The following is a 288,358-nucleotide window of genomic DNA, read 5'->3' on the forward strand; positions in this document are numbered from 1 at the left end:
TCTGGTTTCTGCTTAACAATATGCAAGACTGTAATCATTAATTTGAAGCAAAAAGTAAAGGACACTTGCATCAACTTGGAAAGGCCTTATTAAAAGTTCTTGAGTATATTGAAAAATTAGACTGACAGCTTTGAGACACAAAGCCCTCTGTTTATCCATAAAACATCTATATGCTTGCCACCAGCAATTCAAAGCTTCCTTTATGAGTGAACCTCTGTCTGCCCCTCCAGGGAGTGAGAAAAGTGTTCAGACTCCAGGCCCGTTCAGTTTTTGGCTCCTCTGCTAAGACTGCCAATTAGAGCATTTTGTGATATGGACATCTGTCCACTGGACTGAGACCAGCTCATTTCACAAAGCACTTGTCAAATGGTACCAACTTTTCTGTGACAACCTGTGTTGGATTCAAACCCATGCCCTTGGAGGTTACCTGCTTCCCGTCCCATCACTAATCCTTCAAATGCCCAGAACTTAGGCACACTAATTTTCAAAGCTAACTAATTATAAAACCAAAGCCATCCTCATTTCCCTTAATTCATGGAAATTTTACTGATGCTTGCATTTGTGTTGTAGAAAAATGATCTCCTAAGATTTTTATTCTTGAAAATCTTGGCATTGGGGGGGTTATTTTGAAAGACATGTATACGTTTAACATTGTTTCAATGAGTGTTTTTTGAGCACCTACTACCTGTTAAGCAATGTGAAAATGCCACCAGTCTCCCCTTTTTTCCTGAATATATCTACTGAATAGCTGAGAAATTCATTTTATCTATCTCCTCACTACAACTATTTTTTTTTTAATTTAGTACACTGCAGAATAAGAGAAGCAAAAAGTTTTATAAGGGGAAAGGTAATGTTTGAAATAACATTAGTTTGAATATAGTTTAGTTTCTCAACTGTATATAATTACTTTGAAGAGGAAAAGTCATAAGAATAGCTTTATTGTTATATTTTTGCCAGTGGGTGTGTGAAGTGATTTAACTTACAGGTAATGATTATGTAATTGTATTGATACAGGGCATACAGCCTACCAAGCTTCGTGAGTCATCCAAACTGACAAGAGGAGGTATAAAAATTCTGCCTGCTTCTTTTCTGTTTCATATTCCTGTCTTTACAAAGGAGAGAAATCTTTCTCACAGGTGGAGGAGGGCGATGGTGAGTGAAGCTTCAAAGCATCAAGATCACATATATAAATGCATCAAGACAATGTGTCAATCCCTTGTGGTATAATTTCAAAATTAATTGGGTGGTGGCGAAACTGCCCAGCCCAAATGATGATTGTGCCTTTAAGAGATGTAATGCAAATGGCTGTCAAAAGCTACCTACCATTCAGAAATGAAGTTCTAAACTTTGCAGAGCTGAACTAAGAGACAAATTAATCTCACTGAACTATTCTATGTTGTTTGTCCCTGTTTTACCTCTTTAGGACACATTTGTTGCATAAACCCAGCCATTTATTTGGACAGGAAAAAGCAACACAAAATATAAAGGTCTAGTGGTAGCACTGTATCCTGAGGTAATTAAAATTTCTATTTTTGCAGCCAGTGGCCCCTGTAGCCATAGCTATTAAAAGTACAAAAATTTAGATCTGGAGAATAATCGTGCCAAGGACAAAGCTTGACCAAATGTAATTAGTTGAATTTAGATAAATTCTTAATCTGGCTTTCTTTAACTTGAATAGAAAAATCACACACTTCATTGAGCATGAATGGATTTGAAAATGAACATTTGGATTATATGTGAGGATATTTTTCCCAGAATAATAGGCCCAAGATTTTTCGATATGCTAAGTGGAACCTATTTGTTGACCCAAAGACTATATCAGCCTTCTGTTTTTACTCTCTAGTTCTATTTGCTGATTTTTGTTAGTATTTATCATAACAGAAATAGTAGGTAAGAGAAAGCAAGAGAATAACAGATCCATTTAAGTCCTTACTCTTTGTTTTTTCAGTGCTTCTTGTTCTCTTTCTTAGGGATAATTAGAGATAAATGGTATGGTATTATATTTGCTCAGATAGCAATACAAAAATGCCTATTTCCATCATTTTCAGTAATAGACTTTCAAGCTATATTTTCCTCAAACTTGATCCTCATTATTCCAGTAATATTTAAGCTATTAATTTCTCCAGAGAGTGCTTTTTGAAAATGGTAAATTATAAGACAAATCCCAAAATTACATTTTCTTTAATTTACAGTATTGTTCAAGCTCTACTGTTAGCATAAATGAATAGTCTGAGCTGCAGTCTGAAATAAAGCCTTGCACATTAAACAGTTGGCTTGGAAACAGAAACATTAAGAATATGATTGAAATTTTTACAGAAGATGAAATAATAGCATTCACAAAAGCTCATTTATGATAATTCTAACATTTCTGCTAGAGTTATATAAAAGTAACAACATTTACCCCCTCCCCCCAAAAAAAGGTGAAGGGTTTCACTTTCTAACCAATTGCAATGATACCAATTTTGCCCTTAGTGAAAAGTGATTTTCACAGTTATATAGATTTCATTTTTTTCCAAGTTGCAAGTTTACCCTCTTGAAGGAACAAAAACGGCTTTTCAAAACAAAAGTCAATTGAAGCAAAAGTTGTCATGTTTGATGTCTAAAATGCAGTCATATTACAAACAAGCCTACAAGAGCAATAAATACAGTCAAACAGCATGTTACCCTGAAAGACACTGAAGTCTACAAAAGCCTAGAAACATCAGCTCAATTATCTTATTATAAAAATAGATTAATTATGCTAATGTGCTGTGGAATCATACAAATTACCCCCAGAATCTGAAGGTATGTTTTAAATCACTTATTTAGGCAATCTCATTTCAACCTAGTAGTTATATCTGTTTGCTTTATTTTTGTTTTTTTCTTTGTTAGAGGTGGGGGTTTGAGAAAGGAAGATAGATTATACTTGTTACAAAATTGTGAAGAAAGGTAGACTTCTTAAAGATATTGATAATCTGATGAACTGCCGATGATAACTATCTGAGGTCAGAGTAAGCGTTTGTAATTCTTCACATGAGAAACTTTAAATTCACTCAGAGACTAAGAAAATCACTTCCTCCATCTAGTGGTAACTGATGGTAATTTCTCCCAAATTCTAAAACACATTTCAGCTTTTTTAAAATGTCGTTTTGTTTTTATACCCATGCTTATGTCAGACCATTGTATTTATGTGGAAAATTAAGCTAAATTTTGTTAGTTTTCTGAAAAACTACTACAGCCTGAAAGAATGTAGCATTACTATCTACAATATTTTACTCTAGAGTCAAAATGCATTAAGCATAGTCCCTGTTTACAATCCAGTCTGGGAGACCTGACATATATGTGTAGGAGGGGGAGGGCTAAAACAGTTAATTATCAAATGAGTGATAAAGTCAGATACTATAAGAACTCTGAGAAAGATGTGGTTGTTGATGGTTGCCGTTGATTGAAAAAGGCTTCTCATTAAGAGTCGGACACGACTGAGAGACTTCACTTTCACTTTCACTTTCATGGAATGATGGAGCAAATGGAATTGATATGATCTTTAAAGACATGATGCAGCTTCCCTGGTGGTGCAGACATTAAAGCGTCTGGCTGCAATGTGGGAGACCTGGGTTCGATACCTGGGTTCGATCCCTGGGTCAGGAAGATCCCCTGGAGAAGGAAAAGGCAACCCACTCCAGTATTCTTGCCTGGAGAATCCCATGGGCGGAGGAGCTTGGTGGGCTACAGTCCACAGGTTGCAAAGAGTTGGACACGACTGAGCCGGACACGACTGAGCAACTTCACTTCACTTCACTGAAAGACATGATAGAATTTACATAACCAGTTAAGGACAAATAGTAAAGGTTTAGAACAGAAAACTGACATATTGAGCTTTGGGAAGATCCTCTGGTATTCGTGTGTAGGATAGTTTGATGTGAGCAGGGAACTTACTATTTATATTTGAGCCCATGTATTCCCCCAGCAGGATTCCCTGGTGACTCAGCAGTAAAGAATCCACCTACAATGCAGGAGACTCTGATTGGATCCCTGAGTCAGGAAGATCCGTTGCAGAAGGAAATGGCAACCCACTCCAATATTCTTGCCTGAAAAATCCCATGGACAGAGAAGCCTCATGGGCTATAGTCCATGGGGTTGCAAAGAGTCAGACACAACTCAGCAACTACGCAATGACAATTCCCCCAGCACAAGCAATAATACCCAGGTAACATGGTACTTTGTTCCTCACCTCTCTGGACATGTAATACTTTCCTTATGAGATGTTATAAGTCTAGAATTTGCTCTATGACAATTTTGATTCATATAAGTGATCCCTTCAAAAAATACCCATAAGCATGTCTAAAATTTAGTTTCAGTAGTTATGTCTTTCTCAACACTAAAATCCATGCTGACCATATTTATATTTAGGATTCAGGCCCTCAAAATGGTAGTAGTAATCATAAAAATGCCCAGTTGTTGAGGATTATATGCCAGGCCCTAAATAAAGGTGCATTTTTTCAGTGAGTACTTACTGAGTGCTTGTCATGTGCCAGATAGGCTGTTAGTAATTCTTAGGATAATCTATGAGTTAGTTGTGAAAGTGAAGTCGCTCAGTCGTGTCCGACTCTTTGCGACCCTGTGGACTGTAGCCCACCAGGCTTCTCTGTCCATGGGATTCTCCAGGCAAGAATACTGGAGTGGGTTACCATTTCCTTCTCCAGGGGATCTTCCCGACCCAGGGATCGAACCCGGGTCTCCCGCATTGGAGGCAGACGCTTTAATCTGAGCCACAAGGGAAGCCCCTCTAATTTTATAGATGAGAAAACTGAAGATTAAGGGGGTAAGTAGCATTTCCATAGTCACCTTGTTGATAGCTAGTACATCTTGAGTTTCAGCCCAGATCTCTTTGATTCAGTAAAATGTGTCAGAGGTGAAAGTTAAAAAGTATTTGGCCAGGATGCAAGATTTCTGAACGCCTGTATCTCATATCTTCTACAGCAATATCTTTCCTTTCCTTTCCCTTCCCTCCATCAAGTCTACCCTAGCTTCATTGCAAGGGATACAGGCACAGAGCCCAAAGTCAGGCAAATGTGCCTTCTCTATTACTATGGAACTTATGTCCAGAGCCTCAGTGTATGAACTAAGCAGGAGTCAGTAGTCAAGTCCCTTTCCATGGCTTGTTGTTGTTTAGTTATTCAGTCATGACCAACACTTTTGCAACCCTATGGACTGTAGCCCCGCCAGACTCCTCCATCCATGGGATTTCCCAGGCAAGAATACTAGAGTGGATTGTCATCTCCTTCTCCAGGGGATCTTCCTAACCCAGGGATCAAACCCACGTCTCCTGCATTGCAGGCAGATTGTTTGCTTTTGAGCCACCAGAGGAAACCTTTTCATAGCTTGGTGTTTCTCAAACTCTCATCCTAAGAAACAGTTTAAAAGATGTTTATTAGAATGCCATATTAAAGTATCCTGTGACCAGAAATATCATGGAATTACTGCATTGTGTATTTTCCTCTTGATGTTCAAGAATGTACAGTAACAGATTACAAACTGAGAAAAGTCCCACAGGAAAAAGATTGAGTAAGTCAGCTAAAGACAGTTTTTCTCAAATTTGTTTAACCAAGAACTCTCTTACCATAGAATTACTAATGCACTGCGGAACAATGTCCAATGTCCCAGCTGTCACAATGGCAAGCTTAAGCAAAAAATATGCTAAAATCACCTCCAATCTTCCATTGGAATTAATGCAGCTCCTTCACCATCTACAAAATTGAGTTTCTCTGACCCCAGACATTTTGTCTGCTCACTTTTCCTAAATGCCAGTGGTGCAGCATGGTGCATAAAGAAGATGACTGCAAGCCTCACATTCACAAAATACTACAAAACACAATTAAATTCCAGAATAAATATGACCACTACTTTACCAATTTACAGTGTAAGTATCAATTACTTTTTTTTAAAACCAGTTTTGTCCTTTTTGATACATTTTTTCATCAGTCATAGCTCTTCTTTAAACATAACTAAGACATTTTATATTTTTGTATTTTACATTTCCAACATCTCAGACTTTGCTGGTCTGATTCTGTTGCCTGTTGTTCCTAATGACTCATGCTTACGCGGTTTTTTTCTTTCTGTGCTTGTTTTCACTATAAGCTCATATTCCTTGAAATGTTATCTGAAGGAATTCCTTGAAGCCTGGGTTTAAAGTACAATTCTCAAGAGAGAAATGCATTTTGGGAATTCCCTGGTGATCCAGGGGCGAAGACTCCACTCTCCCAAGTTCAACCTGACCAGGAAACTAGATTCTGCATATTGCAACTAAGAATCTGCACGCTGAAACAAAGATCCTGTGAACTGCAACTAAGACCCAGCACAACCAAAATAAGCAGGTATTTTTTAAAAAGAGAGGAATGCATTTGCTTCTGCCAGGTATACCTGGAGGTACTCCCAACCAGAGAGCACTTTAAACTGAATTGTAGCATGAAGATACTCTGCTGTCAGTATGAGTTCTCCACCCAAACAGTACTGAGAACCAGCTGTGCTTACCTATCACTGGGGACACTTTCTGTCCCCACCTCCTACCTCCCCTTGCATCCAAAACCAAAGCTAAGAAGATGAGTTGTGGGACTGGGTTCCTCTTTGAATGATGGTGTCATCTGTTGGGCTGAAGGAGGAAGGGGCTCTGATCTGACCTCCCACTTTGTAGGAGGCTTAGGTTTACCATCTACGCACATGTGGCCCCTGAAACGGTAGTTCTAGGCCACCTACAAAAGCAGCAGGATAAAAAGATGAGAGTCGGGAGTGTTTATGAACTGGTTCCTGCATGAAGTCACAGTCCTGGGAGCCACTCAGACTCTGGCCTTCAACCAGCCTCAAGGTTCTTTTCCTTCTGTATCAGAATCATTAAGGCAAGGATGGGAGGAGGACACGAGGACAATGACCCAGATCCAAGCAGACAAAGTGCGGCATGGCGAAAGGCTCAGCTGCTCTTCCTTTTCAGCCCTTAGGCAGTCCAAGAGGCTTCGAGTCATCTCTGGGCCAGGCGAGTTCCAAGTCAGCTGTGACCTTACCGTTGAATGGGAAAGAACCAGAACGGGCCAAGCCCAAAGCTGTCCGCACAGATACACTTCTCACTGGGGCAGCAGCAGAGCTGAGCACGGATCCTTACTACTCTTTGCTCAAAGGGAGATGTCGTCTGTCCTTGCCTGCATTTCAGCGCCTCTTTCGACTCAAGAAGCTCTCTAGCTTCTTGCTTGTTTCAGCTCCTTAAACTTCTCAGCCAGGACCAGCTGGCGCTGCTCAGATTTCTTCAGGAAGTATGGCCGATGGCCCTGCTGGGCCTGAGCCCGCCGCTCCTGCTTCAGGGCCAGGCGCAGTTCCTGCTGCCGCTTTCATTTCTTGCTGCTCCATTCGCTGAAGCAGGTGCTGTAGTTTCTCATGCTCCTCCCCTGAACGGCGCTTCTTCAGCTGCTTTTTCACCAGCTCTTTCTCTCTGGCTCGGATGTCATCTAGAAATTGATATGTTTTATCGAACACCTCAGGATTATACTCCCCTGACAGATCATCAAAGCAGGGGTCCCGGGCTACCTTCTTACTGATGGGGACAACCTGATGCAAAAATGGCACCCGGACCTTGGCTGACATTTCCAGAGGCCTGTGCTTATCTGCAACACATGCTTTTTGGACAGGTGGTCTACAATTCTGCTTCTTAGTGCTGCCTCCTGCTACCAGTTGTTTGTAGGCTTTAGTCCCCACTTGGCTCTGCAATTCCAACAGCTCCTCTAATGACATGTGAGATGTGCCATTCTGCAGGCTCCCATCATCCTGAGCCCCGCTGGGAGGCCCTGCAACCGCCCAGCCACGGGAGCTTGCTCTCGGCATCTCAATTTCTTTTAAATAGCATTCCCCCAACAAAACCAATGCAATCAAATCAAGAAACACTAAAATCTAGAACCACATGATTCTTAACCAGCTGTAAACTACAACAAAGAAAACAGAAGAGAGGAAAAGAGAAAAAGCTTCTTGGTTTCATCTTCAATAGGATGCTAGTCAATCCTTGGCAGTTGTCTCAAGTCTCCCATCTGTGAAATTAAATTTCTCTTGGGAGAAAGAGCCCATGAGGAGGTTAACTGTGACCCTAGAATTCCATGTCCCGAGGGAAGGGGGAGCAGATGGGAAGTCCGTCATTTACACACACTGCTACACTGCCTCTCTCAGAGAGTGCTTGAAACCCTTTGATTTTCTTTCAAATTTTAGACATTAGTTTGGAGCACCTCCACTCATGAGTCTTTTCTGAAGCCCCGTTCTCCACCCACCATCTGTCCTGTATATCTCAAACCTCAAATCTTCTCTTTCTACCTGTCTTTGGTCCCTGCATTCCTAGCACCTGAGTCTAAGTTGACAGGGATCTCCCTCTTGGAAACAGCTTTCATGCCTTCCTATGAAAAAATACCCATTTATATCATGCAGTTCACACAGTCCTAATCTCCTATACTTCCCCCTGTGTTTCTTCTCCTTGATGAGATACCACAGTATTGATGGCCTAGGGCTACCAAGAGGCTGCTACCCCTTCCTTCCCTGAAATTCCTCAGGCCAGTCTTTCCATCTTCCTAGCAAAAAAAAGCCCTTTTTTGCCCCCACATTTGCCCCAGCTGATAAGAATCACTCAATAGTTTTCTGAACTGGACTTACTAGTGGCAATGCAGCTTAAAGAGTCTAATATATAATATCCATATGCTTATAGTACAACCTAGACCTGATTGCTGTTTTCACCTGAAGTCCGTAATGGAAGTCATGTGGAGAAAGCAGCTAGACCAAACTCAAAATGAGAGAAGGGTAAGAAGAGCTTCACGCTTTCAAGCTTGTGAAAATATTTGTCAAGTTGCCTGGAGAAAAACCATCTTTGTGGTGAGAAACTCTGGATGTAGTTTATCATGAGAGTATTTTTATTTACCATTATTTGATAACTTAATGAACAATGCTTCGATTCTTGTTTTGCAGAAAATACGAAAAGAGCTGATGAGATTCTCAGCTTTAAAAGACATGATCTCCCACCTTCCATAATTTATTTTGATACTTATGTGTGTCCTACAGTATTTGCTGCTACCACTACATAATGAGTGGCAAGCTCAAAGTTACAATAAATTATGCATAATTTAGTCTCTTGAAAGGTCTATAAATACAGTGTGAAGTGTTCAGCTTTCTACTTGGTACAACATCTGAAATCAGATTGCTCTGATGCAAATGTTTGTCTCAATATTATAATTGTGGCATGAATTCGTCTGGATTTATTTTGTTTGTAAAAGAGCATTTTATTAATTAGTTACATTAGTCTCAAGGGTATTAGTTTTCTAAAGACATCAGTGTCAAAACTTCTGCAAATATAAAATAATAACTCATTTTTAAAAGAAGAAAAGTTTTAAGTGATTTATTTATTTTAAATAATAAATGCTGGGTCTTCGTTTCTTTGCCCGGGCTTTTGCTGGTTGCAACAAGTCGAGGCTACTCTCTAGTTGTGGTATACAGGCATCTCATTGCGTGGCTTCTCTTGCTGCAGAGCACAGACTCTAGAGGACAGGCCCAGTCACTGTGGCGCAGGGACTTAGCTGCCATGCAGCTTGTGGGATCTTCCTGCACCAGGGATCAAACCTATGTCTTCTGCCTTGGCAGGTGGATTCTTAACCACTGGAACACCAGGGAAGTCCTTATTGCGTGATTTTAAAAGTACCATTTGGAGACTATGAATACTCCTAAGAGGTATATTTTCCAAACATTTCTAGTCATTGAGAAATGTACTAAGCTTACTGTTTATAACCCATCATGGATCACAGCCTTGTCATGGTGAAGGGGCTTGCATAACTCGATAAAGCTGTGAGCCCGCCGCACAGGACTACCCAAAACAGATGGGTCATAGTGAACAGTTCTGACAAACTGTGGTCTACTGGAGGAGGAAATGGCAACCCACTCCAGTATTCTTGCTGCAAGAACCCCATGAACAGTACAAAAAAAGGCAAAAAGCTATGACACTGGAAGATGAACCCCTCAGGTCGGAAGGTGTCCAATATGCTACTGGGGAAGAGTGGAGGACAATTACTAATAGCTCCAGAAAGAATGAAGCGGCTGGGCCAAAGCAGAAACAACCCTCATTTGTGCATGTGTCTGATGGTGAAAGTAAAATCCAATGCTGTAAAGAACAATGTGGCAGAGGAACCTGGAATGTTAGGTCCATGAATCAAGGTAAATTGGAAGTGGTCAAACAGGAGATGGCAACAGTGAACATTGACAACTTAGGAATCAGTGAACTAAAATGGACCAGAATGGGCAAATTTAATTCAGATGGCAATTATATGTACTACTGTGGGCAAGAATCCTTTAGAAGAAATGAAATAGCCTCATAGACAACAAAACAGTCTGAAATGCAATAATTGGGTACCACCTCAAAAAGGACAGAATGATCTTGGTTCATTTCCAAGGCAAACCATTCCACATCACAGTAATCCAACTCTATGCCCCAAACCACTAATGCTGAAGAAGCTGAAGTTGACTGGTTCTATAAAGACCTACAAGACCTCCTAGAATGCACACCAAAAAAAGATGTCCTTTTCATGAAAGGGGATTGGAATACAAAAGTAGGAAGTCAAGAATAACAGGCAAGTTTGGCCTTGGAGTACAAAATGGAGCAGGAAAAAAGCTATCAGAGTTTTGCCAAGAGAACATGATGGTCAGAGCAAACATCCCTTTCCAACAACCCATGAGACAGCTCTACACATGGACAAAACCGAGGGTCAATACCAAAAGCAGATTATGTTCTTTGCAGCCAAAGATGGAAAAGCTCTATACAGTCTGCAAAAACAAGACCTGGAGCTGATGTGGCTCTGGTCATGAACTCCTTATTGCAACATTCACGCTTACATTGAAGAAAGTAAGGGAAAACCACTAGGTCACTGAAGCATGACCTAAATCAAATCCCTTACAATTATACAGTGGAGGTGACTAATAGATTCAAGGGATTAGATCTGATAAACAGAGTGCCTGGACAGAGGTTTATAACATTGTACAGGAGGCGGTGACCAAACCATCCCAGAGAAAAAGAAATGCAAGAAGACGAAGTGGTTGTCTGAGGAGGCTTCATAAATAGCCGATGAAAGAACAGAAGTGAAAGGCAAGGAAGAAAGGGAAATAAATACTCAACTAAATGCAGAGTTCCAGAGAATAGCAAGGAGAGATAAAAAGGCTTCCATAAATGAAAACTGCAAAGAAATAGAGGGAGAAACTAGAGATCTCTTCAAGAAAATTGGAGATATCAAGGGAACATTTTGTGCAAGGGTGGGCACAATAAAGGCCAGAAAATAAAGACCTAACAGAAACAGAAGAGATTAAGAAGAGGTGGCAAAAACACACAAGAAATATACAAGATTTTAATGACTTGGATTATCACAATGGTGTGGTCCCTGACCTAGAGCCAGACATCATGGAGTATGAAGTCAAATGGGCCTTTGAAAGCATTACTACCACCAAAGCTAGTGGACGTGATAGAATTCCAGCTCAGTTACTTCAAATCCTAAAAGATGATGCTGTTAAAGTGCTAGCAAATTTGGGAAACTCAACAGTGGCCACAGGATTGGAAAAGGTTAGTTTTCATTCTAATCCGAAAGTAGGGCAATGCCAAAATTGTTCAGACTACCTTACAATTGCAGTCATTCCACATGTTAGCAAAGTAATGCTCAAAGATTCCAGATATACAAGCAAGGTTTCAAAATGGCGAAGGAACCAGAGATCAAATTGTCAACATCTATTGGATAATGGAGGAAGCAAGGGAATTCCAGAAAAATATCTACTTCTGCTTCACTGACTATGCTAAAACCTTAGACTGTGTGGATCACAACAAACTGTGGAAAATTCTGAAAGAGATGGAATTAACAGACCACCTTACCTGTCTCCTGAGAAACCTATATGCGGATCAAGAAGCAACGATTAGAACCAGACATGGTTCAAATGAGTGGTTCAAAATTGGGAAAGCAGCAAAATAAGGCCTGCGTATTTAACTTATATGTAGAGTACATCATGGAAATGCTGAGCTGGATGAATCCTAAGCTGGAATCAAGATTGTTCAGAGAAATATCAACAACTTCAGTTATGTAGATGATATCACTCTAGAGGCAGAAAGTGAAGAGGAGCTAAACAGCCTCTTGATGAGGGTGAAAGAGGAGAGTGAAAAAGCTGGCTTGAAACTCACATTGAAAAAAAAACCTAAGATCATGGCATCTAGTCCCATCACTTCATGGCAAATAGATGGGAAAAACTTGGAAGTAGTGACATATTATCTTTCCTTGGATTCCAAAATCACTGTGGAGAGACTGCAGCTATGAAATTCAAGGACACTTTCACCTTAGAAGGAAAGTTATGACCAACTTAGACAGCATATTCAAAACCAAGGGCTTAACTTGGCCAACAAAGGTCTGTATAGTCAAAGCTATGGTTTTTCCAGTAGTCATGTATGGAATGAGAGTTGAACCATAAAGAAAGCTGAGTGCTGAAGAATTGATGCTTTCGAATTGTATTGGAAAAGACTCTTGAGAGTCCCTTGGACAGCAAGGAGATCAAACTAGTCAATCCTAAAGGAAATCAAACCTGAATATTCATTGGAAGGACTAATGCTGAAGCTGAAGCTCCAATACTTTGGCCACCTGATAAGAGCTGACTTACTGAAAACACCTGATGCTGGGAAAGAATAAGGGCAGAAGGAGAGTTCAGTTCAGTCACTCAGCCATGTCCAAATCTTTGCAAGCCCATGGACTGCAGCACGCCAAGTTTCCCTGTCCATCACCAACACCCAGAGCTTGCTCAAACTCATGTCCATCTAGTCGGTAATCCCATTCAACTATCTCAACCTCTGTCATCCCCTTTTCCTCCTGCCTTCAATCTTTCCTGAAATCAGGATCTTTTTTAATGAGTCAGTTCTTTGCATCAGGTGGCCAAAGTATTGGAGCTTCAGCTTTAGTATCAGTCCTTCCAATGAATATTCAGGGTTGATTTCCTTTAGGGTTAAATAGCTTGATCTCCTTGCTGTCCAAGGGACTCTCAAGAGTCTTCTCCAGCACCATAATTCAAAAGCATCAATTCTTCAGCACTCAGCTTTCTTTACAGTCCAACTCTCATATCCATACATGACTACTGGAAAAACAATAGCTTTGACTAGATGGACATTTGTTGGCAAAGTAATGTCTCTGCTTTTTAATATGCTGTCTAGGTTTGTCATAGCTCTTCTTCCAAAGAGCAAGTGTCTTCAAATTCATGGCTGCAGTCACTGTCCACAGTGATTTTGGACCCCAACAAAATAAAATCTGTCACTGTTTCCACTTTTTCTCCATCTATTTGCCATGAAGTGCTGGGACCAGATGCCATGATCTTCGTTTTTTGAATGTTGAGTTTTAAGCCAGCTTTTTACTCTCCTCTTTCACCTTAATCAAGAAGTTCTTTAGTTCTTCTTCACTTTCTGCCATTAGTGTGGTGTCATCTGCATCTCTGAGGTTATTGATGTTTCTCCTAGTAATCTTCATCCCAGCTTGTGTTTCATCCAGCCTGACATTTCACATGATGTATTCTGCATATAACTTAAATAAACAGGGTGACAACATACAGCCTTGGCATACTCATTTCCCAATTTGGAAGCAGTCTGTTGTTCCATGTCCAGTTCTAAGTGTTGCTTCTTGACCTGCATACAGATTTCTCAGGCGGCAAGCAAGGTGGTCTGGTATTCCCATCTCTTGAAGAATTTCCCACAGTTTGTTGTGATCCACACAGTCAAAGGCTTTGGCATAGTCAATAAAGCAGTAGTAGATGTTTTTCTGTAACTCTCTTGCTTTTTCTGTGACCCAGCAGATGTTGGCAATTAGATCTCTGGTTCCTCTCCTTTCCTAAATCCAGCTTGAACATCTGGAAGTTCATGGTTCACATACTGTTGAAGCCTGGCTTGGAGAATTTTTAGCATTACTTTACTAGCGAATGAGATGAATGCAATTGTGCAGTAGTTTGAGCATTCTTTGGCATTGCCCTTCTTTGGGATTGGAATGAAAACTGACCTTTTCCAGTCCTGTGACCACTGCTGAGTTTTCCAAATTTGCTGGCATATTGAGTGCAGCACTTTCACAGCATCATCTTTAGGATTTGAAATAGCTCAGCTGGAATTCCATCATCCCCACTAGCTTTATTAGTAGTGCTTTCTAAGGCCCACTTGACTTTTGCATTCCAGGATGTCTGCCTGTAGGTGAGTGATCAGACCATGTCTGCCTGTAGGTTATCTGGGTCACTAAGATCTTTTTTGTATAGTTCGTCTGTTTATTCTTGGCACCTCTTCTTAATATCTTCTGCTTCTGTTAGGTCCATACCATTTCTGTCCTTCATTGTACCCATCCTTGCACGAAATGTTCCCTTGGTATCTCTAATTTTCTTGAAAAGATCTCTAGTCTTTCCCATTCCATTGTTTTCCTCTATTTCTTCACATTGATCACTGAAGAAGGCTTTCTTATCTCTTCTTGCTATTCTTTGGAACTCTGCATTCAGATGCTTATATCTTTCCCTTTCTCCTTTGCCTTTTGCTTCTCTTCTTTTCTCAGCTATTTGTAAGGCCTCCCCAGGCAGCCATTTTGTCTTTTTGCATTCTTTTCTTGGGGATGGACTTGATCGCTGCTTCCTGTGCAATGTCACGAACCTCCGTCCATGGTTCTTCAGGCACTCTGTCAGATCTAATACCTTGAATCTATTTGTCACCCACATTGTATAATCATAAGGGATTTGATTTAGGTCATACCTGAATGCTCTAGTGGTTTTCCCTACTTTTTTCAATTTAAGTCTGAATTTGGCAATAAGGAGTTCATGTTCTGAGCCACAATCAGCTCCCGGTCTTATTTTTGCTGACTGTGTAGAGCACCTGCATCTTTGGCTGCAAAGAATATAATCAATCTGATTTCGGTGTTGACCATCTGGTGATGTCCATGTGTAGAGTCATCTCCTGTGTTGTTGGAAGAGGGTGTTTCCTATGACAGGTGCATTCTTTTGGCAAAACTCTGTTAGCGTTTGCCTTGTTCATTTTGTACTCCAAGGCCAAACTTGCCTGTTACTCCAGGTATCTCTTGACTTCCTACTTTTGCATTCTAGTCCCCTATAATGAAAAGGACATCTTTTTTTTTGGTGTTACTTCTCAAAGGTCTTGTAGGTCATCATAGAACCATTCAACTTCAGCTTCTTTGGCACTACATTCGATTGGGGCATACACTTGGATTACTCTGATATTGAATGGTTTGCCTTGGATGCGAACAGAGATCATTCTGTCATTTTTGAGGTTGCACCCAAGTATTGCATTTCAGACTGTTTGGTTGATTGTGAGGGCTACTCCATTTCTTCTGAGGGATTCTTGCCCACAGTAGTAGATGTAATGGTCATCTGAATTCAATTAGCCCATTCTGGTCCATTTTAGTTCACTGATTCCTAAAATGTCAATGTTCACTCTTGCCGTCTTCTGTTTGACCACTTCCAGTTTACCTTGATTCATGGGCCTAACATTCCAGGTTCCTATGCAGTGTTGTTCTTTACAGCATCAGACTTTACTTCCATCACCAGTCACATCTACAGCTGGGCATTGTTTTTGCTTTGGCTCTGTCTCTCCATTCTTTCTGGAGTTATTTCTCCAGTCTTCTCCAGTAGCATATTGGGCATCTACCGACCTGGGGAGTTCATCTTTCAGCGTCATATCTTTTTACCTTTTCATACTGTTCATGGGGTTCTCAAGGCAAGAATACTGAAGTGGTTTGCCATTCCCTTTTCCAGTGGGCCACATTTTGTCAGACCTCTCCACCATGATCCATCCATCTTGGGTGGCCCTGCACAGCATGGTCATAGTTTCATTGAGTTAGACAAGGCTGTGATCCATGTGATCAGTTTGGTTAGTTTTCTGTGATTGTGGTTTTCATTCTGTCTGCCCTCTGAAGGATAGGGATAAGAAGCTTATGGAAGCTTCCTGAATGGAGAGACTAACTGTGGGGGGAAACTGGGTCTTATTCTGACGTGTAGGGCCATGCTCAGTAAATGTTTAATCCAATTTTCTGTTGATGGACAGGGCTGTGTTCTCTACCTGTTGTCTGGCCTGAGGCCAAACTAGGGTAGGAGTAATTACGGTAATGGTGACCTCCTTCAAAAGCACTTGCGCATGCACTGTATTTTATTCAGCGCCCCTGACCCCTCAGCAGGCCACTGTCGACCCACACCTCTGCTGGAGACTCCTGAACACTCACAGGCAAGTCTGGCTCAGTCTTTTGAGGGCAACAAAGGATAAGATGGTTAGATAGCATCACTGACTTAGTGGATGCCTGGAGTGCTGCAGTCCATGCGTTCACAAAGAGTCAGACACCACTTACTGAATGACATCTATTTATTGCTTCTTGTTATTATCCTGTGTAATTTCTTTTGACAAAATTGAAGTAAAAACATCTTATCTTTGCGTTCAGTTGTTTGGACTAAAATGTTCAAGAAATTTTAGTTTATGTTCTGATAAACAATATTTGTAATTCTTGCTTCTCTTCCATTCCTAAAATTTGTCAAACTATTGATTATGATGAATCTTTGTATAGGCAGCATTGCCTCCATGTGTTCCCATTTAGTGCATGACTTTCATTCTTGAAAGGCCTCTGTTTCATGTGTTTTGTGATTTTTTTTTTGTTGCAAACTCATGTTTATTGAACTTTATGTATGAAATTGTTTTGAAGACTGCATTTAAGTTTAATTTCTTCCAGAAGTTTTGGGCTTGTGTCTAAAAAATGTCTATTGGAACTGAAACCTAGAAGAACTTTAAAAAAATTTTTTCACCTTGGATTTTGGGGGAGAGGGTATGTAGATAGTATGAATTCCTGCTCCACAACCCCCCTGTCAGTATTATTTATGTCAGTTCAGGTCTTCCAAAAATCAAATGTCCAAATAGGATTGGAAAGATAAGAAATTTATTTGAAAAATAAAAAGACACAAAAACAGCTTTATGTTTTTGGTAAATGGGAAGAGCCTTTAGAAGGCAATGCCAGAAGGTTTCAGATTATAGAATCATTCTGAGAAAGCCTTGGCCAAGCCAATAGGGTGTCTCTGAGCAATAGTTACCATTAGAGGAGTTCCATGTTGGGCAGAAATGGCTCAGCTCTGGTTCTTCAGCCATACTCCATCATTGACCAAAAGCAACCCTTAGGAAACATGTGTCTCAGTCACTCAGTCATGTCCAATTCTTTGTAACCCCATGGACTGTAGCCCGCCAGTCTCCTCTGTCCTTGGAATTCTCCAGGCAATAATACTGGAGCGGGTAGCCATTTCCTTCTCCAGGGGATCTTCCCTCGCCAGGGACAGAACCTGGGTCTCCTGCATTGCAGGCAGATTCTTTACCATCTGAGCCACCAGGGAAGCCTAGGAAACACAGCCTTGTCATAAATGCCACCGTGGATCCAAAGGTGCCCAGGTGGAGGCTGTCAATCAGCTGAGCACCCAAACAACAGATTCTCTGGAAGAGCGATCTGGGCCATCTCACAAGTGCTGGGGAATTGTTTTTCTTATTTCATCATGATGGTGTCTCCTGAATTAGAATAGAAGAAGAGCCATGCCACCTTCAGAAATTTTTGAGATGTCATCTTGGCATTGTCAGGGAAATAAGTCCCCGTAATGGATGAAGTCCCCATAATGGATATGAAAAATGAAACAGAAACAGGAATTGTCTTTAAGAGTCAGTGCTCAACCAGTAGACCAGTTCACGGTATTGGTGAGAGCAGGGAAAGACAGAGAAAATGGTGTAAGGCAGAAGTAGGTGATTACCACTTCATGATGGGACACACAGAACAGCTCGGAAATGAAAATAGCGTTGAACCAGCAAGGAACAATATGAGGCTAGATTTCCACTGGTTAGGTATGATCCAATTTTAAGTTTCTTGTTTAAATGTTATTTTATCAGCCAAACTGTGGGCTAGGAAAACTTGAGCTACACACTGTTCTAAATGCAAACCTGTCATTTCCCCTTCAATGTCCCACTCAAGGACCTAGTATATAATACAGAGAACTAAAGAGATTATATCACACACCCACACAAAGCAAAGCATACAAAATATATCCTGACCCCTATATTTTCTATCTCATTTGATGGCATAATCATTGCAATCATTATTTACTCACCCAGCTAGAGAACTAAGAACTATCCTCTGCTCCCTCACTTTTACTCTACATAATTTAATCAAGTTATCAAATCTTATTAACTCTGCCTCAAAACTCTTTTGTCTGCTCTTTCTTCCTCTTACACCTCTAATTACGTTTCGCTGTGTAAAAACATCATATAGTTCCATAATACATGTAGGGCAGACTTTAGCATTCTTAACATGGCATGTAAATTAACAACCCAACATAAACCTCACTTTTCTTTGTTGAGCACCCAACACTTTTCCTTCTTTCATCTATTCAGCAAATATTTGAGTGCCTAGTCTGTGTCAAGGATATACATTAGCCACAGAATCATCTGAACTTGCCGTTCTCTTTATTAATCATGGTCTTTCATGCGTCTGTGTCTTTGCATGTGATACTTATATGATATTTCTGATGCCCCTAACTTCACACTCTCAATTATTCAGGACCTAATTTAAATACCACACGCTCTGTGAAAACTCTTCTAGGACTTCCTGATGGTATGTTTCTCCCTCCTCTGTGCCTCCTTAAATATTTATATATAACTTAATACAACACTTATTACAATAGAATGTTCAACTACCCAACGTTTATTAAGTGTCACCATGTTGTAAGAACAGACATTGAGAATATGTGAGTGAGACACGGATCCTTCTGTGGAAGATGTCAGGATCCATTTGCATGTTTTTTTATTTATTTGAGGATGAGCTCCACAAGGTCCTGCATTTCTTGGTTCTTGAAATATGACAAGAATTTGGCCATTTGATTCGGGAACAAATTATCAGGTTTGGTTCTGACTTTTTTTCCTTCTTTAAATTTTATCTTTCACATCCTTTTTTTCTGCCAGAATTGCATTCTCTTAAAGCCAGAGAAAGCAAGTTTGTCCTTTTAAGGCCTAGAAATATTACTTAGGCCATCCAGTCTGCCAATTTGATTTGCCTCAGAATGTAATTTGACATTCTTCCTGTCACAAAGTGACAACTAATTCTCCCCCTCTTGAATATGGGCCAGGCTTACAAACTTGCTTCTGATTAGCAGAAGGCAGCAGAAGGGACCCTGCCTAACTTCCAACGCTAGGTTAGAAAAGGTTATAATGCTTCCACCTGGCTCACTCTTGGAACCCAACCACCACTGGGATGCTGGCTCTTACAGCCTAAGCCACCATGCTGTGAAGAAGCCAAGGAGATAAATGGAGAGATCACACGTAAGTGTTCTGACCATAACTGCAGCCAAGGACCCCTGCTGACAGACAGCATTAAATGCCAGATGTGAGTGACCCAGCCTTGGATGACTCCAGCCCTCTTAGCTGATACTAAATGAAGTAGAGGATATCTGAACCAATGAGCCCTGCCAAAAAAGGCAGATTTGTGAGCAAAACAAATGTCATTCTTTTAAGCTGCTAAATTGGGCGATATTTACTAGGTAGCAATAGATAACTAAAATATCAGTGAAATAAATTGCAACCTAAATGCCATGAGAAGCTCCTCAGAGAAGCTGCCAAATGGACTTTTGCAAAGGCCATTTTGAGAGCTGCACATGCAGAAAGCTCTGAAGTTGCAGGGGTTCAGTCATGCCTTAAATTTGCACTTGAACTATATTACCAACAGAGTACAAGATGCATAGAGTTGATCCAAAGCTTTTCTATGTTATGTTATTTATCTTTGTAACAAGCTCCCTGCTTCTTTTCTTGACCCCCATGCACTCTATTCTCAACACAGCAGCCAAAGTTGTATGTTTAAAACATTAGTCAGATAATGTACCTTTCTTGCTCCTTCCATAGCTTTCCATCTCACAAAATATAAAATTCAAATCATTATTATAGCTAAAAATCTATATAATCTACCCTCCAGCTACTTTATCTCCCCCAACTCTGTCTCATTCACTCTGTTTCAGCCACTTGACACCCGTCCTGTCCCTACAACACACCAAGCATATTTCTGTGTCAGGGTCTCATTCCCTCAGTTTATTTGTATCTGCTTCAATACCACTTTATCAGAAAGGACTTCAGTGATCTCTCAGTTTAAAATGAAATTCCCTTCTCTCTATTAATTTGCTCCATTATTTTTTTTCTTTACTGCACTTACCTCATGTGGCATGTTACTGCTATGTTGCTTATTTGCCTATTTTGTGTCTCCTTCCACTGGAATATGAGCTCCATGAGGACAGGGACTCTGTTCACTACTCTATCCTCAGGTCTTTGAACAATACCTGGCACTCAGTAATCACTGTTGATCCTATGAATGAATGAATATTTTTGAAGAGGAGAGCAAAGACATAAATGGCTTTAAATCATAAATTAGTAGGTTTTTCTCAGTCAAGATTCCATTTATACTAATTCTGATTGTCACCAAACCATGAATAAATGATGTTAGTCATAGGACTTATGTTTATAGAAAGACAAAGACTTGCAAAGTGATTTTTTAATAGGAAACATTGACTATGAATTACATATATGAGATGCAAAACTACATATGTGAATTATATATATGAGATGAAATAATCACATATACAACTTGAAAAAGCTGAGACATAGAACAGCTAATTGACAATATTCCAGAAGACATAATAGGATGTTTTTTCATTCATTTTATCTATCATTAATTTATTCAAATATACTTAAAATTTTGTACTACAATTAATGGCTGAGCAGACACAAATAATGGACAGTTCCTGGAAACAACTTATAATGCTATGGTTAGTGGCTGATGTTGTTTTCCCCATTTCCAGAACTCTGCATCTCTTTGCGTAGATCCAGATTACTGTCCGATGTCAGTTTCACATTCTTTCTATCTGAAGAAGTTCCTTTAACATTTCTTATAGCTAAAGTCTGAAAAAGTTTGGATATATCTTTCTTTCTCTTTCATTTTTGAAAAAGGTTTTCAGGAGGTATAGAACTCTGGGTTGATAGTTTGTTTGTTTTTTTTTCTTGCAGTACTTAAAGAATGTTTCTCCATTGACCTCTGGCTTGTGTAGTTTTTGTGAGCGCCGAAGAATTGATGCTTTTGAACTGTGGTGTTGGAGAAGACTCTTGAGAGTCCCTTGGACTGCAAGGAGATCCAATCAGTCCATTCTGAAGGAGATCAACCCTGGGATTTCTTTGGAAGGAATGATGCTAAAGCTGAAACTCCAGTACTTTGGCCACCTAATGGGAAGAGTTGACTCATTGGAAAAGACTTTGATGCTGGGAGGGATTGGGGGCAGGAGAAGAAGGGGACGACAGAGGATGAGATGACTGGATGGCATCACTGACTCGATGGACGCGAGTCTGAGTGAACTCTGGGAGTTGGTGATGGACAGGGAGGCCTGGCGTGCTGCGATTCATGGAGTCGCAAAGAGTTGGACACGACTGAGCAACTGAACTGAGCAGAACTGAACTGAAAAAGAAAGATATGTATCATGCTTACAGTAAGCAAATAAACAAAAAAGCTATAGTGGCTGTATTAATATAGTAATAGCATACAGAGTAAACTTAAGAACAAAGATTACCAGAGAGGGTTCAGAGAGCTTCCTGATTGGTGAACATGTACAGAGTCCCAGAAAGTGGCACCTGGGGAGGCATGGAAGTTCTGAGCCCTTTTCCCCATACCCTGTCCTATGCCCCCCATACCCTACCCTAAAAGAGGTCCGTCCTGGGTGTTCATTGGAAGGACTGATGTTGAAGCTGAAACTCCAGTACTTTGGGCACCTGATGTGAAGAGCTGACTCATTGGAAAAGACTCTGATGCTGGGAAAGATTGAGGGCAGGAGGAGAAGGGGACGACAGAGGATGAGATGGTTGGATGGCATCACTGACTCAATGGACATGGGTTTGGGTGGACTCCAGGAGTTGGTGATGGACAGGGAGGCCTGGCATACTGCGGTTCATGGGGTCGCAAAGCGTCCTTCATGACCGAACGACTGAACTGAACTGAACTGAGCTGAACTGTCCTCTGCAAATCTTTGACCTGGCTGTCCCTGAGATATAACCTTTCATAGTAAACAAATAGACTAGTGAGTAAACAGGTGCCTGAGTTCTGCGAGCCATGGGAACCTCTGATTTACAGCCAACTGGTCAGAAGCACAGGTGATTTCCTGGGCTTGCAACTGGCATCTGAAGTTGGTAGAAGGGGACAGTCTTAAGGAACTGAGCCCTTAACCTGCGGAAACCAATTCTCCTTCCAAGTAGATAGTGTCAGCATTTAGTTGAATTGCAGGGCACCCAGCTGGACCTGAGAGTTGCTTGGCAGTGTGGGAAACCAATACCACCACATACACACGCATATTGGAATTGGGTCCAGAACCCCTAGACCACTTTGGATATCCTTTATATCTCCTCTTACATCTTCCTGGCTCACTCTTTGGTTCCAGAACTGTTGCCACAACAAACTGTAGAAAGGTGTAGCCTGGCAGCATTTTGTCTGGGGGTTGCAACAAGACTCTTGCTTTCTGCCAGAATTTTCTTCTGTCACCACATAGGATGCCTTTGGGAACCCTCTCGGCCATTCTGGTGCATCTGAAGGAACCCTTGGTAAATAGGAGGAGAGGAGTTTGAGAATAAATACCCTCCTCTTGCATCTCACCAGCAAGCAATTCTAAGGCACCTTGTTTGCAGTTCTTATTGCACCTGCCACATGGTGGAGAGAGAAAAATCTCAGAGAAACTACAACTCAGGAAAATCTTTGGTAGAGTAAGGAATGAAAATGAGAAAGAGGAGAGGAGCTGGCATTCTCACCAGGCTGTGCCTAAGTTTTACACATCCTCATATCTCTCTAATGTTCAGCTGAATGTAGCTGGTTAATAATTGAGTTGAAAAGATTAATATGTGTAGGACAATAGGGAAAAATAAAATAATATTTTTCTGGCATATATTTAACTAAATTCCTATGGACAATCTAATGTACTAGTGGTCTAGAAAAACCAGCTTTAAAATTTTAATTCAAAATTAGGAGCCTTGAAAAACATCATGTGTAGTATTTGGCTTCCAATCAGAAGGTATAAAATACTTCCCATTTTATTGGAATAGGCCTATTATTTCTTCTACATGAAAATTTTTATTTACGTCTTCTTTCTGCAAACAAAATGCTAGCAAGAGTTAGCAAGGGTTGATTGGAGGCAAGAGAAGGAGAGCAGGAGGGTTGAATAAATGCTGGCAAGGACTTCCCTCCTGCTGACTTTACTATTTTCAAAAGGCAAATGAGGAAGTATGGAATTTATTTAATGGAATATTTAATCATTTTTAAAGAGCTTATTTTTCATGTAAAAACATTGACAAGGGCTATTGACATTAATTTACTCGAATAGACGGAAACATACTGAAACTTTCATTCAAGAATGTTATAAACAATAAATTTCATGAATATTTATTGTAAAATCTACCACATTATAATTCTTTACAGTGCGTTGTTCACCTAAATTTTCACCGTCATAAATTCATACCACAATTAGAGTCTAGAATGCCTGGTATAAATATTTACTAAATGAATTAGAATCAGGGGTAGTTTCCCAACTGTTCTGATTCCCTCTGATTCCACCAGAGCTTCCCTTTCTATATCTTGACACCCAGAGGGACTCTAGGACATAAAGGACCCCATCTTCCAATAGAGGAAGAGCTTACTGATGTTTTTTTATTAGGAGGAAAGTGTTCACACAGTGCATTAAATTGGATCCTCAACAAAGTCTCAGGGCAGAAGTAGATGTCTTGATGGAGTTGGCAAGGGGCCTTGGAAGGGATCAAGTATATCTGAATATATTTTATGGTCTCGTATCTTTGTTTTGGCACTAATCATGTACTTCCATCCTTTCAGGACCTTAATATTTTATTCTTAAGAGATATAGCTGAAGTCTTAATAAAACTTTCATTGATTTCTACTGTAACAGTGTTCATTTTCCCCTAAGATAATAAAGATAACACTGACAACTAGATAGAGAATGAGTTAGGAAGTTCAAGAAAGAAAAGCACATCGAAAGAATAGATAGCTCAGAGAGTCCAAAAACCTTAGTGTTGGAAGATGCTACAAAATAGTGGTTCCTAACTACTGGTCAGTGGGCCAGTGTGGAAGGGTGAGTTTTTAGTAACCTCTGGCTATTGAGAGAGAGAAGGAAAGAACTAGAAGAAGGAGAGCATAAAAAGGAGTCACTTTGTTTTAATATTTCTTATGAGGTAAACACAGCAACCTAAAAAAAAAAAGAATTGTGATTTTTGAGCAAATTTGTAAATATGCTATTACTATACTGTTTACCTAACATGAGTGAATTTTATAGTATGTGAATTACAGCTCAGTAAATGATGCTAAAGCTGAAACTCCAGTACTTTGGCCACCTCATGGGAGGAGTTGACTCATTGGAAAAGACTTAGATGCTGGGAGGGATTGGGGGCAAGAGAAGAAGGGGACGACTGAGGATGAGATGGCTGGATGGCATCACGGACTCAATGGACGTGAGTCTGAGTGAACTCCGGGAGTTGGTGATAGACAGGGAGGCTTGGTGTGCTGCAGTTCATGGGGTCGCAAACAGTCGGACGTGACTGAGTGACTGAACTGAACTGAACTGAACTGAAAGACCACCTGACCTGCCTCTTGAGAAATCTGTATGCAGGTCAGGAAGCAACAGTTAGAACTGGACATGGAATAACAGACTGATTCCAAATAGGAAAAGGAGTATGTCAAGGCTGTATATTGTCACCCTGCTTATTTAACTTCTATGCAGAGTACATCATGAGAAACACTGGACTGGAAGAAACACAGCTGGAATCAAGATTGCTGGGAGAAATATCAATAACCTCAGATATGCAGATGACACCACCCTTATGGCAGAAAGTGAAGAGGAACTCAAAAGTCTCTTGATGAAAGTGAAAGTGGAGAGTGAAAAAGTTGGCTTGAAACTCAACATTCAGAAAACGAAGATCATGGCATCTGGTCCCATCACTTCATGGGAAATAGATGGGGAAACAGTGGAAACAGTGTCAGACTTTATTTTGGGGGGCTCCAAAATCACTACAGATGGTGACTGCAGCCATGAAATTAAAAGACGCTTATCAACCCTGGGATTTCTTTGGAAGGAATGATGCTAAAGCTGAAGCTCCGGTACTTCGGACACCTCATGCGAAGAGTTGACTCATTGGAAAAGACTCTGATGCTGGGAGGGATTGGGGGCAGAAGGAGAAGGGGACGACCCAGGATGAGATGGCTGGATGGCATCACGGACTCGATGGACGTGAGTCTGAGTGAACTCCGGGAGATGGTGATGGACAGGGAGGCCTAGTGTGCTGCGATTCATGGGGTCGCAAAGAGTCGGACATGACTGAGTGACTGAACTGAACTGAACTACTTCTTGGAAGAAAAGTTATGACCAACCTAGATAGCATATTCAAAAGCAGAGACATTACTTTGCCGACTAAGGTCCGTCTAGTCAAGGCTATGGTTTTTCCAGTAGTCATGTATGGATGTGAGAGTTGGACTGTGAAGAAGGCTGAGCGCCGAAAAATTGATGCTTTTGAACTGTGGTGTTGGAGAAGACTCTTGAGAGTCCCTTGGACTGCAAGGAGATCCAACCAGTCCATTCTGAAGGAGATCAGCCCTGGGATTTCTTTGGAAGGAATGATGCTGAAGCTGAAACTCCAGTACTTTGGCCACCTCATGCAAAGAGTTGACTCATTGGAAAAGACTCTGATGCTGGGAGGGATTGGGGGCAGGAGGAGAAGGGGACGACAGAGGATGAGATGGCTGGATGGCATCACTGACTCAATGGACATGAGTCTGAGTGAACTCTGGGAGTTGGTGATGGACAGGGAGGCCTGGCGTGCTGCGATTCATGGGGTTGCAAAGAGTCGGACACAACTGAACTGAACTGATCTGAAAGATGTTTTTTAATATTAAAATAAAAAAGAAGCAAAGAAAGATTAAATTCAAGAGTTGCACTGAGCACTTACAAGGTAGAGAAATACATTGTTCTGTTTGGAAAGATGGGTAGATATTGAGGAGTTAATTTAGGGTTTTAAAAACATAATGACTAACAAAGAGCCCCCCACCTGTACTAACTTTACTGGAATGCTCTCCCCATCCCTCCACCCATTCCTACTTCCATATTCATAAGGCTGACTCCTCTTTATCATTTGGTTTAATATCACCTTTTCATAAAAATCTTCTCTGAATGTTTAATCCAGACTAGCTACCCATTCATTCTCTATCATATACTGTCTTAATTCTTGCACTGTTGTTTTAACTATCTAATGCATTTATGATTTTTAGAAGATACCTATTGGCTTTAAAAATTGAAACCTTATATACTCATAAGTTACTGTCCACATAAACTTGGCTTTTCTATTCTGCCGACTTCACTAACAAAACTTTATTCTTCCATCATCATTGACATGGTTAATTTTTTTAGGAAACTCTTATCCAAAAGATAAAATTACAAGCAATATTTGTAAAGTGGCTTTATTGAGATATAACTTACATATCATAACCACCCTTGCTGGATCTATGATGCAGTGGCATTTCTATTTATGGATTTATACAAAAATCACCACAATCTAATTTTAGAATATTTTGATGACTCCAGAAAGAAACCTTGTGCCAGTCAGTTCATTCCAGTCGCTCAGTCATGTCCAACTCTTTGCGACCCCGTGAATCGCGGCACGCCAGGCCTCCCTGTCCATCACCAACTCCCGGAGTTCACTCAGACTCATGTCCATCGAGTCAGTGATGCCATCCAGTCATCTCATCCTCTGTCGTCCCCTTCTTCTCCTGCCCCCAATCCCTCCCAGCATCAAAGTCTTTTCCAATGAGTCAACTCTTCCCATGAGGTGGCCAAAGTACTGGAGTTTCAGCTTCAGCATCATTCCTTCCGAAGAAATCCCAGGGCTGATCTCCTTCAGAATGGACTGGTTGGATCTCCTTGCAGTCCAAGGGACTCTCAAGAGTCTTCTCCAACACCACAGTTCAAAAGCATCAATTTTTCGGCGCTCAGCCTTCTTCACAGTCCAACTCTCACATCCATACATGACTACTGGAAAAACCATAGCCTTAGGCAATCACTAATCACTTTCTGTCTCTATTTGTTGTTGTCGTTCAGTTGCTCTGTTATGTCTGACTCTTTGCTACCCCATGCAGCATGCCTGGCTTCCCTGTCCTTCACTATCTCTGGGAGTTTGCTCAAATTCGTGTTCATTGAGCTGATGAGGCCATCCAACCATCTCATCCTCTGTTGCCTTCTCCTCCTGCCCTCAATCTTTCCCAGCATCAGGATCTTTTCCAATGAGTCGGCTCTTCACATCAGATGGCCAAAGTATTGGAGCTTCAGCATCAGTTCTTCCAATGAATATTCAGGGTTGATTTCCTTTAGGATTGACTGGTTTGATCACCTTGCTGTCCAAGGGACTCTCAAGAGTCTTCTCCAGCACCACAGTTTGAAAGCAACAATTCTTTGTCACTCAGCCTCCTTTGAGAGTTGTGAGTCCAACTCTCACATCCATACATGAATACTGGAAAAACCATAGCTTTGACTAGATGGATCTTTGTTAGCAAAGTGATGTCTCTGCTTTTGAATATGCTGTCTAGGTTGGTCATAGATCTTTTCCCTGGAACAGTCGCCTTTTAATTTCATGGTTGCAGTCACCATGCAGTGATCTTTTCTGCATCTATAGATTGGCTTCTTCTGGACATTTCATATAAATAGATTCATACAATATGTGATCCTTTGAATCTTCTTTCTTTCATTAAAGATAACATTTTTTGAGTCTTATCCATGTTACAACATGTATCAGTGATTCATTCCTTTTAATTGACAAATAGTATTGTGTGGATATGCCAATTTTTTTAAATCCATTCACCAATTCATGGACATTTGGATTGTTTTTACTTTCTAGCTATTATGAATAATATTGTGATAAGCATTTGTGTAAACGTCTCTATGTGAGCATATAATCTCATTTCTCATATTCTTAAAATTCCTAGAATATGAGAATTCTCATATTCTTTCAAATTCCTAGAAGTAGAATTGTTGGTAACTCTATGTTTAATGCTGTAGGAAACTGCCAAAGCCTTTTCCAAAAAGGCTGCACCATTTTACATTCCCATCAGCAATGCATGAGTGTTCTTATTTCTCCACATCTTTGTCAACACTTGTTATTTTCTAATTTTTTTGTTTGTTTGAGTATCACTATTCTAGTGGCTTTATTTCTTGTGATACCTTTTGTGACTTTAATCAGCGTTTCCCTACTGCCTAATGATATTGAGCATTCTTTCATGTGCTTATTGACAATTTGTGTATCTTCTTTGGAGAAGTGTTCATTCATATCTTTTGCCCATCTTTTAGTTGGGCTCCTGTCTTCTTGTCTTTTTGTTATAAATTCTAAACATATTCTGGATACAAGTCCCTTATCCAGTTATATGATTTATAAATATTTTCTTCTAGTTTGTGGGTTTGTCTTTTACCTTTCCTGTGGTGTTCTTTGTAGTGCAAATGTTTTTAATAATGAAGTTTAGTTTATCAAATTTTTCTTTTATCACTTGTGTTTTGGTGTTGAACCTAAGAAATCATTGCCTAACCTAGCTAGTTTTGTAACTTTTAATTTCTAATTATTCACTGCTAGTGTATGAAACTACAACTCACTTTTGTGTACTAATCTTATATGCAAAAATCTTATTAAGTTCATGTATTAGCTCTAGTTGCTTGTTTGTAGATGCCTTCCAGAATTTTAGGCAATCATGTCAGTCATGTCATCTGCAAACAAAGTTTTACTTCCTTATTTTCTATCTGAATGTCTTTTATTTTTCTTTGGAGCCCTTCTTCTTAATATTATTTTTTGTGCTTTCAGATTCTAACACATGAACATGTGGTATGAATCTAACACCTGGCTGCAATTTATTCATGAATTGATTAAAGCATACAGTCTTCCTGACTCTTCAATTTGTATACATATTCCTTTGTAAGACACTCAGCTTTCCTTGGCACAAATTTATTGTAATGAATCAGTTGGTTTCCTGGGCAACTGGACTCAATCATTATGTGAATATTTACATGGTAAACAATATAATAGGCCAGACAGCCATGAATCTAAAATCTCCCATCATATCATCCCTATGATAGGAATGGATTTTTATATCTTTGCTGAAACAATAAATTACTTTCATAGGAGTTAGCTTTTGTAATCAATGGTTTACAAGAAAAGAACTTCAAAGAGCTCTAAGGAGCAAAGAGCATATTACTTCTCTTTTGCTTTAGATCTATCTCAGCATCTCAGTGCTACAAATAACATTACCTGGTACCAGACCATGGGTGATGCCAAAATGTTACCAAACTATTTGACAACTCTGCTATATATTTTAAAGCTTTTAAAAAGATGGGAATACCAGATCGTCTTACCTGTCTCCTGAGAAACCTGTATGTGGATCAAGAAGAAATAGTTAGAACCCTTTATGGAAAAACTGATTGGTTCAGAATTGAGAAAGTACAACAGGGCTGTCTATTTTCACCCTGTTTATTTAATATATACACTGAGCACATCCTGAGAAATGCTGAGCTGGGTGAGTTACAAGCTGGAATCGTAGATAGGCAGGATAAACATTAACAACCTCAGATGTATAGATAATACCACTCTAATGGCAGAAAGTAAGAGAAGCTAAAGAACCTCTTGATGAGGGTGAAAGAGGAGAGTGAAAAAGCAGCTTAAAACTAAATATTTAAAAAACTTGGATCATGGCATCTAGCCCCATCACTTCCTGGCAAATAGAAGGGGGAAACGTGGAAGCAGCAATAGTTTTCTCTTCTTAGGCTCTCAAATCACTGTGAATGGCGACTGCAGAATGAAATGAGAAGATGACTGCTTCTTGGCAGAAAAGCTATGACAGACCTAGACAGTGTGTTGAAAAGCAGAGACATCACTCTGCTAACAAAGATCTGTATAGTCAAGGCTATGGTCTTCCCAGTAGTCACGTACGGGCTGTAAAGAAGGCAGAACACCAGAGAATTGATGCCTACAAACTGGTGCTGGAGAAGACTCCTGAGAGTCCTTTGGACAGCAAGGAGATCAAACCAGCCAATCTTAAAAGGAAATAAACCCTGAATACTCATTGGAGGGACTGATGCTGAAGCTGAAGCTCCAGTATTTTGGTCACCTGATGCAAACAGCCAGCTCATTGGAAAAGTCCTTGATGCTGGGAAAAATTGAAGGCAGAAGGAGAAGAGGGTGTCAGAGGATGAGATGGCTGGATGGCATCACAGATGCAATGGACATGAACTTGAGCAAACTTTGGGAGATGATGAGGGACACAGACTTAGTGTGCTGCAGTCCATGGGGTCACAAAGAGTCAGACATGACTGGGTGACTGAACAACAACAACAACTGGGTATTTTGGCAGAAAACAGATCATCAAATGGCCCTCAATGACTGGTATAGGGTTTGTGGTTCAGAAGCCTACTGGCTCTTACCTAATAAATGGGCAGACATTGTACCTTGGTAAAATGATGTCAGACATCATTTGGGACTCATTTTAGACATCAGTACTACCCCTTGGAGAAAGGAGTCTTTAGATAATTAAATGAGCAGAAAAAAAATTAGATTTAATTTGAGATCCAAACCCTATCTAATCAAGAGGAATTCTGAACTGCTTTCTTTTCTTTTCAGTTCTTTTGAATACATGCTTTACGAAAGGCCCAGAAAGTTGGGAGGATTTTTCATGCAATGATTTGGAGAATAGCAGAAGTGTTAGACAATGCCATCTGGGTTACTGAACTCCTTTCTTGCGAGGTTCATAAAATTGGACAGGCAGTAGTTCAGAATAGGGCCCATACAGATATGATATTAGTTTCTCAAGGGAAAACAAGTGCTGTTTCAAAGCAAGAATGTTGTGCTTACATGCATATAGATACCTCTGGAATCTTAAATGTTATAAAAATAATCAAGGAAGTAAAAAAATCGGTGGCATCTTCACATTGGGAATGAGATCTATTCTCTTGATTTAATTGTAGTCTTTTGATTCTTGATGAGAAGTGGACGTCAAGCACTGATCATGCATTTATCTGTGATATAGGGTTTGTATGTGTTGTCTGCAGTATGTTCAATGATGCTGCAAAGCCAGAGTGTTATCAATAATAATTACACTAAAAACAAAAACATCAGGGAACTCAGATATTTGTGGAAAACCAAAAAAACACCAGAAATAAATGGCATAAATATATATGCAGCCAACATAGGAGCACTTAGATGCATAAAGCAAATAGTAACAGACATAAAGGGGGAAATTAATAGTACTACAATAATATTAGGGTAGTTTAACACCCAAGACAATCTACAGATTCAGTGCAATCCCAATCAAGATACCAATGGAATTTTTCACAGAAGTAGAACAAATAATTCTAAAATTTGTATGGAAATACAAAAGAACCTGAATATAGCCAAAGCAATCTTGAGAAAATAAGACCAGAACTAGAGGTATCTTGATTCCTGACTTCAAACTAGACTACAAGGCTATAGTAATCAAAACAGTATGGTACTGACACCAAAACAGAGACATAGATAAGTGCAACAGAATAGAAAGCCTAGAAATAAACCCACATTCTTATGGTCAGTTAATCTACAACAAAGAAGGCAAGACTATAGAGTGGGAAAATACAGTCTCTTCAGTAAGTGGTGCTAAGGAAACTGGATAGCTACTGTAAAAGAATCAAAAAAGAACATTTTCTCACACCATATACAAATATGAACTCAAAATGGATTCAAGATGTAAATGTAAGACTGGAAACCATAAAATCCCTCAAAGAAAATATAGGGAGAACACTCTGATAAATCATAGCAATATTTTTGGGTCCACCTCTTAAGGCAAACAAAATAAAAATGAAAATAAACAAATGGGACCTATTTAAACTTAAAAACTTTGGAACAGCAAAAGAAACAAATAAAAAGACAACCTACGGAATGGGGGAAAATTTTTGCTTATTATATCACTGATAAAGGGTTAATATCCAAAATATATAAACAGCTCATAAAACTCAATTAAAAAAATGAAACAACCCAATTTAAAAATGGTCAGAAGACCTGAACAGGCAAAGAAGGCATACAAATGTCCAATAGGCACATGCAAAGATATGCATCTCTAATGATCAGGGAAGTGCAAATCAAAACCACAAAGAGCCATCACCTCATATCTGTCATGGCTATCATCAAAAAGACCACAAATAATATACGTTGGTGAGGATGTATGAAGGGAACTTGCATACACTATTGATGGGAACATAAAGTGGTACAGCCCATATGGAAAACAGTATGGAAGTTCCTAAAAAAATTAAATAAAACTATACAAGATGTATGAATTAAAATATTGTGATGGGAAAGAGCAGGCCTTCTATACAAAAGCTATGGGGTTAAAATATCAGTTTCTTACTTACTGTGGCCTTGGGCAAATTACTTAATCAAATTAAATCCTGTTTCAGCAACTATTAGTCAAGATTAAGTAAATCAACTTTTGGATAGTTGTAGCACAGCATTTGGAATGTAGAAAGTATTGAACAAATGTTAGTTCCCTTTCACATTTCTAATTTCATTAGTTTATATTTATGGAAAATCTGATTGTGATTTATAAAGAAAGCTGAGTGCCAAAGAATTGATGCTTTTGAAATGTAGTGTTGAAGATGACTCTTGAGAGTCCCTTGGACTGCATGGAGATTCAATTAGTCAATCCTAAAGGAAATCAGTCCTGACTATTCATTGGAAGGACTGATGCTGAAGCTAAAACTCCAATATTTTGGCCACCTGATGCGAAGAACTGACTCATTTGAAAAGACCCTGATGCTGGGAAAGATTGAAAGTAGGAGGAGAAGGGGACGACAGAGGATGAGATAGTTGGATGGCATCACCGACTTGATGGACATGAGTATGAGTAAGCTCCAGGAGTTGGTGATAGACAGGGAAGCCTGGAGTGCTGCAGTCCATGGGGTCACAAAGAGTTGGACACGACTGAGCGACTAAACTGAACTGACTGATGATTACTGTCCACGTACTGAAATTTAATATATATTACTATACAAATACCAAAGAAGATATAAGCCACTTCTGAGATACTGGAGTTGCAAACTGAAATTGGTGAAAAGAGAAGAGGAAGAGTTAGATAGCAAACGTAACATCTGACTCCCCCAAATTCTCACTATCTATTTGAGCTACAGATAGCTTGTTAAAGCTGGTCTCTTTTGTGTGTGTGCTCAGTTGTGCCTGACTCTGTAACCTCATAGACTGCAGCCTGCCAGGCTCCTCTGTCTGTGAGATTTTCCAGGCAAGATTACTGGAGTGGGGAGCCATTTCCTACTCCAGGGGATCTTCCAAATCCAGAGATTGAACCCGCGTTTCCTGCATTGCAGGTGGCTTCCTTACCACTAGCACCACCTGGGAAGTCCTTGTGCTCAGACAGTAAAGAATCCTTCTGCAATGCAGGAGACCCGGGTTTGATCCTTGGGTCAGAAACATCCTATGGATAAGGGAATGGCTATCCACTCCAGTATTCATGTCTGGAGAATTCCATGGGCAGGGGAGCCTGGCTACAGTCCTTGGGGTTGCAAAGAGTAGGAATGACTGAGCGACTAACTCTTTCAATCTTTTTTAGCTCTGTATGCTAACATGAGTAAAATTTAGAGATTAGCTGCTAGGGTGGAAAGTAGAGAGTGAGTCACTGAGGTATTTACTGTAGGCACTGAAGGGAAGAAGAAAGAAGCCAGGCTAAAATCCACTTAGGAGGAGAGTCCTGAGAGAGTTTAAAGTGTTCCATCAGCCTAAAGGAAATGGACATGGAATGCCACACAGTGCCAAGAGAAGAAGGAAGGGGATGTTGACTGTAAGTTTTGCCTAATTATAATTACTATTAAAAATATCATCTGATTCAAAGTTCACAACATTGCTCAGCCATAAAAAAGCATGAAATAGTACCATTTGCAGCAACATGGATGGACCCACAGTGAAGTAAGTCAGACAGAGAAAGACAAATATCATATGATACTGCTTATATGTGGAATCTAAAATATGATACAAATAAAATTATTTATAAAACAGAAACTGACTGACAAGACATAGAAAACAGCTTACCAAAGGGGAAAGGTAGAGGAGAGATAAATTAGAAGTTTGGGATTAAAATATACACACTATATATAAAATTGATAATCAACAAGGACCTACTGTAAAGCACAGGGACCTATACTCCATATTTTGCAATAACCTATAAGGAATGTACTGGAGTGGGTAGCTGTTCCCTTCTCCAGCGGATCTTCCTGACCCAGGTACTGAAGCTCAGTCTCCCACACTGTAGGCAGATTCTTCACTGTCTGAGCCACCAGGAAAATCCCCATGTATGTGTATGTGTATATATATATGTATAAGCAAATCACTGTGCTGTACACCTGAAAATAATACAACATTGCAACTCAACTATATTCCAATAAAAATTTTTAAAAATAAAGTTCACAACAAACCTGTGAGGTAGTGATTATGATTTACCTTTTTTAAAATCAATACTGATGCTCAGAGAATTGAGTTGGGTGCTTCCTACTTAGCTTGTAGGTAATAGTGCTAGCATTTAAGTCCCAGCCTGTCTAGATCTAAAGTTGAGGCTTTATTATATTCTCATACTCTTTGGTGCCCTTGAAGAATTTTCCCTAAAGAACAGCCATGAAGGTCTAAGCCAAGCTTTAAGCAATGCCTGCTTCGTAAGTGGTAATTCTATGCCCTGGACTTTTGTGAGAGTTTGATCTTTCACCTTCATCAAGATATACAGGTGAGAATTGGGCTCATTGTAACTAAATTGCTTTATCAATTTACTTGAGAAGTCGCTTTCCTGGAGTATTCTGGAAAGGATTAAAAAAATCAAAGTACACAAAATAAACTGCAAACAGTTTTGATTGCCTGCAATTGTATTCAAGAATTTTTAAGATTCAGTTCAAACATGTTTTTCATGACTGATTTATTCTGAGTATATTACCAATGTGTATGCCTGCATTTGGAGTTACTCTTAACTGGAAAGAGGTTTTCATTTCTATGAATCAGAGGAGGCCTGGCCACGGAGTCACAAAGAGTTGGACACAACTGAAGCAACTTAGCACACACACACACTTAACTGGAAAGAGACTTTGATTTCTGTATAAACACTCCAGGCCAAAAGAGAGCAAGTAAGAAAAGCAATCTAGACAATCATTTGTTTGAAACACCAACCTGGAGAGGGGGAAAAATAACACAAACATAGCATGGTGTTCTCAGTCGCTCAGTCATATCTGACTCTGCGACCCTAGGGACTGAGATTCTCCAGGCAAGAATACTGGAGTGGGTTGCCATTTCCTCCTCCAGGAAATTTTCCTGACTCAGGGATCGAAGCTGTGTCTCCTGCATTGGCAGGCAGATCCTTTACCACTACCATCACCTGGGAAGCCCAAACATAATATATCTTAGAATTGTATTGGAACACCATGTTTCATATTGCCTACAAGCAATCTTTGAGTCCTTTTTTTTTCTAAAAAATCATGTAGTTGCCCAGCAGGAACAGTATCATTCCAAATAACTGCTGTTAATAAACCTACCTATTACCCAAACAACCCTGAAACAAGAGACCTGAAATTGCTATTTTGGGTGGTGCTTCCTGCTGCCACGAGGTGGTGTGTTTGATTTAAAAGACACTCAACCAGGGTTAGATTAAAAATTTAGATCAAAACATTCATGTGAATGAGACACTGAGGAAAAGAATTATGTTTGGTGGCAAACAACAGCTTACTTTTCTTAAAATCTATTTTGATTCACATTCAAAATTGATGTAAAAAGTCTGTTCAGGCAAACTAATGTAAGGAACATTTTAGTATACACTGTGAAAACTCCAATCAGAAATGTATTAAAAATGCTGATAACATAGAAGATACTTGACAAATATTTCCTGATCATGGAGCCATACACTAATAATGGTCATATGTTTATTTTGTATGGTATTCTCATTATGACCTGTACACAAGAGGTGATCAGTTAAATGGACTAATTTGTTTTGCAACTGTAGGATGAAAACTGTAGCACTAATGCCATGATAGATGTTAAATATATTAAATATGACTTCCCTGGTGGCTCAGACGGTAAAGCGTCTGTCTACAATGTGGGAGACCCGGGTTTGATCCCTGGGTTGGGAAGATCCCCTGGAGAAGGAAATGGCAATCCACTCCAGGACTGTTGCCTGGAAAATCCCATGGGCAGAGGAGCCTAGTAGGCTACAGTCCATGGGGTCGCAAAGAGTCGGACACGACTGAGCGACTTCACTTCAAATATAATCTATGTTAAATAGATGTTAATATATAGGTGTTGAATATATCCCAAAGTATTCAAATATTGCTGAGATAGATAGAAAAAAAGCCTATGGAATAGACAAGGAGAATGAGAATAGAGAGGGTAAGGAAAAAATTCATTAAAGGAGAAAGTGTAAAAAACAAATCTGAGGCATTAAATATGGAAGCAATGATACCGTGATAGAGTAGGAACAGTTACACAAATTTGGAGAAAAGATATTTCTCCTTCATGCTTTCAAATGTTTGTTAGAGAAGTTGGTGAAAAAGGATTTTGAGAATAGAGTTCCATGGTAGCCTGTATTCTTAGGAGGAATAATTGTGACATATTTTCAATTGTGCTGGCCAGTATGATAGCCATCAGCTATATGTAACTAATGAACACTTGAAATGTGGCTAGTACAAATTGAGATGTGCTGTAAATGTAAAATATATATCAAAGACAGCACAAAAAATGTAAAATGTCTCAATAATCTATTCCATGAAAGCAATGGAATAGATTACTGAGACATGTTAGATATATTGGGTTAAATAAAAATGTAATATTTAATAATATTTATTTAAAATGTATTTACTATATATTTAATGGTAGATATTTAATGTTTTTATTTAATATTATAATAAATAATATCAAATAAATATTTAATATTTTAGATATATTAGGTTAAATAAAATTATTACTTCAATTAACTTCACCTATTTCTTTTATTTTTTAAATTTTATTATTTGTAACTTTTGTCTGTGCCAGGTCTTTGTTGCTGCTGCACATGGACTTTATCTAGCTGTGGCCATGGGGGCTACTCTCTAGTTGCAGTGATGGGGGGCTTCTCACTGTGGTGGCTTATTGCATAGCACAGGCTCTTGAGCTCAGGCTCAGTAGTTGTGGCAAAAGGACTTAGTTGCCCTGCCGCTTGTGGAATCTTCCCAGACCAGGGATCAAAACCATGTCCCCTGTATTGGTAGGTGGATTCTTAACCACTGGGAAATCAGGCCGTCTTTCGATTTTTTTTAAATATGACTACTAAAAAATTGAAAACTATGTATGTGGCTAACATTTGTATTGGGCAGTGGTGGTCTAAAGAATTGTGAAGAGGGACTAAACAGATTCTATACTAGAGTTTCTGAAAGGAGCAACAGACATTTTGCCTAGCTATTATTTTTTCCCGTCTTTGGATTTAACATCATTGCCCATAGTAGGCTAATCAGTGGAAGACAGAAAACGAGGCATGTAAGGGATACAAGTTGAGTGGAAGTAGGGAAGCTATTTGTTTCTCCTGTTGCATAATCTCCAGAAGTACTTTTCTGTAAGGCAGTGTGCTGACATTATAGAGTCAAGTCTGTAATAATATAATAAATGATGCTGAAAGAAGTGTGAAAGCAAAATTGGGAAACATAAAAGTGTTTTTACACATTTTCTCACTTCCAGGACATCTATCAACAGCCTGCTCCCTGGTCCCCTTCCTACTCCTAATACACACCCACACTCCATTTATAGGTCAAGTATCTTATTATGAGAATATGAATAGGCCTCTATTTAGACTTTTTGAATGGTCCCTTTTAAAAGTGTATTTCTCATTATGTGACTCTTCTAGGGTTCTGAGTAGCAGGAAACTTAATATAGTAAGTTTTGTCCCAAGATATCAGAGACGATCACTAGTTAGGAGAGCAGATAGATGAGGTGACCTTGAGTACTATTGATAGGAATTGATACGGAGTGCTTTAAGGGCGAAAAACTAGAAATTTATCTTTAAGATGAACAGATATGCAGGGATCTATCTTGATATAAGAAGGGGAGACCAGGATCTGCCAAATATATGATTCAAATATTTGTTTCAAGTGTGGGTAGGAGATAAGGATCAAAAAACCGGCCCCATGTAAAAGACAAAAAGGGTCAGTAGAACTTCACTATGACTAGCCCAGGGGAGGAATGAGCTGCTATAAAGGATACTTTAGTCCAACAACGTGTATTGTTACAGGGAAGTGGTAATATAAGAATTAGTGAAATGATGCAGGGCCAAGTCCATCAGCATTATTATATAACCAAATATTGCTGCTTTTATAACTAAATAATACCATTCTTTTTGTTTGTGTCTTTGGGAGTTCGACAGTCCTAACTTTGGATGCAGCAATTTAGGGGGCAAAGCAACAGAGCTTTGTTGCTTAATAGTAGTAGAAGTCTAGTTAACAGCAGGGACTTATTAGTGGCTCAGCTGGTAAAGAATCTGCCTGCAATATGGGAGACCTCAGTTTTATCCCTGGGTTGGGAAGATCCCCTGGAGAAGGGAAAGGCTACCCACTCCAGTATTCTGGCCTGGAGAATCCCATAAACTATATATCCATTTGAATGCAGAGTTCCAAAGAATAGCAAGGAGAAAAAAGAAAGCCTTCCTTAGTGAAAAATGCAAAGAAAGAGAGGAAAACAACAGAATGGGAAAGACTAGAGATCTCTTCAAGAAAATTAGAGATACCAAGGGAACATTTCATGCAAAGATGAGTACAATAAAGGACAAAAATGGTATGGACCTAACAGAAGCAGAAGATATTAAGAAGAGGTGGCAAGAATACACAGAAGAACTATAAAAAAAGATCTTCACGACCCAGATAATCACGATGGTGTGATCACTCACCTAGAGCCAGAAATCCTGGAATGTGCATGAAATTAAAAGACACTTACTCCTTGGAAGAAAAGTTATGACCAAACTAGATAACATATTCAAAAGCAGAGACATTACTTTGCCGACTAAGGTCCGTCTAGTCAAGGCTATGGTTTTTCCTGTGGTCATGTATGGATGTGAGAGTTGGACTGTGAAGAAGGCTGAGCGCCCAAGAATTGATGCTTTTCAAGTGTGGTGTTGGAGAAGACTCTTGAGAGTCCCTTGGACTGCAAGGAGATCCAACCAGTCCATTCTGAAGGAGATCAACCCTGGGATTTCTTCGGAAGGAATGATGCTAAAGCTGAAACTCCACTTTGGCCACCTCATGCGAAGAGTCGACTCATTGGAAAAGACTTTGATGCTGGAAGGGATTGGGGGCAGAAGGGGACGACAGAGGATGAGATGGTTGGATGGCATCACTGACTCGATGGACGTGAATCTGAGTGAACTCCGGAAGTTGGTGATGGACAGGGAGGCCTGGCGTGCTGCGATTCATGGGGTCGCAAAGAGTCGGACATGACTGAGAGACTGAACTGAACCGAACTGAAATCAAGAGAGCCTTAGGAAGCATCAGTACGAACAAAGCTAGTGGAGGTGATGGAATTCGTTGAGCTATTTCAAATCCTAAAAGATGATGCTGTGAAAGTGCCACACTCAATACGCCATCAAATTTGGAAAAGTCAGCAGTGGCCACAGGACTGGAAAAGGTCAGTTTTCATTCCAATCTCAAAGAAAGGCAATGCCAAAGAATCTTCAAACTACTGAACAATTGCACTCATCTCACATGCTAGCAAAGTAATGCTCAAAATTCTCCAAACCAGGCTTCAACAGTACATGAACTGTGATCTTCCATATGTTCAAGCTGGATTTAGAAAAGGCAGAGGAACCAGAGATTAAATTGCCAACATCCATAGGCTCATCAAAAAAGCAAGAGAGTTCCAGGAAAACATCTACTTCTGCTTTATTGATTATGCCAAAGCCTTTGATTGTGTGGATCACAACAAACTGTGGAAAATTCTTCAAGAGATGGAAATACCAGACCACTGGACCTGCCTCCTAAGAAATCTGTATGCAGGTCAGGAAGCAGCAGTTAGATCTGGACATGGAACAGCAGAGCACATCATGAGAAACGCTGGGCTGGATGAAGCACAAGCTGGAATTAAGATTGCCAGGAGAAATATCAACAACCTCAGATATGCAGATGACACCACCCTTATGGCAGAAAGTGAAGAAGGACTAAAGAGCCTCTTGATGAAAATTAAAGAGAAAAGTGAAAAAGTTGGCTTAAAACTCAACATTCAGAAAACGAAGATCATGGTATCTGGTCCCATCACTTCAAGGCAAATAGACGGGAAAACAGTGGAAACAGTGACAGACTTTATTTTTGGGGGCTCCAAAATCACTGCAGATGGTGACTGCAGCCATGAAATTAAAAGAAGAAACGTCATGACCAACCTAGGGCATATTAAAAAGCAGAGACATTCCTTTGCTGACAAAGGTCCGTCTAGTCAAAGCTATGGTTTTTCCAGTGGTCATGTATATGTGAGAGTTTGACTATAAAGAAAGGTGAGCACTGAAGAATTGATGCTTTTGAACTGTGGTGTTGGAGAAGACTCTTAAGAGTCCCATGACCTGCAAGGAAATCCAACCAGTCCATCCTAAAGGAGATCACTCCTGGGTGTTCATTGGAAGGACTGACGCTGAAGCTGAAACTCCAATACTTTGGCCACCTGATACGAAAAACTGACTCATTAGAAAATACCCTGATTCTGGGAAAGATTGAAGGCAGGAGAAGGGGATGACAGAGGATGAGATGGTTGGATGGCATAACCAACTCAATGGATTTGAGTTTGGGTAAACTCTGGGAGTTGGTGATGGACAGGGAGGCCTGGCCTGCTGCAGTCCATGGGTTCCAAAGAGTCGGACATGTCTGAGCGACTGAACTGAAGTGTATAGTCCATGGGGTTGCAAAGAGTCGGACACAACTGAGTGACTTCCACTGTATCTTACCTATTCAATCACGTACCTCCTGATAGTTTTTAATTTGAAGCGCTTCAAAAGTACTAGCATGTATTTTTCTATTGTTGTTATCAGTAGCTAAGTCATATTCGACTGTTTGCGACTACATGGACTGCCGCATGCCAGGATTCCCTGTCCTCCACTAGTTCCTGGATTTGCTCACATCCATGTCCAGTGAGTCAGCTCTTCACATCAGGTGGTCAAAGTATCAGAGCTTCAGTGTATTTCTATAGAACCCCAATGTTGAGAAGTGTTGGCCAAAGAGTTATTTTCCAAGAGTTGCAGCAGTGTATGCTCCCAGTAGATCCGTATGTACATTTTACTACTACACCCTCCTAGTACTGGATGTTGTAAATCGTTTTAATTTTTGCCAATCCAAGAATGGAAAATTAGTTTTGGGGTTGTGTGGCAGCACAATATTCACATCAATATATTTCAGTTAATTTAAAAAATTTATTCGCATCAGAATATCTAGTCCAGTGACCGGTTTTGTTAGATTAAAATATGTCTTGTAGTGAATATTTTCTTTAAAAAGTTCTTAAGTTTGGATCTACTCAGGTTCCCTGAAACAGTCAGTGGGTACATATTGCAGATCTTCTTTGTTCATGAAATGCTATAGCATCACTTGAATAGTGATTGTATTCAAATTCACCTACGTTCACTCTGGGGAGAAAAAGGGAATAACAGCTTAAATATGCAAATAACTTGATATTCCACTCAGTAAACGCTAGCCCTAGACAATTTATACATTAAGCCTGACTGCTGCTGCTGCTGCTAAGTCACTTCAGTCGTGTCCGACTCTGTGTGACCCCATAGACCACAGCCCACCAGGCTCCCCCGTCCCTGGGATTCTCCATGCAAGAACACTGGAGTAGGTTGCCATTTCCTTCTCCAATGCATGAAAGTGAAAAGTGAAAGGGAAGTCGCTCAGTCGTGTCCGACTCTTAGCGACCTCATGGACTGCAGCCCACCAGGCTCCTCCGTCCATGGGATTTTCCAGGCAAGAGTACTGGAGTGGGGTGCCATTGCCTTCTCCCAAGCCTGACTAGTCCCATGAAAAAAATTTGTCAGTGACTTTAACGGACTCTCCACTGCTGATCAGAAATTAATCTCATTGGACTGATGGCAGGGTTGCTGGTGGTAACTGTCAACATTTTGGTGGAAGAAATTGAAGTACTCACTAAGCATCGTAAAGGAGTGGTTAACAAAAACTCAAGGGACAACCATTAAAACAAAACAAAACCTGCCTATATATATAATCTTATTTTTAAAATCTTATTTGTACTCTCTCTCTCTCTCTCCCTCTGATTGGCTTTTTGTCTTCCTCAAACAGAGTGTGGAAAGAAGTCCTGACGGTGCCGAGGCAAGTCTCAAGAGACCTGGAAAAATTCAGTACTAAGGACGTGGAGGGTTTGTTTTTTCACTTCTGTTGCAGCTGGTGCGTACGCGAGGCGAGGAGTAAACATCCGGACTCGCTTGGTTAGCTCTTTCCTTGAAAAGAAAGGAGAAAATAGGCAGATTCCCCGGTGACTCAGACGATAGAGTCTGCCTACAATCCGGAAGACCCGGGTTCATTCCCTGGGTCGGGAACATACCCTGGAGAAGGAAACGGCAACCCATTCCAGTATTCTTGTCTGGAAAATCCCGTGGATGGAAGAGCCAGTCCATGGGGTCGCAAAGAGTCGGACACGACTGAGTCACTTCACTTCCTTGAAGGGAAGAAAATTCAGCACGTCTCAATCCATTTCAGAAACGAGAGAACACTCACGAGCCACCGGGCGGAAATACCAATCCCGCTCCCTCACTTCTCTTCAGACCTAAGCAGGGAGATACAAAAGAAACTGAAACGAAGAGAACAGAGCAGGAAAGCCAACGCGAGATAGTAGAACAGGGACGTGCCTTTTTCTTCCGGGACCTCCGCGTCACCGCGGGCCCCGCCCCTCACGGGGCGGGGCTGAGCCTTCCTTCCGGGTTGCGGGCGGAAGTGGACGAATTTGAATTGTGCGGGCCGTTTGGTGTAGCAGCTCGCGGATGGCGTGTGGCGCAGCGCGGGAAGGGAAAAGTGACACGGCCTCTCTGGAACTTCTGCCCAGCGCGCCTCGGTGAGTGGATGTGGAACAGCAAGAAATGGAATATTCCAAGGAGAGAAGCAGGACCGTCGGATGGGTCAGGGGGTCGGGGGCCTCGGAGAGCCTTGGGGTGTCTTGTAGTGGGGCCGGACGTGAGGACTTTGGAAGTTTGGCGCAGGGGGAGCCTCTCCCGGATCAGCGCTCCAAACAGATGGCGTACACACCCCAGCTCTAGAGTATTGGGGATTCGGAGGCCCGACCGCCCCCGAAACTGTTTAAACTGTCGACTTTCTGGTAATTGCAATTCAGTATTTCCGCCAAGTAGGCTCGAATACTGCAGCTTCAGCGGTAGTTATTGGTAAAGTATTACCATACGCAAAAGAATCTTCCTTTATTAAAGGTGGAAGGTTGGGAGCAGGTTTAGAATGAAGAAATGTTCTACGTGGCTCCGAGTTCTTCTAAAAGGAGTAGTCTTCCTTGCAGTGGACCGCAGGAAATTTGGCAGTCTTTGAAATACCTGGTGGGGATTTAAATTGAAATCTGAGTATCCTTTGTATTCAAAACCCGGATATGTTTCTTTCCTGGTTGATATTTTTCGTGTACCGCAAAAATCCGAGACTCTTGCTTATTTAAATTGGCTGTATAGTAACAGCGGTGAGTCACAAGGGTATTAGTTTGCTAACAATAGGGATAAGGTTTAGTTCCACAGACCTGCCTTTTCATCCCCGTCATTCATTGGCAGATTGGGTTGTTGTGGAGTCATTTCGAAAGTACTAAATTTTCTGACATCAGGTTTTGTTTTGAGTTTTATTTTACTTATTTTTAATGACCGACTACCTCAAAAATCAAATTCTATCTAACCTCCCAACAAAGTCACGCTTTCTGGAATAGTTTAAGTGTGTACCCTACTTGTAAACTGTAAGCATTTAAATGTGTAGAAATTTTGTATCTTGGCTTGTTGGAAACTATCAGACTAATTTTGTGTTGCTTTATAGGATCAGATATTTTATGCTTCTAAGATTTTAACATCAGGGTATCATACCATATAAATGTATAAGTTTCTTTTAAAAAGTAGGACTTTTTCAGAATAAATATCCCTTTGTCCAGTGCTGGCTACTCCTACTCTCCCGTCCCTGCTAATGAACTTTTGTTGCATTATTAGCCAGGAAAAATAAATGTAAATATTTAGTAGTTATGGTCATTAAAATTTAAACATTTATGTAAAACTGCAGCAAGACATTAGCTGTACTTTGTTAAGGTTTGCTTAATTCAGATCTTATGATTCTACTTATTATAAGCCACCAGCAAATAGTAATTTCCCCTGTAGAATTCATCTCTACATTTTCTGTTCCTTTTCCTTACCTGGACTCTTTTCTTTGTTTTTTTGCTGTGTCTACCTGAATCAGTGGATTTCAGTTTTTATTGTGTACGCATTACCTTGAAGGATTTGTTAAGTGCTGATTCCTGTATTTAAAATCTCAGAAATTATAATCCCATAAATTTGGAGGATAGTGTTCTGTAAATTTAATTTGAAGGTTAGAAATTTTGATGAATATTTTAAAAACACTGACTTGGTCTCTCTAGAGAAGCACTGTAATATGCTGGTTAAGGTCATGAAATATGTTGGTTAAGGTCATGTAATATGTTGGTTGAGGTCATGAAAGTTAATTTAAAACTTAACTTTATAACAGAGAGTTAGCCTCATTTGTACACAAATGATCATTTCTATATTCAGTTTTAAATTAAGAGAATATTGGGACATTAAAACCAGAAAAGTTTGCCTTTCCTTTTTGATTTAAACAGGTAAGATTGTTACCTGACTTCATTGCCCACAGCCTTTTCTTTAGAAACCTGTCAGTTTTATAGGCACATCATTCTGATGACCAGAAAGTAAAGGTATGGACTTAAGAGCATATGATCCTAATATACTCTCATCCCGCATACCTTCTCCAGCCAAAGTGGTTATTTGAATCAGAGCTGAATGTCTGATGCAGCTAGACCATTCACATCATTTCTTGAATTTTGGAATTGAGATATCGAGAGACTGTTGAGAACCAAGGTGGAAAGGTCATTACATTCTGAGATGACAATGAAATGATGAAGAAACATGAACAATGGACATAGAGAGCCACCATATAGAGAGGGAGGGAAGGAAAACCCATTATTCCCGGAGGACTAGCTGTGAAGTAAGCCAGTATAAACTTACAACTTAATTGCTTTTCCTTTTTAAAGACTGTATTTTTGTAAGAGCAATTTTGTGTTGTTTAGTTGCTAAATCATCTCTGACTCTTTTGCAACCCCATGGACTGTAGCCTGCCAGGTTCCCCTGTCCATGAGATTTCCCAGGCAAGAAATTAGAGTGTCTCTTCCTCCTGCAGCGGATCTTCCTGACCCAAGGATTGAACCCGTGTCTCTTATATTGGCAGGCAGATTCTTTACCACTCAGCCACCTAGGAAAGCCAAAGAGCAGTTTTAGTTCACAGCAAAATTGAGGGTAAAATGATAGAGATTTCCCATGTACCCTCTTCCCCACACATGTGTAGTCTCTCCCATTATAAACATTCCCCTTTGGTGTGGTACATTTGTTACAATTGATGAGCTTACATTGACACAAGATAAAATCTGTAGTTCACGCCATGTGATGATGTATTTGTATACAAAGGGAAACTTCAACTACCTTTAATTACAATGTTTTACAATAATGCCAGTGTCCATGTTAATTGGTGTTTTGTCAAGCGAAAGTGAAAGTCACTCAGTCGTGTCTGTGTGACCCCATGGACTATACAGTCCATGGAATTCTCTAGCCAGAATACTGGAGTGGGTAGCCTTTCCCTTCTCCAGGGGATCTTCCAGCCCAGGGATCGAACTCAGGTCTCCTGCATTGCAGGTTAGCTGAGCCACGAAAGAATATTAAAATTACTGAGGGAAGCACTGGTGGATTTTTCTTAGTATGTAAGCTTAATGTAGAGAGTTAACTTAAACCCAAACTAAATACTAAGTCTTGCCTGGGTTTTGTATTTTTTATGCCTCTCTTTTTCTGTAGTGCTTCCAGTAGCCTAACATCAAACAACTTTTTTGGTCTCAGATTTTCTAATTTATCTATTTTGCTGGAATGCTGCTGTTGAAATTTCTCTTACAAATGAATGGTCTTTGTAGTAGTAGTAGGCTTTGTAGTTTTGAAATATTTGGGGGCTTATTCACTGTGGAATTGGTTTAAAACTGGCGTGGAGTTTTTCATCAAAGAATATCTCATGGTCAGTTTTATTGATCCCTTTTTCCTATAACTTCCTTTGCAATGATTCTAAAGTAAAATACTTTCATTCATTTAGTAAATATTTATTGATCATTATGCTGGGCATGGTTGGATGTTTTTGTTTTTCAAGTCTATCCCATAATCTTAGTCATCATAAGGATACTTCAGGATTATATAGTGCTTTACAGTTTATATAGCTTAACAGTTTCTTTAGGATCTTATGACCCTGCAAGGTAATAAATTTCCCATAAGGAAATTGAGTCCTGCTCTAAATCACACATAATTCCACAGTTCTCACTAGGGCAAGAACCCAGTTACAAACTTTTTTCCTTCCATGGTGGCTCAGTGATAAAGAATCCACCTGCCAGTGCAGTAGGTGTGGGCTCCATCCCTGGGTTGGGAAGATCCCCTGGAGGAGGAAATGGAAACCCACTCCAGTATTCTTGCTTGGGAAATCCCATGGACAGAGGAGCCTGGAAGGCTACAATCCATGGGGTCACACAGAGGTCAATACAACTTAGTGACTACTCAACACCCACAGCTTGATGGGGTGCCTGCTTACTCAGTCATATCTGGCTCTTTACAACCCCATGTACTGTAGCCCGCCAGGCCCCTCTGTCCATAGAATTTTTCAGGCAAAAATACTGGAGTGGGCTGCCATTTCCTACTCTGGGGATCTTCCCAACCTGTGGATTGAACTCATGTCTCCTGTGTCTCCTACATTGGCAGGTGGATTCTTTATCACGTATTTCACCTTAGTTGTTGTTCAGTTGCTAAGTCATGTCCAATTCTTTGAGACCCCATGGACTGCAGCACTCCGGGCTTCCCTGTTGGGCTTCCCTGTCCTTCATTATCTCCCAGCGTTCGCTCACGTTCATGTCCATTGAGGTGGTAATCCTATCTAATCATCTCAACCTCTGCCACCTCCTCCTCTTCCCCTCAGTTTTTCCCAGCATCAGGGTCTTTTCCAGCGAGTCAGCTCTTTGCATCAAGTGGCCAAAGTATTGGAGCTTCAGCTTTAGCGTCAGTCCTTCCGATGAGCATTCAGGGTTGATGTCCTTTAGGATTGACTAGTTTGATCTCCTTGCAGTCCAAGGGACTATCAAGAGTCTTCTCCAAGACCGCAGTTCGAAAGCATCAATTCTTCAACACTCAGTCTTCTTTATAGTCCAACTCTCAGGTCCGTACATGACTACTGAAAATGCCATAGCTTTGATTCTATGGGCCTTTGTCAGCAAAGTGATATCTTTGCTTTTTAATACTCTGTCTAGGTTTGTCATAGCTTTCCTTCCAAGGATCCAAGGGTCTTTTAATTTCATGACTGCAGTCACCATCTGCAGTGATTTTGGAGCCCAAGAAAAGAAAATCTGACACTGCTTCCACTTATTCCCCTTCTGTTTGCCATAAAGTGATGGGACCGGATGTCATGTTCTTCATTTTTGAATGGTGACTTTTAAGCCACCTTTTTATGCTCCTTTTTCACCTTCATCAAGAGGCTCTTTAGTTCCTCTTCACTTTCTGCCATTAGACTGGTATCATCTGCGTATTTGAGGTTGTTGATATTTCTCCCAGCAATTAGCATGGAGTAATATTCCGTTGTCTAGGTATACCATAGTTTAGATAAACTATGTTCTTCTGTTTATCTATTGAAGGACATCTTAGCTGCTTCCAAGCTATAAACATCTCTATGAAAGTTTTGTTGTGAACATAAGTTTTTATCTCTTTTGGGTAAATACCAAGATGCATGACTGCATAACTGAGGTAAATCCTGCTTGGCTGTGGTATATAATTCTTTTTATACATTGTTTGATTTGATTTGCTAATATTTTATAGTGGCATCTGTATTTATGAGTTTGTGTTTTTTTCCTTTGTGATGTCATTGTCTTTTTTTTTTTTTTTGGTATTAGGTAAATGCTGGCCCAATGGAGTAAATTGGAAGTAGTCCCTCTCCTTCTGTCTTCTAAAGATATTGTAGAGAATTGGTATGATTTTGCCTTAAATGTTTGATAGAATTTTACAGTGACCTGTCTGGGCCTGGTGCTTTCTGTTTTGAAAGGTTACTAATTATTGATTCAGTTTCTTTAATACAGTTATATTCAGATTGTTTATTTCTTATTGTGTTTCAGCAAAAGTTGTGTTTTTCAAAGAATTGGTCTGTATTATGGGGCTTCCCTGATAGCTCAGTTGGTAAAGAATTTGCCTGCAATGCAGGAGACTCCTGTTCGACTCCTGGGTTGGGATGATCCTCTGGGGAAGGGATAGGCTACCCACTCCAGTATTCTTGGGCTTCCCTTGTGGCTCAGCTGGTAAAGAATCCACATGCAGTGCAGGAGACCTGGGTTCAATCCCTGGGTTGGGAAGATCTCCTGGAGAAAGGAAAGACTACCCACCCTAGTATTCCAGCCTGGAGAATTCCATGGAGTCCATGGGGTCACAAAAAGTCAGACACCACTGAGCAACTTTCATTTTCGTCCAACTTATCAAATTATCAAATTTATGGCCATAGAGTTGTTCATGTGTGTGTTAGTCTCTCATGTGTCCGACTGTTTGTGACCCCATGGACCGTAGTCTTCCAGGCTCCTCTGTCCATGGAATTCTCCAGACAAGAATATTGGACTATTGAAGTGGGTTGCCATTCCCTTCACCAGGGAATCTTCTTGACCCAGGGATCAAATCTGTATCTCCTGCTTTGGCAGGTGGGTTCTTTACCACTAACGCCACCTGGGAAGCCCAGAGTTGTTCATAGTATTGCTATATATATATATATATATATTTTTTTTTTTTCAATGCCACATTGTTCTTGAAAGTTTAGTTCTCTGGCTAGAGATCAAACCCATGCTCCCTGCAGTGGAAGAGCAGATTCTTAACCACAGAACTTCAGGGAAATCCCTCCATCCATTTGCTTTTAATCTATGTTTAAAGTGGGTATCTTGAGATAACATACTTAGGTCTTATTTTCTGATCTACTGTGACAAATCTGTCTTCTGTTTGGTGCATTTAGACCATTGGCATTCAAAATGATTATTAATATGGATGAATTAATAAATATTAATTCAAATAAATATTTGTTAATTCTACCATATTTGTTGCTGTTTTCTATTTGTTGCCCTTGTTCTTTGCTCCTATATTTAGCTCCACTCTGTGGTTTTAATTAAGCATATAGAAGTTTTCATTTTATTTTTACTTACTCCTGGAAACTTATTTTCTTTATATAGATATGAATTTCTGACCTATATCATTTTCCTTCTCTCTCAAGAGCTTCTCATAACATACCTCGAATGGCAGGTCTCAGTTCAGTTCAGTCGCTCAGTCATGTCCGACTCTTTGTGACCCCATGAATCGCAGCACGCCAGGCCTCCCTGTCCATCACCAACTCCCGGAGTTCACTCAGACTCACGTCCATCGAGTTGATGATGCCATCCAGCCATCTCATCCTCGGTCGTCCCCTTCTCCTCCTGCCCCCAATCCCTCCCAGCATCAGAGTCTTTTCCAATGAGTCACCTCTTCTCATGAGGTGGCCGAAGTACTGGAGTTTTCCTTCCAAAGAAATCCCAGGGTTGATCTCCTTCAGAATGGACTGGTTGGATCTCCTTGCAGTCCAAGGGACTCTCAAGAGTCTTCTCCAACACCACAGTTCAAAAGCATCAATTCTTCGGCGCTCAGCCTTCTTCACAGTCCAACTCTCACATCCATACATGACCACAGGAAAAACCATAGCCTTGACTAGACGGACCTTAGTCGGCAAATCAGTGTCTCTGCTTTTGAATATACTATCTAGATTGGTCATAACTTTTCTTCCAAGGAGTAAGCATCTTTTAATTTCATGGCTGCAGTCACCATCTCCAATGGTTTTGGACCCCCCAAAACTAAAGTCTGACACTGTTTCCACTGTTTCCCCATCTATTTCCCATGAAGTGATGGGACCGGATGCCATGATCTTCGTTTTCTGAATGTTGAGCTTTAAGCCAACTTTTTCACTCTCCTCTTTCACTTTCATCAAGAGGCTTTTTAGGTCCTCTTCACTTTCTGCCATAAGGGTGGTGTCATCTGCATATCTGAGGTTATTGATATTTCTCCCAGCAATCTTGATTCCAGCTTGTGTTTCTTCCAGTCCAGCATTTCTCATGATGTACTCTGCATATAAGTTCAATAAGCAGGGTGACAGTATACAGCCTTGACATACTCCTTTTCCTATTTGGAACCAGTCTTTTGTTCCATGTCCAGTTCGAACTGTTGCTTCCTCACCTGCATACAGATTTCTCAAGAGGCAGGTCAGGTCGTCTTGTATTCCCATCTCTTTCAGAATTTTCCACAGTTTCTTGTGATCCGCACAGTCAAAGGCTTTGGCATAGTCAATAAAGCAGAAGTAGTTGTTTTTCTGGAACTCTCTTGCTTTTTCCATGATCCAGCGGATGTTGGCAATTTGATCTCTGGTTCCTCTGCCTTTTCTAAAACCAGCTTGAACATCAGGGAGTTCACGGTTCCCGTATTGCTGAAGCCTGGCTTGGAGAATTTTGAGCATTACTTTACTAGCATGTGAGATGAGTGCAACTATGCCATAGTTTGAGCATTCTTTGGCATTGCCTTTCTTTGGAATTGGAATGAAAACTGACCTTTTCCAGTCCTGTGGCCACTGCTGTGTTTTCCAAATTTGATGGCATATTGAGTGCAGCACTTTCACAGCATCATCTTTCAGAATTTGAAATAGCTCAACTGGAATTGCATCACCTCCGCTAGCTTTTTTTGTAGTAATGCTTTCTAAGGCCCACTTGACTTCACATTCCAGGATGTCTGGCTCTAGATTAGTGATCACATCATCATCATTATCTGGGTTGTGAAGGCAGGTCTACTGGCAACATATTCCACCAATTTTTGTTTAAGAAAGTCTTTATTTCTCTTTAATTTCTAAAGATAATTTCACAGGATACAAAATTCTAGGCTTTTTTCCCCCTCCCTCCCTGCCCCCCAATAATTGAAATATTTCTCCTGTAAATATTACTCCTCTCTCTTTTTATTTGCATAGTTTCTGAGGAGAAATTGGATGTAATCCCTACTCTTGTTTATCTGTTAGGTAAGATTATTTACCCCTGTGACTTTTTTCAAGATTTTTATTCTTTATCTTTAATTTTCTGTAGTTTGAAATAATATGTGTAGGTGTAGTTTTTTGGCAGCTATCCTGCTTGGTATTCTGGAACTTCCTGGATCTATTGTCTCCTGTCTGACATTACTTTGTTATTGTTTCAAATGTTACTTCTGTTACTTTTCTCTCTTCTTCTGGTAGTCCAAGAACGTTTTGTTATGCTTTCTGTGGTTATCTCACAGTCCTTGGATATTCTCTTTTTATTTTTGTTTTGTTTTGTCTCAGTTTTTGTCCTCTTTGATTTTTAGTTTTCAGAGTTTCTGTTCAGATATTTTTAAGCTTTAGAGAGCCTTGTCCCATCTGCAATAGTCCCCTCTGTATAAAGTTTAAAGTTGTGAGTTTTCAAAGATTGGAATGTGTCTTTGCATGTCCAGTCACATATTATGTATGTGGCATACGTTGTCACATGTGTGCATCCCCTACAAATGGTTGTGCTTTTGAATAGTTTTGTTGTTGTTGTTTAGTTGCTGGGTCCTATCCAACTCTTTTCGACTCCATGGACTGCAGGCTCCTCTGTCCTTCAGTATCTCCTGGAGTTTGCTTCAATTCATGTCCATTGAGTCAGTAATGCTATCTAACCACTCATCTTTTGCCACCATCTTCTCCTTTTGCCTTCAGTCTTTCCTGGCATCAGAGTCTTTTCCAGTGAGTCAGCTCTTCCCATCAGGTAGGTGGCGAGAGTATTGGAGCTTCAGCTTCAGCATTAGTACTTCCAATGAAAATTCAGGACTGATTTCCTTTAGGATTGACTGATTTGATCTCCTTGCAGTACAAGGGAGTCTCAAGCATCTTCTGCACCACAGTTGTAAAGTATCAGTTATTCAGCACTCAGCCTTCTTTATGGTCTAACTCTCACATCCGTACATGACTACTGGAAAAACCATAGCTTTGACTATATGGACCTTTGTTGAAAAAGGTATACTATTTTACTGTACAGTAATGTACTCAATGTTGAGAAAACTGAGATCATGGCATCTGGTCCCATCATTTCATGGCAGTAGATGGGGGAATGGTGGAAACAGTGACAGACTTTATTTTTGGGGGGCTCCAAAATCACTGCAAATGGTGACTGCAGCCATGAAATTAAAAGACACTTGCTCCTTGGAAGAAACGTTATGACAAACCTAGATGGCATATTAAAAAGCAGAGACATTACTTTGCCAGCAATGATGTGTCTAGTCAAAGCTATGGTCTTTCCAGTAGTCACGTATGGATGTGAGAGTTGGACTATAAAGAAAGCTGAGTGCTGAAGAATTGATGCTTTTGAACTGTGTTGGAGAAGTCTCTTAAGAGACCCTTGGACTGCAAGGAGATCCAACCAGTCCATCCTAAAGGAAATCAGTCCTGAATATTCATTGGAAGGACTGATGCTGCAGCTGAAACTCTAATACTTTGGTCACCTGATGTGAGGAACTGACTATTTAGAAAAAACCCTGATGCTGGGAAAGATTGAAGGCAGGAGGAGAAGCGGACAACAGAGGATGAGATAGTTTTTGATGGCATCACCGACTGAATGGACATGAGTTGAGTAAACTCTGGGAGTTGGTGATGGACAGGGAGGCCTGGCGTGCTGCAGTCCATGGGGTTGCAAAAAATCGAACACAACTGAGCGACTGAACTGAACTGAATGTATAGAATACAGTATCTTTATCTCAAGCCCAGGATGTCTGGAGTGTTAAAGCAGTGGTGATGTAGCTGGTACTACTAAGTACTGCTAAGCTGGTACTATAGCACAAAACAATAATGATGGAAAAAAGTGAAAATAATTGAAAGAGTGGAGCAAGGTGAAAAGATGGCAGATATTGCACATTCTTATAACATGAATTATTTAACCAGGCATGATTCTAAAAAACAAAAACAGGATCATGGAACATGTGAAGTCTGCTGTGCCAGTGTTGTTGACAGTAATATCAAAGAAGCATGGAAAAGTGATGGAGAAAATGGAGAAACTTCTCAGTGTGTGGCTGCAGGGTCAGTTTAAGTGTCAAGTCTCAGCTTAATGTTGATTCAGCAGGAAGCTCAATGCCTTTATGAAGACTTGAAGAAGAAAGTGAGTGAAGAATCAGACGATATCTTTTAATGCCGTCTTGGCTGGATTCATTGGTTCAAGGCTAGAGCCAGCCTTCATAGAGTAAAAGTAAGTGGCGAGGTGGTGAGTGCAGATACAGCAGTTGCCCATTAATTTCCTGAAATACTTTAAGAAATTACTGATGAAGGTGCCTGTTTACCTGAGTAGTTACCTTGTGGATGAGACAAGACTGTACTGGAAGAGGATGCCAAACCGAAGTTACATCTGTAAGGAAGAAAAGTGATGCCAGGCAATAAAGCAGCAAATAATTAGGCTAACTCTGTTGTTTGGTGTCAGTGTTTCTGGCGATATGAAGCTGAAAATTCTCTTATCATTCAGAGAACCTAAGAGCCCTTAAAAACATAGCCAAGGGCTCTCTTCCTGTTACGTGGAATAGTAACCCCAAAGCCTAGGTTACACAGGCCATTTTCCAGGACTGACTTTTCCACCACTTAATCCTGGAGATAGAGAAATATTGCTTGGAGAAGGACATATCCCATTCAACATTCTTTTGCTACTCAACAGTGCTCCAGGCCACCCCTTATTCATGATTGACTTCATCCTACCATCAAAGGAGTGCATCTGCCACCAAATATTTTGTCACTCATCCAGCCTGTGGACCAGGGAGTTATAGCAACTTCCACGAAATATTTACATCACACTTCTTGTCAGCCAGTATAGGTGGGTGATGAATCAAGAACAACCTTGTGACAGTTTTGAAAAGACTGTAACATCTACAAGGCCATAAAAAACATTAACTTTGCTTGGCATGAAATAACAGTCGTCACCACGAATGAGGTTTGGAGGAACCTTTGCATGTAGTTTGTTCATGATTTTCATGGATTTGAGAAGGTGAATAAGGAGTCCAAAGAAGTCTTCTGCAGCATATTGACCCTTAGCAAGATGTTACAGCTAAATCTGTAAGAGACTGATTTCATTGAACTCCAGCTTACTAATGAAGGCTTGATGAAATAGAGGCCGAGAGAAAGGACCGAGAGAGACAAGAGGAAAAAGTAACTGAAGAATTCATAAGACAGGAAATGGCAAGAGAATTTTCTTGATTTGAGGAAGCACTGTTAGTTTTTGAGGCACAGACTCCAAATGTAGAACAGTGCATGAAGGTTGTAGCCGCCGTTCAGAATGCAGCCCAGCGCTAAAACCATGTCATCTATGATGAGAAAAGAAGAGCTACTACCCAGACATCACTGAAAATTTTTTTCAAGAGGGTAGATAGATTGAATCCACCAAGGAACCAGAACCCGTGCCATTAACATCAGGCATGAGTGAAGTTGCAGCTTGCCCTCCGTCTCCTACTGCTGGTGATCCTTCAGTTCTGCCACCTCCCACTTCCTCTTCCTCCTCTAGTCAGTAACTCTTCTTGCCTGTTCACTCGATGCCATCTCCTATATGCCAGTTGTACTGTATTGTACTTTTCAAGGTACTGTACTGTAAGATTAAAAATTTTTATTTTTCATGTCTGTTTTTTATGTGTTATTTGTGAGAAAGATATTTTAAACCTTCTGCAGTATAGTACTATGTTACTGATTGTGTTAGTTGGTTACCTGGGCTAACTTTATTGGACTTAGGAACACACTCTCAGAATAGAACTTGTTCATATGTGGGGGACTTACTGAACTTTATAACTTTTAGTTATTCTACCAGAGACATTCTTCATTTCCATTAGTGTTTTTGATCTCTAGCATTTCTTTCTGGTTCTTTTTTAGGATTTCTATTTCTCTCTTTGCATTGCCTCTCTGATCTTGTATGTTGCCTACTGTATCCATTAGAGCCCTTAGCATATCAGTCATAGTTATTTCAAATTCTTTGTTCTGATAGGAATGGATAAAGGTGATGTGGTACGTAAGTGCACTAGAATATTACCCAGCCATTAAAAAGAATGAAATAGTGCCATTTGCAGCAACATGGATGGATCTAGAGACTGTCATACTGAGTGAAGTAACTCAGAGAAGGAGAAATAATTTATGACATCCCTTATATTGGAATCAAAAAAGAAATAATAAAAATGACCTTACGAAACAGAAAGAGACTCATAGACTAGAGAACTAACTTTTGGTTCTGGGGTGGAACTTTTGGTTCGGGGGCGGGATGGAAGAGGGTGGGCAATGGGAAGGGATAGTTGGGGAGTTTGGGATGGACATGTACACACTGCTATATTAAAAATGGATAACCAGTAAGGACTTACTATATAACACATGGAACTCTGGTCAGTGTTATGTGGCAGCCCTAATGGGAGGGGAGTTTGGGGGAGAATGGATATGTGTATATGTATGGCTCAGGCCCTTTGCTGATCACCTAAAACTGTCACAACATTGTTAATTGGCTGTACCCCAATACAAAATAAGGAGTTTTAAAAAATCTTGTTTTGATAAATCTATCAACATGCCTGCCTTGTCTGGTTCTGATGTTTGCTCTGCCTTTTCAAAATGTGCATTTTGCTCTTTGATATGTCTTGTAATTTTTTTCTTGATAGCCAGATATGAGATATTGAATAAAAGAATTGCTGTAAATAAACCATTAGTAACCAGGTGGTAAGATGTACAAGGGAAGTGTTTTCTAGTTCTGATTAAGTCTCATGCTTTTTGTGAGGCTATGCCTCTGGACTGTGAAGTTTACAGTATCTCAGTTTTCTTCTCCCCTTTTCCATGGGACAGGATGGCTACAGTATGTTGGAGTTTGGTATTAATATTTTTCTTTTCCTGGGTCATTTAGGCTCTGATAATACACTAGCAGGTTAGGCTCTGGCTAATTAGTTTCTCCTGAGGGAAGGCCTTATTAAGAACAGAGTGCTTTGGTGTGTTTAAAAATGGGCTTCTCCGGTGGCTCAGCATTAAAACAATCCTCCTGCATTGCAAGTGCCCCAGGAGACATGGGTCCAATCCCTGGGTCAGGAAGATCCTCTGGAGGAGGGCATAGCAACCCACTCCAGTATTCTTGCCTGGAGAATCCCATGGACAGTGGAATCTGGTGGACAAAGAGTTGGACACAACGGAAGCAACTTAACATGCACTAGTTTCCTCTGAGGGCAGGCCTTATTAAGAAGAACAGAATGCTTTGATGTATTTAAAAATGGTAGTTTACCCTCCCCTTGCCAAAATCAGGGAATTTTTCTCTGATATTTACTGTGGACTTGTGGTTGGGTTCCTGGTGATAATGGTGAGGGGCCCTGTGATTGTACACCCCTTGAGTTTTTAACACTCAAAGTTGTCCACACTGAGCCTGCACCAATTAGTCAGTTATAGTGTAGGTTTTCCTGCCTGGATACTGGATCCCACAGCAGTTTCAGCTGGTAACTCTTTGCTCAGATAAGCTGTAATTCCCTGCATTCACCTCTTTCCAGTCTCAGAGGGCAGTGGTTTGTCATTACCTCTCTTACAGATCCAAGAAATATTGATTTGTCTTTTCAGCTCTTGTTAGGATGGAGAGGTGACTTGACACAGCATCTTATGTAGTTCTTTTCCTTTAATTTAAATAAATATGTTTATTATTTTTTTTAATGGTGGTTGTTAACTTTTAAACATCTGTCTGGTAGTATAATTGTATAGAATAAAATTCACCCATTTTAAGAGTATAGTTCAGTGAGTTTTAGTACATGTATTTCATTATATTAATATTCCAAAATTTGTTTTATCAGTTGTCTGTTGATGGAGATTTAGGTTGTTTATAGTTTTTGGCTATTACAGATAAGGCAGCTGTGAACATTTGTGTACAGTGAACATATGCCTTCGTTTCTCTTGGTTGCCTATCTACCTGTCATATGGTAGGTGTCCATTTAACTTTTTTTATCAAAGTAAAATTCACATTCATAAAAATAACCATGTTGTGAATTAAAGATCTAAATGTAAGACCAGAAACTATAAAACTCCTAGAGAAAAACATAGGCAAAACACCCTGACATAAATCACAGCAGGATCCTCTATGACCCACCCCCAGAGTAATGGAAATAAAAGCAAAAATGTGAAATGGGACCTAGTTAAACTTAAAAGCTTTTGCACAACAAAGGAAACTCTAAGCAAGGTGAAAAGACAGCCTTCAGAATGGGAGAAAATCATAGCAAATGAAGCAACTGACAAAGAATTAATCTCAAAAGCAGCTCATGCAGCTCAATTTCAGAAAAATAAATGACCCAATCAAAAAATGGGCCAAAGAACTAAACAGACATTTCTCCAAAGAAGACATATAGATGGCTAACAAACACATGAAAAGATGCTCAACATCACTCATTATCAGAAATGCAAATCAAAACCACAGTGAGATACCATCTCACACTGGTCAGAATGGCTGCTATCAAAAAAGTCTACAAACAATAAATGCTGGAGAGGGTGTGGAGAAAAGGGAACCCTCTTACACTGTTGGTGAGTGCAAACTAGTACAGCCACTATGGAGAACAGTGTGGAGATTCCTTAAAAAACTGGAAATAGAACTGCCATATGACCCAGGATTCCCACTGCTGGACATACACACCGAGGAAACCAGAATTGAAAGAGACACGTGTACCCCAATGTTCTTCACAGCACTATTTACAATAGCTAGGTCATGGAAGCAACCTAGATGTCCATCAGCAGACGAATGGATAAGAAAGCTGTGGTACATATACACAATGAAATATTACTCAGCTATTAAAAAGAATGCATTTGAGTCAGGTCTAATGAGGTGGATGAAACTGGAGCCTTTTATACAGAGTGAAGTAAGTCAAAGAAAAACACCAATACAGTATATTAACGCATGTGTATGGAATTTAGATGGTAATGATGACCCTACACGCGAGACGGCAAGAGACACAGATGTAAAGAACAGACTTTTGGACTCTGTGAGAGAATAGCATTGAAACATGTATATTACTCTATGTGAAACAGATCGCCAGCCCAGGTTCGATGGATGAGACAGGGTGCTCAGGGCTGGTGCACTGGCATGACCCTGAGGGATGGGATGGAATGGAGGTGGGAGGGGTGTTCAGGATGGGGAACACATGTACAACCATGGCTGATTCATGTGAATGTATGGCAGAAACCACTACAGTGTTGTAAAGTAATTAGCCTCCAATTAAATTTATTCTTTTTAAAGTAACAATTTTGAAGTGTATAGCTCAGTGCCATGTATTCACACATCCACAGTGTTGTGCAACCATTACCTCTATCTAGTTCTAAAACATTTTCATCACTCCAAAAGGAAAAGTCATACCATTAGACAGTCATTTCACATTTCCTGTTTTGCCATCCCTGGAAACCCCAAATCTGCTCTGTCTCTATAGATTTACCTGTTCTAGATACTTCATAAAAGTGGGATTATACGGTTAATCCTAAAGGAAATCAACCATGAATATTCACTGGAAGGACTTATGCTGAAGCTGAAGCTCCATCCAGTACATTGGCCACCTGATGCAAAGAACCAACTCATTGGAAAAGACTCTGATGCTGGGAAAGATTGAAGGCAGGAGGAGAAGGGGGCGACAGAGAATGAGATGGTTGGATGGCATCATCAACTCAATGAATATGAATTTGAGCAAACTCTGGGAGATAGTGAAGGACAGGGAAGCCTAGCGTGCTGCAGTCCATGGGGTCACAGAGTTGGCCACTACTTAATGACCAGACAACAACAGTACAGTGTATGACTTTTCATTTCTGGCTTCTTAGTATGTTTTTAGGGTTCATGTATGTTGTCACATACCAGTACTGTATTTTCTAAAATAGCTGAATAACGTTCTATTGTATGGATATACCACATTTTGTATACCTGTTCATCGACAGAGAAATGAGTTTCTGTTTTTTAGCTATTGTCTGTATTGCTGTTAGGAACATTTTTGAGCAAGTTTTTGTTTGTGTGTGCCAAGTCGCTTCAGTCATGTCCAGCTCTGCGACCCCACGGACTGTCGCCTGCCAGGCTCCTCAGTCCATGGAATTTTCCTGGCAAGAATACTGGAGTGGATAGTCATTCCTTTCTCCAGGGGATCCTCCTGACCCAGGGATGAAGCCTACGTCTCCTACAGCTCCTGTGTTTTCAGGCAGATTCTTTATTGCTGAGCCACCAGGAAGCCCTCTTGTTTGGATATCTGTTTTCAGATCTTTTCAGTAAGTACAGGCTTACCCAGGCATCTGGAAGGAGAGCATTCATATGACATCTTTTGTAGGCTGAAATGGGATAGAATAAAGAACTCTTTTTTTTAAATAAAGATGAAGATCCTTTTTGGATTTCTTTTTGTTTAGCAAAAACACATATTAATGTGAGTATTTTGTAAAAGTAAAGTGGCATAAAGGGAACTTTCCAAAACTGTACCTAGTGTGGTTGTTGGGTAATGTGACAATTCTGTGATGTGTTGAGCAACTGCCGAACTACTGGTCCACGGTAGCTGTACCATTTTACATTCTCATTAGCAATGTTTGAGGGTTGCAGTTTCTCCATATCCTTGCCTTTGCTTGTTTTCTTTTTATTTTTCAATTATGGTAACCTTAGCAAAGATCTCAAATGTGGTATCTCATTATGGTTTTCATTTGCATATCCTTAAGGAATATGATGTTGACCATTTCTTTATATACTTGTTGCCCATTTAATTATTTTCTTGGAAGAAATGTTTGTTCAGATCCTTTCTGTTTTTCAGTTGGTTTTTTTTTGTTGTTGTTGAGTTGTAAGAGTTTCTTATATATTCTGGATACTAGATCCTTATCACGTCAATTAGTCAGTTCAGTCGTGTCCAACTCTTTGCAACCCCATGAACTGCAGCACGCTAGGCTTCCCTGTCCATCACTAACTCCCGGAGCTTGCTCAAACTTATGTCCATCGAGTCAGTGATGCCATCCAACCATCTTATCCTCTTTTATCCCCTTCTCCTCCCACCTTCAATCTTTCCCAGCATTAAGGTCTCATCAAGTAATGATTTTCAGATATCTTGTTGTTTTCACTCTCGATTATGTAATCCAATCTACTCTTTCTGTCTTTCTGCTTCTTGTGATTTTGGTGTCATACATAAGAAACTATTGCCAAATCCAAGGTCATGTTTGTTTCTGAGATTTTTATAGTCTTGGCTCTTACATACCAAATCTGGAAACCATTTTGAGTTAATTTTTGTGTGTAGTGTGAGATAGAGGTCCAACTTCATTCTTTTACCTGTGGCTACCCAACTGGCCCAACACCATTTGTTGAAGAGACTGTTCTTTCTCCACTGAATGGTTTTGACATTTTTGTTGAAAATTAATTGATCATAGATGTATGGATTTATTTCTTGGCTCTTAACTTCTTTTCTATGTCTTTCCTATGCCAGTCTCACCATTTTTTAATTATGATTGTGTTGTAGCAAGTTTTCAAATTGGGAGGTATGATTCATTCAGCTTTTTACATTGCTTTAAATTATTCAGGCTCTCATAATTTCTTATGGATTTTAGGATCAGATTTTCCATTTCTACAGAAATGATCATTGGACTTTTATACAGATTGCCTTGAATGTAGATTGCTTTGGGGAAAATGGCCATCTTAAAGATATTAAGTCTTCCAACCATGAACAGAGTTCTTTCCATTTACTTGGGTTATTTAGTTTCTTTTTACAGTGGTTAGTGGCTTTCACTATATAAATCTTGCACCTCTTTGTTATATTTATTAAATAGTTCAGTCCTTTTGATGGCATTAAAATGTTGTGGATTTTTCTTTGCTGTTGTATAGAAATTTGACTGATTTTTTTGTGTGTGTTGACCTTGCATCCTACCACTTATTTTGGATTTGTTAACTCTCACAGTGTTTTATGAATTCATTAGGACTTCTTACATATAAGATCATGTCTTCTACAAATAGAGCTACTTCTTGCTTTCAGTTTGAAAGTGAAAGTGTTAGTTGCTCAATCATGTCTGACTCTTTGCAGTCCCATAGACTATAGCCTGCCAGGCTCCTCTGTCCATAGAATTTTCCAGGCAAGAACACTGGAGTGGGTTGCCATTTCCTTCTCCTGGGGATCTTCCTGACCCAGGAATCAAACCCATGTCTCCTGCATTGCAGGTGAATTCTTTACCGTCTGAGTCACTAGGGAAGTATAGATGTCTTTTATTTATTTTCTTGCCTAATTATTTTGTCCAGAACTTCTAATACAATGTTGTATAGATACAGTGAGAGTGGACATCACTGCTTTGCTCTGGATCTTATATGGAAATTTTCAGTTTTTCACCACTGAGTTTGATGTTAGCTGTGGGTTTTTCATAGATACTCTTTATCATGCTGAGGAAATTCCCTTCTGTTCCTAAATTGATAAATGTTTTTTGTCATGAAAGAGTGTTGGATTTTGTCAAATGACTAGCTAAAGGTTTGTCAATTTAGTTGATCTTTTTTAAGAGTTTTATAATTTATTCTCTGTTTTTCTTTTCTTTTCTTTTTTTAACATTTATATACACTCTCATCTTTTTGAATTCCTTCCTTCTACTAGGTTTGGTGTTATTTGTTCTTTTTCTAGTTCCTTGAGGTATAAAGTTACTGTCTGGGGATCTTCTTTTTCAATGTCTGCATTTCCAGTTATAAATTTTCCTCTGATCACTCTTTGCTGTATACTGTAGGTGTTTTTTTTTAAATTTTATTTATTTATTCGTTTTTGGTTGTGCTGGGTCTCTGTTGCTGTGCAGGCTTTTCTCTAGATGCAGAGAGGGAGGGCTGCTCTCTAGTTGGAGTGTGCAGGCTTCTCATTGCAATGGCTTCTCGTTGTGGAGCACAGGTTCTAGGATGTGTGAGCTTCAGTAGTTGCACCTCCCAGGCTCCTAGAGCACCAGCTCAAACCCATGTGGCACATGGGTTTAGTTGCTCTGTGGCACATGGGATCTTCCTGGATCAGGGATCAAATCTGTGTCTCCTATATTGGCAGACAAATTCCCTACCACTGAGCCACCAGGGAAGCCCTATCATAAGTTTTAGTATGTTATGTTTTTATTTTCATCCGTCTCTTAAGTATTTTTTAATTTCCCTTTTGGTTTCTTCCCTCTCTTGCTCGTTTCAGATTGTGTTGTTTAATCTCTGTATTTTTGAGAATGTTTCAGCATTCCTTCTTTCCTTTGCTTGTTGGCCGTATTGTTATTTCTTTCCTGGAGTGTGTGTTCCACTCCCAAGTTCTTTTTTTGACGTCAGTATCACCCTGTTACCAAAGCCAGATAAAGACACTATAGGAAAAGAAAACTGTAGGCCAATATCCCTGATGAATATAGATGCAAAAATTCTTACCAAGACACTCGAAAACCAAATTCAGCAGCATATTAAAAGGATCATACATGATGATCAATCAGGATTCATCTTTGTGTGTAAGAATGGATCAATAGATACAAATATATAAATGTGAAACATAATACAAGTGGGTCTTTCCAGATGGTGCTAGAAGTAAAGAACCCGCCTGCCAATGTAGGAGGTGAAAGTGATGCAGGTTCGATCCCTGGATCGGAAAGATCCCCTGAAGTAGGAAATGGCAGCCCATTCCAGTATTCTTGTCGTGAGAATCCCATGGATCGAGGAACCTGGCTGGCTACTGTCCAAAGAGTCGTAAGGAGTGAGACACAACTGAAGCAACTTAGCACAACACAAATGGAAGGAGAAATAAAAAAGTCATCTCAGAAGATACAAGAAAAACTTTTAACAAAATCCAGCATCCTTTCTACTTATCAGAACAAGACCCAGTTTCCCCCAGTCTCTCACATCAGAAAGCTTCTATAAGTCTCTTATTCTTATCCCTCAGAAGGCAGACAGAATGAAAACCACAATCACAGAAAACTAATCAAACTGATCACATGGATCACAGCCTTGTCTCACTCAATGAAACTATGAGGCATGCCGTGTAGGGCCACCCAGGACGGATGGGTCATGATGGAGAGTTCTGAAAAAACGTGATCCACTGGAGAAGGGAATGGCAAACCACTTCAGTATTCTTGCCTTGAGAACCCCATGAACAGTATGAAAAGGCAAAAAAATAAGATGCTGAAAGATGAACTCCCCAGGTTGGTAGGTGCCCAGTATGCTACTGGAGAAGACTGGAGAAATAACTGCAGAAAGAATGGAGAGACAGAGCCAAAGCAAAAACAATGCCCAGTTGTAGATCTGACTGATGATGGAAGTAAAGTCCAATGCTGTAAAGAGCACTGTTGCATAGGAATAGTGCCATGTTAGGCCATGACTCAAGGTAAATTGGAAGTGGTCAAACAGGAGATGGCAAGAGTGAACATCCGACATTTTAAGACTCAGTGAACTAAAATGGACTGGAATGGGTGAATTTAACTCATGACCATTATATCTACTACTGTGGGCAAGAATGCCTTAGAAGAAATGGAATAGTCCTCATAGTCAACAGGAGTCCAAAATGCAGTACTTGGGTACAGTCTCAAAAATGACAGAATGATCTCTGTTTGTTTCCAAGGCAAACCATTTAGTATCACAGTAATCCAAGTCTACACCCCAATCAGTAATGCTGAAAAAGCTGAAGTTGAGCCGTTCTATGAAGACCTACAGGACCTCCTAGAACTAACACCCCAAAAAGATGTCCTTTTCGTTATAGGGGACTGGAATGCAAAAGTAGGAAGTCAAGAGATACCTGGTGTAACACGCAAGTTTGGCCTTGTAGTATAAAATGGAGCAGGGCAAAAGCTAACAGTTTTGCCACACAAATGCACTGGTCATAGCAAACACCCTTTTCCAGCAACACAAGAGACAGCTGTGCACATGGACATCACCAGATGGTGAACACCGAAATCAGATTGCTTATATTTTTTGTAGCCAAAGATGGAGAACCTCTGTACAGTCAACAAAAACAAGACCAGGAGCTGACTGTGGCTCAGATCATGAACTCCTTATTACCAAATTCAGACTTAATTGAAGAAAGTAGGGAAAACCACTAAACCATTCGTGTATGACCTAAATCAAATAGCTCACAATGATACAGTGGAAGTGACAAATAGATTCAAGGGATCAGATCTGACAGACAGAGTGCCTGAAGAACTATGGGTGTACGCTTGTGACAGTGTACAGGAGGCAGTGATCAAGACCATCTCCAAGAAAAAGAAATGCAAAAAGGCAAAATGGCTGTCTAAGGAGGCCTTACAATAGCTGAGAAAAGAGGAGGAGCAAAAGGCAAAAGAGAAAAGGAAAGATATAACCATTTGAATACAGAGTTCCAAAGAATAGAGAGGAAAGATATGAAAATTTTCCTCAGTAATCAGTGCAAAGAAATAGAAGAAAACAATAGAATGGGAAAGACTAGAGATCTCTTCAGGAAAATTAGAGATATCAAGGGAACATTTCATGTAAAGATGGGCGCAATAAAGTGCAGAAATGGTATGGACCTAACAGAGGCAAAAGATATTAAGAGGTGGCAAGAATACACAGAAGAACTATACAAAAAACATTTTCGTGACCCAGACAACCACGATGGTGTGGTCACTCACCTACAGCCAGACATCCTGGAATGCGAAGTCAAGTGGGCCTTAGGAAGCATCACTATGAACAAAGCTAGTGGAGGTGATGGAATTCTAGCTGAGCTATTTCAGATCCTAAAATATAATGCTGTTAAAGTGCTGCACTCAATATGTGGCAAATTTGGAAAACTCAGCAGTGGCCACAGGATTGGAAAAGGTCAGTTTTCATTCCAGTCCCAGAGAAAGGCAACGCCAAAGAATGTTCAAAGTACCTCACAGTTGTAGTCATCTCACATGCTAGCAAAGTAATGCTTAAAATTCTCCAAGCCAGACTTCAACATTTCATGAACTGAGAACTTCCAGATGTTCAAGCTGTATTTAGAGGAACAAGAGATCCAATTGCCAACATCCACTGGATCATTGAAAAAGCAAGAGAGTTCCAGAAAAACATCTACTTCTGCTTTTATTGACTATGCCAAAGCCTTTGACTGTGTGGATCACAACAAACTGTGGGGAATTCTGCAAGAGATGGAATACCAGATCACCTGACCTGCCTCCTGAGAAATCTGTATGCAGGTCAGGAAGCAACAGTTAGAACTGGACATGGAACAACAGACTGGTTCCAAATAGGAAAAGGTGTACGTACGTCAAGGCTGTCTGTATATTGTTACCCTGCTTATTTTACTTATACGCAGAGTACATCATGTGAATGCTGGGCTGAATGAAGAACAAGCTGGAATCAAGATTGCCGGGGGAAGTAGCAACCTCAGATATGCAGATGACACCACCCTTCTGACAGAAAGCAAAGAAGAACTGAAGAGCTTCTTGATGAAAGTGAAAGAGGAGAGTGAAATTGTAGGCTTAAAAGTCAACATTCAGAAAACTAAGATCATGGCAACTTTTCCCATCAATTCATGGCAAATAGATAGGGAAACAATGTAAACAGTGAGAAATTTTATTTGGGGGGCTCCAAAATCACTGCAGATGGTGACTGCAGCCATGAAATTAAAAGACACTTGCTCCTTGGAAGAAAAGCTACGACCAACCTAGACAGCATATTAAAAAGCAGAGGTATTACTTTGCCAACAAAGATTGTTCTAGTCAAAGCTATGGTTTTCCAGTAGTCCTGTATGGATGTGACCGTTGGACTATAAAGAAAGCTGAGTGTGGAAGAATTGATGTTTTTGAATTGTAGTGTTGAAGACGACTCTTGAGAGTCCCTTGGACTGCAAGGACATGTAACCAGTCATTCCTAAATGAAATCAGTTCTGAATATTCATTGGAGGGACTGATGCTAAAGCTGAAAATCCAATACTTTGGCCTCCCAATGCGAAGAACTGACTCCTTGGAAAAGATTGTGATGCTGGGAAAGATTGAAGGCAAGAGGAGAAGGGGATGACAGAGGATGAGATGGTTGGATTCATCACCGGCTGGATGGACACGAGTTTGAGTAAGCTCCAGGAGTTGGTGATGGACATGGAAGCCTGGCATGATGCAGTCCCTGGGGTCGCAAAGAGTTGGACATGACTGAATGAATGAGATGAACTGATCATCCTTTCAGGATAAAAATTCTCAACATAATGGCTATAGAAGGGGGAAGTACCTCAACATTTTAAAGGTCATAGACGACAGGCTCACAGTTTTCATTTTACTCAATGGTAAAATGTTGAAAACTTCTCCTGTACGATCAGAAACAGGACAGGGGTACCCATTCTCACCTCTCCTTTTCAGCAGAGTACTAGAAGTCCTAGCCAGAGCAATTGGGCCAGAAATAGAAATGAAAACATCTATGTCAGAAAAGAAGTAAAAATGTGTTTGCAAATAACAGGATCTTATTTATTGAAAATCCTAAGAATTCCACCAAAAAACTGTTTATACAGCCACTCAGAGTGAGTGGGAGTCTGGCTTACTTTATTAATTTGTTATCTATTGCTGTGTAACAGATCACTGCAAAACTTGGTGCCTTATAAAAATAGACATTTATTATCTGTCAGTTTCTGTGAGTCAGAAATTTGGGACCAGCTTAGCTGTGTGATTCTGGCTTTGGGTCTTCCATGAAGTTGCTTTTAGGCTGTGAACCACACTGCAGTCTTATAAAGGCTTGAATGGGGCTGGATGATTTGTTTCTAAAATAGTTGACATATATGACTGTGGGTAAATGCCTCAGTTCTTTGCCAACTGGAGCTCTCCTTTAGGAGCATCGTGAGTCTTTAGGACATGGCAGTAAGCTTCCTCTAGTGCAAGTGATCCATGATAGAGAGGAGGAGGAAGTCATAATATAATGCCTTTTATGACCTAGTTATGCTTTGTCACTTATGCCAGACTTTTTGGTGGAAGTTAGTAAGCACAGCCACAGTCAAGGAAAAAAAAAAATTAGGCTCCAACTTTTGAAGGGAGGAGATTCAAACTGAGTGTCAATGACTGACCAAGTGGAGGTAAGTAATACAGGAAACTCAGAATATGTCTAGATAGTGGCCTTCTGGAGTTCTTCATTAAATTGTTAATGGTTTCTCAGGGAAGGGAGGAATACTTTAATAGTGTTTCTAAGACCAAGACTTGGGCTGTTACTGAGATATATATGTATGTACCGTTGTTCTCCTCTTTTCACTTAGGAAGACTTAAAATTCATGTAATGGAAACAAAATGATAAAATCTAGTTAAAAACGTGAGCTTTTTTTTTTTTAGGAAGTTTTGTTTTAGAGACTCCTGACTGAAGTAAATCATCATTGGGATGCTGTGGATTAGGAAGAAAGCTGATGTGAACTAGTCAAAAATATGAGTCTTGTAGTACCTTTGGAACATTATCCTGTTTGGGAGTAACTTAATTTTTATATAATCTTAAGCTTAGAAAGGACTTCCCATGTGTCTCAGATGGTAAAGAATCCACCTGCAATATGGGAGACCTGGGTTTGATCCCTGGGTCAGGAAGTTTCCCTGGAGAAAGGAATGGCAACCAACTCCAGTGTTCTTGCCTGGAGAATTCTATGGACAGAGGAGCCTGGTGGGCTATAGTCTGTGAGGTCACAAAGAGTCAGACACAACTGAGAAACTAACACAAGTACAAGTAAGCTTAGAAAATAGCTGTAAGAATAGTGAAAGGAACTCCTATATACCCTTTAAACAGATTCCCCAGTGTATGTTTGTGACATTTGCCTTTCACCTGTTCTAGCTGGCCTAAAACCACCAGGGATAAAACTGTAGTGTGATTAATTTATGTTTGTTGACAATGCAGTGAGAGAGATCACAGACCAGGGGAACCACAAGGCTTTGCCCCAAAGAGTGAAGTAGGTATTTTACAGGATTTTGTAGCAGGGTGGCACTGAAGTAAAATTCTAATGAAGTAGTGTTTTGATAGAGTCAAAGCAAAACCAAGGTTATGTGTAAAAGAATCAACATTAGGTCTGAGCTGTGAAGTGGGCTGAAGGTGGTGTTTCCTTGAAAATTACAGAATTAAGAGCTTTTTGAACATTTCTTCTCCTAAAGTTGCTTACTTAGGTCATCCTAGGAAGAGTAGGGTATTTCAGAAACTTTACTTAAGTTCAGTTCAGTTCAGTCACTCAGTTGTGTCTGACTCTTTGCGATCCCATGAATTGCAGCACGCCAGGCCTCCCTGTCCATCACCAACTCCCGGAGTTCACTCAGACTCGCGTCCATCGAGTCAGTGATGCCATCCAGCCATCTCATCCTCGGTCGTCCCTTTCTCCTCCTGCCCCCAATCCCTCCCAGCATCAAAGTCTTTTCCAATGAGTCAACTCTTCCCATGAGGTGGCCAAAGTACTGGAGTTTCAGCTTTAGCATCATTCCTTCCAAAGAAATCCCAGGGTTGATCTCCTTCAGAATGGAATGGTTGGATCTCCTTGCAGTCCAAGGGACTCTCAAGAGTCTTCTCCAACACCACAGTTCAAAAGCATCAATTCTTCGGCACTCAGCCTTCTTCACTGTCCAACTCCCACATCCAAACATGACCACTGGAAAAACCATAGCCTTGACTAGACGGACCTTAGTCGGCAAAGTAATGTCTCTGCTTTTGAATGTGCTATCTAGGTTGGTCATAACTTTTCTTCCAAGGAGTAAGCATCTTTTAATTTCATGGCTACAATCACCATCTGCAGTGATTTTGGAGCCCAAAAAAATAAAGTCTGACGCTGTTTCCACTGTTTCCCCATCTATCTGCCATGAAGTGATGGGACCAGATGCCATGATCTTCGTTTTCTGAATGTTGAGCTTTAAGCCAACTTTTTCACTCCCATCTTTTACTTTGATCAAGAGGCTTTTTAGTTCTTCTTCACTTTCCGCCATAAGGGTGGTGTCATCTGCATATCTGAGGTTATTGATAATTTCTCCCGGCAATCTTGATTCCAGCTTGTGTTTCTTCCAGCCCAGCATTTCTCATGATGTACTCTGCAGATAAGTTAAATAAGCAGGGTGACAATATACAGCCTTGACGTACTCCTTTTCCTATTGAACCAGTCTGTTCTTCCATGTCCAGTTCTAACTGTTGCTTCCTGACCTGCATACAGATTTCTCAAGAGGCAGGTCAGGTGGTCTGGTACTCCCATCTCTTTCAGAATTTTCCACAGTTTATTGTGATCCACACAGTCAAAGGCTTTGGCATGGTCAATAAAGTAGAAATAGATGTTTTTCGGGAACTCTTACTTTTTCCATGATCCAGCGAATGTTGGCAATTTGATCTCTGGTTCCTCTGACTTTTCTAAAACCAGCTTGAACATCAGGAAGTTCACAGTTCACGTATGGCTAAAGCCTGGCTTGGAGAATTTTGAGCATTACTTTACTAGTGTGTGAAATGAGTGCAATTGTGCGGTAGTTTGAGCATTCTTTTGCATTGCCTTTCTTTGGGATTGGAATGATAATTGACCTTTCCCAGTCCTGTGGCCACTGCTGAGTTTTCCCAATTTGTTGGCATATTGAGTGCAGCACTTTCACAGCATCATCTTTCAGGCTTTGAAATAGCTCTGCTGGAATTCCATTATCTCCACTAGCTTTTTTCGTAGTGATGCTTTCTAAGGCCCACTTGACTTCACATTCCAGGATGTCTGGCTCTAGATGAGTGATCACACCATCATGATTATCCGGGTCGTGAAGATCTTTTTTATACAGTTCTTCTGTGTATTCTTGCCATCTCTACTTAATATCTTCTGCTTCTGTTAGGTCCAGACCATTTCTGTCCTTTATCGAGCCCATCTTTGCATGAAGTGTTCCCTTGGTATCTCTAATTTTCTTGAAGAGATCTCTAGTCTTTCCTATTCTGTTGTTTTCCTCTATTTCTTTGCATTCATCACTGAAGAAGGCTTTCTCATCTCTTCTTGCTATTCTTTGGAACTCTGCATTCAGATGCTTATATCTTTCCTTTTCTCCTTGGCTTTTCGCTTCTCTTCTTTTCACTGCTGTTTGTAAGGCTTTCCCAGACAGCCATTTTGCTTTTTTGCATTTCTTTTCCATGGGGATGGTCTTGATCCCTGTCTCCTGTACAATGTCACGAACCTCATTCCATAGTTCATCAGGCACTCTATCAGAGCTAGGCCCTGAAATCTATTTCTCACTTCTACTGTATAATCATAAGGGATTTGATTTAGGTCATACCTGAATGGTCTAGCGGTTTTCCCTACTTTCTTCAATTTAAGTCTGAATGTGGTAATAAGGAGTTCATGATCTGAGCCACAGTCAGCTCCTGGTCTTGTTTTTGTTGACTGCGTAGAGCTTCTCCATCTTTGGCTGCAAAGAATATAATCAATCTGTTTTCGGTGTTGCCCATCTGGTGATGTCCATGTGTAGAGTCTTCTCTTGTGTTGTTGGAAGAGGGTGTTTGCTATGACCAGTGCATCTTGGCAAAACTCTGTTAGTCTTTGCCCTGCTTCATTCCACATTCCAAGGCCAAATTTGCCTGTTAGTCCAGGTGTTTCTTGACTTCCTACTTTTGCCTTCCAGTCCCCTATAATGAAAAGGACATCTTTTTTGGGTGTTTGTTCTCAAAGGTCTTGTAGGTCTTCATAGAACCGTTCAAGTTCAGCTTCTTCAGCATTGCCGGTTGGGGCATAGACTTGGATTACCGTGATATTGAATGGTTTGCCTTGGAAACGAACAGAGATCATTCTGTCATTTTTGAGATTGCATCCAAGTACTGCATTTCAGACTCTTTTGTTGACCGTGATGGCTACACCATTTCTTCTGAGGGATTCCTGTCCGCAGTAGTAGATAATAATGGTCATCTGAGTTAAATTCACCCATTCCAGTCCATTTTAGTCCGCTGATTGCTAGAATGTCGACGTTCATTCTTGCCATCTCCTATTTGACCACTTCCAATTTGCCTTGATTCATGGACTTGACATTTCAGGTTCCTATGCAATATTGTTCTTTATAGCATCAGACCTTGCTTCTATCACCAGTCACATCAACAGTTGGGTATTGTTTTTGCTTTGGCTCCATCCCTTCATTCTTCCTGGAGTTATTTCTCCACTGACCTCCAGTAGCATATTGGGCACCTACTGACCTGGGGAGTTCCTCTTTCAGTATCCTATCATTTTGCCTTTTCATTCTGTTCATGGGGTTCTCAAGTCAAGAGTACTGAAGTGGTTTGCCATTCCCTTCTCCAGTGGACCACATTCTGTCAGACCTCTCCACCATGACCCGCACGTCTTGGGTTGCCCCACGGGCATGGCTTCGTTTCATTGAGTTAGACAAGTCTGTGGTCCTAATGTGATTCGATTGACTAGATTTCTGTGAGTATGGTTTCAGTGTGTCTGCCCTCTGATGCCTTCTTGCAACACTTACCCTCTTACTTGGGTTTCTCTTACGTTGGGCGTGGGCAAGCACAGCCGCTGCTCCTTACCTTGGATGAGGGGTATCTCCTCACCGCCGCCCCTCCTGACCTCCTCTAAGCCCTCCTGCAGCTCTCACAGCCACCACTCCTTGGGCGTGGGCTTGCTCCTCCTGGCCGCCACCCCTGGCCTTGGGTGCTGCTCCTGGCCTGGGATGTGAGGTGGCTCCTCCTGGCTGCTGCCTCTGGCCTGGGATTCGGGGTATCTCCTCTCAGGCGTCGCCTCTGGCCTGGGGCATGGGGTACTTAAGTTACTTCCCATCATCTTCCCAGTTGAGAGACAAGTACTGTTGTGCTGTTTTTTCCCTGATAGGTTACTTTTTTAAAAACGGTAAAGAACTTCATGTAAATGGAATAATGTAGGTCATAATAGTGTGCAGTTTCTTTGACGCAGCTTGTTTGTAGATTCATCTGTTTTATTGCATCCTCAGCACTTGTTACCTTTTCATTGCTAAGTAGTATTGCATTTTATTAATACACTGCAATTTGCATGTCAGTTTCCTTGTTGATGGACTTGTAGGGTTCCAGTTTGGGAGTATCATGAAGACAGCTGCTATGAGCATTTCTATATAAAGTTTTTAGTCTATATGTTTATTTCTCTTGGATGTATACCTGGCTGTGAAACTCCTACATCAAAGGCTAGGTGCTTGGGTATATATGTTTAACTTTTAAGAAACTACTAAAACTTTTCAAAATGATTATTCCATTTTACATTCCCATCAACAATTTATGAAAATTCCCCAGTTGCTTCATATCCTTTCCAGTGTTTGATATTATAGTCTTTTTATTCTTAGACATTTTTACAGGTATAAAGTAGTCTTCATGGTGGTTTTAGTTTTTATCATCCTAATTAACAATGATGTTGAGCATTTTTTACTTGTTTACTGGCCATTTGTATATCTTGCTTCATGGAGTGTCTGTTCATGTTTTTTGCCCATTTCTTAGTTGTTTGCTTTGTATTGTTTTAGGAGTTCTTTATGTATTCTGGGTACAAGTCTTTGTCTGACACATTTTTACAAATATTTTCTCCTAGTATGTGGTGTGCAGAATTTACCTTCTTAATGATATCTTATGATGGGTAGAATCTTTTAAATTTGATGAAGTTCTTTTAAAACTTTAATAGTTTTAGCTTCACAATAAAGTCTATGATCCACTTGAAACTAATTTTTATTTATGGTGTACTAATTTTTATTTATGGTGTAAAGTGTGAATCTCAAGTTTCCCAATTTTCCATACAGAGATCCATTTTTTCCAGCATCATTTGTTGATAAAAGACTTCTTTTTCTCATTGTTACCTTTGTTAAAAATCAAATGACCAGAAAAGTCTGAATCTGTTTCTGGGCTCTTTATTTCTATTCCAGTGGTCTGTGTGGAATACTGTGTATTAATACACTTTGAAAAGCTATATAGAGTACTAATTAGATTGTTGCAAACAGGAAAAACCTTTCTTGTTCATGTTTTGATAGCACTGGAGATCTTTCTTATGATCATCATCTTGCTGCCAGTGATATTTGGAGGCTTTTCAGCATGAAGCACTATATATTCCTATATTACTTTTTTTTTTTTTTGGTGATATGTGAGATTGATACTCACTTTTATTCTTTTATATTTGTAAAGATGGAAAAACACTTGTTTAGGTCAGAGTTCTGAGGCTAGTGATTAAGAAACTTTAGGTACCTTTTTTTAAGTCTTATAGTTGTCTGAACATATATTATAAAAATCTAGACAGAATTTCATTGCAGTGTTGAACCAAGAGAGATGCCCAGGTCCTTATAGTTTGAAGGGAAAGAGGAGGACAAGACATAGCCACATAGAAATTGTGATTTCTTATAAAGAAACATTAGTTTATAATCTTGCACGTTAACCTGTGTTGTGGACCTCAGTCGTTCTGAATCATCAATCCAATCGACTTAAGTAAGCAGTAGTTGCAATTCATCTGCAGAGGGGAAGGGTAAGAAATTAGAAGCTGGAGAAATTGAATCTCAACTATAAATCTGTTGTTGGGATACTGACTAAATATTGTTTATAAGTTAGAATTTTTATGTTTATTTTAGGTGAGGTGCTGTAATGATGTGTTTATGGAATTTTCCACAGTAGATTTGTGAAACTGCTAGAAAGTTGAAAGTCTTAAGTCTGTTTGTTCCTTGTATGTCCTGAGTTGGGTCTCCTTTTCAGTAAATACCAGTTGTCATCTTAATCTTCTTGATAACTAAAAAACGTTCCTTCCAATTTCAATACTGTCCCCAGAATTTACCACCTTTGTTGAAAATTACTGGTCTTAGATGTGGAAAGGTGAAGAAATAAAGTATTGGGGTAAGAAATGATCATGCAGCTTGTTCGTTATCATACACTGACTAAATCTAAATAAAATGGGTAATTTGAGAATTTTGAAATTAAGATGTCTAATTGTATATTCTTATTTTTCCTAGTAAAATGAATGAAAATAAACCTGGAGGCTCACCGAATTCTAGTAAGTAATCATATTTAAAATATTTTCAAGTTTAACTTAAAATATTATGATACATCATTCTTGCTTTTTTTAAAATTACAGTTAATCTTTTAGACTGCTACTCAAACACTAGGAATGAATTTCCTGATCCATGCTTAGATCGTGTTTCTATATACTGAAGTATAATGTTTTATGTATTAATTTCAACAAAAATCTGCTAGAAAAGGATAATTTGCCAAATTTTATTTGTATATTCTGTATTTATCAAATGTGGTTTGTATTTGAACAAAACAGTTATTATTTCTTTAATAAATATGATTTTTTTTACCTTTTTGTGTGATTTTTCTTCTTACAAAAGATAAAATAAATGAGAACAGTGAATGTATAAAAGTTTAACGTGAAAAGGAAAACTTGCCTGTTAGTGCTCACAACCATCTCAAACAGATGTAGACTTTACTTTTAGTTGTTTTCTTCATTTATTAGTTATAAATAGTATGTGTCGATTTGCTACTATGGAAGATGAAAATTTTAAATTGTTACTTTATACTCAGTTGCCACTACTTCTCCTGATCTACCCTTTTTAAAATTTATTGTTTGATTGCCTCTAAAAGTGTTACACTTGAAACTGAATCTTTACTCTCACTTATAGAGTATCTGTTAACTACCTATCATGTTGGATAAGGAAATTTATGCCCTTACACCTCCCTTGACTTTGCTTTCCTGCTTTTACCTATAGACTTCTATCAGTTATGCTACTAGTTCTGAAACTTAGTAGTTCATGGGCTATCTTCTTATATTTATCAAATGTGAATATCACCTATTACTGTTATCTCGTTAGTATTTTTCTTAAGTTTGTCTCAGCTTTTTACTTGAATGAATGTGTGTGTTTTATTACTGTAACATAACCAGTATCATTTGCTAAAGGGTTATGTAGAAGGTGTGGAATCGTAAAGTTGGAACAATTTTACAGAATTTTAAATGTTAAAATTAATATGCAAAGTACAAATAAAAACAATAGTAACCTACTTAGAAAAATGCATGCCTGAAACCTGGTCTGTTCTGTGTCCAGGGCCTTGGTACCAGGCAAGGGAGGAGGGGAACAGATGGAAAGCACAAGTCCATAGCTTATAGCGATGCAGCTCCATCCAGCATTCACTTTGAGGACTCTTCCGCAGTCTCGGCTAATTCCTTGTATTCCTCTTGAGGCTAATTCCTTGTATTCCTCTTCCTCTTGATAGCTGCATACATACTTGTAGTTGAAAGTATAGGCGCTGGGGATGAAGAAGTTAAGGTGGGAGTTGCTGGTGTAAGATTTGCAATAATCAAATGACAATTTGCTGGAATTATTGTGGTCAGTTACTCTGTGTTGGGGAGGAAGAGGTGCTGAAATTTTGAGGGAAGGGGCTTCCAGTTACTGCTTGGTGAGCTGTAGTGAGGGAGAGCAAATACAGGGTGGATGTTTCACAATATTAAGTATTGGTTTCTTTCCAGTCCTGGAATCTATTTTGTGAGTAACCTGTTGACAGATACAGTACATTTTCAACATACAACATCCATTCTTGATTACGTATTAAAAAAGGTAAATAAGATTAGTTGCTGTAATAGGTAAACCCTGAGGTTTTAATGGTTTAATGTAATAAACATTTATTACTTGGTCATGTTACACTGCAGTGTAGATTGGTTAGGGAAGATTGAACAGATAGGGGCTTTATGTTCCATACAGTGGTTTAGAGTTCACGTTCATTCCATCTTGTATTGATTAATTGCCGTGAGATACTCAATCTTTTCAACTGGTGATTTTTTTCCTTGTTTTGTTAGTATGGTATTAGAAATATGATGTACAAGTAAATATCATAAGATAGAAAGGATTGGTAATTATATTAATAACATTCAGTTCTACCTTTGTGCCATATTTTTTAAATTATATTGCTATATATTATCTCATTTAATGCTCAGTAAGTCATAGTTTGAGGTAAGTGCTATTGTTGTCCTTATTTTTATAAGATGAAGAACCAGAACCATAAAGTGTTCATGTGACCTGGTCAAGGTTACACAGCAAGAGTGTAGAACTAGGTCTTAACTCAGATCTCCCTGACTCTGCAGTTTGCCTTTAAAGTTTTATTATTATTGTGATAAAATACATAGAATGTAGAATTTATCATTTTAACTGTTTTGAAAGGTGGCACTTCATTCAGAGTTGTGTAGCTGTTACCACTGTCTAGATCCAAAGCATTATCAGTCCGGACGGAAACTATCCACTAGGTAGTTACTTCTCATTTCTCCTGTCCTCAGCTCGTGGAGACAACCAGCGTGCTTTTTGTCTGTCTCTGTGGATTTACCTGTTTTGGATAATGTAATCTATTATATAAATGGAATCATGTAATATGTAACCTTTTGTGCTTGGATTCTTTGACTTACCATAGTATTTCTAGACTCATCTGTGTTGTAGCATATATCAGTATTTCATTCCTTTTTATAGCTGAAAGATACTGTGTTATATGGTCACTGTATATTTTGTTAACCCATTCATCCATCTGTTTGATGGATGAATGGAAATTTGATTTGTTTTCCCTTTTTGGTTATTGTGAACAGTGCTGCTATGAAGATTAATGTACAAATATTTGTTTGAACATCTGTTTTTAATTCTTTGGTATTATATATAACCAATAGTGAAATTGTTATATAGTAACTGTTTAACTTTTTGAGGAACTGCTCACTATTTTCCAAAGTGATTGTTCTATTATTACATTTTACCTAGCAGTATATGAGGGTTCTGATTTCACTATCTCCTTGACAGCATTTGTTATTTGAGATATTTTGTTTGAGCCATATCTTTGGAGAAATGTTTATTCAGATGCTTTGTCCCATTTTAAGATTGCATTGTGTTTTTCTTGTTGGGTTGTAAAGCTTACACATTCTGAACACTAGACTATTAAAAGGTGTATGATTTCCAAATTTATTTAACCATTCTGTAGATTGACTTTTCACTTTGTTGATAGTTTTCTTTGATGCACAAAAGTTTTAAATTTTTAAGAAGTCCAGTTTATCTTTTTTTTCTTTCTTTTATTGCTTTTGTTTTTGGTGTCATGTGGTATCTGAAAAACTATTGCCAAACCAAGGTTTTGAAGATTTTTCCCCCATGTTTTCTTCTAAGTGGTTTATACTTTTGGCTCTTATGTTTAAGTCTTTGATCTATTTTGAGTTAATTTTTATATAGTTTATGGAGAAGGATTCAGTTTTACTATCTTGCATGTGACTTTCCAGTTGTCCCAGACCCTTTTGTTAAAGAGACTATTTTTCCCCATTGAATGATCTTGGAATCCTTGTTCAAAATTTAATTGACCATTGATACCTGAGTTTACTTCTGGACTCTTTTCCATTGATCTGTATGTCTGTCCTTATGTCAGTACCACACTCTTGATTTCTATAGTTATTATAAGTTTTGAGTCTTCTCTTTTTTTCTGGCTAAAGGTTTGCAGTTTTGTTGACCTTTTCAAAGAACCAGCTTTGTTTGCATTTATTCTCTCTATTCTATATGTCATTTATTTCTGTTCTTATCTCTATTATTGCCTTTCTTACGCTAGTTTTGGGTTTAATATGTTCTTTTTCTAGTTCTTTATTGTTAAAATAAAGTTATTGATTGGGATCATTCCTTTTTCATATAGGCTTACTCTATGAGTCTACAAGCCTAAAGATCAGCCAGAGGTGAATAGAGTTCTTAGGGTCATTTCTGAGCATGCATCCAGCCTTGGGCATGTGATGTCCTTCTAGATTCCCTCGTATATATGGGAGCTTTTCAGAGCCCTTATCTTCCCATGTAATCTTCCTTTACTAGTCTCTTCTTTCCTAGCCTTTTTGGTCTTTGCCTACTTGCTCTGTTATCCTTTGCTTTAAGCTGCTGCCTCTAGTATATTTGTCTTAAATGCTTTTGACAGTCAGACTCCAGCCCTGAGAAAGTTCTTACACAGATGAAAGAAGGGCAGGCATCTGAGCCCATCCCCTGGGGAGCCGCCATACATGTCAGAACACACACAATCACATTTCTCTAGCAAGGTCCATACTACCTCCTCTTAGACAGTCCACACCAAGAACATGGCCTAAGAAACAATGCACATTGATACTGGGCTTAAGGCCATTGGCCGATTGGAGAGTGAGGGATAGTAGGCAGGTAAGTTAAAATGCCACAGATCTGTCAGCAAATTTTGGCAGCTTGTCTCTTTATTAAGCATTTTTCTCATTATTTCAAGTTTTTAAATCAGATTTCAGAGTTTCTGAAAAGTTGATTCTGATGGGTTTGGCAGCATTATCATTGCTTTAGTGGAGAGGTGAAGTTTTAGAGTTTACTAATTGGTTGTTTTCAATGAGTTGCCAATTTAACAACACACTGGGATTGTTGTTAAAGATTAAAAATGTAAAGTCACATTGTTTTAGAAATAGGTATTGAAAGTCTTAATTTACTGAAAACAATATAATATAATTTGTTCTCTCAAAAAGAACTGAACACATCGTTGAGAGAAACACCAATTCCATAGGGTTTTTTTTTTTTTTTGGTTTTTGTTTAAATATTTTTATATCTATTACTTTTTTCACTGTTAGCTTGTGTTTTCTGTCGAAAAAATGATGACTGTCCTATTAAATATGGAGAAAAGAAAACTAATGAGAAATGGAATCTCACTGTACATTACTATTGTTTGGTGAGTATAATTTTTAATTAAATCCTAAAAATTTGGTATTCTTCTAAAGAGAATTTGATCCTGATGGCTTGTTTCTGAGAAATGGATAAGTCATTTAACTTTCCTAGATCTCTTTTGCAATGTAAAAATAAGAGTTTTCATTTATCAAATTCTAAGATTCTGAAATGACTTGATACATAGAAATACTTGTCATCATTACCTGCTTATTTTTGTCTAACCCTTTGGGGCCTCAGTGGAAAAAGAAAATGGTTAGGTCTGTAAGGGAGTTGTTCATTTTGCAACTTTGTTGTTTACATGGTTGCTAGTGATAATTCTCAGAAAGTACCTGTTTGAAGGCTCAGGAAGTAAAATAAAAGTATTTTCTTTCCCAGAGAACCTGAAAAGAGAAATTTTGACTATAGGTAATATTTGTGGAAAAGGAAATAGGTTAATTTATGGATCACTCAGTTGCAAGAAAAAATGATGATATATTGAGAATTATCTCTCATTTGTTCCCCATTCCCTCTACCAACTTCTCATCTCATTGAATCTGCTTTAAGATATTAGTGGTACCTTCACTGCCTTAGCATGCCAAGGTTACAGGAGTATATACAGTATTCCTTGGCACTTGCAATAGATATATATTGCTGCTTAACTAATTATCCAGCTTATAAGTGACATTTAGCAGCTTATAAGTGAATCAATTAAATAAATATATATATATATGTATATACACATATATCCACTCTTTTTTAGATTCTTTTCCCATATAGGGTACAGAATATTGAGTAGAGTTCCCTGTGCTTATTAGTTATCTATTTTTAATATAATAGTGTTTATATGTCAATCTCAGTCTTCCAGTTTATCCTTCTCCCCACCCCCTCACCATTCCCCTTTGGTACCCGTAAGTTTCTGTTTCTGTTCTTCAGTGGTTTATGGGGCACAGAAATGTGGTACTGGCTGAGATGGGTGGTTCTGGCTTAGGGCCTCTTCTGCCTGAGGCTGCAGTTGACATGTCAGCATGGTTTGGTCATCTGAAAGCTTGATAGGCTGGAGTATCCACCTCCAGTGGCTCACTTATGTGGCTTTTGGCCTCAGTTCCTCTTGCCTTTTGGCAGGAAGCCTCAGTTCCTTACTTCCTGGGCATCTCTGTAGGGCTGCCCACAGCATGACATCTGGCTTCTCCCAGAGCAAGTAACAAAAGAAAGGGATAGATATACACCAAGATGGAACTATATGACCTAGTTTTTATAGTGGTGTACCACTGTTACTTTTCCTTTATTCTGTTAGAGGTGAATCATAATTCTAGCTCACACTTAAGGGGAAGGAAATTAGTTCCCACCACTTTTAAGGGAGGAGTATCAACAAATTTAGGGGTGTATTTTTATTCTTACAACAGCATCCATGTTAAAACTTAGATGCTTCCTTGAGTAATAATCTAACATAAATTCTTGGTGTTTCTCTAAGGTTTGTAAACTGGTCTAGGAACCTAATTACTTTGTACCAAGACTTAGGGGAACATGAAGTTGACATTCCAGATTATTTGTCTTAGAGTCATATAGGGCTTAGAGTCTTACGGGGCTTCCCAAGTGGCTCACTGGTAAAGAATCTGCCTGCCAATGCAGGAGATGTGGATTCAGTCCCTGGGTCAGGAAGATCCCCTGGAGAGGGAAATGGCAACCCACTCCAGTACTCTTGCTTGGGAAATCCCGTGGACAAAGGAGCCTGGTAGGCTACAGCCCATGGTGTCACAAAAGAGTCAGACAGGACTTAGTGAATAAACAACAACAACACAGAGTCTCATAGTTTGTATCACAAAAGAAAACCTTTTTATATTTCTAAAGAGTTCATTTTACTTTTTATGTAATAGAATTAGGAGAGCTATTTTATTATTAGTCAGTGGATTGGGTGGTGGTTTTTTTTTTTTTTTTTTCGTAATTTTTAAGATACACCGATTAAAATCTCTAATCACAAGTCTGAAGTGTTATTGAGTTATTTAATATATTTAACTTGGTCATATCAAAATTTCCCTTATGTTCTTTCCTGTTTTATTAATGAGTGTAGTAATCCCAAAACATGCTGATCCTAGCTCAACACTTACAAGACTGATGTTTTATTGTGAATGGAAAGGTATAGTAATATTATAAATGGTAACGGAATATTAAGCTGAGAGACTTGGAAACAACCTAGTCTGTTGTTTTTATTTTCGTGTTTAATATTAGAAACACTGAATTACTTGCCTAGGGCTCTGGAAAGTTGGGCACAGATCCTGATTTGCAAGCCAGTACTTATTCACAGCTTCATGCTTTTTTTTCCTTGATTCATGTTCCCTTAATATATTTAAACTGAAGTTAAAACCTATTTTTAAAAATTTATTTTCATTAAATAGATTCTCTGTAATTACGTCTTTTATGATTCAGAATCCAGCTAGATTTATAGAGTTAACCTGAAATATCACTGATAATTATCTCCATAGTATTTATTACTGTTACGTATACATCTTTTAGTATTTGCCACTTTTTCCCACCTAAAACTTGATCATAAGTGTTTATTGTTTGTCTTCCTTCCCTTTCCCTGTTATTTTCTGTGATACTTTTTGGAAACCAGTTTATTTATATAACCTGTTAATATATAGTGTCTTTGAATCAAAGAATATGAGTAGCCTCTTTGACTGTGAAAAATAACTACTATAGGTAAGAGATACTTGAAATTTGAGTTGTTTTATATCCATTTTTATTGGAATATTATAGATATATATTTTTTATTCCAAACAAGTTTCTTAGAGTTTATTTTCTAATTGAGAATATATTCATAGTTGATGTCAAGTGGAATTTGGCAGAGGGGTAAAGAAGAAGAAGGAGTTTATGGTTTTCTAATAGAAGATATCAGGAAAGAAGTGACTAGGGCTTCTAAACTGGTAAGTAAATTACTTTACTCATTGCACCATAAATATTGTCAGTATCAAGGAAGTCTTTTCCATCACATTCTCTACTAGAAATTGATAAGACATTGATTTTATGTTCTTATTTTTGTCAAACACAGTAACTTTTAGAAAATTTTGTATTTTTGCAAATGAAAGAGCTAAACCAACCTTGGATAACATGTGTGGCAATACTGATTTCACTGCTTGTCTTCTTCTAACCTACCCATCGTTTCATCCACTCTTACTCATCAGAGTTATGATCCTACTTCCATTAAACTGTTCTTCAGACCTTCTATCCTGAGGCAATCCAGTTGTTTACTTTTCATTCTTATGCCTCAGTTGCTGGGTTGGATTGAGATGGAAACTACACAGCTCTACAGACCAATCATTTATGGTCTCCTTCTGTCTTGTGGCTCTTCTGTGATATGGTTTGCTTATGTTCAGTGCCTTCCCCTGCTCTCCGAGATAAGTATTCTGAACTTTTTAACTCCTTGTTCATTCAGTTACAGTCTGTGAATCTTCTGTGTGATGGCTGTTCTTACGTGAGGGAATAGACTGTAGGTCTCCATGTGTTCTGAGTAGAAACCATGAGAGTTACAGAACGAGAAGATTGGAAGTACAGGGGCTTCTGTTCAGAGAATGGGGTACTGGAATTGATGACTTCTATGGTAGAGCATGGAAGGACTCTTCATTACACTGAAGTGGAGATGAAGTGCATTGACACATTTTAATTGAGGAACTAAAAGAAAAAGATTGTCCTATCAGTGCAGAAGTCATTTAGAATGATAGCAAGAATTAAAATACGGAGGAGGGTGCCAAAGTCTGGAGGAAGTTAGTTAGGTGACATTAGGTTCAAGGACCAGATCTTTTTAAGTCTGAAGGTTAGAGTAATGGCCTACAGTCTGCAGCACAGAACTTAAAACAATGTTCTGTTTGTCCTTCTCCCTACCTCTATCTATATTTCATGTCCATTCCTTGCCAAGTCTGGAAATTAAGGAGGATGGAAAAATAAGCAGCTTCATATAAGAAGTTCTATAAGGGAAGCATCCAGAGAATTTTATTTTGGTTGAGACAAAGACATGAAAGTGGTTATTTTTAAGGATATTCAAGATTCAGGGGTGTGTGTGTTAGTTGCTCACTCATGTCCAACTCTTGGCGATCCCATGGACTGTAGCCCACCAGGCTCCTCTGTCCATGGAATTCACCAGGCAAGAATACTGAAGTGGGTTGCCATTTCCTTCTCCAGGGGATCTTCCTGACCCAGGGATTGAACCCAGGTCTCCTGTATTGCAGGCAGATGCTTTACCATCTGACCTACTATGGAAGCCCAAGATACAGAGGAGGTAATGATAAAGTAGAAGTTCTAAGGCACAAGGGAAAACCTTGGAGAAAAGGTTAACAGTGGCATTTACCTATGGGCCTTGTTGAGAGTATTAGTATCAAAATATCTCAATCTTGCTGGTGATAGTGAACTTGTCGTGAAAGATGGCCTCTACAGGTACTGTTTGGAAATCCTTTCTTAAGACATCATATCCTCTCTGAGTATATTGTGAACCTGTAAGAATTTCTTGATCCTGAAGAGGTGTCTTGATTTACGACCTTAAAATAGAATTCCATGTGTCAGTTTACAGGGAGAGAGTTAGGTTAGCAAGGTATCCTTCTACAACCTGGCAGTGCTTGACAGGTGGACAGTATAATCCCTTCATCAGTGGCCAATATGATGGTCATCCCAAAGGTTCCAAGATATATGAAGTACTCTTCTGTATTGTAGTAATGATTGATTTATCTAATTATTTTTCTGTTTATATACTATACTGATATTTAAGTTAGAGGCAGTGGTATTCGTGTCCTAGGGCTGCTGTAATAGATTACCCCAAACTGGGTCGCTTAAAACAGAAATGTATTCTCTCAGAATTCTGGAGACCGGAAGTTCCAAATCAAGCTGTCAGAGGGATTGACTTCTGGAAGCTCTGAGGGAGAATCTGCTCATACTTCTTTTCTGATGGCCTTTAGCATTCCTTGCTTTGTGGCAGCGTACCTCAATCTCTGCCTCCATCTTTTTGTGGCCTTCCGCTGTGTGTCTTAAATCTCTCTCTCTTTTTACTTATAAGGACTTACAGGGACCACCTTAAATCTAGGATTAACTCATCTTGAGATCTTTAACATATCTACAAAGACATGTTTCCAAGTAAGGTCACATTCAAAGGTACCAGAAATTAGGCCTTGAATGTAACTTTTGGGGAACCACTACTTAACCTACTTATTATAGGTTTCTTAACACTTTTTCATTTGCTTAAGATTGAGTGATCCTCGCCAGTTTTTTACAAATTGTTTTTTAGAATTGTTTGCTGTTGTCCTATATATAATAAATATTTCCTAACTGTGTTTTCTGTTGAAATTTGAATGAGACTTTCATGTATAATCTTTATGTATACAAACCCTTCAGTTTAAAATATTTTAGCAGGTAGGAAGGAAAAGAAGCTTTGCTGTCTCACCCACATTAGATTAAAGATGTTTCCTTTATCAGAAATTGTTATATGAGTGACTCTTTAGATTGTTTCTGAGTAAAACAATTTTTTTCAGCAAATGTCTTTAATATACTATAACCACAGCTGTCGTATGGTGAAAGTAATTGTCAGACTCTCCACAAAGAATATTCATTTATACCTTGGTCTTACCTATAGTACTCAAATTTTCTGTGTTATAATCCCTACTTTTATATTTTCTTCTAGAAATGTTCTGTTTGCAAGAAAACGGGTGCTTCAATTGGGTGTGTCGCACCCCGATGTAAACGAAGTTATCATTTCCCATGTGGACTTCAGAGAGAATGTATTTTCCAGTTCACTGGCAATTTTGCGTGAGTTAATTAACTGTCAAATATGAAAGCAGATGTAAAGGAAAAGTGGAAAATGGATATGGATCTCCCTAATTATATAATTCCTTTGTAAAATTTATTTTCAAAGTTGCACTGAGGTTATATGGGTACTTTAGAGAATTGCAATATCTGTAATGGCCTTAATGATTAATAGTCACCTCTAGCTTTCAGCCCTGGAATATAATATGGAAGTGTTAATTTATTCACATTCAATAGAAATTTCCATCTTATATAATTCTAGATTTTATGTTACTTTTTAGATTTAATACTTTTCTTTCACAGGGCTATCTGTTTTCTTATTGAGTAAATTGAAGACATGTAAATTTGATGCAGTCAAAAAAATAACTACCCTGGGATGCCCCTAAAAATATTTGTTCTTGAGTTCAGCTCTAAATATCAAGATTTTATGAATTTTGGTGTTTGTTATCATGAGTGATTTATTTCTTTTAGTCTTTGTGCTCTTGACCTGTTTAATGGATTGTTATGTATGAAAACTGCACTGTAGAAAATGCAAATGGAAATAAATTTATTGGGTTAAGAATAATTATTGTTTGTACTTTAGTTATTAAAATAACATTTTAAGTATGAGTTCCTTCCTTTGATTTTTGTGCAGGTTTGAGTACAAATGTTGTGTATACTGTTACTAACAATATTTCATAATTCTCAACATAGTATCAGTTATTGAAATTCTGTGAGGTGAATCTCACCACCAAAAGGTTCACATTTGGAAAATCTAGCTCTCCTTGGTTATAGATGATGAGACTGATTTACAGTGGCTTTTCCCCAGCCTGTTTTAAGTTAATTGTGAGAGAGACAAATGAATTTTCTCTAATAGATATGAATTGTAATGCTAACTTAGTTGTGCTCTATAATTTATTAGATGTTGTCTTTAATTAATCTACATTTTTAGGTCATTTTGTTGGAAACATCGACCTGTTCAAATAATTACACCTAATAATTGTAGAGACTCCTTACTGTGCACCATTTGCTTGGAATTTATAGAGCCTATTCCAACTTACAACGTGTTACGAAGTCCTTGTTGTAAGAATGCTTGGTTTCATAGAGACTGTTTGCAGGTAAGATAGTTTGTAAACATTTTCTGATATAAAGTATGTTGCTTATTGATTTGAATTAGAATAGACATGTGTTTTAGCTCTTACTACTTGTAACTTTTAAAAATAGCTTTATTGAATAAAATTTTACATGTAAAATTACTCTGTTGAAGTGTACAAGTAATGTTTTGGTAAATACTTTAGATACTACCTTTTAATGTATTTTTAAATTTAGAAAATACTGTTTTTACCCAAGGAATTTGTTTGTATATCACAAAGAATAATACAGTCTTTAATTCCCAAGTTTATTTATATGCTTAAAGTTAGAAAAACCAAGATATGTGAAATAATAAATTGTAAGCTAGGATAATTTAATGTTAAGAGGTCTATTTTTTTTAGTTTAGTAAACATTTTGTCATGTGCTTCTGAGGTGGCACAGTGGTAAAGAATCTGCCTGCCAGCACAGGAGACGCAAGAGAGGCAAGTTCGATCCCTGGTTTGGGAAGATTCCCTGGAGAAAGAAATGGCAGTCTGCTCCAGTATTCTTCCCTGGAAAATTCCGTGTAGAGAGGTATCTGGCAGGCTACAGTCCATGGTGTTGCAGAGTCAGATACGACTGAGCACACACACACATACACACATAGAAACACTTTATTATAACATTTGAAATTAAACTGATTACTGTCTAATGAATTGAAATACATTATAGTTCTTTGAGAGCCACCTTGTATGTCAAACCTGATGATGAATTTTCAGGTAAATTGAATATCATAAAATAATATTAAATAATCTACAGTTTCTTCAATTCAGAAGGTAGTTTAAAATTTTAAAAAGATCCCACTTATTAATAACATCAAATATGTAATATACATGTGTGAAAGTGTCAATTGATAGGCATTGTTGTTGATAATGCCAGTTATCAAATGAATCAGTTAAATTTATACTATTTATAAAGCTTGGCTTTTATTATTTAGTAAAATGAAATGTTAGTATTGATTAATTACAAATTATCTACAAAAGTTTTTTTTTTTAAGTTAGAAGATATTGTATATCCTCTTATATTTCAACAAAATCTTAATAGTACTAACAGTAGTCCAAGTAGTAAAGCTTGATTACTTTGTTTTTGCTTTTTTTTTTTGTATGAGCCTTCAACTCTTCTTTTTAGTATTATTCAGTTAAAAGTGGCAGGATGCAGCCTGTTTTGTTGGGTAAATAGTAAAGTCTATTAATTCTCATAAAATAGTGTTTGTAAAAGGATCCAGAGAGTGCAGTTCTAAACATAATGAAGTACTATCTTTATCTATTGAAGAAGAAGTTCACATTATGTGAGAATCTATAAAAAGTTATTATCTTAATTAAGGGGTTATATTTGAATGACTTGAACGTAATTGCTGTCAAATGTATCATCTTGTTAACTTTGTATAGTAGTGTGTTATTTTTCAGGACAAACAAGATTTGCCTCATTTTGTGTTAATAATGAAACAGAGGTTTTCCAATTTGACCTAGTATTCATAGACATTTTGTGAACTCTGAAAGTACTAAGTTTCTAATTCTGTCATTAAAAACTAGAAATAGTACTACTAACAAAAATGTAGATGTACTTTATGCAGGTGTAATATAATATCATGGCCATGTGGACACCTGTCTGTGATGTAAATATTAACAATCATTTATTACATGGTTAGAGCATACAAGGACAGAACTTGTTCTTGAGTCATGTTTCTTGAAGGAGCTTCAGTGGCTTTTCCACTCTGGTACAAGTCCTAACTGAAATAGTAAATGGAGTTTACCCAGTTTAGGTAGCTATAATCATACCTAAAGAAAAAGTTTTTTTAATCTCTGAACTCCATTAATAGAAAGAGTTGAAGGAGGAACAAACCTGTGCAGTAGGATGAGAATTATATGTGGTTCTCTGGTGGCTCAGACGGTAAAGCGTCTGTCTACAATGCAGGAGACCCAGGTTCAATCCCTGGGTTGGGAAGATCCCCTGGAGAAGGAGATGGCAATCCACTCCAGTACTATTGCCTGGAAAATTCCATGGACAGAGGAGCCTGGTAGGCTACAGTCCATGGGGTTGCAAAGAGTCTGAACACGAACTACTTTACTTTCACTTTCAAGCAAATTTTAAGCAAATATCAGACACTTTACCTGCCTCCTGCAAAACCTGTATGCAGGTCAAGAAGCAACAGTTAAAACTGGACTGGTTCAAAATTGGCAGAGGAGTACATGAAGGCTGTATGTTGTCACCCTGCTTCTTTAATATATATGCAAAATATATCATCCAAAATGCTGGGCTGGATGAAGCACAACCTGGAATCAAGATTGCTGGGAGAAACAACTTCAGATATGCAGATGATACCACCCTTAGGGTAGAAAGCAAAGAGGAACTAAAAAGCCTCTTGATAAAAGTGAAAGAGGAGAGTGAAAAGGCTGGCTTAAAACTTGTCATTCCAAAAACTAAGATCATGGATCCAGTCAAGTCACTTCATGGCAAATAGATGGGGAAACAATGGAAAGAGAGATAGATTTTATTTTCTTGAGCTCCAGAATCACTGCAGATGGTGACTACAGCCATGAAATTAGAAGATACTTGCTCCTTGGATGAAAAACTATGACAAACCTAGACAACATATTAAAAAGCAGACATTACTTTGCCTACAAAGGTCCATATTGTCAAAGCTATGGTTTTTCCAGTAGTCATGTACGGATGTGAGAGCTGGACAATAAAAAAGGCTGAGCGCCAAACTGTGGTGCTGGAGAAGATTCGAGAGTGCCTTGTACTGCCAGGACATTAAACCAGTCAATCCTAAAGGAAATCAACCCTGAATATTCATTGGAAGGACTGATGCTGAAGCTGAAGCTCCAAATACTTTGGCCACCTGGTGCAAAGAGCAATCTTATTGGGAAAGACCTTGATGCTGGGAAAAACTGAAGGCAGGAGGAGAAGGGGACAACAGAGGATGAGATGGTTGGGTGGCATCACTGACTCAATGGACATGAGTTAGAGCAAACTCCAAGAGATGGTAAAGGACAGGAAAGCCTGGTGTGCTGCAGTCCATGGGGTTGCAAAGAGTCAGAGATGACTGAGTGAACAACAAAAGCAAATTTTATTTGTGACTTCTTCAAATATTGTATATATTAGGATTTTGTAAGGAGAGACTATAGATAAGTATCAAAGAAATTGATAAAGATTTTCCATTCTATATACGGAAGGAATTGTCACTATTCTTGTTCATGTTGGATTTCTCCATCATTGCTGTGGTCTTGGTATCCTTCATGTCTGCTATTTTTCTTTCCATTTCTACTGCTCAAAGATCCTTTAGGTTCAGCAGAGGTTTCATTAATAACTTGTTATTTTCCTCTCACATGTTGTGTGTGTGCTACACCTGGATTCTTTGTTCACTTCTTTCTTCACCATCCACAAATCATTGCCCAAGCCTTTCAGGTCTGCTTAATATTTTTTGTGTATCCTTTTTTGCCACCTTGTATCTTAAGCCCTTGGTGATTTCACTTCAGACAGCAGACAGTTTTTCTTTTTTTATTAACTAGGCCTTTGCTGGAGCCTGTTGGCTCCTGCATGCCTTATTCCCTGTCAATTCTTCACGCTACTGACTTTGACTTATCTTTGTGTTTTTATTACTTAGTTCAGTATGGTCAGCATGTAATCTTTAAGGATATTGAGGTTAAGGTCCCCAATCACATGTACTCCTTTTGCCCCTGAGAGTTAATAAGTGCTATTCCCTTTCCTTGTGTTATCTTTTATCCTATTTTCATGGCAGATCCCTATTTTTTCAAACGTAGCTTTGACCTTACCATTGCTGTGACATTTTTGCCAGGCTCTTAAATAAACTTCAGTACTTCTTCCTTTCTCTTGCTGTATGTACTTTCCTAAAAGTACTTTTATACTGTATGCCTACTCACAAGAATTCCTTGAAACAGAATCTAAGTCATTTTATATTTGTTTTTGGTACTGGCATAGTGTTTGGTACCTATATAGTGGGGATTAAATATTTATTTAATAAATGTATGCTTCTAGTTTTTAAAATTGAGAATTGGCTACTCTTTTGAATATCTTCTGCCTGCTGCTTCTGTATTTGTATTTGTTGAGGCAGTGAGAATGGGTTTTATGTTCTTCCCCCTTGGAAAGGAAACTAACAGAGATTGAGTTAAAAACAGAACCAAGGATGCTTTATATGTATCATTTATTTAAACATCCTTCCTAGATTAAGTAACCAAAGCTTTTACTGTTTTATTCACAGAGAGTGATGGACAACACAATTTTGGGGAACAGAAATGACATTAGATACAAAAGGTTGAGAAACACATGGGTGAGAGATGTAAAGAACAGTCAATTCATTGGCTTAATATTTTTTTCCCACTGGGAGAAATATCTCCAAATTTTAGCAGTGCGATAACTTAGTTTAACAAAGTTTATGAACCACTAACATAAATAAAATTTCATAATATGTTAAAAGTAGCACATGTTCTGTTAGCTATATAATTCATAACCTGATAATCTGTTAAATTATTAACCGTGTATTTTCTGTTTTCCACTATAGGTGCAAGCAGTAAATGCAGGAGTGTTTTTCTTTAGGTGTACTATATGCAATAATAGTGATATATTTCAGAAAGAGATGTTGAGAATGGGAATTCATATTCCTGAAAAGTGAGTTACATTTAACCTTTTGATGAAAAGATGTTTTAAATGTAGAATTTAATAAAAATGGACATAGTCATTTATATTGATTAAAAGTACTCATAGATAAGCAGCCATTTCCAAAAGGGAAATCTAAAGCCTACTTCACTACCACTTCCTCCTCCTCCTCAGATTGCCAGTTCTTGGGACCAGGCACTGTGACTTAACTGTCTCATTAGTTGTTAATAGTCTCTTAATAATTGTATACCTCACTTGTATACTGTATTCATGGATTTATACAAAAGTATAATAGGCTTCAGAATGGTATGTATAAATTATATGAGAATCAAGATGTGGCTTAAATTTAAAGTGTATGAAAAGAATTTTGTTAATATTTAAAGGTGAGAAAATCCAGAAATAATGGTACTAAACTTGAAATTTTAAAAATTGGAAGTGAAATATTAAGAGAAATACAAGTTTCAGAAAATTTCTACTTAATTTTTCATTTAATATTTGAAATTCATTGAGACTAATGAACTATAGGATAAGATAACATTAATGGATTTATATTTTGAATTGAATGATTGATCCTAAAAAAAAAAAAATTTTATTCTTGTTCCTAAGTTTGTAATGAGTTTATTTTTAGATTGATATCCTTTTATGTAATATTTAAGGCCAAAGTCTATTTTATATATTGCTTCTTGTACAGAGATGCATCTTGGGAATTAGAGGAAAATGCTTATCAAGAGCTTCTGCAGCACTATGAGCATTGTGATGTTCGAAGATGTCGTTGCAAAGAAGGGCGAGACTATAATGTGCCTGATAGGTAAATGGGAAAGTTCACTTGTACTTAGTGTCCTTTTTAAAACCTTCAACTTTAGAAAGTAGGTTTCCTAGTTAGTGAAGTATTTTGCTCTTAGCGGGTTTGAAGTTTTAATCTGAGATGAGGTATGTTTATTAAATATTTATTTGCATATGTTTACAGAAAAATTATTGCAGCTGGCATAATTGTAACTTTTGTGGTGTATTTTCATGAAGCTCTGTTTTCTAGAGCTCTACTGTGGTAGCCACTAGCCACAGTTGACCAGTGAGCCCTTGAAATATGGCTGTTCCAAATTGAGAGGTGCTGCAAGTGTAAAATACACGCTGAACACTTAACATGCATCTTAGTTTGCTAGGACTGCCATAACAAATACCGCAAACTGGGTGACTTAAACAACAGAAATTTGTCTTCTCACAATCCTGGAGGCTCGAAGTCCAAGGTACAGGTATCGGCAGGTTTGATTTCTTTTGAAGCCTCTGTCCTTCGCTTGCACGTGGCTTCCTCCTAGTTGTATCCCCCTCTGTGTCTTAATCTTTTCTTATTAAGACACCAGTCATTGGATTCAAACCCCACCCATATGACTTCATTTTATCTCTTTTTTAAAAAAATATATATTTATTTTGGTTGTGCCAGGTCTTAGCTGTGTAATCTTCTGTATTTAGTTGTGGCATGCGAACTCTTAGCTGTAGCATGTGGTATTCAGTTCCCTGACCAGGGCCAACCAGGGCCCCATGAATTGGGAGCGCAGCAGAGTCTTAGCCACTGGAGCAGCAGGGAAGTCTCCATAATTTTCTATTTTAAGGTCCTATCTCCAAATATAGTCGCATTGTGAAGTACTGGGTGTTAGATCTTCAAATTATGAATTCTGGGAGTGATGCAATTCCGCTTTTTTAAGAAAGAAAAAAAAGACCTTAAAATATCTTGTCAATAATTTTTTAAATTGACTATATCAGACAAAATGATTATATTTCAGAAATATTCAAATCAATTCACTTGTTTCTTTTACCTTTTTAAATCTGATTACTGGGAAAGTTTACATTATATATATGATTTACATTATATTTCTGTTGTATGACACTGTTCTAGAAGTTAAGAAACTAGATTAATCTATCAGTATTTGTTTTAGATCACTGTAAAAAAAAAAGGCTTAGTATTTGAAATTTATTGATTATTCTTTTGTAGTATCAGTGGACATTGGCTGTAATCTTGACAATCATTTTGTGCCTTCCGTGTACATACTGTGTTGTTGTTGTTTAGTGGCTAAGTCATGTCCAACCTTTGTCACCCCATGGACTGTAGCTCACCAGGCTCCTCTGTCTGGGATTTCCCCGGTGAGAATATTGGAACGGGTTGCCATTTTCCTTCTCCAAGGGATCTTCTTGACCGAGGGATCAAACCCATGTCTCTTGCATTGGCAGGTGGATTCTTTACCTCTGAGCCACCAGGGAAACCCATATACTGTGTATAGAGTGCTAGAAATCAAGAGTATTTTTATTTTTATGAAAAAGTAACAAATTAATTTTGTTGACATTTATATAGGAAATTTGATACATTTTAACATGACAAACTGAAACTTAAGGTGCAAAGCAGAATATTAGGAGCCTTATTTCTTATGGAAAGTGATTTTGCTGGGTGAGTTATTACTTACTTTGCTGAAGTCTTAGCAGCTTTGGAAGGTTTCTCCTAAGAAGCTACTACTGATTCCCCATTCTGGGCTCAATTTTCCCTTCATTGTGCTTGTTACAATATAGTTGATGTTATTTAAATCTGTCTTTGCCACTAGACTAAAGATTCATTAAGGCTTGAGATCTCGTTGAAGATGTCGAGTAATGTGTATTGTCGTCTAAGTTACTTGATCTGGTGACCCTGATTATTCATTTGTAAGCACTAAAATACCCCGCTCAAGAGTTGTGCTGAGGCAGAGATAAGACTGTTTGTAAATGTGCTTTGTAGACAGTAACATGCTTTAGAGTTCTAAGAAGCAATATGTTCATTAATATTGACATTTTCTAAATCCCTTGTAGGTTATTTTGATTGTAATTTATTTATTTTTCTTGTATACCATTGGTCACCTTATCCTTTGCTACTCTTTCCGGCAGCTACTTTGCTTTTTCTTCTAGGACACAGATTCTTGCTGTCTGAATGCTTCCTTTACAATCTCACTCCCTCTCGTTCTAGAGATCAGAAGGTAATTTTGCTGAAAGTCAGCATGGTGTAGTGGTTAGGAGCATGGTCTGAAGCCAGGTAAACTGGATTGGAAGCCTCACTGTGAGACTAGCAGTGTCAGTTTGTTTGGGCATGTGATTTACACACCTCTGCTTTGGTTTCCTCTTCTTTAAAAGGTGGTAACTTTTTTCCAGCCTTCTAAAATTGTGAGGATTAAACTTTACATGTAAAGGGTGAGAACTGGGCCTGGTATATAAGCACTTATGTTAGCTGTCATCTTTCTCTTCATCCTCCGTTGGCAGGACTATCTGGGGAATAGGGGAGACAGAGATGACACAACCCTGTACAGCCATTTCCACAGGGATTTGCCCACACCTAGCAGAGGGAAAGTTCTGCACCTACCTCTCTGATCACCCACGTGTCCGCACATTCAGGGAGTACATCCATCCCCATATAGACAGATGTACTCATAACCAAACAGAGAGGAGTCTGCACAGCATAACCCACAGCCATACAGAAAACGTGGATACAGACTGGCACAGGTCACAAAGCAGTGGGGGAAACACTGGGAGTAGGGGCTGGCAGGGAGCAAATGAGAGAATATGAATGGAGGCCAGGTACTAAACCTGGATCCTAGTGAGCTCCAAAGTATCTGAGGTATCTGAGCAAGCTTATTATAGGAAATAATTCCTTACCTTGAATAGGAAAGATAGTATTTTAGGTAAGACAGTGTATTTACTGAATGCTTCTTCCTTATCAGACACATTGACATAGCAGTCTCCCTATGAGCATAATCATCTCCAAGTATAAAAGAAAATTTTTTTCCTTCTCAGTCATAGTCTTTCCAGTGTTTATATTCTTGGGTGTATGTGCACGTTCACATTGTTATTTAGATTCCCTATTTTTAGAAAGAGAATATTGGACTTCCTTGGTGGTCCAATAGTTCAGAATCCGCTTTGCGATGCAGGGGACACTGGTTCTGTCCCTGGTCCAGGAAGATCCCACATGCCGTAGGGACAGCTAAGCCTGTGTGCCACAACTACTAAGCTTATGTGTAACAACTACTGAAGCCCGTGAGCCCTAGAGCCCACGCTCTGCAACAAGAGAAGCCACCTCAGTGATTAGCCCACGCACCACAACTGAAGAGCAGCCCCCGCTCTCCACAACTAGAGAAAACCTGTGCACAGCAATGAAAACCCAATGCAGCCAATAATAAATAAATAAAAATAAATAGTTTTTAAAAGAGACTATTCAAAGAGGGAGATTACAAATGTAATAAATAGGGGAAAAAGCACTAGGAAAAAGTAATACAGTATCAAATCAGATAATTTTCCTTTCTTTGGTTGTGTGTGTGAGATGGGCAGTGAGGCATGTGGTGGTGCTGATGCTTAAGTTTATACTGAATGTAAATATCTGCTTCTCTTTATGTCCTCAGCAAATGGGAAATAAAGCGCTGTCAGTGTTGTGGTTCTAGCGGAACACATTTAGCCTGTTCCTCACTACAGTCATGGGAACAAAACTGGGAATGTTTGGAATGTAGAAGTATTCTCTACAGCGCAGGTAATATTCTGTAATTTTGAACGAAGATGTTTTCATTTAAATGAATATTAAAGAATTTCCACCGGTATTTCTGTTACACTGTGTGCATGTGTACTGTGTCGCTTCAGTTGCGTCCAACTCTGTGCAACCCTGTGAACTACAGGCTCCTGCCGGGCTCCTCTGTCCATGGGATTCTCCAGGCCAAGAATACTGGTTTGGGTTGCCATGCCTTCCTCCAGGGTCGAACCTGCGTCTCTTACGTCTGCCTGCACTGGCAGGTGTGTTCTTTACCACTAGCACCACCTAGGAAGCCGTCTGTTATGCTAACACTGGGTTTTAAATCTGTAGGCGAATTCGAGAAAGCCAAAAAACATGCATTACCCAACACTAATGTGGGAATAAATGATTGTTTATTGGAGGAGTCTTCACCTAAATTACCCAGACAGTCACCTGGAGACCAGCGTAAAGATGTGCTGAGGTATGTATTTGGAATTGGAAAAAATATATATAAAACTTTATTTTGAGAAAATTTTAACAGGGTATGGCTCTATATACATTTAGAGTATTAGCTGATCTTACTGTAGTTTGAAAGAGTGCTTTTCAAACTGTAGTCCCCAACTTGATGTAGAAAGATGATCCATAGACATTGCCTCTGACAGGATTATTTTGAATTCATTAATTCTAATTACAGATGGAGAAACTGAGGCAGGGAAAAATTGAGTTAGTCTATATAATTGTCTGCAAGTCTTGTTAAGACCCACTGCTTGGCCTCATGCTCAGAGGTTCCAATTCTGTTTATCTGCTGTGGGACCCAAGAATTTGCATTCCTAACTAGTTTCCAGATGCTATACTTGTTATTTAGAGGGTTTACTATTTAGGGTTTATAAATGCTAATTAAAATATGTAATCTCTTCAAATTATAGGTCTGTTATGTAATAAGCAGAGATTAGTGTGCTCTACTTTTAAAGAGGCTAGTGAACATGAAGTAAGGTGCAGTTAAGCAATTATGGCCAGGAAGTAAGAGTTTGAACTCTTGGCTCTTATACCTGAATCTGCTGGATTGATCAAATTTGGTATAATCATCTGTTACCATTCTTATAAATCATTTATAACATTAGATGCTTTTAATTTGGTAGAAGATTGGGCAGAAGGAATCAAGAATTTAGAACTAAGGTTATTGGTGTTTGCTTCCCATGGCAACCATTGCCTGCTTTTGGGTGGGAGTTTGAAAAGACCCTGATGCTGGGAAGATTGAGGGCAGAAGGAGAAGGGTACAGAGGATGAGATAGTTGGATGGCATCACTGACTCAATGGACATGGGTTTGGGTGGACTCCAGGAGTTGGTGATGGACAGGGAGGCCTGGCATGCTGCGATTCATGGGTCACAAAGAGTCGGACACGACTGAGCGACTGAACTGAACTGGGGAAGAACTTCCTTTTAATCTTTTCTCTATTTTTTTTTATTGACTGTATAACTACTGTGTCATGTTAAGTACTTTAGAGTACTTACCTCTATATCTAAATTCATGTTTTATAGGCAAGGCAGCAAATTTAGAAGAGATATCTCGACTCTAATTATAGAGTTAGGATTCCAAGTTAAGAAAAAGCCTAAAAAAGTATTTATCAACAAAGCCAATATCTGGAATAGTGCCTTAGATGGATTCAGAAATCAAAACTTTAATCCTTCATATACAATTGAAGTAGTGTATATTAATGAAAATGATCATTTTGGAAGAGAACAGCCTGGATCAAAGCAAGAATTCCTAAGTCTGTTAATGCAGCAACTTGAGAACTCACCATTGTTTGAAGGGTCCTTGTCAAAGAACTTGTCTTTAAATTCTCAAGGTAATTATTTTTCTTTATTATTGTATATACTGAATATGGCATGTGTAAGGTTAGAATTGATACTCAGTACCTGTAGTCAAAATGTATAATCACTTTGTTAATAAAATAATGATAAATCACAGAGAAGGGGAAAAGTGATACTTCTAAAAATAATTTTTATAGTGAATATTTTTTATTTAAGAGTATCCTATAGCAGTATCTTCCAGTGATTCCACAATTAAGTGTAATTTCTTAAAAATGTACTTTATATTTAAATTGATTTGAATAGAATGACCAAATGCGATGAATAATTTTTTGAGCTCTTTTTGTTTATATATTTGAAATTTGCAGTTTGCATTTTTCTTCACAACCTAGAATTTGTATAACATAATTTTGGGGTCAGTGTATAACAGATTTTTAACATACTTTTGCTTTCAAGAATTTTTTTTTTTCAGAGTTATGTATATGATACTTTTCTATCTTCTGGTGGAGAAATAATGTAATTAAAACAGGCATCTTGAAACACTGGTTAATTCTAGCATTCTCTTTTTAGGAACTTTTATAACCACTTTTGCTGTAATAGGAATTGGAGAGAGAGTGAGAAGACATTTTGTTCAGTTGACTTCCTTCTATATTTTCTTTAGAATTTCCTCACCGTTGCCTGAAATAATTGAGAAACTACCAAGGATCATTAGTACTATGAACAGTACACAAAATTTAATTCTATACTCCCTTTATTTAAAAAAAGGTCAACAGTTTTGTTACAGTGGAGAGAGTACATGGAATTGAAGTCACAAAATCTGAATTCAGTTTGTACACATCTACTTCAGTAGCTTCATATTCTTAGATTAATTGCTTAGCCTCTCTGTATCTCGGTTGCTTCATCTGTAATATGTGACTATTAATGTATAGTATATAAGATTATTGTTAAGGGAATTTTATTACCATTTCAGGTATTGTTGCTGTTACTTATTAATAAATTACTTTGAACACTTTTTAGAAAAAAATAAAGGAAAATTTACTTGATATCTTTTTGACTTATGAAAGTAGCTAAAACATTTTAAATGAGACATTGAAAAATATTGAGAGCTATGATGATACCTGTCAATTAAGGTGGCATTACTGTTGAGTCGGACACGGCTGAGCGACTGAACTGAACTAAACTGAATACTGTTGAGAGTAAATTTGTACTATTTTGTATATCAGCAATTTTTAAATTGTTCATATCCTTTGAACCACTAATATCTTATGTAGGAATCTATCCTGATAATCAAGAGATATATAAATAAGAATGTGTAACACATGTTGACTATAACATTGTGTCTCATGTAGTTGAAAATGTCCTCAACTGGGGTAACAAGTAATAAGTACATGGTTTACGTTGTAGCACATCAGTAAATCATTTTTAATGCATTCATTAACTATAGATCTGAATAATTTCAAATAATATTTTAAAAATTTGTAGTACAGTAAAGTGGAAGAAAATAGAAGTCAAATTATTTATGTATATGTTTGTATATACATGAGACACAAATATACCACAGTGTATGCACTGGTTATTACACAGTGGTAGGATTATAAGTGATTTTATAAAAAGATTTTCTGTATTTACATCTTTTTTCTACAACAGGGTGTTACTTTGTATTCAGAAAAAAATTTTATAGAATTGAAAATTGTATATTTTAGTTGAAATCTATATAGTATACATTATTATAGTGTCTGAATTAGGTTATTTTATGTCTGCCTAATGCTTGGATTTTTTAAATTTCTGATTTATTATGTATTTATTACTTATATATGATGGTTATCATTTATTAATAAAAGAAGTGTATTTGATATCTTTTATCTGTATTTACAGCTCTGAAGGAGAACCTTTACTATGAAGCTGGCAAAATGGTTGCCATTTCTTTGGTTCATGGTGGTCCTTCACCTGGTTTCTTTTCTCAGACCTTATTTAACTGCCTTGCTTATGGACCAGAAAATACCCAACCAATTTTAGACGATGTTTCAGACTTTGATGTGGCACAGATTATGATCAGGGTAAGAAATGTACCTGTTTGTTCAGATGTAGACTGTGTTCTAGTTATATGTTAGTTGCTTCATCATGTCTGACTCTTTGTGACCCATGGACTGCAGATCATTAGGCTCCTCTGTCCTTGGAACTCTCCAGGCAAGAATATTGGAGTGAATAGCCATTCCCTTCTCCGTGCGATCTTCCTGACCCAGAGATCGAACCCAGGTCTCCTGCATTATAGGCAGATTCTTTACTGTCTGAGCCACCAGGGAAGCCCATGTTCTAGATATATTTGAATATAAATGATGGATCTGCAGTAGAATAATAAATATTCTTTGTAGGGTAGTACGTGAACCGTGAACTCCTGATGTTCAAGCTGGTTTTAGAAAAGGCAGAGGAACCAGAGATCAAGTTGCCAACATCCACTGGATCATGGAAAAAGCAAGAGAGTTCCAGAAAAACATCTATTTCTGCTTTATTGACTATGCCAAAGACTTTGACTGTGTGGATCACAATAAACCATGGAAAATTCTGAAAGAGATAGGAATACCAGACCACCTGACCTGCCTCTTGAGAAATCTGTATGCAGGCCAGGAAGCAACAGTTAGAACTGGACATGGAACAACAGACTGGTTCCAAATAGGAAAAGGAGTACGTCAAGGCTGTATATTGTCACCTTGCTTATTTAACTTATATGCAGGGTACATCATGAGAAACGCTGGGCTGGAAGAAAGCCGGAATCAAGATTTCCAGGAGAAATATCAGTAACCTCAGATATGCAGATGACACCACCCTTATGGCAGAAAGTGAAGAACTAAAAAGCCTCTTGATGAAAGTGAAAGAGGAGAGTGAAAAAGTTGGCTTAAAGCTCAACATTTAGAAAATGAAGATCATGGCATCCAGTCCCATCACTCCATGGGAAATAGACAGGGAAACAGTGGAAACAGTATCAGACTTTATTTTGGGGGGCTCCAAAATCACTGCAGATGGTGATTGTAGCCATGAAATTAAAAGACGCTTACTCCTTGGAAGAAAAGTTATGACCAACCTAGATAGCATATTCAAAAGCAGAGACATTACTTTACCGACTAAGGTCCGTCTGGTCAAGGCTATGGTTTTTCTAGTGGCCATGTATGGATGTGAGAGTTGGACTATGAGGAAAGCTGAGCACCGAAGAATTGATGCTTTTGAACTGTGGAGTTGGAGAAGACTCGTGCGTGTCCTTGGACTACAAGGAGATCCAACCAGTCCATTCTGAAGGAGATCAGCCCTGGGATTTCTTTGGAAGGAATGATGCTAAAGCTGAAACTCCAGTACTTTGGCCGCCTCATGCGAAGAGTTGGCTCATTGGAAAAGACTTTGATGCTGGGAGGGATTGAGGGCAGGAGAAGAAGGGCACGACAGAGGATGAGATGGCTGGATGGCATCACGGACTCGATGGACGTGAGTCTGAGTGAACTCCGGGAGTTGGTGATGGACAGGGAGGCCTGGCGTGCTGCGATTCATGGGGTCACAAAGAGTCGGACACAGCTGAGTGACTGAACTGAACTGAACTAAGGGGTGTAGATATTTTTGTTTACCAGCAAAGTTAACAATCACTTAACAGATAGATGTAAAAAACAAACAGCTAGAGATCAAAGTTCCATGCTTAATGTTGATAAAACCAGTTGGATAATGTGGCTTAGATTTGTGGTCAGAATGGCTTGTACACTTCTCAGAACTAGATGGATTTATCTGCTCTGCCAGAGATGACATAAGTCAGGTTCCTTATTGCATGCTAAAGAGCAGGTGAAAGTGCTCCTTGTAGGCAGGTGGATATAAAGAGAGGATGTTTACCAGCGGAAAATTTATCTTTTCTTCCTACAGCAGGGAGGTATGAGTGATAGGTGGAGTGAAAGACCAGGCTGACTTTCTTCTCTGTGAAAATAGTTGGGGAGACTCTATGTTCCTTCCTAAAAAGTGTTGCCATTTATTAAGCCCTGTACTACACGTGTTACCTGTACAAAATCAGTTTACTTACCGTAATACCCTGTGAGATAAGTATCTTTGCCCATGTGTTATTGGTTTAGAAACTGAGACAATGAAATCCATTGAACTTTTCTTCCCTTAACCCATCACCTGCTAAAATAGGCAGGGATCTAAATCTCCACATATGAAGGCCTTTCTTTCCTAATTCCTTATCTCCTCTGATTTCTGCAATCACCATTGTATTTGAAATCCTTTCTGCTGTTTTCTTTAATGTTCTGTTCCCTGGTACTTTTAACTACTGTTGTCTTTTTAAATACTTCTTGCTACCCCTGAAACTTAGGTAATTTTAGGTAGTGTTGTCTTAACAGTCCTCCTTCTATATAGTAAGAAGAAACCATCTTCTCGTTCCTAACCTTCTGATGATTTCCAGGCCTGTATTTTTTGGCCCCCAATGTTTAGATCCAGGTAGGATCTGGGTCTTCTTACCAAATTGAGCCAACATGTTTAAAACAGAACTTTTTCCCAGAATTTGGGGTTTTTTGCCTGATTCTCATGTTCTTTTCAAGAGATTTTTTTCTTTCCAAGTTATTCTGGAGACAGGGTTGTTATCACTCTTCCATACTCTGTTCATCAGTTTGTGTCAAGGCATCTGTCTCTTAAGAGTGGCCTTTCCTTCTTATTTCTAGTATGCTTAACATATGAAATTTATATCTGTGTTTAAACAGTTAAGATATTATTCTAATCTTCTTACGCCGGATGATTCTTTTACAGGTATAGGTTTGACCACATTGCTTTCTTCTTTAAGAATCCTAATGGATTCTCATTGCCTACTGAATGGAGTTTAAACTCTTCATTAGGGCCCTTAAGACGTCTAGTTCTCCTCATGGCTTTATTTACTCTGGTTCTTTGCCAGTGTTTCTTCACTGATTTCAGTCAACAAATGCTGTGTATCCCGTACTTGTTTTAACACTGAGGATAAAGTAGTGAACTAAACAAAACCCCTGCCTCCTTAGAATTTACCTATGAGAAGAAAGACAAGATAATCAAATATGTTATATACTCCTCATGTAGTAAAATATATCATAATATAGAACAGAATAAGAAGAAGGTTATCTCTTCCAAGATAATGCTTGGGGTATAATAAGTTAAGATTAGGCTAAGCTTTTGTAACAAAGAGACCCTAAAGACAAAAGCTCAAAAAAAGGCAGATATTTAATTTTTTTCTAAAATCTAGATTTTAAGTAGGGGTTGGTAAATTATAGCTGTAGGCCAAGTGTTGCCTGCTGCCTTTAACCCATTATGATGTGCCTGTGACTGATTTTACACTACAGTGGTGGGGTTGAATAGTTTGGGACAAGCACCATATGGCCCACAAAGCATAAAATGGTGTCTGGCCAGTACAGAAATGCCTCCTATTTTAAAGGTACAGTTGTGATACACCAGGTCACCCAGAGAATTGAATTCCTTCCTCTCATTGTATTGGGCACAATAAAGGACAGAAACGGTATAGACCTAACAAAACAGAAGAGGTGACAAGAGTACACAAAACTATACAAAAAAGATCTTAATGACCCAGATAACCATGATGGTGTGGTCACTCACCTAGAGCCAGACATCTGGAGTGTAAAGTCAAGTGGACCTTAGGAAAGATCACTATGAGCAAAGCTAGTGGAGGTGATGGAATTCCACTTGAGCTATTTCAAATTCTAAAAGATGATGCTTTGAAAGTACTGCATTCAGTATGCCAGCAAATAGGGAAAACTCAACAGTGGCCACAGGACTGGGAAAGATCAGTTTTCATTCCAATCCTAGAGAAAGGCAATGCCAAAGAATGTTCAAACTCTGAACAATTGCACTCATTTCACATGCTAGCAAAGTAATGCTCAAAATTCCCAAGCTAGGCTTCAACAGGTCATGAACCAGGAACTTCCAGATGTTCAAGCTGGATTTAGAAAAGGCAGAGGATCAAGAGATCCAGCTGCCAGTATCTGTTGGATCATTGACAAAGCAAGAGAATTCCAGAAAAATATCTATTTCTGATTCATTGACTACGCTAAAGCTTTTGACTATTTGGATCACAACAAACTGGAAAATTCTTAAAAGCAATGGGGATACCAGACCACCTTACTTGCCTCCTGAGAAATCTGTATGCAGGTCAAGAAGTAACAGTTAACACCACACATGGAACAACAGCCTGGTTCCAAACTGGGAAAGGAGTATGTCAAGGCTGTATATTGTTACCCTGCTTATTTAACTTTTGTGCAGAGTACATCGTGTCATATGCTGGCTGGATGAAGCACAAGCTGGAATCACGATTGCCAGGGGAAATATCAATAACCTCAGATATGCAGATGACACCACCCTTGTGGCAGAAAGCGAAGAAGAACTAAAGAGCTGTTGAAGGTGAAAGAGGAGAGTGAAAAAGCTGGCTTAAAACTCAGCATTGAAAAAACAAAAATCATGGCATCCTGCCCCATCATTTCATGGCAAATTGATGGGGAAATGATGGATACAGTGAGCCTTTATTTTTCTTGGGCTCCAAAATCACTGCAGATGGTGATTGCCGCCATGAAATTAAAAGATGTTTGCTCTTTGGAAGAAAAGCTATGACCAGCATATGCTAGACAGCATATTAAAGAGCAGGGACGTTACTTTGCCAACAAAAGTCCATCTAGTCAAAGCCATTGATTTTCCAATAGTCATGTACAGATGTGAGAGTTGGACCTTAAAGAAGGCTGAGTGCTGAAGAATTGATGCTTTTGAACTGTGGTGTTGGAGAAGACTCTTGAGAGTCCCTTGGACTGCAAGGAGATCCAACCAGTCCGTCCTGGGTATTCATTGGAAGGACTGATGTGAAGCTGAAACTCCAGTACTTTGACTACCTGATGCGAAGAGCTAACTCATTAGAAAAGACCCCTATGCTGGGAAAGATTGAAGGCAGGAGGAGAAGGGGATGACAAGAATGAGATAGTTGGATGGCATCACCGACCCAATGGACATGAGTTTGAGCAAGCTTCGGAAGATGGTGAAGGACAGGGAAGTCTGGCTGTGACATGGAGTCACAGAGTCCAACACGACTGAGCGCCTGAACAGCTCTCATTGTATAATCATTTAGGATATTGTCTTCATAGCTGAAATATGCTCTTAAGGGAGAAAGTGAAAATAGAGTTCAGGGAAATTTAATACATATTCACTCATGTTCTATTGGACAGCTCTTAGTCACATAAGGCCACATCTAGCTGTAAGGAAAGTTTTGCCATATGTCCAGCTAAAACTCAGGGTGGTGGGTTAGGAGGATGAGATTAAAACATACCCAACTAGTAGAGTGTGGAAGTTTGCTCAGTCATGTCTGACTGTTTATGACCCTATGGACTGTACAGTCCTTGGAATTCTCCAGGCCTTAATATTGGAGTGCATAGCCTTTCCCTTCTCCAGGAGATCTTCCCAACCCAGGGATCGAACCCAACCCACATTGCAGGCGGATTCTTTCCCAGCTGAGCCTCAAGGGAAGCCCATTAGAGCGTGAAGATAGTTTGAAAAGGGTAGTCAGGAAAAGCTTCTGAGATCACAGTTGAGATCCGAAATAAATGAGGGAATACCTGGGAGAAAAGTTTTTTGGGAAAAAGAAATACCAAGGAGATTTTGCATTCAAATGGAATTGACTGCCTACTATTTTTGTCTTTCTCTGTAACTTTGTTCGAGAGCTAACTACATGAAAGTGTCTGGCTCATAAATGGTCAAATATTTATGTATACTGTTGCCTCAAATATTCTTTTGAGTCTGTTCATTTTTATTCAAATGAAATATTTGAAATTTATAAAAGTATATTCAAACTATACTTTCTCATTCATGAAATCTCTGCAGATCATCTTTCTTGCCTCTCTAGTCTGTAACTGTTCTATGTCAATTACTACCTTTTATGTAAATAGCTTCCTATATTAAAGTGGAATTTCGACTCAGGGAACTCAAACTGGGGCTCTATAATAACCTAGAGGGGTGGGGATGGGCTGGAGGTGGAATGAAGATTCAAGAGGGAGGGGATATATATACACCCAAGGTTAATTCATGTTGATGCATGACAGAAATCAAACCAATATTGTAAACCAATCATCAACCAATTATAAATAAATAAATATATTTTTAATGTGGAATTATAAACTAGCTTTCTTGAGGCAGATATATACAGTGTTAAAGTGGATTATCAGACATTTATTCAAGGAAAATAATTATTGGTGTACTTTCACTTCACTCAGGTGTACTTATGTATGAAGTGTGAGTATGAAGTAATGTGTCATTTGAAATAGGAAATATGTAAATTTCTTTCACAAGTAAATGAGTATACTGGGTGTATTTTCTTCATTACAGGTAAATACTGCAGCAACTGTGGCTGACTTAAACTCTTTAGTACATGACTATTATAAGTACCTAGAGCTTATTGGATGTCTAAGAATTATAACATCAATAAGTGATAAATATATGTTGGCAAAAGACATACTTGTTTATCATGTAATTAAAAGAGTCCAAGCACCTTTTGAGAGGTAAGTTGTTCATTTGCAAAAGAATCTCTCAAATTTTATGTTTAAAGTGGTTAATTGTCTTATATTGTGAGATTTATTTGATAAAATTTAAGTGCTGTTTTAAAATAATGCTTTAAAACTAACCTCTTAAGGATGAATACTGCTCTTACCATTCTATGCAGAATTGCTTTAGTGTATCCTGCTTAGGTAGGATAAGTAATTATATCTCACTTATAATTTTTCTAAATCAAAATTATTTTATATCCTCACACTCTGTTATTTAATAGTGGGAAATCTAAAATATATGTGACAGTAGACAGAGTGGTACACCATGTAATCACCATTCAGATCTAACAGTTATCAACCAACCTGTGGCCAGTCTCATTTATCTAACCTTCCTTTGTTATTGATTCTGGTTTTGTTTTCAAGGAGTCTTTTAAATTTCAGTATCATTAATCTGTATACTTAATGTTTTACGAATTGTTGCTATTCTTAGCAAATTTCAGATTGTCTCATCTTTAACCAGTATAAACCTAGTTGTGTTGTCTCTGTTTTGATTTTGACCTCTAATGGTCTTCCTGCTATGTGGGAAGTTTCAGTTTCACTGAAACAAGGTGTTTCAGTCTCCTTTTGTACATTCTGGCCTAATGATCTTTGTTCTTTGAATGGGAAATGGTATTTCAAATTCACAGTCTGGATGCTTAGGGATGCTTATTTTTGTCAGGTTGGTCATTATTTTTAGGCCTTTTCAGTGGGCTGAAAGAAGAAATATAAGGGCTTTTTGTTTTTAAGTTTTTAATATAAAATACATCATGAGTTTATACTAATACTTCAAATTCACCACTGCAAGATTTTTAACTTTTTCTTTGTCCCATGTTGATAACCTTAGTTCTCAAAGACACTGGTGAATTAAAGTATGAAATAACTGCTTGATTTATTCCACATTTCATAAATATTAGTCATCACAGAATAATAATACCGACATCATCATTAGTAACATATATTACTGAAATCAGGTTAGGGTTGTTTTTCATTTTGGTCTAAGACTTTGAATTCAAATTACTGTGTTTATAGTCATTTGACATATTTATTCTCTTTGTTGTTATACTGCTAACTATGCATTTTATTTTCATTTTATTTTTTTCTTTTTACTGATTTTTATTAAAATTTTATTTTAAAATTATGTAAAGTCAAATCTGTAATGAAAGTATATTGAAAGATCTCAGCTCTTATACAAAATATATTCAGATAAGTTTAACTTTCATCCTAATCACATCTACCTTCCATCCTCATATGAAGTAATTATCACAGTGGCCTTTATTGTTTAGGCTTCCATTATTGTTTTTTAATGATAGCAGATAAATATATGAATATGTGTATGTATCCTCATTTCTTTTATTAAATAAATAGTAACATACCATCCGGTCCCATCACTTCATGGGAAATAGATGGGGAAACAGTGGAAACAGTGTCAGACCTTATTTTTGGGGGCTCCAAAATCACTGCAGATGGTGACTGTAGCCATAAAATTAAAAGACGCTTACTCTTTGGAAGAAAAGTTATGACCAACCTAGATAGCATATTCAAAAGCAGAGACATTACTTTGCCGGCTAAGGTCCGTCTAGTCAAGGCTGTGGTCTTTCCTGTGGTCATGTATGGATGTGAGAGTTGGACTGTGAAGAAGGCTGAGCGCGGAAGAATTGATGCTTTTGAACGGTGGTGTTGGAGAAGACTCTTGAGAGTCCCTTGGACTACAAGGAGATCCAACCAGTCCCTTCTGAAGGAGATCAGCCCTGGGATTTCTTTGGAAGGAATGATGCTAAAGCTGAAACTCCAGTACTTTGGCCACCTCATGCGAAGAGCTGACTCATTGGAAAAGACTCTGATGCTGGGAGGGATTGGGGACAGGAGGAGAAGGGGATGACAGAGGATGAGATGGCTGGATGGCATCACTGACTCAATGGACACGAGTCTGAGTGAACTCCGGGAGTTGGTGATGGACAGGGAGGCCTGGCGTGCTGCGATTCATGGGGTCTCAAAGAGTCTGACACTACTGAGCGACTGAACTGAACCCAACATACCATCCACCCTTTCTCCTGTTCATTTTTTACTTGACTGTTTATAGCCCTCATACTTTTTTTGTAGCCGTTTAGAACATCAGCACTCTTCCAAATTCAACTGTGACATCATAAGCTTAAACAATTACAAAGGATATAATTTCTAATATATTTTTAATACTGTAATTTAAAATAACACTGTTACATAACTCTTTAAAATGCATCCAAGTGCCTTCTGACTAGGACTCTTACACCTCAAAATTTTCTTAGTTAGAAATACTATTCATAATTATAATTAATAGAATAATCCAAATATACATTTTGATAGTTACTTTAAAACTTATTTGAAAGATATCTCTTAATGACATAGAAGTACAAAGTATTCTTTTACTAACAAGTAGTTCATGTACCTATGAATGGATTTTTTTCCTCATTGCTAAATCAGAATTCATAGCTGTTTGTTTGTTTGAGTTTTTTGTTTATTTTTATAGGGATGAGTAGTCTAGATGTCAGAAAGAGCTTTACTATCTATATGAGTGGTGTTTAAATTAAAACTTAATTTATAAACAGGAATTAGGCAGATCTAGATAAAGAGGGCAAAAAGAAAAACACTGAACATTGATCCTTTTTATGTAAAAGATAAAAAAAAATATTAGCAAAAAAAAGATTTTAAATATATCTGAGCTCATAAAGTGTCCTGTAGATGTCAGAAATAACAAGGAAATCAAAAGCTATAGTACCCTAGATGTCATAAGAAATCAGAGCCCTCAGTTTGCCCCAAACTTGGGTTTGGCATCCTGGATGGACCCCAATCTGATGTGGAGAGATTAACAAAGTAATTAGTCTTAAGATTCATAGTACTTACAGAGTGCCAGACAGAAGCGAACATATAATAGTGTTTAGGGAAATTGCTATAGCTCAAGCTTAATGGGATTGGTAAAGTCACATCGCTAAAGAATAGGAGTTCTCAATAAGACAAAACACATAACCATTCAAAACAGGTATTGGAAATAGCATATCAAGGATTTAAATAACATGACAAACTAAATGAAACCAAAAAAAGTGTTTTTACAAATATCTAAAACAAAAACAGACCCAAAATATTAAATGTGAAATGAATCAGATAGTGTTTCTAAGTTGTAAAATGATCATAGACATCCAGTTCTAGATAATGTGAAATAGACACTCTTAGGGCAGGAGGAGAAGGGGGCGACAGAGGATGAGATGTTTGGATAGCATCACTGACTCAGTGGACATTAAGCAAACTCGGAGAGGTAGTGAAGGACAGGGAAGCCTGGCGTGCTGCAATCCATAGTGTTTCTAAGAATCGGATATGACTTAGTGACTGAACAACAACAGCAGTTAAAAACCCTGAACTCTCTTTATAAAACAAACTTAAGAAGATTTTTGAAAGGTACAGAGATGAAAGCCAACCAGCTAAGGATCTCTGCAAAGACACAGCGAGAGAAGGAATCTATAGACACTTTTATCTGAAGGAAAATTAAAAGTATTTGTCACCAATGATCTACCCTGAAAGATTGTCTATGGGAATTTTTTTAACAGGAAATTATTAAAGACTGGATCTTGGAACATCAGGAAGGAAGAAAGAATAATGAAAGCATGCTTCCCTCTCTTGTGTTTGCTAAATTATGTTTGATAGTTGAGGTAAAAATCATAACATTTTCTAATGTGGTTCACAATGTATATAAAATATTTAGGAAATTATAAACAGCAAAAGGCAAAGAGACATGAAGGGAAGTAATGTTTCTATACTTACTGGCACCAGTAAATTGTTACATTTTTTTTTAAAAAATCTATAAAAATAAGATATACTCAAAATGCTATATAGATAAAATGGAGTGCAAAAAAATATTCAAGTAACCCACAAGGCAAAGGAAACATAAAAATGATCGTGCAAGTGAAAAGTTGCTGACTGTTAAATGCTAGGCCATTTAAGACAAAACTGGTGATCTGGAAGAAAAAATAGGATTTTCTCATTAAAGATAGAAGAGAATTGAAACATAGAGGCAGGGCAATATCATAGAAAATGCTGCTTAAGAAGTTCCACAGTTCACAGGACTTAATATGCTGAAGTGCAGTGTACTTTGTGATGAAACTGAGCAAAAGCTGGCAAAGTTTTCTGAGCAGAAAGACACTGTAAAAAGGAGTGTCAGTTATACTGGAAACCTTTTTTTCAGTGAAATCAACACTGAAAACTGATAACCCAAGATAATAACTTCACAGAGCTAGTTACATTATTATTCAAGAGAAAGAAGGAAATAAAGACATTTTGAGACATGTTTATTTCTTTCCTAAAGAGATTAATAAAATACATACTTAAGGAAGAAAGAAATTGAACCCAGAAAGAAAAAGTAAGATACAAGCAACAGCAGTAAGGCAAAAAAAGGAAAGAAAGAAAAGTATTATCTATTACAAAGGAAAAAAAAACAACAAAAACTAAATTTTGGTAAGAAATGGTTAAAATGAAATACTAGTAAAAAGTTGATGTGTAAGAAGAGAAGGGTCATTGTATTGTTTTAAGAAACTTGTATTCTTGAGGTAGTAGTGGAGAAGCATTAATTACCTTTAGATTGTTAAACCAACTATGTATCTTTAAAGGGAAAATTCTAAAATATAGGAAGAGTATGTGACTTTCAGACCAGTTTGATAGGGGTGGGGGTAGCAAGAAAACATATTTAATCATAGAGTGAGCAGAAAAAGAGGGATAAAAACAAGCAAGGAAAAACAGTGTTCAAAGAAATCATAAGAGAGAAGAATAAATATATAGGAGATTATAATACATGTAAATAAGTGAGACTCTTGGGTTAAAAGACAGAGGGTCCTAAATTGCATTCTAAATAGATGGCTTCAAAGCAAAAGAAAGAAAAATTCTAATTATTTTTTCATAAAGCCTTGTCTTTAAGTGACCCTAATAGTGTCAAATTCTCTTGAATTCAGCAGTCTTGAATCTATTTGTACCTAGCAACATAACCTCAAAAAACTAACAATTCTGAGGAGGGTTTATAAAAGGAAGCAAGATACGTTGAGTATCAAAAAATAAATGTTGCTTTAGTGCATTCCACTAATAGATTAAAGGAGAAAAAACAATCATCATATAATTATAGATGCAAAAAAAGCAATTGATACATTTGTCCGTAATTTTAAACTGACAATTTGAAGTATCCTGATACAGATTATCTAGTAAACATTCAGTGAATATTATCCTTAATAGTGTGACGGGCATTCCTCTTAAGGCCATGTCAAGCCTGGGATATATGTAGTTACCTCCTTCATTTCTATAATATGCTGGAAGACCTAGTAGAGCTACAGGATTAAAGCAATAAGTGAATGTTAATTAAAGATTCAAAGAATTAAAATTATCATTTATAGTCTACCTGGTGTTCCAACTAAAATCTTAGAACTTCTATAAAGAGTGTAGCAGGTTACTGTATACAAGAGGTAAAGAATTCTAAAAGGGAGATGTGCAAGTGACAAGGAATGGTAAAGAAATTGGTTGATATTAGAATAAATATTAACTGTACAAAAAGTTAATGTTTCATTTGGGGATTTATGATACAAGGTGAAATAAAATGTTTGAGTAACATAGAGAGCCACTGGAGTTGCAAATGTCCCAGGGTCTTTGTGTTATTCAGCAATCAGGTAAATACTTGATTTGCTTTCGATTTCAAATATGCCAATTAAAAATTTGAGGTAACCACTTAAAAAGTAAGAACTAGTATAATTTTTTAAATAGAAGCTAAATTGGAATTAAATGAACACAAAAATTTGCAGGACACGATAAAAAAGCTTTTTGAAATTCAGTACAGTTTCCCAAAAGTGCTAGAACTAGTTTCCTAATGTAGTAATCACTATGATTATATAACAATTAGAAAAAAATTACTCTCAAAGAAGCAAATTTCTGAAAAAAAATAATACATTGTGGTGCCATTTATGGAAAGTTTTAAAACAGCAGTACTAGTTATTTTTTAGGGATACATATATATTGAAACTAAAATGAAATTTAGGTTATAGTAAAAATTCAGAATGGTTAAATAGCAGTTTCAAGTAGTTTTCTTTGTAGGAGAGAAGGGAAGGTTGTGAATGGACAGATTTAGTTGAGTGAATGTTTTTTTTAATAATCTGAGCAAACAAACACAAAATGTCAGTATCTTTTAAATTCAAGTGACAGTTCATGGTTTTCTCTTATTTCCTGGCTTCTGTATAAGCTTCAAGTACTTAATTTTAATTGAAAGTAAAATTTTAAATGTTGGGCTGAAATTTGCTTCAAAGGTTAAGTGTAAAGTAAAAGTTAAAAGCAAGAAAGGTAGGCAAGGATTGTATTGTGGAGAACCTTAAAAGTCATGTTAAGGAGTTTTGACTTCATAGACATTGTGTATATTATTAGTTTCCTGTGGCTATTGTAAAAAATTATCACAAACTGATGGCTTTAAACAACAGAAATTTATTCTCCCATAGAGGAGGCTAGAAGTCCTAGTCCTCATGTTGACAGGGATTCATTCTTTCTGAGAATTTTGGAAGAGAATTCAGTCTTTGCTGCTTTTAACTGCTGGTGGTTTGTGGTTACATAGCTCTAAGCTCTGAATCAGTGTTACATGCGCTTTTCCTCTCTGTGTTTCTTTTATAAAGACAGTTATCATTGGACTTAAGATAAGCCCAGATAGTCAGGTAAAATGATCTCAGGATCCTTAACATAATTACATCTGCCTGGACTCTTTTTCCAAATAAGATCACATTCACAGGTTCTGGAGAGGATGTAGATATCTTTTTTGGTGTTCACGTGGAAAATCAACTTAGAGATTTAAATGCTTGGTAGAAACAGTTCCTTTGCAGGTGGTTTGCAATAAGGTGGTAACTGATGTGTGGAGAAATGAACAAACGAAAAGCATTTCGGAAAAGGACATTCACAGGACTTGGTAGTTGGGAGTGGAACAAGGAAGAGTTAAGAATGACTTTCAGATTTATCTATACTAATAGTAATGGAGGCATTAATTGTCATTTATGGTTCTGATTTTGGTAGTCAGGTAATTAGCTTTCTTTTGGACTTAATAAGTTTGGGTACTTAGAATATATGGTACCCAGCAGTCTGTTGGATATATATTCTGAGTTGGAAATAATAGATTTTATAGTAATGCACATAAACCTGCTTAAACAAAATCATGGGATATGGCAAGAGGAAAGAGAAATTTGCCTTGTTACAGAACCATGAGGAACAAACAGTAACATTTAAGGGAAAGCAAAGATAGAAGAAGCTTTGTAAGAGACTCAGAAGGTCTGGCCAGAGAAATAAGGGGAAGCCAGGAGTCTGGTGCCATACATCATTCATGAACTTGGGGCAGTTACTCTGAGATACAGAAAGGAGAGGAGGGAAGGTGCATGTGAAATTAAGAGGGGGAGGCAGTGAATGTAGATAAATCTTTCACATAGATCATCTCAAAGGAAAATAGGATTAATTTTTTTTCCCTTCATTCAAAAATGGGAAAGATAAGCACTTGAGAAAGAGCTGTGCTGTTGAGGAAGAGCTTATAGATTGGAAGATGAATCCATGTAGCAGGGTACCTGAGGAGGTGGCTAGGGAAATCAGAGACACAGTAAAGGCTTCGTCAGTCTGATAGGCAAAAATGGTATCTCCATTCTTTGCTTATTAGTGAGAATGTACATTTTTAAAAATTCATTCGTTACTTGTATTTTCTTAATAATACATTTATATTTTGTGTATTTGGATTGTTCTTCCAGAAAACTGATTTGTATTTTTAGTACAACTAGAGAAATTAGTGTTTTATCATGTATATTAAAAATATTTCATTTGTTTTCTCTGTTAATTTCTTTTTAGCAATACAAAAGTTGAATTTCTGTGTGGCTAAAATTTAGTTTCTTTGCAATCTTTCATTTTATACTAACTAGCTTTGAAGTATAAAATTTTAGATGTCTTTTTTCTCTTAATGGAAAATTATTGGCTCAATTTTAAAACTATTCTATAAATACTGTAGGAATGTAATATATTCCATTTTATATTAATACATTGGCTTGTTGATTTGAAATTATCAGTAGTATGTCCATATTTTTTTTCTCACATCTAATTATGTAATTGTAAATGAGCTAGAAATATGTGTTCCAAACATATTTGTATGAATGTTGGCTCATTATTTTTCTTCTCTTTAAGTTTTAAACAGGGTCTGAAAACTCTTGGTGTTTTGGAGAAAATTCAGACTTACCCAGAAGCATTTTTTCATATCTTCTGTCATAAACCTGAGAATCTTTCTGCAAAAATACTTAGTGATCTTTTTACAGTACACACATTGTCTGATGTACAGACTTTGGGGTTTTGGAATAGTTACTTACAGGCTGTTGAGGGTATGTAGATGTTTTATTTTCATTTAACTTAAAAATTTTGTTTTGGGATATTTATTTATTTGAGTTTTGTTTTTCATAGTAAGACTTCCATCTGATAACTACAATACTTTTTTACAAAACTTGTTTAAAACCAAGTTATATGACAGTTGAAAGTGATAAGGAAAGATTATAAAGTTTATTTTTCACTTGTTTCTGTCTCAATAATTTGAGATGATAGTCATTCTTCTTAGAAAACTTTAAATATATGGGTGATTGCCACAGCATAGGAGAGTCATCTGCTTCAAAGCTAGTCATCTACTTCCATTGTTTGAAATTTTTAAGTCAAATTGAATTATTCCAAAAATGAATTGGCCAGAATATGGTAATGATATTTATCGGTGAGCATTAGCAGTGTAAATTCATTCTGTTTCATATGGTGTAAAAAAAAAGCTTAACTTTTTGTTGAAAATTTTTCAGCTAGCTTGTTGGGATATTTTATACCATCTAATTTTTCCTGTTTGCCTTTTTGAAATAGCTTATCAAATAACAGTGATCTAGAAGTGGTTTAAAATTATTTGTATATATCCCCAAAAGATTGTGTTTTAAAATCTACTGAACCTCTTGGACTGTATAATTTTATTTTAAGGAAGTCATTCAAATATACGATGAGTAGGTCAACCAAATGATTTTATGAGTCCTACTTTGTTTGAGATTCAAATAAACATGAATCTAATATACCATTTTCCTATTACTAGACTTGACTTAGTACTTTAGTTTGCCTCTTATGCATTTACTGTTAATGTGGGAGTCTCTGCCTTTCAACATGTCTAATTGGGGAAGAGTCTATGATGGTAGCACTATATAATGTGGATTTATTTATATTTTCTTTTTCTCTCTCTCTGGTATCCTTTTCAGATGGTAAATCTACAGTAACAATGGAAGACATTCTTATTTTTGCTACTGGTTGCAAGTCCATTCCACCTGCTGGATTTAAACCCAGTCCATCAATTGAGTGCCTTCATATGGATTTTCCTGTAGGAAACAAGCGTGATAACTGTTTAGCTCTTCCTATCACTAGTACATATAAAGAATTTCAAGAAAGTATGGACTTCGCCATAAAAAACACTCTAAGATTAGAAAAAGAAGAAAATTCTCACTTCATTTGACATTACCTGTTTTGAACAAAGGGATGCTTCTTTAAAAGCTGCTGTTGATACTTTTTGTTTCAGAAATCTTTCCATCATCACTTTGAGCAAACTTGGCCCAGTAAAATTTATAATACGAACATAAAGGATTGTTTTGGCCACCTAAGCTAAAAAGGATTTTTTGTTAAGGTGTACCAGTGAAAGTTAATATTTTTCTATTTTCTTAATATACTGCTTTGTAAACCTCAATATAAATACTTTTAGAATGGCTGTACAGACTTTCTTCTAGTACATGCTATATATAAGCAGAAAACTTGTGCTCACTTTATGTAAATTAGGATTAGCTATAGGATGCCACAATGATTTTTCTGGTTTAATTATGCAATTTTCAAATTATTACGTATTTTAAAGCATTAAGTAGGAAAGCTAAATGAGTGATTTTTTTGTTTTTAATCAAAGGCATATATTTTGGAGTATGTGTTATATGTATCCTCTTCTAGGATGGCACTAAATTAGTTGTTAAAAAATGTTTTTAGATCATTGAATTATATTAAAATAGATCCACACTGCTGTTAGATTATGCCTTAAGAGATGTATTATATAAGAAAGCAGAATTGCACAAATACTCAAGAATCTATGGACATTCCATAGTCTTAAATATAGTTGAAAATCTCTTAAGTGTCTTCTTTAAAGCCTTGGCTTTAATCATAAGATTTTTTTTTCTTTGTATCCCGTGTGTGGTGTTAAACCACAGTGTATATGATCCAGAGTTTAAGTTATCTGAATAGAATGATCTCTGTGGATTGCCTTTTGGTAGGTTTGGCTATTTAACAGTTATTTATTATCAGTATGGTTGTTTGATAGGTAAGCTGGAACCATTACATTATACAGGTATTTTCTTTACTTTTGAAAGATACCTGTTTATATAAACAGTGTAGAAATATATAAGAACTACAAAGAATGAAAAACCCACGCTAATCTCACCATGCAGAATTCACTGTCCCTGTATATTCTTTTATTAATATACTCATATATTTCCTTTCTTTTTTAACTTTATTAATTCTTCTAAAAGTCAAAGAATACCTAGAAATAAAAGATTATGTAATAACAATTTGAAGATACATAATCTGACAGTTTTATCACCATATCTGTACTCTTACAAAAGAAGAAATTGGAACGATCTAATGTCCCTAATCTGTTATCTAATATAAATGGGTTTTTCAGCAAAGTAAATCGTATGAGAGATAAATTACTTGTTTTTAAGCACATTTTTTTCTAGCTATGCAAAGCAGGTATCAGCCATCGTATTCTCATTCTCTCTGAGAAACATTTGTAATTTACTGATATTTTTAAAGACAATTGACAGGATTAGTGTGATACTGGTAATATAAAACATAGTCCTAGTATAATTTGTTTTGTTACATTTACTAAAAGTGAAACTTTAACTTGAAGGTTTTAAAACATTAAACAAGGCATTTTTTTGTCTTGTGTTGAATTCTATTAAATTATCAAAAATAATTAAAGGGTCAGTTATCCAAAAAGAAGTTTAAACTCACCATACAGGTTTTATTCCAAATGTGTTGATAAACTGGACATTTTATTTGTTAACCTACCTAGTCTTTATAAAATTCTAAAAGCTGTTAGATCAGTACAAACCAGAAAACCTAATTCAAGCTATTTTCTGGTTATTTGTAGTTTGGATTCATTTAATTACAGTCATAATTAAAGCTGTTAAATGCTCACATGCTTTTGAGGTGGGGCTGCTGATAGGGGGCAGTGTGCTTGTGTTGGCTACAATTAAAAACAGTATTTCAGTTCCTCTTATTTGTAGACAGGGCCTTAGGGATAAGGTGTTTAAATAATAATTTGGGATATTCATGTTTTAAAGGGAGGTATAAATATTCATATTGGAAAATATTTTCTGGTTTTAAGGATGTTCATCAGTTTGGTTTTAGATTAATCTGAACCCTGTAGGTTATTTATTTTCTGCAGTGTTCCCATGTCACATGGTTGGTATTGTTTTTCTTCTATTGTTATAGCCAATACAGAGTTTTTACTGACTTTGATTTTTTAAAAGGAATTATGCTATAAACCTTTATAAATGTGAATATGTATTAAGTATTTCAATTGTCTAAATGCCATGTATTTTCAAGCTTGTTCTCTGTTACCCTCAATATCAAGAAAAACCATAAATTTGCCTCTTAACCTGTCTGCTGGTAATGGTCTTAGTTTAGTTTTCTATTCATTTTTTTTAAACAATTAAAGATTTTTTGGTGTGGGAACTTCATCTGAAGGCATTTTATACAGTTCTCTACTATTCTTGTATATAGTCATTTTACTGTTATTTAGGGCATTTAGGGTAAAGATTCCTTAAAATATCTCGTCAGAAATTAGCTTCTAACTTTCTTTATACTTTGTAATATTTAATTTCCATATTATAAATTAGATGCTATTTGGGTCAAGTAAAAAGTTTTCATTTGATTACTAATCTGAGAATTCACTTTGGCTTCTACATCATTTTGAGCTTCTTATAATTTTTTTCTCCTAATTATATGGAAGCTGCTAAAACTTTTTTACCCAATACTGAATGCACAGTAAAGGAGAGTGTCATAGGTAAGTTTTTTTTTTTAAGATAAGCCTTTTAAAACTGTAAAAGGCAAAGTGACGTGGGCTTTGACATTCAGTCATTATAAGAAAATTATTAGAACAAGATCCTATTTATAAATTTGTCATATGTATATATATATATATATATAGTGATTATCACATGCTTTGATGTCACTTTTACAATAAGCTATTAAACTAGGTTTTATGCTCTCAGTGATCCAGTGCAAAACATAAAACGTATTGATGGATTTCTTGAATATGTATTACTCTCAGTTTAGGAAAATATGAATTGCTTTGAAGAGATCCCATTTTCAAGTTCTCATGTTGACTTTTACCTTCAAATTGCTAAACATATTACAGTGTATGCCAGATATGTGATGATTTATGTCAGCCTAATTTCCCTTTTTTAAAGGCTTCAGAGACAAAAACATGACACATATAATTAAGTTTTATAAATAAATGTTTATGCTACTAAATGTGAAGCTCTTATATAAACTAAGTGACTTGTTAGGATTTAACAAGGTTAAGATTCTGACAGTACTGGGTAAATAACAAGATCCTTTCCTCTCCACATTTGGTAGATCCTGCTAGCAGTTGTTGGCTAAGGTTTAGGAACCTCTCTTGAATGAGCTGTTCCGAGATATTCTGTGTTAAAATTATCTATCCCTTAATGTAAAAGTTTGCAGAATAAGTATATTATTTAAGTGAAAAATCTGGATAGGTAGAGTCAGTTAAAAGACTAAAAAATATTAGGTTAATTAACACTCTAACAGCCCATAGTTTAATCCTTATATTCCAGTAACAGACTACCTTACACAGTCTTAGCCTTATACGAAGTATTTGTTTATTGCCACTCTTCTGTGGGATTTTTTTGGTGGACTTTTTTTTTTTTTAAGTGTTTATTGACTATGTTACAAAATTGCTTCTGTTTTATGTTTTGATTTTTTCGCCATGAGGCATGTGGGATCTTAGCTCCCTGACCAGGGATGGAGCCCCGTATTGGAAGGTGAAGTCTTAACCACTGGACCACTGGGCAGATTCTGGGTCATCCTTTTCTATCCATGTTCCACACTCTGTGCACTCCTTGGTTTTGTGTTAGTCGCTCAGTTGTGTCCAACTCATTGCGACCCCAGGGACTGTAACCTGCCAAGCTCCTCTGTCCATGGGGTTTCCCAGACAAGAATACTGAAGTTGGTTGCCATTTCCTTCTCTGGGGGATCTTCCTGACCCAGGAATTGAACCTGAGTCTCTTACATCTCCTGCATTGGCAGGCAGATTCTTTACCACTAGTGCCACTTGGCCAACATGAGGACATGCTCCTTCACTAAGGCATGAAACCCTTCCATTCACTGTAACATCATGTGCTGAAAACATGTGTCCCATCGTGTCTCAGAACTATCTCCTTGGTTAGGACAGTTTTTATCATTTCAAATGTATACTGTACATAAATGTTAAACAGGTCTGAGTGTTTTATATCAATATGACTCATATATTTTGGGAGGAATATGCTGGAGCTTAAGTGGTTAGATGATAGATTTGCATTGAAAGTAGAAGTGCCCAATTGAACAAGATTGGGCTCTCATATTGAAGGGAAAGCCTGTTTATTTTATATTCCATGAAGACAAACAATTAAGTAGAACTTTGCCATAGGGCTTCCCTGGCGGCTCAGACGGTAAAGCGTCTGCCTGCAATGCAGGAGACCCAGGTTCGATTCCTGGGTCGGGAAGATCCCCTGGAGAAGGAAATGGCAATCCATTCCAGCATTCTTGCCTGGAAAATCCCATGGACGGAGGAGCCTGATAGGCTACAGTCCATGGGGTCGAAAAGAGTCAGACACGACTGAGCGACTTCATTTTCCCATAGGGCAGTAACTGTCGTTTCTGTTTTAATTACAACATACCTACTTCATTGCTGATCCTTATCAGTGATAACACTGAATAAAGAGTAAATATTACAGTTAATTTCTTAGTGAAAACCATAATGCATTTCTTAAACAATGTAGGTTCATAATCTTCTACCAGTCTCTTTTACCAACCTGGTACAGTTTTTTAAATTTTAATTGGAGTATAATTACTGTACAATATTGTGATGGTTTTTGCTATACATTGACATGAATCAGCCACGGGTGTACATGTGTCCCCCCATCCTGAATCCCCCTCCCACCTCCTTCCCACCCTATCCCTCTGGGTAGTCCCAGAGCACCAACTTTGAGTGCCCTGCTTCATGTATCGGACTTGCACTGGTCATCTATTTTACATATGGTAATATACATGTTTCAATGCTATTCTCTCAAATCATCCCACCCTTGCCTTCTCCCACAGAGTCCAAAAGTATCTGTGTCTCTTGCTGTCTTGCATGTAGGGTCATCGTTACTGTCTTTCTAAATTCCATATATATATATGTGTGTGTGTTAATATACAGTATTGCTGTTTCTTTTTCTGACTTCACTCTGTATAATAGGCTCCAGTTTCATCCATCTCATTAGAACTGACTCAAGTATGTTACTTTTTATAGCTAAGTAGTATTCCATTGTGTATATATACCACAACTTCCTTACCCATTTGTCTGCCAGTGGACATCTAGGTTGCTTCCCTGTCCTGGCTATTATAAACAATGCTGCAGTGAACACTTGGGGTACATGTCTCTTTCAGTTCTGGTTTCCTCCGTGTGTATGCCCAGTAGTGGGATTGCTGGGTCGTATGGCAGTTCTGTTTCCAGGTTTTTAAGGAATCTCCACACTGTTCTTCATAGTGGCTTGTCATATATAACAAGGTGGCTACAGTGGATAATATAATTGGAATTTGCTAAAAGAGTAGAACTCAAAAGGTTTCACCAAAAAATAAAAATGTATGAGGTGATAGGTGTGGTAATTAACTAGATGAGAGGATTTCTTCGACAGTGTGTACATATTTATGTCAGATCGTCTCAATGTACATTTCAATGATCTTGCCAATTCTGTCCTGAATTAAGCCAAAAAAAATTATGCAAGGAAAAAGAATGTAAGGTTTGATTCTAGGGCATTCCCTAATGGCATTAAGAATGAGATCACTTGAGTTCAATAAAAATTGTTGTGAAATAGGATGTTTTTTAAGAAATGCTCTTTATGTAATTGTTGGGGTAGCTTAATTTCTCAAATTCAGTAAGTTTTCAAAAGTTTTTGAGGCACAGGGTCTGTAATTTCATAGAATTTGGCACAGCTTCAGAATAAACATTCAATAACTAACGCAAATATCAAAAGTGAGCCCCATTGACGGTATGAGAAATGGGCTGTGTCCATTTTTAACATCCAGTAAAAAAAATATGGATTGTTAGAAATCAGTATTGGATGTATTTTGTCATCACATGGTTTTAAGTGTACATCAGGACACTTGCATTATCCACTAACGTCCCCCCTCACCACACCAAAGAACTTTTTTGTGATTTTGCATTTACAAAAAGGAGGAAAATACAAATTTCCAGTTTGCACCTTCCTGACTCCTGTGTCTATGATGGCAAAACAACCCCGCTCAGCTAGACTGCTTTTGCCTAAGATGAGATTAAGAAATCTGCCTGAAGAGCAATGCTTCAAAGCCACCTGTCTTCCAGAAAAAAGCAAACGGGACACCTCTCCAGCTGCACTGGGTAAAGGTAAGGCAGCTAGCATTTAAGTGCCAATTTTTTGTTCCACGAACTTCATTTACTTCAGTCCTGTGATTCTTAAGCCCCTAGATTACCTCAAGAGATCTGAAGGGGCTTCCCCGATGGCTCAACTGTAAAGAAACCGCATGTAAAGCAGAAGATTCGGAGACGCGGGTTCGATCCGGGGTGGGGAAGATCCCCTGGAGGAAGAAATGGCAACCCAGTCCAGTAATCTTCCCCGGAGAATCCCATGAACAGAGGAGCCTGGCGGACGCAAGAGTCGGACACGACTGAGTCAAATAACATAAGATAGCTGTAGACGACTGAACTAACAGTCCTGCACTTAATTGGGTTTTTAGCACTACAACACGCTCCTGCTCTGTCAGCGCAATTTAAAGCAGTTACCCTTTCAGAAGTTGGGGCTTGATAGGTTGAAAATCCCTCCTGTCCCGTCGCTGTAAACTATCGGGTATTCAAGCGTCATTCTCCTATCGGGTCTCCAGGAGACAGCTGAGGGCACAAGGCTGGCCGGGGCGGGGGGCGGTCGCCTTGGAGGAGGCGGGGCCGGCCCTTTGTGGTCCCTCCCATTTAGCCTTTGCTTCCGGGGCGGTCGTGCCGGCCACGTCATCGTCAGGCTAGGCTCGCCAGCCGGGCAGTGGATGGTGGGAGCCAAGATGGCGGCCGCCGCAGCAGCCAGTATCCGAGAGAGACAAACAGGTACCAACTTACTCCCTACTCTGCGGTTTTGTGCTTGCCGTGAGGACATCTTCCTCTGCTTATCGCCCTCACTCGGTCGCGTTGCGTGCAGCTCGAAAACGGACCTCAGAGTTTAATCCAGTTCTCAGGGCATCGAAAGCCCCTCCCCTTTTGAGTTTTTAGGGAAGAGATTCCATTAGCTTGAGAAGTCGGCCCTCTGATGTGGTGCTGGAGAAAGGATTTTAGGGGTGAGCGGGTTGCTGCGATCCTGCTTTTGTGTCTTTCCTACTGGGTCTCAGAAAGCCGTGGCGACAAGATCTGGCAGCTGGCATTTCCCGCCGTCTGTTGCCATCTATGAGGTCTTCGCGTTTGTTTCTTCGGTTCTCTCTTATTTTAATGTTGAGAGTTAAGTCTTTCGGCACTTCCACTACAATTACAAAATTTAGATATTCTTTCCAGAGCAGATTCCATTCTGCCATTTCTCTCCTGTGAACTAATCTGGAGAGAGATGCCTAGTGATAATGATTTCCGCCTCTAGCATGCTGGAATGGGATGTAAGAATGGCAAAACGAATGAATACCTTTCCTATTACTTGGTAGACCGGTGTTTTTAAACAGTGCGTTATTAGTTTCATGTTTAATAGGACATGCTTATATACTTTCCGTTTATACCGTGAAAGTATGAGTTAAAAAAAAAAAATACTGCTTCTGCACTTTTTTCCCCACCTTAGATAATGTTCGCTTTGACATTTTTTTGGAAACTTTGTTGACAACTTGGTTTACATCTGTTAGATACAAACTAATAGTTTATACCTGTTCACTAATTGTCTTGATAGTTGGCAAACCATTAATTCTGAGGAGCTGACAGAAATAAGCCATCAAGAATTTTCAAGTTGAAAGTTGTGTCTCTTGTAGTTAAGTTCTGCATATAAATCTGAGTAGGAATATTACTGGTTACAATTAATATGGCCTACGGAAAGGATTTTGGCTGTACTTGATTCTTTCCTTTGAAATTCAAAGAAACAATTAGTAATAGATTTCAGTCTGCTACTGACACTGCATAATGAGCTCTTACATTCCTGTTCACCTTCATTTTTTTCCCCACATTACCAGGAGTGATCATATCATATGTTGCTCAAAATCCTCTTGCAACCTGGGGCTTCCCAGGTGGCTCAGAGGTGAAGAATCCACCTACCCAGTTCAATCCCTGGTTGGGCAAGATCCCCTGCAGAAGGAAATGGCAACCCACTCCAGTATTCTTGCCTGGGAAGCCCCATGGACAGAGGAGCCTGGCGGGCTATAGTCCATGGGGTGGCAAGGGAGTCAGACATGACTTGGTGATTAAACAGCAGCAACAACTCTAGCAGCTTCTCATTTCCATCATGGTAAAAGCCACAGGTGGTCTGCAAAGCCCTATATGATCTGCTTTCCACTCAACTTTCTGACTCACTTGCTATTCCTCTCTCCTTTCCTTGAACACACCAGAATGCACATCAGAGCCTTTCCTTTTTCTGGAATATTACCTTCAGAGAGATCTGCATGGCTCACTTCCTCACTTCTTTTGGGATTTTCCTCAGATGTTGCTTCTCAGGAGGCCTCTCCTGACTAAACTACACCACAACCATCTCTTCTACCTGTCGTCTCTATTTTTCTCCATAGCATTTATCGTAATCTCACGTTTTACTTGCTATCTTTCTCCGCCCAACTAGAATGAAAGCTGCTTAATGAGAAGTAATTTTGACCTAATGTTTTGTTTAGTGCCAACAGCTGGAGCAATGTCTGGCAGATGGTAACCACTCACTGAACATTTGTTGAGTGACTAGTAAGTGTAGTTGAATGTATAGTGAATGAAGAATGCATTCCAGGTAAGGATGAAACTGTGTTAGCGAAGTCTAGGACTGCAGATAGTATGTTTGGTCATTTCAGTTAAAAGCAGTGAGTTTAAGCCTTTCAAGAATTACTCTAATGAAAGTAAAATTGTTACTGTTTAGTCGCTGAGGTGTGTCTGACTATTCTGTGACCCCCACATACTGTAGCCCACCAGGCTCCTCTGTCCATGGGATTTCCCAGGCAAGAATACTGGAATGGGTTGCCATTTCCTCCTCCAGGGAATCTCCCCAACTCAGGGATCAAACCCACATTTCCTGCATTGGTAGGCAGATTCTTTGCCACCAGGAAAACCCAAAATACATTTTTATATATACTGAGCATAGACCATTTACTTTATTAACAAATCCATGGTGTCAGAAGTTAGCCAAGGCTTACAGTTGGGGATATTCACCAAGATGGAGGTAAGAAGGGAATATCTGCTGACTAGGGCTTCTTTCCGTTAGTGAAGGCCTTCTTCTGGAGAACACCATGCACCTGAAACTCATGGAACGCAGGCTGTAAATCTTCCTAGTGGTCCTCTGTTAAAGTGAAATATTATAACACCTGTGAGCTTCTGAAGTATGTCCAAATTATTGGCAATGTGTATTATTGTCTGGATATTAGGTACAAGCATTTTACAAAAAAAGTCATCTCTGTATCTCTGTACATATAAATATATTTATCACTGAAGTGCAGTCTCCTCTATTATTTTACCTGCCTCCAGAAATAAGCATTTAGTAGAAGTTTTTCTAGTGAGTGAAGATGGTGTAAATTGATACCCAGGTGATTTGAGTATTATAAACGCCTCTGGTAGGTGTTTATGTTGTAGATTATTCTGTATTAATAAAACCTGATTCAAACGCTTTTAAAAAATCAGGTAGATTTTAGGGTTCCCAGTCATTTAAAAAATTAATAAGCTACCCTCCCTTGAATATTTGGCAATCTCAGTTTCTTATGAAAGTATTCTTGTTGTTGTTCAGTTGCTAAGCCATGTCCTGACTCTTTGCAACCCCGTGGACTGCAGCACACCAGACTTTCCTGGCCTTCACTATCCCCAGAGTTTGCTCAAGCTCATGTCCATTGAGTCAGTGGTGCTGTCCAACCACCTCAGTCTTTCCCAGCATCAGGGTCTTTTCCAGTTAGTCGGTTCTTCGCATCAGGTGGCCAAGTATTGGAGCTTCAGCATCAGTTCTTCCAGTGAATATTCAGGGTGGATTTCCTTTAGGATGGACTGGTTTCATCTCCTTGCAGTCCAAGGGACTCTGAAGAGTCCTATCCAGGACCACAATTCGAAAGCATCAGTTCTTCATCACTCAGCCTTCTTTATGGTACAACTCTCATATCTGTACATGACTAATGGAAAAACCATAGCCTTAACTAGATGGATCTTTGTCAGCAAAGGGATATCTCTGCTTTTTAATACACTATCTGCTGCTCCGGCTGCTAAGTCACTTCAGTTGTGTCTGACTCTGCGACCCCAAGATGGCAGCCCAGCAGGCTCCCCCGTCCCTGGGATTCTCCAGGCAAGAACACTGGAGTAGATTGCCATTTCCTTCTCCAGTGCATGAAGGTGAAAAGTGAAAGTGAAGTCACTTAGTCGTGTCTGACCCTCAGTAACCCCATGGACTGCAGCCTTTCAGGCTCCTCCATCCATGGGATTTTCCCAGGCAAGAGTACTGGAGTGTGGTGCCATTGCCTTCTCCGAATATGCTATCTAGGTTTGTCATATCTTTCCTTCCAAGGAGCAAGCATCTTTGAATTTCGTGGCTGCAGTGACCATCCTTAGTGATTTTGGAGCCCAAGAAAATCTGTCAGTGCTTCTACTTTTTCCCCTTCTGTTTGCCAAGTGATGGGACTGGATACCATGGTCTTAGTTTTTTGAATGTTGAGTTTTAAGCCAGCTTTTCCACTCTCCTCCATCACCATCATCAAGAGGCTCTTTAGTTCCTCTTCGCTTTCTACCATTAGTGTGGTGTCATCTGCTTATCTGAGGTTATTGATATTTCTCCTGGCAACCTTGATTCCAGCTTGAGCTTCATCTAGCCCAGCATTTCACATGATGTACTCTGCATATAAGTTAAATAAGCACGGTAACAATATACAGCCTTGACGTAGTCCTTTCCCAGTTGGAACCAGTCCATTGTTCCATGTCCCTTTTTAGCTGTTGCTTTTTGACCTGCATACAGGTTTTCAGGGCACTTCCATCTCTTTAAGAATTTTCTAAAGTTTGTTGTGATCCACCCAGTCAAAGGCTTTAGCATAGTCCATGAAGCAGAAGTAATTGTTTTTCTGGAATTCTGCTTTTTCTGTGATCCAATGGATGTTGGCAATTTGATCTCTGGTTCCTCTGCCTTTTCCAAATCCAGCTTGTACATCTGAAAGTTCTCACTTCACATACTGTTGAAACCTAGCTTGAAGGATTTTGAGCATGACCTTGCTAGCATGTGAAATGAGTGCAATTGTGCGGTAGATTGAACGTTCTTTGGCACTGGCATTCTTTGGGATTAGAATGAAAACTGACCTTTTCCAGTCCTGTGGCCACTGCTGAGTTTTCCAAATTTGCTGACATATTGAGTGCAGCACTTTGGTATCATCTTTTAGGATTTGAAACAGCTCAGTTGGAATTCCATCACCTCCACTAGCTTTGTTCATAGTAATGCTTCCTAAGGCCCACTTGACTTCACATTTCAAGATGTCTGGCTCTTGGTGAGTGACCACACCATCGTGGCTATCTGGGCCATGAAGATCTTTTTTGTGTAGTTCTGCTGTGTGTTCTTGCCATCTCTTCTGCTTCTTTAGGCCCTTACAGTTTCTGTCCTTTATTGTGCCCATCTTTGCATGAAATGTTCCCCGATATCTTCAGTTTTCTTGAAGAGATCTTAAGTTTTTCCCATTTTGTTGTTTTCCTCTACTTCTTTGCACTGTTCATTTAAGAAGGCCTTCTTATCTCCTTGCTCTTCTCTGGAACTCTACATTCAGTTGAGTGCATCTTTTTCTTTATCCCTGCCTTTTACCTCTCTTCTTTCTAAACTTTCTAAGGCCTCCGCAAACAAGCACTTTGACTTCTTCCATTTCACTTTCTTGGGTATGGTTTTGGTCATTGTTTCCTATACAGTGTTACCAACCTCATTCCATAGTTCTTCAGGCACTCTATCAGATCAAATCCTTTAAATCTGTCACCTCACTCTATAATCATAAGGGGTTTGATTTAGATCATACCTGAATGGCGGCCTGGTTTTCCTTACTTTCTTCAGTTTAAGCCTGAATTTTGCATTAAGGTGCTCATAATCTGAGCTACAGACAGCTCCAGGTCTTTCTTTTGCTTACAGTATAGAACTTCTGTTTGGCTGCAAAGAATATAATTCAGTCTGATTTTGGTAGTGACATCTCGTGATGTCCATATGTAGAGTCGTCTCTTGGGTTGTTGGAAGAGGGTGTTTTCTGTGACCAATGTGTTCTCTTGACAAAACTTTTTGCCTTTGTCCTGCTTCGTTTTGTACTCCAAGGCCAAACTTGCCTATTAATCCAGATATCTCTTGACTTCCTACTTTTGCATTCCAATCCCCTCTGATGAAAAGGGCATCTCTTTTTGATGTTATTTTTAGAAGATATTGTGGGTCTTCATAGAATCATTCTACTTCAGCTTCTTTGACCTTAGTGGTTAGGGCATAAACTTGGATTACTGTGATGTTGAATGGTTTGCCTTGGAAACGAACCGAGATCATTCTGTCGTTTTTTAGATTGCACCCAAGTAGTGCATTTCAGACTCTTTTGTTGAGGACTACTTAATGTCTTCTTAGGGATTCTTGGCTACAGTAGTAGATAAAATGGTCATCTGAATTAAATTTGCCCATTCCCATCCATTTTAGTTCACTGATTCCTAAGATGTCAGAGTTCTCTGTTGTCATCTCCTGTTTGACCACGTCCAATTTACCTTGAGTGATGGACCTAATATTCCAGGTTCCTATGCAATATTGTTCTTTATAGCATCAGACTTTACTTTCAACACCAGATACATCTACAACTAAGTGTCATTTCTGCTTTGGCCCAGCCTCTTCACTCTTTTGTAGCTATTTCTCAGCTCTTCCCCAGTAGCATATTGGACACCTACCAACCTTGGGGACTCATCTTCTGGCATCATATCTTTTTGCCTTTTCATACTGTTCAGGGGGTTTTCACGGCAGGAATACTGGAGTGGTTTGCCATTGTCTCCTCCAGTGGACCACAATTTGGCAGAACTCTCCACATTAACTCATCTCTCTTGGGTAGCCCTGCATGGCATGGCTCATAGCTTCACAGAATTATGCAAGCCCCATTGCCACAACAAGGCTGTGATCCATGAAGGGGACATAAAGGTATAGCAAGATTTTTATTTTTCTTAGAAAACATTGCTGCTGCTGCTAAGTCGCATCAATCGTGTCCGACTCTGTACGACCCATAGATGGCAGCCCAACAGGCTCCTCTGTCCCTGGGATTCTCCAGGCAAGAACACTGGAGTGGGTCGCCATTTCGTTCTCCAATGCATGAAAGTAAGAAGTGAAAGTGAAGTCGCTCAGTCGTGTCTGACTCTTCGCACTGTAGCCTACCGGGCTCCTCCATCCATGAGATTTTCCAGCAAGAGTACTGAGTCTGCTATAAATCATGAACAGAATGGCAATAAAAACCACAAAATGCTATAACATGTAGAGCATAACTTCTGTGATTATAGAATTGTATTTTTTAAATCAGGATTTATCAGTTACCTACCACATCTATAGGAAAGTCTCACTAGTGGATCTAACAGGATAAATTTGCCTTAGAATGCACTCCAGGACAGCTAAAAACCAGAACTACTGTATGAAGGTTTTGAACCAATTACATATAGATGATTTTTGTTTCTCGCAATACTGATCTTTTTAAAAATGATGTATGTATGTATTTTTGACTCTACTGGGTCTCCACTGCTGCATGGACTTTTCTCTAGTTGCAGAGACTGAGAGTTGCTCTTCATTGCAGTGTGTGGGCCTCTCATTGTGGTGGCTCTTCTTATTACAGAGCCACGGACTCCTAGGGTGCATGAGCTTTAATACTTGGCGCACATGAGCTCAATAGTTGGCAATTCCCCGGGTCTCAAAGCACAGCCTCAGTAGTTACGATGCATGAGCTTAGTTGCTCCGTGGTATATGGCATCTTCCTGGACCAAAGTTCAGACCTATGTCTCCTGGATTGGCAGGCAGATTCTTTACTGCTGAGCTACCAGGGAAGCCCATCAATACTGATCTTAATCTGTTCGTTTAGCCACACAATAAACAGACAACAGCTATCTGTTGAGGCCACTGCAGGTTCGTGATTGACAGGATGTTTTTTACATCTATATAAAATATAGTGTGGTATCATCAGGAGACATGGAAAAAGCTTCCTGAACATTTTTCACATTTTCGTGTGGAAACAGATGCTTACTGCATGTTAGAAAATCTAGACACATGCCTTTTAGCTGTTGATCAAACTGTCTTACAAAGTCATTTGATAAATCTGTTTTTCCAGAGTGATTTGTGCATTTTGTTTTGAGGTAATAAGTAATAAATGTGGGAGGAAAGTGAAATCACAGACGTTGGTAATATTTAATAAGACTGTTTTCATTTCCAGTGGCTTTGAAGCGTATGTTGAATTTTAATGTGCCTCATGTTAAAAATAGCACTGGAGAACCAGTTTGGAAGGTAAGAGATTTTTATTTTAATGGAGATTCTTTCTCTCAGCCCTTCTTGGTGGTGGTGGAGGCTATTTCTTATAATACTAAGAGTAACACATTTTAGTTGTAATTGTGAATATTTTGCTTTTATTTAACATGGCTTCTTAATGTAAATCTTTTTTTTAATTGAAGCATAGTTGATTTGCAATATTGTGTTAATCTCAGGGATACAGGAAAGTGATTCTATTATATACAGAGATTTCTTTCAAATTATTTTCCATTATAGATTATTACAAGATATTGAATGTAGTTCCCTGTGTTATATGGTAAATGCTTGTTGTGTATCTGTTTTATGTATACTATTAATAGTTTGTATCTGTTAATTCCATCTTTTTCTTCAAAGAGATTATAATGCAATTGATTTGGTTTAAACTTTATGAGATTATAGCCACTTTATAGTTCTCTCTTTCTACGAATTAAGAGCAAATCAACTTGGTTACAGTTTGGAGTGTTTTGAAAACTTTTATGAGTCCCTGTAAGTCCTTTGGGTTAATGCTAATAAAGGTGATTAAAATCATCTATATTGAATTTACAGTTTAAGCTTTAGCAGGGTCCCTCATTTTCCTCTTCCTTCCTTTTTATTTGCAGTCATCTTCCTGTTGCCCTTTGCATTACTTATTATTTCTAGTGCCTGTGTTGCTGCTGCTACTGCTGCTGCTAAATCGCTTCAGTCGTGTCCACCTCTGTGCGACCCCATAGACGGCAGCCACCAGGCTCCCCTGTCCCTGGGATTCTCCAGGCAAGAACACTGGAGTGGGTTCCCATTGCCTTCTCCAATGCATGAAAGTGAAATGTGAAAGTGAAGTCGCTCAGTCGTGTCCGACTCTTAGCGACCCCATGGACTGCAGCCTAACAGGCTCCTCCATCCATGGGATTTTCCAGGCAAGAGTACTGGAGTGGGGTGCCATTGCCTTCTCAGAGTGCCCATATTGAGCATATGAATTAAATAACTTGAGAATTTATGGGATTCCGAATTGTGTCAAATTCTTTCCCTACCCATCACTTCTTTTATCACAAGATTAATAATATGGTATTGAGGTGTAAAGAAGAATTTGAATTCTGCAACATCCAACCTTTTGTAACTAGAGCAGGAAGATTTTCATAGTCTTTGAACTTATTAAGCATTAGTTTTGAGGTGACTGCTTTTTGAAGGTGAGAGTTGCCCAGTTGTGTCCGACTCTTTGTGACCCCATGGACAATACAGTCCATGGAATTCTCCAGACCAGAATACTGGAATGGGTAGCCTTTCTCTTCTCCAGGGAATCTTCCCAACCCAGAGATTGAACCCAGGTCTCCCGCATTACATGCAGATTCTTTACCAGCTGAGCCACAAGGGAAGACTGATTTTTTACTTCTCTCTTTTAAGAAAGGATATATGTGAACTGGATAGGGGAGTGTATCTGAGTTTACTGTATGTTCAAAGTCCTTTATTATAGCTTAAGATATAATAAGCTATATCTTATTATAGTCTCTAGTATGTTATAGTCTCTAGTATGTTTTTTAACCTACAGAAAAGTATTTTATAAGAAGAATTGACATAATAATTTACCTTAACAAGAGTAATAACACTTCTAAAGAATGAATTACTAGGTAAGTAGACATTTTGGTAAATAATTGTGAAAAATATTAAATTGAGGTAAGTATAAGAATTCAGTATATTAAAATAAAATGTACTCAGACTTCCCTGGCGGTCCAGTGATTAAGACTCAGTGCTCCCACTGCAGGGGTCTCGGATTCAATCCCTGGTTGGGGAACTGACAGTCCAGTGTGGCAAAAATAAAACAAAATGTACTTCAACAGTATCTTAATATTGGGTTCTCTATTGACTGTTCATTGATAATTATGTTTTAAAAACACGTGACTCTTTTGTTTTTAACTAGGTGCTCATTTATGACAGATTTGGCCAAGATATCATCTCCCCTTTGCTATCTGTGAAGGAGCTGAGAGACATGGGAATCACTCTGCATCTGTGAGTTTTAACATATTTCTAGAAATGGCATTTGTTTTCAAATACATTGTTAAAAAATATTAGCCACCCTGAAATCAAATTACTAGGGATGTTTATTAAGAAAATAATGCTAGCTTATAGCACTTGTATATTGGAGAAGGAAATGGTAACCCATTCCAGTGTTCTTGCCTGGAGAATCCCAGGGACAGGGGAGCCTGGTGGGCTGCCGCCTATGGGGTTGCACAGAGTTGGACACAGCTGAAGCGACTTAGCAGCAGCAGCAGCATAGCACTTGTATATAGAAAACAACATTTTTTCCTCTTATCTTCTCTTATTAAACCTTTTATTTCCAAAGGAAAAAATAATCCTCAGTCTGAGAATTTAAATTTTCTCTTTTGTGTCTTTTCCTACAGATTAGTTTGCTCTCTATGTAAAGGAACTGGTTGTCTGAAGGTCTCTTTCAGCTTTGAGATTTTTTTATTCTTTTAATTGAAATACTCTTTTTATAAGGACATTTCAATAATTGTGATTATTAATAGTAGCAGGAATATCAGCCTTGCTTGATGCTTGTATTTTCTCTCTCTAAGTGGTCCCGTATTTATGTCGCATATAGGACTTACTTTAATGTTTGTAATCGTAGCTTTACCTGTTCCTCCTCCTCTCGGTCTGTATTGTCACATTATTTTAGGTAAAAAGAAATAGAAAACATATTTTTAATTTCAAAGAATCACCCCCAATTCCTAATTGGATTTACTTTCCTCCCTTTCAAAGATGAGCAATGTTTCAGTTGTAAAAATTTTTTGATGTCTGGTGACAGGTAGAGCTTTCTGTTTATTATTCTTTGTAGTTACACTAATACTTAGCCTCTCTATGTTATTTGGCTGTCAAAGTGGTCATATATGAAAGTAAAATAAGTACAGTTATCAAGTAAAACTATAGTTCATTTATTTCAGGGAGGAATAAGAAAAACACACTTTTTTAAAAGAGGAATATCTAAATTGGTACATCTTTAATTTGAAAAATTTAAGTAACTAGGAAATAATGATAGTCAATCTCCAAAGGAACTTTCTGTGTTGTCTTCTTAATTGAAGAATTTATTTGATTATATCCCTTATGATACGACTGGTAAAGCAAATAAATTGTGTTATTTTGCATACTTAGCCTAATAGAACAGGCTTATATTCTTGAATAGCTACTAATACTTTTATGTACTGAAGGAGTCCAATTTTATGGCATTGTAACCTATTTGCGTTTTGGTTTTTTAGGACATTATCAGTTTTCATTCTGTGATATTCTAATATGTTGAATTATAACATGCTCTTATTGGGAATGATTTAGATCTCCAATGAATAACATATCAGAATCTGGTTAAATTCTTAAATTCTTCAGTTTTATATTAAATATTTGTTGTAAATTAATAGGCTATTACAGTGATTCTAAAAAATCATTTTAGTTTTTAATATTTATGAAATTAGAGTCTATCTTATTAATGCCATGGCATAGTTTAATGGGCACCATTTTTCTGTCTAATACATTGTAAAATTGATAGCATCTTAGGTTTGATGAAATATAATATTTGACAGATTTTTCCTTTCATTTTTATGTCAGACTTAAAATACACATCTCTTGTTGGTGACTTGTAATGCTTATGACCTGAACTGAAATTAAGGTTTATGCCATCCTTGAAAATGATGGTGTGTTTTAAGCATTGGTTATTTTTGCTGCCTTACTGTTTTAGGCAGCAAATGAATTTTTATTTTATTTTATTTTACAAATGAAAAGACAGAAGTTTGTAGAGTTTGAGTGATTGTCCCATTATTGTATAGGTAATTAATTGCAGAGTTGTGGACAGATTGCTTGGCCACTTATGCTGGGCTGTTTGTCTACTGAAACATAGTAGCTCTGAAACAGTGACTAACAAAAGCAAAGCCTCAGCACTTTTAAAGAGTAACAAGATATTCTGCCAGCTGAGAGTTGTGTGTTCTTGCTGCATACATGTTGCTACTGACATGAGAACATGAAAAGATTATTAATAAATAGCTACTCTGGTAAATTGCTATGTACCCTGTGTCTGACTGTTCTTCCCTTTTTGCTGGAGAATGTTTCATCAGTTACTGTAAATAATCTGCAAATTGGTTTAAGCTGATTTGTAGAAAACAATAATTACAGGTTTCATTTCCAGATCACGAAAAGGTGGTTGTAACCTTTTAGATAGTTGGACAGTCATTGTAAGGTGACAGCAATCAGTGGCTGCCAGCACGTTATAATCCTTTTGATGTTAGCAGCAGCCAGACATATGGAAAGGAGTTACTGACTGTGGACTCACTGGCAGCATGGGCCTCTTTCACTCTCTTCTTCATAGAAGGATGACTGAAATATTTGTATATATAAAAGGATATATGTAGAAGATTGTATATGGGATATTGCTTACAGAAGGATGACTGGAATATTGTAGAAATAGAATATTTCTCTTTTTTCCTGATATAAAAACATGGTAAAATCTTATAGTGGTGAATAAAGACTCCTACAGTGGTGAATAAAGACATTTTGTCATTCATTTGCTATTGGGATATTTGAATGACTATACTTCCTGAATTGTAAAAGAAAAAGCTATCAAGTTATACAGTCTATGAGATGCTTAGCTGATCTCTTATGCATTCTCATGAAGCAATAAATAGAATGATATATATTGTCTTAAAGATTTAAGGAAGCATTCATATACCTTTCATTTAAAAAATGTATTTGATTTTATTTATAGCTAAATTTTTTATCGCTTCTAAAGATTCTAAAGACAGTTCTAGCTTTCTGTTTTCCCTCTCTTAGAGAATAGCAGTTTCCTCCCACTTAACCTCTTCCCACCATATTTCTTTGAGAAATGGAAATAAAATTGATTTTGAATGTTCATTAGTTCTCAGTCAGAGAGAATATTGGTAGAAGGGACTCTGACCGTAAGAGGTATTAGAAGTAAAGTGATTGGAGTAGAAGAAATTAAAACTGAGATTAGGATCTTACTAATAAATAATATTAACATTGATACAAGAAGAAAGATGGGTTAAATGATTAATTGTAGTAAGAGCTTTTAGAGTACGGGTCACGTCCTTGAACTGGTAAACTTCTAGTTTGAGAAGTACTGTTTTTACCTATCTTTTTAGATCAGTCCCTAAGAAAAAAGTAAATTTTATATTCTTTGCATCTTATAGGCTTTTGCACTCTGATCGAGATCCTATTCCAGATGTTCCCGCGGTGTACTTTGTAATGCCAACTGAAGAAAATATTGACAGAATGTGTCAGGTAACATGAGTTCTTATTTTCTTGATTCTTGAAGGTGGAAACTTTTTTTTTTTTCCCCTAGATGTCCATTGTGAAAAATTAGAAATTTCCTTACCCAATTTTCCACTTTGATTTCTGAGACTATCTTTGAATATTCTGTAAACTGAAAGATTTAAAATTTTTTGACTGATTAAGCACTATATTTATTGAAAATAACCCTTGCCTTAAAAAACAGAATACCTAACTATATTGGCTTTAATATAAGAATAGGAATATAATTCTAAGAATAGGAGGTCCGAGTTGGTACAGCAGCTCTGTTAGACAAAGATTCAGGCCTCTGGTATCTTTTTGACCTGTCATCTTTAGTTTGTCATTTTCCGTTGTCTTGGTTGTTGCTTCACATACACAAGGTGGTAGCTGCAATTTTAGATATCACATCTATGTGATATAGGCAAGAAGAAGGGATGGACTATGATAGCCCTGACTCCTGATTTTAATCAAGAAAGCTTTCCCAGAAACTCCCAGAAGACTTTGGTTTGTATCTCATTGCATAGAATTAACATCAGGGGAGGTCACAAAAGTTAAGCTTTAGATGAGTGTATTGCCACCCCCAAATAAAATCTTTTTTCTTTTAGCAAAGGAAAAGGGGAAATAGATATTGGATAGGTACCTAATAGTGTCTGCAGTAAGTCACAGGCTCTTTACTTGCTGACTGTTGAATCAAATTTCTGTTTGTTTGTGAAGGTCACATATTTTGTGTCCTATATAGCTAATAATGCCCAGCTTTCTTTTACCCTGCATAAACCTCGGTTATGCCAATTTTTGAAGAAGTACAGTTTATGAGTCCTTTCCTCTTTCCTTGTTTTAAAACAGCTTTATTGAAATATAATTCACATACGATACAATTAACCCTGTTTTGTTTTGTTTTTTAAAAAACAGTAAGACAGATTTTATTTGAGCCTCTGGCATTAGTGCAGAACTGAGCTCAACTCCAAATACAGCAAAGACAATCGGGGATTGATAGCCGATGGGCAGAATGAGGGGCTCTATGGATGGGAAATTACTAAGAGGAATAATCTATTATTGAACATTTTCATCACCTTAGCTATTACATCCCCAATCCCTGAACCCCCAACCCTAAGGTACTGTTTGTTTCTGTACATTTGTCCATTCTGCATATTATGAATAGAATCATGTATATTGTTTGTTGTGTCTGCCTTCTTCCTCTTGGTGTAATGTTTTCAAGATTCATCTATACTGTAGTTGTATCAATACTTCTTTCCTTTTTGTTGCTGAATAATATTCAGTTGTTTGGATATACCAGATTTTAACCATTTATCATCTGGTTTGCTTCCACCTTGTGGCTCTTGTAAATAATGCTTCTGCAAACATTTGTGTACAAGTTTCTGTGTAGACCTATGTTTTGATTTCTCTTGTGTCTGTGAGCACCTAGGAATGGAACTGCTGCATCAAGTGATAACACCGCAGTTAACCTTTTGAGGAATTGCCAGACTATTTTCCAAAGTGGTTGCATCACTTTTTATTCCATCCAGCAGTGTTTGAGGGTTCCAGTTTCTCCAGACCCTTGCCAGCAATTTTTCTTATTTGACATTTGATTGTAGCCCTCACTGTAGTTTTGATTTGCATTTCCCTGATGATTTATATTAAATATTTTTACATATGTTTATTGACAGTTTATATCTTTAGAAAAATGTCTATTCATGGTCCTTATCCAGTTTTTAATTGGGTTATTTTTTTATTATTGAGTTGTTAAAGTACTTTATAGATTTTGAATTACTAGACCTTTATCAAGTATATTATTTGCAGATATTTTCTCCCATCCTGTGGGTTTTCCTTTCACTTTCTTAGTATCCTGTGGAGCATTAAAAAGTTTTACTTTGGCTTTAAACTCATTTTAAGTTTATTTGTTCTTAAGTTGTTTGTCCTATGGTGTCATATTTAAGAAACAATTGCCAAGTCTCTGTTTTCTTTGAAGATTTTTATTATTTTGACACTTATATTTAAGTCTTTGCTACTTCTTGAGTTAGTTTTTATATATACTGTAAGATGGTTGTCCATCTTCATTCTTTTGCCTGTAATTACCCAGTTCTCCCAGCTTCCTTTTTGAAGAGGTTATTCTTTCCCCAATGAACAGTCTTGGCAGCTTTGTCAGAAATTAATTAACAATAAATAAATTGATTTATTTCTGGACTCTTGGTTCTTTGTCATTGATCTCTGTGTCTGTCCTTATGCCACTACCACACTGTCTATAATTAGTATTACTTTGTAGCAGGTTTTGAAATTGGGAAGTTGAGTCTTCCAACTTTGTTTTCAAGTTTGTTTTGGCTTTTCTGGGTTCTTTGAATTTTCGCGGTAATTTTAGGATTAGCCTGTCAATTTCTATAAAGAAACCAGCCTGGATTCTGATAGGAATCTCATTGACTCTGTAGATCATTTGGAGAGTATTGCCTTAACAGCATCAAATGTTCTGATCCATGAGCATGGGTATCTTCCCATTTACTTAGATCTTTTAATAATGCTTAGTAGTGTGCAGAATGTAAATGTTCCTTCTTTCACTAAATTTATTCCTTTATATTTTTTAATACTATTGTAAATGGAATTTTCTTTCTTTGGCTGTGTTGGGTCTTAGTTGAGGCATGCAGGATCTTTGTTGCATCATGGGGGTCTTTTGTTGCGATGCACAGACTCTCTAGTTGTGGCATGTGGGCTGCAGAGAACTCAGGCTTAGGTGCTCTGCAGCATGTGGGATCTTAGTTCCCCGACCAGGGATCGAACCCACATCCCCTGCATTGCAGGGTGGATTGTTAACTACTGGACCACCAGGAAGTCCTGGAATTGTTTTCTTAATTTCATTTTTAGGTTTGCTCATTGCAAGTTTGTAGACACCCAGGTGACTTCTATGTATTGATCTTGTATGCTGCTTTGTTATTCAACTTCTTTTGAAATGTCTCCATCATTCTTTGATCATTTCTTTACTTTCTGACATAATAAAATATACCAGTCTCATTTTACACTTCTCTGTCCCAGCCCAAAATCAACCATTTGTTGGTTGTTTTTTTTGTGGAAAGTGGTATTTAGAAATTGGTGTTTGCCTGGAGAAGGAAATGGCAGCCCAGTCCAGCATTCTTGCCTGAAAAAGTCCCTGGACAGAGGAGCCTGGCGAGCTGCAGTCCATGGGGTTGCATGACTGAGCACATATGCGTGAGGGTGGAGGGAGATAGATTGATAGCAATAAACTGATAGAGCTTGAAAAAAGAGAGAAACTGGTGTTTGAGCATTAGATACTCATTGCTGCTACGATGTCACAGTTCCTAGGCCCACTCAATGGAAAGAGCTAAGAAATATATGTGTATCTGTATTTAATGCTTTATATCTTCCTCTCTAGATAGATACACAGACAGACAGCCTTCATAATTCAGTTCAGAAGTGCAGGATTCATTCTAGCTTTTCCTTTCTCCCTTTACAAATTGATCATTTCTGTCTCTCACAGCAAGAAACGTGGCTCCCAGTATCCTCAATATAATTACTTATTTATCCATTCTCTCAATTCTCAGTTTTAAACCAATCTCCCAGTCTTCATTGAAATGCTGCTCTGCTCAGCTACCTCCCACACACAGGCACCAGACTCTTAGCTTTTCATATTTCAGCATTTTCAAAAATCATATGTATCTTAAAATTGATGGTGTGTTTTAGAATTTTATTGGCAGTATTAATTCTTCCTTAGTGCTATGGAAAACAGTGGTGCCTGTTAAAATTGACAGTATATTAGATTTGAAACCATATACATATTTAACTATGAGTTTAAGAAGATAAGTAAATTTGATTTCAGAACTGAATAACTATAAATGATGCTATTTTTGGATGGTCATGAAGGAATACTTCTAGAATTGGTCATTAGAATGATAACATTTCTGTGTACAATCATGGCATACTAGAACAGTAGAAGGTAGTGTCTGCCACATATAATAAGCATTTAAACTATGTAAGAAGGCAGGAATCCTGGAGTAGGTAGCCATTCCCTTTTCCAAGGAATATTCCCAACACAGGGATCCCGAACCCAGGTCTCCTGCATTACAAGCAGATTCTTTACCATCTGAGCCACCAGGCAAACCCTTTAAGAAGAACATAGATATGCTATATGAAAGCAGTTTTGTGCACTATTTTAATGAATAGGATTTTATTGATAATATAACTTTAATCATTAAAATATGTTTCAGTTTTATCTGGTAACCAAGTAACCAGCACCACTTTATAAATTTGTTTTCCTGGGATACTTTTTTTCTATCCTTTGTATAACCTGTCTTTTGAACATGTATATTATCCTCAGAAAGCTTGCTCTTATTGCATCTAAAAGATTTTTAATTTGTCATCATCCTTTGTACTATCCTGTAAGAATGAAGTATTCATTGTATTCATAGGATCTTCGAAATCAACTCTATGAATCATATTATTTAAATTTTATTTCTGCTATTTCAAGAAGTAAACTGGAAGATATTGCAAATGCAGCATTAGCGGCTAGTGCGGTAACACAAGTAGCCAAGGTAAGATTTTGGTTGGCTGACGTTTTGCTAATGTAAATTTAAGTAATAATCTGAAACCTATAGATCAGCATCGGTGTCTCATTACAAAAGATCAGAGCAACCTAAGAAATAGACTCAAAATACTTCTCGAAAGAGTTTTGATAATGTAAATTATCTTCAACTTGTACTAGGCGAAATAAACCAAACTAAAGGAACTTATTAATTGATTAATTTGAAAGGCAAAAATAAAAAGCTGAATCATTTTTTGGTTTAGTCTGGAATTTGTGTCATCTTTTTAGCTCAGCTTAGAAACAGTTTGACAGTTGTGTTGTCGTAAGTTAGACTATTTTGACACTGTTTTATATATCATCAATGCGCTGCTGTTGTTGTTTAGTCACTAAGTTGTGTCTAACTCTTGGCAATGCCATGGATTGTTGTCCACGAGGCTCCTCTGTCTGTGGGATTTCCCAGGCGAGAATACTGGAGTGGGTTGCCATGTCCTTCTCCAGGAGATCTTCCTGACCCAGAGAATGAACCTGTGTCTCCTGCATTGGCAGGCAGATTCTTTACCACTGAGCCACACTATAGTCACCATACTATCTTCACATATTTTTTTAGTTAGGAGAGAGTATCCAAGGATGCTGAATTACATATTATAAGAAAGAAAGAATTCACAACAGGCCAGCAATTCTATATCATAGTGATTTTTTGTCATGTTCAGCTCAATTATAAATAAATCTATATGTTCTTGGTTGTACCCCTGGTTTTGTTTTGTTTGTTTTTGGTTGTAGCCCTGTTTTGCCCTTTTGTTTCTTGAATTTGAATTTGGACAAGGTATAGCTGAAAATTCTGCAAAGTGATGTAGGGCAAATAAAAGACTAAAGAACCATGCTTTTAATTCCCATTCTTTAACAGATTTTTCATTGTTAGATAGTCCACTACTACTTCTGATTAGTTCTTGAGGCTTATGTCTTATTATTCTTTCTGTTCTAAAATTTATCGTTGCTGCTGCTGCTAATTCGCTTCAGTCGTGTCCAACTCTGTGCAACCCCATACATGGCAGCCCACTAGGCTCCTCTGTCCCTGGGATTCTCCAGGCAAAAATACTGGAGTGGGTTGCCATTTCCTTCTCCAATGCATGAAAGTGAAAAGTGAAAGTGAAGTCGCTTAGTTGTGCCCAACTCTTTGCGACCGCATGGACTGGAGCCTACCAGGCTCCTCCTCCCATGGGATTTTCCAGGCAAGAGTACTGGAGTGGGGTGCCGTTGCCTTCTCCGAAAATTTATCGTTAGTGTTACATGAAATAATGGGTACAGTCTTTTATTTAACTATAGTTAACATATCTCAAATAGTTTTCTTAGTTTTTCTCCTGATTTGTACTTCTGTAAATACAGATCACAATGTAAAACCAGTTACTATGACTTTCTTAGGAAAGTGTTATTAAAATGAATATAAAAGTTAAAATTGTTTCTCTTCAAAATTGATATCTATTCCTATCCCCACCACAATTAAAAAAAACTTTATATATTAAATTCTTTCTGAAAATGCTACTGTCCCTGAAAATTTATTGCCTAGTCTTGTTTTAATTGTTTATTAATGTTAACTTCTCATTTTTGCCCAGTTAGGCAGTCTGCAAATGGTATGATTTTTAATTATTGAATATAATTATAATTTTTTAAATTTTACCATTGGTAGGTTAAATCAAACTAGATGTGTATTCAATATTATAAAATTGATTTGAAAACCTTTTCTTTTGTTTCTAGGTTTTTGATCAGTATCTCAATTTTATTACTTTGGAAGATGACATGTTTGTATTATGTAATCAAAATAAGGAGCTTGTTTCATATCGTGGTATGTAAAAATAAGAATATTGTAATTCATTGTTAACAAAATGAACAGTGTACTGAAAAAGAAAAAAACAGTGAACATGTTTAGTGCACTCCAAAACCAGCTTTGTTTACAGCACATAAAGAAAACAAGTCTCAGACTGAATTCTGTCACATATAAACAACATTTACTAAATCTGTTTAGTAAAGCTCAATGAGGCACAAATTATCTGACATTTTAGGTACCCCACAGCAACTTGCATGAATATTTTATTCATGGCAAGTAAGATAGTATTTTAGTAGTAGGATTCAGTTAATCTTTTAGTACTTTGATCTTTGAAAAAGAATAAGTTTACTTTGCTTCTCTGTTCAATAGTTTACAAATCTGTAAAACAGGAATAATAATACTATCTACCTCAGAGTTTTTGTGGGAGTTAAATGCATTCTTGTATGTTAAATGCCTGGAAAAGTTACTGACATTATTGTAAGTACTCAGCAAAGGTTGGTTATGTTGTCAAGGTCAGACAACAACAGAGAGTCAGCAGCTACTAAAGTCCTATTACAGAATGATGTGTAAGTACCATTTTCAAGTAGAGGTGGTTGTGCTATGCTGTGCATAGTTGCTCAGTCATGTCCGACTCTTTGCAACCACATGGACTGAAGCCTGCCAAGCTCCTCTATCCATGGGAATTCTCTAGGGAAGAATTCTGGAGTGGGTTGCCATGCCCTCCTCCAGGGGATCTTCCCAACCCAGGGATCAAACCCAGGTCTCGCCCGCATTACAGGCAAATACTTTACCATCTGAGCCACCAGGGAATCCCTGTTCATGCATTAGTAGGATTGAGTACTGGTATTTGATCAAATGCTATCTAATCCCCTCTGAAGTTTGTATTCCCAGTTTTGATAAACTGACCATTTCTTGGATGTAGATTAAAATTAACACATGCACACACACACACACAACATCCATACCACGTTTTATTGTGTGTTGACTTTTTTTCCTTTGTAAAAACACTTACTGTGAGATCTACCCTCTTAACATTTTGTTAAGTATACAATACAGTATTGTTGACTTTGGTACAGTGTTGTATGGCAACTCTCTAGAGCTTATTCATCTTGCTTTGTGCCCATTGATTAGTTGTGTCAAACATTTTAAGGACAGTTACAGCATATAGAGGATGTGATTAGCCAATTCATTGAAATGATTAATTTGGTACTTAAGGATTGAGGTGTTTGGGGATGACTAGTGTTTAAATGGTACTAACATAGGGAGTATGTCCCTCCCCTGGCGGCATTTGGAAATGTGTGAGGACAGGTTTGATTGTCACAGTTGCTACTAGCATTTAGTGAGCAGGGACTTGCAGTGCTAGATGTTGTGCAGTGTTTCAGCCATACTCACACAGAAAATTGTTCTGCTCAAAATGCCAGTTGCATCCTATTGTAAAACACGGAACCAGGTGGTAAACTCCCAAGAGAAGAGCATGAATCTTTTGATTTTACCTCGCTCCATAGCATACCTTGTTGTTGAAATTGAGCAACATTTCCAAATGGGTATAAATATTTGCTGAATTGTCCATGTAAGAGATTTTTGACAGTACTGTATTTATTTATAGACGTCTATTTACATTTTACTGACCTTCAACTTAAATAACTACTCAAGTTGCTAAGTTTAAAACTAGTTTCCCTTTGACCTTTAAGCTAAAATTGTAAATATTGTTACAATATTTACAAATATGGCTTTGTAAAAACAAGCACCTTTTCTTAATTCTTTGATCATTTGGCTCAGGTTGAACCAACTAAATTCTAGTCTCATGTAACAGACTTAGTCAACAAACTTAGTTTCTTAAATTCCTTTAAACACTTTAAATTGCATTTATAAATTCAACATATTCAATTTTAAAGATTTTTTTATTTGATGTATAGTCAGTTTACAATATTATATGTTACAGGTGTATAATATAGTGCCTCACAATTTTTAAAGGTTATATTCCATTTATAGTTTGTATAAAACATTGGCTATATTCCCTGTGTTGTATAGTGTATCCTCGTAGCTTATTTTATCTTGACTTACAATAATTTGCACCTCTTAATCCCTAACCCTAGGTTCCCCCCTTCCCTCTCCCCGCTGGTAACCATTTGTTTGCTATCTGTAGCTGCGAGTCTGCTTCTTTTTTGTTATATAACTAGTTTGTTATGTTTTTTAGATTTCACATGTGAGTGATGTCATGTAGTATTTGTCCCTCTGTGATGTCTCTCTAAATGACTTCTTTCATTTAGCATAGTACCCTCCAGGTCCATCTACATTGCTGCAAATAGCAAAATTTCATGATTTTTTTATGGATGGGTAGTTTTAAGTTCTTCAGATACCACACCAGGCAACTTTATAAATCTAACAAACAAAATCTGCCCAAATATTTAAATAATTATTAAAAATAGTTAAATTTATAGTGAGTCTAAATTCATTAAACATTCGTGCTTATAAATATTTTCTTATATCTGTCAACTTAAAAAATCACGTATGAAAGTATTACTGAATTTAAAGTATAAATTTATTAATTTTAAGGTTTAATCACATGGTTAATTGTTCAGATTCTCAGTAGTATAATTATAATGATAATGATAGATTGTTCTATATGCTCTTTACAAGCTCATTTACTCCTCAGAATAACTTAATGAAGTTGTATATTAATATTATTTCTATTTTCTAGATGAAAAAAACTGAGGCATAGATAAGAAGAAGCTTAATAAGGAAATGGCAAAACCAGGCAATCACTCAGAGTTAGTGCTCTTTCTTAATCATTATGTAGTTATATGCCAAATCCTCTCAAACATTACAGGTGCTTTAAGTAGTTATTTTAAACAGATTGTTACTAACATAAATCAAGTATATTGATACCATGGATTGAGTCTGTTTTTTGTGGATTAGCAATTGATTAAACAAAGAATGCAGAGTCACCACCTCAGTTAGACTTACGCTGATGTCTCAGACAAACCAAGTAGCTGTCGACAGTGAGTTGAACTTATTGATGGACAGTGTTTTGACTGTTGAGGTCAGTTGTTTCAGAGGTGTGGGACTAGGGTATAAGACCTGAAGGCTGGAGGCGTCCTACCAATTTTTACCTGAACCAGTGATTAATTTTAAGAGTTTAGTAAAAATAAGGGATAAAATGCTGATCACTTCTTTCTCCTTTCCCTGTGTTGTTTTAGCCATTAACAGACCAGGTGTCAGAAATAGAAACTGTTGTGGCCACTCTAGTTGCCAGCCTCTTTTGCTTTTTGGTTTACACTGGGTTGGTATGCCTTGAATATATAATTCACATTATGCCATTTCTGTCATCTGATTTGAATCAATGGCAGCCTGCAATACTCAATAGCAGCATGTTTCCTCATCTGGATTATGGTTAAAGGCTTTTTTACTTTTATGTTCTCTGCATGTACCATACTTTCTTTGAATGCTTTGATCTATCCAATTGGATTAATATTTCCTCTCATGCTGATCACAGGTCATACTAAATTTTATATTTGTTTTCACATTCAGGTTGCTGGGAACCTAAAAATAGTATTACATAATATTTTAGTCCAGTCAGTCATTTGACGAATAGTTACTGAGCATCTACTTGTCAGACATTGGGCCTGCAAACTCAGAGAGAGGGGAAGATATATAAGGCAAGGTCTTTGTTTCATAAAGTATAGCCACAGCAGACTGTTTTCCAAATGTGGAAACCATGATGTAGTAAAGTAGTCAGGACAGCAGAGTCTCTGGTTGTCTATCTAGTGAGTAGTCTTGCCATCTCTCTCTTTATTCTTCCCTCCTGCCTAGGGACCGTTATTCTATCCTTTTAAAAACATTTGAAATGTTGGCTGTTAAAGTTCCAAGACAGAAATGGGACAAAAAAGAAAAAATGTGTAGTCCCAGGTGTTTGTCAAAATTGCAGGTTTCCTAGAATTATCCCAAATCTATTGAATTGAATCCCTGAAGGTAAGGGCTTAAGAATCTTTAATAGCTTCCTAAAAAACTTCTTTCTGTTCTGTCATATTCTTAGAGTGATTCTTATACTCACTAAAGTTTGAGAACCACTTAAGTACAGTAGTATATCAGAAAAGAAATACATACAATTTGTTACAAGACAAAGAAAATATACGTGATGTTGATCTTGCCATAATTGATTTGCATTGGTCTTTTCTAGCAGTATTAGATAATAAAATCTGTAGTTTCTTGAGGTTATGTAACATTTGTGAATAAAATTAAGGAATACAATATTTATTTTCTTGTTTGCTCTGGCAAAAATTTTGTGTAATATATGTGGCAGGTTTTTCTTTTTTCTTATTAGCACTCTAATACGATACTATTAGAATACTAATAAGATACTTATTAATATTAGATACTATTAGATACTAATGAGATACTTATTAATATTAGATATTAGTATTAGATACGAAACTGCTTATTACTACTACCAATATTGAGGGGGTTTTTTTTGAGGTATCATAATTTTTAGTGGATATTTGTTCACTTAAAATTTAAAACAAAAAGGGTTTTACTTGTTTGATGATTGCAAAGACTGTAAAACTGCCTACTGATATGTGCTTAGTAATAATCTTAAGAGTTTAGTAAAGATAAGGGATAAATTCCAACTTTTTTCTCCTTTACCTGTGTCGTTTTAGCCATTAACAGACCAGATATCACAGACACGGAAATGGAAACTGTTATGGACACTATTGTGGACAGCCTCTTTTGTTTTTTTGTTACACTGGGTAAGTTTTCAAATCTTTATTTCTCCAAAGTAAATAAATTATTTAATAACTCATTTTCACCTGTTTTACTGTAATGTGATCCCTTATGATCTGTCTGGATCTGTATAGGCCCTCTCCAGAGCTGGGATAAAACATACGTTCTATACTTTATAAAACCACCATTCTTTTAATAATTTGACGTTGATCAAATTATTAAAAGAATTTAGCAGCTCTCCTGAGTTGTGGCCTTAAGACATCTTTGGTAATTGTGACTTTCTGATACATTGTTTGGTTTGCTGGTGGCTTCACCTGTGTGCCTGTTAGTTTTCTTTTAATATATCATTTTGAAAAATTTCAGATACTCTTCTGATTAGAGAGATACATGCCTTTTAACCATTAAAGCAAATTCCCAAGGCTCCAGAAAACGCTGAATTTATATAACCTACTAATCCGATGTATTCTCAACTTTAAGTATTTCTTTGGAATATCTAAAGTTACTTATAGTTACACTGTGTTTGATATCTACTATATGACTTTATTCTTCACTAATAATGGATCTGAATATTGCTTATATGTGAAATCTAGAAAAATGGTACAGATTAACTTATTTGCAAAGCAGAAATAGAGTCACAGATGTAGAGAATAAGTTTATGGTTACCAAGATGGGGAAAGGGGGTGAGTTGGGAGATAGGGATTGACATATATTTACATACACACACATACACACACACTATGTATAAAATACATAACTAATGAGAACTTTCTGTATAGCACAGTGAACTCTACTTAATGACCTATGGTGACCTAAATGGGAAGGAAATCTAAAAAAAGAGTAGCTATATGTGTTCATATATCTGATTCACTTTGCTGTACAGCAGAAACTAACACAACATTGTACAGCAACTATACTCCAAGAAAAGAAAAAAAAACAGAATGGATCTTTTTAGAAACCTTCTAATTGCGATTTTAATTTTAATTTTGCAGACACTGAAAACCTTTCAGTTAAAATGATTCTTGCACTAGGTTAATAAAATTTGTCTCCATTTCACAGTTGAGAAAATTGAGAGATAGATGCATAACATTCAGACAAAAGTTTGACAAGAATTTGCATACAGATTTTGGGGCTCCTCCTTTCGGTGATTTTTACCTTTAATTTCCAGCCCTGAAGTCCAGGCTTTGGTTCCCCAGCTCAGAGAGTTTTCTGTTTTCTGCTTGAGCTCTTTCTCCTGTGTGCCATGTAAACGGGAAAGTACCCTCAGGAGGAAAGCTGGTTAAAAGTCTTGGTTTTTAAGCATTTCTCTAAAGAGTTTTACCCTCCTCCACTTTCTACTTGCTTTCGATTGTTCTCAGTACCTTCAAATGGGATTGTTGTTGGGCTTTGTTTTTTAAAGAAAACGCATGCATACCACTTTTAGTCATTAAACAGACAAAGTTAATCTTTCTGTTTTTACTGTCACACATATTTTCCAGAATTTCACTGATTGCTAGAGTTATTGTGGACATTAAGTTTATTTTCAGTTGATGGTAACTATATTTTCAAAGTGAGGGTAGATTGAAATAGAAGTATGCAGGTCACTGAAGTGGTAGAGCCACATTTATTATGTAGAGTATTAGAAAGTGATCTTTCTCAAAGGAAAAATGGGAGTTACTGCCAGCCTGACATTAGAAGATATCAATAATAAATTAAGTGAAAAAAAGTCAATTTAAGGACAGTATATAAAATATCCTATATACATGCCACACACACATACTTATTTTCAAAATATGTAGAATATAACCTGAACGCATTCCTAGCTAATTCTTAATGGAGAGTATTTTGGAATGCTGGAATCAAGAGAATTAACTTTATGCATTTCTAATATGGAATTTTCTTAGGATAGACGTAAAAATAGCTTACCATCAGAAAAAAACAAACTTTTAAAAAATATACTAATATCTCATGTTTTTACTTTCACAATTGGCTGAGCATTCTTTGTATAGAATCTAAAATGTAAAAAATGTCAGCATATAAATATTACAATGTTCTTAGTTTGTTTTATGAGATTTTGCAATGTGATTTTTTTTCTCCTTTTAGGATTTCAGCCTTCAGTAAAACTTGGAATAATAGAAATTAAGAAGTCTAAAATGAGTTGGTTTGATAATAAATTTAGGCCAACTTTTAGGAGCATTTTATTAATACATTATGCAAAGAATGTGTTTTCTACTGTCTGTTTAATTGTATTTTTTAAAAGACTAATTTGTAATACAAAAAAACAACAACCAAACTGTTAAATTAGATAAACTCTTTTCAGTCAAGTATTAGTGAACCCAGTGGGCAGAGTAAACTTTTTTGAAACTGCCTATAGAGTATCAAAGTGCTGATTTAGTTAGTCCATTGAAAAGATAGGGTCACACTGATTGGCCCCTACAATATAAAGGTCATCTTTTTCTGACTCCCTGATGTTGTCTTCATTATGGAAAATCCCATTTCCTCTCAAAACTATAAATCCTTACATGTTTGTAGCCTTTAACACATCTTTTATATATTATTGTTTGATGCCAATGTATTTTATAAGTATTTTAATTAAGAGCTGAAATCATTGCTGACATCTATTATTAAAATAGGTGCTGTCCCTATAATCAGATGTTCAAGAGGAACAGCAGCAGAAATGGTAGCAGTGGTGAGTTCATGCAAATACCCGCTGGAGATAAATAATATTGTGTCAGTTGTTTTCCTTACGTTCCTCAAATGTTTTTGTTAATATTAAGTATGTATGTATACTAGTTATGGGTTCTATATTAAGTGCCAAAGGCAAATGTTGTTTTGTTTTGTTTTTTCAATAACATTGGGATTCCACCAAAAACAGAAAGTAATCATTGTGATCTTATGATGAAGTAAAATTATTTATTCCAGTGTGAATTTGCTGTACCAGCCCTGTTTCTTTTTTACTGAAATATATATTTCTCATTTACCTTTGTCTAAGTAGTATTTTATACTTACTTGATTGCCCTAATCATTTAATATATACTTAATGTCATTTAACAAACATTTGTTAGCAATTATAATCATTTTTTAAATGATAAAGTATATTTTGTTCTCTTAATACTTTAATTCAGTGTAAAATGAGCATTCAAAAATTGCTTTAAGGATTAAAAAATAAGAGATTAGAGAAATTGTAGAGGTACTGAAAAGAGGGTAAATGGTATGGAAAGATGGAAGAAGATACACAACCATTTTGGGGTTTTATTAGTCCAGATGAATCATTGACAACTAGAGAGCTGGTTTCTTTCACATGTTCCATTTTTCTTCTGGAGCCTCTTGTAGCCACACTGTTTAGACAGCTTCCTTGGTACAGCAGAGTTATGCTTTGGAAGAGAGGGTGAGTCGTTACCTAAAGTAAAAATCATCAACCAAAAGTGATTATTAGTGAAATCTGGTCTGAATCACAGTAGAAATAGCATTGGTCTTTTCAAGTCCAGGTTAGGATGATATTGTATAATAAAGAAGCTAAAAGGTTAGAATTACTGTTTTATAAAAGAATTCTGAATTTCTTAGTTTAAAATTAAGAGTACATTGTATACTACCCTATATAAAGTTCTCTGAATTATTCTTTAAGAGTTAATGTAAAATTTCGTTTTTCAGAAACTGGATAAGAAACTTCGGGAAAATCTGAGAGATGCAAGAAACAGTCTTTTTACAGGTGACACACTTGGAGCTGGCCAATTCAGGTATTATGTTAGTTAATATACTCTTGAAAATGAGGGGTTTTTGGTTGTTTTCCTTGTCTGATAGAATATCCTTATACTGGAAAGTCAAGATCAGGGTTTTGACTCAAATTGCTCTTAAAAATACAAATGTAATATTTTATTTAATTTACCTTCTTTTGTTGGAATTTTCTGTTTTGCATTTTTATCGTCTTTTATAGGATAAAGTTTTCTGTTTAACAGTACCTATGCATGGTAGATGTTCAGTAAAATTTACTGAATGAATGAATATATATTTCCCAGTAAGTTAATATTATACTGTGTGTAGAAACAAAATCAACCACAATGTAAATATATTAAAGATAAAAGTTTTGCTTTGTTAAAAAAATACGTATTTTTCTGTTTATATGGCTCTGACCAAAGCCACTTTCTTTTCATTATCATTTAGCCTTTTAGTAATGGAAAAAAGTAAGTGAGAAACTGGTAATGCCTATGTCAGCTTCTACCTGTCTACTAACTGGTTTCCATTTTTACATTAAAATATCAACAAAATATTTTTGTCTTTGTTACCATGTCTAGCATAAGTAGATAATACCAAAGTTATTGATGGCTCTATTATTATGGAATAGAAATACTCTTTTTAAAAACTACCCATTATAGTGCATGTAACTTTTGATTATTAAAAATAATAGACAATATTGGGGTGAAGAAGTAAACCCATGCCCTTGGCTAGAAATTATTTCAAGGGGAATAGACAGTATTTTGGAAAATTGTTACCCCTCATCTTAGGTGAATTAATAAATAAAGCCTGTGAAAACTGCCTTCCAGGAATTACCATTTTATGGTAACCTTGCATAGACTTCAAGTCAATTTGATGGCTCCTGCAGTCTTGTATACTATTCCTATAATTTGGAGTTAACACTAACATTGTGTTTCAATTGTTTGTTCAGCTATTTCACTTCCTGTGTTAAACTGTTCTTCAGTTTCACTGCTCTTTCTAAATATTCTTCTAAATATTTTTTATTAAGTAGAGCAGAGATATCAAATTCTCATCTAATTTTTTTTTTTTAACAGAAGCAACCACTGTAGCATACCTTATTGAACAGTTCCTTTTTTATTGTGCTCTGGTATAGGTGTTAGAAACTAAAATAAAGGCACTGTTTTATTTAGATAATTTTTTTTTAGTGTATTCACAAAATCATAATCTAACTGTCTTATTTTTAGTTTGTTATATGCATTTCTAAATTATTTGAATTGGGGTCAGTAACCTTGTTGGGGAGAAGGGCATGGCAACCCACTCCAGTATTCTGCCCGGAGAGTCCCATGGACAGCGGAACCTGGCGGGGTATAGTCCATGGGGTTGAAAAAGTCAGACGTGACTGAAGCAACTCAAAAGGCAGGCAGGCAGGCAGGCAGCCTGGTTGGATTATTGTTAAATGTATTTAAATCCAGTTGTAGCTAATGATTCTCACCAAGAATTTGGTAATGTCTAGAGACAGGTCAGTGTTCACAACTGGGTAGATGCTACTGGAATCCAGGGGTGCACTGTGGGATACTGCTGTACATTTGACACTACAGAGGACAACTCCCCATAATAAGGAATTATTCAGCCCCAGATGTCAATAGTGCTGAGTTAAGAAACGCTGCCGTAGGCTGTGTTCCCTGCCCTCCGCCTAGCTGTGGAATAATAAAGGATAGTAGGTGGTGGTAAGGGTGCTACTCCTGCCTTTTTATCAACAAGCCTTATAATTAGTGCAGTTGGGAATTCACTGTCTTATACCCAGTTACTGAAATGGTCAGAGGTCTCGTGCAGGAGAAAATATATATGGTAAATATAATCAGGCAGCCATGCTTATTGAAAATTGATGTGTACTCTTGATACTCTTGTACTCTCTAAAGCAAAAACTCTGTGACTTTTGGAGACACATGATAACCAGATGACTCTGTGCCTCAATTTGCTTTAGATGTTTATTTTGCATCTAGATGATAATAATAGAGTTAAATAATATTTGAAATGTATGGTAAGTGAATAATTATATAATTAGTTACTGTTGTTGCATGGTTTTAGTTTCATATAGTGGGATAGGGTTTTTGTGAGGCTCTTCTCTTGAATCTGCTTTTTTGAATTTGTGTTTACAGGAAAAATGGAATTTGTAATTTATGAAACCATTGGAACATTTGTATAAATTTGTAAGATCCTGCTGTCTAATTGTTTTTCCTGAAGTTGACAAAGGGCTTTCATTTTGTTTCTCCAGAAATGTAAAATATAAATCTGAGTAGAAGCAACTTATTCTTACTTTGATAACTAAAAATTATTCTGTAGAATTATTTGTATCAATTTTTTTCCTTTAAGAAAGTTGACTAAGATATGAAATATATCATACACAGGCTCTAGGAGAGTCCAAAGCATTACTTGTTTGTACTTGAAAACTTTTTAGAAAGAAAAGTATTATGGAATATCAATATTAACATACTTTTTGTTTATATCAAAATGACAGTACACTGAAAGTATTAGAAGAATTTAGATGTATACACTGGTATCAATAGTTATATAATTTTTTTAATATATTTACAGCTTCCAAAGGCCCTTATTAGTCCTTGTTGACAGAAACATAGATTTGGCAACTCCTTTACACCATACTTGGACATATCAAGCGTTGGTGCATGATGTACTGGTAAGAGACTAAATATACCACTTTCTGCTAACATGTAGTAACATTCAATGGTCTCCTTAACTTAAAATTAACATCACAGCTACAGAAACACAGATGAGAAAGATGCAGCCAAGAAATGGAAACAAAAAAAGGAATGGAATTTGGAATCACTGGATGTAGAGGCTGAAGAATAGTGAAACCTTAAGGTTTAAAGTTCCAAATTTATAGTCTTTATATTATAAGATGAGTCAGTGGTATTGTTGAAATGATGGGGGAGGAAAGAATGGAGGAAGATGAGTGGCTGGACTTTTTTTTTACTTTTTCATAATGAGTATGTAAATAAATTTGTTCTCCCTGGGGAGAAAAGCTGTTTGTTTGTCTTTTTTTTTTTTCCTTTTTCCCTGGGAATCTGTTAAGCCTCATTTTATGATAAAAATAAATAGTATTTTTTATATTACATTGTATGTTTTCTGAAGTAATTCCACATAGGTATTTTCATGCTTGAAACTAAAATCTGTATTTATACATGCGTATATTCATCTACTAAATTTTATAAACAGCATGTGATATACACAGATAAGTAAAAACAGCCCTAGTCTCAAAGGCAATGTAAAGAAAAGATGTACACAAGTAATTTCTGTATAACACCCTATATAAAAGGGCCAGAATAGTCCCCATTTGTAAGATAGAAAAATTGAGACACAGAAGTTAAAGAATTTGAACCCAAATTATTGACTCTGCCAAGATCAGCACTCTGTAATTTACTAAATCCTAGCCCAGGCTTCTAGGGAGTATGGTATTAAATAGCATCATTATTGCAAACATTGCCTGAAAGTTCATATAGAAAGGAAATGAAAGACATGGAAGATATGGTTTTGGTTTCATGGTTTATTTCTTTAAAAGACAGACTCTAGCTATAAGAGATGGTAAGATTACTGATGGAAATTGGCAGTTCTGTGCAATTCTGTATCCTAGAGTCCTTTGCCATTCTGGACTCTAGGATAAGTGTTAATGATGGTCCGCTCTGATTCAGTAGCGAGAATAGGAAGAATCAAAGGGATGCTGAATTCAACTGTAAGTAGCAGAACATGGAAACTAATTCTCATGAATCAATAAGAGGCTGAAGAACTACTATTGCAGTACTTACGCTTTGACAGAACATTCTAGACCCTTGTTTTAGCAGTAAAGCAAGTGAAAATATCCCTTTCTTCTTGTAGCATTCTTTCTTGTAGGAGAGACAAGCAAAAATAAACAGAATATGTAATATTTCATAAGGTAAAAAGTAATCTGCAGAAAAGTAAAGTAGCTAATGGTGAACAGGTTTGCAGTTTAAAAATAGGGAAGACCTCACTGAAAAAGAGACATTTGAGGGATGATCTAAAGAAGAGAAGATACTAACTTTATAAAACTGTATGGGATGGTTACTCGCATTCTAGGCAGAAGGATGCCTGATATCTTTAAAACATGGCAAGGCAGCCAAAGTGGCCAGAGCAAGTAAGGCAGGGATGAAGCAAGTAGCAGGAGATGAAGTAAAATGGAACACAGGGTGCAGTGTAGCATAAAGGCCACAGTAAGGATATTGATTTTTTTTTCAATATTGTCTTTCTTGCTTCACTGGGTCTTTGTTGTTGCATGTGAGCTTTCTCCAGTTGTGGCAAGTGGGGAGCCAGCGGTGTGCAGGTTTCTCATTGTGGTGGCTTCTCCTGTTGTGGAGCATGAGCTCTAGGGCACGCGAGCTTCAGTTGTTGCAGCACATGGACCCAGTAGTTCTGGCACGTGGGACCTAGTTGGCCCATGGCATGTGGGATCTTCCTTGACAACCTATGTCCCCTACATTGGCAGGTGGATTCTTAAGCACTGGAACACCAGGGAGGTCCAGGATATTGATTTGAGGGAAGTGGAGAGCCAGGTGCAGTTTTGGGTAAAGGAGTGACATCTGATACACATTTTGAGAGTATCATCCTAGCTACTATTTTCCATACAAGGGAAGAACAGAAGAGACTTTCTGGCCAACCTAATATATTGAAAGACTCCTTGGGGCCATAGAAAGGGTCAAGAAGATCAGTTCAGTGTTGCAGTTATCATAAGAGATGGTAGATAATATAAAGCATCAAGACAAAAAACAATCTGGAGAGGTTGCATATCTCTCCCTTTGAATGGAAAATGGATTAATAAATAAGTATGCATGTCTACCAAAAAAGAGAGATGGTAGAGATCTACAACAGGATGGAAGTGGTGATGGTTGTGATAGTCTGTTCAGTTCAGTCGCTCAGTCGTGTCCAACTCTGTGACCCCATGGACTGCAGCACACCAGGCCTCCCTGTCCATCACCAACTCCCTGAGTTTACTCAAACTCATGTCCATTGAGTTGGTAATGCCATCCAACCGTCTCATCCTCTGTCATCCTCTTCTCCTCCTAGCTTCAATCTTTCCCAGCATCAGGGTCCTTTCAAATGAGTCCGTTCTTCACATCAGGTGGCCAAATATTGGAGTTTCAACTTCAGCATCAGTTCTTCCAATGAATATTCAGGACTCATTTCCCTTAGGATGAACTGGATGGATCTCCTTGCAGTCCAGGAGACTCTCCAAGAGTCTTCTCCAACACAACAGTTCAAAAGCATCAATTCTTCAGTGCTCAGTTTTCTTTATAGTCCGACTCTCAAATCCATACATGACCACAGGAAAAACCATAGCTTTGACTAGATGGACCTCTGTTGGCAAAGTAATGTCTCTGCTTTTGAATATGCTATCTAGGTTGGTTATAACTTTTCTTCCAAGGAGTAAGCATCTTAATTTCATGGCTGCAATCACCATCTGCAGTGATTTTGGAACTCAAAAAGATAAAGTCTGTCACTGTTTCCACTGTTTCCTCACCTATTTGCCATGAATGGGACCGGATGCCATGATCTTCGTTTTCTGAATGTTGAGTTTCAAGCCAACTTTTTCACTCTCCTCTTTCACTTTCATCAAGAGGCTCTTTAGTTCTTTGCTTTCTGCCATAAGAGTGGTGTCATCTGCATATCTGAGGTTATTGATATTTCTCCCGGCAATCTTGATTGCACCTTGTGCTTCTTCCAGCCCAGCATTTCTCATGATGTACTCTGCATATAATTTAAATAACCAGGGTGACAATATACAGCCTTGATGTACTCCTTTTCCTATTTGGAACCAGTCTGTTGTTCCATGTCCAGTTCTAACTGTTGCTTCCTGACCTGCATACAGATTTCTCAGGAGACAGGTCAGGTGGTCTGGTATTCCCATCTCTTCAAGAATTTTCCACAGTTTGTTGTGATCCACACAGTCAAAAACTTTGGCATAGTCAGTTAAGCAGAAGTAGCTATTTTTCTGGAACTCTCTTGCTTTTTCAATGATCCAGTGCATGTTGGCAACTTGATTTCTGGTTCCTCTGCCTTTTCTAAATCCAGCTTGAACATCTGGAAGTTCTTAATTCATGTACTTGTTGACGCCTGGCTTGGAGAATTTTGAGCATTACTTTGCTGGTGTGTGAGATGAGTGCAGTTGTGTGGTAGTTTGAGCATTCTTTGGCATTGCCTTTCTTTGGGATTAGAATGAAAACTGACCTTTTCCAGTCCTGTGGCCACTGCTGAGTTTTCCAAATTTGCTGGCGTATTGAGTGCAGCACTTGCACAGCATCATCTTTCAGGATTTAAAATAGCTCAACTGGAATTCCATTCCATCATCTCCACTAACTTTGTTCATAGTGATGCTTCTTAAGGCCCACTTGGTTTCGCATTCCGGGATGTCTGCCTTTAGGTTGGTGATCACACCATCATGATTATCTGGGTCGTGAAGATCTTTTTGTATAGTTCTTCTGTGTATTCTTGCCACCTCTTCTTAATATCTTCTGCTTCTGTTAGGTCCATACCATTTCCGTCCTTTATTGTGCCCATCTTTCCATGAAATATTCCCTTGGTATCTAATTTTCTTGAAGAGATCTCTAGACTTTCCCATTCTATTGTTTTCCTCTATTTCTTTGCATTGATCACTCTTAAATGTAGAGTAATAGAACTGACTGATGAATTGTATGTGAGATGTGAGAGAGAAGAGCCAAAGTTGATGCCAAAGTTTTGGTCGTTGTGAATGAACACTATTGAGATGGGAAAGATGTGGAAGAAGCAGTTTTAGGGGGGAAGATCAGAGGTTGAGTTTTGGATATATTAAATGTGAGATACTTATTAAAATACTGAAATATAGCTAATATCATTAGGTAGGTAGTTGATATTAGCTATACTTCAGTATAGGAGTCTGAAGTTAAGGAGAAACGTCTAGAGAAGTAAATTTAGAAGTAGTTCATATATAAGTGGCATTTAAAACCAGGAGATAAGATGGGATCAACAAGGGAATGAATATAGATAGAGAAGAGCGAAGAGGACTAAGAACTGATCTCTGAGGCTTTTCAACATCTAGAGATGGGAGTGGTGAATAGGATCTTAATGATTTTATCTATTTATATATTTTGGCTGGGCTAGGTCTTCATTTTTGCATCTTTTCTTTAGTTTTGACAAGTAGGGGCTACTCTCTGGTTGTGGTGCATGGGCCTCTTGTTGGTGGGCATGGGCTCTGAGGCATGTGGGCATCAGGAGTTGTGGCTCAAGGGCTCAGTAGTTGCTGTTCCTGCCTCCGGAGCAGAGGCTCAACAGTTGTGGTGCTCCAGCATAGTCGCTCCATGGCGTGTGGGATCTTCCCAGACCCGAGACTGAACTTGTGTTTCCTGCATTAGCAGGAGTGTTCTTTACCAATGAGTCATCAGGAAAGCCCCCCAGAAAGATTTTTAAATGAGAAGAAGTACAGCATGTTTGGAGAAGGCAATGGCACCCCACTCCAGTACTCTTGCCTGGAAAATCCCATGGACAGAGGAGCCTGGTAGGCTGCAGTCCATGGGGTCACCAAGAGTGGGACACGACTGAATGACTTCACTTTCACATTTCACTTTCATGCATTGGAGAAGGAAATGGCAACCCACTCTGGTGTGCTTGCCTGGAGAATCCCAGGGACGGGGGAGCCTGGTGGCCTGCTGTCTATGGGGTCGCACAGAGTCGCACACGACTGAAGTGACTTAGCAGCAGCAGCAGCATGTTTATTTATGTATTCCCCATTGGTGATTGATAGAAAAGTTGATTGTAGAGATAAGAGTGTCCTATAGGTCTGAAGGAGGCCATTAGTGACCAGAACAACTACAGACCAGAGTTTCCTAGCGTTGACATTTATTGACATTTGGGGCCTGATAATTCTTTGTTGTAGGGGGCTTTCGTATGCTTTGTAGGATGTTTAGCAGCATCCCTGACCTCTACCCTCTAGATACCAATAGCAGCCCTTAGTTCTGACAATCATTGTCACATATACCCAGAGGCCAAAGAAGGGCAGAATTGTTTCTTAAGAACTACTGTTACAGGCTGATGATGGGGGCTTCAGAGCTGGAGTTGTTTTAGGGAAGAGGACAAGTGAAGAGTCCGGGAGTAACAAGGAAGACACCCAGCCCGATCCTGAGTCCAGTAGTATGAGACGTGTGACAAGTGAAAAAGAAGGTGATTGCTATCTGAGAAGGCTACAGGGGATTGCCAGTTGTAGTTCAACTAGAGCAAGAAGGTACAATGGGCGTTGAGAATATATGTTCAGAATAGGAGACTTTGCTGATGACTGGGTACAAGTTCTAGAGGGTAGACAGAATGGTTTCAGGAATCCAGTAAGAATGAGAGATGGGATCTGGAAGGGGATAATATAAAGACCCAAATGGGTTGATGGACATGATGAGGTAGTTTTGATAGTCTCAAATTAGCTTTAATTGGTGGGACCCTGACTGTTGGGTGGGAGCAAGGGTCTTAGAGCATATAGTTCAGAGGTCACATATTCACTCCTGCCACTGGGGTGTGGAGGCTGTATAGAGCATTGAGATACTGGGATCCTTTCTAATACCTGAACTTGAAGCGTTGCTGGAGGAAATGAAAGTATGCGCTGCTCTGAGTGAAGGAAATAAAATGTGTGTGTAGAGGTAATTGCAGTGTAAAGGAATAAGATGAGTCCCCACTGTCAGTAGAAAACTTGAGAAACACAAGTTACAGCAGACATTCCCCCAAACTAGGCAAGGCGTATACTGGTTTTGAGATTTTTTTGCTGTTCTAGAGTGAAATGCGAATAATAAGGAATATGAAATGAGTTTTTCTGACTGAGCTTTATACTAGTTTTTTTTTAATGCTTTACATTTTATTACCCTTGTAATCCTTATGAGATAGAATATACTGTTAATAATTTTTATTTTCTACTCTTTGAGGTTAAAATATACTTTAAAAATACAAGATGGTAGAAGTATACGATAGGGACTTGGGGGGTTGTTCTGATCTTCACAGAATAAAAAGTTGGAAACCATGTATTTCCAATCAGTTCAATTCAACAAATACTATGTGCCTCCTCTGTACCAGACACTGTGCTGGTCCCTGGGATTTAAGGAAAACCAAGCAGGCATGATCCCTGCCTATGTAGAGGTTAGAATAGATGGGTTGTAAATAACCTCCATGCAGCCCATTCCAATAAAATGTATTCCTGCAGATATTTGAGTTATTGGTATTCTTATTTTGTGTTATAAATAATAGAGAAGTGCACATCTCTAGTTAACTTTCTTTCTGAGGCTAGGTTCTCAGATTCTGTATTACCCTTTAAGGCATCTTTTCTCATAACACAAATGATCTTATGAAAATATTCTTTGAAAAAAATCATTTATAATAACCTATACAACTTACATTGACTTAATCCTGTTCGTTAATTTTAATACAGTTTGTAGATGTGAAAAAACTACAACTGAGATAGCATGGCCAATTGTAACCAAGGCTTTTGTTATTGTTGTTGATGATGATTGTTAAAAATCACAGCTTAGGAAGTTTCCTCCAAGCTTTAACTCCTTAATAGTTATACCCTCTACCTCCACAAGATGGAGCAAGAGTTCTAGATGAGAATTTCAAGTTTAACTTGAAATTGGAACTTGCTTTTTATATTAAATATTTTTGCCTGAAAATCCAGAACATTGGTAATATTTATGTAATTCACACAGCTTCTCTGTGTGTCAGAGGATAATTGTCATTTAATATGGGAAAGACACTCTTCTGATGAAAACTTAGCAGTGTGCCTTTCCTTTATCAGGATATAAGAAGCAAAATAAGTAATTAGAAAGTCATGATTCCTTTTTATTATGTCTTGGTTGCAGTGACTATGGTTTTCATTGTTGAACTGCAGTGAGTAGTTTTAGGCAAATGTAATGGGCTTCATTTCATCACAGTGTCTTGTCTTTTAGTTGGTCTTTGTTTTTTTTTCAAATCTTGGGTGCCGTGTTTTCGAACCCTTGGCCCTCCACTACTGACTCATTAGATCAGAATTTATACTAATATACATAAGGACTTTAATAAAGTTCATTTTGTATGAACCACTCAAGAAAAGGAAGTCATTTCCAAGTTCAGTCAGTTCAGTTGCTCAGTCGTGTCTGATTCTTTGCAACCCCATGAATCGCAACACGCCAGGCCTCCCTGTCCATGACCAACTCCCAGAGTTCACTCAGACTCGAGTCCATCGAGTCAGTGATGCCATCCAGCCATCTCATCCTCGGTCGTCCCCTTCTCCTCCTGCCCCCAATCCCTCCCAGCATCAGAGTCTTTTCCAGTGAGTCAAGTCTTCACATGACATGAGGTGGCCAAAGTACTGGGAGTTTCAGCTTTAGCATCATTCCTTCCAAAGAAATCCCAGGGTTGATCTCCTTCAGAATGGACTGGTTGGATCTCCTTGCGGTCCAAGGGCCTCTCAAGAGTCTTCTCCAACACCACCGTTCAAAAGCATCAATCCTTCAGCGCTCAGCCTTCTTCACAGTCCAACTCTCACATCCATGCATGACCACTGGAAAAACCATAGCCTTGACTAGACGGACCTTAGTCGGCAAAGTAATGTCTCTGCTTTTGAATATGCTATCTAGGTTGGTCATAACTTTTCTTCCAAGGAGTAAGCGTCTTTTAATTTCATGGCTACAATCACCATCTGAAGATATTTTGGAGCCCAAAAAATAAGGTCTGACACTGTTTCCACTGTTTCCCCGCCTATTTCCCATGAAGTGATGGGACCAGATGCCATGATCTTCATTTTCTGAATGTTGAGCTTTAAGCCAACTTTTTCACTCTCCACTTTCACTTTGATCAAGAGGCTTTTTAGTTCCTCTTCACTTTCTGCCATAAGGGTGGTGTCATCTGCATATCTGAGGTTATTGATATTTCTCCCGCCAATCTTGATTCCAGCTTGTGTTTCTTCCAATCCAGCCTTTCTCATGATGTACTCTGCATAGAAGTTAAATAAGCAGGGTGACAATACACAGCCTTGACGTACTCCTTTTCCTTTTTGGAACCAGTCTGTTGTTCCATATCCAGTTCTAACTGTTGCTTCCTGACCTGCACACGGATTTCTCAAGAGGCAGCTCAGGTGGTCTGGTATTCCCATCTCTTTCAGAATGTTCCACAGTTTATTGTGATCCACACAGTCAAAGGCTTTGGCATAGTCAATAAAGCAGAAATGGATGTTTTTGCGGAACTTTCTTGCTTTTCCCATGATCCAGCGGATGTTGGCAATTTGATCTCTGGTTCCTCTGCTTTTTCAGTATTCTTGCCTTGAGAACCCCATGAACAGTATGAAAAGGCAAAATGATAGGATACTGAAAGAGGAACTCCCCAGGTCAGTAGGTGCCCAACATGCTACTGGAGATCAATGGAGAAATAACTCCAGAAAGAATGAAGGGATGGAGCCAAAGCAAAAACAATACCCAGCTGTGGTTGTGACTGGTGATAGAAGCAAGGTCCGATGCTGTAAAGAGCAATATTGCATAGGAACCTGGAATGTCAGGTCCATGAATCAAGGCAAATTGGAAGTGGTCAAACGAGATGGCAAGAGTGAACGTCGACATTTCCAAGTTAATATAGAATAAAAGGGTATTAGAAAAACATTTTGTAACAACTCATTTTCTTTTCTTTAATATAAATGTATTTATTTTAATTGGAAGCTAATTACAATATTGTAGTGGTTTTGCCATACATTGACATGAATCCGCCACGGGTGTACATGTGTTCCCCATCCTGAACCATCCCCCACCTCCCTCCCCATCCCATCCCTCTGAGTCATCCCAGTGCATCAGCCCTGAACACCCTGTCTCATGCATTGAACCTGGACTGGTGATTCGTTTCACATATGATAATATACATGTTTCAATGCCGTTCTCCCAAATCATCCCAACCTCGCCCTCTCCCACAGAGTCCAAAAGACTGTTTTGTACATCTATGTCTCTTTTGCTATCTCGCATACAGGTTATCATTACCATCTTTCTAAATTCCATATATATGTGTTAGTATACTGTGTTGGTGTTTTTCTTTCTGGCTTACTTCACTCTGTATAATAGGCTCCAGTTTCATCCACCTCATTAGAACTGATTCTAATGTATTCTTTTTAATGGCTGAGTAATATTCCATTGTGTATATGTACCACAGCTTTCTTATCCATTTCTCTGCTGATGGACATCTAGGTTGCTTCCATGTCCTGGCTATTATAAACAGTGGTGCAGTGAACATTGGGGTACACGTGTCTCTTTCAATTCTGGTTTCCTTGGTGTGTATTCCCAGTAGTGGGATTGCTGGATCATATGGCAGTTCTATTTCCAGGTTTTTAAGGAATCTCCACACTGTTCTCCATAGTGGCTGTACTAGTTTGCATTCCCACCAACGGTGTAAGAAGGTTACCTTTTCTCCACACCCTCTCCAGCATTTATTGCTTGTAGACTTTGGGATAGCAGCCGTTCTGACTGGCATGAAATGGTACCTCATTGTGGTTTTGATTTGCATTTCTCTGATAATGAGTGATGTTGAGCATCTTTTCATGTGTTTGTTAGCCATCTGTATGTCTTCTTTGGAGAAATGTCTATTTAGTTCTTTGGCCCATTTTTTGATTGGGTCGTTTATTGTTCTGAAATTGAGCTGCAGGAGTTGTGTGTATATTTTTGAGATTAATTCTTTGTCAGTTGCTTCGTATGCTATTATTTTCTCCCATTCTGAAGGCTGTCTTTTCACCTTGCTTATAGTTTCCTTTGTTGTGCAAAAGCTTTTAATTTTAATTAGGTCCCATTTGTTTATTTTTGCTTTTATTTCCAATACTCTGGGAGGTGGGTCATAGTGGATCCTGCTGTGATTTATGTCGGAGAGTGTTTTGTCTATGTTTTCTTCTAGAAGCTTTATAGTTTCTGGTGTTACGTTTAGATCTTTAATCCATTTTGAGTTTATTTTTGTGTATGGTGTTAGAAAGTGATCTAGTTTCATTCTTTTACAAGTGGTTGACCAGTTTTCCCAGCACCACTTGTTAAAGAGATTGTCTTTTCTCCACTGTAAATTCTTGCCTCCTTTGTCAAAGATAAGGTGTCCATATGTGCATGGATTTATCTCTGGGCTTTTATTTTGTTCCATTGATCTATATTTCTGTCTTTGTGCCAGTACCATACTGTCTTGATGACTGTGGCTTTGTAGTAGAGCCTGAAGTCAGAGAGATTGATTCGTCCAGTTCCATTCTTCTTTCTCAAGATTGCTTTGGCTATTCGAGGTTTTTTGTATTTCCATACAAATTGTGAAATTATTTGTTCTAGTTCTGTGAAAATACCGTTGATAGCTTGATAGGGATTGCATTCAATCTATAGATTGCTTTGGGTAGTATACTCATTTTCACTATATTGATTCTTCTAATCCATGTACATGGTATATTTCTCCATCTATTTGTGTCCTCTTTGATTTCTTTCACCAGTGTTTTATAGTTTTCTATATATAGGCCTTTTGTTTCTTTAGGTAGATATTCCTAAGTATTTTATTCTTTTTGTTGCAATGGTGAATGAAATTGTTTCCTTAATTTCTCTTTCTGTTTTCTCATTGTTAGTGTATAGGAATGCAAAGGATTTCTGTGTGTTGATTTTATATCCTGCAACTTTGCTATATTCATTGATTAGCTCTAGTAATTTTCTGATGGAGTCTTTAGGGTTTTCTATGTGGAGGATCATATCTGCAAACAGTGAGAGTTTTACTTCTCCTTTTCCAATCTGGATTCCTTTTATTTCTTTTTCTGCTCTAATTGCTGTGGCCAAAACTTCCAGAACTATGTTGAGTAGTAGTGGTGAGAGTGGGCACCCTTGTCTTGTTCCCGACTTTAGGGGAAATGCTTTCAATTGTTCACCATTGAGGATAATGTTTGCTGTGGGTTTGTCATATATAACTTTTATTATGTTGAGGTATGTTCCTTCTATTCCTGATTCCTGGAGGGTTTTTATCATAAATGGTTGTTGAATTTTGTCAAAGGCTTTCTCTGCATCTATTGAGATAATCATATGGTTTTTATCTTTCAGTTTGTTAATGTGATGTATTACGTTGATTGATTTGCAGATATTGAAGAATCTTTGCATTCCTGGGATAAAGCCCACTTGGTCATGATGTATGATCCTTTTAATATGTTGGTGGATTCTGATTGCTAGAATTTTGTTAAGGGTTTTTGCATCTGTGTTCATCAGTGATATTGGCCTGTAGTTATCTTTTTTTGTGGCATCTTTGTCTGGTTTTGGTATTAGGGTGATGGTGGCCTCATAGAATGAGTTTGGAAGTTTTCCTTCCTCTGCAATTTTCTGGAAGAGTTTGAGTAGGATAGTGTTAGCTCTTCTCTTAAACTTTTGGTAGAATTCATCTGTGAAGCCGTCTGGTCCTGAGCTTTTGTTTGCTGGAAGGTTTCTGATTACAGTTTTGATTTCTGTGCTTGTGATGGGTCTGTTAAGATTTTCTGTTTCTCCCTGGTTCAGTTTTGGAAAGTTGTACTTTTCTAAGAATTTGTCCATTTCTTTCCAAGTTGTCCATTTTATTGGCATATAGTTGCTAATAGTAGTCTCTTACGATCCTTTGTATTTCTGTGTTGTCTGTTGTGATCTCTCCATTTTCATTTCTAATTTTGTTGATTTGATTCTTCTCCCTTTTTTTCTTGATGAGTCTGGCTAATGGTTTGTCAATTTAATTTATCTTCTCAAAGAACCAGCTTTTGGCTTTGTTAATTTTTGCTATGGTCTCTTTTGTTTCTTTTACATTTATTTCTGCCCTAATTTTTAAGATTTCTTACCTTCTACTAACCCTGGAGTTGTTCGTTTCTTCCTTTTCAAGTTGCTTTAGGTATAGAGTTAAGTTATTTACTTGACTTTTTTCTTGTTTCTTGAGGTAAGCCTGTATTGCTATGAAGCTTCCCCTTAGTACTGCTTTTACAGTGTTGCATAGGTTTGGGGATGTTGTGTTTTCATTTTCATTCATTTCTATGCATGTTTTTACTTCTTTTTTGATTTCTTCTGTGATTTGTTCATTATTCAGCACCGTGTTGTCAGCCTCCATTTGGAATTTTTAATAGTTTTTCTTCTGTAATTGACATCTAATCTTACTGCATTGTGGTCAGAAAAGATGCTTGGAATGATTTCAATTATTTTGAATTTACCAAGGCTAGATTTATGGCCCAGGATGTGATCTATCCTGGAGAGGATTCCGTGTACACTTGAGAAAAAAGTGAAATTCATTGTTTTGGGGTGAAATGTCCTATAGATATCCATTAGGTCTAACTGGTCTATTGTATCATTTAAAGTTTGTGTTTCCTTGTTAATTTTCTGTTTAGTTGATCCATCCGTAGGTGTGAGTGGGGTATTAAAGTCTCCCACTATTATTGTGTTATTGTTAATTTCCCCTTTCATACTTGTTAGCATTTGTCTTGCATACTGTGGTGCTTCTATGTTGGTATTTATAATTGTTATATCTTCTTCTTGGATTGATCCTTTGATCATTATGTAGTGTCCTTCTTTGTCTCTTTTCACAGCCTTTATTTTAAAGTCTGTTTTATCTGATATGAGTGTTGCTATTCCTGCTTTCTTTTGGTCTCTATTTGCATGGAATATCTTTTTCCAGCCCTTCACTTTCAGTCTGTATGTGTCCCTTGTTTTGAGGTGGGTCTCTTGTAGACAACTTATATAGGGGTCTTGTTTTTGTATTCATTCAGCCAGTCATTGTCTTTTGGTTGGGGCATCCAACCCATTTACATTTAAGGTAATTATTGATAAGTATGATCCCGTTGCCATTTACTTTGTTGTTTTGGGTTCGAGTTTATACACCCTTTCTGTGTTTCCTGTCTAGAGAAGATCCTTTCGCATTTGTTAGAGAGCTGGTTTGGTGGTGCTGAATTCTCTCAGCTTTTGCTTGTCTGTAAGGCTTTTGATTTCTCCTTCATATTTGAATGAGATCCTTGCTGGGTACAGTAATCTGGGCTGTAGCTTTTTTTCTTTCATCACTTTAAGTATGTCCTGCCATTCCCTTCTGGCCTGAAGAGTTTCTGTGGAAAGATCAGCTGTTATCCTTATGGGAATCCCCTTGTATGTTATTTGTTGATTTTCCCTTGCTGCTTTTAATATTTGTTCTTTGTGTTTGATCTTTGCTAATTTAATTAATATGTGTCTTGAGGTGTTTTGCCTTGGGTTTATCCTGTTTGGGACTCTCTGGGTTTCTTGGACTTGGGTGACGATTTCCTTCCCCATTATAGGGAAGTTTTCAACTATTACCTCCTCAAGTATTTTCCCATGGTCTTTTTGTCTTCTTCTTCTGGGACTCCTATGATTCGAATGTTGGGGTGTTTAACATTGTCCCAGAGGTCTCTGAGGTTGTCCTCATTTCTTTCCATTCTTTTTCTTTTTTCCTTTCTGCTTCATTTATTTCCACCCTTCTATCTTATACCTCACTTATTGTGTCTTTTGCCTCCATTATTCTACTGTTGGTTCCCTCCAGAGTGTTTTTGATCTCATTTATTACATTATTCATTATATATTGACTCTTTTTTATTTTTCCTAGGTCCCTGTTAAACCTTTCTTGCATCTTCTGAATCCTTGTCTCCAGGCTATTTATCTGTAACTCCATTTTGTTTTCAAGATTTTGGATCATTTTCACTATCATTATTCGGAATTCTTTATCAGGTAGATTCCCTGTCTCCTCTTTTGTTTGGTTTGGTGGGAATTTATCCTGTTCCTTTACCTGCTAAGTATTTCTCTGTCTTTTCACCTTGTTTAGATTGCTGTGTTTGGGGTGGCCTTTCTGTGTTGTGGCAGTTTGTGGTTCCTCTTTATTGTGGAGGTTCCTTGCTGTGGGTGGAGTTGGATGGGTGGCTTGTCAAGGTTTCCTGGTTAGGGAAGCTTGTGTCAGTGTTCGGGTGGGTGGAGCTGGATTTCTTCTCTCTGGAGAGCAATGAAGTGTCCAGTAGTGAGTTTTGAGATCTCTGTGGGTTTGGTGTGACTTTGGGCAGCCTGTATATTGAAGTTCAGGGCTATGTTCCTGTGTTGTTGGAGAATTTGTGTGGTGTGTCTTGCTCTGGAACTTGTTCGCCCTTGGGTCGTGCTTGATTTCAGTGTAGGTATGGAGGCTTTTGATGAGCTCCTATTGATTAATGTTCCCTGGAGTCAGGAGTTCTCTGGTGTTCACAGGTTTTGGACTTAAGCCTCCTGCCTCTGGTTTTCAGTCTTATTCTTACAGTAGCCTTAAGACTTCTCCATCTCCTTTCAAAGACAATAGGCTGCCTTTCTGGGTGCCTGATGTCCTCTGCCAGCATTCAGAAGTTGTTTCGTGGAATTTGCTCAGCGTTCAAATGTTCTTTCCATGAATTTGTCAGGGAGAAAGTGGTCTCCCCGTCCTATTCCTCCACCATCTTAGGACAGCCCCCTCCCCACTCATTTTCTTAAGCTTCATGCCATTTCTGCGTTTGCTTGATTGTATCTTTGTGGGGTAAAATTTGACTTTATTTCTCTTTTCTCCAGTATGTCCTATAAACTGATAGATCTAGACACTTAATTCCTCGCCAAAATAAAAGTTCCTTTTACTTTGCATGGCTTTTCTTCTCATGTGGAAATAATTCTCAGCTTTTCATAAATAGGTGTTACATATATTACCCAAATGTAATTTTTTAATATTGGTTCTGTCTATTTCTCTTGGACTGCTTTAGCTTGTGAAAGAAAAAGAAGACCACTGAATGCTTATCTGTGTTTTTAGCACTTCCCAGTAGAATTTCTTTCTTTGCTTTTTTTTTCTTCCCCCAATGAGATTTATTTCTGTCCACTGATTTGGCATACCATTGTCCAGTCTTCTAAGTCAGGAAAATATGAATATCAGTAGAAATAGATTAGACTCTGCCATGTTAAAACTAATTCTGTTGTCTTTTATTTGTGTATAAATGTTCAGTTTCTTTAACATGATTGAGTACAGCACAGAATATTCTGATTTCCCAATTTTCAAGGCTAAAATTACTTTTCCTTATTTGCCTGGCTATTATTGCAAACAGTGGGAATGTTCTGCCACTGTTATTTCTCAAAACTCTTAACTTCTTTTATTCTTTTAGCATTTTGTGTTTTAAGTATTCCATCAATACTTTGGTATAATAATATGCTCTCCTATTTTTAGAGCACTAATTTTGCTAACAGATTACTTTGATTTTGAATGCACTGTGTCATCCCCATGGAAATAGTACTTCACTAGAAATTCTAGTTCGTAAAGCTTAGCACTTCAGAAATGTTTCTCTTCTTCATTATCTTTGTTTTGTTACATAACTTTTAAAAACAAAGGATCTTCTCAGATGTAGCTGTTAACATCTATTTATTGTGCTGCTTCCTATATGGATGATTTGTTGTGCAAAAGTGAGGTTAATATATGGATTGAGAAAAGGAATTAAATAGGGTTATGTTTATCCTATGATAATTTAAAGAGTCTATAGGAAAGGCATAATACTAACAATATAGTATACTCTTCTTTGTCAGTAGACTTATTACTTACTCTACCAGCAGTTAGACATCTACATATTTCACACTCTGGTGTTTTGTGTAAAGGGGAAAATGCTAGGAAGTAAGCTACTATAAAAAATTTATTCATGAAAGTTATAAGGTATGGTCTAAGGATATAAACACAGTATTAATGACCTTTTTCTATCAATAGGAAATTAAATTGTATTGACTACAGTCAATTTGCTAAGACCTAAAAGCTTAATCATTAAGCACATATCTTAGAATTAAGATGATTTTATCACAGTCATGGTAGATAATTTCTCCATATGAATTCTTTTGCTTATCATTCATTTACTCACTTATTGATGTCCATGTTTTCCCTAGTTCACTATTCCTCAGAATAGAGTTGAACCATAAAACATTGCTGTTACATGAAGGAACTAAAAAGATAACTTCATTAATTTTGTATGTTTGTTTTTTGAGAAGAGGGGAAGGGAATCGAACCTCAAGTAAGTAAAATTATGTGTACACAGGAAAGCTTAGCAACCACTAGTCTGACTGGCTCTTAGCATTTATGTGAAAGGGAATGCTATTATTATTGGAACTTCTGTTATAATTTTTTTTTAATGCAGTTCATCAAGTAACAGATCAGGCTATTAATATCCTGTAAGAGCTTAAAAATTATATTTAAGATTATGTTTGTTGTTGGAAACAATTCAGCGTAAGAGACCGGATCAAATAAATAGAGTCAAATATTCAACTACTATGTAGACATGATAAAAATAAGATAGATGTATATATTCAGAGAAGAGCTCTAAATACATTATTAATTGAGAAAAGTGAAATACTAAGTATATAAATATAATCTCATTCTTTACAACTTAAGGGATGTTTGTTTACTGACATATGCAGAAATATTTTGCTAGTAGGATACACAAGAACCTTAACATGGTTTTATGTATTTTTTGAATTGTAATGATATGCATCTACTGCTTAATTAAAATACGTGAACAATTAAAAGTACCTTTTTGTAGTAAAACATTGGAAGAAGGTCTTTTAAATTTCAGAATCTGTATTTTGACCTTGGAAATAGTAGATAAGGCAGCAATAATCTGTGTTATTTTTATTGTTGTAGGAAATGTTCTTAAACTTAGAAAACTGTTACTTAAAACAGGATTACTCTTTCCTAGGATTTCCACTTGAACAGAGTTAACTTGGAAGAGTCTTCAGGAATGGAGAATTCTCCAGCTGGTGCTAGACCAAAGAGAAAAAACAAGAAGTCTTATGACTTAACTCCAGTTGATAAATTTTGGCAGAAACATAAAGGAAGGTAAATAAGAAAAACATTAATAAGTAAAAGATTCAACCCCTAAAAAAATGCAAAAATGTCACCTGACTTAATTAATTTGATTAAAAAAAAATCAAAACCGGTCATAATGGTTTATCTATGCAGTGAATAAGAACTGTAAATTAAATAGTCTAAGGAGCTATGTCTTTATTGCTTACTTTCCTAGTTCTTATGTTGTTTTTGTTGTTTTTTGGGGATCACTTCCCTTTAAAATATCCATTCCATATGATTTTATAGATTTTATACGTAGTCTTTAAATTTCATTTCTGTTCCAATTGACCCTCTGTAGCACTATTTCTGCCTTTTATTAAGATTGGTTTTGGTGATCGGGAAACATCAAGGTGTGATTTACCCTTTTTGTTCCTTCGGACAAACCCAATTTTAGCTATCTGTGAAGAAAATACTTAAGCCTGAAAACCAGTTTTATTCAAAGTACATTAGGAATAATAGGTGAAAAAATTGTAGCAATTTGCCATTTGATTTATTATAGATCCCATGTGTTGCTATGATCCCTTAATTGAGGGTATTTCATGAGCTCAGTAACTGCTGTGTAAGTTATCTAGTGGTATTATGGCTAGAGGAATCTTTCTAAAGAAACAGAAAAATCATTCCTCTGAGAGAAAAAGAATGTTGCTCATCAACAATTATGGAAATACAATGTTATTTATTATAATTTGGACTGTTTGAACTGCTACAGTATATATAGTAGCATCTGTCTATCCATCTCTATATATCTGTGTCCTTGAGTCTGCTTTCTTTTTGGTCTTATTTTTAAAGAGAAGTAGGGTGTAGACTTGGTTCGACATGATGGGGCTTTTTTGTGTGTTTTATTTCTTTTTATTTACACCTTTCTCTTTTTTTTAAATTTATTAACACTGGAGATCATATTGCTATAACAAATAGTTTTAGTGTATCTGCAGTGAAAAGTCACTGTCTTTCCCTCTCTCTGACTAATGCAGTTTTGGGTACTGTCGTAATTTTCCTTATTTTAGATGGTTTTCTTCTCTTTGAAATCCCATTGTCTACATTTCCTTTTAGAATAGTAAAGTATAAGAATTTACATTATTTATCAAGGATGCAAGATATTTTAAAGTTAACTTTAAAGATCACATTCCCTAATAGACAAAAACTTAAATGAAAACAGTTTTATTCACATATGGAAATTTTGAATATTTTCCTTAGACCATATGTTTAGGAACAATCTAAGAGCATGAACTTTGTATAGTATGAACTTTAATTTTTTGTTCGGTAGAAATAGCCCCTACTTTGAATATCATGCAATGATAGTAATACGGGCACAGACACTGGGAGACACCACAGAGTTAAAACAAGTGACCTAAATCTCTCTAGGCTTCATTTTCCTCATCTGTAAGATGTGGGATGGTAATTCTATCTATTGTCCTATTTCAGAAGGTTGTTGTGAAGATTGACATAGTATAAAGAAGTAACTTACCCCAAATGATCCAGCTTTCATTGGTAAAAGCAGAATGAAAACCAGTTCTGGCAGATTCCAAAGTCCCTGGTCTTAACTGTCAATACTATGTAGTTACCTTACAAAACTGTGGTCAGAATTAAATGAGACAATAGAGACGGATTCTTAGCATAGTATTGGCATATAGCAGTAGTAGTAGTAGTGGTATTAGTCACTCAGTGCTGTCTGATTGTGACCCCTCAGACTGTAGCCCGCCAGGTTCCTCTGTCCATGGGATTCTCCAGGCAAGAAGACTGGAGTGGGTAGCCATTCCCTTCTCCAGAGGATCTTCCCCACCCATGGGGTCTAACCCAGGTCTCCTGCATTGCAGGCAGATTCTTTACTATCTGAGCTACAGGGAACCTTTGCATACAGTAATCTCTCAGTAAATGCAGGCAGTGATCATTGTCTGTCAGCCCTGAGACCTAAAGGTACTAGAAATTTTAAGGATGAGCCAGAACATTTTACCTGCTCGCTGCTATCTTTTGCCAACAGACTCCTCTGGATCTCAGTTAGGGCCTGCATTTGTCATGTAAAACTGGACTGTGTTCCTCACAATCATTTCAGATTTTGTCATTTCTTTGCTCATCATTAATGAAGTATTATCAAGTATCAGAGTGGAGGAATGGGGAAAAGTTTTTGTTTTATTGCTTGATGAGAAGTGACCATTTCTTCCTTAAAAGAGAGAAAGCTTCTGGCCTCCCCTAAGGCTGTAGATGAAAAATACTTATGTTAGGAAGGAACTATTTCATGGTCAACACATACTCATCTAGATAACATTCAGGATTAACACTGCATGACCGTTTCTACCTGAATTGCTCAATGATTGCAGATGAGTTGTATTTGAAGTCTATGGAAATTGCTACTAAACTGAGGAGTTTAGCAGCTGTACATACTGAGAAGATATCAGGGACTGAACCAACAAAACTGGCCTACATTCTGTTTTTACCAGTGGTGTTCTACATACCAAATTTACAGATTTGAAAGTTTTTTTTCACAGTTACTTATATGTAATATTTTTTGATACATGTTTGTAGTTACATGGACCCTTTGGCACTATGGGTCGTAATACTTACTTGGTCTTTGATGTACCATGGCTTCTCTTCCTTTGTTTTTCAGTCACTTCAATATCTTTTTATTTTTTCTAATAGCTAAAGGTGAAGAAAAATCGATACAGTTAGTGAAAAGAATAGAAATAAAATTTAAATTTGTTTATATATATAAGTATTATGATATACATTTTAAAGTAGTATTTAGAATGTAAATAGATATCACAAGAAAATGTAGTTTGATTTATCCTAATGTTTTCTGCCTATGTTGTATATAAAATATATGCAAATATAAATAAGTATATTTAAAATAATCCTCATTGTATATGTTTCAAAATTCACACAAAAGTCAATCTTTAATTTTACACTCATAATTCCTCTTCTGCAAAACTGTTTTAGTCCATTCCCAGAAGTTGCAGAATCAGTTCAGCAAGAACTAGAGTCTTACAGAGCACAGGAAGATGAGGTTAAACGACTTAAAAGCATTATGGTAAGATTCTGTTTGCTTTCTTGGTAATATAAGGGAAGCAGGAGGACATCTGGAAGGAGAAAGAGGTTAACTTTTTTCCGTTATAAAAATTCAAGACCTTCCATTGCTTTAATAACAAAAAAAAAAATTGTTCTCTTAAAAGATTGTTACATAAAAGATTTTTTTAAAAAAGAAATCTTAAGTTCTGAGGAGTAGAGGGAGCATTAAAAAAACTAATACAAATTTATGATTTGAAAAAATATATGTGAGTTTATTTTAGACATGTGTGTTCCAGTGCTGCTCATTTTACTATACTTTGATCTCACTTCAAACTCCATCTCTATTTATTACTATATGTAGTGACCTGTGGCAAGTCTCTGGACCTATTTCTTTATCTGAAAATGCCAGATGCTTCCTTTTTAGTCATCCAACCATTTGTTAGATTGGTGATGACTAGAATTTTTCTATAACTATCAAAAATGCAGATGCTTGCTCCTTAAGAGGGGAAGATTTATTATTCTGGGTGACCTAAATCTTACTGCTGTTTATCAGTGATCCTAGGAATATATTGATGAAAATCAGTGCTTTGGCTTGGGATTTCTGAGTAGTTACTGGGACCTCTTTTTCCTTCCCAGGGACTAGAAGGTGAAGATGAAGGAGCCATAAGTATGCTTTCTGACAATACTGCTAAGCTAACATCAGCTGTTAGGTAAGTAAGCAGTATATCCTCTTTGAAGTCTTTCTGTAGATATGATTTATATTGGAAGTTAAAAAATCGATAAATATTTTTCATGATTGGGAATAGTAATAGCATATACCTCTAAGTCCGAAGAGCTAATTGTATTTTTACTGCAGTCAAGCTGACTTGGGTTCCCTCCTTTATTCTTTTAATTTTTTTTATTGAAGGATCACTGCTTTACAGAATTTTCTTGTTTTCTGCCAGTTACCAACATAAATCCTTTATATAGCAGATCATTTGTTTCTTTTACTAGTTAGAATTGTGTAATGGGAGTAATTTTGTCATTGAGATAGTATTGATGATAAGGTAAGGTGAGTTATTGTTAATTTTATCATTGCTGCTGTTACTGTGTCAGATAAAGTTTAAGCAGTATCTTTTGGATACTTTAAATACCATCAAGGAGAGAAAGTTCCATGTTTTAGAAATACAGGTAAAATTTTCGCATTAATCTGATTTTATTCTAAACCTCCACGTTTTGGAATTAGAAAGTGAAATGATAGAATGATTATATTTGGGAGGCAGATTATTTTAAAATAAGCATTTCAACTGTATTAAAGTGGTAAATACTGTATATGTTCAAGCCTAGAGATTAAGTTCAGTTGATAGTTTAACATGTAATTTTGGCCCTGTTTTACTATTCCAAGTTTCCTCAGAGGAAACACCCAGGTTTGAGTTTGATTAAAATTTATGTCATTTCGTTAGAAATTTTAACAGTTAATTTTCAATTTTTTGATACTTATAGCTCTTTGCCAGAACTCCTTGAAAAAAAAAGACTTATTGATCTCCATACAAATGTTGCCACTGCTGTTTTAGAACATATAAAGGTAAATTTAACTTCTCCCTCCTTACAATATAACTACTAATTTTGTAGGTTTTAGGCTTTTTAGATTCTTATTCAGTATCTCATTGAGCCCTAACTGTAAGGCTGAGTTATAATTATTGAAGGCAGCATTATTACCTTCATTTTTGTACATGAAGAAACCAACCCAGGAAGGTTAGTGATTTGCCCAAGGTCACACATTCAGTAAGGAGAACTTAGCACCTGTGATATTTTTATTGTTTCACTGCCTTAGTAATGCCTCTACATGTCCTGCTTTGTTAATAATAGATTTGTATCTGAACATCAGTAATTCAGGTTTAGACACCCCTTTACTATAGTACTATCTGAAATATGTTGATAACATCACATAATGAAATGCAACTTGGTTCTGAACATTTTAGTTTAAGATTAGTCTGTTAGCCTTATAGCTTCTTACTATCTCCTACTATACTGTGATTTTGAAACACATGTATTGGATAATCCTGTATGTTGTCTGTCATAATTATTTTTTCTCATTACTTTATTCATAACTCCATATCAGTTTGATTTAATCCATTCATCAGTATTCTATTGTCATTTATTCTCTGGACATGGAACTGAATTCCAGTGACAGATTGGTGATATACCAAAATGTAGTTACTACTGACCCCTGCTTTCCATTTGAGATGATACATTTGAAAAAGCAATAAAAACTAAATATACTTTCTGTCTGTCAAACGTGTTGATAACAACTTGTATTTATGGAAAAGGGGATTAAACATTTTCTAATGATTTTAAAAGTCTTAGAGCACTAGAAAGGAGCTAATATAGATAGATTTGATCATTGTAGATTATAGAATTTAAACCTGCATAATTTCTATTAAGCTGACACCTGGTTTTTTTCTTTGTTCCACTTCTTGATTTTGATCTTGCTATTTTCATATACCTATAGGAATAGAAATATAATTGTGCCGTCTGTAGATGATATCTGATGATAACTTCCATATGTTGTAGCTCTGTAAAGTGGAAAAAGGCTGCTCATTTTTTTTACCTGAGGTCATTGTCTCCAGTGAAGATAATATATATAACTGGTGGAATGTAACAGAGAGCTATATTCAGTTATTTCCTTCACTCAGAAAAGACAGACTTTGCTTACAAAGCTAATATAAAAAGTTAAATAAAACTGTTGTATTAAAACAAAATATAAGTTCTAATTTACATCGGCTAAACTATAGTTTTGTAATCAAGATCTTCTGATCTATTAAACCAATGCTCTTTGAGTACATGCTGTGTGTTTATGACAGTTGTTAACAGTCTGTGTGTTACGTTGAGATTTAAACAGTTTTGTGGACTGTTTTTGACTTTAGTTTTTTCCAGGGTTTTGGTTTTTCTTTGGAGGGGGCAGTTCTCACAGCTGTAAAATCAGGAAGGTGCTAAACTCAGCTCCTACTTCCAAACCGAATTGTGTAACCCAAAGTGTTTAAAAACATATTATCATACCAATGGAAAGTGCACATTTTCATCTTTTTCATAAAACTTTACAAACACTATCCTGCCACAAATTTATATGAATATACTCTAGATCAAAGACTATGGTTTATGGTGTGAGGAAATTCTGGATAAAGTAATTTACTCAATTGTGTTTATTAAATGGCTCTGTGGGTATTGTGCGTGGCCCTAGAGATACCATGGTAAACAAGATGGACAAGTTCTTTCTTCTCTTGGAGCTAATCTTACATTGACAAAAAGCAAAGTAAGCAATTAGAAAGCATGGCATTTAGGTGGTATGAAAACAGCAAAATAGGGTGATAAGAGGTAATAGACAGTGGCCCAGAGGGCTGTTCTAGAGGAAGTGAAATTGCCTTTGATGATATGATGATTGAGTTGAGACCTGAATCACCCAAAGGAGCCAGTTAGTGAAAATCTCAGGGCCACCCATTTCAGGCAGAGGGAATAAGTGCTGCAAAGGCGCTAAGGCAAGAAGAAATTTACTATTTTAGAGGACCTAGAAGATGACTAATGTACTCATAGTGAGGAGGGAAAGAGTTGATAACACTATTGGATCAAGAGAAATAGGGATTTAAGTATGATGGAAGTCAGTGGAGGTTAATGCCACGATTTGATTTATGTTTCAGCTAGAGAATGGTCTGAGGAGAGTTGAGGAATGGATGAGTTCTGGAAGACGGCTATTATACTTGTCTAAGTAGAGAATGGTGTTTTTTAAGGAAAAATTTACTTATAAAATTCTTTATGATGCTTATTTACAACTTTACATGAGCTATGAATCAATTTGTCCTAATGGATGCCATCTGTCTGATAAATTTTATTATGTCACCATGCCTGACCCAAAATTTCCTCTTTCAGATCTGGTTGCTTGGCTCTCTATAAAAGAACTTGTTTCTTCCTGGATTGCTAATAAGCAGAGCATCTTATACTAAGAAACTAATTTGTCATTCAGGGTGTGAAGTATTTTTATATAAAATAAATGTAAAATATGTATATAAAATAATTTTATATGAAATAATTTTTATGCTATAACTCAAGGAAGACACCATTTTCCTAATAGGATCTGATATAAAGGACATTATATAAGGTCATTTACTTGCAGAGGGAAAATTTCTTGTATAAGACACCATGTTCCTTGTTGGATCATTCTAGGAATCCTGATTAATAGCAGAAGTTTTTTTGTTTTTTAAATCTTAGATACAGGAGCATATTTATTTTAAATATTTGCATATAAATTATAATTGTATTTATTAAGCCACATACTCTGAGTTATCCTGATATTAGAAATTCTGTTAGTATAGAAAAATTGCAGTGTTTTTTGAGAAGAGTCCTGTCTTAATTAAAACATCTCTTTATTCTCCTGTGTCAAAGCTAGCATGTAAATTGTGTTGCTTCCAATTTTTCTCATTACTTGTAGTTATAAAATTTTTCTTATAGTTTTTATAATTATTAAATTTCCAACTTCAAAATATTTACTTCAAAATGATACATTTATTTGTGCCATTTTTATGTTATACCATCTGCCTCTGGCTATATAATGTTCAACAATAATTTTAAAAATATTTTTCTCCAATATCTCTTACTCTTTACTAGAATTTGTTGACCATCTGGGCTTCACTTCTTTGTAAACATTCATTCACTTAAGCAGTAAATATTTATTTATTATTGTTATTAGCAAGAACATTATGACTCTTTATGCAGAGATCTCAGAACACATCTCTTGGTATTTGTCTTTATTGCAGTTTTGCATATTTCTTATTTTGGGATGTTTCGTTTGTACCTGCTGCTTATATTTCTTTAGATCATTTTCTAAAGCAGAATACTAGAAGAAATTAATCTCTTTAGAAGTCCTGGTAGTTATCCAGCAGTTGATGTTTGGCAGCACAGCAGTGTGTGACAACTTTGATAAATATTATCATGTAAATTTATTGATACTCTAAAGATTTTAGTGGCTTGAGTAGTCAACTTTGGTTTAATAGGTTAAGAGTAAATTGTGAGTTGTGAAGGAACTTTCCCTGCAGCAGACAGATTCTCTAGTTGTGTCACGGGAGCCTAGTTGCTCCAAGGCGTGTGGGGTCTTAGTTCCCCACCAGAGATCTAATGTTTACCCCCACTTGTTGGTTATTAGGGAATGGATTCTGAGATTACTTAAATTTGTAGACAGATTTCAGTATACTTTAATGATTACTGTCTCAGCTGCATAGCCACCTGGAATTAATTATTCTCTAGCATCAGAAACCTAAGAAAAGGAAAAGTCACCTACATGTAAGTCAGAGTAGAAGAAAGAGAGAAATGGCATACATGCTCTTTCCTTAGTACTCCCACCTGAGAGGAAGAGCTCTCACATCTGAGTGCTCCTTACCGAGGTAGCTGGCCAAGAATAAGTGGTTACTAAGCTCTTGGGAATTATTGGTGCTGGATCTTCGTTTCTTTCTTGCTGCTTCCTGTGGAAAGTTAAGTACTGAGTTAGGTCTAAAGACATCCTCTGATCAAGCAAACATGTACCGACTTAGCTCTGTATACACTGAGCAAGACTTAGCTCTTGCTAGCAATGCTAATTTTCAACTAGAGCGCCTCCTTCAGGGGACTTATTCTTCTTTGGTCCAACTTCTTTATCTTTCTTAGGGAAAAATAAGCTTTCAAAATAAAGTAGAAACTGAACTGATCAGCACATCAAATTAACCAATGCCCTTTATTCCCTCGGAAACAGTGGTTGCTGACCACATTATTGCCATGCTAACATGAAGCATCTTGTGTGTTTGCAAATTGAATTTTTTGTTTGTATTTGATTCCAGTCTATTTATGTCAATGGTATGAGTAGGAAAAGAGGTTTGTTTCTCTAAAACTAAGTTACCTGCCTTAGACTCAGTAAAGGTGGTGATTTAATTATTACTTAATTTAGTAGCAGTGGCAGGGGGCAGACAACAACTGTAAAACATTGAAAAATCTTGAAAGTACTAGAATTGCTTTATGTTGTAATTGTAAACATTTATAAAGTTTTGTATCTCGCTTCAAAGAAACTTGAAGTTATAGCTGATCACTTCAGTTCAGTTCAGTTGCTCAGTCGTGTCCGACTCTTTGCGACCCCATGAATTGTAGCACGCCAGGCCTCCCTGTCCATCACCAACTCCCGGAGTTCACTCAGACTCGAGTCCATCGAGTCAGTGATGCCATCCAGCCATCTCATCCTCTGTCGTCCCCTTCTCCTCCTGCCCTCAATCCCTCCCAGCATCAGAGTCTTTTCCAATGAGTCAACTCTTCACATGAGGTGGCCAGAGTACTGGATCACTTAACATGTGCATTATGCAGGAAAGAAAAATTTCAGTCCATGAACCTCATTGCTCAGCCATCTTAGGTCTACCTCAAAATTGACAGACAATTATATGTTTTAGATCTTAAGTTAAATTGTAGTTTTTAAACATGGATATACAGCCAGGTCCTTTTTTATTTTTTCTTTTGGCTGAGCTGGGTCTTCATTGATGCTTGCAGACTTTATCTAGTTGCAGTATGTGGGGGGACCACTTTCTAGTGGAGGTATATGGGTTTCTCATTGCAGTGGATTCCTTTGTTGCAGAGCACGGGCTCTAGGGCGTACAGCTTTGTAATTGTGGCACAAGAGCTCAGTCATTGCGGCTCACAGATTGACCCATGGGATGTGGAATATTCCCAGATCAGGGATCAGACCCATGTCCCCTGGATTGGCAGGCAGATTCTTAAGCACTGGACCAGCAGGGAAATCCCCCCTTTTTTTTCTTTGCATTAACTGACTTTGATTAACTGATCACTGCTCTCCTGATCACTATAGGGAAGAAACTGTACTGTCCTATAAATCAGAACATTTCTCTGTCTGGATTTTGACTAATCTGTTTTAAATGATCTTTTATCCAGTACACTACTGAGTGAATGTTCATATGACCTTGCTGTCTTTTCTTCAAGGCAGGAGAAAATATATCCTATAGCAGGAAGTCCCCAATGGACAGACTGTATCTTCTACCTCCTTTCATCCCAAATAAGATTAGTCATTATCAGAACTTAAAGAAGTTTGCTTTACTCCAAGTATGACCAAAGACAGCTCTTCAGTATGTAAAATGTCTTTTAGTTTCTCACACTAAGTTTCTGGAGACTTCTTCCACATCTTCAAAAAACAAAGTGTGGAATTACCTTTCTCTTTCACTTTTCCACCATCAGGTTTCATGAAGATAAAGCTTTGTCATTAGCAAGACTCAATAGATTCATAAAGGTTACATTCAAAGAATTAAAGACTTCTCGCAACTCAATAGAGAAAATGCACAACCCAATTTTTAAAAGGGCAAAAAGTTTGAACAGAGATTTGACTGAAAAAGATATCCGAGTGATGAATAAGTTCAACATCAACAATAATTAGAAAAATAACAAACTAAAACCATAGTGAGATACCTCTGCATATCTATCAGAATGTCTAAACTTTAAAATATTGATCACGTCAGCCTTTGGCAAGGATGCAGAACTAGAACTCTCATATTTTGCTGGTAGCAGTGTAAAATGGTGCACCCACTTTGGAAAACAGTATCTCTGTTTCTTAAAATGTTAAACACAAATCCATCATGTGCTCCAGCCATTCTACTCCTAAGTTTACTCAAGATAAATGAAAGCAAATGTGTTCATTATACATGAATATTCATAGCAGCTCTTTGTCATAGCCCCAAACTGGAAATCAGTCAGATGTCTATCAACAGGCTAATTAAGTAAACAAAGTCCAGTATATCTATACAGTGGATAGTATTCAGCGATTAAAAAGGTGCTACTGTTAATACATACAACAGTGTGTACTCGATGAATCTCAGAGTAATTACACTGAGTGAAAGAAGCTACATACAGAAAAAAGAGCACATAATCTATAGTTGCGTTTATAGAAAATTCAGAAAAAGGCAGGCTAATCTATAGTCACAGAAAGTAGGACATGAAGAATGGTGTTGGAGAGTAAAAGAAGGATATTTACAATGAGAGAATTTCCTTAACTGATGTGAATGATATGTTCACTATCTGGATTGTGTATATGGTTTCATGGGTATATACTTATATTAAAACTTAACCAAATTCTGTGTTTTATATGTTATTTTACTTTGATAAAAGTGAAAGACATAATGCTTAGTGTTCACCTACTTCAGATCGTCTATAAGTAAGAAAACAGATTTTTATTAAGTCATTGAGAAAACCAAAGACTAATTTTGGTAATGTGAGTTTTTGGCTTTACAGCTGAAATGACATAGAATAGCAAGAAACAGAGGATATGCTACATAGTTTGTGAGTGGGTAAACCTGGGAGGTTTTTTTTCCATTCTTTTCACTTATAAGAATATGCTGTAAGTTAAACACAGAGAGTAGAAGCAGACTCGTGATGAACAGTCTCAGATGTTTAAAATGAAAGGAGAGGACAGATGCATTCCTTAACTTTTTAAATAGATATCTCACATTTTATTTATTTATACCTTGACTTGTTCTACAGAATTTAAGGTCACTTACAATGTCAGCACGTAAATAACAGAATAGAGAATAATTCATAAGCACCAGGGGTATACAAATCAGACTAGAAAGTAGAAAATCAAACATTGCCCTTATAATTCCTCAGTCCAGTGGCCCCCATTTTCCAGAGTCCTTCACAAACCTACTGGGGAACTTAGGACTAGAAGGAACCTTGGGACAGAGTTCTTAGCAGATTCCACGAGATAGTGAGGTTTCTTCTTTTTTGGTCAAATAAAGTTAGAAGTAAAATGTGCTATATCTTCCTCTTGGAGATTCATAATGCAACCTTATATATGCATTTTAAAACATTTTTAAAAAACTTAAACCCTGTTGACTTTGGAACACTTCTAGGGATTATTTCTTAACCAACTGTAAGAACTAGCACCCTGCAGAACGTATTTTGTGAAATATTCTTCATTTAATCATTGAAGGAAATAAGATATACCTCTTACCTCCAAAAAAGGTAAAATATTCCCTAGTTAATGGCAGAGTTGGAACTCATACCTAAAACTCTTTGTATTTTGTATTTTGACTTGTAATTTTTTTTGCTATGCTATTTATCATTGTTATTCTGTTTCAGTCCAGCTCAGTTTATCAAGTAAAGTCAAGAATACCTCATTTAAAGAAGAATTTTGCATTCTTTTACTCAACTCCTTCTGATAGTGCCATTTTGGCTTTCTTTCCTCTGTACTTATTGATCACCTATAATGTACAGTTCTATAGATGGTCCTTATTTTAATCCAGTAAAAACATTCACATCTTGATTGTTATGTGAATTCACCACAAATTCACCACATATATATAAATTATGTGTATTACCAAAAAAATAAATATATACTAATTGACAAGTATACTTCATTGTATACAAAAGAAGCAATAAATTTTTCTTGAGGAGAATGTAATTTTCCCTCCTGTTTATCTGTGGTGTATATGGAATCTGACCTGGATTTGAATCTCAACTCTCTGCTTCTACTCTGGTAACCTTGAATAAATTTATGTTTCTTTGTGTCTGTTTCTTCATCTTTAAAATGGGACTAACAATTCCTAGTTTATAGTGTTGTCTGGAGAATTAAATGAGATAATCTGATTTTGTAGCTTTTAAACACTATTCTCTGATACCCTAGACTCAATAGAGACATTTAATTGGTCACTTGTATCTATTTTATGTTTAGGGTTCTGCAGAAGATTTGGTTTGAGAAAGAGGGTCCTGAGGTTCTCTGTTTAGAAACATTTGAAAGCCATAGCTGTAAGTAAAGTGCCTTGCACATACTAGATACTGAACAGATACTAGTTCTCTTACGCAGGTTAGATCTTTACTTCATTCCTTTCCCTCCCCTATGAGGCTCCTTCCCAGTCAGTATATTGAAATGCTACATGATTTTTATTTAACTCCTTTATGGAAATATAGTTCACATACCATACAATTCACCTTTTTAAAGCATACAATTTAGTGGTTTTTACTATTTTCAGAGAGTTACACAACCATAATCACAAAGCAATTTTAGAACATTATCACCTTCAAAAGAATGTCTACCCATTAGCCATCAGATTAACTTGTTTTTTAATTCTGCTTCCATTGTTCATTAGAAGTTTAAATGGGGATAAGTTAATACGTCAAGACGAGCAAAACGAGTCTGAGTGGCCATGTTTCTTCATTTATGCGGGTACACACGCTAGAGTCCATTATGGCATTTAACATGCTTGATTTTATCTATTGAATCACGAATGCTTGATTCTCTGCATTTTTCACTTCTGGAAGTTCATTTATCTACTTTCATAACTTTTAAAGATGATTACTTGATCTGTATATGTCTTGCTCTGAGCTTAGAAATTTGACATATATTTTGCTACAAGACAGGTGCTTTGTTAGACTCCTAGGGTTAAACAATTAGAAACATTCTAGGAAGTTTATAGTTCTAGAAAGGTATGTAAACCAAAGAGAGTAAAGTGGTGTAATCATTGCTGTTACAGAGAAGTGTGTGAAGTGCTGTCAGTACACACTTAAGGGCTTAATTAATTCTCCCAGTGAAGAAGGAGATTGGGAAGGAGCAGGAAAGGGAAGAAACAGAGGTTGAATAGTTCTAGAGAAGCTGCAAAGATGCAGGACCTTGAAAAATTAGTAGAATTCACTGGGCAGGTGATGGAGGAGAAATGCATTCTAAAAAAGCTAAGAGAATAATTCAAGCCCAAGCTTGAGGATTAAAAGCATTCACTACTTTTAATGAAAAGTCAATGAGTTAATTGATATGACAAGAGGGAACTGAACCTGGTGAATAGTGGTAAAACAGGAAAGTTGGCTGGAGCAGATTGTGAGACCCTGAAAGTCAGCCTAACACCTTATTTTATCTCCTTCCCCCTTCCATTCTTGGCTTTATTCTACAGATAATTAGCCTTTCCCAGTCTAATATTTATGTTAACATAGGGCTTCCCTGGTGGCCTCAGTTGGTAGATAATCCGCCTGCATTGCAGGAGACCTGGGTTCGATCCCTGGCTTGGGAAAATCCCCTGGAGGAGGGCATGGCAACTCACACCAGTATTTTTGCCTGGAGAACCCTCATGGACAGAGGAGCCTGGCGGACTGCAGTCCATGGGGTCACAAAGAGTCGGACGCAACTGAGTGACTAAGCACACACAGTTCCTACTACCATCATTTCATTTCCCAGGAATTATCTTTGGATTTTTTCACTATTTTCCTTCCTACGTACATTCTCATGTTAATTATTAAGTATACGTCTCTGTTTCCATTCCCACAGTCACCACCGTGGTCACTTTCCTAGGATCTCCTTCCTGTTTCTTTTGTTCATTTTTGATGCTGCATTTTTCCATTCCTAGTACTTTAGCGTGTATCTATTTTGTTTATTCAAAGTAGCTTTATACAGTAATTAAAATAGTTCCTATATCAGGGAATCTTAAAAACAAAATGTGGAGAGCCATTTGTCAAAAACAAAAACTCTATTACAAAGTTTATTAACTCTTATCTCAACTTCACTCAAGGAAATTCCCCGTGTACTGGTGTAGAATATATTGCTGAGTGAAAACAAGGGACAGCAGAGTATAGTATATTGCCTTTTGTGTCAGAAAGCAGAGGGATATTAGGATATAGATACTATTTGCTTGTATTTGCATAGAGAAGCTGAAAAACTATAGGAGAAATAAATAGCCAAAGAAGCAGGTGGAAATGGGGTAGAAAAGGACAGGAGTGAGGACAGGTCTCAGTATATTTACCTTTTCATGTTTTGATTTTCACGCTGAGTATTTCATCTGTTTAAAGCTCTGGCCTTGTATGCCACAGTGGCGGAGTGGGATTGAGGGGTTGATCACCTGTTGCCTCATGTACACTGCTGAATCTGCCATTCAGACCTATCCACTCTGATCATGCCTTGATATCCCTTTAACCAGGGCTCTGCTGGTGGCTCAGACAGTAAAGAATCCACCTGTAGTCGAGAGACCTGGTTTCGATCCCCAGAGAAGGGGATGGCTACCCACTCCAGTATTCGTGCCTGCAGAATCCTGTGGACAGAGGAGCCTGGAGAGCTATAGTCCATGGGGTCACAAAGAGTTGGACATGACTGAGCAACTAACACACAAACACACACACACACACAACACACACACACACAACACACACACACACACGGACAGAGGAGCCTGGTCAGACACAACTGAGTGACTAACATGCACACACAGGCATACTCACACACACATACACACGATCGCTTTAAGTGAAATGAATTCTGTCTATCCGTGTCCCCAAATCACTTTCAGAACAACTCAGAATTCATCACTTCCTTCTGTATAATTGGTTAATATTTATTTCATTCTATCGTCTTAATTTAATGTTTATTTATATTCTGTATTTATATTTTGATTCTTTATTGATATCTCTGTGTTCTCATTTATTTCATGAATGATTTCTACTTAGATTGGTAACATCTTCAGTAGTAAAGCATGTTCTTGTCTCGCATCTTATCTGAAGCATAGTCTAATAGATGCTTCATGATTTTTATTTACCTTGGATTATCCTAACATGTTAATTTCATTTGGATAATTTTAATCAACAGATTTTAAATTAGAAAAGCTGCAGTACAGAAAAGCAAAGTTTGACTACTTTTGCTTTAAACTTCAAAGTATTTAGTGGGAAAATTAATGAACAGTTTAAGCCATTGAAAATAGTTAGGATAACTTTCTGTCTAGTTATAAAATTATGTGGATTTACTCACTAAAGAGTAAACATAACTTGACCACTTGACATTAATTTGCATGAAATAGTGTTATTTGTATGGTAGTTACTTATTAACACAATAATTGAGATTTGTGTGAGTTTTGTCTTTGTTACCATACGACATGCAGAGTTACTATAAATTTATAAGTCAAATATAAATGAAATAGTCAGTCTCATTTTTTACACTAAGTGTATGGTTAAAAGTAAAACAAAGTAAAAGTAAATTCTACTAGGAAATTAACATTTGTTTCTAAAATTGATCATAGAAAATAGGCACTAGTAAGCAGAGAGGTTTTTAGTATGTTTTTATTAATGTTCTCTAATCTGATACTTATTTTGAAACAGGCAAGAAAACTGGATGTGTATTTTGAATATGAAGAAAAAATAATGAGCAAAACTACTCTGGATAAATCTCTTCTAGATATAATATCAGACCCTGATGGTATGTATCATAAATTTGAGGTTAGTATGTTTTTCATCTGATGAACCAATATTTCAATTTGAGTAAAATTTGAATAGAATTATTGTTTTTCTCACAATCTTTGCTATTAATGAGCTAATTGAGCTATTTCCTGTTGAAAAGTTTGTAGCATAGCAGTTCCTAAATTAGAAAAATTATTTGCATTTTATTTTATTGAACTCTCCTTTGAAGGTATGCTTTATTAATATAATAGTATATAAGCACTTTTTATATTCATTTGTTTAAAGTGATATATTTGAAGCTCCGTTTCTGCTGGCTCCAGCAAGATCTGAAGGTAAAACATTCAAACCAAGCATGACACACATTCTAATTTGGTTTAACCCTATAGAGCTTCCTAAAAAGATGTTTCAGTATCTAAAACTGAATTCTGTTTTAAATACTTTGGCAGTTCACTTTTAAACTCTGTTGACAATCCCTTTATATTTATCTAAATATATGTTCGTTAGATTTTCTTTAAACAAGATATAACTATTTGTACTTATAATATATAATCTAATTACTGTGTTCAATTACAATGATCATAAAGTCTGTGTACAGTTTTAGCCTCTAAACTTTAGAGATTTGATAATTTCAGAAGAGTTTTCAATTCAGATCTCAGCTCTTTTCAAAAATGAATAAAAATAATATAAGCTATTAAGCTTCTATTTTACATACAAGTTCTTCAGCTGATAATGGTTTTTGAGTTACTATTTTGGTTATGACTTTTAGATTTTATATCAAATTGAAAGATAAACAATTTTTTGAAATGTTTGTAATTAAAAGGTTCTATTCATAAAAATTTCTGAGAATCTCTAGTATTGCTCACACTTATAAAAAGCTAGATTTGTGGGGAGAACATAATATTTTGAAGGTATGTGTACTTTACAGTGAAAAAATATGTAACATATACCTAAGTCCATCACTTCAGAACTATTTCCTGTTATTTACAATCAGTTTTGAGTAAAGTTTAAGCAAAAAATATGCTGATTAAAAAAACAATCAGAACCTTTTTCATTTCCCTTACTTTCTCAAACCAATTCATTTTTAAAGACATTAAGTAGAGCAGAGCAAGGTAGACATTCATACACAGTGGCAGTCTCTATCACCTTTGTTCTTTTAGTCACTAAGTCATGTTCAAGTCTTGTGACACCATGGACTGTAGCCCTCCGGGTTCCTCTGTCCTTAGGATTTCCTAGGCAAGAATATTAGAGTGGGTTGTTCTTTCCTTCTCCAAGTACTGCTTTAGTCCAGAACAAGATGTCAGAACCCAAGCAGAATGAGAAGGCATCCACAAATCAGGTAGAGGGATGGTTGGTAATCTAACTTGAGGTATTAGAGTCCCAAGTGAGGTGAGCATGATGTCCATATGTGGGAGCAGTTTAGTCCTGGAGTCTGAGGGTCCTATCAGATTAAGGAGGGTGACCCTGCATAAGACAAACCAGGCATTGGCTCAGATGGGGTAAGAAATATAGCCAGGCATATGTGTGTGTCCATTGTAGGGAATCAGAACCAGATTGGAGTGAGATGACATCTATGCAGGCAAGCAGACAGTAGCAGAGTTAGGATATTTGTTACATACAGGGTACTGGTTAAATAAGTAAATATATCAGATAATATAATGGGAGTGAGGTTTCCCATTGTCAGAGATGAAAGTTACAAATATTAAAAGGAAGAAAACTAGAATGAAACCTGTAATATTGGAATTGGAGGTGCCGATGTGGACTTGGTATTTTCACTAAATACTTGTCAAATAGGAAGTAACTATAGATTTTCTGTGTGTGTGTACTCAAATACATGCATTCCCTAGTTCTGCCACTTGAGCAGAATGAGGAGCAACAATTCTCCAGTAGTAAAACTTTTAGCTTCTCTATTCCACTTTCCACTAGGACTCATTGGCGAAATAAATGGTTGATTCTAGGAAGAGGAAGTACAAAATAAGCCTGAAACATTGTGTTGTATCAGAAAGCAAGGAAAGTACTCAAAACATGATGGAATGTATCAAAAAGAACCCAAAAGTCAGCTTGAAGAGGCCCCCAATGGCCAGATCATGACAGTACCAAAATAAATAATGATGATAACAGATTATAACATACTGAGTGAAATAGGAAGCCATGAGTCCATGCAGATATAATTAATGAATAAATAGAAATTTTCCAGATTATTTACACAGTTTCAAAGTACCTCCCTACAAAATACTTATTACTTACAGAAGAAGAAAAATAACTTGACGGGGGAGAAGCCTGATAGATGCCTTATCAGGTAATCACATTGAACATCAGCAGTAATGAGGCATACTGAAATAGTGTACCACCCGAAAGATTCAGTATAAAAATACAGTATCACTTTTGTTGTATTCCTGTCAAAGATGTACAGCCTGAATCTAATCATGAGGAAATTCAGTCAAAAATTAATTGTGGAGTATTCTACCAAAAGGAAGGAAAAAGTAACCTATAATCCTTATCAAGGCCATGGCGTCAAGAAAGACTTGAGGAACTGTTTCATACAGAAGACAACTGTATATAAGAGGTGACAGCTCTTCCCAGCAACACGTGATTCTTTTTCCCATAAAGGATATTATAGAGACAGTAGGTGAAACTTGGAGTGACATCTAAGGATTAGATGGTACTAACGGACCAACACTAATTTTCTGATTTTGATATGTTATTCTGTTCTGTTATTTTGAAGTTACTCTATTTGGAGGATGTCCTTAACATTTGGGAATGGTGGGAAAGCAGTTCAACACCTGACTCTCAAATTTTCCAGGGAGGAAAAAGCTCTCTGAATTATACTTAAAACTGTTCTCTGAAGTATCAAATTATTCAGTGAGGAAACTCTGCCTCTAAAATAGCAGTTGCAGTAGAAACTTGAATGTGACCAGAGGATCCAGCCTTTAGCTGCTAGCTCCAGACTCTGGAGTACTCACAGTTGTAAAGGATACATTTTTCCAATTTCCATTTAGCTCCTCTGTGACTAATGTCATTATAAGCATTGCATGCCCTCCAATTCTTAGCATCCTATGACTTAAAAACTTTAGCAGAGGCTTGAGGACATTGACCCTGTTGGAATTATAAATATGTTTCTCCTTGTCGAAAAGTGGGAACTGTTCCTTCTCGAAGCAGAATAAGCACCCACCCTTAGAAAAGGGGGAAATACCGATAACCTCAGATATGCGGATGACACCACCCTTATGGCAGAAAGTGAAGAAGAACTAAAAAGCCTCTTGATGAAAGTGAAAGAGGAGAGTGAAAAAGTTGGCTTAAAGCTCAACATGCAGAAAATGAAGATCATGGCATCTGGTCTCATCACTTCATGGGAAATAGTGTCAGACTTTATTTTGAGGGGCTCCAAAATCACTGTAGTTGGTGACTGCAGCCATGAAATTAAAAGATGCTTACTCCTTGGAAGGAAGGTTATGACCAACCTAGACAGCATATTAAAAAGCAGAGACATTACTTTGCCAGCAAAGGTCCGTTTAGTCAAGGCTATGGTTTTTCCAGTGGTCATGTATGGATGTGAGAGTTGGACTATGAACAAAGCTGAGTGCCAAAGAATGATGCTTTTCAACTGTGGTGTTGGAGAAGACTCTTGAGAGTCCCTCGGACTGCAAGGAGATCCAACCAGTCCATCCTAAAGGAGATCAGTCCTGGGTGTTCATTGGAAGGAATGATGTTGAAGCTGAAACTCCAGTACTTTGGCCACCTGATGCGAAGAGCTGACTCATTTGAAAAGACCCTGATGCTGGAAAAGATTGAGGGCAGGAGAAGAAGGGGACAGCAGAGGATGAGATGGCTGGATGGCATCACCGACTGGATGGACATGGGTTTGGATAAACTCCGGGAGTTGCTGATGGACAGGGAAGCCTGGCGTGCTGCAGTTCATGGAGTCGCAAAGAGTTAGACACGACTAAGCAACTGAACTGAACCAAAGCCAAAGTTTTCTGGCTGGAGCGCCAAAAAGGGAAAGCCACGGAAACTAGAAAGGACCAGGGCGGTTACAGAAGGAAGGAAGGAGCTCAGCAAAGCAACCCCATAAAGTTGTTAATGAATTCCTGGGCTCACCTCTGAGTTGTTCATGCCTAAATCTGATCCTACACAGCAATTCCAAGGATTGAAAGGTGAACGACAAGATGACCTCCAAATTCCTATACTGGCTCCTGGGCAGTGGAACAGAGCCGAGTAGCACTGCAGACATTTTGAAAATAGAGTCCATGACAGAACCACAACTCACAGAGGCTGGTAGGAACTTTGGCCTGAACCCAGACAGGCTAATTACCTGTTAAAACAAAAATACCAGCTTTCTCCTAGGATTTAAACAAGACCCTTCATCCTGTAACCTACTTCAGAATGTTTAAAATACAATATCTATTTGTAAACATAAGAACTTAGGAGAGCCTGTCTTTCATCTCTGTTACCAAGTCTTCGTCATATTTCGGGAGTAACGATAATTTGAAGATAAAAAAAATCAATGAGTCATCAGTCAGTATGTTTTGAAAAAATTATTCTTGTTTTTATTCTGTAGTGAAGTATGACAATTCTGAGTTCTTACATGTTGTGATACACTTTGAAGTGAGCATGCATATTGGTTTTTGTTGAATAGTGAAACTGAGTTACCCATGAGAACTGTCTTATCACTTTGCACCAGAGCACACCTAGTAACTGAGGGGAGAATAAAGATTCTCTGGACAGTCTCTGGCTTTGGATAATAGAAGTAGCTCAGAATACTCACTGAAAGCAAGAAATTTCTCTGAAATCTTTTATTTTGTCCTAAAATTGCAGGCAAATATAATCTGCATAATACAGTGGTATATTATACTATAGACATGGTTTTTCCAAATCTTCATAGACCTTTCAAAAGGAGGAGAGATGTATGTTTATTTAGTGGCTCCTATCTCAGAAGTATGACCTTGGGCTCAGTTAGATGATTTTAGCCAGCAAGGTTTCATAAACTAGTGCCTGGTGGGGGGAGCAGGCAACTGGTTTCCTAGGATAGTCCCATTTTTATACCAAGTTGTCCTTACATAAGTATTATTTAGCATCCCCCTTTTCATTTCAAAAGGGTATTGTTTTAGAATTATATGATTATCCTACCTATACCATTTTTTCTTCTTGAGTTTATATCTGAAAAATTAATCTCAACATTATAGACAGTTTGGAAGATAGACTGCAGATGGTAGTCCTGTAATCCTGTAGTATTTCATCTTTTTCCATATCTGTATTTTACATGGTTGTGATTTAGTGCCTATAACGTTAAATCATTTGAATCAAGAAGCTTATTTTGTCACATTTATGTATGCCTTGAGTTTATAGTCTTGACTATAATACATAACAACTAGAATTATGAAAGTCTTTTTTTTCCCTCATCTGTTTCCCCTTTGTAGCAGGAACTCCAGAAGATAAAATGAGGCTGTTTCTTATCTATTACATAAGTGCACAGCAAGCACCTTCTGAGGTATGTCCTCTGTATTCAGTTATTGGGAGGAAAGGGGGATACTCACTTGTTTCAAAAATAGAAGTAAAAACCACTATGGCCAAATGATCATTTCATTCCTTCCTTTAAGAGAAAAACAGTTTCTTAAGGCTAGTTCTATTTACTGCTGAATTTTATAGCAGTATTTGTCACCAAGAGAACGATTTACTCATGAAATATCTCACCCCTTTTAAGTTGTTTGAACATGAACAGAATTCAGGTGGCCAAAATTCTTATTTCTGGAAATAACTATTCTAAACTAAGTTAACCAAGTTTGTTCTACTTTTTTTCGAAGATTGAGCTTACCATTTCTCATGATGTGATGATCCTAGAAGTTCCATTTCTTTAAGCTGTAGCCACTAATACTTACAAGAAATTAAGCTTTAACCGAAAAGTTTGGTAGTATTTTGCAGTTGTTTAAAACTAATGTCCTTTATAAAATACAAAGAAGTCACTTGGAGGAAAATAACTAAAGTTCCAAAAGTTATATAAATACTGTAATTTCATAAGATTAAACTTCAGATTCAACATCTGTCATATGATTCATATAAAAATAGCATTGAAATTTTATACTAAAGTAAAAAAAAAAAGCTACTGTTATATTAGAATACATTTCTAAGAATGATTGGAAAATGATCAGTTTTCCTTTCTAGATTTTTTTTTCCCCTCAGTGGAAGAGTAGATTGTGGGATATTTTATTGTTTTCCTTTTCTTTCATGAGCCATCAGCTGCTTTTGAGGGAAAAAAAATTTTCTAAGTGTGCAGCGGTAATTGACTTACTCTGAAGGAAGCAGTGATTTTTGTATTGTTGCTGCGCTGGAGACCTGCTAACTCTTCCTGATATTAACTTGTATAGTTTTACTAGATGAGCAGCTAGCATAAGGACCTTGGGAAAGACACCTAGAATAACAGCTGTTGCAAACTGCTTTCCTTTGCTGATAGCAATGATTTTTCTGATGTCTGCTAGATTGTGAGGCTTCTTTTTGTTTGACATGTTAAAACAGAAAAGTAAACCAGTATTTGCTTTAGGTCAGTTCTGCTTTGTCCTAGGAATATGTCTCTTGACTTTTAGTTAGAAAGTTCAGTAGTGTCCCCCCTTATCCAAGGGAGATATAATCCAAGACCCCCATTGGATGCCTAAAACCATGAATAGTACCAAATGCCCCCTCAACCATATATACTGTTTTTTCCTATACATACATACTGATGATAAAAGTTTAATTTATAAATTAGACACAGTTTAACAAAAATGGCTAATAAAATAGAGTAATTATAACAATATACCATAATAAAAAGTTATATGAATGTGGACTCTCTCAAAATACAGTTATTATACTCATCCTTCTCATGTTGATGATGTCAGCTGATAAAATGCCTGTGTGATCAGATGAAATGAGGTGAATGATGTAGGCACTGAGATACAGCATTAGACTACTATGGGCCTTCTGACATGAAGGAGAATCATCTGCTTCAGGTGATCCTGTGTCATCAAGCCATGATGATTTTGATGGTTAGATGTCAGGAGCAGAGGATGTCACTGATTGGGGCAGGACTGAGCAGGACAGCGTGAGATATCATCATCGTGCTTTTCCAAATGGGGCACAATTTAAGACTCATGAATTGTTTGTTTCTGGGAATTTCCATTTAGTATTTTCAGACCTTAGTTGACCACAGGAGCTGGAACCTGGAAGGCAAAACTGCTGATGAGGGGTGACTACAATATAGGTTTCTTTCTAGAAAGATCTCTGTCATTAATGGGGGTATACCTATAGCTTAAGGGATTCTAAAAACCTATTTATAGTATTTTCTTAGGAATATATGAAAGTGAAAATTGCTCAATTGTGTCCAGCTCTTTGCAACCCCATGGCCTATATAGTCCATGAAATTCTCCAGGCCAGAATACAGGAGTAGGTAGCCATTCCCTTCTCCAGAGGATCTTCCCAACCAAGAATTGAACCCAGGTCTCCCACATTGCAGGTGGATTCTTTACCAGCTGAGCCACAAGGGAAGCCCAAGAATGCTGGAGTGGGTAGCCTATCCCTTTTCCAGCAGATCTTCCTGACCCAGGAATCAAACCAGAGTCTCCTGCATTTCAGGCAGATTCTTTACCAACTGGGCTATCAGGGAAGCCCAGGAATATATGATTTTATTTATTTTTGGTAAGAATTATGTCTTTTTATAAGTAATCATTAAGAGGCTTGGGGCAGATTTTGACTATTAATGTCAAATTGAAAGTGTTGGTTGCTCACTTGTGTCTGATTGCAACCTCATGGACTGTAAGCCACCAGGCTCCTCTGTCCATGGAATTCTCCAGGCAGGAATACTGGAGTGGGTAGCCATTCCCATCTCCAGGGACACTTCCCAACCCAGGGATTGAACCCGGGTCTCCTGCATTGCATGCAGATTCTTGACCATCTGAGCCACCAGGGAAGCTCACTGTCAGATTAATAGCTCCCAGAATATGAAGCAGCTCTGATTGATGGTGAGCTTAAAAGTTTCTTTTTCTTAGAAAAGTTTTATAATGGAGTTGTTGTGATAGCTCCCGTGACATAAATTCAACTGGACTTTACTTGTTAGGAAATAAAAGACTAAGAAAGAGAACTATTTAACTATTAAAAAGTGTAGGTCACCTGCTGCTCAGTTAATAACTTTGGAAATTTACAGTGAATATGAGATGGGACCACCTAAATCTGCAGTGATTCCCTAAGTCAGCATCACTCCCTTCATGTTTCTAGTTTTGAAATATTCTTGATCAATCCAGATATTCATTTAATGCTTATTCCAAGGACAAACAATCTATGTCCACAGTGGAGGAAACACTGACTCTGTTGGGCTTGCTGAGGGATGACAAAACACCATACTGCTTAGGTGATTTGGGAGCCTGTTAAAGGTAATTTTCACTGTATGTGATTTTTGTCTTGGGTACTCATTTGGGTGCTCCCTTAAGGTACCACTCCACTTACTTAGGTGCTCTTGCCTTTAGTCTTAACTTTCTGACTAATCAGATGACAACAAACAAAATGGTCTCTTTCATGAAAGTAAAGATTTTTGTCATATTCTTATTTCAGGCTGATTTGGAGCAGTACAAAAAAGCTTTAACTGACGCAGGATGCAACCTTAACCCCTTACAATATATCAAACAGTGGAAGTAAGTTTTGTTATTCTTAAGTTCCTATCATTTAAGAAAGTACAGTGGAAGTCAAGTTCCAAGAAAACTGGAAATGTTACCAAGAAAATTTAACAGTGCCTTAGTATTTTTTGTTGTTATTCAATGGCATAAATATTTCTTTATCTCCCCTACTTTTTCCACAACTTTATATAAAATATTGCTGCCTTTCTTTCCTAGACATTTTTTTTCCTATCTTTTCTTCACTGGTGTGAGATGAAAAAGTCAAAGACTGAAATGTTTTAGGTCAAATGGCTCTAAAACATTTTTAAGATGTTTTAATTTCACTAGTAATCAGAAATGCAGATTAATATAATAGGAAGATTTAGAAAATGTGCCAAGGATCCAGGAAAATTGATGAGTATATACTCCACTATTAGAAATATAAATTGTATCATTTCTACAAGAAATGCAACTGGGTCATTACAAATCATGTTGTGGGTTGATTCAGCAGAGGGGGCCTAAGAGGGGTGCTCGGAAACGGCCCTCGGCTCCCTCCCCTGGAGACACAGAGGGCTGGGGCCTTGGTGAATGGCTTTCTGGCTAGCCACTTGTGGAATTATTAGACCCACTCCTAGAGGGTCTGGGAGAGGGTCTGGCTCCCATCCCTGAGTTCCCAGGGACTCTGCTGCTTGCCCAGGCCTTGGGCATGAGTGTGATTCTCTCCCTGCCTCCATCCTGTCACCGCCTGGGGGTTTGGATTCAGGATTTGTTCCTAGTGTCCAAGACTTAAATAAGAAACTTACAGAGCCTGATGCTTACCTACAGATCTTGATAGAAGAGTTGAAGCTTTTTGATGACAAACTTCAAAACTACAAACAAAGATGATGAACAGAGAAAGAAAATTGAAACCCTCAAAGAGACAACAAATAGCATGATAGCATCAATTAAACACTGCATTGTATTGCTGCAGATTGCTAAAGACCAGTATATTGCAGAGAATTATGCAGATAAAATTATAAGTACTATTAATCCTGTGGATGTCCCTTGGAACCTGTGGTCAACACAGTGCCTTCCCAGACTGTCTTACCTCCAGAACCTACTCAGAGGTTCTGTAAGTCAGAGCAGCGTCCATCTTCTCTACCAGTTGGACCTGTATTAACAACCTTGGGACATTATCAGACTCAAATACCAAATAGTATAGGCAGTGGCCACTCAGCACCTACTAGTAGTCTGACTTATCCAAGCCAAGTCAACTTGTCTCCAAACAAAGTCCCAGAGTTCTCTTACTCTAGCAATGAAGATGAATTCTATGATACAGATGAGTTCCATCAGAGTGGCTCATCCCCAAAACACTTAATAGATTCCTCTGGATCTGTTGATCCAGTCTTGACACACAGCTGCTCGGGAAATAGTCTAAAGGCCCAGATACCACAGAATCACTTAATTCTTCCATGTCCAGTGGAACAAGTGATGCTGACCTTTTTGATTCACGTGATGATAGAAATGATGAAGGGGAGGCAGGGTCAGTGGAAGAGCACAAGAGCATTATCATGCATCATTGCACTTGGATCTTACAAAGGTAGTTCTTCCAACATTTATTCTTGAAAAAAGATCTCTTTTAGAAACATATGCAGAGTTTTTACACATCCGGTCCTGTTTGTGAGTATTAGTGACCAGAGAATGCCAGAGACCAAATGGTTCAGGTTGTGAAATGGTATCTCTCAAGTTTTCACGCAGGAAGGAAAGAATTGGTTATCAAAAAGCCATACAACCCCATTTTGGGAGAAATCTTTGAGCGTCAGTGCACATTACCAAATGATACTGAAGAGAATGCAGAGCTAGTTTCAGAAGGACCAGTTCCCTGGATTTCCAAAAATAGTGTAACATTAATGGCTGAGCAGGTTTCTCATCATCCGCCCATTTCAGCCTTTTATGCTGAATGTTTTATTAAGAAGATACAATTCTGTGCTCATATCTGGACCAAATCAAAATTCCTTGGGATGTCATTTGGGGGTGCACAACGTAGGGCAGGGCTGTGTCTTATGTCTAGAGCATGGTGAACATTACATTCTCATATTCCCCAGTGGTTACGGCAGATCTATCCTCACAGTGCCCTGGGTGGAACTAGGTGGAGAAAGCAATATTAATTGTTCCCAAACTGGCTATAGTGCAAATATCATCTTCCACACTAAACCTTTCTATGGGGCCAAGCAGCACAGAAATTCCCTGAGATTTTTTCTCCAAATGACAAGAAGTCTTTCTGCTCAGTTGAAGGGGAATGGAATGGTGTAATGTATGCAAAATACTCAACAGGGAGAAATACAGTTTTTATAGATACCAAGAAGTTGCCTATAATGAAGAAGAAAGTGAGGAAGCTGGAAGATCAGAATGAATACGAATCCCACTGCCTTTGGAAAGGTGTCACTTTCAACTTAAAAATCAGAGACATTGATGTAGCAGCTGAAGCCAGGTATAGACTTGAAGAAAGACAAAGAGCAGAAGTCCAAGAAAGGAAGGAAAAGGAAATTCAATGGGAGACAAGGTTGTTTCATGACGATGGAGAATGCTGGGTTTATGATGAACCATTACTGAAACGTCTTGGTACTGATTAGGTTGGAAAACAAAGTTTGCTCCTGGTTCCAGGGCAGGAGGCATAATTAAGTGACAGTCTTCCTTTGGGAGAGCCTATTCACTCCCTTCTTGCAGTGGTTCCTATCTCAGAGATAGTGGACTTTCTGACGCAGATGAACAATTAAAGCAAGCAGAGCTTCCCTTTTTCCTGTCTAGCAGTTATAGTGTTGATTTTGGTCTTGAGAAAAACTTCAGGTTTTGAAGACAAGGTGTCTGCTCTTTTTCCAAATCTCATGGTATAAATCCCAGTCTTAAACTCTGCATCCTAGTACTGCTATTGAGATGTACAACATTTGTTTCCTAGATCATATAATCTTGGGTTCTATATACACATATATATAATATAGCTGGTGCCAGATTTTTCATAAATACTCCATTTACTGTAAATATCAGTTCCTCTGAGTTTTAGAAAATTTGGTGCAATGTATTAAAATCACGTGTTAGGAAATTTCATGGTCTCACCTAAAATAACTTTTATTTTGTAATTGAAATATTATTAAATTGTATCTAACTCTGCCACAGTTTAATACGCAATGCTTTTAAGGCTTCATAATTTTCCAACAACCGCAAAAAAATCATGTTGTGGAAGACTTGTTCAGTGACCATTGGGAAATGGCCATGTATGTTATGAAGTGAAAATATAGTTTACTATTCATTGATTTGTTTGATAAATAACTTCCTTTGTTGCAGTGACTAGGGACTCTTCTAAACATTAAGAATATAATAGTGAACATGCTAGGGAAGGCCTCGGCTTTCATTGAATTTACATTTGTGTTGAACAATATGTCAACAAGCAAATGAATGAGCAGGGTTGTGTTAAACCATATTCACTATATTAACTGATATAAAGAAAATAAAACTAAGTGATAAGATCTTAATTTGTTGGGGGTATTAGCTAAAATTTGTTGAGATCAGGGAAAGCCTCTGGGTAGGCAGCCCTTGAACCAAACTTGGTTTTTATGGTATAATCCTCTCTTACCTTTCCATTTATCTGCCTGCGTGTGTGTGTGTGTGTGTGTGTGTAGATATACACATATATACATATAAAGCATAACTAAAATGACATTCACTTAAATGCTAATAGTGGGTAAATCCAAGTAGTAGAATTTTTTTGTTTTTTACCTTTTGGGTTCTTTATTTTCCAAATTTTCTTTAGTAATACCTTAAAATTATTTCTTAAAATAATAATTTTTTTAAGAGTAGGGGATTAAATATGCTTTTTTACCCTCAACTGTATCAAAAAATATGCATAGTATGAGACACGTACCAAGTTGTTAACAGCAGATATCTCTGAATTGTGAGTTTACAAGTGGTTTTTATTATCTATACTTTTGTTTGTTTTTTCAAGTTTTGCTTTTATTTCATTGCATTCTTATAAGAAAAGAGGTAGACAAAACCTTAGTTTAACAGAAGGAACTGGAAACCATCTTTTCCAATTTTTATAACAGATACAGTTATCACATTTGGTGTGTCATGTGTGTCGTTGTGTTTTACGTTATGACTTATGTGGAACTCCCTAATCAAACATTTGATGTTAAAAGAGTGAAGACAATCTTGGGCATCTTACATGGTTATAAAATATACAATTTCTGATTTGTAACATTTTTCTTTCTCATTATAAGGGTTATACCAGTTTATTGGAGAATATGTTAGAAAACTCAGAAGGGTATAAAGAAAGTAAAAATTTACCTGTAATCTCCCCATTCAAAGTCTATAAGTAACCTTTAGTGTTTATCCTTTTATGCATATTACATATTTTTAAATCAGGAAGTCATTGTTACAGATGCAGTTTGTGTTCTAGTTCATCATGCCAGTTTTTCATTGTCTTAAATACAGCAGACCCTAGAACAACCTGGAGGTTAGGGATGCCAACCCTCCATACAGTTAAAACTCAAAGTATTACTTAACCATGGGCTGGCCCTCAGTATCCCTGGTTCCTCATTTGAGTATTCAACCAACCACAAATCATGCAGTACTGCAATATGTATTTATTGACAGAAATGTAAGTGGACCTGCACAGTTCCAAGCCCATGTGGCTTAAGGATCAGCTACAGTCTCCAATGGTTGTATTTAGTATTTGCTTGAATTTCAGCCATATAAATGTAATATTCTTTATTTAACCCTTTATTGCTTAGAGATAACATTTTATATTTAGATATTGTTGTTTCTAGTGAAAAGTAAATTTTTGTTAAAGGCAGAAATTCCAGTCTACTGCTGAAAACCATTGATTCACATCTTCCTTTCTGAACAAAATTGTGACTTTTGTATTTGAAATTTCTCTAATGGTATCAGTAAATGTTTTCCAGATTGAAATAGTATATTTTTAGTGTTTCATCTTCAAATCTTAGTGATTTCCATTCTTTTTTTTTTACTTTCATAAGATGTTCCTATATTTAGATAGATAATTTTTTTTCCATTGACTAAAACATTGGGAATGATTAGGAATTATAAAAGAATACTGATTTGCATAAAAATATTTATGGCATGCTGTTAAAACATTTAAGAATAGTGTGTACAATATGATACTGATTTTGTTTTTAAATCATATGTGTTGTATATACATACGTCAAAAGATTAGAAGAATATATGCCAAAATCTTAACAGTGTTTACTTCTAAGTGGTAGAGGTCTTCTAGGAGCATTCTGTTTTCTATAGTGAACATATTCCTAGAAGGAAAATATTTTTTAAAATGCAGCTAAGTGCCATATTTTTGCCCAGCCTTCAAAAATTCTATAGCTATAAAAACATTCTGTATGTTTAGAAAGATCTGAAAATAAATGACTGTATGCAGTTCAATATAAAAGTGTGTATGTAACTAAAAAGAAAAATCACTGAGTAGCAGAATTAGAATAGCAATAATAAAGAAAGTGATTTTGAGCTGAATCTTAAAAGGAAATGTACAGTTTTTATTGGAGAATACAGTGGATCTGTGTCCCCGAAGGACGGGACAGCATGAGTCAAGGCATGTGTCTGGGAATGTGGGAGCATGGAATGTGGAGAACAGTAAAGGGATTAATCAGTACATGATTGTTCTTCTAAAACAGAAAGTCTTTATTTCCTGTTAATGATCCTTAAGTTTGAGGAACTAATAATGAATTAGTGGTTTTTAAAGAATTTCAGTGTTTTGCTAACAGTTGCTCTGTACTTGAACATTATTTTACATGGTTACAGGTTATGTAATCAATGTTTGTATAATTGTGCTAATTGTACTGAAACATTGTATTAGTTGAAAAATTATTTCCTTTCAGAAACTTCATAGTAAATCTTATGATTAGTAAATTTTTTAATGCCTAGTTAGTAAATGTTTTAATGCTGTGATAATAAATGTTAGCTCAGCAATTAACTTTTAAATATAACTTTCTTATTTCATAGGGCTTTTGCCAAGATGGCTTCAGCTCCCACCAGCTATGGCAACACCACCGCTAAGCCAATGGGGTAAGTATTTTTAATAATTCTGATTGAAGAAGTCTAGTACTCCAGCTATAACTGGAGTTTTATGCCTTGAAAACTGTGTGACATTTCCGCGTGCAGAAAGTTTTCGTCGTGATACAGAGCAAATGTCAGCATGCTTTTTGGGTTTCTTAGGTAGGTTAAATTCTAATTCTAAAATGTAAGTTAATGTATTTTACATGGTAGGGCTTCATATGCTTCCTTGTTAAGATATTATGTTTTTCATTTTCAGAAGATACATGAATTTCTATCAGTGTTGATAATACAGACATTCAAGACCTAGCTTCTAGATGGAACTAGGCATACTGCTAAATGATAGAGATGAAGCACTCAGGGTTGGGTGTGATTTCTGACTCCCGAAAAATCCTGTACAGTATGTGTAATTTTCAAAGGAACTGAACAAAGTGATTTTGACTGCTCTTTTCAGTACCATACTAGCTTCAAATTCCTGGCTTATTTTTTGGAGCTTAGAACTGAAGCATGAAACTGGAGGAAAACAGGTTTACCCTAGCCCCACTCTGAGCTGCTGATTTTAATGAAACAATTTCCAGAAAACAAAAGCACTTGGCCTAAGGCAGGAACATGTAAGCGCTTGGCAAAATGAATCCAGCTGGCCTCACCTTCAGACAGTGCTGTGCGAGGTACCACTCTTACTCCCTCAGAGTTGCCTGGTACCTGGGAATCACCTCAGAACTAGTCAGTCCAACAGAGATTACGTTTTCTTGTTTCTGTTAAAGAATTGATTTCCATCCTGCCCATCTCTTCATTTCAGAGGGGAAGAGGACAGGATAGGGAAAATGAAAATATATTTGGAAAACTACTTCCATGTATTTAATAAAATAGGCTTTCCAGTTTTCTGTCCTAAAACCTTACTGAATCTTAAAAGCCTATTAGATTTCTTACGGACTTTGTAGTTGAGGATTTTAATAAAATGTGTTATAAGAAAATCTTGGATGATTTGAAGGCCTTTTCTTGCCTTCTAATATCAAAATGCAAGATTTCCATTCTGTCCCACAAAATACCCTTTGATTCCACATAAAAGACTTTTTGAACCACAAATATAAAACCAATATGGTAAGTCATTTGTGTTATTTTTGTTGGTAAAATACAGACACTGGACATTCTTAGAGTTGAGGTAAAATTCAGTGAGCATTTTGTGCTTTCACATTTTTATATGATAGCTTTTGTGTATGGGGCCACAGAGTATACAGTGCAGGACTAGATCTAGCAGCTATAATATAGGGAATATTGTAATTCCTGACCTGTTCAGAAACTCCCAGACATGCATGTTCTCCATATGTCAGTGTGTTTTGAACTCCTAAAGCAAGTCATCTTAATTACTATCTTTGTTAAATTGAATATAGTTGATTTACAATGTGTTAATTTTTGCTGTACAGAAAAGTGATTCAGTTATACATGTATATACTTTTCTTTAATATTCCAGATTACTATCTTTAATACATTGTTTTAGCATTAGAGTCAGGAAATTCAAAGAATTCTCTTTAGCTAATAATTTGCCTAAATATTGATATGTAGCTAAGGCTTAGCAGTTAAAATGTTCATTTTGAGGACCGCACTCTAATTTTATATCTTATTGACTAGTCAGAATGTTTTATTACTGTTTTATTGTTAAATAAATTTGTGGCAGTGATATCCATGGAAGTTAGACATTCTCAGGTCACTTCTGCTCAAGGAAAGCAAAGGTGGTAGGCACAGTGAGCTTCATCAGCATGTGTTGTGTAATCAGACAAGTATTTTATCTGTAATTAATCAGAGAGATAATTTGTACTTAGTGCAGTGGCTCTTCTTTTGCACCTAGTCTCTTATCACGAGTCATGAATACCGGATCACAGTTTGTGATGGAAGGAGTGAAGAACCTGGTATTGAAACAGCAAGTAAGTACAGCTGTTAGAAAATACACTGGTAACTTTTGAATATAAATGTTAACAGGTTGGTTGCTTAGCTAGAGCAGCTTCTAGATGTATTCAAGCACAAAATTAGGAATAAAATGAAATCAAGGGGTCCTTTACTGGTATGTTCAAGAATATGAGAGTATTTTACATATATAATTCAGAACTCTATAATTTTATGCTTTTTTTAAAAATTTGCCCTTTTATGTTAATGACATTTTGATTTCCTTTATCAGGTTTGTGAAAATACGTTAACTGAAAACCATGAACTTAATCTTAAAATAATGAACTGTTACATAAATGCATATCATTTAAGTTTTAACATATATTAGGAGAATAGTAAGTTAATAGTCTAAAAGCCTGTGTAAATTAAAAGTATTTTAAATAGAATTTGTGTTTGGGAATAATGCAACTATAGCTTGATTTCACATTTCATTTTGGAATAATAGTTTTAAACATAAGACTTTTAATGGTGTTTGTATTTCCGTTGTTTTTCTGTTATTCTAATATATAGATATTTCTGCTTCAGAGTGATCATTAATTGTTTTGGCTTCTTTTCAAACTGAACTTGTTTTTAACTTTTTGTTACGGAAATTTTCAAATACACATTAGTATGTCAAGCTCTCCTGAACCCTTCACCAAGATTCAATACCCGACATGGTGCCATTCTTGTTTCATCTTCCCCACTTATATTATTTATTTGTTTTTAGGGACATTTTAAGGCAAATCTGAGACATAATATTTCACACATAGATACTTCAGTTTGTGATGAGAGGATTTTAAAGGCCAATTCAGAAAAGAAATAGAGTATCCGTTATACAGATCTGAATATTGTTTACTTGTTTTCAGAATAAGCTAGATCTCTGTTTCTCTGAACTTCTTCCAAATTTTTTAATCTTTCTTACTATATTTACCTGTGGTATTTTGTATTGATGTTGTTTATATTTTCTTTTTTTCCCACTTTTATTGAGATATAGTTGGCATGCATTGTTTCTTGTTTTGCTTTTTTGTTTTTGGCTGTGCTGGGCTTCATCCCTAGTTGCAATACGTGGGCTTCCCATTGAGGTGGCTCCTCCTGTCGGGCGTGGGCTCTGGGGCATGGAGACTTCAGTAGTTGCAGCGCTCAGGCTCTGAAGCGCGGGTTCAGTAGTGGAGGCACACAGGCTTATGAGTTGCCCCAGAGCTTGTGGGAGCTTAGTTCCGAACCAGGGGACCAAACCCATGTCCCCTGCATTGGCAGGCAGATTCCTAACCACTGGACTACCAGGGAAGCCCCAACATGTAGTTTTACTTCTTGACAGCAAGAAAATTTTTTTCCCCATCTTTGAATTTTCCATAGCAGTGTTTCTTAAGTAAGTATTCAATTTTTGTTTGAATAAGTAAATAACATTGTATTGTAAAAACCTGTAGTGTTAATGAAGAACAGTGAAAAATCTTAATTTTTTAAGATTGAATTAAAAGGCAGATTACTTCCTAACTTTCCTTCAGAGACATTCCAGATTGCATTGCTTTCTAAGTACTTGGGAACACTTTTTAGCTTAATTATCCCTCTTCAGAATTATTTTCAGTCCTTCCCCTCTGTGTTTCTTCTGGTAAAAAGCCACTACTGAATACTTAATCCACTTTCTAACTGGTTCACGGTACTTCTGTGAGCCGGTTTATCTTTATTCTCTAGGACTGCTAAAGGTGAAAAGGCATAAAAACAGGTTGGACACGTTAGTGCCCAACATACTGTACTTACAGTTGAACCCAGCACTTGTTAAAAAAGAAGTTACTCACGACAGTTGTTAAAGTACAGTAAGGCAGACTTTATTCAGGGGGACCATTGTGAGAGACCAACGTTGGGACCACTGCAGTGGGGTTTTGAAGTGTGGGAGAGAGATTGGGCTTAACTCCAAATACATCAAGGAGACGTGGGAAATCAGAGCTCAGTAGCAGGGTGTAGTTATCGGTGGATGGAAAATTACTTAGAGAAAACATCAGGGCTAAAGGAAGATTCTGGCTAAACCAGCCTAATGGGATTCTTGATGAAGGCAGGCTAATGTAATTGGACATCACCTGAGAGGTGGTAAAAGGTGAGGAAACCAAAAAGATATTAAGGATGGGACGATACCGAGGAGATGTGGGTTCTGGCTATAAACTGACTTAGCAGATTTCTTAATGCAAAGATGGACACAGAAGTCCAAAAGTCAAGGCCTAGTTGAAAAAGAGTTTGGAGAGCCTCTAAAAAGAGTAGAGTCTTATCTAGGAGAGAATCTAGTCATGCCACTCTGCTTATCATCCACATGGACAGAATGATGTTATATGTGAGACAGAGGAGGAACCACTAGTTTCTAAGATTCTGTCTGACTTTTGTCAGACACACTGGCTATTGTATGAGTTTGTTGTTGTTCAGTTGCCAGGTTGTGTCCTACTCTTGGCCTCATGGACTGAGCACACCAGGCTTCCTTGCCCCTCACCATCTCCCGGAGTTTGCCCAAGTTCATGTCCATTGAATAAGTGATGCCATCCAACCATCTTATCCTCTGTTGCCCCCTTCTCCGTCTGCCTGAAATCTTTCCCAGCATCAGGGTCTTTTCCAATGAGTCAGCTGTTTGCATCAGGTGGCCAAAGTATTGGAGCTTCAGCTTCACCATCACTTCCAAAGAGTATTCAGGGATGATTTCCTTTAAGATTGACTGGTTTGATCTCCTTGCTTTCAAAGGGACTCTTAAGAGTCCTTTCCATCCCTGCGGTTCAAAAGGATCAATTCTTCGGTGCTCTGGCTTCTTTATTGTCCAGCTCTCACATCTGTACATGGCTACTAGAAAGACCATAACCTTGACTATACGGACCTTTGTTAAAAAAGTGCTGTCTCCACTTTTTAACACACTGTCTAGATTTGTCATAGCTTTCCTTCCAAAAAGCAATCATCTTCTAATTTCATGGCTGCAGTCACCATCCCTAGTGATTTTAAAGCCTAAGAAGAGGAAATCTGTCACTACTTCCACCTTTTCCCCTTCTGTTTGCCATGAAGTTTTGGGGCTAGATGCCATGATCTTCAGTTCAGTCGCTCAGTCGTGTCTGACTCTTTGCAATCCCAAGAATCGCAGCACGCCAGGCCTCCCTGTCAATCACCTACTCCCGGAGTTCACTCAGACTCACATCCATCAAATCCGTGATGCCATCCAGCCATCTCATCCTCTGTTGTCCCCTTCTCCTCCTGCCCCTAATCCTTCCCAGCATCAGACTCTTTTCCAATGAGTCACCTCTTCGCATGAGGTAGCCAAAGTACAGGAGTTTCAGCTTCAGCATCATTCCTTCCAAAGAACACCGAGGGCTGATCTCCTTTAGAATGGACTGGTTGGATCTCCTTGCAGTCCAAGGGACTCTCAAGAGTCTTCTCCAACACCACAGTTCAAAAACATCAATTCTTCGGTGCTCAGCTTTCTTCACAGTCCAACTCTCACATCCATACATGACCACTGGAAAAACCGTAGCCTTGGCTAGACAGACCTTTGTTGGCAAAGTAATGTCTCTGCTTTTCAATATGCTATCTAGGTTGGTCATAAGTTATTTATTCTTAATTGAAGGATAATTGCTTTCCAGTATTGTGTTGGTTTCTACCAAACATCAATATGAATCAGCCATAGGTATACTCATGTCCCCTCCCACTGGAACATCTCTCCCACCTCCCACCCCTCTAGGTTGTTACCAAGTTAGGTTTGAGTTCCCTGAATCATACAGCAAATTCCCCTTGGCTATCTTGTAATATTGAGTTTTAAACATGCTTTTCCACTCTCCTCCTTCACCCTCATCAAGAGGGTCTTTAGTTCCTCCTCACTTTCTGCCATTAGAGTGGCACATATCTAAGATTATGTGATATTGTTGATATTTCTCCTGCCAATCTTGATTCCAGCTTGTAACTCATCCAGCCATTTCTCATGATGTGCTCAGCATACAAGTTAAATAAACAGGATGACAATAAACAGCCTTGTCATACTCCTTTTTCAATCCTGAACCAGTCAGTTGTTCTATACAGAGCTGTAACTATTGCTTCTTGACCCGCACACAGATTTCTCAGGAGACAGGTAAGATGGTCTACTATTCCTCTCTCAGTGGAAACAGTGGCTGACTTTATATTTTGGGGCTCCAAAATCACTGCAGATGGTGACTGCAGCCATGAAATTTTAAGACGCTTACTCCTTGGAAGGAAAGTTATGACCAACCTAGACAGCATATTAAAAAGCAGAGTCATTACTTTGCCAACAAAGGTCCGTCTAGTCAAGGCTATGGTTTTTCCAGTAGTCATGTACGGATGTGAGAGTTGGACTATAAAGAAAGCTGAGCACAGAATAATTGATGCTTTTGAACTGTGGTATTGGAGAAGACTCTTGAGAGTCCCTTGGACTGCAAGGAGATCTAACCAGTCCATCCTAAAGGAGATCAGTCCTGAATGTTGATTGCAAGGACTGATGTTGAAGCTGAAACTCCAATATTTTGGCCACCTGATGCGAAGAGCTGACTCATTTGAAAAGACCCTGATGCTCGGAAAGATTGAAGGCAGGAGGAGAAGGGGACGATGGAGGATGAGATGGTTGGATGGCATCACCAACTCAATGGACATTAGTTTGAGTAAACTCCAGGAGTTGGTGATGGACAGAAAGGCCTGGCGTGCTGCAGTCCATGGAGTCACAAAGAGTCAGACACAACTGAGCAACTGAACTGAACTGAAGAGTTTTCTACAGTTTGTTATGATTCACACAGTCAATTTCTGGAATTCTCTTGCCTTCTCTGTGATGTTGGCTATATGATCTCTAGTTCCTCTGCCTTTTCTAAACCCAGCTTGAACATCTGGATGTTCTCAGTTCACGTACTGCTGAAGCCTAACTTGAAGGATTTTGAGCATAACCTTGCTAGCATGGGAGGTGAGGGCAATTGTCTGGTGGGTTGAGCATTCATTGGAAATTGGGATGAGGATTGACCTTTTCCAGTTTTGTGGCCACTGCTGGGTTTTCTAAATTTGCTGACATAATGTGTACAGCACTTTAACGGCATCATCTTTTAGGATTTAAATAGCTCTGCTGGAATTCCATCACTTCCACTAGCTTTATTGGCAGCAGTGCTTCCTAAGGCCCACCTGACTTCACACTCCAGGATGTTTGGCTCTGAGTGAGAGACTACACCACTGTGGTTATCTGGGTTATTTTACGTTTTTTGCATAGTTCTCCTTTCCATCTCTTCTTGATCTCTCCTGCTTCTGTTAGGTCTTTACCATTTCTGTCCTTTATTTGGCCCATCTTTGGATGGAATATTCCTTCGATATTTCCAGTTTTCTGGAAGAGATCTCTGTTCTTTCCCATTCTGTTGTTATCCTCTATATCTTTCCAGTGTTCCCTGAAGAAGGCCTTCTCTTGTTTCTCCTTGCTCTTCTCTGAAGCTGCATTTAGTTGGGTGTACCTTTCCCTTTCTCCCTTGCTTTTCGCTTCTGTTCTTTCCTCGGCTATTCGTAAAACCTCCTCAGACAACCACTTCGCCTGCTCATATTTCTTTCTCTTTGGGATGGTTTTGCTCGCTGCCTCCTGTGCAGTATCACGGACCTCTGTCCATAGTTCTTCAGGCACTCTCTTTACTAGATCTAATCCCTTGAATCTCTTTGTCACCACCACTGCATATTCATAGAGAATTTGATTTAACTTGTACCTGACTGAGCTAGTGGTTTTGCCCACTTTCTTTAAGCCTGAATTTTGCTATAAGGAGGTGATGATCTGAGCCACAGTCAGCTCCCAGTCTTGTTTTTGCTGACTGTATAGAGCTTCTCCATCTTTGACTACAAAGAATGTGATCAGTCCGATTTCAGTATTGACCATTTGGAGACGTCCATATGTAAAGTTGTCTCTTGTGTTGAAAAAGAATGTTTGCTATGACCCATGTGTTCTCTCTTGGCAGAATTCTGTTAGCCTTTGCACTGGTTCATTTTGTACTTCAAGGCCAAACTTGCCTGTTACTCCAGGAATCTCTTGACTTCCTACTTTTGCATTCCAGTCCCCTATGATGAATAGGACATTTTTTGTGTGTGTGTTCTAGGAGGTCTAGGTCTTCATAGAAATGATCAATTTTAGCCTCTTAGGAATTGGTAGTTGGGGCATAGACTTCAATTACTGTGATTCTGAATGGTTTGCCTTGGAAATGAACTGAGATCATTCTGTCATTTTTAAGGTTGCATCCAAGTACTGCATTTCGGACTCTTGTTGATTATCAGGGCTATTTCTTCTAAGGGATTCTTGCCCACGGTAGTGGATATAATGGTTATCTGAATTAAATTCACCCATTTCCATCCATTTTAGTTCACTGATTCCTAAGATATTGATGTTTACTCTTATCATCTGCTTGACCATGCCCAGTTTACCTTGATGCATGGACCTAACATTCCAGGTTCCTATGCAGTACTTTTCCTTACAGCATCGGATTTTGCTTTCATCACCAGACACATCCACAATGAGTGTTTTTCTGAAATGACCTAGCCTCTTCCTTCTTTCTGGAGCTATTAGTAGTTGTCCTCTGCTCTTTCTCCATAGCATATTGGAAACCTTCTGACCTGGGGGGCCTCATCTTTTGGTGTCATAGCATTTTGCCTTTTTAAGGTTTATCCAGTTCTCACAAGTAGCACGCAGGAGTGGTTTGTCATTCCCTTCTCCAGTGGATCACGTTTTGTCAAAACTGTCCACTGTGACCCATCTATCTTGGATGGCCCTACATGGCATGGCTCATAGCTTCATGGAGTTATGCAAGCCCCTTTGCCACAACAAGGCAGTGATTCATGATGGGGATTGTGCAACTATGTGTAGTTAAATTTAGTTTTAAGGAGAATTCATATTTTGCTGTTGGAAGGAAATCCCAGTAGTAAAATTCCCTAAACAAAGGAATCCTTTCACAAATAACTAATAGCACGGAGAAATTACAGGCTTCAATCTTTTAAATGACCATATTTACTCTTTGAACTTATTACCTTAGAGTCACATGATGTACATCCCTAAATGATGCCTGTAAGAAGTACCTAAACTGATTCACTTAAATATTTTCTTGTGCTAACAAAAAATTTGTGTTATTTGAAGTTTGCAAAATATAAAAACAGGTTATCTTCTGTGACCTCAAACCTTCCTGTTCTTAACATTGCATATAACATACTGCTTTGATATAGGCAGTTTTTCATTTACAGAAGTAAAATTTGAAATGATTGGTGGTTACCTGTTTCTACATCACATTTCTGTCACCACTGCTAGGAGAGAGCCATACCAGTGTTGTTCTATTTTAATAGATGTTCAGAAGACTTTTTAGGTTCAGAATTCAAGGAAATATTCACTGATTTGGGAGACATTGGTTATTGATTGGGTGATAGTGGTTCATTGTAAATGTGAAGTAAAAATAAAAGTATTATAAAACAGTAAATTCAGTATGTTTTAACAAAATAGAAGATACTCATGGGTAGATAACTAGGTTTTAAATGTTAGTTTTTCTAGGTGAGAATATTCATCTCTGATTTACTTCTGTATGATAAATTACTAGAATTGAATTATGGAGTCAAAAGGATGAACATTTCTAATTGTCCTTGGTTAATATTACCAAATTGCTGTTCAGAAAAGATGTACCAATATGCAGTGATTTACAGTGCTTGTTTCTCTACATCCCTCCCAGACCTGAACCTGTGTGTATGTGTTGGTGTGTAATCTTTGTAAATTCAGTACTTTTAAAAAGTCCCTTGCTCTAGAAATATTTAAACACATAGCCATTTTTAATTCATGTTGATGTATGGCAAAACCAATACAGTATTGTAAAGTAAAAGAAGTAAAATAAATTAAAAAAATAAATAAAGTTACACTGTCCTAATGTTTTAAAATTTAGAGGAACTGCTACAGGTTTTAAGACATCTGGGGCAGGTTGGGAACTGAGAAAAGAGACATCAGAGAAGAAGACTGGTAGAGATGAATTCTTTGTTTCACACTTGTAAAATTCTAATTTATGCCTCACATCTCTAAATACTGGTTTGGATTTTTTTTATCTGAATAAACATTTTAAGTTATAAAAATATATAGATAGAAATAATAGGATGTTTTGTCATGTTCAGTTTTCTAGGTCACTTATAAGAGCTTTTTATACCTTTTTGTTTCTTGGGCAGCATAAGTTTTATGCATCACAAGTATCAGCTATCACATAAAACCACTGGAATGATCTTTGCAGGTTTGGAATATATTTATGTGAGGAGAGTTGTTCAGTTCAGTCGCTCATTGTATCCGACTCTTTGCAGCCCCCTGGACTGCAGCACGCCAGGCTTCCCTGTCCATCACCAACTCCTGGAGTTTACCCAAACTCATGTCCATTGAGTTGGTGATGCCATCCAACCATCTCATCCTCCGTCGTCCCCTTCTCCTCCTGCCATCAATCTTTCCCAGCATCAGGGTCTTTTCCAATGAGTCAGCTCTTCGCCATCAGGTGGTCAAAGTATTGGAGTTTTAGCTTCAACATCAGTCCTTCCAATGAACACCCAGGGCTGATCTCCTTTAAGATGGACTGGTTGGGTCTCCTTGCAGTCCAGGGGACTCTCAAGAGTCCTCCCCAACACCACAGTTCACAACAGAAGCATCAATTCTTCAGTGCTCAGCCATCTATATGGTCCAACTCTCACATCCATACATGACTACTGGAAAAACCATAGCTTTGAGTATACAGACCTTTGTCAGCAGAGGAATAGCTCTGCTTTTATGCTGTCTTTTAATGGTATCTAGATTTGTTGTAGCTTTTCTTTCAAGGAGCAAGCAAGCGCCTTCTAATTTCATGGCTGCACTCACCGTCTGTAGTTATTTTGGAGCCCAAGAAAATAGTCTGCCACTGTTTCCATTCTTTTCCCCATCTGTTTGCCATGCAGTGATGGGACTGGATGCCATGATCTTAGTTTTTTGAATGTTGAATTTTAAGCCAGCTTTTTCACTCCTCTTTCACCTTAATCAAGAGACTCTTTAGTTCCTCCTTATTTTCTGCCATAAGGGTGGTGTCATCTGCATATCTGAGGTTATTGATATTTCTCCCAGCAGTCTCAATTCCAGTTTGTGCTTCATCCATCCCAGCATTTCGCATGATGTACTCTGCATATAAGTTAAATAAGTAAGGTGACAACATGCAGCCTTGCCATACTCCTTTTCCCAGTTTGGAACCAGTCCATTGTTTCGTGTCCCATTCTAACTGTTGCTTCTTGACCTCCTTGCCAGTTTCTCAGGAGGCAGGTAAAGTGGTCTGGTATTCCCATCTCTTTAAGAATGTTCCACAGTTTGTTGTAATGTGAGGCTGCATAATTTGAAACTCTTCTGTTTCACTTTGACTTGTTTACTAAAGTAATACCTCTTTTAAAAATGAATTGACAAGAGATAAATTGCAAGCAGTGGAATTCAGTAGATTTAAAAAGACATAAAAGCAGTCACCTAATTGCAATATATACCCCTTATTAAGATTATAATTTGAACAGGGAAATGTAAGAAATTTATGGCACAAGAAAAGTTTGATACTGACTGCATATTGGTCTGTATTAAGAAATATTTGTTGATTATTTTAGGTGCAGTGGTAGTCTTACAGGACTTTTCTGTTTTTTTAGGAGTTTTCAATTTTAGAGATATATACAGAAACGTGGTTGTTCAGTCACAGTCATGTTTGACTTTTTGCGACCCCATGGACTGCAGCACACCAGGCTTCCCTGTCCTTCACTGTTTCTTGGAGTTTTCTCAAACTCGTGTCCATTGAGTTGGGTGATGCCATCCAGCCACCTCATCCTCTGCCGCCTCCATCTCCTTTTGCCTTCAGTCTTTCCCAGTATCAGGGTCTTTTCCAGTTAGTCTTGATGCTCTTCACATCAGGTGGCCAAACTGTTGGCGCTTCAGAATCAGACCTTCCAGTATTCAGGTTTGATTTCCTTTTGGATTGACTAGTTTGATCTCCTTGCAGTCTAAGGGATTCTCAAGAGTTTTCTGCATCAGCACAATTCAGAAGCATCAGTTCTTTAGTGTTCAGCCTTCTTTATGGCCCAGCTCTCACAACCATACATGACTACTGGAAAAACCATAGCTTTCACTATATGTATCTTTGTCGGCAAAGGGTTATCTGTGCTTTTTAATACACTGTCTAGGTTTGTCATAGCTTTCCATCCAAGAAACCAAGCATCTTTTAATTTCATGGCTACAGTCTCTGTCCACAGTAATATTGGTGCCTGAAAAAAGAAAATCTGTCACTGTTTCCACTTTTCCCCTTCTGTTTGCCATGAAGTGACGGTACAAGATGCCATGATCTTAGGTTTTTGAATGTTGAGTTTCAAGCCAGCTTTTTTACTTTCTACTTTCACCTTCTTCAAGAGATTCTTTAGTTCCTCTTCATTTTCTGCCTTTGGAGTGGTATCATCTGCATATCTGAGGTTGTTGATGTTTCTCCTGGCAGTCTTGAAACCAGCTTGTGATTCATCCAGCTCAGCATTTCACATGATGTACTCTGCATGTAAGTTAAATAAGCGATGTGACAATGTACAGCCTCGTTGAACTCCTTTCCCAATTCTGAATAAATCCATTGTTCCATATCTGGTTCTCACGATTGCTTCTTGACCTGCAAGACAGGTTTCTCAGAAGACAGATTATTGCCAAAATGATTTGATATTGGGGGGTTGTTTTGAAACAGCCTAGGAAGTGGGGAGTAGGTGAGAATACAAATAAAACAAGAATTTGTCATAAGTTAATAATTGTTAAAACTGCACAAAGACAGAAATATAGATCAATGGAACAAAATAGAAAGCCCAGAGATAAATCCACGCACATATGGACACCTTATCTTTGACAAAGGAGGCAAGAATATACAATGGAGTAAAGACAATCTCTTTAACAAGTGGTGCTGGGAAAACTGGTTAACCACTTGTAAAAGAATGAAACTAGATCACTTTCTAACACCATACACAAAAATAAACTCAAAATGGATTAAAGATCTAAATGTAAGACCAGAAACTATAAAACTCCTAGAGGAGAGCATAGGCAAAACACTCTCCGACATAAATCACAGCAGGATCCTCTATGATCCACCTCCCAGAATTCTGGAAATAAAAGCAAAAATAAACAAATGGGATCTAATTAAAATTAAAAGCTTCTGCACAACAAAAGAAAATATAAGCAAGGTGAAAAGACAGTCTTCTGAATGGGAGAAAATAATAGCAAATGAAGCAACTGACAAACAACTAATCTCAAAAATATACAAGCAGCTTATGCAGCTCAATTCCAGAAAAATAAACGACCCAATCAAAAAATGGGCCAAAGAACTAAATAGACATTTCTCCCAAGAAGACATACAGATGGCTAACAAACACATGAAAAGATGCTCAACATCACTCATTATCAGAGAAATGCAAATCAAAACCACAATGAGGTACCATTTCACGCCAGTCAGAACGGCTGCTATCCAATGTCATTCTATTTCTGAAACAGTTTCCAAAAACAATGAAAAATATGCTTGTTGTTGTTCAGTCGCTCAGTCATGTCCAACTCTTTGCGACCCCTTGGACTACACCACTCCAGGCTTCCTTGTCCATCACAAACTCCCGGAGTTTACCCAAACTCATGTCCATTGAGTCGGTGATGCCATCCAACCATCTCATCCTGTGTCTCTCCCTTCTCCTCCTGCCCTTAATCTTTCCCAGCATCAGGGTCTTTTCCAGTGAGTTGGCTCTTTGCATCAGGTGCCCAGAGAATTGCAGCTTCAGCTTCAGCATCAGTCCTTCAAGTGTATACTCAGGTTTGATTTCCTTCAGGATTGACTGGTTTAAAAACATGCTTGGGAATTTTTTAAATAATGGGCTTTCATATGAGTAAATCTCATTTATACCTCTTTTATTGAGGTACACAATTGTTTTGTGTCTTTAAGATGAGTGAACAGACCATCTGCTGAGTGAAGAAAATTACATGGTTTTGTTATGCTGTTTTCTGTCTATTAGCTGCCACAGTTCAGTTATTTCAATTAGAATTTTAAGGATGGGGAGCCTGATGGGCTTGGGATTGCAAAAGAGTTGAACATGACTTAATGACTAAACAACCACATTATCTTGTATATAAATTACTATCAATATAAGATTGAGTCTTTAAATCACTGACTCAATTCAAGTCTTCATTTAGGCTAGGTAGAGCATTAGTTGGTGACAGAGATCTCAGAAGTTGTTTCCTGAAGTACTCTTTCTTAAGCCTTTAAAGACACTGTGTATTTCTTTTATTATTCTCTACACTGGCAGTTTTCCTTAATCTGTGACACAGATTCTGTGACAGTCTGTGAATATTGTATAGCGTGGCGGTGGTTGATGACTCTTTCAATGTTACCTGGTTGTAAAGACCAAACACAAACATAAAGAATAGTCTCTGGGCTCTTAAACTTTTGAACTGTTCTGCTGGAGAGAAATTTTTCTAGTGTTTTTTAATGACCTGTTCACTGGTAGGTTTATCTTCAGATACAGCAGAGCTATTAAATACAAAGTAAAATTTAATTTTTACTTTTATGCTAAATGAAATATTCAATTTTCCAGTGATTTTTGTAAACACAATAAAAGTAATATGACTCTTATGGCTTTACCAGTTATATAAAATCTTTAGTGAATTTTTCTCCATTCCACATACCTAATAACGTAGTACAGTTCAGAGTTAAATGTAAATTAGAGAAATAGATATAAAATTAATTTTAGTAAAATGCTATAATGTTGTCTTGCTCCAGAATTCTTTTATTATTTCTTCCTGTTTTGTTACAGAGTACTTCATCTTTTGTTGGTGTTACTAAGAATAAATATGTAACTATAGTTTTCTTAAAGCATTTTTAAGATTTAAATCTGTACCCAGTTATTCTTTAGAGAAGGGTGTGATTTAGGCTTACATTGTTAAGTGAACAAACTCAAGTTTATTTGAAACAAAACTTAAAGGGTACAATTTTGAGCTACCTTTTTTCAAATTTTAAATAGAATTCAGGAGGTACATTCAGTCAGCTTGAACATTTGGTGCTTGTGTTTATATTGAGTTCCTGGCCAACAAAAATATCTAGAGTATAATGAAATAACTTTAATTTTACTTGCCTAAGGTTATCTGAAAAGATTTTTACTTGCAAATCTAGAAAAAGAAAAAAAGAAATGCATATTTTCTGTCTGGGCAAAGCACCATTTTCCTTAGTGATAGTCCATTTTAGTAATAGTAAAATGTTTTATGACCTAAAGAAAGTAAAACTTGTGAAATAGTAATGTGTTATCTACAATTATGTGAATAATGAGATTTAAGGTTGCCTCTGTTATATGAAATCTCCAAGATACAAGATGATTCTTTCCAGAATATTCCCTACAGTTCACAAAGGAAATATCAGTTTAAATGGGCAGAACACCATTCCAGTAGAAATGAACTTTGAATAGGCATAATAGTCACTTAGAAAATTTTTTGTACCCGATGTGTTATATTCAAAATAGTGGTTCAAATGGTCAGATTGAAATAGAACAGTACAATTTCTTATCACAATGCATGTAAGCATGTCAAGAGGCAATCTTCTGTCAACACCAGTATTATATATTTCATGTTCAAAGTGGAACTTGTTTGTAAGAAGACAGTGCAGTATGTCACTGAAAATTCGGAATCTGTCTGAGGCAAAATTAAAAGTTGTGTATGCATCCATTTCCCCATTTTTATGAAAGAGCACAGTATCTTTTTTGCTTGAAGATTATACATTAGAAATGAAAAGCTGTTAGGTCATTTAATCTCATATATTAATATTTTTGTGAACTATGTACCGTGTTTTTAAAGAAACTTAAATATACAGAAAGAAAATGAAAAACAGAGGCAGGGTTCTTAAAAACTTACTAGTATTAAAAAAGCAGATAGCCAACAAAGTAAAAAGCCCAAATATATATTTGTACTAAAGCTAGATAACACCTACACATTTTTTAAGATTACATTTGGAACCTTGAGTAGTGCCAAAGGTATTTACATCTATGACACCATTCATAGAATATTTAATCTTAAAATGTGTTTAATTGAAAGGTAGGCATACTGAACTATAGAATGATTAGGTTGTCTTGTTACTAAAGAAGAATTTTGGTGTGTCATTTCTTCTGATATTTAACAAAATACTCAATGATTTCTTCCACAGAATCTACCTGTTACTCGTATTTTAGACAATCTCATGGAGATGAAGTCAAACCCTGTGAGTAGTATATAACACTGTACTTGTAAATTCTTGAGCATACCAAACTACCTATACCAAGGGTGATAAACTCAGTTTGTTGTGGGCTTCATCACAGCAGAGTGCATGAGGGAAAGGAAAGAGTCCACGTCCTCAAACAGCATTTTTTAGCCATTATCACGGATAACATGAATTGGTTTTTCAGCTACTACATCCACTCTGGCCAGCTCTCATGCAAAGTAAATGTAGATCCATATCCTATATATATCCTAAGGAGCAAGTTTCTATAAATAAAAGAGAACTAGTGAGCATCAGTTGGTATAATATGAAAAGTACCAGACCAGTTTAATTTTATGAAATTAAATTAAGATAGAAGTACATAGTGAAAAATTTAAGAGCATGTGTTCAGATGGCACTAAATTCTTTTGGGCTAAAAAGTAAATTGGAATTGTTTGATAAAGAGATAAGTGAGTAAATATTGTTAGCATTTACTTAAAAAATGGGTTTTTGAGCTGTTTATAATTCAAGAAGGGAATGTAAAAATCATCACAATCTGTTTCATAAAGCAGCCCATCATGTTACTGTGGCAACTGGAAAGAGAGCGGCTGTCTGGAATAGATCAGAACCCTGGTTTGGGTTGATCTGGGTCACTGTAGACTTGGCATCAAGACTTAGGATACCAGGCTGAGAAACAGAGTAAGAACAAAATCTTCAGATACATATGTCATTATTTCATATTTGTTAAAACATGGTTTAATAACATTAAAGAAAATAACAAGAACAAATTTTAAAATCTGTCCATGTGAAAACAAAGATACAGTATTACAGAAAAAAAGCCCGGTAAAGGGCAGTTGCAATTATGAGAGGAAAGAGAAAATTGCCTATAATGATAAGCTAAAAAGGAGTGGATTTTTCTAGAATCAATGCAGAGAACATACTAGACAATGTAATAACAATAGACCTGGTTGTTACTGCGTCCTAGAGTATATGGAGGATATGAACAAATGAAGGCTGTAGAATATATGAAGGAATGCTCCTTGAAAAGCCTTAGCAAAGTGTGCGCTTATGATTAGTGCATCTGTGACTGTCTTTAGAGAATACTACTTCATAATGGGCAGTAGGTTTCTAGAAGATATTAGCCCAGACAATTATAAAGATTAAAAATATAAATAAATGTGAAAATGTATATGCCAAATCCATATTTCTGCCATATGGATGGCTAAATTATGGGTCTTATTCACATGTGTCTCCAAGTTCTAGAAATTAATTTATCAGTTCTAGTGACTTTAACTTAATAACTGAAGGCACATTACCACAGGCAGATAGTTTTTAATTAATTAGAAAAAGTAAAATTTGTCTACTTTAAAAGCATTTTTTCACCCATCTGTTAGGTGGGACAGATGCCTGCACTATCTCTTATCCCTGTCTTGTTCCCATATTGAAAAACTGATTTGGAGGCATTGAAGACATTAACAATGTGTACAAAGTTAGACCTGACTAATAATCTTGAATATATTGTATCTCAAAGGCTTTAAAAATGCTGTAACCTAATTCTAGGTGCATTGTTATCACTTATATTTACTAAGTGATCTGTGATTTGTCTTGATTGAATAAAATGAAAGGGATTAGGCAAGATACCAGATAGGTTTCATCTCCCCTTGTACATCTGGGTAGTAGTGGTTTCCTGGAGCAAAGTGTTGAAGGATTATGGCGCTGCATTTGGTTTTGGGCTTCCCTGGTGGCTCAGATGGTAAAGCGTCTGCCTGCATTGCGGGAGACCCGGGTTTGATCCCTGGGTCGGGAAGATCCCCTGGAGAAGGAAATGGCAGCCCACTCCAGTACTCTTGCCTGGAAAATTCTGTGGATGAAGGAGCCTGGTAGGCTACAGTCCATGGGGTCACAAAGAGTTGGACACAACTGAGAGACTTCACTTTTGGTTCAGGGAGAGTTCTGATTGATTTGCCCTGGCCATCACTGAGCGCAGGACTAGATAGTGATAACACTGCATAGTTGGTCATTGATCACCTTTTGGTAGGTTCATCCAGAAAAGAATCAGAAAACATCGCAGAAAAGAATGAGTTCCTTTGGGTGTTTGTGCTTTGGAGGGAGAAGGAGATAGAGATTAGGAAATAATGATATTATATGCAGTAAAGCAGTACTTTCTAAATCTTTAATATCAAGATATTATCTTTAATGTCAATAAGCTAGTTGATTGTGTAGTATGGAGGCTGGCAACCCCTTATCCACAAGTTCTGAAATCCAAAAAGATTTTGTATAACTCGTTTGGTGGCAAAACCTAACCTTAACTCATGTTGAGGTTCTTTATAGTTTATCGTACTTTATGTTGATATTCATTTGTTTAGCTGCAGAAATATTACCATGTTACATGATGGGGTGCTGCCCACTGGGAATACTGCATTATATAGAGTGGTTATGCGTGATATTATCTATCTACAGTTTTTTAAATTCAAAGTTCCAAAATATATCTAACTCCAGAGGTTTCAATTATAAAAGACTTGAACCTGTATTAGGTATTCTGCACAATCAATAAAATCATGGACATATAATAATGTAAAAAATTCTAAAAGCAAAAATACTTAAGTGCATTAGCTTATAAAACAGGTTTATTTATTTTTCTCAGTTATTAAGTATAGTTCCCTGTGCTATACAGTAGTTTCTTATTGATTATTTATATATAGTAGTGTGTATATGTTAATCCTAAACTACTAATTTATCTGCCCCCACCCCGCCTTGGTAACAACCATAGTTTGTTTTCTGTGTAAAAACAGGTATACATTTGAGAAGCAGCATGCATAGTGGTTAAGTGCTGGGGCATTGAAACTAGACTGCCTGGGCTCAGATCTGGAGTTTCCACACTTGTCATAAGACTTAGGAAAGTTAGATAACCTCTCTGTATCCCAGTTTCCCCATCTGAAAAACGTGGATAATAACAACTACCTCAAATGATACGGGATTATGTAATTTCATCTGAGACACTTAGAATGATGTTTAACACATAGTGAATTTTGATGGTGGCTGTTTACCAACTTAGTATTCATTAGTAGATTCGTCAAGTAATCTTAAAATACTCTAAGCAAAATTTGAACTTTCTAAAGAGAAATTCCATAGTCATGGTAAAGTTCTCTATTTTTTTTAAATAGGAAACTGATGACTATAGGTATTTTGATCCCAAAATGCTACGGGGCAATGACAGGTAAGCAGCTCTTGCATAATTTGTTGTATGTTTCCTTATTCCCACCAAGAATGGAAATAACTTCTACTGATTTTTTTGTTATAAATCAGTAATTGCTTATTATTAAAAATTCAAACTGTATAGAAAACTAGTAAGTAAATAGTATGTAGAATCTCTTTACCCAGAGGTAATCACTGGTAATTATACTTAACACTTTGATACTTTTCCTTCCAAATATATACAGAAAAAAAGTACATTAGATGCTTGTTGTTTTTAATGAAATGATAAGGGCATTACAATCTTATGTGTAGAAAAGGAGAATTTGGATAATTTGTGTGCTTTTAAATGAATAATTATTTTGGACCAAATGAAAAAGATGAAGGCTTTATGTTGGATACCAGTTGTTGGTTTTTTATTTAACTCATCCATACAATCTATGTCCCTGGGGACCATTGCTGTGAGTCCTTCTTTTTGGCAGTGAAACATTCTGCAAATAATTTCTGTATTTTGTGACAAACATGGTGTGGTAAGATACTAACTTTATTATGGATATATTTTTTGAAATTTAATTCTGGTGGTATGATAGTAGTTTATAAAATACAGAAAGAAGGATAAAATTAGCAGAGAAAAAACCTTGGAGGAATGGTCTTTAGCACCAAAACTTGGGTGAAGATTCTTTATTGCCTATACCTTATGTTTGGGATCTTTCAAACTTTGATTTATCCCAAGCTTTCAAATCTTTGTAGATAGTCAGATCGGATAATCTGGTCACTGAAAAATTAATTATTAGATTACTTTGGAAACATAAAGGTTATTCTCTTTTCTGAACTTACCAGAAATAATACCAGAGTTGCAAAAGAAGCTGCTGCTAGTAGCTGCAGCTGGTAAGAAAGAGTTTGACAAAAGAATAAATTACAGAAGGAAGAGGATGAGGAGTGACACTAAGGGGCTTCTTTGGTGGGTGGTTAAAATGTTCTAAAATTTTAGAGTGGTAATGGTTGTACAACTCTAAATATACTAAAAACCATTGATTGTATACTTTTAAATGGTGGGTTTACAACATATTTCATGTTCTCAAGCTTAGACTTTTTTCCTTCTCTATCAGTAGATACATTTTGCTTCTTAGAAACTTCTGAGAAATTCTTTCCATTTTCCCTATATATAGTTTATTCATGATAATGAGAAGGAATATTAGGAATGTTGATAAGACAGAGAAACACAGAGTTTCATTTTTAATAGGCTCAGCTTTCTCCTGAGCTGTCTCATCACAAGTAGATCTCTGTTTTTAATAACTGGTAGTGCAGTGTTCTTTGAAGTCTCGCCTCTCCTCATGTCTGCTCTTAGAGGAACTTCAGGCACTCTAGAAGGAAGTTAGGCATTAGGCAGCTCCTGGCCCCTTTTCTGGAATTTTCACCCAGGTCACAGAAATGGGGAAAAGATGGAACTGTGAAATCAGTCACCAAATCATTGAGCAGTTTAATAGCTCTTTCCCCTTGATTGAGATTTTCAAAAATGGCTTGTGAGGAAAACTTATCTTTGTATGTATAGCCTATTTTAGCACTCAGAACAAATATATATTTGACTCACAAAAGCTGTGCAAATTGCCTTTATTAAAAGAGCTCTAAGACACCAAGTATTTTTGAAATAAATAAATATGTAATTAATATATAAAGAGGTTACAGAAAAATACAGACCCCTTCTTTCATCCCCCTTTTCCTTCCTAAATTGTTATCCTTGCCATATATGTGTTTGCCTAGTTTTTTCACAGATGTAGATACCCACAAACTATAATCTGTCCAGTATGGTAAAACTTGCACATAATTTACCACTGAAGTGGGCTTCCTTGATAGCTCAATTGGTAAAGAATCTGCCTGCAATGCAGGAGACCCCAGTTCAATTCCTGGCTCTGAAAGATCTGCTGGAGAAGAGATAGGCTACCCACTCCAGTATAGTCCTTGGGGTTGCAAAGAGTTGGACATAACTGAGTGACTTTCACTCACCACTAAAGCATATATTTTATCAATTTACCTTATACCCAGATTTCCACTCATCATGGGAACTAATGCTCCGTCTCTCCTATTCCTTCTCAGTCTTCTAGAATTTTAAAGTCAACAGGTTGCCTCATTCCCTTTTGGACACAGAGACTTGTACCCCATCTAGCTTGTTCTCTGAATCCCACTGAAGAATTGTAAATACACAGATAATAGTGCATGTGTGTGTATATATATTTCTCATGCCTTTTTATACTTAAGATAAGCTTTGGGTGAAATTTTCAGTATGGGTTTTTTATTGTTTATTCTTACAGCTCAGTTCCAAGAAACAAAAATCCATTCCAAGAGGTAAGTTCATATAAAAATTCTCTGTCCCTAAAATGGAAGGATGAAAAGGGGACCCAGCAGTCTTGAAGGATATCTTTGTCCTATGGCTTTATGATGATTACTGTATGGCAGTCTTGATAAATCCAATCCTGTATCCTGAAGATGCATTATAAATAACGATAAATTCAAAGATGACTTTTAGGAAAAAACCTTATGGATTTATTTGGTATTTAATTGAAAGATGAGGTTTATTTTCCTCATAATTGTTTCTGAAAAATCACTACTTCATTTTAATACCCAATAGACATTAGAAATTTATAGACTTTTAAAAAAATAATAAATTTCTCTATCATCGAAGGAGTATCAGGCCACTTAGGTTAAAAAAAATACTAACTAGCAAAAGTTGTGAAATAGGCTCCAGACTAAAAGCCATGTTTCTTGAGAGCTAAAATACTGTTCTGTTTCTTTTAACTTACCTATTTTCTTCTACTTGCATTTTTAGGCAATTGTTTTTGTGGTGGGAGGAGGCAACTACATTGAATATCAAAATCTGGTTGACTACATAAAGGTACATTTGATGTTCATGTTCTTTTATCATTCGAGGTTTCACAGTTGTCCCATGTCTTTAACATATTAGCAGTCTCTGATGGCTTTCCTGATTCTTAAATAATCCCTTTTCTAGAGATAGTTTAAAAATCTGGCAGATAAGAAAACAGTGAATATATGAGCATTTTTCCATGTCACATTCATTTTTGGCCTAAAATTTTACTTGAGCTGGAAGATAATGTATCTTCTTGATGTAATGTACTATGCAGCTATCTATCTTAATTTGACTTTAAATGTTTAAATAAGCTCCTGTCCCAAAAAACTCTCCCTTGGTGAAATGATTTACTGAACTCCATTTACCTAAATTAAGCACTTTTCTCTCATCTTATTGACCAAAGTCAGCAACATACCTCAAATAAACTTGGAATGTCTGCTCTTTTAGCAAATAGGCACTTCAGAGGCAGCACTTTAGAAGTGGTGTGCTGTTCAGAGCTAACAGCAGCAGGGAGTGACAGACAGCTAAGCAAAAGAATCTGAAGGGAAAGGTGTAACTTGGAGAGCAGAAATGCCGTTTAAAATGCAGAGGCAACAGAACCAGTGACATTTTATAACCTTCATTATTCACTTAATATTAATGATTATTCCTTATGGTCCTACATTACGTAAGACATCAGTAAATACTGAGATTTTTGTACAGCAGGAGAAAAAAATACATAGGTGGATGTCACAGAGGATCCTCAGTCACACAGAACATGCCTCAGAATGTGGACCACCACTCGGATCTGTGTACAATACCTTGGTTTCAGGGAAGCATCCGTCTTATACAAAGAGATGTCTTTTATACCCTTCTCTGTTCATATAGCCAGAATCAGGCTCCATGACCAGGCTCAAAGGCAAAAAGCAAGGGAACATAACAGAAACCATGAATCTGTAAAATTTCTATGAACAGTGCTGACAAGCTAGTGCAAGTTGTCCCCTGGTCTGTCTGTGACCCTTGGGCAGACTATATTAATCTGTTTCATTTAGATTTGGCCATGGGTCAACAACATGATTGGTTCCAGGTATGTACCCAAGGGTAAACACAGGGTTGCAACAGACCAGCTGAAATTAATCCTGTACTTAAATCCCATCCTTGGGTAACTTTTCTTAATTACATTTGTCAGCATTCCTTCTGTTGTTTTTTTTTTTACACATTACAGACCAGAAAAACAGGGATAAAAACCAAAAAATACTTATCATTTGTGTAGTGTAGTGACTGAAATGCAGGTGTAACTTTAAAGAAACTTTGCAGTTTACCAAATAGTCCAGTGTAAACTTGTTTTTAATCATGCATAAACCTCATAACTCTTACCTCTCTACACCACAGAAATTTTAATTTTGTAAAGTGTATTAATAAATGTTAGCTAAGTTTAGTTCTTTCCCTGATCAGTCACCTGCGTCAAGAGACCTTCAGGGTGATCAGTGGTAGGCATGTAAGCCCACCACGTTATCCAGTCATCCTTTACTTGGTCTCAGTTTACAGAATGTTTTAACTTTTTATTGCTTTCCACTCACCAAAGCATGGTGTACAGCTAGTAGGGCACGTGATACTGTGACCCATCAGCCATGTGACAGGTGTTTTATGTCTCTGCATCAGATACTGTTCTTAACAGATGATCACTTGGGTTCATATTTACACAGTGGTCTTTGGCTCTTGTGTTGAACAGATTCTTCTGTACACATTTGAGCAGCAACAGTATCCTAATTTTGCCTCCTAGAAGGGGTCCTCCGGAATATATAAAACCTGTAAAATGAGAATATGTAAAACAAAAGGAAGTATTAGAATTATTCTGGGTGTTTATCCCCTAGATGTTTTTAACATCATCAAGATATAGCACATGAGTAAGTCCAGATTAAGTCTTTCATAAACCTACCAGAATCCATTTTGGACCTTCAGCTTCAAATAAAGGAGGCTATTTCTGCAGGTGTTGTGGGCATCTGTAAATATAGCTAGGAGTATTATTCTCTTGCTTCCAACCTCTTTCAGGGTACCATGATAATGTTAGCTTTTTATTAATATTTACCTATTGGCTCCATCTTTCCATGTGTCAGTAATTCTTACCCAGAATTTGGCCCCTGGTTTAGAAGACCATCAGCTTCAGTGTGACTCCGGTCCATAGTGGCGGCAGTATGACTGCTGGACTTGCCTTTCTTCATTCCCAGTCATAGGAAGTAGGTTGGCCAAGTGCGAGCTTATAAGACTGTGTTATCCACTGATTAATACAGATGCAGAAACCATTAATCCCAGCTTACACACAGGTAAAAAGAAGAAACAGTCCAAACAGATTCAGAGGAATTATCTTCATTTCATTTTCGGATTGTTCATTGCAATTGTATAGAAATCTGATTAGTTTTTGTATATTGATCTTATGTCCTGCAACCCTATTGAACTCATTTATTATTTCTGATAGTTTTTTAATGGATTTTTAAGATTTTCTATAAACAGTATCATGTTATCTGTGAATAAGCTTCTTCCTTATCCTTTTGGGATTTTTTTCCTTTTTCTCGTCTACCCACCCTGGCTAGAACCTCCAATAACAATAGAAGAGTCCAGAGCAGACATCTTTATCTTCTCCCTGATTTTAGGGGGCAGAGCATCCTGACTTTCACTGTTAAGTTTGAGGTTACCAATGGGTTTTTAATAGAGCTATTAATGTTTAGTAGCTACTAAGCCATATAGTCTAATTTTCATGAGAATTCTTTTTTAATCTCATTTGGTCTTACTGTTTCCTTTGTTCTGCATAATATTCATCTTTCTATCATTTCAGCCCATTTAGGGGAAACTGAGCTAGTAGGTCTGTGATAGCCTGCCTCGTGACATTAGAAACCCATGTAATGCAAGCTTGTAGTATGAAACAAAACTTAGGCCTATGGCTCTGAGAGACAATAATTGGAAATTACCTAATATGGCACTTGATTTATACCAATTCACAAAATGAGCAAGTGCCATTTTTGTTGGGAATGCAAAGAAAATACTATAAGAATTCTAGCTGATTTATTTGGTAATGATGTTAGTCTGACTGATAATGTAACTGCTATTTGGTATAACATTGATGTATTTGATAAAATTAATTGGATTGATTTTTGACAAGATGTTTGATAATACTGATATCAGTGACCAATTGTTCTTTTGTTGGAAGGTGATTGCCTAGGGAATAAGCTAGATTTAGTTAATAATTAATTGTTGCATTGAATCAAGGTATTGGTACATTCATAAAGTTCAGTTTTTAATGAAAGAAGAAATATCAAGTTGAAGTTTTATACTGAAATATTACTAAACTGCAGTGTTAAAAATTATAACTATACCTCACTAGATGACACAGAAGATTAGAGTTTTGTGTTTATAGCATTGACAGAATATAAAAACAAAGATAAAGGATGAAAAATGGTGACAAATAATTACAATTAAGCTTGATCAAGGATGGAGAGGAAATGTACATACATAATCACAAGATTCATCTCAGTCCTGGTGCTGATGTTTGGCCAACCCTGAATGAAATGTTCTAACTAGTGATTAAAATAGGCATGTGCTAGGGCCCAGGATAGACCAGGGGGCAACTTGGACTGCCTGTCAGTGTTCTTTAATGGAAAACGTAGATTGATTATTTCGCTTGGTTGCTGTCATGTTTTCTTGTTTCTGCTGTTAAGCCTGGTCATGCAGCCTGACTGTAGCTGTGTGACCAGAGAGGAATCAAAGATCCCTCTTTGGGCAAGACTGGGGCTTCCCTGAGACCAGGGCATCCTGGTGGTTCACAACTGAAAATGAAATGTGTCTAATGTACTCCTACCCTCATGTGAGCATAGCCTCAAGAATCCCAGTTATATGGCCCTGTTTAATGGCTACACATACCATCTCATTTTGAAGAAAAGGTGAGATGTGACTTTTGTTTTACTTGTTCTCAGAGAATGTCAGCCAGTGATGTTTCCTCAGCTCATACATCACAAAGAAATGTCCTTCTCTTGTATTACAAAGCCTTAATTCTTTTGGTTCCTTGATTAACCACATTTGGTTTGTACATTACAAAAGAAAACTTACAAATTTACCTTCAAGTTCACAATACATATAAGCATTTCAGCATTAAGAACTTCCCAAAATTCTCTAGTCAAAAAGTTTTGACTGCTTGTAACTGGGTGCCAACATTCTGTCAAGGTTAAGGATGAAATTCATAGTTACAGAATGGAATAGGGCATATTAACATATAAATACTGTATGATCACAGGTGAGTCTTAAATGCCAATCCATGCTGCTCGCACCATATTCTACTTTCAGTGTTAACAAAACTTTCGGTGTTTTCTTCAAGTAGTTACAGTCCGACATAGAATGTTGGCTGAAGATTTTATAATTATTGCTCCTATGAGATGCATCACTCATCACGTTCCTTCTATTTTCAGTGTAAATGGCACTAGAAACATGCCTAACACATACTTTGAATGGAAAAAATGTGCCCATTTCACTACTTTATTCCATGTAATTTTAGGATAGGTGTACACTAAAATCCAGTACTCACCCTAAAGGAAAATAAAACCTTTAAAAATAACAAAAAGTCTTATGTTTAACCCCTCTTCTTGGGAATATTGAAAATATTACTTGTTTGTATCTGAGTTCTGTGTTTGATGTTTTACAGGGGAAACAAGGCAAGCATATTTTATATGGCTGCAGTGAACTTTTTAATGCTACCCAGTTCATAAAACAGGTAAAACGTACTTTTTAGTTTGTTTCTTTAACATACCTTAAGTTGCTGTTGATATTTTTCAAAAGAGAGCAAGACAATCCTATTCATCTGAACCAGCTGAAACTAAAAGCCACGGAACAAGAAGAATGTAGGGTTTTGCCGTGGACAACTATAAAGGAAACTCGTGTGTGTAATGTTATTTCCATTATCCCAAACCACTGAAAAAGTAAATTCTGAAAACTTTTAATTGGAGTAGTGTACTTGCTTAGGCAAAATTCAGTCCAGCATTTCCTTGATATACTGTCCATATTTCTGACTTTGCCAAGCATATCACAAATTGAACTGAGAAACTGTTTCTTGGGGGACTGATACAACAGAATGTCATTCACCTTGAAAGTCACTGAAGGCAGTAGCTGAGGCATAGAAGGTCTTTACATTCTTTTACTGTTGTTCCCACTAATGTTCTCAGTACTTACGTTAACTTCAGCTTTTTAAAGCTTAAACTGCTTCAGAGGCTTAGTAGGCTGACCAATAATATTTACTCACCTTTGCCTTGGCTAGCATAAAAATCATCACTGTACCTTCTGCTCATTTTTAGCATCTCTTCCTAGCACCTTCTTCCAGCACAACTTTCTTACCCACTATAATATGGTTCTTTTATTCTTAACCTCAATGTGGTAGCCCACTGATATGATGAGAATTTCAGATATACAGAAAAACTGGAGAGAATTTACAGTGAATACATTTACATTCCCCACTAACATTTTAGTGCACTTGCTTTATAAGCACCTGTCCATCTTTCCATTCTGCTCATGGCTCCAGCTTAATTTCAGAGTAAATTACAGATACCAGTACACTTCCCCCTTAATACATCAGTGCCAATATCATTCACTAGATTTCATTGTTTAGTCGTTGTTGTATTACTCTCTGGAAGTAAAATTTACAGCAGTGAAATACACATATCTCAAGTGTACATTCCTGCCTTGTCAGATGTATTGTGCACCTGAGTAACCCAAACCTATATCAGGGTACAGAAGTTTACACAGTGTTCCTTTATGGCCTTTGCCAGTCAGTCCTTGCTCCTAGTCAAAACTTGCTCCCAAAACACTGTCTTGATGTTTTCCCACCATAGATTCGTCTTACGTATTCTAGAACATCATAAATGGAAATTTTCTTGGTTAACTAGAAGATTCTGAATTCTGTTAATCCTTCCAATGAACTAGATGGTGTTAATGCTAATTTTCTCTATTAGTTTTCTGTTCATTGGTTTCTCCTTTTTATTTGATTACTTTGGGTTTACCTTCTTTTACTATCTGATATTGGATAATTATTAAATCATTAACTTTAGTTTTTCATTTCTAAAATAAGCTTTGAAAGCGATAAAGCTTAAACTCTTCCCAAACACTGCTTTAGACACATTCCACAAATGTTGATATATTTGTATTATCATTTGAAATATTTTTAATTTACCTGGTGGTTTATTCTTTAGCCCTTGTAGAGAGATCTATTGTTGTTTGAAGTATTTATGGTTTTTCTAGATAACTTACTGATTTCTAATTTAATTCCCTGGTTGTCCTAGAACATTTTACATGTAAGTTCATTGTCTGAAAATTTAAATTCCTTTTATAAACCAACATATAGTCGATCTTGCTAAGCACTCCATATGAAGAACATGAAGGAAGAGCTGTAAATATTAATTTGGTCAAAGTAGTTGATAGCATTAGTTAGATCAGGTATTAAAAATCTCCATCTGTGATTGTGGAATTGTCTCTTCCTTTAGTTCTGTCAATATTTGCTTTTAAGTTCTTTTATTAGGTACATACAGAGTTTTGATTGTTTATATTCTGATGAGTGGGCTCTTATCCTTATGCCCATATTCTTCTACATATCTAGTAATGCTCTTTGTCTTGAAATCTACTTTATCTGAAAACTAATAAAGCCACTCTAGCCTTCTTATACTTACTGTTTGCATCTTACAACTTTTCCATCTGTTCACTTTCAACTTGTCTGTGAATTTAAAGCATATATCTTATATATCAAGCATATTATACTTAAAACCTATATCTTATGTGTGTATGTATATATATATATATCTCAAGATCTAACTATATACTATATATCTTAGAATATTATTGGATCTTGTGGGGTGTTTTTTTAAACCCACAATATTTTTTTTCGAAAGCCATTCTGACAGTCTCTTTTAATTGGAGTGTATTGGTCTTTAACATCTAATGAAATTATTACTGTGATTGAATTTAGGCCTACCATTTTACTGTTTTCTCTGTTTCTCCTTTCTTTGTAAGACTTGAACACTTTTTAGAATTCCACTTTAATTCATCTCTGCATTATTAACTTAGGGTTGCTCTAAAAATCACATGCTATATACCTTTAACTGTTAATAGACCAGTTATTATGGTACTTGTATTACAGGTAGAAGCCTTGCAACCATACAGATCAACATTTATGCTGCAGTTGTCATAGTTTACATACATCATTGATTTTACAAAATAGTGGACAGTGTTGTTTGTGCTTTAAACAGTCATGCGTAGAATAAAGACATAAATCTTTTGCATTTATATGGATATGAATTCCAGTGCTCTTTATCCCCACTTACAGATTTTAATTTCTGTTGACTGAAAAACTTTCTAGCAGTCATTGTAGCTCAGGTATGCTGGCAATGAGTTCTCTTAATTTCACATATATATATATATATATATATACACACACACACATACAATAATTGGTTTTCAATAATTTAATTACAGTGTATCTGTTTTAGTTTCCATTTTTATGCTGAGATTTCCTTTTTTCTTTCATTGTGAGCCTATTTTTCACTATTTCTTTGAGGATATTGTCCTAGCTGCTTTTAAAACCTGGCTGTTAATTACCACACATGGATCAACTCACTGTTGGTCCCCATTGTCTTCCCCCCTAGAGACTGGGCCCCTGGGTTCCTGTTTCTTTGGATTCACTAATTTTACGCTGTGTCCTTTACACTGTTTTAGAAATGGAATTGTTGCTCAGACTCAAAGTTCTGTCTCTTCGGCAATAGCTCAAGTCTCAAGTCTCTCTCATTCATAGGTGGTTCAGGGTTTCACCATAGATTCAGGAAAAGTCTATATACAGACTTAGGGCTCCCTCACTTCCCGGTAGCTTTAGTTGCCTGCAAACCCTTTCCTCTGGTGTTTCAAGCCAGAAAGACTGTTTTCTATCCATTTTAGCAGCTAGTATAGTACCAACTGTGGCCTGCCTTCAGGCTAAGAGCCACAGAACCAAAGAACTCAGCCTGTATTATTCCTTCCTTCCAAATGTTGATTCTGTTCCAGAACTCACCTTCTTTCCATCGTTCCCCATTGCCCATAGGAAGTTGATTTTGTTTATAATTTCTCTCTCTTAGAGACTTGGTCCAATAGGAGTTTACCCAGCCTTCCAGAATTGAAATCCTTTTCCCTTCCTTTTAATGATCTTTAGAAATATATTTAATATATTTCTAATTTCTTTTACAAACATATTAAAATATATAGAAAAGCAAATTGTCAGTGAAGTCACACATGTTTTTCTTTACATTTTCATACTGAGTTAATATTTTTTAATTCTGTTTTTGTTTTCTATTACTTGAACTTGCTCCTATATAATGTTTACACATCTTTTCACCATAAGTTTTTAAATATCTATAAATCTGAAACATTTTAGTGAATATTGAGTGAAAAGGTATTATTCTAAAATACAATACAGTGCATGAAATAGCCTAAGTTTTACCATGATAAAAGTGTACATTTAAGGTGATTACAAATATGATTAATACCTGTTTCTTTTGTGATTAAAAAAGTAATATTTATTATTTATCTTTTGTTTTAGCTGTCACAACTTGGACAAAAATAGCACAGAAGAACCGTAACATGAGAATCTATTTAGAACTTGAATAAATGTAAAAAGTCAAAAGAGCCAGATGTTTCCTTCTCCATATCAATGTCCTAACGGTGAAACTTAGAGGTATTTGTTAATTTTTAAGGAAATTCTATACTTAATATAATGTATACTGATTAAAAAAATAAAGCATTTCAGAAATTTTAACATTGTAAACATCTGTTATTTTTTACAAATGAGAATGAAAGTACTTTGGAAAGAAGGAAAGTTCTGTCTGAATATAATGTTAAAATATTAATATAATAACCAGTGTATTAGGATTGAAGCCAGTGAAAGTTTAAGAATATATGTCTTATTTGATTGGTTCATGAATCTCCTACTTGTATTCATTTTAATTGTAAAATTACCTTTCCATAGTTTGTTTCCTATGTTGCCTCTAGATTTAAAAGCCACTTTAATGTCCCTTCTCCCTCTGGCACACCTGTGTACATTTTAGCATTTATATCTCCTTTATATAATTGCTCAAACATTAACATCTGGAGCAGATAAATACAAAATATTTATCCTGTACACTTCTAAATATTATGTAAAAGTAAGTGTTAAATTTGGTACTCACCTTCCTCTCTGTGTGAAATGCAGCACTAAAAATGAATGCTGATCAGCCATGTATCTCAGGACAGCCGTGAGATAAAAGCACACCAGCCTCTCCAGAGGAAACAGCTGTTCCTATTATAAAGACCAGAGAGCTGTTCCTCTTAATGAGCCTCACCAAGAGGAATCTTTAGTGTTATAGAGAGCATCCTGATAATAAAACAAGATTCACAGAACTGTTTCTTTCTGCACTCCCACCCACCATGAGTCAGTGCCATCACACCAAAGCAGAGGTCCAGAAAACTAACTGTAGATGATGAGGATGACTGACATATTCCTAGGGTATAAATTTACAGCATGTTTGAGCTGGTGTAATAAATTACCATAGGCTGGGTAGCTTATACAACAAACAGGTATTTCTCACAATTCTGGATGCTAGGAATTCGAAGATCAAGTTACCAGCAGATCTAGTGTCTGATAAGAACATGCTTCCTGATTTGCAGAGAGCCATGTATCCTCACGTGGGGAGCAGAGAACAAACTCTGGTCCCTTCATCCCCCTTTAAAGGCACTAATCCCATCATGGGGCTCCACCACATGACATCATCCAAACCCAATTACCTCCTCAAATCCCTGCCTCCAAATACCATAACATTGGGGAAAAGACATTCTCTTCAATAAACTGTGCTGGGAAAATTGGACAGCCATATGTAGAAGAATCAAATTAGAACATTCTTCAAGACCATACACAAAAATAAACTCAAAAAGGATTCAAGACCTAAATGTAAGACCCGATACTATAAAACTCTTAGAGGAAAACATAGGCAGAACACTTTTTGACATAAATCACACAATACCTTTTTCAGTTCTCCAAGAGCAGTGGAAATAAAAATTAAACAAATGGGACCTAGTTAAACTCAAAAGCTTTTTTATGCACAGCAAAGCAAATGATTTTTAAAAAGATAACCCACAGAATGGGAGAAAATATTTACAAATGATATGACTGACAAAGGGTTAATTTCCAAATTTTATAAACAGCTCTTGCAGGTCAACATCAAAGCCCAATCAAAAAGTGGACAGAGGACCTAAATAGATTATTTCTTCAAATAAAACATGCACATGAAAAGATGCTCAACATCATTATTGTTAGAGAAATGCAAATCAAAACTACAGTGAGATACCACCTCACACCAGTTAGAATGGCCATCATCAAAAAGTCTACAAATAATGAATGTTGGAGACAGTGTGGAGAAAAGGGAACTCATACAGTGAAGTAAGAGAAAAATATGGTGCAGTGTCGCCTTATATATATGGAATCTAGAAAAATGGTACAGAAGAACTTATTTACAAAGGAGAAACAGAATCACAGATACAGACTGCTGTGTATAAAACCGATAACTAATGAGAGTCTACCGTGTAGCATGAGGAGCTCTACTCTGTGCTCTGGTGACCTAAATGGGAAAGAGAGCTAAAAGGGAGTGGACATGTGGGTACATGTAAACTGACTCACTTTGCTGCACAGCAGAAATAACATTGTAAAGCAATTATAGTACAGTAAACTCTTTGAAGTTTTAAAAAATTATGTAACAACCAACAAGACCTACTATATATAGCGCAGGGAACTCTGCTGTAGCACCCTAAATGGGAAAAGAATCTGAAAAAGAATATATATATATACACACACACACATACATACATATATGTAATGTATAACTGAATCATTTGCTGTACACTTGAAACTTAACAGTATTAACTATACTCCAATATAAAATAAAAGTTTTTAAAATACCATTACCTTGGGGATTAGGGCTTCAGCATTTGATTTTCTGGGACACAGACATTCAATTCATAGCACTGCATCTGTCAAAGTGGCTGGTACTCAGGGCTTCAGGAGAGGCTTTTATGAAAAGACAAGGCTAATTAAGATGTTAAGATAGGAGAAAAAGCAATGTCCCTGTCTCCTTAGAAATGGAGAAGTTATACTCTAAATAGTTAACATTCAGAAATTTTATAACTACATGAAAGACAAAAGGAGGTGGTCTCTTTTTCTACTTAACTTTATATTTAAATTGACTTAGGATTAGAATGAGGAGAAGGCAGTGGCACCCCACTGCAGTACTCTTGCCTGGAGAATCCCATGGATGGAGGAGCCGGGTAGGCTCCAGTCCATGGGGTCGCTAGGAGTTGGACGCAACTGAGCGACTTCATTTTCACTTTTCACTTTCATGCACTGGAGAAGGAAACGGCAACCCACTCCAGTGTTCTTGCCTGGAGAATCCCAGGGACGGGGGAGCCTGGTGGGCTGCCATCTCTGGGGTCGCACAGAGTCAGACACGACTGAAGCGACTCAGCAGCAGGGTCAGAATGACCATCATTTAAAAGTCTACAAATAAATGCTGGAGAGGGTATGGAGAAAAGGGAACCCTTCTACACTGCTGGTGGGAATGCAAGTTGGTACAGCCACTATGGAAGACAGTATGGAGGTTCCTCAGAAAGCTAAAAATAGAATTACCATATGACCCAGCAGTCTCACTCCTGGGAATATAATCCTGGACAAAACTATAATTCACAAAGATATGTGCACTCCTATATTCATAACAGCACTATTCACAATAGCCAAAACATGGAAATAACATAAATGTCCATCAGCAGATGAATGGATAAAGCAGATGTGCCACGTATATAATGAAATACTCAGTTCAGTTCAGTTGCTCAGTCGTGTCCGACTCTTTGCGACCCCATGAATCGCAGCACGCCAGGCCTCCCTGTTCATCACCATCTCCCGGAGTTCACTCAGACTCATGTCCATCGAGTCCATGATGCCATCCAGCTGTCTCATCCTCTGTTGTCCCCTTCTCCTCCTGCCCCCAATCCCTCCCAGCATCAAAGTCTTTCCCAATGAGTCAACTCTTCTCATGAGGTGGCCAAAGAACTGGAGTTTCGGCTTTAGCATCATTCCCTCCAAAGAAATCCCAGGGATGATCTCCCTCAGAATGGACTGGTTGGATCTCCTTGCAGTCCAAGGGACTCTCAAGAGTCTTCTCCAACACCACAGTTCAAAAGCATCAATTCTTCAGCGCTCAGCTTTCTTCACAGTCCAACTCTCACATCCATACATGACCACTGGAAAAACCATAGCCTTGACTAGACGGACCTTAGTCGGCAAAGTAATGTGTCTGCTTTTGAATATACTAACTAGGTTGGTCATAACTTTTCTTCCAAGGAGTAAGCGTCTTTTAATTTCATGGCTGCAGTCACCATCTGCAGTGATTTTGGAGCCCCCCCCAAAAAAAAGGCTGACACTGTTTCCACTGTTTCCCCATCTATTCTCCATGAAGTGATGGGACCAGATGCCATGATCTTCGTTTTCTGAATGTTGAGCTTTAGGCCAACTTTTTCGCTCTCCTCTTTCACTTTCATCAAGAGGCTTTTTAGCTCCTCTTCACTTTCTGCCGTAAGGGTGGTGTCATCTGCATATCAGGTTATTGATATTTCCCCTGGCAATCTTGATTGCAGCTTGTGTTTCTTCCAGCCCAGCGTTTCTCATGATGTACTCTGCATAGAAGTTAAATAAGCAGGGTGACAATATACAGCCTTGACATACTCCTTTTCCTATTTGGAACCAGTCTGTTGTTCCATGTCCAGTTCTAACTGTTGCTTCCTGACCTGCATACAGATTTCTCAGGAGGCAGATCAGGTGGTCTGGTATTGCCATCTCTTTCAGAATTTTCTACAGTTTATTGTGATCCACACAGTCAAAGGCTTTGGCATAGTCAATAAAGCAGAAATAGATGTTTTTCTGGAACTCTCTTGCTTTTTCCATGATCCAGTGGATGTTGGCAATTTGATCTCTGGTTCCTCTGCCTTTTCTAAAACCAGCTTGAACATCAGGGAGTTCACGGTTCACGTATTACTGAAGTCTGGCTTGGAGAATTTTGAGCATTACTAGCATGTGAGACGAGTGCAATTGTGCAGTAGTTTGAACATTCTTTGGCATTGCTTTTCTTTGGAATTGAAATGAAAACTGACCTTTTCCAGTCCTGTGGGCACTGCTGAGTTTTCCAAATTTGCTGGCATATTGAGTGCAGCACTTTCACAGCATCATCTTTCAGGATTTGAAACAGCTCAATTGGAATTCCATCACCTCCACTAGCTCTGTTCATAGTGATGCTTTCTAAGGCCCACTTGACTTCACTTTCCAAGATGTCTGGTTCTAGATTAGTGATCACATCATTATGACTATCTGGGTCATGAAGATCTTTTTTGTACAGTTCTTCCGTGTATTCTTGCCACCTCTTCTTAATCTCTTCTGCTTCTGTTAGGTCCATACCATTTCTGTCCTTTATCAAGCCCATCTTTGCATGAAATGTTCCCTTGGTATCTCTAATTTTCTTGAAGAGATCTCTAGTCTTTCCCAATCTTGTTTTCCTCTATTTCTTTGCATTGATCACTGAAGAAGGCTTTCTTATCTCTTCTTGCTATTCTTTGGAACTCTGCATTTAGATGCCTATATCTTTCCTTTTCTCCTTTGCTTTTCGCCTCTCTTCTCTTCACAGCTATTTGTAAGGCCTCCCCAGACAGCCATTTTGCATTTTTGCATTTCTTTTCCATGGGGATGGTCTTGATCCCTGTCTCCTGTACAGTGTCACGAACTTCATTCCATAGTTCATCAGGCACTCTGTCTATCAGATCTAGGCCCTTAAATCTATTTCTCACTTCCACTGTATAATCATAAGGGATTTGATTTAGGTCATACCTGAATGGTCTAGCGGTTTTCCCTACTTTCTTCAATTTAAGTTTGAATGAAATACTACTTGGCCATAAAAAAGGATGAAATAATGCCATTTACAAAAACATGGAAGCAAATGGAGATTATCAATACTACATGAAGTCAGAAAGAGAAAAACAAATACCATATGACATCACTTATATGTGGAGTCTTAAAATATGACACAAATCTACTTACAAAACAGAAAAGACTTGGACACAGAGAACAGACTGTGGTTGCCAAGTGTGTTGGCAGATGGGAGGGAAGGACTGGGAGCTTGGGGTTGGTAGATGCAAGCTACTATATTTAAAATAAAACAACAGTGTCCTAATGTATAACACAGGGAACCAATATCCTGTGATAAACAATAATGGAAAAGAATACTAAAAAAAGAATGTGTGTATGTATATAACTGAGTCATTTTGCTTGAAGAAAGTAGGGAAAACCACTAGGGCATTTAGGTATGACCTAAATCAAATCCCTTATAATTATACAGTGGGGGTGACAAATAGATTTCAAGGGATTAGATCTGGTAGACAGAGTGCCTGAAGAACTATGGACAGAGGTTCTTAGTTCCTGTATAGCAGTATACAGGAGGCAGTGATCAAAACCATCCCCAATAAAAAGAAATGCAAGAAGGCAAAGGGGTCATGTGAGGAGGCTTTACCAATAGCTGAGAAAAGAGAAATGAAAGGCAAAGGAGAAAGGGAAAGATATACCCAACTGAATGCAGTGTTCCAGAGAATAGCAAGAATAGATTTTTTTTTTTAAGGGCTTTTTAAGTGAACAATGCAAAGACTAGAGATATCTTCAAGAAAATTAAGAGATTCCAAGGGAACATTTCATGCAAGGATGGGCACAACAAAGGACAGAAACAGTATGGACCTAATAGAAGCAGAAGAGATTAAGAGGTAGCAAGAATACAAGAAAAACTGTACAAAAAAGGTCTTAATGACCCAGATAACTACAATGGTTTGGTCACTCACCTAAATGGGCCTTAGGAAGCATTACTATGAACAAAGCTAGTAGAGGTGACGAAGCATCACTGTGAACAAAGCTGGTGGAGGGGATGGGATTCCAGTTGAGCTATTTCAAATTCAAAAAGATGAAGCTGTGAAAGTGCTGCACTCACTGTGTCAGCAAATATGGAAAACTCAACAGTGGCCACAGGACTAGAAAAGGTCAGTTTTCATTCCAGTCCCAAAGAAGGGCAATGCCAAAGAATGTTCAAACTACCTGACAATTGAGCTCGTTTCACATGCTAGCAAGGTAATGCTCAAAATCCTTCAAGCTAGGCTTCAACAGTATATGAACCAAGAACTTACAGATAACCAAGCTGGATTTAGAAAAAGCAGAGGAAGCAGAGATCAAATTGCCAACATCTGTTGGATCATAGAAAAAGCAAAAGAGTTCCAAAAAAACATCTGCTTTATTGACTACACTAAAGCCTTTGACTGTGAGGATCACAACAAACTTAAAGAGACGAGAATCCCAGACTACCTTACGTGCCTCCTGAGAAACCTGTATGCAGGTCAAGAAACCAGTTAGAACTGTACATGGAACAATGCACTGATTCACAACTGAGAAAGCAGTTTGTGTCAAGGCTGTATATTGTCACCTTGCTTATTTAAATTATATGCAAAGTACATCACACGAAATGCCAGGCTGAATGAATCCCAAGCTGGAATCAAGTTACAGGGAAAAATATCAACAACCTCAGATAGGTTGATAATACCATTCTAATGGCAGAAAGCAAAGAGGAATTAAAGAGCCTCTTGAGGGTGAAAGAGGAGAGTGAAAAAGCTGGCTTAAAACTCAGCATTCAAAAAAGGTCATGACATCCGGTCCCATCATTTCATGGCAAATATATGGGGCACCAGTGAAAACAGTGACAGACTTTATTTTCTTGGGCTCCAAAATCACTGCAGGATGGTGACTGCAGCCATAAAATTCAAGGACACTTGCTCCTTGGATGGAAAGCTATAACAAACATAGACAAGTGTATTAAAAAGGAGAGACATCACTTTGCCAACAAAGGTCCATCTAGTCGAAGCTATGGTTTTTCCAGTAGTCGTGTATGGATGTGAGAGTTGGACCATAAAGAAGGCTGCACACTGAAAAATTGATGCTTTCCAATTGTGATGCTGGCAAAGACTCTTTAGAGTCCCTTGGACAGCAAGGAAATCAAACCAGTCAATCCTAAAGGAAATCAATCCTGAATATTCATTGGAAGAACTGATGCTGAAGATCCAATACTTTGGCCACCTGATGGGAAGAGCCAACTCACTGGAAAAGACCCTGAAACTGGGAAAGATTGAAGGCAGGAAGAGAAGGGTACAACTGAGGATAAGATAGTTGGATGGCATCATCGACTCAATGGATATTCATTTGAGTAAACTCTGGAAGATATTGAAGGACAAGGAAGCCTGGTGGGTTGCAGTCCATGGTTTCACAGAGTCAGACACAACTTAGCGACTGAACAATGAACAAGGAGGGGGTTGGGCAGGGAGGCTGGGTAGGAAGTTTGAGACTAGCAGAGGTAAGCTATTGTATATAGAATGTATAAACAATGAGGTCCTATTGTATCAGTTCAGTTCAGTCGCTCAGTCATGTCCAACTTTTTGCAAAAACATGAACTGCAGCACACCAGGCTTCCCTGTCCATCACCAACTTCTGAAACTTACTCAAACTCATGTCCATCGAGTTGGTGATGCCATCCAACCATCTCATCCTCTGTCATCCCCTTACCCTCCTGCCTTCAATCTTTCCCAGCATCAGGGTCTTTTCCAATGAGTCAGTTCTTCGCATCAGATGGCCAAAGCATTGGAGTTTCAGCTGTAGCGTCAGTCCTTCCAATGAATATTCAGGACTGATTTCCTTTAGGATGGACTATTGGATCTCCTTGCAATCCAAAAGACTCTCAAGAGTCAGAGTTCTCTAACACCACAGTTCAGAAGCATCAATTCTTCGGCACTCAGCTTTCTTTATAGTCCAACTCACATCCGTACATGACCACTGGAAAAACCATAGCTTTGACTAGATAGACTTTGTGTCTCTGCTTTTTAATATGCTGTTTAGCTTGGTCATAGCTTTTCTTCCAAGGAGCAATTGTCTTTTAATTTCATGGCTGCAGTCATCATCTGCGATGATTTTAGAGCCCCCCAAAATTAAGTCTCTCACTGTTTACATTGTTTTCCCATCTATTTGCCATGAAGTGATGGGACTGGATGCCGTGATCTTATTTTTCTGAATGTTGAGTTTTAAGCCAAATTTTTCACTCTCCTCTTTCACTTTCATCAAGATGCTATTTAGTTCTTTGCTTTCTGCCATAAGGGTGGTGTCATCTGCATATCTAGTTCAGTTCAGTTGCTCAGTCGTGTCCGACTCTTTGCAACCCCATGAATTGCAGCACACCAGGCCTCCCTGTCCATCACCAACTCCCAGAGTTCACTCAAACTCACATCCATCGAGTCTGTGATGCCATCCAGCCATCTCATCCTCTGTCGACCCCTTCTCCTGCCCCCAACCCCTCCCAGCATCAGAGTCTTTTCTAATGAGTCAACTCTGCATGAGGTGGCCAAAGTACTGGGATTTCAGCTTTAGCATCATTCCTTCCAAAGAATACCCAGAACTGATCTTTAAAATGGACTGGTTGGATCTCCTTGCACTCCAAGGGACTCTCAAGAGTCTTCTCCAACACAATTCAAAAGCATCAATTCTTCGGCGCTCAGCTTTCTTCACAGTCCAGCTCTCACATCCACACATGACCACTAGAAAAACCATAGCCTTGACTAGACGGACCTTTGTTGTCATATCTTTGTCTGCATATCTAAGGTTACTGATATTTCTCCCAGCAATCTTAATTCCAGCTTATGTTTCATCCAGCCCGGCATTTCACATGATGTACTCTGCATTATAAGTTAAATAAGCAGGGTGACAGTATACAGCCTTGATGTACTCCTTTTCCTATCTGAACCAGTCTCTTGCTCCATGTCCAGTTCTAACTGTTGCTTCCTGACCTGCATATAGGTTTCTCAAGAGGCAGGTCAGGTGGTCTGGTATTCCCATCTCTTTCAGAATTTTCCACAATTTATTGTGATCCACACAGTCAAAGGCTTTGGCATAGTCAATAAAGCAGAAATAGATGTTTTTCTGGAACTCTCTTGCTTTTTCGATGATCCAGCAGATGTTGGCAATTTGATCTCTGGTTCCTCTGACTTTTCTAAAATCAGCTTGAACATCAGGAAGTTCACGGTTGACGTATTGCTGAAGCCTGGCTTGGAGAATTTTGAGCATTACTTTACTAGCATGTGAGATGAGTGCAGTTGTACGGTAGTTTGAGCATTATTTGGCATTGCCTTTCTTTGGGATTGGAATGAAAACTGACCTTTTCCAGTCCTGTGGGCACTGCTGAGTTTTCCAAATTTGCTGGCATATTGAGTGTAGCACTTTCACAGCATCATCTTTCAGGATTTGAAAGAGCTCACCTGGAATTCCATCACCTCCACTAGCTTTGTTCATAGTGATGCTTCCTAAAGTTCACTTGACTTCACATTCCAGGATGTTCTGCTCTAGGTGAGTGATCACAGCATTGCAGTTATCTGGATCATGAAGATCTTTTATGTATAGTTGTTCTGTGTATTGTTGCTATCTCTTCTTAATCTCTTCTGCTTCTGTTAGGTCCATACCATTCCTGTCCTTTATCAAGCCCATCTTTGCATGAAATGTTCCCTTGGTATCTCTAATTTTCTTGAAGTGATTTCTAGTCTTTGCAATTCTATTGTTTTCCTCTATTTCTTTGCATTGATCACTGAGGAAGGCTTTCTTATCTCTCCTTGCTATTCTTTGTATAGCACAAGGAACTACATTCAGTATCCTGTAGTAAACCATAATGGAAAAGAATATGAAAAAAATATATGTATATATAATGAATCACTTTCCTATGTACCAGAAGCTAATTACTGTAAATTAACTACTTCAATAAAAAAAATTACACTGAAATGCAATCAAAACTTATCATAAAGGCACGCAATGAAGAGAAAAATTCTCTATAGAAAGAGACTCACACTGAGAGATGCCAGGGAGGACAGAATTACTAGACAAAGACATTAAAACAATATTATAACTACATTCCATATATTCCAGAAGGTAGAAGAAAGTTGAAGCATTTTAAATTAGAGATGTAGAAGATTTTTAAAAAGGCCCCAAATGAACTTAATAGAAATAAAAAATTCAGTGTTTCAGATTAAAATTTGTTAGATATATTTATAGGATAATAGTATTCATAAATTGAACTTAAAACTAAGGAGACTTGTTTTTGTTTTTTTCAGTTTTGGTTAATGAACCAAAAGTCAACTTTTTAAACAGAAGTAACTCCCATGTATTTTCTGTGACCACAAACTTACAGTGACAACCTTAAATCATACCTGAAGCTCTCTACTCCAGTTACCCAAGTCAATAAATTCACCTTTTTAGCTTTAAACAGTTTGAGATGACTTTGTCCATTGGCAAAGAAAGAAAGGAAAAAATGAAACAAACAAGTCATGCAATAGTTGCTAAATCACATCAGTCCAACCAACTCTAAGGAAACATATCCTCTTTCACAGAACTGCTAAAAGTGATGCTGACACCTACTAGTAATGCGGGTGTAGATTCAGGATTGAGATGTGCCCGCAGAATACGCGCCACAGTCCAGAACTCCACAGTCTGCTAGACATAAGAATTCTCACCGAGTTTCATGTTTGACCAGTTACCTATACTAGACCTAGAACTGTGATGCTTTGTGAGAATAAAATTTATTAAACTATTTATGGACTACTTTTTGTGTTGCTAAACTGTTTTAATTCTATGAGTAATTTTTTACATTATGCAGTTTATATACAAATGGATTTCTGATCATATATCCTCTGTTTAAAAAAAAAAAAAAACTTGGATTTGACCATCTTCAAGTCCCCTACCGTCATTAATATTCTAACATTACAACCAAACTTAGAGAAAAATGATTTCTAAACCTGTATTCCAGTTTACTGCTAAGTTAACCTATACTAAAAATCAGCAATGGTCAATTGCATGGGTCATGCCTTATGAGAGACAGAAGAGCAAAGAGGAGGAAATTAACAGCTTTAGACTGTTATCAGACAGAACTTTGTTAAGTGTTTTAAATATAAACTCATTTAACCCTCATAAAACCCCTAAGAAAATAGGTCATACTATTCCTGCTTTGCAGATGAGGGAATAAGTTCAGCCACTGTCCAAGGTCATTCAATGAGTAAGTGTTGGAATTTATACTGGTCACATCTGAGACTAGAAGCTTTTCCTTTTGAGATGAGGAATTAGAGGATATTAGAAATTAGAGGACATAGAGGTTGGAGAGACTCAGAGATACTTCTACCAAGTTATTTCAGCCTGATGACCTGTCTAGATATGGTTGTCTCTTGGTATCCATGAGGGACTGATTCCAGGACCCGCCTCCCTCTGCCAGACACCAAAAATCCATGAATGCTCCAGCTCCTTATATAAATAAAATGGTGTATTGTTTACGTATAATCTGTGCATTTCCTCTTCTATACTTTAAATCAGCTCCAGAATACTTACAATACCTAATATAATGTAAGTGCCATATAAATAGTTGCCAGTGTGCAGCAAATTCAAGTTTTGCTTCTTGGAACTTTCTGGAATTTCTTTTAAAATTTTTTTGATCTGCAATTGGTTGAATTCACAGATGCGGAGCCTGTGTATATGGAGGAACGACTGAGTATGTCTGCTCAATGACCAGGACTGCGTAGCAGAAGCTGGTACTTGAGTAAATGTTTGATGGAAGATTAGGTGATGGATGGATACAGATTCTAGTCACAAACCCTCATTCACTGACTCTATTTCAAACACCCAATGTGGCCATGTGCCCTCATTCATTCATTCAAGTAAACAAACACTTATTAAAAGCCTCTTATGTGCAAAACACTCTAGGGATGCTAGAGTTACAAAGTCAGAAAAACGGAACTATAACTTCCCTCATTTCCCCAAAGTTTGGAGACAGTATCTTGACTTCTAGCCAATGTTTAAGGAGAGATAACACCATTTTCAGAAATAAAGTTTCTAAATCATACTGCAGGGTGGTAGGTTGTAAGAAAACCTCTCAGAAGTAAGCTAGTTCTTGTTGGATTCAATTAGACCTACTTACAGGGCTTTCCTGGTGGCTCAGATGGTAAAGAATTTGCCTGCGATGCGGGAGACACGGGTTTGATCCCTGGGTCAGGAAGCTCCCCTGGAGAAGGAAATGGCTACCCACTCCAGTATTCTTGCCTGGGGAATCCCATGGACAGAGGAGCCCAGCAGGCTGCAGTCCATGGGACTACAAAAAGCCAGACATGACTGAGCAACTACCAGACACTTTCACAGGCACCCCTTAGCACTTAATGGGCCTCAGCTCTGTCTGCTCTCTTCAGATAGCTGCCTTCCTGTCCTGGAAAGAGAACACCCTTCCCAGTATCTTCCTTAAATATTGCTGCTTTTTCAGGGCCAGCTGAAAACATATCTTCATTAAATAAATTAGAACACATCCATGCTAGGGAACCCTGTGTAGCTGCAAAAAACAAACAGGAAAAAAACACCTCTTTGGAAGGTTAAGAATCCTCCTGCCAAAGCAGGGGACATGGGTTTGATCCCTGGTCCAGGAAGATTCCACATGACGCAGAGCCACGAAGACTATGCCCCACAACCACTGAGCCCAAGTACTGTAACTACCGAAGCCTGAGCCCCTAGGGCCCAAGTTCTCCACAAGAGAAGCCACTGCAACGAGAAAGCCGCGCTCTGCAACCCAGGGTAGCCCCTCACTCGCCACAACGAGAGGAAACCCACAGCAACAAAGACCTGGCACAGCCATCAAGAAAGAAGTACTTTAAACATGCAGAACACTGTATATCGTTTCTCTCTGTGTAAGAGAGAAAGTGGGTACACTTAGGTATTATATGTGCATAGAGTAGCTCAGGAAGGCTACACAGTAAATTGGTAGGAATAATCGTGTCTGCTTCCTGGAAACGGTTGCTAAGGTACAGGAATGGGAGGGAGACCAAGAGGGTTTTCACTGTCTACCTTTTATATAGTTTGAACTCAGTAGCATATGTGTATTATGTATTTCATTAAAACTGGGGGGAGACCCTCTGTGGTATACCAGGAGACAGTAGACGGATTCAGCTTACACAGTCTCACTGCAAATCTCACAGATCTTATAAGTTCTCATTTTATTAATACTTCCTCTGTCAACAGTATTTAACATTGTTGTCTATTCCCTTCTTAAAATTCTCCTTCCTGAGTCTCCTTGACTTGAAAGTACCATCTAATGTGTAGTCTTTTCTGTCACTCCTGAAATTGAGATACCCTGGATAAGAATCAAGGGAAGAAAGTATTATTGGCTTTGTCATAGAATGCTTTGTATAGAAAGGAACAGCTGTTTTTAACCATACTTTGCCACTTGTGAAAAATTAGGAACAGCTATTCAACATAACACAAGTTGATCCTAACGTCTATGTTAAAAAATATATTAAATCTATAACTGCATTGGAGACAGACTTCTGAATTTAATCCCAGCCTTCTCTCTTCTTACATCTGTGACCCCAGGCAGGCTCCTTAATTTCTGTTAAGCTTCAATCTCCTCGCCTCTACAAAAGGGAAATAAATTTTCAAACTTATCGTATTGTTGTGCAGATTAAATGACACAATCCATGGAAGTGCTAGCGAAGTTCAGTGCATGTCAGGTAAAGCTAAGTCCTGCGACCTAAGTTTCTCCAGGGCAGGACTCTACGATCGATTCAGGGGGCTGCTAACCAGTCTAGCAGAAATCTTCCTGCCACAAGGTGCTATGAGTGTCTTGGGAGTGGTTCTTACAGACAAGAATCCAGGAGCTAAGCCTTCAACTCTGCAACCTTTGGGCCCCATGTGGTTACATCAGGGACATGCCTGAGGCCTTCCTGAAGACTCTGGTGTCGCTCTGTTTCTCAAGAAGGCTGCTGTGGCCTCGGCTATAGCAGCCAGATTCTGTACACAGCAAAGCAAGGTTGTCTGCCCCATTCTGCACCTCTCCCAGCTGCTAAAAGTTAAGCGTCAAAGGTCCAGTTCTCCTCTGTGTGCACAATCCTATGCCTCCAGTGAGGAAGGCAAGACCCTCACCAGCCTCTCTATAGGCAGCAGTTCAAATATCTCCTTGAAGAACCACAAAATGTCCCAAAGTTGTCCCCACACTGCAGGAACAGGAAGAGAAGGAAGTAAGTCAACCAATTTTCTTGTTCCTCAGGTGTCATCTGTGATTTGCCCTGCCTCCCTCCTGGCACAGCGTCTGACGTGAGCCCCCGGCATGGTCTGTGGGTGGCTAATGCATGCCAGCTGTCACCTCTCCTGGCTGCCCATGTGGCAAACCTGCCAGTGTCTTCACCCTATGAGTCTGCCTTGGCATGGGCTCTGAGTCCTAACATGACATCAAGAGGCTGCTCTTGCATCTCAACAAAGACCAGGCTTCAGCCTCACAAGCCTCGCTCGACATTCAGGCGCCTTGAATTCACAGAAATGTTTGGTGGCCCCAGGTCTGATGCTGACATCAAGATCCAGCCCCAGAAAGTATCCTTTGGCTCCAGAGTGCCTGGTGCTCAGGTTTCTAATAAACCACTTGTGTTTAGAAGGAAAGCCATCCAAACGTGAGAGTGAAAAGGACCACTTTGAATTTGAAGTTGGTAAAAATAAGGATAATAGTTTACAAAATGTAGAAATCAGCTCCCACATCAAGGAGACCTTTGACCTTTGTCCTAGCTACGCAAACGCCCTTCTCAGTTGATGTTTTCTTTCCTTCCTCTACCTCCTCAAAAACCCCACCTTTCATATCAATAGGGAACTCCACAGTTGATAGATTTACCCCAAATACATCCAGAAAAATAGATGCAAAGGTTAAGCAAAGTTAAAGAAGCTTTTTCCAACTGCTTTTAAATATTCCTATCAAATTCACTTTCTAACACCCACGTCCCTAAGGAGCCGCAGCGTTTGACCAGCAGACTTCAGGCTATGTCCTCAGCTCTGCCCATCAATACTGGACATCTGCTTTTCAACAATTACAATGAAACTTTCATTTTAACTGAAAGAAAAAGAGAGGATGCTAATAAGTAAATTGAGAGCATCAGGGTTTGGGAACCATTGCTTATTAATTCTAATAAAAACTTCTGGAACTTTAACACAGAAGCAGCTCAGGACTGAAGGGGCCCCCAAGTCATCCAGTAGAATCCCCTCCATTATGCCTACACCAACCCACTCCAACCCAGGCCAGCAGTCCTTCAGGGTCAGGAATATACCTTCTTCCTGAGGCAATCAGCCTCATCCTTGGACAGTTGAATCCAACTATAAGATCAGGAAATTCCACCTTCATAGACGCATGAGCATGGCAAACTTCTGACAGTATGTTTCTTTTTATCACCTGACTAGAAAGGTACCATCCTGGCTTGAAGGAACTACTTATCAATCAGTCATCAGAGAGCAAGTAATCCTAGAACTGCTGGGGAACACAGGAGCAGAAGGCTTCTTCAAGAGAGAAGCCTCATTAATTCTCCATAAGTCCATTTTTGAAGACACCCTGGATCCTGACACAATGTTTATGAGTCACATGTACTGAAAGCATCTCCTCTATAGAGGTGCATAGGTATACATGAAGAACAGCATCCGCCACGTTCATGTCATAAAGAGGTCTGCTGGCATTCTCCAAGATGAAAGGCGTTCGCCACAAGGAGGCAAACACTAGGAAGGTTTTGTCAGCATGGGGAAACTCAGGCATCAGACTGCAGCCCAACTTCCTTTTGCCTGCCTTCTGTTTTCTCTTATGCCCCCAAGTACCTAAAGAAATAGGTCTTATAGTTGTGAACACAGAGACCCCAGTGGGCTCAGCATTTCACTCACTGTAAGTTTCAGTGGAGATATTCAGCTGGATATAGGAGAACAGAAAGAGGAAAATCCAAATGCCCTGAAAAGTTCTGCCACTGTTAACTCTAAGGTCTCTATCAGAAGAATCATATCAGCTACACACACATGCACACACAAAATAAATGATAAAGATCACTCACTTAACTCTCCCTTAAGAAATGTCTTTTTTCTTAATAAAAGCTTAATATAGACCACCTAGGAAGCCATGAAATACACCAATCAGGCAACGCCTTAAATGACACATTAGATCAGATGGCATTTATAGAATATTCCATCTGAAAGCGGCAGATACACTTTCTTATCAAGTATACATGAAGCATTCTCTAGGATAGATCACATCTTGGGCCACAAATCAAGCCTCAGGAAATTTAAGAAAACTGAAATCATATCAAGCATCTTTTCCAACCACGAAGCTATAAGATTAGAAGTAAATTACAGTGGGGGCAGGGGCGAAATGTAAAAAAAAAAAAAAAAAACCATAAACATGGAGACTGAAAGACTTCCCAAGTGGTACAGTGGTAAAAATCTACTTGCCAGTGCAGGAGACCCAAGAGATGTAGGTTTGATCCTTGCATCAGGAAGATCCCCTGGAGAAGGAAATGGCAACCCACTCCAGTATTCTTGCCTGGAGAATTCCATAGACAGAGGAGCCTGGTGGGCTACCTCCAAGGGGTCTCAAAGAGTCAGACATGACTGAGTGAGCACAGCAACACACAGTGGAGACTAAATGATATGTTACTAAACCACTAATGGATCCCCAAAGCAATCAAAGAGAAAAGGAAAACATACTTAGAGACAAACGAAAATGAATGTACGATGATCCAAACCTACTGGAAGCAGCAAAAGCACTTCCAAGATGGAATTTCACGGCAATACAATCTTACATCTCAAACAACCAAACCTTACACCTAAAGCAACTAGAGAAGAAAGCATAAGCAAAACCCAAATGTAGTAGAAGGAAAGAAATCATAAAGATCAGAGCAGAAAGAAATGAAATAGAGATGAAAAAACAATAGAAAAGATCAATGAAACTAAAAGCTGGTTATTTGAAAATATAAACAAAATTGGCATACGGTTTAGCCAGACTCATCAGGAAAAAAAGGCAGAGGGCTCAAATCAATAAAATTAGAAATGAAGATGAAGAAGTTACAACTGACACCACAGAAATACAAGGGATCATAAGATACAACCACAAGCACATATATGCCAATAAAATGAATGACCCAGAAGAGATAGACCGATTCTTAGAAACGTACAACCTTCCCAGACTGAACCAGAAACAGAAAACATGAACAGACCGACCAATTGAAACTGTGATTTAAAAATTTACAACAAACAAAAGTGCAGGATCAGATGGCTTCACAGGCAAATTCTATCAAACATTTAAAGAAGAGATAACATCTATCCTTCTAAAACTCTTCCAAAAAAATTGCAGAGGAAGAAACACTTCTAAGCTCATTCTATAAGGCCACCATCACTCTGATACCAAAACCAGATGAAGATACCACAAAAAAAGAGAAAGAAAATTACAGGACAGTGTCATGGATGAGCATAGAAGCAAAAATTCTGAACAAAATACTAGCAAACCAAATCCAAGAACGCATGAAAAGGATCACACATGATGATCAGTGGGATTTCTCCCAGGGATGCAAGAATTCACTATACACAAGTCAATCATTGTGATATGCCACATTAACAAACCGAAAAATAAAAGCTATTTCATCATCTCAATAGATGCAGAGACTCTTTTGACAAAATTCAACACCTATTTATGATAAAAACGCCCCAGAAAGTGGGCAGAGAGGAACCTACCTCAACAATAATAAAGGCCATATATGACAAATCCACATTTAATATCATTCTCAATGGTGAGAAACTGAAAGCATTTCCTCTAAGATCAGGAACAAGACAAGGATGCCTACTCCTGCCATTTTTATTCAACATAGTTTTGGAAATCCTAGGCACAGCAATCAGAAGAAAAAGAAATAAAAGGATTCCAAATTGGAAGACAGGAAGTAAAACTGTCACTGTTTGCAGATGGCTTTATACTATACATAGAAAATCCTAAAGATGCTACCAAAAAACTACTAGAGTTGATCAATGAATTTGATAAATTTGCAGAATATAAAATTAATACACAGAAATCTCTTGCATTCCTATCTAGTAACAGCAAAACATCAGAAAGATAAAGAAAAAATTCCTATTTACCATTGTGTCTTAAAGAATAAAATACCTAGGGACAAATACCTACATAAGGAGGTACAGGTCAAGAAACAATAGTTAGAACTGGACATGGAACAATGGACTGGTTCAAAATTGTGAAAGGAGTTCATCAAGGCTGTATATTGTCACCCCGCTTATTTAATTTAATAGCAGAGGACATCACACTAAATGACAGACTGGATGATTCACAAGCTCAAATCAAGATTGCCCAGAGAAATGTCAACAACATCAGATATGCAGATGATACCTCTCTAATGGCAGAAAGCAAAGAGGAACTAAAGAGCCTCTTGCTGAGGGTGAAAGAGGAGAGTGAAAAAGCTAGCTTAAAACTCAACATTTAAAAAACTAAGATTATGGCATCCAACCCCATCACTTCATGGCAAATAGATGGGGCAAAAATGGAAATAGTGACAGACTTTATTCTTGTGGGCTCCACTGCGGACTGGTAACTGCAGCCACAAAATTAAAAGACACTTGCTCCTTGGAAGAAAAGCTATGACAAACCTAGACAGTATATTAAAGACCAGAGACATCACTTTGCTGACAAAGTTCCATATAGTCAAAACTATCGTTATTCCAGTAGTCATGTACAGATGTGAGTTGGACCATAAAGAAGGTTGACGAGCAAAGACTTGATGCTTTTGAACTCTGGTGCTGGAGAAGACTCTTAAGAGTCCTTGAACAGCAAGGAGATCAAAACAGACAATCTTAAAGGAAATCAACCCTGGATATTCACTGGAAGGACTGATGCTGAAGCTGAAGCTCCAATATGTTGGCCACCTGAAGTGAAGAGCTGACTCATTTGAAAAGACCCTGATGCTGGGAAAGATTGAGGGCGAGAGATGGGGATGACAGAGGATGAGATGGTTGGATGGCATCACCGACTCAATGGACATGAGTTTGGATAAACTCCAGGAGTTAGTGATGGACAGGGAGGCCTGGCATGCTGCGGTTCATGGGGTCTCAAAGAGTCAAATATAACCGAGCAACTGAACTGATGTGAAGAGCTGACTTATTGGAAAACACCACGATACTAGGAAAGGTTAAAGGCAAAAGAAGGGGGCAGCAGAGAATGAGATGGCTGGATGGCATCACTGTGATGACTCAATGGACAGGAGTTTGAACAAATTCTGGGAAATAGTGAAGAACAGGAAAGTCTAGCTTGCTGCAGTCCATGGAGTCGCAAAGAGACACAAATTAGCAACTGAACAACAACAGAAAACTTTAAGATGCTGATGAAGGAAATCAAAGGTGACACAAATAGATGGAGAGATATACCATTTTCTTGGATTGAAAGAATGAATATTGTGGAAATGACGATACTACAAGTATCTACAGATATACTACAGCAATCCACAGATTAAATGCAATCCCTATCTAATTACCCGGGACATTTTTCACAGAACTAGAACAAAAAAGTTTACAATTTGTATGAAAACACAAAAGACCATGAATAGCCAAAGCAATCTTGAGAAAGAAAAATGGAGCTAGAGGAATCAGGGTCCCCAACCTCAGACTATAGCACAGAGCTAACAGTAATCAAACAATACGATACTGGCATAAAAACAGAAATACAGATCAATGGAACAGTATAGAAAGTCCAAAGATAAACCCATGCACCTATGGTCACCTAATCTGTGACAACGGAGGCAAGAATGTACAACGGAGAAAAGACAAGCCTCTTCAATAAGTGATGCTGGAAAAATGGAAGCTACATGTAAAAGAACAAAATTATTTAGAACAATCCCTAACACTATACACCAAAATAAACTCAAAATGAATCAAAGAACTAAATGTAAGGCCGGATACTATACAACTCGTGTGTGTTCATGTTCAGTCGTGTCTGACTCTTTGTGATCCCATAGGCTGTAACCTACTAGGCTCCGCTGTCCATGGGATTTCTCAGGCAAGAATACTGAACTGGGTTGCCATCTCCTACTGCAGGGGGTCTTTCCAACCCAAAGATTGAACCCACATCTCTTCCATCTCCTGCACTGACAGATTCTTTATCAACTGCTCCACCTAGGAAGCCCTTAGAGGAACTCTTAGAGGAAAACAGGCAGAACACTCCCAAACAAATTGCAGCAATATCTTTTTTTGATTCACCTTCTAGAATAATGAAAATAAACAAATAGGAGCTAATTAAACGAAAAAGCTCTTGCACAGCAAAGGAAACCATTAAAAAAAAAAAAAAGACAACCCATAGGATGGGAGAAAATATTTGCAAACAATGCAACCAAAAAAGGATTAATATCTCAAATATGCAGCCAATAAAGGATTAATATCCCAAATATACAAACAGCTCATGCAGCTTGATATTAAAAAAAAAACAATCAAAAAATGAGCAGAAGATATAAATAGACCCTTCTCCAAAGAAGACATACAGGTGGCCAGAAAGCACATGAAAAAAATGCTCAACATCACTAGTTAGAGCAATGCAAATCACTACAATGAGGTATCACCTCACACCAGTCAGAGCAGCCATCATCAAAAAGCCTGCAAACAATAAATGCTGGTGAGGGTGTAGAGAAAAGAGAACCCTCCTACACTGTCGGTGGAAATGTAAATTGGTACAACCATCATGGCGAACAATATGGAAATACCTTAAAAAAACTAAAACTAGAACTACCATATGATCCAGCAATCCCACTCCTGGGCATATATCCAAAGAAAACCATAGTTTGAAAATATCCATGCATTCCAATGTTCATTGCAGCAGTATTTACAATAGCCAAGACATGGAGACAACCTCCATGCCCACGGGCAGACGAGTGGCTAAAGACGAGGTGCATTCACACAGTGTATGTCATTCAGCCTCAACAAAATAAGGGCGTTTGCAGCAACATGGGACCTACAGATTATCCTACGAAGTGAAATAATTCAGACGAAGAAAAACATCACAGGATATCACTTACATGTGGAATCTAACAAAAATGACACAAATGAACTGACTTGCAAAACAGAAACAGATTCACAGATCTCAAAATTACCGAAGGGGAAACACTGGGGAGCCAGTAAACTAGGGAACTGGGACTGACGTATACATACCACTGTTGCTCACCGGTGCAGAGCCCGCCTGTCAGTGACGGAGATGCGGGTTCAGCCCCTGGGTAGGGAAGATCCCCTGAAGAAGGAACTGGCAGCCCACTCCAGTATTCTTGCCCGGAAAATCCCACAGACAGAGGAGCCTGGAAGGCTACAGTCCATGAGATCGCAGAGTCGGATATGGCTGAGTGACTGAGCATGCACACATATGTAAAAGGAATAAATAACAAGGATCTACTGCATAGCACAGGAAATTCTACTCAATATTCTATAATGACCTATGTGGGGAAAGAATCTGAAAAGGAATGGATATATATCCATATCCATCCAAAAGAATGGATATATATTAACTTTCCTGCACACTAATATGTTATTAATCAACTACATTCCAATAAAATTTTGTGAAATAAATTTTTTTTAATTAAAGAAAAGCCACGAAAATACCAAGTATCATGAGGAACCAGCAGGAATGCCAGTTATTTCCAGGAAAAACTGATTTCATGTAGATGTACATGCATGTAATTAAATATATATATAATGTGTGTGTATATATTCTGGAGATATATATCTATACACACATATCAGATAGCATTATGGTTAATTTTATGTCAGCCTGACTCTGCCTGGAGTGTCCAGATTAAACATTATTCCTGGGTGTGTCTCTGATGAGATTAGCACCCTCTCATGAGGGTGTTTCCTGATGCGATTAGCATTTCAATCTGTGGGTTCAGTAAAGCAGACTGTCCTCCCCCATGTGGGTGGGCAGTGTGAAATAGGAAACGTATGTATATGTGATGTGTATTGTGCTTCCTGTTTCCCAGGAGGGAAATGTAGATGGGAAGGAATGTAAATGGGAAGGAAACAGGTAGATGGATGGATGGATGGGTGGACAAACAAACAGAAAAGATAAAAAGATATAACCAGAGGCCAATGATTTTAAAGCAGGCCTGGGGCATCAATAAAAATAATTATTGTTAATAACCATTGACTAAGCATTTCTGCAACAGAAATTTACAAAACATGAATCAGCTATAAGTACACATATATCCCCTCCCTCTTCCTTCCCCCCACCCCACCCTCATCCCCTCTAGGTCACAGAGGCCCAGGCTGAGCTCTGGGTGTTACACAGCAGCTCCCCACTGTCTATTTCACACATGCTGGTTACACCGTCAATGCTACTCACTCAATTCGTCCCAACCTCTCCTCCCCCGGCTGTGTCCACAAGTCTGCTCTCTGTCTGTGTCTCTATTTCTGCCCCGCAAGTAGGTTCATTAGTGCTGTTTAAGATTCCACATATCTGGCTGGCCAAGCATTTCACATATGTACCCTGGGGCTGCAGCTAGGCAGCAGAGCATTTACAAGTGCTGGCTGTGAATTAAAGCATCACCATTCAGGATGATGGGTGGGTGCACAACGCAGATAAGGACTCTGCCTGCATGGAGCGTCTCCTTGGTTTCCCGAAGCCACCTGAGACAGAAATCAATCTCTCTCCGTTGCTTGAATTCTGACATGTGTAATGAGGAAGGGTGAGAGCCAAGAGAAGTGACTTGAGGAAGTGAATCACCACTGAATGAGGAAGAAATAGAAGGAAAACAGCCCTCTGGGGACTATCTGGGAGTCCTGGAAAGGAAGGCTCTTGGGGCAAAAATAAACTGTGCTACTAAAGCCCAGCGTATGCTGTTACAATCGCCCCATTCCAAGGAGGTTATGCAGGTGATAAAAGCTGCTACCACTGTGGGTTCTGCCATCTCCCAACTGGAAGTGGACAAAAGGGGGTAAAGTATGGAGAGAAAGGGTTCAGCGGAAAGATGCTCAGGTGGTTGGAAGAAAGACACCATCTATCGTGTCAGAAGAACTACAGACTCACAGGAAGTAGCCTAGACAGGGCGCATGACCACTTCAGGCCACGCTGAGGACTCCAAATGGCACAAGAGGAGGCCAGCAAGGGTCTGCCCAGGTAAGAGTAGAGGTACTGAGCAGCAGACCAGGTATTTCACACCACGGTGGTGAGCCTGGATCACTCTGAACAGATACTTTCTCTCCTCTGGCCTCAGTACAACTTCTTGAGACAGGTATTCATATATCCACTTTGCAAGCGACAAAAACTGAGCCATCGAGAGGTTTTCTAGCATCACAGGTACAGAAAGGCAAGTCACAGTGCTGAGCTTAGAAGCCGAGATTATGATTTCAAAGACTCTGCCCTTCACCTCACTTTGCTGCCCACCCTCTTCTTAGCAGCATTTGGATCATCCGGATGAGGGCTCAGACAGGCATAGGGAGACGAGGGAAGTGTTAGTGTGAATTCTCTGCTATCATGGAGAGAAAAATTCATGTTACTTATGAATAGTAGGGTGTAGCCATCCCTGATCCTTGTATGGGATCTCCTTCACCCCACCCTGGGCATGAGACTATGGCCAGTTGCCTTCCAGTCGCAGTGAAGTGGCTCCAGCAAGAACCTTGAGCACCTACCTCTTGTCTGGCTCTTTCTGAGGAAGACTGCCATACTCACAGGCCATGCCACTCTGCACACATTCTACAGCACACGACCTACCAGCCTGGCCATCAGTGATGAGACCAGAGTGGCTGCAACCCATAAGCTGGCACGGAGCAATCTCAGCCCAAGAAGGGAATCGCATATTGGATGGTGTGGCTGAATCACCTCTGTCTTGAGAGCTTTGCAAAGAGGAGCAGTTGGTAGCAGGTGCGAAAGCAGAATGACATTCGGAGGCAGTCAGAACAAAGAGCACTAGAGCGGCTAAGTGCAGACAATGGCAGACAGCTAGAGCCGATCGAGTCAAGTCCTGATGCTGAAGGGAAAGGACAAGATTCTGCCACTGGAGTCACGGGCATCCCAACTGACCTTACAGGGGCTGAACTATTTTCCAGACTCAAGAGACCCAGCTACAGGATGGTTCCTGGGTGTCCACAGGCCTGGCAATGCGACTACAACCTGAGTCTGTGTGAATCCCCGGGGAGATGCCATCCATTCTGTGAGTTAGTCTGGGCGAGTTTCCGATCATGCAGCTAGCAAGCACCAAAACAATTATACTGTGAAGCCAACAATCAATCAGCATCAGTTTATATTTCAGTAAAAGTATTGCGGGAATGGTCACTTTTCCCAACATAACCTCAAGACCCAGCAGTGGCAAAGCCAGAAGCAAACAATAGCACTGGACAGCACGATTTAGGGAGAGAGCATCTGGCTTGGCTTTTCCAGGCTGTTATTGCCTCGGTGGTATTCCTGGTCCCCAACCTAGATTAAGCCCCATATCTCCATCAATTTATCTGCACTCATGATCTTATTTTCTATCTGACAATGAGATTCTGACACTCCTGGGACTTTGGCAGCAAAAAAAAAAAAATTGAAAAACAAAACCCCTATTACATTAGCTTCTACTGTCATCTCCTGTCTTTGCTGGCTTTTGCCTATTTCCTTGGGCCAGTCAACAACCAAACCAAGGCAACAGTGGTCTGGCCTCCTTTCCAGGCACAAAGAACATGCCACGCTAGTCAGAGTTTGCCACCAAAGTGTTTACTTTGTTCTGAATTTTAACAAACATGACTACTGTCCCACCTCCAAGGCACACTGCTGGCTTCAACCAAGAACCACACTGTGCATTTCTCATGCCTCAGACTTTGGATGGCCGCGGGGCTAGGAAAAATCTCAGTGACCCCTTGGCCTGGACTCTGATTTATTGCCATTATTAGAAAGGCCCCCAAATATTTAAAACTTTTTTGAAGAAAATAATGTTTCAATTGTGAAACTATTAATGTACTAATCCTAAGTTTCTGTCCACTGTACCAGATCTTGACAACGCTGTTACAGAATCTAAGTGGTGAAAGTTTCTAATACCTGAACTCACCTACTATGATGCTTTAGGTGTTGCTACACTGTGAGTCCCTCTAGTATGGAGTCAAAGCTCCATTCATCTTAGTCCTGCCATCCTGACCTATATCCCCTCACCACAATGCCCGGCACACGAGAAAGGCTCGGAAATGATGGGATGATGGAGGGAGAGAGAAAGGGAAGAAAGAGGGATGAATGACTAAATGAGCTTTGGGGCCATACATCGAAACTGTAAATTTCATACTATAAAATCTCCTGAACACATCCATCACTAAGTAAAAAGCTGAGGAAGCACAAACGGCTTATCTTAGTCCAGACTTTTCCTGATGCCCATAGTCTTCTTTCAGGTCAAATATCCTTTGAAATATGTAAATTTTGGAGTGAAAAAATATACTAAATCATCAAAGTCCTCAGCCTTTAAGCAGGACCAGAATTGACCCATCCGCATCTATAACAATGGAGCTATTCTCTTCATGTTTTTAAGGAAATGTTTGGAAATGTCACTGGGCTGTGAAGCCTTACTGGGTATCCTCCTAAATGCACATCCCCCCCCCCCCCACCAAGAGTTATTCTAGAACAGAGCTATGCTAACTATAATAAGCACATGAATTACTTTTAAGCTAAAATTTAAATGTTAAATTATGTAGCTGAAACTTCAGAAAAGAGTGACTCTTACTAGCCAAACAAGCTCTATTTTAAGAATTGGCAACATCTTTATCTAGTTTTTCCAATGTGGTTGAAAATTCGTACATACTGTACTTTCAACTATTTCACTGAAGTTCAAAATCAACATTATTAACATGCAAAATAAAAGCTAATTTTTATTGAAAATATTTCCACAGAAGTCAGATGTCTCTGAACTGGGTTTCCAACAGGACTGACCTTGGTGAGATGAACAATGAGAATGGTATCCCTTATAGCTCATATAGCAGGATGACACTATACAGGTAAAGTCATCTCTAAGTTGGCAAAAGGTCAGTATAGTTTACACCAAGAAAGATACCAACTCCTCACAAGCAAAGGATCACCATCATGGAATTGATATGCTAGAGAGGGGACGCAAAATAAATGACAGATAAATTACCTATTGTGTTAAAAGATTATAAATTCTACTGGAAAATGAAAAAGTATTGCAAGGTTGGGGATGAGAAATTTGTTGGAGAGAGTAGTATTAAGTAGCCTCGGGCTGGCTTTGTTAAAAAGGTCAGAGTCAAACAAAAACTTGAAGGAGATGAAGCTCTGAAGCAATGCCATGAGATTTCCTCATAAAAGGAGTCTCACCACCATGGCCCAGACATCCAGGATAAACTGGCCCTTAGGACTCTAATAGAGACATTGGGGCTGATAACAAGGAGACAGGTGAACAATGCTAGCATTTCTCTGCTCTTCATCAGGGTGAGATGCTGGCCCTGGATCTCCAGTCATGCACATCAGAGCTGTGAGTGAGCTGGAATGCAAGCAGCTGCTCTCTGACAAAGCCCCTTGTCTTCCCTCTGCTCCTGGCTGCCTCTGTAGGAATTCTGGGGTGGTCCATTCTTATTCAATAAATTTGGATATCCATACTCGAGATACAGCAGTGGTGATGAAGACTGGTATCAGGTCATATTTACGTATTCACAAAACTGAGTTTTGACCTGAAAATTTCACCACGGGGCAGACTAAAACCATACCCAAATTGATCATGCTTAGTAGACGAAGTGATCATCACTCAGCTCTATGTCTTGTCCGTCGGACTGCTGTATAACAAGTGACCACACACTGGGTGGCTAAAACGATAAAACACTTATTTCTCACAGTTACGGAAGCCTAAGATCAAAGTGCCAGATTAAGGGCCAGAATTAAGAAGACCGAACTGCTTCTTAGTTGGCAGATGGCCACTTCTCATTGTGTCCTCACGCCACAAAGAACACAGGGAAGAAGCAAGCTCTCTTAAGTCTTTTCTTGAAAATGAAAGAGGCTCAGTCATGTCTGACTCTTTGCGGCCCCATGGACTATACAGTCCATGGAATTCTCCAGGCCAGAATACTGGAGTGGATAGCTGTTCCCTTCTCCAGGGGATCTTCCCAACCCAGGAATTGAACTCAGGTCTCCTACATTGCAGGTGGATTCTTTACCAGTTGAGCCACCAGGGAAGCCCAAAAATACTAGAGTGGGTAGCCTATCCCTTCTCCAGTAGATCTTCCTGACCAAGGAAATGAATCAGTGTCTCCTGCATCACAGGCAGATTCTTTACCAGGTGAGCTACCAGGGAAGCCCCAAGTTTCTTCTTAAACTGGTGTTAATCCCTTCCATGAAGGGTCCACCCTCATGACCTAATTATCACTCTAAGGCCCCACATTTTAATACCATTAAATAGGGGATTAGTATTCCAACATATAAATTCTGAGGAAACGTGAACATTTAGTTCATAACACTGTTAAAAATCATATTTTAATATTGTAAACTTAGATTAAGAGTGTATCTATAAACGTCTATACAGTTTGGATTTTACTACACTGCATATCATTGAAATGTTTGTACTTTCCAGTCTTAAAATCCTTCAGTAATGTTCACCTTTCTCTTCCGGTCTCCATCAGAGGTGCCAGAGATCTGGTTAACCTTGGCCCAAACCCCAGTGCTTTAGGCTGAAATAGTCAAAAACCTTCCACATCTCTCTAGGTGTTCTTATAATTCACTTTCTCACTGGTTCCACATTCCCTTGTCTGCCTAAGCGCCTTCTCCAACCTGTGTATGTTCAGAGCTTAGCCCCTGCACTGGGTGTGTGTGTTAAAATACAAAACAAAACTTACCATTTTAAAGTGTTCAACTGAGTGATATTAACCGATTCTCAATGCTGTACAACTTTCACCACTATCTCATTCCAGCATTTTTCATCACCCCAAACAGAAACTCCCTACCCATGAAGCAGTCAACCTACATTATACATTAACTAGCAACCAGCAGTAATCTGATTCCTATCTCCATGGACTTGCCTATTCTGGTAATCTCATACAAATGGGATGAAACAATGATACCTGTGGCCTCTTGTGTCTGGCTTCTTTCACTTAGCACAGTGTTTTCATGGTTCATCCGTGTTGTAGCATGTAACAGCCCTCCACTCCTCGCAGCTCCTGGGCAGTGGATTGGCCCCAGGGCGATCAGCAACAACAGAGAGGCTAGGGAGCCATCTGCTCCTGGGCATCCTCCAACATCGATCGGCTCCAGCCAACAACTCCACCAGGCCCCCGAGAGGCATGCTGACCAACACCCTCTTTACACACACTCAAAAGACGGACAGCCAAGGCGCCAGGCATGTCCTCCAGCTACATGGAACAGCTGAAGGACACGTCCCTGCTAGTCAGAGCCTGACAAAATGTGGTCCACTGGAGAAGGGGTTGGCAAACCACTTCGGTGTTCTTGCCTTGAGAACCCCATGAACAGTATGAAAAGGCAAAAAGACATGACACTGAAAGATGAGCCTCCCGGGTTGGTTAGGTGTCCAATATGCTACCAGGGAATTGCAGGGAAATAGATCCAGAAAGAATGAAGAGGCTGAGCCAGAGCAGAAAGGATGCCCTGTTGTCGATGTGTCTGGTGGTGAAAGTAAAGTCTGATGCTATAAAGAAAAATATTGCATAGGAACCTTCATGAATCAAGGTAAATTGAAAGTGGGCAAACAGGAGATGGCACGAGTAAACACTGACACTTTAGAAATCAGTAAACTAAAGTGGATGAGAATGAGCGAATTTAATTAGGATGATCATTATATCTATTACTGTGGGCAAGAATCCCTTAGAAGGAATGGGGTAGCCCTCACAGTCAACAAGAGTCTTAAATACAACATTTGGGTGCAATCTCAAAAACAACAGTATGATCTTGGCTTGTTTCCAAGGCAAACCATTCAACATCCCAGTAATCTAAGTCTATACCCCAACCACTAATGCTGAAGCTGAAACCGAATGATTCCAGGAAGACCTCCAAGACCTTCTAGAACTAACACCAAAAAAGATGCCCTTTTCGTCATAGGGGACTGGAATGAAAAAGTCAGAAGTCAAGAGATACCTGGAGTAACAGACAAGCTTGGCCTTGGAGTACAAAATGAAGCAGGGCAAAGTTTTGCCAAGAGAACACACTAGTCATAGCAAACACCCTCTTCCAAAAACACAAGAGACAGCTCCACAATGGACATCACCAGATGGTCAATACTGAAATCAGATTGATTATATTTTTTTGCGTCCGAAGATGGAGAAGCTCTGTACAATCAGAAAAACAGACCTGGAGCAGACTGTGGCTCAGATCATCAGCTCCTTATTGCAAAATTCAGGCTCAAATTGAAGAAAGTAGGAAAAACCACTAGACCATTCAGGTATGACCTAAATCAAATCCCTTATGATTATATAGTAGAGGTGATGAAGAGATTCAAGGGATTAGATCTGGTAGGCAGAATGCCTGAAGAACTTTGAACAGAGGTTCTTAACATTATACAAGAGGTGGTGACCAAAACCATCCTCAAGAAAAAGAAAAGCAAGAAGGCAAAGTGGTTGTCTGAGGAGGCCTTACAAATAGCTGAGAAAAGAAGAGACATGAAAGGCAGAGTAGAAAGGGAAAGATATACCCAAATGAATGCAGAATCCCAGAGAAAAGCACAGAGAGATAAGAAAGCCTTCTTAAGTGAACAAGGCAAAGAAATAGAGAAAAACAATAGAATGGGAAAGACTAGAGATCTCTCCAAGAAAATTAGAGATACCAAAGGAACATTTCATGCAAAGATGGGCACAATAAAGGACAGAAATGGTCTGGACCTAACAGATGCAGAAGATATTAAGAAGAGGTGACAAGAACACACAGAAGAACTGTACAAAAAAGATCTTCATGACCCAGATAGCCACGATGGTGTGATCACTCACCTATAGCCAGACATCCTGGAATATGAAGTCAAGTGGGCCTTAGGAAGCATTACTAAGAACAAAGCTTGTGAAGGTGATGGAATTTCAGCTGAACTATTTCAAATCCTGAAAGATAATGCTGTGAAAGTGCTGCACTCAATATGCCAGCAAATCTGGAAAACTCAGTAGTGGCCACAGGACTGGAAAAGGTCAGTTTTCATTCCAATCCCAAAGAAAGGCAATGCCAATGTTCAGACTATTGAACAATTATTCTTGTTTCACATGCTAGCAAGATTATGCTAAAAAATCCATCAAGCTAGGCTTCAGCAGTATGTGAACTGAGAACTTCCAGATGCTCAAGCTAAATTTAAAAAGGCAGAGGAACCAGAGATCAAATTTCCAACATCCAATGGATCATAGAAAAAGCAAGGGAATTTAAAAAAAAATCTACCTCTGCTTCATTGACTACACTAAAGCCTCTGACTGTGTGGTAATAGCAGACCATGCAAAATTCTTGAAGAGACAGGAATACCCAAACACCTTACCTTCCTCCTGAGAAATCTTATACAGGACAAAATGCAACAGTTAGTAATGGACATGGAACAACAGACTGGTTCCAGATGGGAAAGGAGTGTGTCAAAGCTATATATTGTCCCCCTGCTTATTTAACTTATATGCAGAGTAGTAGTAGCAGTTAGTTGCTCAGTAGTGTCGACTCTTTTTGATCCCACGGACTGTAGCTCACCAGGCTCCTCTGCCCATGGGATTCTCCAGGCAAGAATACTGGAATGGATTGTCATTCCCTTCTCCAGAGGATCTTCCTGACCCAGGGATTGAATCCGGGTCTCCTGCATTACAGGCAGATTCTTTACCGTTTGAGCTATAGGGAAGTCCTCTCCATGCAGAGTACATCAGGTGAAATGCTGGGCTGGGTGACTCACAAGCTGGAATCAAGATTGCCGGGAGATATATCAACAACTTCAGATATGCAGAAGATACCACTTTAATGGCAAAAAGCAAAGAGGAACTAAAGAGCCTCTTGAAGAAAGTGAAAGAGGAGAGTGAAAAAGTTGGCTTAAACTCAACATTAAAAAAACTAAGATCATGGCATCCAATCCCATCACTTCACGTCAAATTGATGGGGGAAAAGTGGAAACAGTGACATATTTTAGTTTCTTGGGCTCCAAAACCACTGTGGACAGTGACTGCAGCCATGAAATTAAAAGACACTCCTTGGAAGAAAAGCTATGACAAACCTAGACAGCATATTAAAAAGCAGAGACATCACTTTACCAACAAAGATCTGGATAGTCAAAAATATGGTTTTTCCAGTAGTCATGTATGGATGTGAGTGTTGGACCGTAAAGAAGGCTGAGCACTGAAGGATTGATGCTTTTGAACTGTGTTGCTGGAGAAGACTCTTGAAAGTCCCTTGGACAGCAAGGAGATCAAATCAATCAATCCTAAAAGATATCAACACTGAATATTCATTGGAAGGACTGATGCTGAAGCTCCAAAACTTTGGCCACCTGACACAAAGAGCCAATTCACTGGAAAAGACTCAGAGGGCAAGATGAAAGGGGCAACAGAGGGCAAGGTGGTTGGATGCCATCACTGACTCAATGGACATGAGTTTGAGCAAAGTACAGGAGATAGTAAAGGACAGGAAAGCCTGGTGTGTTGCAGTTCATGGGGTCACAGAGAGTCGGACACAACCTGATGACTCAACAACAGTACCTCATGCCTTTTATTTTTAATATTTATTTGTATTTCTTTCTTTATTTGGTTGTGCTGGATCTTAGTTGCAGCATGCAGGATCTTTTATTTTCACTGTGGCATTCGAAATCTATAGTTTAGACATGCAGAATCTTTAGTTGCGGTATGTGATCCAGTTCCCCAGCCAGGGATTGAACCTGGGCCCCCTGCATTGGGAAAATGGAGTCTTAGACTCTGGACCACTGTGGAAGTCCCAGTACTTCATTCCTTTCAAGGGCTTAATAGTCTCATTGTATGGATGCACCACATTTTATGGTTTCTTTCAACATTCATATTTTTCGTCTGAACACCTGTTTTAAATTCTTTCCTATATACATTTCTCTCTCTCTCTCTCTCTCTTTTTTAAGCTTTGTTTACTTCATTGTGGTCCAGTGATTAAGAATCCACCTGGCAGTGCAGAGGATGTGGGTTCCATGCCCGGTCAGGGAACTAAGATCCCACCAGCTGTGGGGTAATTAAACCTGCCTGCTGCAACTACTGAGCCCATGCATCACATTTAGAGAGTTCGCGTGCCACGTCTAAACAGTTCACGTGCCGCGTCTAGAGCGTTCAAGTGCCACAGCTAGAGCATTCACGTGCGGCATCTAGAGAGTTCACGCGCGTCTAGAGAGCTCACGTGCAGCGTCTGGACAGCTCATGCACATCTAGAGAGTTCAAGTGCCGCATCTAGAGAGTTCACATGCCGCGTCGAGAGTTCACACCCTCCAGAGAGCTCACGCGCCGCGTCTAGAGAGTTCACGCGCCGCATCTAGAGAGTTCACGTGTGTCTACAGTTCACGTGCTGCATCTAGAGAGCTCACGCGCCGCGTCTAGAGAGCTCACGCGCCACGTCTAGAGAGCTCACATGCCACAACAAAAGATCCTACGTGATACAATGAAGGTCTGGCATGCTGCAACCAAATAAATACATTAAAAAAAAAACCTTCTCATTTCAAGCATGATATGAAGTTGTTAACTTTGCTGATGATGTGGGAGACCATGAGGAGCCCTCATGAGGTATCACATTACAAACAGGCTGCTTCCCACCATCTCTCCGGCTCCGGATCCTTGGTCTCCTGCAGGGGCCACAGACAGACCTTCCATCTTTTCACTCAGATTTGTCTCTTCTCAATGAGGTTCCATGAGGTGAGGCCTCATTTTTTTTTTAACCCCAAGAAACCGTGTCAAGGAAGTTCTAAACAAAACATCCCTCTTGCTGAAAGGAATTCAGCTGAATACAGTTTCTTTCCCTTGTTACATAAGGATCTTTGTAGAACTGGCATAAGGTAATAAACTGATAAACCCAAGAAGCCAGAAACCACACAACTCATGGATTTCCTATGATGGGGGCAGCACACTCATTGGCAGCACTAATTTCTCCCCCTCAGGTAACCCATTAGTTAGTTGTGTACTAAGAGTCAATAAAATTGGGACTTAAATCAAGAAAATATCTTTGGGGAATATGACATAGCTGACTATAAAGCTCCCCAAGAAAGCAGTGGGACAGCCTGGCTGTTTGATCTGGACCTAGATCCCTAACACATTTCACAGTTAGCCTCTGTCCACTCCTTGTCCTTCCCTACAGAACTAAGAAAAGGACAAGACTACCAGAATATCTAGGATCTGGCTAGAAGTAAAATGGAAGAGTTACGCAGCTTGACACAGCTACTGGGATGGAAATGTTCCAACAATTATACATTCCACTACAAACAATCTGAACAGCGGCTGTCGTATCAAGAAATAGAACAGGGACTTCCCTGGTGGCACAGTGGGTAAGAATCCACCTGCCAGTGCTGGGGACATGGGTTCAAACCCTGGTCCAGGCAGATTCCACATGCCTTGGACCAACTAAGCCCATGCAACTACTGAGCCCATGTGATGTAACTACTGAAGCCCATGTGCCTAGAGCCTGTGCTTTGCAACAAGAGAAGCCTCCACAATGAGACGCCCGCACACTGTAATGAAGAATAGCCCCCGCCTACTGCAACTAGAGAAAGCCTGTGCAAAGCAATGAAGACCTGGTGCAGCCAAAAATAAACATAAGAAAGAAACAGAACAACTTTCTGAGTTTAATGAAACAAACTTGTTAATGCTGTCATATGCCAGACACTGTATGAAGCACTAGGAATATACTAAAGAATCAATCTTGGCCCATCCCTTAAAAGAGTCCCATTTAGTAGACAGAGGAAGATACCCAAACAATTAAAGGATTATATGATACTGAACAGAAGTTAATGGAAAAGGTAGAAAAATAGAGGGAAGATGGAAGAACACACACATGACAAGTGACAGGACTGTTGATTACGGAGTTCATCTCTTCAATTTCCTTTGTTGTAGCCCTATTTCCACCCCGCCCCCCATGACTCTCATCCGATCTTCTGGATTTGTTTGCTAACTGGCCTTCCAGCTGCTTAGGCTCTCCTCCCTGCAGACTACTTTCTACTTTGTCACCAGGTTAACATATAAAATTCAAACCTGATAATAACCACTCACTGAGCACTTTCTAGGGATAAGGAGTTGTGTTAAGCATTTTACATGCATTATTTTATTCCACCCTTGCCTTACTAAATGGCAGTTTGCTCACCTAGCAACTAAAGTTAGTGATAAGGAAAGTGGTAGAGATAGGATTCGAAACCAGTTGTGTCTGAACTCTGTGTCATTCGACCTCAGCTACTACCATGTATTGGGCTTCCCAGGTGGCACAGCGGTAAAAGAATCTGACTGCCAATGCAGGAGATGCAGGAGACGCGAGGCCGATCTCTGGGTCAGGAAGATCCCCTGGCATAGAAAATGGCAACTTGTTCCAATACTCCTGCCTGGAAAAGTCCATGGACAGAGGAGCCTGGTGGGCTACAGTCCATGCCGTCGCAAAGAGTCAGACACGACTGAGCAACTAAGCACACACACACTACCGCATATCGCCTCTTCTATCAGCCAGAATTCTTTGTTATATAGAACTGATTTAAGCAGAAAACAGGTTTATTAAATACAAATTAAGTGTAGTTCTGCTTCCATTGAAGAAGTAGAAAATCACAAGACACCCGAACAATATAAAGAACTATAATGCAGTGTGTAAAGTTTTTACTTTCGGTGAGCCTATCAGATCAAAAAGGGTCTGCTAAAAGCTGCAGGTAAGGAGACATACACTAAGAAAAGCCCTCCAGCATTCTGGGCCACTTACAAAGCATAAGGCAACAGCAGCCCATAAGAGGAATCTGAAGTCTGTGGTATACTGAATATAATCACAGAAACGACAAAACACAAGCCCATCTAAACCACTGACTAGACTAACTCGACCCTCCACAGCAATGGCCTAACAGAATACAAATTATACCTGATTCTGATTTACCTCACTCCCTACCGTTCTATACACAGTGTCCAGCACCCAGGGAAAATGACAAGTATTACAAAAAACCAGAAAACATGGGCTGTTTTCAAGATACACAGCAATAAACAGAACCAGACCCATAAGCCAGATGAGTGCAGTACAGCAGATATTGAAACTATTGGAAACAAATTTTAAAGTAGCCATAAGTAGTTTGTTAAAAGATCCAGTGGAAAAGGTAAACCAAATGAATAAACAGATGTAGAAGTGGAAATTCTACATCTCTTTATGCATAGAGATGGAAGTTAATTTTTAAAAGTCAAATGAAAATCCTGGGGGTGGGGAACCCTTTAATGGGTTTATCAGTAGACTAAACACAACAGAGAAAAGAATTCCTGAACTTGAAAACAGGTAAACAGGGACTTCCCTGGTGGCACAGTCGATAGGAATCTGCCTGCCAATTCAGGGGACACCACTTCAATCCCTGATATGAGAAGATTCCACAAGCTGTGGAGCAATTAAGGCCCAAGAGGCACAACTACTGAGCTCTCACTCTGGAGCCTGTGAGCCACAACTGCTGAAGCCTGCACGCCCTGGAGCCCACAGGCTGCATCTACTGAACACACGGGCTGCACTCCTGAAGCCCCTGCTCTGCAACAAGAGAAACCACCACAATGAGAAGCCTGTGCACTGCAACAAAGAGGAGCCTTTAATCACTGCAACTACAGAAAGCCCATGTTCAGTAACAAAGACCCAGTGCAACCAAAAATAGATGAAAAAAATACATAAAATTATTTTTAAAAGAAAATTGGAATTATGCAACCTGAAGCACAGGAGAAAAAAGAGTGAAGAGGGAAAGTTATCTAAGGCATTTTGGAATAATTATCAAATAAGAGAACTTGAAGATGCACAAATAAAAGACAAAGAATGGAGAAGAAGAGATTATGGTCATATATTTTCCAAAATTAATAAGCCACAGATCCAAGGGACTCAGAGAACTCCAAACAGAATGAATTTAAAATACACACATACACAAGTGCACACACACACCTAGACACATCAGAATCAAACTGCTGGAAAGACCTTGCTGCAATTTATGTCAAAGAGTGTTCTGCCTATGTTTTCCTCTAAAAGTTTTATAATGTCTGACCTTACATTACCTTTTTTCATCCATTTTGAGTTTATTTTTGTGTGTGGTGTTAGGGAGTGTTCTCATTTCATCCTCTTACATGCAACTGTCCAGTTTTCTCAAAACCATTAATTGAAGAGACTGTCTTTTCTCAGTGTATATTCTTGCCTCCTCTGCCATGGACTAGATGACCATAGGTGACTAGGTTTATCTCCAGATTTTCTATCCTGTGAATTAAACACTTAAAAGTAAGGCCAAACACTATAAAACTCTTAGAGAAAAACATAGGCAGAATACTCTTTGACATAAATCAAAGCAAGATCTTTTTTGACCCACCTCCTAGATAAATGAAAATAAAAACAAAAATAAATAAATGAGACCTAATGAAACTTAAAAGCTTTTGCACAGCAAAGGAAACCTTAAACAAAAGGAAAAATAGAGAAAATATTTGCAAATGAAGTGGCCAACAACAGATTAATCTCCAAAACATACAAGCAGTTCATGCAGCTCAATATCAAAAAAACAAACAACCCAATCAAAAAAATGGACAGAAGATCTAAATAGACATTTCTCCAAAGAAGACATACAGAGAGCCAACAAACACATGACAAGATGCTCAACATCACTAATTATTAGAGGAATGCAAATCAAAACTACAATGAGTTATCAATTCACACTACTCAGAGTAGCCAATATCAAAGAACCTACAAATAATAAATACTGGAGAGGGTGTGGAGAAAGAGGAACCCTTATGCACTGTTAGTGGGAGTGTAAATTGATATGGCTACTATGGAAAACAGTATGAAAGTTTCTTAAAAACTAAAAACTACCATATGACCCAGCAGTCCCACTACTGGCCATATATCTGAAGAAAGCCATAATTCAACAAGATACACACACCCCAATCTTCATAACAGTACTATTCACAAAAGCCAGGACATGGAAGCTACCTAACTGTCCATCAGCAGAGGAATGGATAAAGAAGCTGTGGTACATATATACAATGGAATATTACTCAGTCATAAAAAGGAATGAAACTGGGTCCTTTGCAGAGACACAGATGGACCTAGAGTGTGTCATACAGAGTGAAGCAAGTCAGAAAGAGAAAAACGAGTACTGTATATTAACACATACATGTGGAATCTAGAAAAATGGTATAAATGTTCTTATTTCCAAAGCAGAAATAGAGACACAGATGCAGAAAACAAATGTACGGATACCAAGAGGGTGAGCGTGGTGAGAGGAACGGGGAGATCGGGATTGACACATATACACTATTAATACTATATATAAGGTGGTAACAAGTGAGAACATTATGCATAGAACAAGGAGCTCTACTTAATGCACTGTGGTGACCTGAATGGGAAGGAAGTTCAAAAGCCCACACAGGGCTTCCCTTGTGAAGTTCACAGTAGAAACCAACACAATATTGTAAAGCAACTATATTCCAATAACAATTTTTAAAAGAATAATCAAACTGTGAGAAATCAATAGTAAAGAGAAAACCTAGATAGTAGCCAGAAAAATAAGAAAGATTATAAAATAAGGAAGAAGGATAAGATACACAGTGAACTCTAGTCAGAAAGTATGAAAGCCAGAAGACAACAGAAGCGACAAAGTGTGTTTGTACTAAAAAAAAAAAAAAAAAGTTAACTGAGATTTTTACATCCAGCAAAAATCTTTCAAAAATAGTAACTAAAGACTTTTTTCAGACAAACAAAAACAGAATTCTTTGCTAGCACTGACATACTACAATTATGTTAAAGTATGTTCTTTAGGCAGAAAAACTGAAACTAGACAAAAAATTGCATTTATACAAATTGAAGAGTCCTGAAGTAAAAAATGGAGGTAAATTTTTTTTAAGTTTCCTCCTATCCCAAAGAAAGCCAATGCCAAAGAATGTTCAAACTACTGCACAACTGCACTCATCTCACAAGCTAGCAAAGTAATGCTCAAAACCCTCCAAACCAGTTTTCAACAGTACGTAAATCATGAACTCCCAGATGTTCAAGCTGGATTTAGAAAAGGCAAAGGAACCAGAGATCAAATTGCCAACATCTGTTGGATCATCAAAAAAGCAAGAAGAGTTCCAGAAAAACATCTACTTCTGCTTTATTGACTACGTCAAAGCCTTTGACTATGTGGATCACAGCTAACAGTGGAAAATTCTTCAAGAGATGAGAATGCCAGACCACCTTACTTGTCTCCTGAGAAATCTGTATGCAGGTCAAGAAAACAATTAGAACTGGACATGGAACAACAGACTGGTTCCAAATTGGGAAAGGAGTACATCAGAACTGTATATTGTCACCCTACTTATGTAACTTTTATGCAGAGTACATCATGCAAAATGCCAGGCTGGATGAAGCACAAACTGGAATTAAGACTGCTGGGACAAATATCAATAACCTTAGATATGCAGATGACACCACCCCTAATATGGCAGAAAGCGAAGAAGAACTAAAGAGCCTCTTGATGAAAGTGAAAGAGGAGAATGAAAAAGTTGGCTTGAAACTCAACATTCAGAAAACTAAGATCATGGCATCTGGTCCCATCACTTCATGGCAAATAGATGGGGAAACAATGGAGACAGTGAGAGACTATTTTGGGGGGCTCTAAAATCACTGCAGATGGTGACTGCAGCCATGAAATTTAAAGACTCTTGCTCCTTGGAAGAAAATCTATGACCAACCTAGACGGCATATTAAAAAGCAGAGACATTACTTTGCCAACAAAGTTCCATCTAGTCAAAGCTATGGTTTTTCCAGTGGTCATGTATGGATGTGAGAGTAGCACTATAAAGAAAGCTGAGCGCAGAAGAATTGATGCTTTTGAACTGTGGTGTTGGAGAAGACTCTTGAGAGTCCCTTGGACTGCAAGGAGATCCAACCAGTCTATCCTAAAGGAAATCAGTCCTGAATATTCATTGGAAGGACTGATGCTGAAGCTGAAACTCCAATACTTAAGCCACCTGATGTGAAGAACTGACTCACTAGAAAAGACCCTGATGCTGGGAAAGATTGAAGGCGGGAGGAGAAGGGGACAACAGAGGATGAGGTTGGATGGCATCACCAACTCGATGGACATGAGTTTGAGCAAGCTCTGGGAGTGGGTGATGGACAGGGAACCCTGGCATGCTGCAGTCCATGGGGTTGCAAAGAGTCGGACACAACTGAGCGACTGAACTGAACTGGAATTACTTTTAAAACTTCTTAAAGGTTTTTTTTATTGTTCTTGCTGTTTAGTTGCTCAGTCATAGCCAACTCTTTTGCAACCCATGGACTACATAGCCTGTCCACCAGGCTCCTCTGTCCATGGGACTTCCCAGGCAAGAATACTGGAGTAGGTTGCCATTTCCTCCTCCAGGGAATCTTCCCAACCCAGGGATCAAACCTTAGTCTTCTGCATTGCAGACAGATTCTTTACCCCTGAGCCACCTGGGAAGCCCTTTTAAAAGATTATGACTGTCTAAAGCATAAATAGTAACTATATATTTGGGGGTTAATAACATATATAGAAGCAAAAAGTGAAATAGTACTAACATATGTAAATAGATAGCCAATGGGAATTTGCTGTATGACTCAGGGAACTCAAACTGGGACTCTGTAATAAACTAGAGGGGGTGAGAATGGGTGGGAGGGAGATTCAAAAGGGAGGGGACCTATGTATGCCTATGGTTAATTCATGTTGATGTATGACAGAAATCAAACCAATACTGTAAACCAAATTAAAAATAAATAATTTTTAAAAAAGCAAAAAGTGAAATAGTAACAGAAAAGATGGAAGAAAAGAATGAAAGTGTACAGTTACATTATTTGAAAGGCAAGTGTGGAAAGTTAAAGATAAATACTATGATCCCAAGAGTAAATCTTTTTAAAAATACAGGAAACTAATGAGTCAATGGGCTTCCCAGGTGGCACAGTGGTAAAAAATCCGCCTGCCAATGCAAAAGGTGCAAGAGACACAGGTTCAATCCCTGGGTTGGGAAGATCTGGAAGAGGAAATGGCAACCTAGGTGCTCCAGAATTCTTGCCTGTAAAATTCCATAAACAGAGGAGCCTGGTGGGCCATAGTCCATGGGCAACTGAGCAAAGTGAGTCAATAGGAGAAACAAATGAAATTATTTAAAATATCTAGTAACGTTGCCACTCCAGTACTCTTGCCTGGAAAATCCCATGGATGGAGCAGCCTGGTAGACTGCAGTCCAAGGGGTCGCTAAGAGTCGGACACGACTAAGCGACTTCACTTTCACTTTTCACTTTCATGCATTGGAGAAGGAAACGGCAACCCACTCCAGTGTTCTTGCCTGGAGAATCCCAGGGATGGGGGAGCCTGGTGGGCTGCCGTCTATGGGGTCGCACAGAGTCGGACACGACTGAAGTGACTTAGCAGCAGCAGCAGTAACATTGCAAGAACACAGGAAAAGAGAAAAAAAAAAACAAAGATGGGACAAACGGAAAATAACTAGCAGGATGGTAGATGTAAATCCAACCATATCGATGATTACATACAATGTACATGTATGCGTGCTGAGTTGCTTCAGTCGTGACTGACTCTTTGAGACCCTATGGACTGTAGCCCACCAGGCTACTCTGTCCATGGACTTCTCCAGGCAAGAATACTGGAGTGGACTGCCATGCCCTCCTCCAGGGGATCTTCCTGACCCAGGGACTGAACCTGAGTCTGTTACATCTCCTGCATTGGTAGGAGGGTTCCTTATCACTAACATCACCTGGGAAGCCCACCTATGGATCACCCACAGATAATGGGGTCAATTAATCAAGACACAACAACTTTAAATGTCACTGTACCTATTAACGGAGCCTTCAGAATACATGAGGGACAACTGATTATTGCTAAAAGGAAAAATAGACAAATTCTCAACAATATTTAAAGACTTTACAAAACACTCTTCTTTTAGTATTTGATAGAAATACCCCACCCCAAAAAGTCAGCAATGCTGAAGACTTGCACAGCAGCATCAACTAATTTGATCTAATTGGTATTAACAGAATATTGCACCCAGAAGCTGCGGAATAAACATTTTTCAAGTGAACAGGAAACATTCATCAAAATGGATATTTTGGGCCATAAAACAACTTTCAACAAATATATAAACAATGTTGAAAAACAACTTTCAACAAATATAAAAATATGAAATCACACAAAGAATGTTCTCTGAATATATTGGGATTAGATGAGAAATCAATAATAGAAAGATTCCTGAAAATTTAGAAACTAAACAACTCACTCCTAGATAACCCGTGAGCCAAAGAAGAAATCGTAAGATAAATTAGTAAATATTTTGAATGGAATAACAATGAAAATACAGTGTATCAAAATTGGTTGAATGCAGCTAAAACATTATCTGGAGAGGAATTTGTAGCATTAAGTGTTTATATTAGAAAAAAAGAGGAGTCTTAAATCAATAATCTAAATTTGTATATTAAAAAAAACTAAGGAAAGAAGACTTCATTATACCAAAATAAGTCAAAGGAGCATATGATAAAGAACAGAAACCAAAGAAATAAGAGAAAATTAATACAGGAAATTCATAAAGCTAGTTCTTTGAAAAATTCCATAAATTGTATAAATCTTTAGCCAGACTAAATCAAGAAAAACAAAGGAAGATACAAATTATCAATATGAAGATTAAAGAAGAAACATCACTACAGAGCTTACAGATATTGAAAGGATAATTAGGCAAAATCTCAATCAACTTAAGGCAAAAAATTTTGATAATTTAGATAAAATGGATGATTTAAATAACATTTGAAAGTTCACTTTTTAAAAAGATAACATGAATATTTATTAGAGATTTGGGGCCTTAGTTTTAAAATTTCTCACAAAGAAAAATTCATGCCCAGATGAGTTCACTGATGAACTGTACCAAACATTTAAAGAAGAAATCATATTAATTATATACAGTCCCTTGCTAATCAACTCTATGAGGTCAGCATTGCCTTGATACCAAAACCAAAGACATTACAAGAAAACTATGAAAATTCCCCATAAAATATTGGCAAATTGAATCCAACACAAAAAAATAAATAATATTACATCATGACCAAATAGGGTCAATGCAAAGTTCGTTGAACATTTAAATCAACTTTTGAAAAAAAAAATCACTTGTCATAATTCACCATATTAACAGCAAGAGAAAAATTCCATGATGATCTCAATAAATGCTAAAAAATATTTGACAACATTCATTCATGATAAAACCTATCAGCAAGCTAGTATAGCTGGCATGTCTGAAATAGGTAAAGAACACATAAAAACCTACAGTTAGCATCATCCTTAGTGGTGAGAAACCAAATGCTTTTCTTTCAAAATTAAGTCTGCTCCATAAAATAGACTGTATAGCACAAGGACTATATTAAGGATCTTCTAATAACCTACAGTGGAAAAGAACCTGAAACTACACACACACACACACAGACACACACATATGTATATATACACACACATGCATGAGTGCTAAGTTGCTTCAGTCATGTCTGCTCTTTACCACCCTATGGACTGTAGCCAGCCAGGCTCCTCTGTCCATGGGGATTCTCCAGGCAAGAATACTGAAGTGGGTTGCCATTCCCTTCGCCAGGGGATCTTTCCTACCCAGGGGTCGAACCCGTGTCTCTTATGTCTCCTGAATCGGCAGGCAGGTTGTTTACCACTAGTGCCACCTGGGAAGCCCATATACACACACACATATAAAACAATCATTTTGCTGTACATCTGAAACTGACCCGGTATTGCAAATCAACTATATTTCAAACACATACACACACAAAGTAGGTCTGCTCCCATCAGCAACTCTCATAAGTCTCATGCGTACTGTTCTCTACTCAATGGAGGGGCACTGAGTCCACATCTTGGGGGGAAGCAAATCAGGCTAGATGGCACTGGAACATACTCTTGTCAGAAAGCTATACGGCTTTAAAGAACACCAGCCATGCAAATAGGACAACCAACCTCACTCTGAAGCATCAATAATAACATGATATTTTATTATTGTCATTGAACAAGTTGATTCTGGGAAAGACCATGAGATAATGACAAGCCAAAAAGGAAAGTTCCAAACAGCAGAAGTACAAAAAAGGTAGTTGAAATACACAAGAATGATGACTAGTAATAGGATACGTTTAACTTTTTCATTTTAATAATGGTAACACATATGGTACTTTGCTTCTTTTATTAAATAGACATCTGTTTACGAACTATATGTAATGGGACTTCTCTGGTAGTCCAGTGGTTAAGAATCTACTTTCCAATGGATGGGAGGTGAGTTCAATCCCTGGTTGGGGAACTAAATTCACATATGCAATGGGGCAACTAAGCCCGCTCAATGCAACTAGAAAAGCTCGCACACCACAATGAGAAGCCCTTGAGGCACAAGAGAGAAGTCTACACGCCACAACTGGAGAAGATCCCGCACACCGCAGCGAAGACCCCGCACAGCCAAAAGTCCAAACAAAACAAAACACTGAAAATGATACTAAAGTATAAAAAAATAAATAAAGTATATGTACTTACTCGTTCCACCTGGGTAAGAAAAGCAACTCACAGAACTGTGAGAAATCAACTGTTCCCAGACAACAGGAACTGTGGGCGGAACAAGGCCTGGGCTACTCACATAAAATAAGCAAGCAGGAGGTAAGGACAACCGCATGCTGCTGCTGCTAAGTCGCTTCAGTCGTGTCCAACTCTGTGAGACCCCAGAGATGGCAGCCCACTAGGTTCCTCTGTCCCTAGGATTCTCCCGGCAAGAATACTCGAGTGGGTTGCCCTTTCCTTCTCCAATGCATGAAAGTGAAAAGTGAAAGTGAAGTCGCTCAGTCATGCCCGATTCTTAGCGACGCCATGGACTGCAGCCTACCAGGCTCCCCCGTCCACGGGATTTTCCAGGCAAGAGTACTGGAGTGGGTGCCATTGCCTTTTCCAGCAAACTATCCTAGAGTCCTGCTAACTCCACAGACTCAATTCTTCCTCTTCTATGAAGTAAAGCTTTCAGGTGGCCCAATACATATAACAAAATAATATAGCAATAGGAATACATGAATTTTCAAAATTGCAAACGTCTCCATCAATGTATCAACCATGACAGCAGGTTATAGAATGCTGCCCAAATGAGACTGAAAGTCCATAATTCTGAGGAAAGACATCAGACTGCAAAAAATTAAAACCTATGAGAAAGGTGTGAACTAAAACATCTCAGAGACTAAACAAAAAAGAAGCTCACCTGGTGACCCATGGCCTAGTGACAGTCCCCCTGGACCACAAAAAGCAAGTTTTGAGTCCTGACCAAGAATCAATTGACCAAACACCCAGATCCAATATCTCAATTGGACTAGGATATTTCTTTTTCTTTTGAGTCTAATCAGAATTTTTGAAAGCCCAGGAAAAAAATTAGTATTACAAAAAGTCTAGGAGGATAACAAAATAAATAAAGCAGTGATCCAAGGAAGCAGAGGTGCCAGATTTTGTGAGAACTGAAGCTTTAACAATTTGCCGTCTTTTTCGTACATAAGGTCACACAAAGTGAGGTATAAAAGTAAATACATATCTCAACAAAAGGAGCCTTGTAAGAAGCTGTACAAGCTGTACGTGCTTCACAAGAATGAAATCTGCTCTTACTGATTCAAAAATCTTTAAGAAGAGCTCTTAGCCAAAGCAATAAGGAAATAAAATCATACAGGTTACAAAGGAGCAGATACAACTGTTTTATTCACAGTTGACAAGATCACCTGCACACAGAATCTTAAAGAATCTATACAAAAAGAGCTATAAGAATTATTGAGTGGTGTAGCAAGGCTGCAGGATACAAAATCAATTATAAAAATCAATCGTGTATACTAGTCATGGACCATTGAAGACCGAAATTTAAAAGCTGTATCATTTACAAGCATATTATAAAACATAAAAATTAAAATTATCATGAGATACTACTACCCATCCACTAAACAATTAAAAAAAAAATATATATATATATATATATATATATATATATATATATATATATATATATATATCTGACACTATCAAGTGCCATAGATGATGCAGAGCAACTTGTAATGCAGAATGGAAGGACCACTTTGGAAAACAATCTGGCAGTTTCATTCATAATTTAACATATACTTATTATATGACCCAGTGATTTCATTCCTAGGTATTTATCTAAGAAAAAAAAACACAAATGTCTATACAGGAACTTGTACATAAACATTCACAGCAGTTTATATATAATAAAGCAGAAATTGGAAAAAACAGATGTCCATAAGCTGGTGAATGGATAAACACATAGTGATAAAACCAATATCATTCAACAGTAAAAAAAAGGAATCAATTGTTATATACAACATGTGTTCATCTCAAAAGCATTACACTAAGAGGGAAAAAAAAGTCAGACACAAAAGCCTCATATTGCATGATCAATTTATATGAGGGTTTGGAAAAGGCAAACCTCCAAGGACAAAGAGATCAGATGGAGGCTGGGAACAAGAAGAGAGGCTTGACTACAAAGAGGGCATAAAGGAACTTCATCAGGTGATGGGAATAGTCTGTATCTTATCATATTGGTTACACATCTGAATATACTTGGCAAAACTCATTGAATTATAAACTTTAAAAGGGTATATCTTACTATCAGTTTGTTATACCTCAGTAAACACGACAAGGAAGGAAGACAGGAAAGAAGGGAAAAGAATAAAGAGGAAACGAAAGAAAGAAAACTGGGTTGGCCTGCTCACAGGAGATCTTAGAAAGATGGAGAACCAGGTTTGGAGGCTCTGTAGCCAGCAGTCACGCCCAAAACCATGCTGGGGTGATGGTGAGGCATCATGGCTGATGCCGGGCAGAGACACTCTGGCTTCCACCCCTGCCTCAAAACAGTGGACACCGGGCATTGCCCCCCAGGGGCTTGCCCTCTGCTGCCTCTAGAAATGAACAGCTCCATTTCCAGAAATGGAGTTTTCTTGGGGTCCCTGTTTCTTCATGTCATGATTCCGGTCTGGAATGGAGACATCTGATTGGCAGAGCCTAGGTCACATGCCCACTCCTCAACAGCATGGGAGACTGGCAGAGAGAGCACATAACACTTTCAGCTTCTACAGAGAGAAGCCCCTGCATTCTCGAGGTGGGGAACTCCTCTCACACCGGAAGCAGGTTCCCGACTGTCTCTCCAGCATAATTCTCTTCCAGGCAGCCAAGAAGAGTGAACTGTCTACCACAGCCCCCACATCATGACTCTGATAAAGAATTTTAGATGAATGCACAGTGCCTGTTCCTCTGTCTTCAGCATCCTCTTGCCCCACTGCCTGACTGGCTCTAATCACTCAGAACTGTCACTGTCCCCTGCAGGCTGTTGATCTCATGTCCTCCTTCCCCGTCTCCATCTGAGGAGCTCCTACTCATTTATCAAAGCCCACTTCAGGAAACTCAGCCAACTCTTAGCCTCTCTACACCCTGCTCTAGGATAGAATTTAGTAGGTATGAAATTAACGTTTGGTAGATGAGAACTGCCCTTCTCCAAAATCAAAGAAGAGAAAGATGTACTTTCAAACATAAAATAAATAACATTTAAAACTCTACTCCGATAGTCAAAAGTAATAGCATAATTTTTTATGTTTTCCAGAAATTCTGAACCAACAGATGACCTTTGGCTCAATATCTTTATTCCTCACTGTGTCCTGAAGATTCTCTCTGAACAAATGAGTCGAGTTAAGACATAATATGAAAACTCTCACTAAGCCAAGAAACACAGAGAAATAAAATACCCTCAGATCCCAAAGGGGCTCAAGACCTGTTCCAGTGTAAACCTGAAGCCAAGATAAGAAAATGGTATATAGTTGACATCTGTTGTGAAATGCTTCTCATTGATAACTAGCAAAGTCAACAATTTGATTGCAGATCCTAAATTACTCCCTGCAAAGCAAACAAGCAAACAAAATACAGCTAATAGATACAGCTGACCTGAAACAGAAATAATATCTTCATCATCTCTGTCCCCACTGACTGACCTAGACACCTGCACGAAGGAGGCAGTTCCAGGTCACAGCATTCTGGGGACGGCACCCACTGGAAGCCCATGAGTGCCTGGTGAGGAGGCTGGACTCCAAAACCTCCCATATCTCACATCCCCTGGTCCTCACACTAGGTGAGAAGTCACTAACCCATCAGTGGTCCATTCCACCTGCACCCCGAGTCAGCTTTGTATTCCTCTCTCTGTTTGGACATTCTTCCCTCTACAAAGATCCCTTCACAGCCATTTATTTATTCTGCCTTCCTTGTTTAAGATGGCAGCATGCCCTTTGCTCTCTTTCATCTTTGCTCTTCCCTCTATAGTAGCCTTCTGAGCACATAAGGGTTTTGAATCTCTTATTTGTGCATTTTTACATCTTCAATTCCATTTTTAAGGTGGCATGAAGTCTATTATGAAGTCCCTCCCTCCCCTCAACACATACTGTGTGTTGCCCTCTGTCAGGGTGAGCTTCAGTCATGCTAATTTCAACAATTAATAGGCTACTAGTGGAAGCTGATGGCCAATGAGCAATAAGAAAAAGGAAATCTAAATAAAAAGTGTTCAGCTGAAGCTAAATGAGTCACAGTGGGCATCCAGAGAGGCCAGGAGCTGCTGCAAGCAGCCTGCCCCATCTCATCCCACTTTGGCAAAGATTAGCCCTACCTATCCCCCTCATGGAGCCTCAGAACAGCCCCCAGGGGCAAGAGAGGCCATCCCATTTACCCAGCTCCCAACAACCATTCCTAAGAACTTTCAGAGCCAAACATTTTAAAAAATTATTTTTTACACAAGGGAGAGAGGCTGAAATCATAAGCAAAAGAAAATCCCAAGAGATAGCACAGCTTCCCAAACAAACTCTCTAGACTTGGGAACACGTACCATTTCCATTTTGTACGCAGAGACAAAAAATTTTTATAACCTTACAAAAAAGTTACATAAACAACACTATCCTCTTTGTTGGTTTCTTTTTTTAAAAGGATTGTTTTGAAAATAGATAATTTTACTGATGCAGGAGCCAAGAATTGTTGTTCTGCCTTGAGGAGCTGTTGGATGTCCCTACTGGCAGGGCTGTTTGCCTAAGATTATGCGCGCTTGCTGGGGACATAAAAATAAGCACCTCCACGCCCTTGCAATTGGACAGAGCTGCACCTGCATGGAGCTTGGTGTGTGTCGGCCTTGGCGCTCAGAGAGCACCAGCTTACTCTCACCCACTCAACTTAGAATTTCCTCAAATCAAAGCTCTCTCTTATTGAGGCTACAAAGGCGGATGAGAGTGCAGTGTAGAGGGTATCTTTACACGCAAGCTGACCAAGTAAATGATACTCAGAAAAGAAACATACAGTCTGACAGTGTTCAGAACAAGCAGGCAGAGGGCAGATGAGAGAAAAGGTCAGCTGCCAGGTAAAACACATCAAAATAGAACTACTTGTTTTGAGGCTAGTATTTCTGGTAAAAGGACATACCAAAAAAAAAAAAAAAAGGAAGAACGCTCCAAGAGAACAGTGGTTGTAAACAAGTACACTCCACCAAAACCTGGTTCCATCCCTGCTGCTGCTGCTCCTAAGTCGAGTCAGTCGTGTCCGACTCTGTGCGACCCCAGAGAGATGGCAGCCCACCAGGCTCCTCCATTCATGGGATTTTCCAGGCAAGAGTACTGAAGTGGGGTGCCATTGCCTTCTCCAGGTTCCATCCCTACTCAGTCTCAAATGAGATTTTTCTGATGAACCTGGGGAAACAGTGACAGAATCCATGCAAAATAATAGCACACAACTTAGCGGCAAGCAATCGTGAATGGTGTATAAAGATTATGCTTTGTGTATGTAAGTCTGCTTGAATTAGAAGTACAGAACATCCCCACAAATGGCTGTTCCTCAATCCAAAAACACAGAACGAGTGACTCTAAGAGAGAAGAGCAAAGCTAAATTTTCCTGCAATAAGAATGCATCCCACGGATGTGCTCTGAGGCAGACACCCAAAAAAAAAAAATTCTTCTGCTACAATCACTAACTTCTGCAGTTTCAGTTTTCTCTTTAATTATGTTCTCTCAGAATAGTAATTTTGACATTATTCTTCCCCAACAAAACGATGAAAAGAAAGTCTCTGAAACGTTATACACACAACGTTTTTAAACCTACACTGCCAGTGTTCAGTTTTTCTATGCAATATCACCTTGAAAATAACCATGTCCTGTCCTTAAATATCGAAGCTTCTTGGGGTAGACACTCATTCACTGCCCTGATCCCTGTACCAACCACAGAGCCTGGCTCATGGTGCTGCTCAAGAATTATTATCTGAGTTATCGTGCATATGAACAAATGTAAACAAAGCTATAACTATCTACTTCCAGTTTTTGGACAATCCCTTTCTTGCAAACACTGTCAGCAGAGTAATTTTCTGAGCAGAGGCGAATATTTTTAAATTGGCAAATCAACATTTAAAGAAGGAGTGGAGGGTCTGTACTTGTTGATTTACAAAAGGACATCAGTTCTTACTCATTTTGAGCTGAGAATCAACTTGGGAACATGAGGAGGCAGAAATGTGGGCCTGTTGATTCTTGAGAGACCCTGCCAGTCAGCAACTCCTGCACCTCAACACAAGGGCATTCTTTGCTATTTTTCTTGGAAAACTATGAGAGCGTGCCATGAGGGTGTCTTATCGGCTTCCAGGTGTAGGCAGTCCGCCCAGCCGCTTCAAACAGGGCAAGCCGGGACGGGGAGGGACAGCCAGTAATGGAACCCAGGATGCGCCTGCCGGGAGCCTTTTCGGATACAAGCCCCGATTATTCCCATGGCACCTGGACTGCCCACTGTTTTCTTTGATTTTTAAAAGATCCCAAGTAACACACACAATGGAAAGTTCTGTTTACCATTACAGAGGAAATAACTGAAAACAAACAAATAGGCGGCCCTATTTCTCACTCTTTCAAACCAGTTCACCCTTGTGACCATAATGATTGAAACAACAGAAAGAAGGAAAACAACTGCCCTCCAGCTTAAAGCAGACGTGTCGTCTATGAGGATTTGATCCTTACGTGGCGCATGCAGGCTCAGCTACTCAGTCTTGTCTGACTCTCCGCAACCCCATGGACTGTAACCCACCAGGCTCTTCTGTCCATGGGATTCTCTAGGCAAGAATACTGGAGTGGGTGGCCACGCCCTCCTCCAGGGGATCTTCCCGAAGGGAATCTTCTTCGAACTTGTGTCTTCTGCAGCTCCTGCGTTGAAGGCAGACTGTTTTACCGCTGAGCCACTGGGGAAGCCCCCTAACATGGTATTTAAAGTCTATTTTGCACCGATCTGAAATCATCTACCTCTCTTCTTCGCTGGTGTTCAGGATGAACATCCCTTCCTGCATCCCTCCCATGTGCAATAAATTTGCTGGGGAAGGATGGCATGTCTCTGACTCTTCCCTGTCCTTTGCTTTGACCCTTATTTCTTCCAGCATTGCCACTGATGCATTGGCTTTTCCCTAGGGACTCCTCTTCTGAACGTATTATTTTTCTGACACCTTTTAAGTGGCTGTGCCCTTTCACACAGAGAGAAAGCTCTTCCTGCAGTCTCTCTCTCCAACAGTTTCAAAATCTGTAACAACCTTCTGAAAACAATATTTGCCTTGATATGTCAACAAAGTCTAGCAGTGACACACATATGGTACTGAATTTTGAGCTGATCATTCCCATGTGTGAGTTACTACTGAATTTTACTCTCCTGAGTTCTCAGAGCTGTTTTGCTAATTTCTGCAATGTTGAGATGAGTCGCCCTCCTCCAATCCCAGTTGAATTCTCAGAAGGTACTGGAAGTCATTCTCCTTTCCTCTCTAACACCCCTGGGAAAAAAGTCTCCTGGTTTACTTTCTCAGTATCAGTTGCTGAAAAACATCCTGTCCTTCAGACTTCAAAACAGTTGGGCAGTGTGATATTTGCTACATAACAGGTAGAAAAAAATGGCAAGGGATGGTATCAAGGCTTTCTAGAGATTTTTAATACAATTTCAGGACAAAACCTTGAGAGCTACTAATTAAATTTGTTCATTTGTTCACACACTCATTCACACATATTTCAAGTGCATATTCACTGTCTTATATTTTGCTAGGGGCTGTGGAACAGCTTCTGTGATTCATTTGCCAGCATGAAAATCTTCCCCAGCATCATCTGATTGCATGTGTGAAATTCACAGTACTCTAACTTCATCAGTACAACAACACCATGGTGTGATATGTTTTATTATCCACACAATGCCACCGCCCTCAGGAGGACAAGTTTGCACATTTCTAGACACCAGGGAAACAATCTTCACCTTAAACTATTGAGCTTGTGAAGACACTCTGAAACTGCCCTGTTTTGTTGACAGTTTATAGACTGGAATACAAACAACTGACCCAGGCCCTCTTGGGGCATCAGCTTGGTAACAATGACTAAAGACCAATAATGGTCATGCAGCAAATAGCTCATGTAAGGATTCAACCAGCAATGCTTTCTGGTAACACAGAGCTCAATGGCACCAATCAACTCTGCCACACAGGCAGTACACTGTCCAAAATACATGGGTCATCCACAAAATATGAAGTCAAATTAAGAAGGCCAGAATTCCCTGTGAAAGGCCAGCAGACAGCATGGCACCAGCATGGCATCAAGCTCCAGACCAACATCAACGTCTATAAAATCAGTGGTAGCATCTAACCTCTTCTGGTACAGGGCAAAACTGTGACCTAGCACAGATGCCACATCTGACTTTTCCAACAGTTCCACTAGTGCCCCCTTTCAGTGCCCTGAATACTAGATACCAGCACAGATCCAGAGTCCCTTAAATCCTGGGATGCGACTGGTCCACCAAAATTAAAGCCACATTTTTTCACAGTGTACGCCCACGGGTTGGACGCCAACACCATCGAATGATTTCAGCATAACCTTTGGGAAGCTAGTGGCTGGGAAAGAGCATGGGGAAGCCTTCTGGATGGTGGCTACAGAGATAATACAGATACACGCACATACATACATGCGATTTCTAACTAGTATAACATCGATTTCACATTAATTGTGTCTTAGAACCAGAATGTTCAGGTTAGGTTTCTAGGTAGATTATTTTGGAGCAGGCGGGTAGTGGACAAATCTTAATCTCTTACTCTACCCAATACCTCCCCAAACTGCTCTACTCCTCACGGACACAGCTGAAGAGGGAAAGCAAATACTGCACCAAAATAAAAAGTGTTGTCATGTCGTGACGACAAGAGCAAATCTCTACTCTGTGATTTTTTCCCTTGAAGAATCAGAAACATAGTCACACACTTACTGGAACAGGGTAAGAACTCCTCTCCAAGTTTCTATGTCTTCACCCAAAGGTCCTTCTGCTACAGAATGGCAAAGGAGAGAGATTTAAAACTAAGCCAGCTGAACATCTTAACTGATGAGGCCCAGTGAGGCCTGCAACCTGTAACATCTAGGTGGAGGTTACAAGGAAGTTAAGGACCCTCAGCACAGTGCAGGTAGGGATAAAAGCAAGCAAGCTAATTAGCATAATGCCCAACTGTATTCAGGTGCTCTTACTTAGGAACCCCAGTCCTTAATCAAAAAGCGAGGGGCTTTGTTTTTTAAAAAAATCATTCCAACAGGGTGAAGTTCAGTTATGAAAAGAGATGGGAAAAATGGAAAGACAGGGTCACAAGTTCAGTGCTTTTGGCTTGTATTAGATTCATAATTTTGAAAAACAAAGGTATGACATTTCATTACATGTATCTCCAAATGATAACAATGTTAATAAGTTCACAATAAAAAAGTCCCAAGGAAAGGGTGAGCTGTAAATTCCATTGGACTTCATCTAATTCATCCACCCCAACCTTACAGTTGGTAAGAACTGAAGCCACGTCTACGGATTAGTACAAACCACGGGCAATGCAGGCTGTCATCAAGCAAACACAGCAACCCTCAGCCTGCACAAAACCTGAGGCCCTCTGAAATAGCCTCCCCGCTGCACTGGTGCTGCCATTTTTCCAAAACTACATCTGGTTTGTGGAAGGCTTGAAGATGGTCCAGAGAAGAGAACAAAAGTGTCTGGAAGGACACAAAAAGGGGCCACAAAGAAAGATGAGAAGCAAATGGAAGCTGAGCAAAGAATGCTCTGGGGGAGGAGGTTGCTGGGTCACGGTTTTTCTGATATCCCCATAAGGTAAAGATACGTCTTGCTATGCATGTAGGGAATATGAATTTTACCATCTAAATTATTTTTAAGTGTTTCCTTCAGCAGCGTGAAGTACATTCACATTGTTGGGCTGCCATGCTGCTGCTAAGTCGCATCAGTCGTGTCCGACTCTGTGCGACCCCATAGACAGCAGCCCAACAGGCTCCCCCATCCCTGGAATTCTCCAGGCAAGAACACCAGAGTGGGTTGCCATTTCCTTCTCCAATGCATGAAAGTGAAAAGAGAAAGTGAAATCGCTCAGTTGTGTCCGACCCTCAGCGACCCCATGGACTGCAGCCCACCAGGCTCCTCCGTCCATGGGATTTTCCAGGCAAGAGTACTGGAGTGGGGTGCCATTGCCTTCTCTGTGTGCTGCCATAGCTGCATCCAAAGAACTCTTCATCCTGTAAAATGGAAACTCTGTACCCATTAAACACTGATTTCCCACTGCCCCCTCTCCCCAGGCCCTGGCAACCACCATTCTACTTCCTGTCCTGTGAGCATGACTGCCCTAGGTACCTGACTGAGCTGGAAACATACAGTATTTGTCTTCTGTGACTGGTTTACTTCACTTAGCATAATGTCCTCAAGCTAAAAGCCTTTTAAGAAGGCATCTAACAAGTATTAGCAGAGGATGCTGACCAGCTGTTTTCCGTCTTCCATAAGAACAAAGAAAATAACAGAAAATGAGCTTAAATGGCAAAACTCATTTTGGGGTAAAATGAGGGTAAAAAAATGAGGGTAAAAAAAGGGGTAAAAACAGCTGCAGATGCTGGAACAAACTCATTTAAAGACTACGACTTTTCTTTGGCACTTACAGAAGTGCCATAAACAACATGTTAATGTATTTTAAGTTGACTTATTTCCTTAGATAAGATCTCTTAAAATTATTAAATTAACTTAATAAGTCATAATTGAGTCTCTGATTGTAATGGTGTGGAAAGTACTAAAGAAATAGAACATATTGTCCTTTTCCTTGAAAAACACAATTTACTCCAGGAAACAGTATAACTTTCTTCTAGGTCTCATGGTACTTACCATCTCTGACATAAATCAGGGATGACAAATACCTTTCCACCCAAGCACCAACTCATCAACTGTTAGAGACTTCCAAAAACCCTGAGATGAAGTATGTGCCCAAGACTGGGCCAGAGAAAAGACACTGTAATTAGACACCGTTGTTTGGTGTAGATTCAGAAGAGACACGGAGAACACTTCACTCCAGTACTCTTGCCTGGAAAATCCCATGGACGGAGGAGCCTGGTGGGCTGCAGTCCATGGGGTCATGAAGAGTTGGACACGACTGAGTGACTTCACTTTCTCTTTTCACTTTCACGCATTGGAGAAGGAAATGGCAACCCACTCCAGTGTTCTTGCCTGGAGAATCCCAGGAACGGGGGAGCCTGTTGGGTTGCTGTCTATGGGGTCGCAGAATCAGACATGACTGAAGCGACTTAGCAGCAGCAGCAGCAAGAAGAGACAAGCAAGAGTAAAAGTGTCACTTTCTGGCTATTCCTGTCAAAACTCGTACTTTGTTATGCATTATTGATTGCTTGGTGGTGGCTCAGATGGTAAAAAATCCTCCTGCGATGCAATCGAACCTGAGTTCGATCCCTGGGTCAGGAAGATGCCCTGGAGAAAGGAATGGCTACCCACTCCAGCATTCTTGCCTGGAGAATTCCATGGACAGAGGAACCTGGCAGGCTACAGTCCAAGGGGTTGCAAAGAGTTGGACACAGCTGAGCAGCTTTCACACACTGATTGCTTAGTACTGATCAATATTTCTTTCATGTCTGTCTCTCTAGCTAAAATGAGTTTCACAATAGTCATCAGTACTGTATCTTCCGCTTATTTAGCAAGCCCACAAAAGAGCACAGTATGGAACTGTATAAACACACAATAATGTGACAAGAAACAGGGAGAGGATTTGGGGGAAGATGGCAGAGGAGGAAGCACAAAGAATCTCTCTCCCCACCTAGACAACTGCATCAGCAGAATCTGTCTGGTATAACTATTTTGGAATCCTGGAGTATGTTGAAGGTTTGCAACCTCCAGGGGACAATGGGTGGTAAACTGTGGTCCATTTCAGTGCATTGCAGCTCTTACACAGGAGTAGCTACTTATCCCCCACGCTCAGCCATGTGTCAGGCAAGTTGTACATGTATTCCTGGAGCAGCCTGTACACAGCTTGCAGGCGTTAAGGTGAGAAAAAAGGACCTTGTCCTCCAAATATGAATGATCTGTGTTCTGGCTGTTTGCCGACTATGTAAAGAGGTGAGCAGCTCCTATTGTTGCATCCCTGCATTGCTGCAATCCCCTCTTCCTGTGGCCCAAGTGATTCCCAGGGGACTTAAAAGGTTGATGCCCATCCTCTTATCTCTGTCATTTTTCTTTTTCAATCCTTTTGGGAACCAGGTATTACCAAACTAGGACATTCAGGAACAACTGCAATGTATGGGGGAAATTAGAAAGTGATTACAAATATCTGGAGGGAAAAAAGTGGCTGAAAACATACCAAATTTGATGAAGGATGTGAATATAAACATGCAAGTATCTCAATGACTCCAAGTAACATGAATTTGAAAAGACCCAGACCAAGACACATTATAATCAAACTTCTGAAAGACAGAGACAAAGACAGAATCTTGAAAGCAGCAAGAGAGAAGCACTCATTATAATCAAGAGATCTTCAGTAAGATTGTAAACAGATTTTCTCATCCGAAACTTTGGAGACCGGAAGACAGTGAGTCAATATATTCTAAGTACTCAAAGAAAAAACTCAGTCAAGAATCCTATGTCTGGCCATAGAGAGTAGACTTATGGACATGGGGAGAGAGGAGGAAAGGGTGAGATGTATGGACAGAGTAACATGGAAACCTACATTCAGTTCAGTTCAGTCGCGTCTGACTCTTTGGGACCCCATGAATCACAGCACGCCAGGCCTCCCTGTCCATCACCAACTCCCGGAGTTCACTCAGACTCACATCCATCGAGTCCGTGATGCCATCCAGCCATCTCATCCTCGGTTGTCCCCTTCTCCTCCTGCCCCCAATCCCTCCCAGCATCAGAGTCTTTTCCAATGAGTCAACTCTTCACATGAGGTGGCCAAAGTACTGGAGTTCCAGCTTTAGCATCATTCCTTCCAAAGAAATCCCAGGGCTGATCTCCTTCAGAATGGACTGGTTGGATCTCCTTGCAGTCCAAGGGCCTCTCAAGAGTCTTCTCCAACACCACAGTTCAAAAGCATCAATTCTTCGGCCCTCAGCCTTCTTCACAGTCCAACTCTCACATCCATACATGACCACAGGAAAAACCATAGCCTTGACTAAACGGACCTTAGTCGGCAAAGTAATGTCTCTGCTTTTGAATATACTATCTAGGTTGGTCACAAATTTTCTTCCAAGGAGTAAGCATCTTTTAATTTCATGGCTGCAATCACCATTTGCAGTGATTTTGGAGCCCCCAAAATAAAGTCTGACACTGTTTCCACTGTTTCCCCATCTATTTCCCATGAAGTGATGGGACCAGATGCCATGATCTTCGTTTTCTGAATGTTGAGCTTTAAGCCAACTTTTTTGCTCTCCTCTTTCACTTTCATCAAGAGGCTTTTTAGCTTCTCTTCACTTTCTGCCATAAGGGTGGTGGTGTCATCTGCATATCTGAGGTTATTGATATTTCTCGCGGAAATCTTGATTCCAGCTTGTGTTTCTTCCAGTCCAGCGTTTCTCATGATGTACTCTGCATAGAAGTTAAATAAGCAGGGTGACAATATACAGCCTTGATGTACTCCTTTTCCTATTTGGAACCAGTCTGTTGTTCCATGTCCAGTTCTAACTG

At 38.2% G+C, this 288,358-nt stretch overlaps 2 protein-coding genes and 2 pseudogenes across 4 annotated transcripts; 3 read left to right on the forward strand and 1 right to left on the reverse strand.

The window, feature by feature from the left end:
* On the reverse strand, positions 7,132-7,845 carry LOC108638470 (annotated as a pseudogene).
* G2E3 (G2/M-phase specific E3 ubiquitin protein ligase) lies at positions 43,092-117,144 on the forward strand. 3 transcript variants are annotated; one of them, XM_005695202.3, is made up of 15 exons: positions 43,092-43,207; positions 74,275-74,315; positions 78,891-78,988; positions 81,783-81,884; positions 84,623-84,747; positions 85,676-85,841; positions 90,377-90,483; positions 91,163-91,279; positions 94,878-95,002; positions 95,330-95,459; positions 96,519-96,826; positions 98,664-98,845; positions 105,153-105,325; positions 113,543-113,733; positions 114,628-117,144. In XM_005695202.3, exons 1-15 carry the CDS (start codon positions 43,137-43,139, stop codon positions 114,876-114,878), a joined length of 2,187 nt encoding a protein of 728 aa, XP_005695259.2. In that variant the 5' UTR covers positions 43,092-43,136; the 3' UTR covers positions 114,879-117,144. The 3 variants fall into 3 exon arrangements, with proteins under 3 accessions (XP_005695259.2, XP_013828572.2, XP_013828574.2); XM_013973118.2 differs by lacking the exon at positions 81,783-81,884; XM_013973120.2 differs by lacking the exons at positions 78,891-78,988; positions 81,783-81,884 and having other exon boundaries at positions 43,120-43,207.
* On the forward strand, positions 121,691-231,044 carry SCFD1 (sec1 family domain containing 1). Its single transcript, XM_005695203.2, has 25 exons — positions 121,691-121,799; positions 129,272-129,342; positions 131,255-131,343; positions 134,523-134,613; positions 139,032-139,154; positions 140,897-140,984; positions 145,625-145,714; positions 148,298-148,353; positions 149,316-149,401; positions 151,953-152,052; positions 169,060-169,199; positions 172,137-172,227; positions 172,842-172,915; positions 173,688-173,769; positions 185,319-185,415; positions 190,811-190,881; positions 193,968-194,047; positions 200,012-200,074; positions 201,909-201,984; positions 216,163-216,216; positions 219,357-219,409; positions 221,694-221,727; positions 222,209-222,274; positions 226,917-226,985; positions 230,823-231,044. Exons 1-25 carry the CDS (start codon positions 121,742-121,744, stop codon positions 230,844-230,846), a joined length of 1,926 nt encoding a protein of 641 aa, XP_005695260.1. The 5' UTR covers positions 121,691-121,741; the 3' UTR covers positions 230,847-231,044.
* Positions 194,696-196,959, forward strand: LOC108638519 (annotated as a pseudogene).

This window comes from Capra hircus, chromosome 21 (assembly GCF_001704415.2).
Source record: "Capra hircus breed San Clemente chromosome 21, ASM170441v1, whole genome shotgun sequence".
NCBI lineage: Eukaryota > Metazoa > Chordata > Mammalia > Artiodactyla > Bovidae > Capra > Capra hircus.

Coding starts and splice junctions, on each gene's coding strand:
- G2E3 (XM_005695202.3), top strand. CDS start 43,137: ATGGCGTGTGGCGCAGCGCGGGAAGGGAAAAGTGACACGGCCTCTCTG. Junction 43,208..74,274: donor CTTCTGCCCAGCGCGCCTCG/GTGAGTGGATGT, acceptor TATTTTTCCTAG/TAAAATGAATGAAAATAAAC. Junction 85,842..90,376: donor TTCATAGAGACTGTTTGCAG/GTAAGATAGTTT, acceptor TTTCCACTATAG/GTGCAAGCAGTAAATGCAGG.
- SCFD1 (XM_005695203.2), top strand. CDS start 121,742: ATGGTGGGAGCCAAGATGGCGGCCGCCGCAGCAGCCAGTATCCGAGAG. Junction 152,053..169,059: donor CGTTGGTGCATGATGTACTG/GTAAGAGACTAA, acceptor ACTCTTTCCTAG/GATTTCCACTTGAACAGAGT. Junction 172,228..172,841: donor AACGACTTAAAAGCATTATG/GTAAGATTCTGT, acceptor TTTCCTTCCCAG/GGACTAGAAGGTGAAGATGA.